The sequence below is a fragment of the Erinaceus europaeus genome, chromosome X (genome assembly GCF_950295315.1).
Source record: "Erinaceus europaeus chromosome X, mEriEur2.1, whole genome shotgun sequence".
NCBI lineage: Eukaryota > Metazoa > Chordata > Mammalia > Eulipotyphla > Erinaceidae > Erinaceus > Erinaceus europaeus.
Genome location: NC_080185.1, coordinates 71624999 through 71879573, shown reverse-complemented (window position 1 = coordinate 71879573; position 254575 = coordinate 71624999). Strand labels below are relative to the sequence as shown.

General features: G+C 38.8%; 1 protein-coding gene and 1 non-coding gene across 8 annotated transcripts; both read right to left on the bottom strand.

Annotated features, from left to right (window-relative positions):
• Window positions 1–18015: 18015 nt before the first annotated feature.
• On the bottom strand, window positions 18016–235369 carry ATRX (ATRX chromatin remodeler). Of its 7 annotated transcripts, none has more exons than XM_060183149.1 (36): window positions 235022–235369; window positions 195568–195680; window positions 182297–182352; window positions 181248–181300; window positions 176139–176263; window positions 173276–173389; window positions 168150–168259; window positions 161090–161157; window positions 157734–160804; window positions 146016–146091; window positions 132810–132943; window positions 128126–128302; window positions 121510–121603; window positions 117432–117534; window positions 114218–114430; window positions 112430–112571; window positions 111307–111416; window positions 104733–104879; window positions 104182–104359; window positions 96193–96330; window positions 93581–93756; window positions 92010–92127; window positions 81387–81517; window positions 80676–80764; window positions 80375–80547; window positions 72591–72744; window positions 63348–63454; window positions 57783–57891; window positions 49757–49934; window positions 48249–48443; window positions 28975–29124; window positions 28441–28491; window positions 27548–27673; window positions 22638–22733; window positions 22137–22265; window positions 18016–20828 (listed from the first exon to the last, which is right to left on the bottom strand). In XM_060183149.1, exons 2-36 carry the CDS (start codon window positions 195581–195583, stop codon window positions 20550–20552), a joined length of 7386 nt encoding a protein of 2461 aa, XP_060039132.1. In that variant the 5' UTR covers window positions 195584–195680; window positions 235022–235369; the 3' UTR covers window positions 18016–20549. The 7 variants fall into 7 exon arrangements, with proteins under 7 accessions (XP_060039132.1, XP_060039128.1, XP_060039129.1 ...); XM_060183145.1 differs by having other exon boundaries at window positions 235141–235369; XM_060183146.1 differs by having other exon boundaries at window positions 168150–168256; window positions 235141–235369.
• An 18003-nt stretch (window positions 235370–253372) lies between these two features.
• Window positions 253373–253506, bottom strand: LOC132536045 (small nucleolar RNA SNORA70). The gene has a single exon (XR_009547734.1). It is a non-coding gene; the product is annotated as a small nucleolar RNA SNORA70 (small nucleolar RNA).
• Window positions 253507–254575: the final 1069 nt, after the last annotated feature.

Sequence of the window (254575 nt, the reverse complement as noted above, 5' to 3'; positions counted from 1 at the left end):
AAAATTACAACAATCAAGATAAAAACATGAAACTACTATATCACTTCAGTAAAATATACCTGGTGAGGTTTCAATACGAAGGTAATCTGACACCATTTTTAAAAACGCTCTTATATGTGAAAAATTTTGCGTCATTTGTTTTTTTTTCTGTTTTATGTCACTTGTCCCCATTAAACAATGTATCAGTACGATTTAAAAAATATATAAATAAATTTAAAAAATAAAATGATGTCTATAATATTTAAATCTACTTGTTTTTGTAATATTTTGAAACCCCCTTTCCGATTTCTCCCTGTATATTCTGACTTACATTTGGAAATCACATTTAAAGTAGCCGGAGACATAACTCAGCAGATAGAGCACATTCCTTGCAAGCATGAGGTCTTGGATTCAATCCTGGAACTCAGCAGATAGGAGCACATTCCTTGCAAGCATGAGGTCTTGGATTCAATGTGACAGGGCAGTACTCTCTTTTCATGTCCCTCATTCTCTCATAAAATGAATTAATATTTTAAAATGAAATGCAAACCATCAGATTATACCCTGGGTTGAAACCCAACAACCTCTGTGTTGATAAGCCTTCCAGGAGATTCCATTTCTAAAGAAATGACTTTCAAACAATGTTCATTATTGCAGTGGAATGACTTTTAAAGAAAGGTTTTTTGGGGGGGCACTGTGGAGGGGTGGAACCGATGGCAGTGCAGCAGTTTAAGCGCACATGATGGACACTACTTAATGCTCAGTGGATCAGTCAATCAAGATGACTTAACAATTAATAACATCTATACACCCAATGAGAAGCCATCTAAATACATCAAATATCTACTGAAAGAGCTACAGCAATATATTAACAGAACATAGTCATATTAGGGGTCATCAACATCCCACTCACTCAACTTGACAGATCATCCAGGCAGAAAATCAATAAAGACATGAGGGAGCTAAATGAGGAGATAGATAAACTAGAACTATTGGACATTTTCAGAATCATTCATCCCAAGAAACTGGAATACACATTCTACTCAAGTCCACATGGGTCATTCTCAAGGATAGACCATATGTTAGGCCATAAATACAGGATCAGCAAATTCAAGAGCACTGAAATCATCCCAAGCATCTTTTCAGACCACAGTGGAATTAAAGTAACACTTAACAATCAAGAAAAGACTAGTAATAGTCCCAAAATGTGGAAACTCGACAGTACACTCCTCAACAACTATTGGATCAAAGAGGGAATAAAGGAAGGAATCAAACTGCTTCAAGAGTTCAATGAAAATGAAGATACAAGCTACCAAAATGTTTGGGACACAACTTAGGCAGTACTGAGAGGGAAGTTCATAGTCATAAAAGCACACATTAGGAAACAATAAAAAGCACAAATAAACAGCCTGATTGCACATCTTAAAGACCTAGAAGAACAAGAACAAAGGAACCCTAAAGCAACCAGAAGGACAGAAATCACTAAAGTTAGGGCAGAAACAAATAACATTGAAAATAGAAAACCATACAAAAGATCAACAAAAGTAAATGTAAATTCTTTGAAAGAGTGAACAAAATCGACAAAACTTTAGCCAGACTCACAAACAAAAAAGGAAGAAGACGTAAATAAATAGAAATCATAAATGAAAGAGGAGATATCACAACACACACCACAGAAATTCAACATATAGTCCCCACACCTATGTACATCTAATCTTTGACAAAGGGGCTCAGACTATTAAATGGGGAAAGCAGAGTCTCTTCAACAAATGGTGTTGGAAACAATGGGTTGAAACATGCAGAAGGGGAGTTGGGCGGTGGCGCAGCGGGTTAAGCGCACGTGGCGCAAATCGCCAGGACCTGCGTAAGGATCCCAGTTCGAGCCCCCGGCTCCCCACCTGCAGGGGAGTTGCTTCACAGGTAGTGAAGCAGGTCTGCAGGTGTCTGTCTTTCTCTCCCACTGTGTCTTCCCCTCCTCTCTCCATTTCTCTCTGTCCTATCCAACAACGACGACATTAATAACCACAACAATGTTAAACAACAAGGGCAACAAAAAGGTAAATAAATATTAAAAAAAAAAAAAAGAAACATGCAAAAGAATGAAACTGAACCACTGTATTTCACCAAATACAAAAGTAAATTCCAAGTGGATCAAGGACTTGGATGTTAGACCACAAACTATCAGATACTTAGAAGAAAATAATGGCAGAACTCTTTTCCGCATAAATTTCAAAGACATCTTCAATGAAACGAATCCAATTACAAAGAAGACTAAGGCAAATATAAACCTATGGGACTACATCAAATTAAAAAGCTTCTTCACAGCAAAAAGAAACCACTACCCAAACCAAGAGACCCCTCACAGAATGGGAGAAGAGCTTTACATGCCATACATAAGACAAGAGTTAATTACCAACATATATAAAGAGCTTGCTAAACTCAACAACAACACAACAAATAACCCCATACAAAAATGGGGGAAGGACTTGGACAGAATATTCACCACAGAAGTGGTCCAAAAGGCCAAGAAAGACATGAAAAAATGCTCCAAGTCTCTGATTGTCAGAGAAATGCAAATCAAGACAACAATGAGATATCACTTCACTCCTGTGAGAATGTCATACATCAGAAAAGGTAACAGCAGCAAATGCTGGAGAGGGTGTGGGGTCAAAGGAACCCTCCTACACTGCTGGTAGGAATGTAAATTGGTCCAAACTCTGTGGAGAACAGTCTGGAGAACTCTCTGAAGGCTAGACATGGACCTAACCTATGATCCTGCAATTCCTCTCCTGGGGATATATCCTAAGGAACCCAACATACCCATCCAAAAAGATCTGTGTACACATATGTTCTTGGCAGCACAATTTGTAATAGCCAAAACCTGGAAGCAACCCAGGTATCCAACAACAGATGAGTGGCTGGGCAAGTTGTGGTATATATACACAATGGAATACTACTCAGCTGTAAAAAATGGTGACTTCACCGTTTTCAGCCAATCTTGGATGGACCTTGAAAAAATCATGTTGAGTGAAATAAGTCAGAAACAGAAGGATGAATATGGGATCATCTCATTCTCAGGCAGAAGTTGAAAAACAAGATCAGAAACGAAAACACAAGTAGAACCTGAAATGTAATTGGCATATCGCACCAAAGTAAAAGACTCTGGGGTGGGTGGGTGGGGAGAATACAGGTCCATGAAGGATGATAAATGACATAGTGGGGGTTGTATTGCTAAATGGGAAACTGGAGAATGTTGTCCATGTACATACTATTGTATTTACTGTTGAATGTAAAACATTAATTCCCCAATAAAGAAAAAAAAGTTAATTAAAAAAAACCTATCTGTGAAAAAAAAAAAAGAAACAGAAGGATGAATATGGGATGATCTCACTCTCAGGCAGAAGTTGAAAAACAAGATCAGAAACAAAAACACAAGTAGAACCTGAAATGTAATTGGCATATCGCACCAAAGTAAAAGACTCTGGGGTGGGTGGGTGGGGATAATACAGGTCCATGAAGGATGATAAATGACATAGTGGGGGTTGTATTGCTAAATGGGAAACTGGGGAATGTTATGCATGTACCAACTATTGTATTTACTGTTGAACGTAAAACATTAATTCCCCAATAAAGAAATAAATTTTAAAAAAAAAGAAAACCAAGATCAAAAAAGAAAACAGAAGTAGAACCAGAAATGGAATTGGTGTATTGCACCAAAAATACAGGTCCAAGAAGGATTCAGAGGACCTAGTGGGGGTTGTATTGTTATATGGGAAACTGGAATGTTATGCATGTACAAACTATTGTACTTACTGTTGAAAGTAAAACATTAATTTCCCAATTAAAAAAATAATAAAACAATTATTTAAAAAAAGAAATTTAACATATAATGTGAGGCTTCTATGAACAACTATATGCCACCAAGCTAGAGAACCTGAAAGAAATGGACAATTTCCTAGATACCTACAAACTTCCAAAACTAAGTAAAGAGGAAGTAGATAACATGAACAGGCCCATCAAAGCTAATGAAATTGAAACAGTTATCAAAAACCTTCCCAAGAATAAAAGTCCTGGACCAGATGGTCTCGGGAGCCATAATGACACTGCACATCACACCCCTAAGATGGCGCCAGCCCCGTGGTGGCTAAACCAGTAAAGTGGTAAACAACTTTGTGGAAGTTGGACGATCCAACTGAACAGACTGCGTGCTGTACACGTGAACTGTTTTATGATTGGTAGAAGGCTGCATGATCTATGAATGCTGTATGCTTGCTTAATGCCCATTGGCTGACTATGTAACAGTGAAAGGTACTTAAGGTGGCCATAAGAAGGAAATAAAGGGAATTGAGGAAGGAGACTCTGGTGTCCGTGTCGTTATTGCAGGTCGTGGTGCCGAAACCCGGGAATCTCAAAACGGTCCCTGAGTAAACCGAAAGCTAGTCAAACAGACTAGGGAGCTGCGATAAGTGCAGGATTGTGATCACAGGTTAAGCTGCTTTGAAGCAGGGAGTCACCATGGAAGGCTTTCAGTCAAGCCAGCGCATGGAGGGAACTATTAAGAAATTACTGAAGAGTAATGGGACCCCCGTTAGACGGGGACCATTAGGACTTTCATATCCATGGTAAAAGAGGTCGCTCCATGGTTCCTGGAAGAGGGACTTCTTACCGTCCCGCAATGGGAGCACCTTGGAGAAGTTTTCAGAAAGATAGAGGACAAGGAGAGGCCCCTGAGGCCGGGAACTTTGGGATTGTGGACCCTGATCAAATCCTGTCTAGTAAAGAGGGGAGAATCAGCAGACGCCTGTGTGGATCCCGGAAATGCTGACCCGTGCTGTGACGCATAAATATGACTCCCCTGCGTGCCCTGCTGATCATGATGATGGTGATGATGACGGCCAGGGCACAAACGCAAACCCTGTGGAGTCTGGCCCGCGTGTGGCCATTCCCCCTGCCAGTGACCAATGAGTCCAAAATCCTGCCAGCCTTCCTGTCCACAAATGCCTCCACGGGACTTCCTACAGTGCCTTTCGACCCGGCCACAGGATACTTCAATACCATGGACTTTCTACTCCAAGGGACTGTCTGCTTTCAAGCCCCTGGGGTCTCAGCAGACTCTGTCGGACCCTGCGTGACGCTTTTGAATCAGACCCTGGGACATTTCTCCAATAGCTCCGGGCGCCCCTGGGCAGTCACAATGACTTCTGCCACTGTCCCGCGGGTCTGCCCTCGTCGGGTGTGCAACTCCACCTTGCAGGTTCCTGACCTTTAGCAACAGCTCTTTTGGAGGATATAACTACTCCTTTGGCAACCCCACGCAGGGTGCCCCAGTCAACCCTTGGTAAGTGTGGCTGTTCTGCACCTCGGGCGGGGGTTGCTCGGACATTTCCCCTTTCTCCTTTGTGCGGGGGGGCTACGTGGAAAAACTGCACCTATTCTTATACTCCCGGAGAGACGTTTGAAACTAATGTTTCTCCTTTTGAATGCAATGCTACATTGAACTACCCCCTACACCTGTATGTGTACAGCCCCCGTTCATGTTCATTGTTCATGCTTCGGTTAATACCACTCGGCTGCCTTGTAAGTCAGGGAGATGTAACCTGACACAATGTTGGAACAGTATGGGCACAGCTGTAGTGGCCAGGGTACCCACTTATCTCCCTGTACCCACTAAGATAGAGGAAGGAGAGTTAGAGATTTTGCTCCGCCCCAGGCGAGATTTTGGCATCACAGCGGCAATTGTTGCTGCCATTGCTGTATCTGCCACTGCTGCCGCAGCGGCAGTCATTTCCCTAGCTACCAACATACCCACTGCAGAAGCTCTAAATAATCTCACTGCATCCACGGCCGAGGCCTTACAAACCAATCTAGTTGTTGTTCAACACCTCAGAGCAGGTATCATGATTGTGAACCAAAGGGTAGACCTTCTCCAAGAGTCAGTTGAGCAAATAGAGGGTATGCTGGCTGCTCATTGTGTGTGGAGCATGCCTGGGATGTGTGTCACCAGTACGGCATGGGTCAATAACAGTCTGGCAGCTAATCACTCCAGGCGATTATTCCTGATGCTCAATGGCACCTGGTCCACTGAGTTTGACACGCTGGCCAAGACCATGAGACACTAAATTTTCTCCATTAATACCACCAAAGTGCAGATTGCCATGGCAAAAGAGTTTGCCGCTTATGTGCTCTCGGCAGTCTCCCACCTAAAAGAATGGGCTGGAGTAGGGGTCCTCGGGACAGCACTTGTGGGTGCCATCATCCTGGGCCTTTATTGTCTGTGTTGTCTCAGAGCACAGGCTCGAGTCGAACAACAAATTATGGTCCAGGCCATGTTGGCTATCCAAGGTGGAGAGACCCCTCATCTGGCTAAGCATGCTGGACCAGTAGCCAAAGACGGGTAAGTTCCCTGGGGTTCCTATACCAACCTAAGACAGGCGGCGTGCCAAGCTGCCCGGCTGCTGAAGACAGGTAAGGGTACGAACAGTCTGGGACAACATAAGACAGGCATGGTCCGCTGCTCATTTTATTATATATAAACGGGGGAGCTGTCGGGAGCCATAATGACACTTCACATCATGCCCCTAAGATGGTGCCGGCCACGTGGTGGCTAAACCAGTAAAGTGGTAAACAACTTTGTGGAAGTTGGACGATCCAACTGAACAGACTGCATGCTGTACACGTGAACTGTTTTATGATTGGTAGAAGGCTGCATGATCTATGAATGTAGTATGCTTGCTTAATGCCCATTGACTGACTATGTAACAGTGAAAGGTTCTTAAAGGTGGCCATAAGAAGGAAATAAAGGGGGGGGGGGGTCGGGCGGTCGCTCAGTGGGTTAGGTGCACATGGCGCAAAGCGCAGGGACTGGCGTAAGGATCCCGGTTCGAGCCCCCGGCTCCCCACCTGCAGGGGAGTCGCTTCACGGGCGGTGAAGCAGGTCTGCAGGTGTCTATCTTTCTTTCCCCCTCTGTCTGTCTTCCCCTCCTCTCTCCATTTCTCTCTGTCCTATCCAACAACAAAGCAACGTCAACAATGGCAATAATAACCGCAATGAGGCTGCAATAACTAGGGCAACAAAAAAAGGGGGGGGAAATGGCCTCCAGGAGCGGTGGATTCATGGTGCAGGCACTGAGCCCAGCAATAACCCTGGAGGAAAAAAAAAAGGAAATAAAGGGAATTGAGGAAGGAGACTCTGGTGTCCGTGTCATTGTTGCGGGTCGACAGCGACAAGATGGTTTTACAAATGAATTCTATAAAACCTTCAAAGAAGAACTAATACCTCTACTTTTAAAAGTCTTCCAGAAGATTGAAGACACTGAAGTACTCTCCTCCAGCTTGTATGGAGCCAACATCACTTTGATACCAAAAGCAGAAAGGGACACAACCAAAAAAGAAAACTACAGACAAATTTATCTCTGATGAACATAGATGCTAAAAATATTGAACAAAATTCTAGCCAACCAGATACAGCAGTATATTTAAAAGATTGCTCATCATGACCAAGTGGGGCTTATCCCAGGCATGCAAGGTTGGTTTAATATACATAAATCAATCAACGTGATCCACCACATCAACAAAAGCAAGACCAAAAACCACATGGTCATATCAGTAGATGCAGAGAAAGCCTTTGACAAAACACAACATCCCTTTATGATCAAAACACTACAAAATGGGAATAGATGGAATAGATGTATTTTCTGATCCATCTTCCTACTCTGTGTCTTTTAATAGGTGAATTCAGGCGATTGACATTTATTGATATCAAAGATTGAAGATATTTTAACACCATTCTTATTTTTTAATTTTTTTTATTTATTCCCTTTTTTTGCCCTTGTTGTTTTATTGTTGTAGTTATTATTGTTGCTGTCGTCGTTGTTGGATAGGACAGAGAGAAATGGAGAGAGGAGTGGAAGACAGAGAGGAGGAGAGAAAGACACCTGCAGACCTGCTTCACCGCCTGTGAAGCGACTCCCCTGCAGGTGGGTCACCATTCTTGTAGAGTTTTAGAGTGTTTTGATATATGTCCTATTTATGATGGTCTGGTTGTTTATAGGAGACCTTTCAGAACTTCTTTCAGGGCAGGCTTGGTGATAGTTGATTCCTTCAACTGTTACTTGTCTGAGAAGGTTTTGATGCCTCCATCTAGTCTGAATGACAGTCTAGCAGGATATAGTATTCTTGGTTGAAAGCCTTTCTCATTGAGCACTCGATAGATATCTTGCCATTCTCTTCTGGCCTGTAGTGTTTGTATGGAGAAGTCTGCTGCTAATCTTATGGTTTTTCCTTTGTAGGTGACTGTTTTTCTCTTGCAGCCTTCAGGATCCTTTCTTTATCCTTATTCCTTTCCATTCTAAATATGATATGTCTTGGTGTCTTTAGGTCTGGGTTAATTCTCTTTGGGACCCTCTGGGCTTCTTGAATCTTTATGTCTTTGGTGTTGTCTAGACTAGAGAAGTTTTCAGCTATTATGGCCTGGAAAATGCTTTCTTCCTCTCCTTCTCTTTCTTCCTCTGGTATGCCAATAATGTGTATATTGTTTCTTTTTGAAGTCATCCCATAGGACTCTGTGGTTGTTTTCAGCATCTCTTAATCTCTTTTTGAGATCTCTTACTTCTTTTTTAGTTGTCTCTAATTCATCCTCAATCTTGCTAATTCTATCTTCAGCCTCATTGATTCTATTCTCTATGCCCTCTACTTTTTTCTGGAGTTCATCTATTTTGTTGCCCTGTTCTGATACTGTTTTAGCTTGTTCAGCTAGTTGCGTTCTTAGCTCAGCGATTTCAGCTTTCAGCTCTCTAATAACTATGAGATAATTAGTATTTTCTTCCATAGTCTCATTTGTTGTTCCTGTATTTCTGATTACCATTTTTTCAAATTCTTTACTCACTCCTGTTATTATTTCCTTAGCTAATGTTTGGATGTTGAACTCGTTATTTTGTGCTTCACCCTCTGTAGGACTTTTAGCTGGATTCTTGTCCTGGTTCGATTCTCCAATATTTCTTCTTGTTGTTTTAACCATTATATATTATGTTATGAGTTCCCTTTATCAGTACTTTCAAATTACTGATCACTATTGCCTGGATTGACTTGTGTCTAAGTAAGTTAATTAAAGGGTTTACCGTGGTGGAAGTTATCAGCTGTTTCTATAGTATTTTAATCCCTGAGTTGGAGCTCAGTGGTTTAAAAGCCTCTTTTTTTTTCTTCCCTGTAGGCTATGGGAGCCTGAGGGCTTTTAAACTATCAATAGGTTTCAGCTTAATCCCTGACTCCTGAGCAGGAGCTAAAGCATGGTGTGGCAGAGATAATCCAGTGGTTATGCAAAGAGACTTTCACAGCCCCTCAGCTATGCCACCAAGGTATAGGTCTTCTCCTGAGTTTCCTGGTTAGATCTCTGTCCCCTGGTCTCCCACCTTGTCGCTGCTCCAGATTCTGAGGGCAGTAGCAATGGAGACTCAGAGTTGCACTTGGTGAGTCTCTGGGGAGTCCTCTCCTCCCTTCAGGTGTCCCCTTGTTGGTGGAGCAGACTGGAGGTGGTGTCTCAACTTATAAACTGCTGTACTGTTAGCAGTCATTTAATTTCTCCTTATGCTCCTCTCTCCTCTCTGTCACCAGCCACACGTGTTTGTACTCACCAGTGATTTAGTGAGTTCCTGTGGTCATTCTAGTCCTGTCTTGCTTCAGTCCCGGGTGGTCTCCTTTGGTATTCCTAATTGATCCAGGAGAGGAGAGGAGAGGAGAGAAAGCAATCTGCTGCTGCTCATAGCTCCGCCTCCAGAAGTCTCTAGTTTAGTGTTTTAATGTACTGTGGATAAGTGCCTCAAATTGATATTGCTCAGTCATAAGGTAATTCAATTTTAAGTACTGTTCATACTGTTTTCCAAAGATGTGTGCCAGTTTGTATTCCTACCAACAATGTAACAGAGTTCCTTTTCCTCCACATCTTCCTCAACAACTGTCATGTCCTGTTTTCTAGATGAAGGTCATTCTCAAAGGTGGAAGGTGGAATCTCCATATACAGGTATGATGCTGAGGAATTATTCTGATGCAGTCTCCGCCCCCAGGTTTTACCATACCCCGCGAAATCCTAGCAGTGCCCCTTTCAACCAATCCTGTCCCCACATGTCACCCCTGGTTGTTGCCCAATAAAAGCTCTCCCACTTCCCCCCCGTCTCTGGGCTCTCTCTCTCTCTGCGCCCCCCCCTCACTCTTGCCTGGTGGTGAGGTAGTGGGGACGGCCATTGTCGGCTGACTCCACGTGGCATGAGCCACCCCTCCCGATCCAATAATAAAGATTTGTGTACCCCACTTGCTCCGGACCTCCTCTCTCTCTTCTCCACGGTGCAGCGCGACACCTGGCCCCAACCGACACCTAGCGCACATCGTGTCCCCCACTCATGCCCGCTGGGTGGCCCAGCCTGAGGTCCCCAAAAGCCGCCCAGACACAGGTAAGTGACATCTTCCCACCTCTGTGGCCCCGCGTTTCCCCCCACCATGGGATTTTTTCCGTTTTATGAGGAGGTGTCCCAGACATTATATCTTTCTCTCCTGGGACAGGTTCTCGATCTCAGAGACACTTTAATTTTTGCTACACCATGGGTTCTCATGGCTATATTTGCTACTTACAAGATATGTACAAGGTGTTCTGCCATGAGGTTAAGCGACCTTGAGGCTGAGATATGAGAGTTAAAGCATATGTGCACAAAACTTAAATGTCCTAAGAGACCATCAGTTAGTCCCCACAGACACGTACACGTGTTCGGCTGCTCCTCCTTTGACCCCGCCCCCAGCTGACCCCATTGCCACGGTTTCGGCTTCCCCTGATACTGCCGCTTATCTAACTCCTCCTCCTGTTGCCCCAGTTTCGGCTTTCCCTGAGGCTTCTGCTTCTTCGACTCCTCCCCCTGCTGATACCTCATCATTAAGAGACCTTGTGGCTAAGATACAAGAGTTAAAGGATATCTTTTCAGCATTTAGGGACCTTAAACCATTTGCAGTCCACCCTGAGAGCTCTGTCCCCATAGATATGTGTTCAGTTTCCCCTGTGGCCACTACAGCAGCTCCCACCTCTGTGGCTCTCTCTCCTACATCATCAAACCAAGTCCACACTTTCCCAGTAAATGTGGCCCCCAGTAGACAAAACCCTCAGGTGTGGCATCCATACTCCTCTAAAGAGCTCAGAGAACTCAGACAAGCCGTGAAGGAGGACAGCTTTCATGCTCCATGGACCAAGTCCATTTTAAGGAGTTTTTACCAGCACCTTAACACCCCCAAGGACTGGAAAGACCTGGCTTGTGCTGCACTCCCAGACCACCTCTACCTGCAATGGAAGGCATGCTTTCGTGATGAATGCTCTAGATAATCGCAGGAAAATAGTAACAAACAGATAGAATGGAATTTTGATGCTTTGTTTGGAGCAGGAGTGTTTGAATCTGGAACTCAGCAGGCAGAAGCCAGGTTTCCAACCAGTTATTTTGAACAGGTACACATCTGCACACCACAGGCATGGGAAGGGTAACCCCAACCACAGTAGAGTCATCAATCCCCATTAACTCCCTTTGCCAAGGCACTGATGAATCCTTAGCGAACTTCATCTCAAGGGTGAGGGCAACCTTAGAGAAAATGATTTATAATCCTGAAGTCCACTCTTTACTCCTGTGTTCTATTATCTGGGATGGCATGATATCACAATTCCATCAGGCATGCCTTAGTCTTAAACACCTACACGCAGATAATTGGATTTTAGCGACACAGAAACTTACATCAGGCTCTTATGGGGCACCCGCTACTACACAGGTTTATGCAGTTACCCCACGTAATCAAAACAGGGCCTGCTTTCAGTGCGGTCGCCAAGGGCATTGGCATAACCAATGTCCAGAGAAGCTGCGACCACGCATCCAGTCAGGGCAAACCTGCCTCCAGTCAGGGCAACCCCGCCTCCAGTTAGAGCAACCCCGCCTCCAGTCAGGGCAACCTGCCTCCAGTCAGGACAACCCCGCCTTCAGTCAGGGAGCCAGAAGCCATGGACAATTTGTCCCAGATGTCGTAGAGGGTTTCATTGGAAGAGAGATTGTTGGTCCAAATTTCACAAAGATGGCACGCCCCTGAATGGTAAAAATTCGGGGCCTGAGATTTTGTGGACCACTCCTGTTTTAGAACGAGGTCACCCTACTATGACAGTAAGGATTGGCAATATTCCTTTTAAATTTTTGATTGACACGGGGGCAGAAAAGATGATTTTAAGGCAAGCAGAGGTTCCCCCAAATTGGGAACTCCTCCCCGGACCCAGTATACATGGAATAGGAGGGATGACCCCATCATTTTGCACACGAGATTCACTCATGTGGGAAGACCCGGAAAGTTCTACTGGACACTTCCGCCCTTTGGTAGCTGATATTAGCACCAACCTACTGGGCAAGGATCTTCTGGAATGTCTTGATGTTAGGATATCCACAGATGCCTCTGCAGAGCGTAACACCCGCTCCTGCGAGACAAGATCTAATCAGCACCCCCAATACTAACCGCCACTGTTCATAAGCAAACTCCCCACTTAGACTGGCTTTCTAATGAGCCTGTCTGGGTGGAACAGTGGCCTTTACCTAGGGATAAGCTAGAAATTTTAAAGGAGCTCGTCTGAGAGCAGTTATCCTTGGGACACATTTGTCATTCTTGAAGCCCATGGAATACTCCTGTCTTTGTGATTAAAAAGTGCTCGGGAAAATGGCGCCTCCTCCAAGATCTCCGTGTGGTAAATAAAACCATGCAGGTCTGGGGCTCCCCCCAAAGGGGTTTGCCTCTTGCTTCTGCAATTCCCATGGGAATTCCAATCATAGCTATTGATATACAGGATTGTTTTTTCTCTATTCCCTTGGATCCACAAGATTGTAAACGTTTTGCCTTCTCTGTTCCTTCTACTAATAACGCCAGCCCTGCTGATAGATTTGAATGGGTGGTGCTGCCCCAGGGTATGGCCAATAGTCCTACAATTTGTCAGAAGGCTGTTAAATCTGCCCTTTTCCCATATATTCATAAGGGCCTTAATGTTTTTCATTACACAGATGATATATTAATATGGGGAAAATCAGATACAGATCTCTGTGCCTTACGTGATTTTCTCATTCCTGCATTAAAGAAAAGTGGCCTTAATGTAGCTCCTGAGAAGATACAGCTAATTCCTCCAATATCTTTCTTAGGTTCAGAGATTTCTCTAATGCAAATTCATCCCATAAAACCTAATGTCACCTTCCCTTCTAACCTTACTCTTGCTTCTTTACAAAGTTTTCTAGGAAATTTAAATTGGCTTAGGCAGTATCTCTATCTGCCTACAAGCTGCCTCCAACCACTGTTTGACCTTTTAAAAGGAAACAAACAGCCCTCCTCAAAATGTAAGTTAACTCCCGAGCCCTCCTTGGCACTGGAAAGGGTTAACCAGGCCCTCCAGGACATGCACCTTGTTCAGTTCTCCCCCTCCTCTCCGGTAAACCTTCTAATCTTTAACTCCACCCCCACAGTAGTAGGGGCATTGTGGCAGAACCATGGGGTTCTTAAGTGGCTTCACACGCCAGTAGGCGGAGCTCCAAGACTCCTCACTGAGATAGATGTGTTAGCATTCATGGTTCGCCAAGGAAGAAATAGGTCTGTGCAGGTCTTAGGGAAAGAACCGGATTTAATTATTCTGCCCTTTTCTCTTACAGATACAGAGTGGCTCATACGTCATCATTCCCACTTTGCCATAAGCTTCGTGGGGTTTCCAGGACAAATAGATAACCATTTTCCTTCTAATAAATTGATAGCTTCTTTACCTCTTTTGCCTCTACTAGCACCTAAACCTTCCTCTCGAGATCCCATCCCTTCTGCTCCTACAGTCTTCACTGACGGTGGGAAAAAGAGAATGCTGCAGCTGACTGCCTTGCCTCCACAGGAACCTTCCTAGTGTCTGTCTCTGATCCTGCTGATTTCCATTCTCTAACCCATGTTAATCTTAAAGGCCTTCGAGCTCGATTTCCTGATGTTCCTTTACCACAGTTAAAACATATCCTTGCTACATGCTCTTCCTGTGCAAGTCTCATAAAAACACCTGCTATTCAGACTCTTGGGGTTAACCCTCGAGGCCTAAAAGCTAATGCTATTTGGCAAATCAATGTCACCCACATACCAAACTTTGACAAACAAATATATGTGTTTGTCTCAATTGATACCTTTTCTAAATTTATGTGGGCAACAGCTCAGACAGGAGAAAGCTCTAAAAAGCTTATAATCCATATGCTCTTCTGTTTTGCCGTTATGGGTTTGCCATTTTTTCTGAAAACAGACAATGTGCCTATGTTTACCAGCAAACAATTTAAAGAATTTTGTTCCCTCTGGAATATTACTCATACCACAGGCATTCCTAAAATCCACAGGGACAAGGCATTGTCGAGAGGGCCCATCAAATGCTTAAGGCTCAATTAAATAAAGATAAAGGAGGAACATATCCCCCAATATCCAGCTAGCAAAAGCCTTAACTACATAAAATCTCTTTAATATTTACAATAATTCGGACCTACCTCCTATTATTCTTCACTGGCAAACACCATCTACCCTCCCATCTATTAAGTTCAAATGGAAAGACCCACTCAATAAAATTTGGAAAGGGCCTGACCCCCTATTGACCATGGGAAGGGGTTTCACATGCGTTTTCCCTCAAAATTACTCTAAACCCGTCTGGGTTCCTGCCCGCCATGTCCGACAATACCCGCAGGATGGCGCTGTTATTCCTGAAGAACAAGAAATACTACAAGAGGACTAGATGCAGGATACATCCCAGGACCCATAATACAACATGGCAGAACCTACAAAATCTGGCTCACAGAGACCTCTCTCCTACCCTTTCCCTGAATGTGTGTTGAATGACCAAAAAAAATTTTTGCATGACCCATCTGCTCAGAGTACTTTAAAAGGTAATTGACTTTATATAAAAATGCTGGACGCAGCCAAAGTTTCTGGAGACGTCCAGAATCATTCCAAAATTTTTGTTTTTCTCCCTCTTTTGGTTTTTATATATAAGTTTGGGTATATATGTGTTTAGTTTTAAACTGTGTGACTAATGACAGATATAAATTTGTTTTTAAAATTATATGTTTTTATAACAAAAGTTTTTTTCCTCCTTTATAACAAAAGTTTTTTTCCTCCTGTGTGTTATAACTGTTTATGTTTCAAGTCTGGTAACATTAACGGTTAAAAGTGTAACCTTGAAGGTATATTACTACCAGGCAAGATAAAGTTAATTTGCTAAAGTAACTAAGTTAAAGTCTAAATATTTAACGTGACAATATATTCCCAAAACTAAAATGCAAATTCTCTATACAGGGCGCTTTTGGAGGGCCCCCAAAAGTGCCCTGTAAACTATCTTGTGGAAATTAATCCACAACAGATCTGGCATCAATCTGGCACTGTAAATGTTAAAACTATTGTCACTAACATACATTAACTCTCTAAGTAACCTGAACCTGTTTATACTCCAAAGTAAAAATGATTTAAAAATCAATATTTATTTTAACTATAATTGGTCTATAGATCCTGCTGTAGAGACTGCTACAGGAGGTTACATTAGATGACCTTTAAACAAAATCATTAAGATATTTAAACCAATTATAATCATCGAGGTGTCAACTATAGTAAACCTCTAACTTGTTATAAGTTTAATTTTTTTTTCACAAGTGATTACAGCTATCAAGCCTTCATATGAAGAATCATCTGTTCATATGGTAAGGTATTAAACTATAGAAGTTCTTCCATATACAACTTATGTGAATTAATAACATTCACATATTCTTCTACACTTAACCAATGTATCTCATCCCCCAATACTCAGCTGGCTAAGGCACCAAATCTCTTTTTCTATATACACATATATAAAAGTCAAATCAGATGCCCTACTAACCACTAGAAGCAGCTTGTGTTTCTTTCACAGGAATCCCAGGAAAAACCATCTGAACCCCTGCACACCCTGATGTCACCCACTAGATGGCACGACTACAGTGGCACACCCCCCGAAACCCTAGATGTCACTTAACGCGATCTGAAGAACCTGATACACAGACTCCAAGGACAGAACTTTCTTAATGCCTGCTTGCCATTCCTGCTTCTGATATGCCTGTCACGTGTTGGTGGTTCCAGCTAGCTATCTACAGAAAAGCAGAATTCCAGTGGCTGACCTTCCTCATGCAGCGTTTCATCCCCTGCCATTTCTTCCCCTAGCCATATACTTTGGACTGAGACTTCTATCAAACTTGCTGGCATACCCTATGGACACTTTAGACAATTTTAAAGCAGCTTAATTTTTCTACATGTGGCTTTCCCATGTCATCGGTTGAAGACTATTATCTTTATTTATTGGATAGACAGCCAGAAATAGAGCGAAGGGGTGGTAGAGAGGGAAAGAGACAAGACACCTGCAACACTACACCACTTGCAAAGCTGTCTCCCTTGAACCCAGGACCTTGAGCATTGCAACATGTGTGCTCAACCAGGTGTGCCACCACCTGGCCCTGGAAGACTTTCTTTTCCCCATTTAGTGTCTTTGGCTCCTTTGTCACTTACCAGGTGTGGGTTTATTTCTGGATTCTCTATTGTTTGTTTCAATATTACACTGTTCTTTTGTTATTTTATTGAAATGATGGTTGACATGAAGGTACAATTTCTCATTCTCTTCAACGGCCTCTCCAAGACATTTCTACCCCCAACTTGGGTTCTTATCATCCTCTGTCATGCAGGTAACCACAATGGTGTACAAAAGGGTACAATGGTGTCCAATGAAAGGGTAGCAATGTGTTTCCTATTGGAATTTTATCATCATACACACTTTGGAGTCAATCTCTTGAAAGAAATAGAGGGGAGAGTCACTCCATTTTCAGATAGGACTAATACATCTGTGGGCAATATTTGGTTCCTTGGCAGATATATAGCATTGAAACATCATATATTTTGGACTTTCAATTTTTACTCACTTCCATAGGACAGCATATTAAAAATGTTGCAAAGACAAAAAGGATTTTCTAAAGTGATTACCTTTGGGACTGACAGACTGCTGAAAAAAAAAGTAGTGAAAGAATTATCTCAAGGTAGAATTAAATGAAAGCCAAAAAATTCTTTAAAATTAAGCCCAGTTGAAGTAAGGTGATAACTTGACCTGACCATAATTCTTAGTGATATAAGCATGTAAAAGGATAACCTTTGAAAAGTTACCTATTTTATGGTTTACATTAAGCATTAGGGAGCAGGGAGACAACATAAAGGTTATTCATAAAGGTTATTCAAAAAGGACTTTCATGCCTGAGGCACCAAACGTCCCAGGTTCAATCCCCTGCACCACAATTAATCCAGAGTTGAGCTGTGCTCCGGTAAAGAAAAACAAAACAAAATAAGCAAGCATTTAAATAGTTTCACAACATACTACTCTCAAAGGAAGCAGTGGCTACTTGATAGGTTAAGTAATCATTTTTCAGGGCCTTATGCACAGAAATATGTATCTGATGATTCGAAGATACTAAAAGTGATAATGAGCTTAGGTAAGGGAAGACTATAACACATTCAGTATAATATTTTTTGGTTTTTCTATGGGAAATGTGTCATGACTTTTATGACAACCCAGTATTTTGGGTCAGGTAATATGGTTTCCAGCAACTTATTATAGCTCTCAGATAGTAAACAGATAGTGTAGCAAGTGTGGATAACCCTGCTTGATTTAAATGACAGATGCAGCTGTTAGGAAGCAAGAAATGGTGCTGTACTACACATAGACAACCAAAACTAATACAAACTTCCTAGTAGGCTAGAAGTAGGCCTCATAGTAGGTAAGTTCTTTTTAATGTTAGAGATCTCTTTTTACAGAATTTAGAATGTAACTGTTAAAAAACCCAAACGTTGCATCCTCCCAATATTTCATAAATAAATGTGCAGAAGAACTACCATTCAATAGGACATTAAAAGCTATATTCATTTACTATGAAACAATATGTGCACAGATTTTCAAAGGTGTGAAGATTCAATAAAGAGCACAACACATTTTGGTCACTTTATTAAATGACATTAAATAGTTTAAGTTTCAACTACTAAACAGCACTTTGAATGGTGAAAACACAGATAGTATTATTGTCATACTTGAATGCTTTTCTTTTAAAAACACAATTCCAGTCCTTATATATATTACAAAACAGCCTTAAAGGAAGAGTGACATCTTTTCTACAGTACTTAAGATACTCAATATGGAAATGAAAAGCAGTCTAACAGAAACAAAGGCAAGTCTTCACAGCTGTATGATTTCAGCAGCCAAAGCTGGATGATGGACTGAAACATTACTATACAACTGGGACAAAACATATACAATATCACAATACTAAGCAAAAACGCTTTACACCCAAAGAAATAAAACAGGTTACAAAATGTGGAGAATTTAGCAGGCAAAACTGTCTTACAAGCAACATTTTAAATCGTCATTTTAAGCCATTGCAACTATTTAAAACATCTAAAACAAATATAAAAATGAGTCTTTTAGTATCTTATTGATGTGACTTTGTCTTTAAATATTTGTTAAAGCTTGATGTTATACTCAAAGTACATATATGTAGCTAAAATGTCAAGTGATAAGAGTGTATGCAAAGTGGTCCAAGTTTTATTTCAAACTCTTTCATTTCCAATTAATTCTTCTATATATTATCCTTTAAACCATAGTTTCATCCATAGTGAAAATTGCCTACAATTTTCACATCTATGTCTTTGAGCAAGTAAATAATTAAACCATGTTGAAAGTTCCCAGGCCCAGTAAAGCATCGTGTAAAGTGTTCTGGACTTGTAGAAATATCAACAGATAACAGCCAGAGTATACTGCCTTCAAATATGTATCTCATAAATCTGTTTTCTTCCCCCTCATTTCTTCTAAAAGTAAACACACATGCTGCTCCCACAGTAAATAAATTTGATTGTATGACTGGAATGGTATCCAAATTTGCTAATAATAACTCACTGGTGGAAGGTGTTGGGGGTGGGGTTGAACCACCAAACCTTAGAAATTCTGTATCACAAAGCTAGTGTTCCTGAATGTTTTATTACTAGTTCTTTCAAGATAAAGATGGAAATCTATTGATCATCTAAATAACCCAAAACAGTTTATGCTAATGTTAAACTTCAGTTATACCTAGAGCAGATCCTCTACCCAGTTTTCTTTATTTCTGGAATTCCTTAGCTGTTTCTTTTAGCTATGATATCACCATCTCAAAAAATGTTTTTTCATGGTACGTTGACTCACAGTTTAGCAATCTTTTTTCTTTAAGAAAGTTAAGCAACAAAATTGTATATAAATAAACTTACGGGTTATTTTGCACTCATCAATTATGAAAAACAACAATGTAATGATTTTCTAGTAAGACTTCATAAAGGGGTATTAGATGAACTAATTTTATCAGAAAATTACTTTATGGATACAAACTAAAAAAATTAATTTTGAAACAGTTTCTTTTAGAAAACATAGGGAAATTGAGGGGGAAAGAACATGATGAGAGAAGAGAATAGAAGCCAGCGATCCTTCAGGAGGAATTATTTCACAATACTGACAGTATTGGGAACTGTCAATATTAAACACATTCCTCGTGTAAACTTAGTCAGCAATAGTTCTGCCACTTTGTGTGAACATTAACAGCCACAAGTTAGTCTTAACCTCCTAAAATGCTAGACCCTGCTTTTGTTATCCATATCCCACTGCCAGCAACAGGATGAAGCACTAGCATTGACACAAAGCAACTGAGATGTCCTTATATAATCTCAGGAGAGAGAAAATTCACGTGTGGAAGATAACTCACAACCTGAACATTTTACCAGTGATTATTTCAGCATGTGTAACTGAAAATAAAAAATGGCAGAGGGAGTATAGAAGAAAAAGGACTTCTCTTCTTATGTTGTACTTAAGGCTGCTTATATAATGTTAACATAACTGCAAGACTCCTCCTAATTTTAGAGCAGTAGTATTTAAGAATATTGCACAATTCTGTGTCAAATATAATCCTTACTTTTTTTTAAACTTTCACAGAGATGTATAGCAGAAGCCCAGTTTCATTATTCAGTCAAAAGAACATTAAGACCAATTCAATCACTTAATCAAGAAGTGGATTAAGTACAAAAGTATTTTATAATTTGAGGAATCAACTTTAAGAACTCAGCTGTGTGTTTTATATGTAAAGAACAAATATATAAATCTGTATTCTCTCCTAAATTCATAAATTTTATGGTTGCTAAAAGCAGGCATAAAAATTTAGAGCGGAAATCTTGAAATTGTTACTGTTATGGAAGAACTTGTTTTCACTGAAAACAATTTGAAATATCTTCTGTACTCAATGTGTGTAAGAAGATTCTAGGCAACATCACTGACAAATGTCAGAGAAGAAATGATATGCCCTATTTAAAAAAATTTAAACTAATATGGAAGATTGGCATTTAAGGGGACCAAACTATTTATACAGTTGAGTTCTGTTAAGTCATTGATTCCTATAAAAATAAAAGATCTTTCTACGATTTTAACAATCTTTTAAGCTTTTAGTGCAAAATCACATTGATTTCCCTTGGGAAGGACCAGGATTTTTGCTTCTCATTGGGGGTGGTGCACGTTGCAATGGTGGTGGCTGCATACCACCAGCTACTGACTGATACATTCCTCTCATATCAATCTGCTGGTAGTTAGTAGGATTCATGATTAAATTTGGAGGCTTTGGCATCATGAGGTGACTCAGTGTTGCTTGTTGATAAGTCATTTGTTGCTGTTGTTGCTGACTATATTGCTGCTGGAGTCTTCGGTTCATAAGTATTCTTTGAACACAGCTGATTAACTAAAGAGAAAAAAGGGAGCTGTTATAAGTACATGACCTATTTCAAAGATGCAAGTATCAAGTTTTGAGCTAAAATCAATTTGTTAAAGGGGTACCATAACAAAAGGAAAACACATTATTGTTATCACCATTACTAACCTAATGGCATTTATAGGACCATTACTGGAGAAATCAGTTAATAACACCATTTAGGGCTAAAAATCACTTAATGAGTTGAATATTGTACTGCAAGCAGCATTTAGATTAGTTGCCCCAGTAACCAGTCCAGAATTGTCATTAGTCTCAAGTATTAGTTACAGCACTTTTTGTCAAGACTCTTTTCTTTGCCATTCTTTAAAAATTTCATGTGGGGCTGGGTGGTGGCGCATCTGGTTGAGCGCACATGCTAAATATTTCATGTGATGACAAACATTTTAGTGACAATCACTAAAGGGGAAAAACATTGGCAGTATAATAATTCCTACCCAGAATATCTTGAATTTCCTAATTTTAAACCACATGATTCTGAAGTGCTTTCTAAGTAAAATCCATGCCATAGAAATTGATTCCCTGATGTCAAGATTTGAAATTTTCCAGTACAAGGCAAATAGCTGTGCTAGGAAAGATGACCAAGGAAGCTAGAATATGTTAGCCTTTTAAATAATCATACAATTTAGTAAGAACCTGTGTCCATTAACACTGACAGCTCCACTTTTAATGCTCAAATACATTTAAAAGTATATTTTGGGGGGAGTTTAAGAATGATAAATGTGTTAAAATGTATGGTAAAATTACTTTGGTGATATCCAGAAGATACACAGATTACATTATATAGATGAATTCCTCAAGGAGACCCATTAGGGAGAAGTTGTTCTTTTGTAACAAAAGGTAGTTATCTTGACATTACTAAGGTTTCTGACTTTTTTTTTTTTTTTGCTTTCAGGGTTATCACTGGGGCTTGGTGCCTGCACTATGAATCCACTACTCCTGGTGGCCATTTTTCCATTTTATTGAATAGGACAGAGAGAAACTGAGAGAGAAAGAGGAGATAGAGAGAAGTATAGACACCTGCAGCCCTGCTTCACCCTGCAGGTGGGGAGCCAAGGGCTTGAATCAGGATCCTTGTGTGGGTCCTTATACTTCGTACTGTGCACTTAATCCGGCGTACCACAGCCTAGCCCATTTTGGACATAATTTCTTCTAGGAATAAACAGTGATCAACCTTTTATCTATCCTTATCTAGGGTGACTAGTGACATAGCTGTCACTTAACACTGACGTCTATAAATTCAAGAAAATGAAACAGCCTAGAGATAATCAATATTCTTACCATCTGTTGTTTTGTCAATACATCATTGTAGATTGCTTCTCTTCTTTTAACATCAAGCTCCTGGCTGGCTTGTCTACTTAGTGCTAACGCCTGTACTTGGGCCTCTGAGAGATTCATGTTTTCCTTCCACTAAAAGGGGAAAAAAATAGATCAGAGAGAAAATAATTAAGGTACTTAGTGGTATTCACTATTTTTTTAAAAATTTTTATTGGTGGGATTGATGGTTTACATTTGACAGTAAATACAGGTATTGGTACATGTGTAAAATTTCTCAGTTTTCTGCTAAACACTAACTCCATGCCTAGGTCCTCCTCCATCATCCTACAACCAGGACCTGAAAATTCACCTCCCCCACAGTCCTTTAATTTTTATTTTATTTCTTGCTTTTCCTTTCCTCCATACAGTACTAAGTTGTCAACTGTTGTACAAAGACTGGCTATCTTTGGAATAAAAGTATTTAGAATTTTTTGTGCAACTCAATTAAATAGAAAAATAACTTACTACAGCTGAAATTATATCTTCAAGAGGCTGAATCCTTACTGCTGTCACACTGTTTGTTGCCTCCACAACTTTTTCTCTTCCTTGATTAATGAGGTCCTAGAAGAGTACAAAAAAAATCAGTTCGATAGGGCATATAAAAGAGAATAAATGCAAAGTATAGCAATTCTTCCCCTTACCATCTTACAGTACTTATTTTAAAACTCTTAAGTATAACGGCAGAGGAGGCCCTAGGTTGGGGTAGTGAGTGTCTCCCAGACACCTATCAAGGGAAGATGAGAGGTTGTTCTGTGTAATAAAGTCTGTACTGCAAGTCATTAACCCCCCCCCAATTAAAAAAAAAGTAATTGGTAAGAACAGCAAAATTCAGCATTCATAGAGGGTCTTATTAACCTTATCATTGGAAGTAAACCATTTGGAAATAAAATTTAGGGGTGGGGTATAGATAGCATAAAGGTTATGTAAAGACATGCTCATGCTTGAGCCTCCAAATTCCCAGGTTCAATCCCCTGCAACACCGTAAGACAGAGCTGAGCAGTGCTCTCGTAATAAAATAAAATAAAATATTTAAAGTCTTAAAAATTGCTTTATATATATATATTAAAAACAAAGAGCCAGAGGCAGGACTACAGAGTAGCAGCAGCTGTGTTTCTCTCTTCTCCTCGATCAACTAGGAATATCAAAGGAGATCACCTGGGACTGCAACAATACAGGACTAGAACGACTTTGGGAACCAACCAAATCACCAGAGCATCCAGAGACCACAACTCTGTCCAGACCTCCAGCTCTACCCATCTGAGAAGTGTCTCTAGAGTACAAGGAATATCAAAGATTACCTGATACTGCAACAAGACGAGACTCGGACTACTTTGGGAACGCACCAAGTCACCGGTGAGTGAAAACAAGCATGGCTCATGGACGGAGAAGAGCCTAAGGAGAGATTCCTGGGGCTAAAGCCCATATCTACTCCCAAACGGCTGGTAACAGTCTGGCAGTTTGCCTAGTTGAGGAGCCACCTCCAGTCTGTTTTACCAAGAAAAAGACTGCTAAATACCGGAAAGGACTCCCCTAAGACTCACCAAATGTAACTGTGAGTCTCTATTTGCAACTGCCCTTAGAAGCTGGAACAGAAGGGGTGAGGCCCTGTGCTGACATCAGGAGGCAGAGAACTGACCAGCAAACTCAGGAGAAGATCTACATACCAGTGGTCTAGCAGTGGGGCTGTATAGTGGAAGCCTTTCCACATTGCTCTCCTGATGAGAACATGGTGAATAATTGCCTCAGAACCTACAGACTATAAACAGGACTTGTTTAGAAACTCACAGGACCCAGCAATACTGCCCAGATTTGCAGAGAAGCTGGAATTAGCAAGACTGAGGATGAATTAGAGAAAATTAAGAAAGAAGTAAGAGATCTCAAGAAGAGATTAAGAGATATTGAAAAAAACAACAGAGACATATGGGATGATTTCAAAAGAAATAATATATGTATTATAGGCCTACCAGAGGAAGAAAGAGAGGGAGGGTAAGAAAGCATTCTACAAGACATAATAGATGAGAACTTCCCTAGTCTAGACAACATAAAAGACATAAAGGTTGAAAAATCCCAGAGGGTCCCAAACAGAATTAACCCAGACTTAAAAACACCAAGACACATCATATTTAGAATAAAAAGGAATAAGGATAAAGAAAGGATCCTGAAGGCTGCAAGAGAAAAACAAAGGCTCACTTACAGAGGAAAACCCACAAGATTAGCAGCAGCTTTCTCCACACAAACACTACAGGCCAGAAGAGAATGGCAAGATATCTATCAAGTGTTTAATAAGAAAGGCTTTCAACCAAGACTGCCGTATCCTGCTAGACTATCATGAAGACTAGATGGAGGCATAAAAACCTTCTCAGACAAGCAACAGCTGAAGGAGTGAACTATCAACAAGCCTGCCCTGAAAGAAGTTCTGAAAGGTCTTCTATAAACAATCAGATAACTCTGAAAATCTACAATAATGGCATTAAAATATCTTCAACCTAAATATCAATAAATGTCAATGGCCTGAATTCACCTATAAAAAGGCACAGAGTAGGGAGGTGGAACAGAAAACACAACCCAACCTTATGTTGTCTGCAGGAATCCCACCTAACTCAACAAGACAAACAGACTCAAAGTGAAAGGATGGAAAACTACCATACAAGCCAATGGACCACAAAAGGGGGGAGACAGGAACAGCTATAATCATATCTGACATGATATACCTTAAAATTTAAAAAGATAAGGATGGACATTACTTAATACTCAGAGGATCACTCAATCCAGAGGACTTAATGATTATCAACATCTATGCAACCAAGGAGAGGCCATCAAAATACAAGAAACATCTACTGAAAGAGCTACAGCAATATATCAACAGCAAGACAGTAATAGTAGAGGGCTTTAATACCCCACTCTCTCAACTTGACAGATCATCCAGGCAGAAAATCAATAAAGAAACGAAGGACTTAAATGAAGAGATAGATAAACTAGAGCTATTGGACATTTTGAGAATAAAAATGGTGATTTCACCATTTTCAGCCCATCTTAGATGGAGCTTGAAGAAATCATGTTAAGTGAAATAAGTCAGAAACAGAAGGATGAGTATGGGATGATCTCACTGACAGGCAGAAGTTGAAAAACAAGATCAGAAGAGAAAGCACTAAGCAGAACTTGGACTGGAGTTGGTATATTGCACCAAAGTAAAAGACTGTGCGTTGGGTGGGTGGAGCAGGGAGAGTTCAGGTCCTAAAACAGGATGGCAGAGAACCTAGTGGGGGTTGTATTGTTGTGTGGAAAACTGAGAAATGTTATGCATGTACAAACTATTGTATTTGTTGTCAACTGTAAAACATGATCCCCAAATAAAGAAATTTAAAAAAATGATGCTTCAAAAAAAAAAAAAAAAAGCAAGGGGTTGGGCAGTGGCACACTGGGTTAACTGCACATAGTATAAAGCACAGGGACCCACACAAAGATGCCAGTTCGAGCCCCCATTCCCCACCTGTAGGTAAGTCGCTTTACAATTGGTGAAACAGGTCTGCAGGTGTATCTCTTTTCTCTCCCACTGTGTTTTCCCCTCCCCTCTAAAGTTCTCTCTAATAAAAAAATGAAAAACAGCCTCCAGGGGCAGTGAATTTGTAGTGCTGGCACCGAACCCTGGAGGCCAATAAAAAAAAATGTATATAATAGCATACATTTTTCATAAGTAGTAAGAATAAAAAAAAAGATATGGGATGATCTCATTCATAGACAGAAGCTGAAAAACAAGATCAGAAGGGAAAACACTGAGCAGAAATTGGACTGGAATTAGTGTACTGTACCAAAGTAAAAGATTCTGGGGTGGGTGGAGGGTGCAGGTACTGGAACATGATGGCAAAGGAGGACCTAATGGGGGTTGAATTGTTTCGTGGAAAACTGGGAAATGTTACGCATGTACAAACTATTGTTTTGTACTGTCAAATGTAAACCACTAATCCCTCAAAAAAGAAATTTAAAAATATTTTTAAAAGGAACTAAAATTTAGGATCATATTGTACCAATAATTTAATAACTTAAATAACCCCATAAACACATTTTTATATACTTGAGTTTTATTCTTTTTAACCAGAGTACTGCTCAGCTTTGGTTTATGGTAGTACTGAGGATTTAACCTGGTATAACAGGCATGAAAATCTTTTTATATAACCATTATGCTATCTACTCAGCCTGATCAATTCTGGCTTATGGCAATACTGGGGACTGAACCTGGGCCTTTGAAGATTTGAGTCTTTTGCTTTAATGTCTTGAGTTATCTCCCCAATCTTTGGTTTCAGTTTTAAGTCACTTATTTCACAGTACTCCACATTACTATATAGTTGTAGCAGCACTGTATGCAAATGTAAATCAGTGAGTGTATTTGCACTATGTTTAAACACTAAACAAGTAATTAATATTTTACAACTTATGAAAGTGCTATTTCGATAGCCAGCCAGTTCCTCTCTTGTACTTTAAAAGAATTCAAATGGTAGTCAGATGGTAGTGCAGTGGGTTAAGTGCACATGGCGCAAAACGCAAGGACCTTTGTTAAGGATCCCAGTTCGAGCCCCAGGCTTCCCACCTGCAGGGGAGTCGCTTCACAAGCGGTGAAGCAGGTCAGCAAATGTCTATCTTTCTCTCCCCCCTTCTGTCTTCCCTTCTCTCTCCACTTCTCTCTGTCCTAACTACGACATCAATAACAGCAACAATAATAACTATAACAATAAAAAAACAAGGGCAACAAAAGGGGAAATATTTTAAACTGATCCCCACCTGCAGGGGGAAAGCTTGAAGAGTGCTGTAGGTGTCAATTTATCTTTCTCCCTATCACCCCTTTCCTCTCAATTTCTGACTGTCTCTATCCAGTAAATAAAGAAAATTTTTTTTAAAAAAAAATTCAAGGTCTGATTCACTTTTACTCTGAGAAAACCATGTTTTACTACATGTTACTGGTTCAAAAAGGTCAATAAATTTTTGTAAAATATTGGTTTATTCAGAAGTAATCTCAGGGTCAGGCAATAAGTGTAGCAGGTTAAGTGCACATGGCGCGAAGCACAAGGACCTGCATGAGGATCCCGGTTTGAGCTCAGGGCTCCCCACCTGCAGGGGGGGTAGCTTCACAAGCAGTGAAGCAGGTCTGCAGGTGTCTATCTTTCGCTCCCTCTCTCTGTCTTCCCCTCCTCTCTCCATTTCTCTCTGTTCTATCCAACAATGATGGCATTAATAACAACATAATAACCACAATAACAATAAAAAAAGAAGTAATCTCTTGGAAAATGAGATATTCTTGCGTAGGGAACTAGCAATAGGATGTAGTATCTAAATGAGATTCTTTAATTCAAGTTAAATTGCTATTGTACTTCACAACTTACCTCCAGCTGTTGATTACTCATTGCTGACAAGGCTCCCAAATTGAAAGGAATATAAGGAGTCTGAGAGTTGAAACTGACAGGGGGTAAATTGGTCCCAGTTGGTATGTTGAAACGCATTGTCAGTCCCTTAAAAAAAAATTACATATTTTTATATTGTGATTTAAAATTCAATACTGTATATCATCTACTGGTTTAGAAAATAAGCCATATTCTCAGATGAAGGAAATTATTAACACTCTTTCACTCACAAAACACCCTTTTTACCCAAAATGAAAAATCTTATTACACAGAAAGTTTTAACCCCTAACAGTGTGCATTCTTTTCTGACAATTCAGAATGGGGCAACAAAGAATTCTTGAGTCTCCTAACAACATATTAACATTAAAACTTAATACAATGAGTTAAGAGGTTTAAAAAGGATTCAGCTTCTAGGATAAAGATTCCCGTGCTCAGGCACATTTTGTTTAAGTGATGATTCAGTCTTAAAAACAGACAGGAAAATATTTTTAGTAAGACTGCAACCAGATTAATATTAGCATTCAACAGTAGGATTATTTTTGAGCTTTGATATTCAAAGTGTGCATTTCTTGGCATATATGCTAAGGTGATAATATTTCTAGCTGCAAAGTCTAAGCTCCTGTATGTCTGTTATAATATGGATGTTGATAGGAATTAAGTGATGCTAAATATATAGCTTCCCATTCATCTGCCAACTTATTATTAAATGCTAGGCAGAAATGGTATTTACTATTCTTTTAAAATTACAGTATTTTTAAAAAATTCATATCATTTTATTGTCACAATAGTAAATTTACTCAAGATAAGTGTCAGTACATCTCACCCTCCATATGGTCATCCTGTTTTACCACAGGGGCTTAAGTTCTTCAACCTACCCTTAGATTTTCTCCTTTCCCCCTTCTGAATCCCTGGATCTCTTGTGGTATCTTTTTTTGAAAAAGAAAAGTAATAATATTTTACTTCTTTAAAGATTATCTTTATTTATTTGACAGAGACAGAAATCAAGAGAGAAGGGGAGATAGGGAGGGAAAGGGGGAGGGGGAAAGAGGGAGGGACCTGCAGCACTGCTTCACCACTTGCAAAGCTTTCCCCCTGCAGGTGGGGACCAGGGGCTTGAACCTGGTTCCTTGTGTGCTATAACATGCACACTCAACCAGGTGCACCACCACCTAGGCCCTCGATATCCTTTAAGTTACAGTTATTTTTATCCCATCTACTCTACCACCAAAGGAAGTCAAAATTCACAAACATACTCTAATATTTAGGGATGAGTTTCTTTACCTAAATATTTAACATACAATATTATCTGCCCCAAATGTAACCTTTTTCTTCCTCACTGCTCTTTCATTAGTACCATTAAAAAATAAATAAAACAAACAAAAAAACCAAAACATTTTTTAATAAATTACCTTCTTCTCTGCTTCATACTCAGCCCAAGCTGCTTTTCTTTCTTCTTCAGTCAACTCTTCTTCCTCTTTGTGGTCCAAAAGAGAATCATGCTCATGATATCCTACAATGTGTTCCTTATGTATCTGAAGAAGTTCTGCAAGTATTGTGTCCTATTTAGAGGGGTTGCAATAATAGAGAATTATTTTTTCCCCTCTGGAACATTATCTCTACAGATCTTTTTTTGGTCTGCTGATAAACTACAAACTGGCTGTTATACATTATCTTTGACATAAATGGTAAACTACCTAGAAAACAGTCACCAAACTCTTATGTAAGACTATAACATTTAAATGGCAGTTTGGTAATTTTAATAAATAGCTGAAAATATTTTAAATTTATTTTTATTATTGGATAGAGTCAGAGAGGAATTGACAGGGGAGGGGGAGACAGAGAGGGAGAGAGATACCTGCAGTCCTGCTTCACCACTTGTGAAGCTTTCCCCCCAAAGGTGGGGACCAGGGTTTTGAACCTGGATCCTGTGCACTGTAATGTGATCACTTAACCAGATGTGCCATGGCTTGGCCCCATAGTTTGGTAATTTTCTAATGAGAATTTTTCTTGAATTTGTTTCTAATTTGTTCATATGCTTTTTGTTTTGTTCCCCTGAGTTAGTAACAACTGCTAGCACAAGTTCACTTGAATTGGCAATTTTATCAAAATGTTTGTGCTAAAAATTATGCTACTCATGTTTCCACATATTTGACAACTTTATTTCCTCAATTATTTTAGCAACTATTCACTATATTGACAAAAAATTCTAAATCAGTGTAAACAACTACGAACAGTTTAATAGTAGTATAGTAGATCTTATATTCCAATTGTGGGAAGGTAAAATTTAAAAAAGACAAAAATAACACTAAGGAACAGGGGTCAAATTTAAATTGATAAATGATGCTTGCCACATATGTTATGTAGTAACAAAAATGCAGTATTCACAATGTGTGCATTTTTAATAACTTATTTTATTATTTTATCTATTTTTAATGAGAAAGGGGGGAGTGCGTAAGCAATCATTGTTGGACTTATGGTGGTGCTAGAGATTGAACTTGGGACCTCAGAGCACTGGCTTGAAAGTCTTCTTATATAAGAATTATAACACCTTCCCAGCACCATAAATTGACTATTCAAAAAACTCACAGAGGGGGTCTGGCAGAAGCACAGCCGGTGCACATGGTGCGAAGCAGAAGGACCAGTATAAGAATCCCGGTTCAAGCCCCTGGCTCCCCACTTGCAGGGGGGGTCACCTCACAAGCGGTGAAGCAGGTCTGCAGGTGTTTATCCCCCTGTCTTTCCCATCCTCTCTCCATTTCTCTGTATTATCCAACAACAACAACAGCTATAACAATAATAATAACCACAACAACAATAAAACAAGGGAAACAAAGGGGAAAAAATAGCCTCCATGATCAGTGGATTTGTGGTGCAGGCACTAAGCCCCAGCAATAACCCTGGAGGGAAAGAAAGGAAGGAAGGAAGGAAGGAAGGAAGGAAGGAAGGAAGGAAGGAAGGAAGGAAGGAAGGAAGGGAGAGAGAGAGAAATCACATGTGAAAATCTGAATACATAAAAGGAAATTATATTTTAAACATTTTAAAAGGACCAGGGGTAGACAGCATGATGGTTATGCAAAGAGGCTCTCATGCCTGAGGCTCCAAAGTCCAGGTTCAATCCTCACACCATCATAAGCCAGAGCTGAGCAGTGCTCTGGTTAAAAAGAAAAAAAAATTAAAAAAGGATTTCTGTAGCTTCTTAAAAAAAATCTTTATTTATTAATTGGATAGAGACAGTCAGAAATCGAGAGGGAAGGGGGTGATAGAGAGGGAGAGAGACAGAGAGACACCTGCAGCCCTGCTTCACCACGCACAAAGCTTTCCCCTTGCAGGTGGGGATGGGGCTTGAACCTGGGCCCTTGAGCATTCTAACATCACCACCCAGCCCCAGGATTTCTATAGCTTTTAACAAGTTCCTTTAGAACATACGTTCTATAATGAATATGAATTTAGTGAAAGGACATACTTTCTGATCAAATGAAAATATTGGAGGAATATAACATATTATATTTAATTTGTATCCTGTAATGCTTTTATGTTTCCATGACTTTTAGCACAAAGTCCACATATGAAAAGAATTTTACATCTCTGATCTTGAGTATGATTAATCGAACACCTGATAGGAACTCAAATATGTATTAAATATACACTATGTAAACATTTTAAATCAAGGGCCAGGTGGTGGCACACCTGGTACAATGTGCAAGGACCAGAGTTCAAGTCCCTGGTACCCACCTGCAGGGGCAAAGCTTTGTGAGTGGTAAAGCAGTGTTGCAGGTGTCTCTCTATCTCCTTCTCTATCACCCCCTTCTCTCTCAATTTCCACCTGTCACTATCCAAAATATAATGATAATTTAAAATTTTTTTTACATCACGAGACCTTGATTTTTCCTTGTATAACAAGAAATACCAATTAAAACCACAATGAAATAACATCTCATATTGGTAAGAAGGACTCTATCTTTCTTTCTGCAGCCTGGGCCTTGTGCATATATGGTTTGACTGGTGCTTCCTGATTTTTCATTCTGATAGAGAAACACCACAGCACTGAACATTTCTCTCATATCACCATACCTCCTATGTGGTGCTGAGGCTTGAAGCTGGCCTTCATATTCCCTATCCAGTGAGTTACCTGCTTGGTCCCTTGGAAATACCATTTCTAACAACTTTTAAAATCTTCTCAGCAATATTAGATTTAAGATTTATCCTATAAAGTCAAACATGATTGCCTAACTAAGATCAGATAATGGCAGAGGTTCAGAGTTGGTTATGCAATAGCTTTCCTTGTAACCCAAAGTTGACTAAAATGTACATGTGACTGTTAGGTTATTATTAAAAGATGTTGGACCATTTTCTGAAGGCATGACTGCCATCTTAATTTAAAAAAAAACAAAAAACATTAACATTCCCTATTTGGACCCAACATCCCCCTTTTAAATAATTTTTTAAGTACAGGAAAAAAGGAAAATGAAGTCATAACTGGGGGCTGTGGAGTTGTGCAAGTACTGAGACCTAGAGACAACCCTGGTGGCAAAAACAAACAAACAAATTAGTTAAGAGCCAGGGAGATAGCATTATGAAAAAGACTTTCATGCCCAAGATTCTGAGGTCCCAAGGTCAGTTCCCAGCACCTTTATAGCCAAAACTGAACAATGCTATGGTTTTAAGAAAATGGTTTTCATTTTATATAAAAGGATGTCCCTGGAAAGAACTAAGACAGACAAATATATTTCAATATTACATATGGTACAATTCCATCTTTATGTAAGACATATGTATGAATATAAATATGTGGAGGAATACATAATAGATGTTACCAGTAGTTATAGTTTTATTATTTATTTATAAAAAGGAAACAGATAGGACAAAACCATAGGATAAGAGGGGTGCAACTCCACACAATTCCCACCACCAGAACTCCATATCCCATCCCCTCCCTTGATAGCTTTCCTATTCTTTAACCCTCTGGGAGTCTTTATAGTTTTTATTATCTATTGACATTATTTCCATTATAATAGTTTTATTTTTAATATTTATTTAAAATTATAAATACTTATATATTCATATGAGAGGGGAGAGAGAGAGACTCCAGAGCACTGTTCAGCTCTGGCATCTGTTGGCGCTGGAAATTCAACCTGGGACCACTAAGTCCCTAGGCATGAAACGCTTGGTGTACTACTGCTGGTGTTATCTTCCTGAGTCCTCATTAAAATTCAGAGAGACCACTTCACACCTATGAGAATGTCCTACTCTAGAAATTACAGAAACAGGTGGAGGTAAGTATGTGGGGAGGAAAAGGAACCCTTCTACACTGCTGGTGGGAATACAAATTGGTTCAGCTCCTGGGGACAACTGGAGATTCCTCAGAATAATAGAAATGCACCTAACCTATACTCTGACAATTCATCTCTTAGGGATTTATCCAAAGAGAATAAAAACACCTACCTGAAGAGATCTATATACACCTATGTTCACAGGAGCGCTATTTTATATTTTTTTAATTATTTAATAGAAACAGCCAGAAATCGAGAGGGAAGGGGGTGATAGAGAGGGAGAGAGACAGAGAGACAACTGCAGCACTGCTTCACTACTTGCAAAGCTTTCCCCCTGCAGGTGGGGACTGGGAGCTGGAACCCAGGTCCTCCTGCACTGTAACATGTGCACTCAACCAGGTGTGCCACCACCCAGCCCACTGGGAACACTATTTTTTTACAATATCTATTTTATTATTTTATTTTATTTGCCTCCAGGGTTATCACTGGGGCTCGATGCCTGCACTACGAATCCACTGCTCCTGGAGGCCATTTTTCCCATTTTGTTGCCCTTGTTGTTTATCATTATTGTCATTATTATTGTTGTTATTGCTGTTGTTGTTGTTGGATAGGACAGAGAGAAATTGAGAGAGATGGGGAAGACAGAGGGGGAGAGAAAGATAGACACCTGCAGACCTGCTTCACCGCTCGTGAAGCGACCCCCCTGAAGGTGGGGAGCCGTGATCCTTATGCCTGTCTTTGCGCTTTGTGTCATGTGCACTTATCCTGCTGCCCTACCACCCGGCCCCCAGGAACACTATTTTTAACAGCATCAACTTGGAACAACCCAGATACACAATGACAGATGAGTGGTTAATAAACTATGATATATATATATATAATATCTGTTAAAAAATGAAACAACTTCCTTTGTTCCTTTGCCTCTGTTATCTCATAATTTTGTAAATTAATATTGAGTCACTAATTTAAAAAAAGGAAGCAAAGGCAGGACCATGTGGTAAAATACACACACGCCTGGATGCCTGCACACACACCCACACATGCACATAGAACCAGCCCATATTAGTGACCTTGGGAGAATTACTGTAGTTTCCAATGAAGGGGATGGAGACAAAGAACTCAGGTGTTAGGAACTGTGTGGAGTTATTATACCCCTATTACCTTACAATTTTGTAAATCAACATTTAATCTGTAATAAAAATAAATTAACCACCCCCAGACAATAGCTTAGGTAACCTGTATATTGGATGTTAGGCGCAGGCAAAAACTAGTTGGGTCATGGGCCCCTTGGAGTAAAATAGACCTACCAGCTTTTGCCAAAATGGAGACCCCAAATCTCCATCCACAATAGGTTCATGATTAGTGAACAATGTGCTCTGCTTTCTATCTTAATTCTTTCATTTTTATTTTATTTTTGAGAGAGATGAAGAGAGACAGAAACACACACAGAGAGAAACACCAGAGCACTGCTCAGCTCTGGCTTATGGTGGTGCGGGGGATTGAACCTGGGACTTGGGAGCCTCAGGCATGAGAGTCTGTTTGCATAACCATTATGCTGTCTCCCCCGCCCGTCTATCTTAATTCTTTTTCAGCCACCAGGTTCCAGATGCTACCATGATACCAACCGGACTTCCCAGGGCAGACAACACCACCAGTGTGTCCTGGAGCCCTGCTTCCCTAGATCCCTGCCCCACTAGGGAAAGAGAAAGACAGGCTGGGAGTATGGATTGACCTGTCAATGCCCATGTTCAGTGGGAAAGCAATTGCAGAAGCCAGACCTTCCACTTTGTGTACCCCATAATGACCCTAGGTCCATACTCCCAGAAGGTTAAAGAATAGGAAAGCTATTGGGAGGGGATGGGATATGGAGTTCCTTCTGGTGGTGAGAATTGTGTGGAACTGTACCCTTCTTATCCTATGGTCTTGTCAGTATTTCCATTTTATAAATAAAAACTTTAAAAAGGAGACAAGGTAGACCCATAGGAAAAAAATGGAGAAAGGTACAGATAGATAGGTAGATAGATGCTAGATATAGATATTATTATAGAAATAATAGTCAACCTTTATCTGTGACCTTGGGAGAATCACTGCAGTTTCCAATGGAGGAAATGGGAACATAGAACTCTGGTAGTGATGATGGTGTGGAATTGTACCCGTTATCTTGTAATTTTGGCAACCACTAATAAAAATGAAATAAACGGGGAGGGGATGGGATATAGAGATCTGGTGGTGGTAACTGTGTGGAGTTGTACCCCTTCTATCCTACGGTTTTGTTAATGTCTCCTTTTTTAAATAAATAAATAAATTCAAAAAATTAAAATAAAGTAAACAAATAAAGTCTTTGTAAGTTAAAAAATAATTAATTAAAAAAAGAAAGTGTTAATGTGGGGTCAGATGGTGGTGCATGTGGTAGAGCGCACACATTACAATGTACAAACACCCAGGTTACAGCCCTTGTCTTCACTTGCAATGGGAAAGCTTCAGGAGTTGTTGCAGGTGTTTCAGTTATAGAACTGAGAACTACAATACTGTAGTGTACACACACACACACACACACACACACACACACACACACACACACACACACACACATACACACACCAGAAATGAGAAAAATGAAGGTTGGGAGAAATGAGTCCTACTAAATTACTAAATGAAATGATTTACACACTTGACAATGACTCTAAAGGTGGGAGGCAGGAGGGTGTAGAGAGGACACTGGGGATGCAGCACATGATGGTGGTGGAAAACTATAGTGGGAGTGGTATGTACAGACACCTGCCATGGGGGAATAAGAAGCTATACTGATGTGGCAATAGCTACCTTGTAAATCTCTTATTTACTCAATAAAGTGATTTGAAAAAAATTGTAGATATTGTAGGTTAAACACAACACTCATGGTAGCCCAATAACAAATTTCAAATAAATTGGACATGTCCAACAATGTGTGTGGAACCACTAACTGCCATAACACTTCTGAGAAAAAGGTAAATAAGTGAAGCTATCATGCTCTCCAATTTCATTTTATACTGCAAAGCAAGAGTAATTAAAGTGTTACTGGAATAAAAATGGACACTTGTATCAAAGGCACAGAATAAGATTTAGAAATGAGCCCATGCATATATAGTCTCCTACTATATGACAAAGGGGCCAAAATCATTCAAATTGGGTAAAGAAGGTCTCTTCAACAAAAAGTACTGAGAAAACTGTACTGCCCCACATGCAGAAAAGTGAACCTAGGGGGTTAGATAGCATAATGGTTATGCAAAGAGATTCTCATCCCCGAGGCTACAGAAAAGTGATCCTAGACCACCACTTAACAACATGCACCAATATCAGATCAAAATGGATCAATGACTTGGGATATTGGACCAGAAACCTGAAAATATATAGAAGAAAACATTCTCTATCTTTGTCTCACCTTAAAAAAAAGTTGAAGGATTAGTGTTGGGTTGGGTAAGTCAAATAGAGGGATGAATGTCGACAACCTCAGTCAAAGGAGATAGGGACAGAAAGTGAAAATACAAAGTAAAACTTGGACTGTAGTAGTATAGTACATCAAAGCAAAGGACTTTGGGGAGGGAGAAGAGGAGAGGGATCTGGAGGGGCTTGGGGGGTCCTCACTGGGAGTGAAAATGTTTTGCAGATACCCTGCATATGGAGATGGGAAATTGTACCCATGTGTCAACAATTGTGCTATGGACCATTAACTCCTCCAAAACAAAGCAAAAATGCCTTAGAATGAGTCTGTCAAATAATGTGGAGGATCTTTAAAATGAAAACTATATGACAGTGTTAAAAGAAATAAATAAATGGAGGAATGCTGCTTGTTCATATGTCGGAAGCATAAATATTAAGATGGTCATGATACCAAAAGCAATCAAAAGATCCAATGTAATCATTACTTATCATAAGCCCAATGAAATTCTTCAAGGAAATTGAACAACTTATCCAAAAATGTGTGTGAAACCACAAAATAACCACAAACAGCCAACACACTCCTAAGAAGGGGGGAAAAAAAAAGAAAATATCCTACTTCCCATGTTCAGTTTATACTGCAAAGCATAAGTAATTAAAACAGTGTAGTACTGCAATAAAAATGGACACTTAAGACCAATGGAACAGAATTGAGAGCCTTAAAGTAAAACTATTTTAAGTACAGGCACCCAATATGTATAACAAAGGGCCCAAAACCATTCAATGGGGTAAAGAAGGTCTCTTCAACAATTAGTGCTGGGAAAATTAGACAGTCATATGTAGAAAAGTGAAACTAGAGCACCACTAACACTATACAACAAAGTCAAAACAAAATGGATCAAAGATCTGGACATTACACCAGAAACTACAATTTACAGAAGGAAATGTCAAAAATTTCAGGATCTTCACAACTAAGATATATCTGGGGACTCAACTGATGGGCATATGAAATGAAAACAGTATTAAATGAGTGGGATTACATCAAAATGAAAAATTTCTACACATCAAAAACAAACTACATAAAAATAACCAGGCAACACAGTAATTGGGAGATTTTACATATCACATATTTGATAAGCAGCTGATATCAAATATCAATAAAAAGATCATATAATAGCAGCAACAACAAAACAATGAAAAGTGTGCCAAAGAACTGAATAGATAGTATTCTAAAGAAGAAATACAGAGTTATGGGGGTGTGGCCAAGAAGCAACAATGACAGATAACTCCCACCCAAGAAAAACAGACAAAACCATTTAAAAAAGGAAAACCCAGAATCTCATAGCACAACCTACAAAGTTTGAAGATCTGCAGCTGGGGCAAAACAACCAGAGCTCCCGGACACTATGCAGCAGGCAGGCAGTAGCATGTGAAAACCCAAGATAGCTGAACAAGGTGACCAAAGGCTAGAATAGGCTGAAAAAGTCAAACACAGTTTGGTCTCAAACCGCTAGAAGAAGCATCCGCACCAACCACCAGGGATCAGGAACTGGGAAAAAATAGTGAGGAGCAGACAGAACCATTTTGAAATACCCACCGTCCACCACAGGCTTATCCTAGCAGGAACTTAATAACAGGGTAAATTCCCTACCTCCCTGCCATTGCCACCCCAAAAACATCTATAAAAAATACAACCACAGTACTACATACTAGTTGAACAGAAACAACACTCAAACAATGGAAATAAATACAGTGCATCATAACTTGGAACATATGTCTAAGTTTGAATTCAAAAAGCTAATAATGAAAGCAATTCAACATGCCAAGAATAACATACAAACACAAATTAAGTACACCAGTATTCCTTTCTCCAAAGAGCTTACAATTTCACAAAGAGAACTCTGAAAGGAAATCTTGGAAATAAAGGAAAGCCTCAATAGCACAAGGGACTGTGGGGACAGGAGGGACTAGGGGGTCTGGGGACAGAGGGGATTTGTTGTAGTTCCTGGGGGGGTAGAGGGACAAGAATATGTAGAAGTCACCTGCTACACAAAACTGAGAAATCATACACACATATAAACAAAGGTCCTCTAATTCACTATCCCTCTAATGAAAAATTAAAATAGAAGAGATACATAACATATGAAGGAAAAGGAAAACCCCTGTTTTCATTAGAGAAATGAAAATTAAAACAACAGAGATTCCACCTCACACCTGTGAGAATGGCCTTCATCAATCAACAAAGCAGAAAATGATAGATGTTGGCAAGGATATGGAGAAAAAGCAATTCTGTATACTGTTGATAGCAGTAAAAAATTGTACGGAGGGTGCTTACATAAAAATAAAATTACTATATGATCCAGCAATATCACTCTTAGGAACTTATCCAAAGGACATACAAATACTAATTCAAAGGGACATATGTACCCCTATGTTTACTGCTGTATAATTATTGAAAATAGCCAAAGAGTGGAAGTAACATAAATGTCAATTGGCAGATGACTGGATATAGAAGTTATGGGATATATAACCCAAGGAATACTCTACAATCCAAAAGACACTTTTTTTTTGGTGAGAAAAATGCATGAAGTGATGATGCTTAGTAAAATAAAGAGATGAAAGACAACTACTGGATGGTTTCATTCATGTGGAATCTAGAGAACTGAAACATATGAATTTTAAAACAATAGAACAGTCTCAAAGACTTTGTGGAATTAGGGCAGTTATCGCTGGGGGGATGAGGGCGTGCATAAAACATTGGTGATAGTTGTAGTGTGAACCTATACTATATAATTTTATGATCTTATAAACCACTATTAATCACAAATTTAAAAAAATGGCTGGGGAAACACAAATATGTATCACACACACACACACACACACACACACACACACACACACACACACACACACACGACATTCCTTAAGTGATGATCACTTGCATCTGAATCAAAGTTATTGACAAAACAGAAAGTTTACACATGTACCAACAACTATATTTACTGCTGATTTTAAACCATAATCGACCTAATTAAAAAAAAAAAAAAAACGGGGTCAGGAGGTGGCACAGTGGGTTGAGCGCACGTGACGCAAAGCGCAAGGAACAGCGTAACAATTCTGGTTCGAGCCCCTGGCTCCCCACCTGCAGAAGAGTCGCATCACAGGCGGTGAAGCAGGTCTGCAGGTGTCTTACCTTTCTCTTCCCCTCTCTGTCTTCCCCATCTCTCTCCATTTCTCTCTGTCCTATCCAACAACGAACAACATCAGCTATGGTAATAATAATAACCACAACGAGGCTAGAACAACAAGGGCAACAAAAGGGGGAAAAAATGGCCTCCAGGAGCGGTGGATTCATGGTGTAGGCACCGAGCCCAGCAATAACCCTGGAGGGGAAAAAAAAAAAGAAAAAAGAAACAAGGAAACTGGACAAAGTGCACACCCATAATTCAAAAATAAGCAAAAACTATGCTTAGGGAGATAGGAGAAATTATTACCAATACTAATTTCAACAACAATATATAAAGAAATTAAAATAACTCAATGGTTAATCTAAACAAGATAGTTAATTAGTAGAGTGTAGTGGTTAATCAGGATCCAGAGACAGAAGAGGGAAAAAAGGAAGGACATTCAGAAGTAGCAATGGGTGTGGGTGTGCCTGAGAAAGGAAGATATTTATATATTTATATATAAATATAGAAGAGATTTATATATTTATATGTAAATATAGATAGATGGCTACAGAAATTATAGTCAATCTGTATCTGTGACCTTGGGAGAACTACTATAGTTTCCAATGGAGGGAATGGGGATACAGAACTCTGGTGGTAGGAACAGTATGTAATTATACCCCTATTGTAATTCTAAAAATCAATATTAAGTCACTAATAAATATTTAAAAAGAAGTAATACAAAATAATAATTAAAAATAGAGTGTAGTGGCTAAAAGTGTGGAGTCCGGAGCCCCATGTCACTGAGTTCGAATACAGAGGCCACTACTCTGCAAAAGTTTTTCATCTATAAGATAAAAACAATATATTAATGGCTTTGTACAGTAGTTATCACAATGTAATTATTTTATTTCATAGGACAGAAAAAATTGAGAGGGCAGGGGAAGTTACCGTTTATATCCACTGTAAGGTAAGTACTATGTTATCTTCCTGAAGAAAATAAGGCTGGGTAACTCTGGTATGCACAGGATAACAACTCAAAAGATTGAACATGGGAGAGAGAAAGAGTGTAAACCATTTGCTCTTTTTACTTGTTACTACCAATCCCAGCAAATACTGAATAGGAGTTCTATTTTTATTGTTTTACTAGAGGCACAGCTCTAGCTTATGGTACTGCCTCAGATATGGAATTATTTTACATAGTCATTATGTTATCTCTCCAGCCCAAGAAGGAGAATTTTATAACCTACAGGAAAATGGTAGAGTTAAAACAATCTACCATAATTTCTCAAAGTATATTCTCATGGTATATTCTAATTAAGGAGAGTAATAATTATTTTATGCTACTGAATATAAATATATTAACTTCAGGAGAACATATTTTAAGTTAATAAACACACTTAAATGTGTGATAAAATAAGCAGAGAGGAGACAATATCAAACCTTAGACATGCTTTAATTATCAGAATGGCTCCTTAGAGGCAAACGGTAACAAAAATTGAGCTTATATGCCACCAAAGGTGACTAGTACTAGTCCTACCACTAAATGGGTCACTTAAAATATTTCTCCACTGGAGGGAGTCAGGCAGTAGCGCAGCAGGTTAAGTGCAAGTGGCACAAAGCACAAAGCGTATGGATCCCAGTTCGAGCCGAGGGGGCTCCCCCGCCCCTCCCCAAGGGCCTCCCGCCCCCCCACAGGTGGTGAAGCAGGTCTGTTGTCTATCTTTCTCTCCCCCACCTCTGTCTTCCCCCCTCTCCATTTCTATCTGTTCTATCCAACAATGACATTAATAACAACAACAATAAAACAAGGGCAACAAAAGGGAAAATAAATGAGTAAATAAATAAATAAAAATTTAAAAAATTCTTCCCAGGAGTTGGGTGGTAGCGCAGCAAGTTAAGTGTATGTGGCACAAAGTGCAAGGGCCGGCATAATGATCCCGGTTGAGCCCCTGGCTCCCCACCCTGCAGGGGAGTCACTTCACAGGCCATGAAGCAGGTCTGTCAGTGTCTTTCTCTCCCCCTCTGTCTTCCCCTCTTCTCTCCATTTCTCTCTGTCCTATGTAACAACAGCATCAATAACAACAACAATAACTACAACAACAATAAAAAAACAAGGGCAACAAAAGGGAAAATAAACAAATATAAAAAAATAAAATAAATATTTCATTCCTACTTTTTCCATTTAATAGTTTGGGCCCCATTGTCAAAAATTATATGTATGTAGGTGTGGGGGCTGATTCTGGGCTCAATTCTGTTCCACTGGTCACTGTGTTGGTTTTTGTTCCAATAATAGACAGTCTGATTACAATGGCCCTATAATATAGTTTGAGATCTTGAAGTCTGATGCCTCCAGTTCTGTTCATTTTTCCCAAGATTGCTTGTGATCCTAGGCTTTTTTTCTATTCCAGATAAACATTTGTAGCTTTTGTTCGATTCTCTTAAAAAATAGAATATAGGGATATATCCTAAGGAGTCAAACACACACATCCAGAAAGATATATATATATATATATATATATCCATACCAGCAGCACAATTCGTAATAGTCAAAACTGGGAAGCAACCCAGGTGTCTAAGAACAAATGAGTGACTGAGAAAATTGTGGTATATATACACAGTGGAATATCACTACTCAGATATTAAGAAAAATGAATGCACCTTCTTCATCCCATGTTGGATAGAACTTGGAGGAATTATGTTGAGATAAGCCAGAAAGAGAAAGATGATCTTACTCATAAACAGAAGTTGAGAAATAAAAACAGAAAAGGAAACACAAAACAAAATTTGGACTGGGTTGGAGAATTATACCAAAATAAAAGACTGGGGGGAGGGGACTTTTAGCTCTAATAGAGGGGAGTGGTGAAAGGGGCATAGATCTTTGGTGAGAATGGTGTTAAACTATACTCCTATTAACTTATACTCTTAAAGAGTTGGGCAGTAGCGCAGCGGGTTAAGTGTAGGGTGGGGCAGTAGTGCAGCGGGTTAAGTGCAGGGTCGGGCGGTGATACAGTGGGTTAAGCGCACATGGTGTGAAGGGCAAAGAACGGCATAAGGATCCCAGTTCGAGCCCTGGCTCCCCACCGCTCCACAAGCAAGGCTGTTGTATGGTGAACATATGCTGTTAGAAAATAAGCCTGGTGGTAAAATGCAGGTTAAGGGTGAAGATTGTGGAGTGAATTGAACATGTCAAGCAAAGAAATGATGAAACTCTCAGTCAATGATAGCTTTTGGGCTGGGAGATCTGTGATGCACTACAAGACTATTCCGGGGGCACCAGAGGTCCAAGGTTTAATCCCTGCCATAAACCTCATTTGTGAACTTAGCCTGTTAGTGGTTTATACTTACCTAATTCCTGCATCTTTAGAGTTTTAGGTCCTGGGTCTGAGGTTTCTGCCCAACTGCCTCTTCCAGTCCCATCTATCATATCAGTCAGTGAAGGCCAATGAGTTGCACAGGAAGTAGAAGTGTTCCTGACCTGGTGAGGAATGTGAACCCTTACCCTAGTATAAGTGGATGGTTATGAACAGAAACCTCCATTATTACCTGAATTAGGCAATATGGTGCTAAGACAGTAAAAATAAAATGTGTGGAATGCTATCCTCTGCGTATTATTGAAATCTCTCTCTCTCTCTCTCTCTCTCTCTCTGTGTGTGTGTGTGTGTGTGGGGAGACAGAGCAGGAGGGTGCTGTATATCAAACCCAGGGTTCATGCAATCATAGAACACTGGACAACCTCCCATGCCCTTCAGTCGGCTCTACCTATTTATTTTCAACTTTTCACTTAGCTAATTACTTTATCATCCTTAGAGCCTGATACACACATTTTTATCTTTCCCTTTTTCCAAACTGCTTCATCCTACATTTATATATTCTTCCCTAATCCAATTAAATTCTAAGCATTCTTTATGGGATTATTGTTACTTTTCTCTTCTTTCTTTTTTTCTTTCTTTTTTCTTTTTTAATTGCCACCAGGATTATCACTAGGGCTCAGTGCAGGCACTATGAATACACCACTTCCAATGGCCATTTTTTATTCCCCCCCACACACACAAACAGGAGGAAATTGAGAGGCAGAGAGAAATTGAGAGGTATGGGGGAGATAAAGAAGGAGAAAGATAGACACCTGCAAATCTGCTTCACCATTTGTGAAGTGTTCTCCCTGCAGGAGGGGACGATCTCCAAACCTGGGTCCTTGCACATGGTAATGTGTGTGCTCAACTGGGTACACCACTGGGTATACCCAGCCCATCTTTTTTTTTTTTTTAATATGTAAGAAATAAATTCTTTATAAGTCACATCAGTACCTCATTTTTTTGGTTTTCAGAATGTCACTTTTGGGGGTCGGGCGGTGGCGCAGTGGGTTAAGCGCATGTGGCGCAAAGCGCAGGGACCGGTGTAAGGATCCCGGTTCGAGCCCCCGGCTCCCCACCTGCAGGGGAGTCGCTTCACAGGCGGTGAAGCAGGTCTGCAGGTGTCTATCTTTCTCTTCCCTTCTCTGTCTTCCCCTCCTCTCTCCATTTCTCTCTGTCCTATCCAACAACGAATTGAGTCAACAAGGGCAATAATAATAATAACCACAACGAAGCTACAACAAGGGCAACAAAAGGGGGGAAAAATGGCCTCCAGGAGCGGTGGATTCATGGTGCAGGCACCGAGCCCAGCAATAACCCTGGAGGAGGAAAAAAAAAAAAGAAAAAAGAAAAAAAAAGAATGTCACTTTTCTGTCCCCAAGTGAACTCTCTCTCCTTTCAAGTGCATCTCATGTTATACTATTGCAATTCCTTTTAATTCTGTTATTGTAATAATTAGGAAAGCATTGTAAAATAGTCAAAATTAAAAATTTTAATCTTTATTCATTCATTTATGAGAGAGAGAGAGAGAACCATAGCATCACTCTGGCATATATGATGCTAGGAATGGAGTTTGGGACCTTAAGATTGAGAGTTCAATGCTTTATCCACTGTGCTACCTCCTGGGTTGCTAAATTTAAAAACAAAGACAAGTTAGTACTCTCTCTTCAAACTAAATCTTATGTAGATGACCAATACATAAAAGAGATAAAAGGAAAGAGATTCTTATTAAAATGGGGTATGTTTTCAGAATGTTGCCTACTCACTTAATAATATGCTAACCCAAAAATACACCTGCATATATTTTGGAACAAAACTTGGTAAACTACTGAGTTTAAGTTCTACATCTAACATGTATTGGCCATATTCTCTTAAGTATTCACAAACTCCAAAACTTCAGTGTCACATTATTATGAATATGAGAAAGGCTTCTGTATATTTAAAAATTTTTGATAAGTTAAGGCATTTACAATTTCACAAGCTATAAGCAACACTGATCACATTACTATCTTAACAGATGTATCACACAATAGCACTGAAAGCATTCTGTATTTTGAATTGAGGGGTTTTTTTTTGGGGGGAGGTAAACAAAACATTTGAAATATCTCTCAGTTTTAGGAATCCTAGGTTCAATGTTTTAATTCATGTACTTGGAAATAACTTCCTTCTGTCATGACTGGGGTTTCACTGCTCTGGAACTATCTTTTCTCAGACAGAAAGAAACAGATACAGACAACGGAAGACAAGGAAATACACACCACTGCACCGAGTATTCAACAGTGCATGGGGATCAGGCTCAAACCTGTGTTGTACACTTGGTAAAGGAGCCACCTTCCCAGGTGAATTGTCTTGGCTTCCCAGAAATTAACTTTATAATCTCCATGAGAGGGGATGGGTAGAAGACTTTGTTTGAGGGCCAATTTTACAGCTTATCAGGAATGTAAATTTTGGTTATATAAAGTCTCTAAACCTTAATTTTATCTTGGAAATGAAAACACCACAGGTGGGTGCTGGATTGAAGAACATAATATGAACAATGGTTTAGTGCAATATATGGAGCTCAGTAAGCAGGCTATTTTGTTTGGATGTTACACCAGAAACTATCAAATAACTATAAGAAGATATTGGCAGAACTTTTTTCCTATAAATTTTCAAGGTATATTCATGCTTGAGAGTCTAGTGCCTTAGCCACTGCGCCACCTTCCAGACCACACAAGGCATTTTCAATGATACGAATCCAATTGCAAAGAATACTAAAACAAAAAATAAACTATTGTGACTACATCAAATTAAAAAGCCTCTGCACAGCAAAAGAAATCACTATTCAAATTCCCACAGAGTATAAGATCTTTACATCAGACAAAAGGCTAATAACCAAAATATATAAAGAGCTCACTAAACTCAGCAACAAGAAAACAAATGACCACATCCAAAAATGGGGAGAGGATATGAACAGAATATTCTCCATAAAAGATACCCAAAAGGCCAACAAACATCTGAAAAAAAAATACTCTGAGTCACTGATGGTCAGAGAAATGCAAATAAAGACAACGAGATACAACTTCACTCCTGTAAGAATGTCATACATCAGCAACAATAAATGCTGGAGCAGCTGTGGGGGAAAAGGAACCCTCCTGCACTGCTGGTGGGAATGTACATTGGTCCAACCCCCATGGACAGCAGTCTGGAGAACTCTCAGAAGGTTAGAAGTGGATCTACCCTATGACCCTGCGATTCCTCTCCTGGAGATATATCCTAAGGAGCCAAACATATCCATCCAAAAAGATCTGTGTATACCTATGTTCACAGCAACAGCCAAGACCTGGAAGCAACCCAGGTGTCCAACAACAGATGAGTGACTGAGTACGTTGTGATATATACTACTCAGCTATTAAAAATGGTTAATTCACCTTCTTCACCTCATCCTGGATGGAACTTGAAGGAATCATATTAAGTGAGATAAGTCAGAAGCAGAGGATTATCTCACTCATAGGCAGAAGATGAAAATTAAGACCAGAAAGGAAAACACTAAACAGAACTTGGACTAGAGTTAGTGTGTTGTGTTGCATCAAAGTAAAAGACTCTGTGGTGGGTGGGACAGGGTTTAGGTCCAAGAATATGATGGCAGAATAGGGCCTAGTGAGGATTTTGCAGACACTTATCACAGGGAGATAAAAACTTTTACCTAGGTGTCAAAACTGTATTATACTTCATTACCCTCCCATAAAATAAACAAATTAATTCACATAAACAAAAGGTGCTTCATTTTTTCCCACTAAATCTACCACAACTTATATTTTCTTGACACATTTGATTACTAAATTGTGTAGGCATAGAGCAATAGGCTTAGAATTTTCAAATCTCCCTTCACATTCTTCAGACACTCACTGCTGCAAATTAAAGTCTGAATTGTAGCTTTAGTTTTCTGATTTATGTTTTCTACTTACCTCTGCTTTAAATTTTTCAGTATTTATCTATGTGTGGGTCCATTCAACATAAAGACACTATTTTTTAGTTGAGAACATTTTCTATTAGTTCTCAAGTATTTTCTCTCTTCCATGAGCCCTGTTTTCTCTTTTGTATCCTCCACATACTGTTAACTTCTTGTATGCTTTCTTGTACTATGTCTTTTTTAAGATTTGTTTTTAAACTACTTTCTTTTTAGAAATGATGATTTACAAAACTGTTAATTGTCACAGGTGTACAGTTTCTTATGTCCACCTGATAGCATGCCACACCCATCACCTACTAGTCATTTTACTCCAGCATAGGCTACTGGGCCCTGAATCTACTTACAACTTCTTCCTGTCTCCCTAGTTAAAGAGTTCTTGAATCTGCTTTTAGTAGACCACAGATATTTATAGTTTTACTCTGTATTTTCCTTTACTTTGTTTCTTAATTCCCACCTATGAAGGCTAATAACTAAAACAACAACAAAACAACCATTAAAATGGGGGATAGATCTTAACAGATTCTTTATCTAAGAATATATTTAGATGACTAACAGGCATATGAAAAAAAAGTTCAGTGTCACTGGTTATCAAGTAAATTAAAATCAAGGGAACAAGATTATCACCTCACATTTATAAGAATGCCATACATCAAAAACAGAAACAAGTACTTAGCAGTATAATACTATACTATGAATATTTGGCTTTAAGAAACAAAAAAGAAATCTTTTGCTACAACTTGGATGGAACCTGAAAGAATCATATCAAGTGAAATAAACCCAGAAGGAAAAGGAGGAATACCAGATGACCTCACTTATAGGTGGGAGTTAAGAAACAAACTATAAAGTGCTTTAAATGTACATGAAAATGGTAACTTTAAATTCCCAAGTGGCACAAAATAATTAACCAAGGGATTTGACAAAGTTGTGGTCACAAAAACCCTTCCCTCAGATGTTCTAACAGTGCACCAGGAGATAGATGTACATATTAACCCTGGTTCTACCAACTAAAAACTAGAAAAAACACTCAAGGTCTCTCACCCTAAATTTTTCCATCTAGAAAATGAGTAGACTACATCTAAGAATTTTTCTCTAAGTGTGAAAATCTTACTGACTTTATGACTGTAAAAAACATTGAATAGGAAACATTTTTATTTGCTGAGTTTTAATAGCTACATGACAGCAAAGAATGCTAAGAGTAAGGAATATTCCATATAGAATTATTAGAAATTATGCACGTCTTCTGGTGGTTACTGAAAGAGAGCCATGCTATTTTCTTTAAAGTTTCTATTCCAAAATTCTTTTTTCTTACAGGGCTATATACTTTATTTGGTTATATCATCTTTTGTGGTATTACACGGAGAAGTAGCCAACTACCCTCTCATATAAATACATCTTTTTTCTCTTTGAAAAATTCTAAAATATAATCTTTATCAAATGACCAACTTCATGTAGCAGTCATCATCATAAATATTTCTTTGATCCATGTTGAGCTTTTGTTAGTCTAATAAATTTCAGAATATTTACCTTTGGCAGCATGGGTGTGTCCCTTTTCTTCTTCTTTTCAGAATTAGGATCATCTAATAAGTCTGGTTCAAAGGTATAAAGTTCAGTAAGCTCATTCATAGTGAAATGACGTTCCACTTGCTGCTGATCAACAACTCGAAAGGAAAGTGATTGCTTAGTTACTTGCCGATCATAAATCTTATCTTCCATAGTTCCCTTTGTAAAAAGAAGAATTGATACACAAAGTTTTATCAATATGAGACTTAATCAACAAGGAATATAGTTACTGGTTAGTTTGAAATGGTAAAGTTTCACAGTAATATACTTCCATAAAGCAAATTTTATTAGCAATTTCCCTTAATTCATAAGAATTCATCTGTCCAGTGTTGTTTATCTTTGGCACAAACTACAAGGGGACAGCTGTTGTATGTATTTATGTGTTAGATAGACTGCTATACTTGCTAGAAGTAGAAATCATCTGATACCAAGGTAATCAGAAATAAAGGAACATCTAAAATGAGATTTCAGGGGGACATTGAAGTTGGAATATAAGAGAGAAATTTATATTAAACAGAAATATTATGTGTTCTCAACACTCACTATAAGCTGTCCTTATATAAAGTTTCACTTTCTGTTATTTCTGGAAAGAAAATTAATAACTAAAATGTTGTTTCTGTTACATACATAGCATTCTAACCTAGAATGTAAGGGGGCTCTCAATTAAAATATTAGGAATATAGCATAGTTAAACCATCATATTATGTACTAAAGAAGATAAGATGAGCAAAGATCTACCATTAAAAACCTGGTATTAAAACCTGGTATCTGGCTGAGAAGTCCAGACTTAGAAGTAGGTTGAAAGATTAGCATTTATTTCCCAAGCAGATGTGTTAGTTGAAAGAGTAACTTAATTCTGTACACCCATATGACTTCAAGCTGCATATGTCTATTTGACCTAACTTATTTTTCTTAATTGGTTGCTTTATTTTTAATACCTGAATATTTAAAAGAGATGACTTCAGTATTTGTGCCTAAAATATTAAATATATTTTATAATGATTGTTTTTTGGTAATCAGTAAACTCTAGCTCTCCCCCATTAATTATATTTTTTAAATTAAGGGATATCTGGTGGCTACCAAAAACAGTAGCCCACGCGAGCTGGGTCAGTGGCAGAGCATATGTCCTACATGCATGAGGCTCTTAGTTTGATCCCCAGCACCGCATATGATAGAGCAGTGTTATCATTAATAAAAAAAAAGCAATGGTCATCTAATCTACAAACTAGATTTAGTCATTGGCTTATCTATGTATGTTAAATGTTTTACTTCCCTATCTCAATCACAGAAAGATGATATTATGCACATGAATGAGTTATAAAACAGAAAAATCATAACAGGTTAAGACTGATCTGTTTCTTTGTATATAGGAATGTTATTTTCAACTTTGCTTCTCTAATGCATTTATATTCTGCACTCCTAAAATATTATCAACTTCAATATTAAAAAGAAAATATAAATTGTGAACCTACCTGAGCTAAGAACCTGTATACATATACAGGTTTAGTTTGTCCAAAGCGATAAACTCTGAATATACTTTGTATGTCATAGGATGGATTCCAAGAAGCATCAAATATAATCACCCGATTAGCAGCTACCAGATTAATTCCAAGAGATCCTGCTTTGGTAGAAATGATAAACAATCGTCCTCTAAGAAAGAAAATATAAAATAGAAAGTTTTATCAATAAGTGCTTCATAGATATCTGTCAAGGAGAGCAGAAAAGTTTTCACTTCCTGAGGATATTAAAACAGGTTTAAGGAATCAGGTCCGTGTTATTATGCCTACAAAGTATCTTACTGCTGAAAATGAGGTAGCCTAAGATAGAAATAAAAGTAAACATGAAAGCAATATGTTTACAGTATATTCAATTTACAGATTTCTAAGTAAATGCAGAAAACATGCATGTAACTCAAACCCAAATTATGTTTGGTATTATTATTATGAACACTAAGTATATCAAAATGAAGGACAGTGTCAAAGAAGCTCAGTGAAGTATGGTGACTAATATGCAGTTAAAACGTAACATTATGGGGGTCGGGTGGTGGCGCAGTGGGTTAAGCGCATGTGGCGCAAAGCGCAGGGACTGGCGTAAGGATCCCGGTTCGAGCCCCTGGCTCCCCACCTGCAGGGGAGTCGCTTCACAGGCGGTGAAGCAGGTCTGCAGGTGTCTATCTTTCTCTCCCCTTCTCTGTCTTCCCCTCCTCTCTCCATTTCTCTCTGTCCTATCCAACAATGAATTGCATCAACAAGGGCAATAATAATAACCCCAACGAAGCTACAACAAAAGGGGGGGGGGGGGGAATGGCCTCCAGGAGCGGTGGATTCATGGTGCAGGCACCGAGCCCAGCAATAACCCTGGAGGAGGAAAAAAAAAAACGTAACATTATGACTACTGAGGACACAAGTTGGATAGAAACAAGTACCGAAGTGGCTAAAATAGAATCAATAAGACACAAGGAGATAACACAGTGGTAGAGGTGGAGCACAGGACTTTCATGCATGAGGTCCCAGGTTTAATCCATGATGCACCACATACATAGATTTGAATGGTGCTTTAGTTGGTCACTCTCATAAATACAAAAGTAAGTTAGTATTTTTAAAAAAGTGGGGGGGAGTAGGGAATAGGTGGTGGTGTACATGGTTGAGCGCACATTACCATTCACAAGGACCCAAGTACAAGCTACCACTCCCCACTTGTGGGGTGGTGGGGTGGTGGGAGGGGGACACTCCATGAGCTGTGGAGTAGTTCTACAAGGGTCCCTCTTTCTCCCACTCTTCTCAATTTCTCTCTGTCCTAATAAAATAGAAAGGGAAAGGGGGAAAAAGTAGTCACTGGGAGTGGTAGATTTGTAGTGCCAACATCAAGCCCCAGCAACAACTTTCGTGGCAAAAAACTCTCAGAAGGGTAGAAATGGACCTACCCTACAACATGGCGATTCTTCTCCTGAGGATGCACACTCATGCAAAGAGATCCACATATACCCATGTTCTTAGTATAACTTGGAATAGTCAAAACCTGAAAGCAACTTAGGTATCCACCAACAGTAGCTAATAAAGTTATGGTATATATACACAATATAATACTATTCAGCTATTAGAATGAAGTCAGTGGCTGGACAGTGGTGTACCCAGTTAAATGCACATATCATCAAGCATAAGGACCTGGGTTCGAGCCCCCACTCCCCACCTGCAGGGGGGGCACTTCACAAGTGCTGAAGCAGGTCTGCAGGTGTCTATCTTCTTCTTTCCCTCTCTAACTCCCTTCCCCTCTCAATTTCTCTCTGTCCTGTCAAATAAACAATAGAAAGAAAAGAAAAAAAAGGAGAAAATGGCAGCCGGGAGTACATCATGTAGGCACTGAGCACCAGCAATAACCATGGTAGGAAAAAAAAAATGAAGTCACTTCATCTTGAAGGGAGCTTGAAGCAATCATGTTAAGTGAGATAAGCCAGGAAGAGAAGGATGAATATGTGATGATCTCACTTATGGGCAGAAGTTGAGAAATAAGAACAGAAAGGGCAAACCTGAAACCAGTTTCAGGTCCTGGTGTGGTTTGGTTTATTGTACCAAAGCAAAGGACCCTGGGAAAGGAAGAGAGGAAGAAGATTGGGGGTGGGAGTTTCAGGTCCTGGTATACAATGATGGACCAAATTTGGGGGTGAGAGTACTTTTTAAAAAAATAATATTTATTTATTAATTCCCTTTTGTTTCCCTTGTTGTCGTTATCATTGTTGGATAGGACAGAGAGAGGAGGGAAAGACAGAGAGGGGGAGAGAAAGATAGACACCTGCAGACCTGCTTCACCACCTTTGAAATGATTCCCCTGCATGTGGGGTGCCGGGAGCTCGAACTGGGATCCTTACACAGTCCTTGAGCTTTGTGCCACGTGCACTTAATCTTAACCCGCTGCACTACTGCCAGACTCCCAAGAGCACTTTTTAGACACCTATCTTGGTGAGATGTGAAATGTGCCCATGTGCCAACAACTTTACTGTAAATCATTAACCTGTCAATAAAAAAAAAAAGTTCTTCCAACTCCATCAGCACCCAGAAAGAGAGGAGGAAAAGGAGAAGGACATTTGGATGTAGTAATAGTGTCATCACTGGCTTAGAAGGGAAGAGAGGACTGGACCTGGAAGAAATAAGACAATGCATACACGAATATGTTAAATGCAATATAATTTACAAGAATAAAGGTATTACCTATAAGGTGTAGATGTGGTTAACAATATTTTAGTTTATAAAAGCATACAGCTGGGGGCTGGGCGGTAGCGCAGCAGGTTAAGCGCACATGGCGCAAAGCGCAAGGACCAGAATAAGGATCCTGGTTCGAGCTCCCGGCTCCCCACCTGCAGGGGAGTTGCTTCACAGGCAGTGAAGCAGGTCTGCAGGTGTCTATCTTTCTCTCCCCCTCTCCTCTCCATTTCTCTCTGTCCTATCCAACAACGACGACATCAATAGCAACAACAATAATAACGACGACAATAAAACAAGGGCAACAAATGGGAAAAATAAATTTAAAAGATGTTTTTAAAAAACCATACAGCTTAGACTGGAGACATAGTATTATGGTTATGCAAAAAAAAAACCAACAACAACAACAACTTTCACGTCTGAGGCACCAAAAGTCCCAGGTTCACCGTTCAGCACCACCATAAGCCAGAGCTGAACAGTGCTCTGGTAAAACAAACATACATACATACTTTATTTTTCTGCAAAACAAAGGGTTATGTGACTGAACTGGTATTAAGAACTGTTTTACAACTATTTACCTTTAATATTATTCATTCTGGAATATTTAAGTAGATATTAAGAAAAACCAAGATAATCCTGAATTTTCTTAATTCTAAATATTTTTATTAAAATTTATACCTGGAACAATTTAAACATGAAACATTAGAGCGATGCTTATAAATTCTCCTGTATATTTTGACAGGTAAAAATGTTAGTATTGGGGGCTAGGCAGTGGCGCACCTGGTTAAGTGCTCACATTACAGTGTACAAGAACCCGGGTTCCAGTCCCTTGTCCCCACCTGCAGGGGGAAAGCTTTCCAAGTGGTGAAGCAGGGCTGTAGGTGTCTCTCTGTCTCTCTCTCCCTCTCTATCTCCCCAACCATCTCAATTTCTCTCTGACTCTATCCAATAATAAATAAGATAACTAAAATTTTTTTTAAAAAATGTCAGTATTTGTTAGCTATATACCTAACAGTAGAGATATTAGGCCATAAATTATGTATATAGCATAAAAACTGAGTGAATAGTTCCACAATGTAGTTATTCCAATTTATGTATCCAACTGCAGAGTACAATAGCTCCCATTGCTCCAGATCCTTGACACCTCATGCTATTGCCTTTAAAAATTATAAACTCGGGCGGAGGTAGATACCATAATGGTTATGCTAACAGACATTCATGCCAGAGGCTCCAATGTCCCAGGTTCAATCCCTCCCCCCCCCCACCTCCAACCCCACTATCAGAAGCCAGAGCTGAGCAGTGCTCTGGTAAAACAAATAAATACGTAAATATTAAAAAAATTATAACCTTTAAAATACAGTTTAAGGTTCACAAGAATTTACAACAGTAGCTGACAGTCCCTTGCCAGTAGCTGACAGTCCCTTGCCAGTGTTATAAATTTCTTGCCAGTGTTATGAATCAAGTAAAGGAAAATAAACAGCATAAAAACTGGAAAGAAATAAAAGCATCCTTATTTGCAGGTAGGCTATCAAGGATTCTTTTTAGAATTTATAAAAATAAATGAGTTCAGCAGGATCATAGGTAAACAACACAATACATGCTGAAGTTTGCCAGAGATCTAGTGAACATTGCCATATTGGAATAGTTTCCACAGTAATAAACAGTGAAATTGGATTTTGTAAAGAATGATCTCTTGACTGACAAAATCTGCCAGAATCTTTCTGAGAGGTTCAGAGTGTGTACATAAGTATCACCACCTAGACTGAGGCTCCAGCTTCATCTAAGACCTGGTCTCCCACAACCACTGCAACCTAGTAACTGTTTAACATTCACAACTCTGACACATGGGTTGAATTTCAGACTCCTATGCCCAGGTCCTCATGTTCATCAATATACAGTTATTTTTAGTACCCAGGATAACTAATAACTGTTTTCATGGCAGGGTCAATCAATCCATGGCATCACTATATATCCGAATTGAGTAGTACTTTGGTCTCTTACATGTGTGCTCTTTCTCATTAACTCTCATAGAAATTAAAACATCAAATATTTTTAAAAATAAGTTAGCTCTGAAAAAAATAATTCAGAAATTATTCTAAAAAATTGACAAACTAGAACAGTAATTAAAATACTTTGCTCTGTGAAAAGACAATATGGAAAAGATGGAAAAAGACCAAGTTATAGAATGACAAAAATATTGCAAATCATAAATCTGAAAAATGACTTATACTAAATTACATTTTCAAATGGCATACAATATAAAAGCAAATAATCCAATTATAAAATGGGTATACAGAAGGCAAAAAAATATACAAAAAAAGATGATTCAACCTAAACAGCCACTAAGGACATAAAAGACCACAGTGAGGTGCCAGTACAAACATATTAGAAGTGAACTAAAAAATGATTAACACCCAATCCTGATGATAACTTTTATCTCTCATACTTTATAGTTGGGAATGTGAAGTAATAAAGTGATAAAGTGATAAAGCCACTCTGGAAAACAGGCTGGCTACTTGACATGCAAATCTAAAAAACCAGAAATTACACTCTTGGATATCTATCCTAAAGTAATGAAAACTCAGAACCACAAAATATAAACACAATATTCTCAGCAGCTCTATTTGAAGTACCCAAATTAGAAATAACCAAAAATGTTTTGCAGTAGATGCACATACAGTTTGGATTATTCATACCATGGAAGACTACTGCTTAAGAAAAAGAAACAAGGGGGTCGGGTGGCAGCGCAGCAGGTTAACTGCACCTGGCAGAAAGCACAAGGACCAGCGTTAAGTATCCCGGTTTGAGCCCCCAGCTCCCCACCTGCAGGGGGGTCACTTCACAGGTGGTGGGGCGGGTCTGCGGGTGTCTATCTTTCTCTCTCCCTCTCTGTCTTACCCTCCTCTCTCCATTTCTCTCTGTCCTATCCAACAACGAACGACATCAACATCAATAACAACAATAATAACCACAACAGGGCTACAACAAGGGCAACAAAGGGGGGGAGGAATGGCCTCCAGGAGCAGTGGATTCATGGTGCAGCAATAACCCTGGAGGTAAAAAAAAAAATAGAAAAAAAAAGAAAACGAAACAAAACTTGAGTTGTTATGTGTATTAATGGTTTCGTTGAGCATTACACTGAATGAAAGATGCCAATATTAAAAGATCACATGCAGTACAATACCCTTTATATAGCTATTTCACTATGACAATATTATAAATATGGAGATAAAATTAGATTTTGTCAGGATTCAAGGACAGTGATAAAGATGGTTGTGACTATAAAAGGATTTAAGAAAGCAATCTCGAAGGTGATAAAATGTTTCAGTACTTTGATTTTGGTAAGCTTATAAGGATCTCTACATGTGTAATAACAGGATATATGCACAAATGGAAACTATCAATTTCTTTTCTATCTTTTCTTTAAGTTTAAAAAACTTTTATTTAGAAAGCCAGAAATAATCGTAGACTGATTCAGCAATTTAAAAATGAATTTTACTGGTCCAAGAGGTGGCGCAATGGATAAACCATTGGACTCTCAAACATGAGGTTCTGAGTTCAAACCCTAGAAGCACATGTACCAGAGTGATGTCTGGTTCTTTCTCTCTCTCCTCCTATCTTTCTCATTAATAAAGTTAAAAAAATAATTTTAATTAAAAAAATTAATTTTAATGTATTTTGCCAAGTGCTTTACCAAAATAAGAATAACACATATATTTTATTTTCTGAATATTACTAAAAAGTGAGAAAGCAAAAAACAGAAAAGTAGAGTCGGGGAGTCGGGAGTAGCGCATCAGGTTAAGCACATGTGGCGCAAAGCCCAAGGACTGGTGTAAGGATCCTGGCTCGAGCCCCCGGCTCCCCACCTGCAGGATAGTCGCTTCACAAATGGTGAAGCAGGTCTGCAGGTGTCTACCTTTCTCTCCCCCTCTGTCTTCCCCTCCTCTCTCCATTTTTTTCTGTCCTATCCAACAACAATGACAACAATAAAAACTACAACAATAAAACAACAAGAGCAACAGCGAATAAGTAAATGAATACTAAAAAAAAAAAAGATAGCACCCCTAACATTTATGGATTTACCAGACTAGTTAAGCTTTTCATGAACCCCCTCATAATATACACGTGTACCTATGGGATGAATTTGAATCAGAGACACATTTTGGAACCTTAAAAATATTTAGTGATGGGGTTAAGCGCACATGGCGTGAAGCACAAGGACCGGTATAAGGGCCAGGTTCTATCCCCGGTTCCCCACCTGAAGGAGAGTCACTTCACAGGAGGTGAAGCAGGTCTGCAGGTGTCTGTCTTTCTTTCCCCCTCTGTCTTGCCCTCCTCTCTCCATGTGTCTCTGTCCTATCCAATAACGATGATATCAACAACAGTAACTACAACAATAAAACATCAAGTGCAACAAAAGGAAAAATAAATAATAAATTTTTTTAAAATATTTAGTTATGGGGACTGGTTGGTGGTGGCTCACCTGGTTAAGTGCATGTGTTACCATAGGCAAAGACCCAGAATGACGTCTCCAGTCCCCACATGCAGGGGGAAAGCTTCAAAAGCACTAAGGCAGTTGTTTCTCTGTCTCTCAGTCCCTCTCTATCCCCCTTCCCTCTCAATTTCTCACTTTCTCATCAAAAAATAATTTTTTTTTTAAAAAATAAAACTTTTAACTTTCTCTCCCTCTCTGTCTCCCCCTCCTCTCTCCATTTCTCTCTGTCCTATACAACAACAAAGACATCAATAACAACAACAATAATAATTACAACAATAAAAATAACGGGCGGGAGTCAGGCGGTAGCGCAGCAGGTTAAGCACGGGTGGCGCAAAGCGCAAGGACCGGTGGAAGGATCCCGGTTCGAGCCCCCGGCTCCCCACCTGCAGGGAAGTCACTTTACAAGCGGTGAAGCAGGTCTGCAGGAGTCTATCTTTCTCTCACCCTCTGTCTTCCCCTCCTCTCTCCATTTCTCTCTGTCCTATCTAACAACAACAACATCAACAACAACAATAATAAAAACTACAACAATAAAACAAGGGCGAGAAAAGGGGATAATAAATAAATATTTAAAAAATAACGAGCAACAAAAAGGGAAAATGAATAAATAAATATTAAAAAAATGTCTTCTAAAAAAAGACTTTTAAAACAAAATTGTATGGTGCCATGAGTGAACTCTTTATAATCCTGACCACATCTTGCTTAGTTAAATATATAGATATGTGCACTAAAAAGAGTGAACATTACTGTATTCAGATTTTAAAATAATTTTAACTCTATGAATATACAGAAAAGGTATCCTACCTCACATTAGTTTCATCATTAAATTCTTCAGCCCATTTTTTCCTTGACTGTGCAGTAGTAGAACCATCTAAACGGTAATAGTCAATGTTTCGGAGCCACTTCCCTTCACCTGAAAATTTTCACAAAAAAAGAAAAAAGGTATTAGACATTTATTATCTTCTAGCAGTAAAAGAAGATCTCCTTTGCATACTATTTAAAATGTAGAGAGGCTTCCGTGGGTGTGACCATCGAGTAGCAGCTACCAAAAGATCAATCCCACAATTAACTAGAGAAAGCAACGGAAAAAATCACCTGGAAACTCACCACAAATTTACAACTGGAGCTTCTAAAAAAACTCAGAGCCACAGGTAGAAGAAGAAGGCACTGGGGGAAAGCAATGAGAAACTCTCAAGACAAATAGAAAGCTTGAGCTGGCAAGAATCTTGGTAGACATACAGCAGAGCACAAGGTCAGCCCCAAGAAGATGGAAATTTTTTCAGGAAAAAACCTGGTCGAAAACTAAAGCTATGTGGTCTGTCCAAGCTTGTGAAGGACAAAGGGCACACTGAAATGAGGCAAGACTATTTTATAGCCACAGGCACTAAAGCTGCCCAGGAACATAAGATAGAAACTTCTAACTCCACATAGGACAGTGCCATCTTTTGGTGGAACAACAGAAACCAGGTGCAGTGTACAAGCTCAAAAACAACCAAACCATGGCTGAAAATACAAATTAACAAACACAGAGGCCAGGTGGTGGTGCACCTGGTTAAGTGCTCACTCTACTGTACACTAAGACCCAGGTTCAAGCCCCTGGTCCATACCTGCCGGTGAAAAACTTCATGAGTGGTAAAGCAGGGCTGCAAGTGTCTCTCCTCTGCCTGCCTCTCTCTCTTCTCTCTCTCTCTCTCCCCCTCCTCTCTGAGTTTCTCTATTCAATAATAAATAAATATATATATATATATTTTAAAAATTAAAATGATCAAACACAGAGATCTCGAAAAATTGTCAAAACAAAATTTAGAAAATTAATTATGAAGGTAATTAAAGAATCAAAGCTTAACATAGAGACACAAATTCAAGATCTGAGATCATTTCATCAGTGTGTATATACACACACACACACACACACCCTACAGAATGTGAAGGACACTTTGGATAGAATCACAGCTTATGAAGCAGGCCTAGAAAGTAGTGTGAATCAAACAGGAGAGAATTATCGGGACTAGAAGATAAAATCATGACACTCTGAGTTCAAAGCTGCTGGTGAGGAAAGAACTGTGAAAAATGAAGAAATTCTCTGTGAAATAGCAGACTCCATAAAAATAAATAAATACATGAATGTGAGAGTTATTGAGATACCTGAGGACAAAAAGAGGGGCAGAGAACATATTCAAAGAAATCACAGCAGTAAAATTTCTACATCTGTTCAATGTTTAAAACACAAAATTCAAAGAAAATCAAGGAACATAAAAAATGGACTACACCAAGATACATCATATTAAAACTATCCAAAACCAAGGAAAAGAAAAAAAATATTGCAGACAACTAACAAAGGAAGAAGCTTACATACAGAGGTAGAAAAATCAAGCTTTCATCAGATTGCACAACCACAGAAGGAGGAAGTGGAATGACATACTCAAAGTATTAAAAGAATTGCCAACCATGATTTCTCTTCTGATAAATTATACTTCCAAGTATGAGAGAAACATAAAAAACAAAGCAAACAACAACAACAACAACAACAAAAACTTCTGTTGGTGTATATAACTAAAGTAAAAGACTTGTGGGGGGGGGGTAGGATTTAAGTCCTGGAACATGATGGCAGAGGAGGACCTAGAGGGTATTGAACTGTTATGTGGCAAACTGAAAAATGTTACACATGTACCAACTACTGTATTTTGATATTAACTGTAAACTATTAATACAAGGAAGGAAGGGAAGGAAGGAAGGAAGGAAGGAAAGAAGGGAGGGAGGCAGGCATGCATGCAAGCATGCAAGCATGCAAGCATGCAGGCAGGCATGTAGGCAGTCAGGCAATAACAAACTTCTGGGGGGCTAGCAGTGGCTCATCATATCATCATGTATAAGGATCCCGGTTTGAGCCACCACTCCCCACCTGCTGGAAGAGGGAACAACACTTCATGAGTGGTAAACAGGTCTATAGGGATTTTTCTCTCTCCCTATCTCCCCTCCTCCTCTCAATTTCCCTCTGTCCTATCCAATAAAATAGAATGGGGGGGTGGCCACCAAGAGTGGTGGATTCATAGTGCCAGCACCCAGACCCATATATAACCCTAGTGGGGTGGGGCAGGAAGGGAAAAGAAAAAAACAAACACAAAAAGAAACCTTTTCAAACAAACAGAAACTGAAGGAATTCACAATATTGACTGAAGAGGGGATCCAAAGATAGAACAGAAATATGAAAAAATACTCATCACTGGTTATCAGAGAAATGTGAATAAAGACAATGAAGAGATACCAATTTATCCTAATGAGAATGTCACACTTCAGAAAGGACAGTAAAAACAAATGTTGGAGAATTACCAGAGTAAAGGAACCTTTATACACTACTGGTGGAATGTAAATTGGCCCAAGCCCTCTCCAGAGCAGTCTGGAGACCTCTCAGAATGCCTGAAATGAACCTACACTAAGACCCAGCAATTCCTCTCCTGGGAATATAATCCTAAAGAAACAAACACACCCACCCAAAGAGATCTATGTATACTTATGTTCACAACAGATACTTTGTAATAGCCCAAACTTGGAAGCAAGCAGTTTGTTATTATCCAACAACAGATGAGTGACTAAGAAAGTTGTGATATATATACATAATAGACTACCACTCCACTATTAAGAATGAAGTCATCTTCACCTCATCTTGGATGGAGCTTGAAGGAATCATGTTCACCTCATCTTGGATGGAGCTTGAAGGAATCATGTTAAGTGAGGTAAGCCAATAAGAGAAGGCTGAATATGTGATGATTTCACTCACAGGAACAATTTAATAAACAAGAACAGAAAGGAGAAACACAAAATAAAACTTGAGATGGGTTTGATATACTGCACCACAGCAAAGGACTCTAAGGAAGAAGGATAGGGAGGGAGGGAGAAAGGGGACTTTGGGATCCTGGTGTATGATGGTGGAAAAAGGACCTAAGCTGGGGGTGACAGTGGTTTGCAGATACGCTTCATGATGAAATAAGAAATTTTACCCAGGTGTCAACAACTGTACTGTGAAGCATTAACCCCCCAATTACAAAAAAATACTTTTCTATAAAAGTACAAATATACAAAATGTCATCAATATACGTAAACAACAGCGCTATATTTATACTATCAAAAGACCCAAAAAGGAGCTTACTTTTTGAAAAATAAATCTACAGAAATATTAGACTTACAGCTTAGTAACTGTTAGAAGTCTAACTCTGGGGAGTCAGGCTGTAACGCAGCGGGTTAAGCGCAGGTGGCGCAAAGCACAAGGACCGGCATAAGGATCCTGGTTCGAACCCCGGCTCCCCACCTGCAGGGGAGTCGCTTCACAGGCGGTGAAGCAGGTCTGCAGGTGTCTATCTTTCTCTCCTCCTCTCTGTCTTCCCCTCCTCTCTCCATTTCTCTCTGTCCTATCCAACAACGACAACAACAATAATAACTACAACAATAAAACAACAAAAGGGAATAAATAAATAAAATAAATATTTTTTTTTAAAGTCTAATTCTGATTACACAAGTAACTATATGATTATCTGCAGAAAGTCTTCTTTAGAATAGAAACCTAAAAAATACAGTCTCCACAATGTCAACAATAAATCTTCGACCTTAATATTTAGATAATAAAGGCATGAATATTATAGATAATAAATACATAGGAATATTATAAAACTACATTATTCTCAAATAGAAACTGATATATCCTGAAATAAGAGATTTTCCAGAGGAATTTAATTCAAAGAAATTAAAAAATAGACTGTAATCAGCATACCTCTAAAAACTGTTTTAGTAAAATATGAAAATAACATGTAATTAATAGTTTAATTATAGTATTTACTGGGCAGAATACTATACAAATGAAAGTGATAAAGATTTTGAATGACATCAAAAATTATGATTATGTTAATGAAAAGAAAAATACTTATGGGGAGAGATAGTTATAGCGGGGCAGCATTATCAGCTGTAAGGCCTTGTTCCCCAAGAAATTTGTGAAAATTATTTTTTTAATGATGGTAATGATTGCATAGCAAAGTAAATATAATTGCTACCAAATCTTACATTCTAAATTATCAAAATGGAAAAAAAAATTCCCTTTTCTCTCTCAATTTGGCTTCCATTGGTTATACTAATTGATGGATAAGGGGAAATATGGTTGATACATACTAAGGGAAAGAGAGGAAGTGGGTAGAGTGGAACTTCATGTCCTGCTGTATGATGTATAGGGAGATGAGAAATTGTATCCATGTGTCAAAAACTGCACTGTAAGCCATTAACGCCTCCAATGAAAATGAAAAATAAAAAGATACTAAAGGTGAGTCTGAGAGTTATCTCAAGGTAGATTATGGCAACTCCATCATAAGCCATAAAAATACTCTCCATTAAATTTCAAAGGCACTTGATTATTTTTTTAAATATCTTGGCATTTGATTATTAATTAATATTTATTTGTTAAGTATCTGTATTCACCACTATTAGCTCCTTTAGAGAGACTCCAGTTCTGTGAAAAGATGCTCAATGTTAAAATTCCTAAGAGACATACAAATCAAAAATTACAATGAGATACTTTAGAAACACTAACATGGTTATAACTTTTTCAATGAAAAAGCAACGCCCTTGTGTACTACTCTAGGAAAGTAATACAACTAAAGTGTGAAACAGCATGGTGGTTCCTTACTGAGTCAAACAGAATTACTTATGACCCATAATTTCATTCCCAGATATATATATGCAAAAGAACTGAAAACTAATGTTTTACATGAATAAACACTTGTCAACAAATGACCATAATATAACTTATAATAGTTAAAAGGCAAAAACAACCAAAATATCTATGAGTAAATTAATAATCAAAATGTCAGTGTTATTGCTACAATGGAATATGAAAAAGACTGAAGTACTGATATAAGATCCATGGATGAACTTTGAAAACATGCTATACTAATGAAGTCAGTGATGAAAGAACATATATTATATGAAAGTCCAGAATAGAAACAAAATGCACAATTAGTGATTGCTTATGGGTGAAGACGTGATAGGAGGGTGACAGCTAAATGGAACTGGGTTTCTTTGGTAGTTACTAATATGACTAAAAACTGTGATAACAATTGCACAAAACTGTGAAAATACTAAAACCATTTAATAATAAACTTTAAGTGAATATATGAATTATAACCCAATAGAGATATTAAAAAGGTTAATTTATACGATAAATGCAATAACAAAGACCGTATTTATGTGGTTAAGGAAAAAATAAAGTGCAGAAAAATAATTATAATAAGGGTGTGGATCTAGGCAGTAATGTTTTTACAATCAAATGCATATAAAACATGTTTAAGTAAATGCACAATTTGTGGCACAGGAATATTTGTGACTCACCTTTATAAATAAGAGGTTTATCTTTATCTTCTGTCTTTTCTCTACTAGCCAAATCAAGAAAATCTTCAATTAAGTCCAGTGATATGAGAGACTGGCTGAAAACAAGGCTTAAAAAACAAAACGTACAATTAGTGTTAATAAATAATAAGATGGGTATAGTAAAGATACCACTTCTTCCCAAATTGATTTACAAATTCAACATGGTTTTAATCAAAGATCTGTTAAGAAAAGTTTCTAGAAACTAAAAGACTGATACTAATATTTATATGACAATGCTAAACACAAGAGTAACCAAAGGCAATTTTGAGGGAGTCAGGCAGTAGCGCAGCAGGTTAAGTGCACGTGGCACAAAGCACAAGGACTGGCATATGAATCTGGGTTGGGGCCCCCAGCTCCCCACCTGCAGGGGAGCCATTTCACAGGCGGTGAAGCAGGTCTGCAGGTGTCTATCTTTCTCTCCCCCTCTGTCTTCCCCTCCTCTCTCCATTTCTCTCTGTCCTATCCAATGACGACAACAACAATAATAACTACAACAATAAAAAAACAACAAGGGGAACAAAAGGGAATAAATAAATAAACATAAAAAACAAAGACAATTTTGAAATAGAATATGGAGAGACAACTTGATAAAAATTTAAAATATAAAAATAAAGGTAACCCTTCTTATCCAATGGCCTTGTTGATTATAAAAATTTTAAATAAATAAGTAAAGTTAAACTATTCCTTCACATCATATACGAAAAATTAATTAGTGGGTCAAAGGCCTAACTATAAGTGCTAAAACAGAAAACTCCCAGAAACTCTTCATGAAGTAGGATTTGGAACAGAATATTAGATATAACACCAAGATCACAAGCAAAAAAAAAAAAAAAAAAACAAACTTTGAAAGACTACATCAAAAAAGGTTAAAAAGAACCTATAAATTATATAAAATAGTTGCAAACTATATTATGTAAGAAATTATACCTAGAATATAAAATTGTGGCAAATTGACTCAAAATATTAAGAAAATACAACAAGACCAAGTAGAAGTTATCCCTGAAAAGCAGGCATGGTTCAACATTCACAAACCAATTTTATCTACAGTAACAAAAAAGAAAATAAAAATCTCAATTTATATTAAAAAGAAACATTTGACAAGATACAACATCCATTCTTCTTACAAAGACCTTTAGAAATTGGGGATAGAAGAAAAATTCCCCAACATAATAAAGGCCACATATGACAAACTCATAGATAACATCACCCTCAATGGGGAAGAACTGAAATTTTCCTCCTAAAATATGAAACTAGACAATTGGGCTCACTTTCACCACTACTAAGCAAAATAGTCCTCGAAGTTTTCATCAGTATAATCAGACAAAAAACAAGTATCAAAGGAATACAAACTAAAAAGGAAGAAATTCATCAATCACTATTTGCTGAAAACATGATAATATACCTAGAGAACCTACAAAAAATCCACCACAAAAATACTGGAAACCATCAATAACTTCAGTAAACTAGCAAGATACAAAATCAATACACACAAATCTGTGATATTTTTTTTTACTCCCCACTTTATTGTCGAGTTAATGGTTTATAGTACAACTGGTGACACACAGGTACAACCTCTTTTTGTTTTTTTAATTAATTAATTAATTTAAGAAAGGAGACATTAACAACCTCTTATCTCTCCGTGATAGATATCTGCAAGACACTCTCTTCCCCAACGTAGGTCATTTCCCCCTTGTACACCAGGACTCCAAAGCTCCCGCAATACCCTACCCTCCCTTCTCTTCCTGCCCAGGAGTTCTTGCTGTAATACACCACACCCAGTCCAAGTTTTATCTTATGCTTTCCCTAACTGTCCTGGTTTCTAAGTTCCACCTATGAGTGAGATAATGCAGGATTCGCATTTCTCCTCATAGCATATCTCACTTAACATGATACCTTCAAGCTCTCTGTGGCACTTCTATGCACAATAATGAACCAGGGGAAAGGGAACTCAAGGAAGCAATCCTGTTTACAATTGAAACCAAAAAGTCAAAATACCTTGATGTGAGCCTAACCAAGGAGATGGATCTTTACTTTCACCTAGAATAAAAATCATAAAATACTGGTTTAAAAAAGTGAGAATAGGGAGTCGGGCGGTAGCGCAGCAGGTTATGCACACGTGGCGCAAAGCGCCAGGGCCAGTGTAAGGATCCTGGTACAAACCCCCGGCTCCCCACGTGCAGGGCAGTCACTTCACAAGCAGTGAAGCAGGTCTGCAGGTGTATATCTTACTCTCCTCCACTCTACCTTCCACTCCTCTCTCCATTTCTCTGTCCTATCCAACAACGACAATAATAATAACTACAACAATAAAACAAAGGCAACAAAAGGGAATAAATAAATAAATATTTTTTAAAATAACAAAAAGTGAGAATAGGGAGTTGGGCGGTAGCGCAGAGGGTTAAGCACATGTGGTGCAAAGCACAAAGCATAAGGATCACGGTTGGAGCACCTAGCTCCCCATCTGCAGGGGAGTCGCTTCACAAGCGGTGAAGCAGGTCTGCAGGCGTCTTTCTCTCCCCCTGTCTTCCTCTCCTCTCTCCATTTCTCTCTGTCTTACCCAACAACGACGACATCAATAACAACAATAACCACAACAATTAAAAAAAAAAAAGGGCAAAAGAAGGAATGAATGAATGAATGAATAAATGAATAAATAAATAAGTATGTTTTTAAAAAGTGAGAATAGGGAGTCAGGCAAGGATGGGGTAAGGATCCCAGTTCCAGCCCCCAGCTCCCCACCTGCAAGGGGGGTTCACTTCACAAGCGGTGAAGCAGGTCTGCAGGTATCTATCTTTCTCTCCCCCTCTCTGTCTTCCCCTCCTTTCTCCATTTCTCTCTGTCCTATCCAACAACGATGACATCAATAACAACAACAATAATAACTACAACAATAAAACAACAAGGGCAAGAAAAGGGAATGAATAAATATTTTTTTAAAAAGTGGTTTAAAAAAACATTTAAAAAAAATGAGACTACGGGGCAGCGCACACTTTGTTAAGTGCACGTAGTGTGAAGCGCAAGGACCTGTGCAAGGATCTTGGTTCAAGCCCCTGGCTCCCCACTCACAGGGGGGTCACTTCACAAACAGTGAAGCAGGTCTTCAGGTATGTATCTTTCTCTCCCCTCTCTATCTTCACCTTCTCTCTCAATTTCTCTCTGTCCTATCCAATGAAAAAAAAATGGAAAAAAATGGCCACCAGGAGCAATAGATCTGTAATGCTGGCACCAAGCCCCAGCAATAACCCTGAAGGAAAATAAAAAATAAAAAATGGTCTTGGAGTCACTCTATTATTTAAACCATTTGTCTATAATGGATTTATAATAATTAAATTTATAATTACAATTCAGATGACCATTCTATCAAAAGCAATCAATCGACTAAATGCATTTCCTACCAAAATTACAGTGACATTCTTTAAGGAAACTGAGTAACTTATTCAAAAATTCAACTGGAACCACAAAACATGACAAACAGCCAAAGCACACGAGGGGGAAAAAACAGAGCCATCACACTACTTGATTTCAGTTTATAATACAAATTAACAGTAATTAAAACTGTGGCATTGCAACAAAAATTGGCACGTAGAAGAATGGAATGGAATGGAATAGAGTCCAAAAATAAACTCACACATATACAAACGCCTAATATATGACTAAGTGGTCAAAACCATACAACGAGAGAAAGAAGGCCTCTGCAACAGATGGTGTTGGGAAAACTGGACAGCCACATATAGAAAAATGAAACTAGACCACCATCTAACATCATGTACCAAAATTAGCTCAAAATACATCTGGAATTGAGACCTGAAATTATAAAATACACACAAGGAAAGAAAACTTCAGCATATACTTGAGAACTTTAACATTAAAGATGTATTTGAAGAATCAACCCCATGAGCATGAAAAATTAAAGTAAAAGTTTAAAAAAATGGGACAATGTCAAATTAAAAAAGCTTCTACATATCAAAAGCAAAGTACACACGAATAAAAAGGTAATCCAATAAATGAGAGAAGATATTTGCAAATCATACCAGACAAATAATTAATACCAAACATTGATAAAGAAATCATACAGCTCAATTAAAAAATGACCCAGTAAAAATGGTGATAATATGAATAGAAGGTTTTATAAAGAATAGATACACCTGACCCACAGAAATATGAATACTGCACTTGTCATTAGAGAAATGGAAATTAAAACTACACTGAGATTCTACTTCAAATCTGTAAGAATGAGCAACACCAACAAAACAGGAAATGTCAGGTGTTGGTGAGGTTGTAGAGAAAAGCGGACTTTGCTCCTTTATTGGTGCAAATGGGGTACACACACTTTAGAAAATATGAAGAGTCCTTAAATAAAATGGAAATACCTTATGATCCACCATAACACTGTTAGACGTATATCCAACATACATGCAAGCACTAATTTGGAGGGACATTTGCAACCCTATATCCCTTCAATACATTAATCACAATGGAAGTAACCTAACTGCCATTAAAAGGTAACAAGATAAAGACTCTCAGGGATATATACTCCATGGAATACTATTCTGCAATCAAAATGATGACAACATGTTCTTTGGGACAAAAATGATGGAACTGCAGGTGATTATGCTTAGCAAAAAAAAAAAAAAAAGTAAAAAGGATAAAGACAACAGCCAGATGGTTTCACTCATAAAAGTGAAAAAGGATGGTATCTACAGAATATAAACAAATAACTTGCAAAAACTTGCAAATAACTTGGAAGGAGCTTGAAGAAATCATGTTAAGTGAAATAAGTCAGAAACAGAAGGATGAATATGGGATGATCTCACTCTCAGGCAGAAGTTGAAAACCAAGATCAGAAGAGAAAACGCAAGTAGAACCTGAAATGGAGTTGGTGTATTGCACCAAAGTAAAAGACTCTGGGGTGGGTTGGGGTGGGGGAGAGTACAGGTCCTAAAAGGATGACAGAGGACCTAGTGGGGATTGTACTGTTATGTTGAAAACTGAGAAATGTTATGTATGTACAAACTATTGTATTTACTGTGAGAATGTAAAACATTAATCCCCCAATAAAGAAATTAAAAAGAAAAAAAAAAGGACAGAAAAGGAAAACAAAAAAAGAAAACTTGTATTGGGTCAGATGTACTGCAGCAAAAAAAAAACAAGACTCTGCAGCGGGAAAGAAAAAGAGGTGCGAAAGAAAGAAAGAGAGAAAGAAAGAGAAATGAATTAAGGAGGGAGGGAAAGAAAGAGAGAGAGAGAGAAACAGAAATGAATTAAGGAGGGAGGGAGAGAAAGAAAGAAAGAAAGAAAGAAAGAGAGAAAGAAAGAGAAATGAATTAAGGAGGGAGGGAAAGAAAGAGAGAGAGAGAGAAACAGAAATGAATTAAGGAGGGAGGGAGAGAAAGAAAGAAAGAAAGAAAGAAAGAAAGAAAGAAAGAAAGGAAGGAAGGAAATGAATTAAGGAGGGAGGGAAAGAAAGGAAAGAGAGAAAGAAAAAAGAAAGAAAGAAAAAGAAAGGAGGGAGGGAAAGGAAGGAAGGAAAGAAGGGAGGGAGGGAGGGGGAGGAAGGAAGGAAGGAAGGAAGGAAGGAAGGAAGGAAGGAAGGGGGCAGGAAGACAAGATGGATGGATGGATGGGAGAAGGAAAGAAAGACAAGATAACCAGTCTCTTGGTTCTGAGGGAATGTGGGGGTTGGCACAATATTACTTCGGTGAAGGGTATGGTGACTCACATGTACTATGTATGAGTATGAAAACATCAAAATCTTATAATTTTGTGTAACACACGTAAATCATTAACAGAAAAAATAAAAGTGAATAAAACATTTTATGTATTTACAAAACTCACTTTTCCAGTATATGTTGAGGTAAGTAGGAATCTATTAATGTGGTATAGGAAAATAATAAAGGATGTGCTGGGTAGTGGCACTCCTGGTTGAGCATACATGTTACTGTGTACAAGGATGTGAGTTCAAGTCCCTGGTCCCCTCTTGCAGGGAAAGCTTTGTGAGTGGTGAAGCAGGGCTGCAGGTGTCTATCTCTCTATCTCCCCCTTCCTTCTCAATTTCTGGCTGTCTCTATCCAATAAATAAATAAATAAATAAATATGATTTAAAATTAGAGATTAAAAAAAGGACAATAAGAAAGGACATCTCTTTTAAGTAAATTATAGGTAGTTTGACTGTTTAAAGAAAAAAGGTTATTTCACCTCACAACTACTCAAATCTGGTGAGACCTTTCCTAACACATAGGACTACCTACATCCAACTTAGATTGCACATCATTTAACCAAGTAACAGCAGATTAGGCTAAGGTTTAGGGTACACGTATCAATAAACAAGGAGTAATTATATAAATCAAAGTGAAAGTGCTCAATAATGGTTGAAAAGCCTAAAGAAGCCATCATGAATTCTGTAATTGATTGGACTTAGACCAAATTAGCTGGGTAGCCTAGTAGAAAGGCCCAGAGAAGACAGGTCCCCAAACCTAACTCTGGCTGGGGTCAAAAATGTTACTCAATGCCTAAACAACTGAGAGAAAAATCTAAGATCATCAGATAAAGAGAAGAAAGACTACAAAAGTTGGATATGGGCAAGAGACTTAGTAATGGCCCGTCTGGTCAGTATCACACCACCTCATCGTCTGGGGCCCTAGTTAGGGAATCCTTGTATTCCCATACAAATATGATGGACCTAGACCTCTAAGGGGTCCCTCTCTCCACTAACACTGGTTGCTTCCATAAAGAAGAGCATCTTGTGGGCCTTCCCAGGACCTTGGCTCTACCATAAAGCAATGATGGTAGGGATAGCCCCAGTCTCCCAAATGAGGCTGGGGGTATCCTGCCCTGCCACAGAAAAAAGACTGGTCCCAAAATGAGTGCAGCCTGCAATGCTCCTCAGATGCCCATGTTCAGCGGGGAAGCAATTACAGAAGCTAGACCTTCTACCTTCTGCAACCCTCAACGACCCTGGGTCCATGCTCCCAGAGGGCTAGAGAATGGGAAAGCTATCATGGGAGGGGGAGGGTTATGGGGATTGGGTGGTGGGAATTGTGTGGAGTAGTACCCCTCCTACCTTATGTTTTTGTTCATTAATCCTTTCTTAAATAAAAAATTAAAAAAAAAAAAAGAAAGAAAAAAGACTGGTCCCAAAATGAGTGCAGCCTGCAATGCTCCTCAGATGCCCATGTTCAGCGGGGAAGCAATTACAGAAGCCAGACCTTCTACCTTCTGCAACCCTCAACGACCCTGGGTCCATGCTCCCAGAGGGCTAGAGAATGGGAAAGCTATCATGGGAGGGGGTGGGTTATGGGGACTGGGTGGTGGGAATTGTGTGGAGTTGTACCCCTCCTACCTTATGTTTTTGTTCACTAATCCTTTCTTAAATAAAAAATTTAAAAAAAAAGAAAGAAAAAAGACTGGTCCCAAAATGAGTGCAGCCTGCAATGCTCCTCAGATGTGACCATGACCTATAAGCTCGACCAATAGGGGACTCAGGTTACACAGGCTCTGGTGATTATATATATGTATGTATGTGCCCTGGAGCAGGTAGATGGAGGCAGTTAATTTTAGACACAGAAATTTTTTTTTACAAGAATGGGAGCTACTTCTTGCCCTAATTCAATTCAGCTTTCTAGCCCTTTTCTCTACTCTAACACCATTCTCTTAGACAATATTATTAAAAAAAAAATAAACCTGGGGAGTCTGGCGGTAGCGCAGCGGGTTAAGCGCAGGTGGGGAGTCGATTCACAGGTGGTGAAGCAGGTCTGCAGGTGTCTATCTTTCTCCCCCCCATCCGTCTTCCCCTCCTCTCTCCATTTCTCTCTGTCCTAACAATGTCGATATCAATAACAACAACCATAATAACTACAACAACAATAAAAAGACAGCAAGGGCAACAAAAGGGAAAATAAGTAAATAAAATTTTTAAAAATTTTAAAAAAACTTTAAAAAAAACCTGGCCACACTTCTTTATTTAAATGTTTTATTATCTTTATTTATTTGCTAGAGACAGCCAGAAATCAAGACTGTGATTGAGAAGGAGACAAAGGGACACCTGCAACACTGCTTCACTCTCAAAGCTTTCCTCCTGTAGGTGGAGACGAGGGGACTTGAACCTGGGTCCTTGCACACTGTAACATGTGCATTCAACCAGGTGTGCAACCATCCGGCCCCCAGTATGTGTTTTCCTTTCTTTTTTTTTTTTTACACAAATTATAGAGGAGCAATATAGGTGTCTCTTTTCTCTGTCTCTTTCATCAGCACTAACAAGCTGGGGTATGGATCAACCTATCTACGCCCATGTACAGCACAGAAGAAATGACAGAAGCTACCCCTCCCCACCTTCTACACCCCACAAAGAATACTGGCCCATACTCCCAGAGGGTTAAAGAATAGGGGAGAGGGGACAGGGAAAAAAAAAAAAGAATAAGGAACCGTGCAATAGAGATGAGACATGGAGCTATGGTGGTAGGGATTATATGGAATTATACCCCTGTTATCTTACAATATTATTAGTCATTATTAAATCCCTAATAAATATTTTTAAATCTCAGTAGTGAAAGGGTAGAACTCACATTACATAAAAAATATGATTTGGAAAATACTGAAATACAGATATACAACTAGAATTTAGTCTCAAGGAACTAAATTCAAAGTACAATAGTCATTAGGTAAAACAGCACAGAAGAAATAATCAGAAAAGGGAAAAAAAGGAAGAAGGAAAAAGGGAAGAATCAGAATATGTATTTAGAAGTAGTACTGATAGAATGTGGGGAAGCTTTGTGAGCAGTGCTGCAGGTTTGTTTCTTCCTATCACCCCTCTCTCAATTTCTATCTTTCCTGTCAAATAAAAGAAAAATTAAAAAATACTAAAAGAATTACTATCTTATTTATAGTTGCTTATCATCTATATTGACCAGATAGGTCACATCTTTAAAAGGGAAAAACTAGCAGTTGGTCGGTAACATACATGGTTGAGCAAACATGCTAAAATGCTAAAGGACCTAGGTTCAAGCTCCCAGTTCCCAACTACAGAGGGGAAACGTAAAAGGTAGTGCTGTATCATTGTCTCTCCCTCTCTATCCCCTCATTCCCTTTCAATTTCTCAGTCCTATCCAAAAAAGAAAAAAGTAAAAACTAACAACTCTTTAAATTATTTACAAAATAAAAAAGTAATCAAAAGGCCTATTTACATAATAAGAACAAAACAGAACTTACACTTTGTCACCAATTTCCTCTGCCATTCGAAGAATTTCAAACAGAAGTACCATTTTTCCAGAATGCTCCAAAACCTCAGCATCAGCATCTGTGACAAAATCTTTATACCAGTCTGGGGCAGGGCTGCTTGGATTAGATGAGGAAGTAGCTTTACCTGAAAAAAATTAATGGAAATTTAAATAAGTAGGCAAAGAAAGGAAAGATGATGAGAAAAAAATCACAAAGGATGGGCTAGGAAAGAGGTCAAGAGAAGCAATATAGAAAGGGTGAGCATACAGAAGAAACAGATGGGAATTTGGGAAAGGATGGAAGGAGATGGGTAGGGAAAGCCCCAAATAAGAGAGTGAGCAAGCAAAAGATAGACCCCGCAAGAGAGTAAGTATGCGAGGGAGTCAGGCGTAGTGCAGCGGGTTAAGCATACGTGGTGCGAAGTGCAAGGACCTGCATAAGGATCCCAGTTAGAGCCCACAGGCTCCCCACCTGCAGGGGACTCGCTTCACAAGCAGTGAAACAGGTCTACAGGTCTCTATCTTTCTCTCCCCCTCTTTCTTACCCCCTCTCTCCATTTCTCTCTGTCCTATCCAACAACAACAGCAGCAATAACAACAATAAAAAAACAACAAGGGCAACAAAAGGGAAAATAAATATATAAAAAAAAACAGACAGAGAGAGCACAAGTAAGTATGAGAAACAAAACCTGAGGGAAGAAGGCTCAAAAGACCAGGGCTATTCCTAAGACCTGAAGAAGCCACCCCCTCAAAAAAAAAAAAAAAAAAAACACTAAGAAACAGAGACCCTTGAAATTAGTTGGTATAGGGAGTCGGCAGTAGGGCAGCAGGTTAAGCGCAGGTGGCACAAAGCACAAGGACCGGCTTAAGTATCCCAGTTCGAGCCCCCAGCTCCCCACATGCAGGGGAGTCGCTTCACAAGTGGTGAAGTAAGTCTGCAGGTGTCCATCTTTCTCTCCCCCTCTGTATTCCCCTTCTTTCTCCATTTCTCTCTGTTCTATACAACAACAACAACATCAATAACAACAATAATAAACACAACAAGAGCAACAAAAGGGAATAAATAAGTAAATATTTAAAAAATAAATTAGAAGGTATAAGAAAGGGGAGCCGGGTGGTGCCGCAGCACCTGGTTGAGCACACATATTACAATGACCAAGGTCTCAGGCTTGAGGCCGTCCCCCACCGTCCCCACCTGCAGGTGGATAGCTTTGAAGTGGTGAAGCACTGCTGCAGGTGTCTCTCTGTCACTCTCCTTCACTATTTCCCCCTTCCCTCTTGATTTCTGGCTGTCTTTATCTAACAAATAAATAGATAATTTTTTTTAAAAAATTTAAAGGCATAAGAATAAGTAACATAGGGGCCTGGTAGTAGTGCACTGGGTTAAGTGCACATGACGCGAAGTGCAAGGAACAGAGCAAGGATCCTGGTTCAAGGCCCCAGCTCCCCACCTGCAATGGGGTTGCTTCAAAAGCAGTGAAGCAGGTCTGTAGGTATCTTCTTTCTCTTCCCCCATTTTCCTCTCCTTTCTCTCTCCTATCCAACAACAATAACATTAACAACAATAACAACAAGGGCAACAAAATGGAAAAAATGGCCTCCTGGAGCAAGGGGTTCATAGTACAGGCATGGAGCTCCAGGCAAAAAATTAATTAATTAATTAATTAGCTAATTAATTAAAATTTAACAGAACAAAGTAACATCAGAATTCTATAGAAGATTTACACATTATAAATCAACAGAAGGGGAGTCGGGCTGTAGCACAGCGGGTTAAGCGCAGGTGGCGCAAAGCACAAGGACCGGCATAAGGATCCTGGTTCGAACCCTGGCTCCCCACCTGCAGGGGAGTCACTTCACAGGCGGTGAAGCAGGTCTGCAGGTGTCTATCTTTCTCTCCTCCTCTCTGTCTTCCCCTCCTCTCTCCATTTCTCTCTGTCCTAACCAACAATGACAACAACAATAACCACAACAATAAAAACAAGGGCAACAAAAGGGAATAAATAAATAAATAAAAAGAAAAATAAATAAATCAACAGAATAGGGAGTTGGGCTGTAGTGCAACAGGTTAAGCACAAATGGCACAAAGCACAAGGACCGGCATAAGGATCCCGGTTCGAGCCCTGGCTCCCCACCTGCAGGGGAGTTGCTTCACAAGCGGTGAAGCAGGTCTGCAGGTGTCTTTTTTCTCCCCCTATCTGTCTTCCCCCTCCTCTCTCTATCTCTCTCTGTCCTATCCAACAACAACAATAAAACAACAAGGGCAACAAAAGGAAATGAATAAATAAAATAAGTATTTAAAAAGAAAACCAACAGAATGAACATGTTTAGTCTGTTTTTCTTTCATTAAATAGTTTTTTTGCTAAACTGCACTCTTTTTTTTTTTTTTGCTTCCAGGGTTATCACTGGGGATCGGTACAATCCATTGCTCCTGGAGGCCATTTTTCCCATTTATGTTGCTGTTGTTGTTGGGTAAGTTAGAGAGAAATCGAGAGGAGGGGAATACAAAGAGGGAGAGAAAGACAGACACATGCAGACCTGCTTCACTACTTGTGAAGCGACCCCCCTTCAGGTGGGGAGCCAAGGGCTCGAACCTGGGTCATTATGCCTGTCCTTGCGCTTCATGCCATGTGTGCTTAACTCACTGCGCTACCATGCAGCACCTGCTTTTTTTTTTCCTTTCCTCTAGGGTTATTACTAGGGCTCGGTGCCTGCATTACAAATCTACTGATCCTGGAGGACATATCCCCCTATTTTGTTGCCCTTGTAGTTGTTGTTGTTGTTACTGTTATTATTGCTGCTGTTGTTGTTGGATAGGACACAAAGAAATGGAGAGAGGAGGGGAAGACAAAAATGGGGATAGAAAGATAGACACCTGCAGACCTGCTTCACAGCTTGTGAACTACACTCCTGCAGGTGAGGAGCCAGGGGCTCGAACCGGGACCGTTGCACAGGTACTTGCACTTTGTGCCACGTGTGCTTAACCTGCTGTGCCTCCAGCCCCTGCAAAATTGCTTTTTAATGTAAATCAATTAATGATTTTATTCTATAATAACTATTCAGAAAACTACATAAATCATAGTGAAAAGTTATGCTCTCATACTCAATTTTCATCAAACTCTAAACACTTGTCAAATCTGTTTCTAGTGTACTTGAAGCCTAATATTTGACCTTACCCAATTCCTTTCTCTTCCTCCTTCCTCATGAGGTACTGAAAACCAAAATTCTAGGTGAGCAAGTCTTTTGCCTTTTTCTAATTTTTGTAGTCCCTTCTTTGTCTGACAAGCTTAGACTTTCTTCCAATTGTTAAATCTTGGCATCCAAGCCAGTATAAGGCTTACAGTGTGGCCTTGAGTTAGGGAGGAAATAGACGTAGGATTTAGGTGGGATCTAAATTAACCTCCCAGAAGCAACCAATGGCACAGCTACATACAAGATACTGGGTACTATACAGCAAACTCTAACAAAAGGACTTTTCAAAGTTAACCCAACTACTAAATAATGTGATGATAACATTAACTATCCATTGTCTTTTTGAACCCTAAGACAGCAGGAACCTCACGTCTCCACTATAGAGCCTCTATTTAGCCCAGTCCTGGAACCTTAGGATAGGGCCCACTTTCCCGCATACCTCTCCCAGTCCATATCAAATAATATTGCATCTGCCGATCACAACCTAATCAACGCAACGATTGCCACCGCAACATGCTTCACTTCAGACTGTGTCCAGAGACTTCACGTGTGGAATGACAACCCTTCAGCTTCATTACTCGGGTGAGACCTTTCCTTTCATACTATTCCCTAATTCTATCCCAGGTGGTTCACTTTCTAACAAAGTCCCAAAACCTAGATATAGACCAGGTTCTGTGTGAGAGAGCGTATGTTTACACGTATCCATAAACCAGTGCAAAATATATATCTGAAAGCAGAAGTACACTAGAGTTTGCAGTGAGTACCCCCTAACACTTCCTCTCCACTATTCCAACATTTGGGTCCATGATTGCTCAACAATTTGTTTGGCTTCATATGTTAACTCTCTTTTCAGCCACCAGGTACCAGATGCCATCGGGGTGCCGGCCAGGCTTCCCTTGACTGAAGACCCCACCAATGCGTCCTGGAGCTCTGCTTCCCCAGAGACCCACCCTACTAGGGAAAGAGAGAGGCAGACTGGGAGTATGGACTGACCAGTCAACGTCCATGTTCAGCAGGGAAGCAATTACAGAAGCCAGACCTTCCACCTTCTGCAACCCACAACAACCCTGGGTCCATGCTCCCAGAGGGACAGAGAATGGGAAAGCTATCAGGGGAGGGGATGGGATATGGAGATTGGGTGGTGGGAATTGTGTGGAGTTAGTTGTACCCCTCCTACCCTATGGTTTTGTTAATTTATCCTTTCTTATATAAAAAATAAATTAAAATTAATTAATTAATTAACCTCCAACTTTTCTGTATTTACTTGTTTGATGATTTTAATCAGGTTGTCATAAAGACAATTGTCCTTTACTCTCTCTCTCTCTCTCTCTCTCTCTCTATATATATATATATATATATATATATATATATATATATATATATTAACAAGGGATAGCAATAATGTTGATGCCCTGTCCGAATAGAGTAGAAGAGGGAAGAATAAATCTTACTTACTTTTTTTGTATAGATATCTGAATAGCTAAAATGAATGAGGGAAGTGAAATAGGGAATAGAAGAGGAAGATGTGTAGGCCCAAGTAATAAATATTTGACTAGAGAATTCGTAGTACCTTCTTTAGGCCATTCTTTTAGATTTCCAAGATTATCTCTAAATCTAATAACAAAAGGCTATTAAGACTTTTACTTTGAAGTATACAATTGACCCTAACTTACAGAGATAAGTTAAATAACAACAATAATAATAATAACCAAAACAACAAGGACAACAAAAGGGGGGGGAGCAGTCTCCAGGAGCAGTGGATTCATAGCGCAGGTACCGAGCTCCAGCAATAACCCTGGAGGCAAAAAGGGGGAAAAAAATTGTCCATGTTAACAATTTGTTTGGCTTTGTATGCTAACTCTCTTGTCAACCACCAGGTTCCAGATGCTAGCATGATGCCGACCACACTTCCCTGGACAGACAACCCCACCAATGTGTCCTGGAGCTCCACTTCCCCAGAGCCCTTCCCCACTAGGGAAAGAGAAAGATGGGCTGGGAATATGGATCGATCTATCAACGCCCATGTTCAGCGGAGAAGCAATTACAGAAGCCAGACCTTCAACCTTCTGTATCCGACAATGACCTTGGGTCCATACTCCCAGAGGGTTAAAGAATAGGAAAACTATGAGGGGAGGGGCGGGGAGGGGATACAGAGTTCTGGCGGTGGGAATTATGTGTAGTTGTACCCCTCTTACCCTATGGTTTAGTCAATGTTTCCTTTTTATAAATAATTTTTAAAAAAAAAATCATATTCTTAGTCTAACATGCACTGTGATACTCACTATTCTTAATTATAAATGACAAAAAAATCATTAAATATATTTTAAGAAAATTATTAGATGGGGAGGCAGGCAATAGTGCCCCTGGTTAAGTGCTCCTGATCTGCAAGGAAGGGGGAAGCTTCACAAGTTCAGAAGCAGGGCTGCAGGTGTCTCTCTATTTCCCTAACACCTCCTCCCCTCTCAATTTCTATTTATTTACAATAATAAAGAAGGAAGGAACTATAAGAAAATAGAAAATTATTCCCAAGGAATATATAAAGTTTAACCTATTTATTTCCATTTATGAGTTGAGAGACTGAGGTGCACTTTAAGTGTAAAAGGGAGACTGAGAACACGGAAGGATATAACAGATGCTCACCATTACCTTAAACTAAACCATTATCTTAAACTAATACAGTAAACATTCTTTACTATTCTTAGAAAAACATTCTTTGGGGCCAGGCGGTAGTGCACCTGGTTAAGCGCACACACTGTAGTGTTCAAGGATCCGGGTTCCAGCCCCTGGTCCCCAATGCAAGGAGAAAGCTTCAGGAGTGGTGAAGCAGGGCTGCAGGTGTCTCTCTGGCTCTCTCCATTTCTATCTTCTCTTCCCCTCAATTTCTCTCTGTCTCTATCCAATAATAAATAAATAAACTTGAAAAAAAATTAGAAAAGCATTCTTTAACTCTGTTTGGAAGACAGACTCTTATAATAAATTGACTTTAGAGGTAAGATTAAAAAAAAAAGAAAATGAAAGAAAATTTTACTTTAGTTTTTTTTTTTTTTAATTTTAGATACAGACTGAGAGGCAGAGAAAATAGTGTTAAGAGATCAGAGCATCAAAGCTTTCTGCAATGTGGGTGCCGGGCTTGAACCTGGGTAACATACATACTTGGTTTATTATTTTTTTATTTATTATATTCTTAATTTCTTCAAGAAACCAGAACCTACTACACCAAAGTAAATGACTCTGGGGTGAGGGGGGAGGATTCAGGTCTTGGAATGAAGGCAGAGGAGTACCTAGAAGGGGTTGAATTATTATGTGGAAAACGGAGATATATTACACATGTACCAACTACTGTTTTTTACTGTTGACTCTAAAGTAATAACCCCCAATAATGAAAAAAGAAGCCAGAGCCTGTGGTTAGGATGCCATCTGTCTATTCTAGTGAGGTACTGAAAAGAGAAATGCTTATCAATAAGCTGACAAAATAGTTCAGCTGTAGATTGAAGACAAGACAAGCTGGTCTGAGCACGGGATCATTTATTTAGCTAGCATTTAATCTGTCTTCTCACAGATAGCGAGCAGCTTTGCTCTATGACTCCCAAATATTCAGAACTATTTATACTGCTATATTTATATATTTAATATTTCAAATATTCCGATATTTAGTCCCAGCTTCTGAATCCCTAGAAACCTACTGACATTACACTAGGAGAACATGTAGCTGTAAAGCTGGTCCTTCAAATATAAATAGGGTAAGTGAAGATTTGTTGCTGTAAATACCCTCCACAAACAAGCGAAAAGAATGAAGTAAGTAAAATGACACTAACTGTACATTATACAGAGGAAATATAAGTAGACAACAATCACAGATCATTAAGAATCACAAATGAAAATATAAAACAATAAAACTAATTTTACTGTATAAAATCAATCACATCACACATCATAAGTGATGCTTCCAGTTGTTTGTTAAATGACAACACAATAGTGATTTGAGAACAGTTTTTATCTAAGTTGAACCTACTTCTACCAATCAGTAAGGAAAAAATTAAATTAAATTAAAAATATTACAAAATTCTCAAGAATTAAGCTAGCTAAAACAATGTAAAAATAGTACAGTTTAGATATATACATGCAAAAAAGGTTTTTCATTTCCCTTGTTTCTTAAATACCAGAGATTATTATCATCTGCTTGCAGATAATTAAAATATTACTGTTTTTAATTTTTTATTACCTTTATTTATTTGATAGAAACAGGCAGAAATTGAGAGGAAGAGGGGGATAGAGAGGGAGAGTCAGAGAGATACCTGCAGTTCTGCTTCATCACTTGTGAAGCTTTCCCCCTGCAAGAGGCTAGAACCTGGGTCCTCACGCATTATAACATGTGTTCTCAACCAGGTGTGCCACCACCTGGCCCCGTAGATAATATTTATTAAATACTTATAGCTATTATGTGTTCTTAAGTATCTTAGAGGCCTGCCAATTTAGGAGAGATTATTTTGAGTCAATTAATGCAGATAATAACTAGTTAACACTGACATGATGTCATAATTTCTAAGTCAATGTTCCATTGATATAGGCAGTATTCATTAGACTTACTTTCTTCTAACTTTAGAGAAACTGAAGGATTGTTTCCAGTTTCATCCACATTTCCTTCACCACCTCCTCGAGATCTTGAATTCCAGACTTTAATCACTTCAACATCATTGTCACTACCACTGCCACTGGAGCTACTATCTTTTTTCCCTTTTTTCCCCTTTGTTTTCTTCTTTCTAAAAGAACAAATTCAATATGTTAGGAAAGCATGAGAAAGATTAAAAAGCTCACTATCAGAGGACAATCAACAAGTAGGGATTTAAAATGTGACAGCATAATAAAACACAAAAAGTATTAAATTTACTTTGTAAAATCATCAGAACTTAAACTCATGGAACTTTCATCAGAATCTGAAGCTATAAATTCATCCATGCTGTCTTCATCAAAATAGCCCTAAAGGGGGAAAAAAAAAGTTGTTTTTAACAGTTTATCAAGTTCAACATACATTGGAAATTGTAATAATGTTTACTTTCATTTCAGGACAAGCTAATTGTATGAGATATGATAAAGACAAAGAAGACATGACAGATATGATAATTAAATCCAAACAATGTGAAAATTTGGGTTGAATCATGGACAAGAAAAATGGTAGGAGCACAAAAACTAATAAAATCCAATTAAATTCTGCTGCTTAGAGTATTGACCCAATGCTAATTTCTTAGTTTTGATAATTTTACTATGGTTATGCAAGATTAGCATTTAATATTCCATGATCACAATGCAACTAAACATAACAAAACTATCTAGAAATAAAATAGGTTGAATAACCATACCACGAAATAAAATAAAACTCAAATACATAGTAAGTCTATAAGCATCAACCTCTTTTCTCAAGTTATTCTTTTTTTAGTATTATTGGGAAATTAATGTTTTATTACAGTCGACAATAAATACAATAGTTTGTACATGCATAACATTTCTCAGTTTTCCACACAACAATACAACCCCCACTAGGTCCTCTGTCATCCTTCAAAAGTTATTCTGCTTTTAATTACTTTTATGTTTCTTTGTATACCTTATTTTCTTTGCTAATATAGTCCAGCTGCAAACACCAAGGATGAGTCCAGATTCTACTTAACATCTGAAAATCTTGGAAAAGTTTTGCACCTGCTTTTCCTCTACCACCTTCACTGCTATTACCTACACCTGGTAAAAGGAAAAATATAATTAATGTTAATTCAACCAAGGTTTTTGCAAAATAGAGATTTTAGTTTTATCTGTGGCAGTGTAAGACTCTTTAGTTTTTAAAATTTTTATTTATTATTTAATGTGATAGCACAGATAAATAGAGGGCGGAGAGGGGTGGGGGGAGAGAGAGAGAGGGAGAGCAAGAGAGGCCTGCAGCATTGCTTCACTACTCCTGAAGCTTGCCCCTGAAGGTGGGAACGAGGGTTTAAACCCTGGTCCTGGCATAGCTCTGAAATGGGTGTGCCGCTGCTCAGCACCAGCAGTTTAAGACTATCTCTTGGCCAGACGGTGGCCACCTGGTTAAGTGCTGGGGGAAAGCTTGGCAAGTGGTGAAGCAGGGCTGCAGGTGTCTCTCTGTCTCTTTCCTTCTCTACTTACTCTTACCCTCTCAATTTTTCTCTGTCTCTGTAAAATAAATAAATTATAAAATTAATGTTTAAAAAAGACTCTCCAAGGACTGGCGTAAGGATCCCAGTTCGAGAACCCGGCTCCACAGCTGCAGGGAAGTCACTCCCCCTCTGTGTCTTCCCCTCCTTTCTCCATTTCTCTCTGTCCTATCCAACAATGACGACATCAATAACAAAAACAATAATAACTACAACAATAAAAAAACAAAGGCAACAAAAGGGAATTAATAAATATTAGAAAGTGAAATAAAGGGGGTCGGGTGGTAGCGCAGTGGGTTAAGTGTATGTGGCACAAAGCGCAGGGTCCCCGGCTCCCCACCTGCAGGGAAGTCACTTCACAGGCGGTGAAGCAGGTCTGCAAGTGTCTGTCTTTCTCTCCCCCTCTCTGTCTTCCCCTCCTCTCTCCATTTCTCTCTGTCTTCTCCAACAATGACGACAACAATAATAACTACAACAATAAAACAACAAGGGGAACAGGGAATAAGTAAATGAATACTTTACAAGCAGTGAAACAAGTCTGCAAGTGTATCTTTCTCTCCCCCTCTCTGTCTTCCCCTCCTCTCTCCATTTCTCTCTGTCCTATCCAACAACGAACAACATCAACAATGGCAATAATAACCACCACAACGAGGCTACAACAAGGGCAACAAAAAGGGGGGAAAATGGCCTCCAGGAGCGGTGGATTCATGATGCAGGCACCAAGCCCAGCAATAACCCTGGAGGGGAAACAAACAAACAAACAAATAAATAAATAATTTTTTAAATTTAAAAAAGAAAGTGAAATAAATAAATTCTTTAAAAAAAAGACTCTCATAGATATTCTCCTTAGGATAATGTTTTAAAACACATAAATGGCATTACAGGAAAAAATGATATAGATATTATCAAATTATTTTTAAATGTGTAAATGCAATTAAAGTATAGCAATATGTACATTGTATTAATGTATTAAATAATAAAATACGGCCACAACTACAGAAATTACCTAAGTTTTTTATTTTTTATACAAGTACATAATTTTGAGATAACAGTAACATTAAGAAAATATAGAAAACTGCATAGACCAATAATGTGCTAGCTGATCATTTGAGTGGGATTTTATGCCTTTAGGAAAATGTAGATCCTGAAAGGCTATTTCTGTAAGTCTACTCAGTCACTCATGCTCCATGGAACTTAAGTTACAAACTTTTCCCAGAAAGGTTAGAGGGATTCTAGAAGAGGGCCTGCTTGCTGTACTCCTCCCCCTAAGTTATAACAATCTCCCAAAAAGGAAACAAGACCTTGTGGTGAAGTACCAACCAAGTGAGAATGGCACTCGCCTGCAAAAGGAATGGTGACCATTTCAATGCTGAACTCCAAGTCTGTGAACATAGTGAGTTAAACCCTACAACAGAAGCTCTGCTATTCACTGGGTTAAATACTACCAGAATCCATTATTTTTGTCTACCAGCCTGCACTTCTTTGGTTTTTAAAGATTTAGTATTGCCAGAGAAAGTCAATCAGTGACCCCAATGAGAGGCTAAGGCTCATGTGGCCAGACAGAGAACTAGCAACTTGGGGACAGTCAACACAAGCCAGCCTCAGTTACAAGCCTATAAGAAGCGGCTTGAATCAGGTCTATGGAATAGTTATCTCACAAGACAATCAATATGGATAATTGGGCACAGAGAAGCACCTCAAGAGTGTAATCTAAAATTATCAATGATCTATGTATCATTTCAAGAACCAACATTTTAGGCTGATAATATTCTCTACCATTTTCCCCTTGTATATGTTTCTGCAGTGAAATTTCATAATTTAATTTCTAGTGCTTATTCTGAATTGTGTGATCTTGTTTTACATTAATATAAAGACTAAGCTATATTCTTCTTCATTAAAATAGGCACTAACATCAATAAATGTACCCATAGCATTATTTTACATAAATTCCAAAATTTATTTTAAATTTATTAATTTAATCTTGGTATAAAATATTTTAGATATTGAAGTGTAGTTCTGCAAATATAAATGGGCATAAGAGTCACTGAATTGTGATGGGGAGACAGCATTATGATTATATAAGAGACTTCAATGCCTAAGGCTTAGGCCCTAGGTTCAATTCCCAGTACCATTGCTTACTACCAAGCTGAGAAATCTCTGGTAGATGTCCTCCTCTCTGTATATCTCTCATTAAAATGAATAAATAGTTTTTAAAGACTCACTAAACTGGGGCTGGGATGAGAGCATAATGGTTATGCAAACAATGCTCATGCCTTAAGCTCAAAACTACCAGGTGCAATTCCACCACTCTAAAAGTCCCAGTGCCATCATACCAGAGATAACACTATTTAACCAACCCACATACATACAATCTCACCAATGACTACCACAGTTTTCAGAACTAAAGTTATTTTTCTTACATTTTTGTTTCATAGGTAAAACCATTCTGTAATTGTCAGAACTATTTCATTTAGCATGATCACAATAAGTTCCATTCACTTTATCTCAAATGCCAAAGGGTTTTTTTAAAATAACAAAATAGTATTCCGTTTAATACATATCCCAGGCCTACTTATAAGTCATTTGTTGATGAGCATTTAAGCTGACCCCTCATTCTAATTACTGTAAGTAATGTTGTTATGAAAAAGGAATACACATATCCTTTAAAAATAACCTTCACATGGTCCGGGAGGTAGTGCAGTGGATAAAGCATTGGACTCTCAAGCATGAGGTCCTGAGTTCAATCCCCAGCAGCACATGTGCCAGTGATGTCTGGTTCTTTTCTCTCTCTCCTCCTTTCTCATTAATAAATAGAATATTAAAAAATAACCTTCACAAAATATTTGCAGGACTTCTGAGGATGTGGCCTTCTAAAGGTACCGAAAGATCAATCCTATGTCCCAAGTAGGCAAAGCAACGAAAAATCACATAGAAGCTCACCAAACTCAACCAGGAATTGCAAAAAAAAAATATGCAGGGTCAGCCCCAAGAAGGTGGGAAATTTATTAGGAGGAAGCCTAGTTGAAAATTAAAGCTCAGGCCTGGCAATAGTGCACCCCACTGAGCACGCATCTTACCATACACAAGTACCCAGGTTCAAGCCCATGGTCTGCACCTGCACAGGGAAGCTTTACAAGTGGTTAAACAGTGCTGCAAGTATCTCTCTTTCTCCCTATCTCCCCTTCCTCTCTCAAGTTCTCTCTTTCCTATCAAATAAATTAAAACAATAGGAAGGAAGGAAGGAAGGAAGGAAGGAAGGAAGGAAGGAAGGAAGGAAAGGGAAGGGAAGGAAGGAAAGGAGGGAGGGAGGGAGGAAGACTGGCTAAAGCCGTGTGTTTTGCCCAGGCTGTGGCTAGAAGATAAAACCGCCCCACTTTGAGTTCAAAACACTTGGAGAGGAAAGATTTAAGGGAAATGAAGCAATACTATGTGAAATAGCAGACTCCATCAGAAAATCAAATGTGAGAGTTAGTGGAATCTCTGAAGATGAAAAACGTGAGAGATGAGCAGAGAACATAGTCAAAAACATCATAGCACAAAATTTTCCACACCTGGGCAATGTTCAAAACATAAGACAGCCAGAAAGATGAGTGAATGCTCAAGTTTCTGAATCCAAAACAACTCACACCAAGACACATCACAGGACAACTATTCAAAAGCAAATACATGGGGAAAATATACTAGGGTGTATGGAAAGGAAGAAGCTAATATACAGAGGTAGAATCATCAGGCTTTCATCAGATTTCTCATCACAAACCTTAGAGGCAGGGAGGGAGTAGAATGACATATTCAAAGTATTAAAAGATAAGAATTGCCAACCCAAAATACTCTATACTGCCAAATTATCCTTTAAGAATGAGTGGGAAGTAAAAAAAAAAAATCTTCTCAAACATACAGAAACTAAAGGAATTCAACACCACTAATCCTGCTTTACAAGAGTTATTAAAGGGAACCACAGATGAGAAGAATCAAAAGAATTCCAACTCTAAATGAGGTGATCAGTGGTAAAATAGAACCAAGAAAACAAACAAGAACAACATCAGGAGAAAACATAGACATACGAAAGAGGATAAAATGGTCAGACCAATACAATAAAATGTTGGTGAACTAAGGTCAACTTAAAAAAGACCTTTAAAGGCCAGGTTGTGGCACACCTGGTTGAGCGCACATGTTACAATGTGCAAGGACCCAGGTTTGAGCCCCTGATCCCCACCTGTAGGAGGAAAGCTTTCCAAGTGGTGAAGCAGGGCTGCAGGTGTCTCTCTGTCTCCCCCTACCCTCTTGATTTCTGACTGTCTCTATCCAATAAAGATAATAAAAAAAATTTTAAAGACAGTTAAAGATCATTTAAGTTAACGCAATGATTGCCACCTCAACATGCTTCAGCTCAGACTGTGTCCAGAGACTTCACGTGTGGAATGACAACCCTTCAGTTTCATTACTCTGGTGAGACCTTTCCTTTCATAGTATACTCTGGTTTCATCTCAGGTGGTTCACTTTCTAACAAAGTCCCAAAACCTAGATATACACCAGTTTCTGTGAGAGAGAGCATATGTTCACACGTATCCATAAACTACTGCAAAATATATACCTGAAAGCAGGATTACACTAGAGTTTGCAGTGAGTACCTCCCTAACACTTCCTCTCCACTATTCCAAGCTTTGGGTCCATGATTGCTCAACAATTTGTTTGGCTTCATATGTTAACTCTCTTTTCAGTCACCAGGTTCCAGATGCCATCAGGATGCTGGCCAGGCTTCCCTGGATTAAAGACCCCACCAATGTGTCCTGGAGCTCAGCTTCCCCAGAGACACACCCTACTAGGGAAAGAGAGAGGCAGACTGGGAGTATGGACCGATCAGTCAACGCCCATGTTCAGCGGGGAAGCAATTACAGGAGCTAGAACTTCTACCTTCTGCAACCCACAATGACCCTGGGTCCATGCTCCCAGAGGGATGGAGAATGGGAAAGCTATCAGGGGAGGGGGTGGGATATGGAGATTGGGTGGTGGAAATTGTGTGGAGTTGTACCCCTCCTACCCTATGGTTTTGTTAATTAATCCTTTCTTAAATAAAATAATAATAATAATAATATTTTTTAAACGATAATTTAAGTTAAAAACAACATGTAACTCAGTGTGATATTAATCAAGGAAACTGAACAATTTGTCCAAAAAATTTGTGAGAACCACAAGAAACATGAACTGCCAAAACACTTGTGAGAAAAGAGGAAATAAATGGGGATATCACACTCTGCAACTTCAGTTTACACTACAAAACAATACTAATTGAAGCCATATTGTACTAGAATAAAAACTTGGGTTTTTTGGAACAGAGTTAAGAGCCCAGATATGAACCTACACATATTACAAAGGGGCTAAAAGCATTCAGTGGGGAAAAGAAGGCCTCTTCAGCAAATGGTTCTTAGAAAACTGGACAGCCACATGTAGAAAAGTGAAACTAGGTCATCAATTAACACCATGCACCAAAATCATGCCAAAAATAAGTCTAAGACCTGCCTATTACAGCAAATATTCTAAATTATAAAAGTGACCATTATTGCCTTACCTTGGAGAGAGGTATAGTGTTGGGAGGAGGTATAGAGGGAGGTATAGTGTTGGAGGGGGGTCTATGGCCATACCACCCTGAACACACCCAATCTCATCTGAAATAGTGTTGGAGGGCCAAGTGGTGGAGCACCTGGTTATGCACATACATTACAGTGCACAAAGACCCAGGTTCAAGCCCCTGGTCCTCATGGGCAGGAGAAAACTTCACGAGTGGTGAAGCAGGCCTGCAGGTGTCTATCTCTCTCCCTATCTATCTATCTATCTATCTATCTACCTATCTATCTTCCCTGCCAATCTCAATTTCTGTCTCTATCCAAGGAATGAAGGGAGGGAGGGAGGGGGAGAAAGAAGTAGGGTTGTGTGGGATGAGTCAAAAAGAGAGGGATGAATAATGGTTGACCTCACATATAGAGGTAACTTAGGAGACAGGAATACAAACGGAAAACACAAAGTAAAATTTGGACTGAGGCTGGAATGCTGCATCAAAGCAAAGAATCCTGGGTGTGGAGGGGAAGAGAGGGGTGATGGGGTGGGGTTGGCAGTGGGGTTGTAAGTTGGAGAATCAAGGGAAAGAATGTTTTGCAGGTACCTATCAAGGGGAGATGGGAAATTATACCCATGTGTTAACAACTATACTGTAAACCATTAACAATGCCTCCCAATAAAATAGGGGAAAAATAAAATAACCTTCAAGAAAATGTCTAGGAGTGACAGTGCCAAAATCATAAGTCATTTCCATTTTTATTTTATGAAAGAATCACCAAGCCATTTTTCATAGTGGTTACATCAATTCACACCAACATTGTACCAGATTTCATGTTTTTCCACACCAATACCAGCACTCATTTTTAATATCTGTGATGTGGGCCAGTCTCATCAGTGTGAGAAAGTATCTCATTGTGGCTTTGATTTGAATTTTCTAAATGCTGAGTGATGCAGAGTATTTTTTCATGTCTGTAGGTGTTCTGAATATCTTCTTAGATTATTCAGACCCAATTGGGTTGCCTGGTTTTACGTTAGTGAGTTATATGAATCATTATACAATATCAATTCTTTGTCTGATGTATGTTATGAGCAATGTATTCTCTTTTAATGCATAAATGTTTCTTAAATTTGATGTGCTTCCATTAACTTACACTTACTTTTGCTTTCCTAGCCAATGGAATTGAAGACTTCAAATACATCTTTCATAGCAAAGCATTTGGGTGTATAATCCATTTTCTCCTATATATTTCATAGTTTGGGTCTAATATCTTAAGTATGCAAACCATTTTGAATTAATTCCTGTGCATGGTATAAAATAGTTACGTAGTTTCGTGTGTTTTTTTTTATCAGTGTGGTTGTCCTGTTTTTCCAACAGCATTTGTACAAAAAGTATTCTTTGGTTCATTTTATGGTCTTGGGTCCTTTGTCATAGATGAAATGTCCAAAGAAATGAAGAATTATGTTTGGGCTTTCCAGTCTACTGTAGTTGTCTATGTACTTATTTTAACCAATACTGTATGTAATAATACTTTGTAGCACAATTTGAAGCCAAAGAGCATGGTACCTTCACTTCCTTTTTTCTAAGAATTGCTATGGCTAGTCATCTTTTGTACTTCTACACAAATCTGAAGACTGATTGTTCTAAAATGTTACTGGGATTTTGTTAAGTATTGCATTCAAATTGCAAATTGCTTAAGATAGTCATATTTAACAATATTTTTTTAAATTATTAGTAGGACAGAAAGAAATTGAGAGAGGACAAGGAGATAGAGAGGGAGGGAAAAAACAGACACCTGCAGACCTGCTTCACCACTTATAAAGGGTTCCTCTTGCAAGTGGGGGGGCCCCCTCCAACCAGAGTCCTTGCACTTGATAATATGTGTGATTAACCAGGTCTGCTATTGACTGCCCTCCCCCATTTTTAACAATCTTTAATCTTAGAATACATGAAGAGCATAATTAAACAAATATATCAAAAAAATTTAACTACCAGTTTATTGTCTAAAGAAGACTGACATAAAAAATCCTGCTTTTTTCATCATCAGGTTACCACCACTCCAGGATGACTGTTTTTACAGAGATGGAGAGGGCCAGGCAGTGGAGCTTCTGGATATTACAATGTGCAAGGACAGGGGTAAAGCCCCTGGTCTTTTCACATGGAAAGGGAAAGCTTCTCATGCAGTCAAGCAGTGCTATAGATGACTCTGTCTGTCTCCCTCTCTCCTGATTTCTGTATCTATAAAATCAATCAATAACTAAAATTTTAAAAAGCAAAGATGGTGACAAAGAGTGAATGAGACTACAGCACCAAAGCTTCCTCCAATAGAACAGACACAGGGTTTGAACCTGGGTCGCACACATGGCAAAGCAGCTCACTGCAACTATTCCACTTTGCTGGCCCATCTAATTTACTTAAGGGGGGGACACAATCCTTTAAATATCATGAGATTACTAGCTAAGGTAAAATACAAAAGGAAAAAAAATTAATGGAGGAACTAAAGGTTTAGCCATACTATTTATTTATATTGAAGTTTATGTCCTTTGGAAGGAATGAGAGCCTTATCAAAAGAATATACTTTCTCTACCCCTCTGTCTTCCTCCCCTCTCTCCATTTTTCTCTTTCCTATCTAACAACAACATCAATAACAACAATAACTACAACAATAAAACAACAAAGGCAACAAAAGGGAATAAATATTTTTTTAAAAAGAATATAAGCATTACAAAGTACACATTACAAATCAACAGTAATCAAAATATCAGAATATTGGGGGAAAAATAGATACAGATCAACAGAATAAAATCAAGAGCCCTGAGATTAAATGTCACATATATGGTCAGTTAATCTGTGATAAAGAAGTCAAGGCGATGGGGCCAGGTGGTGGCGTACCTGGTTAAGTGCACACATTACAGTGTGTAAGGACCCAGGTTCAAGCCTCTGGTCCCCACCTTCAGGGGGAAAGCTTCAAGAGTGGTGAGGCAGGACTGTAGGTATCTCTCTGTCTATTCTCCTCTCTATCTCTCCGTGTCTTCCCCTCTCTATCTCTCCCTCCCCTCTCAATTTCTCTCTGTCTCTATCCAGTAATAAATAAATTAAAATATTTAAAAGATAAAAAAGAAAGAAATCAAGGGGATAAAATGTGTAAAAGAGAGTCTCTTCGACAAATGGTATGGGGAAAATTTGATAGTCATATGTAAATAACTAAAAAAAAAATTATCAAAGGTAGGACCAGGTGGGGGAGATAGCATAATGGTTTTATACAAAGAGATGTTCCTCCCTGAGGGTCTAAAGTCCCAGGTTCAACCTCCCCACACCACCATAAACCAGAGCTCCCATTTAAACCAGTGCACCCATTAAAAAAAAAGTAAGGCCATGGTAGTCAGTGGATTGGTCACCTGAAACAACCAGTATTAAAACAAACCTCATTAGAACACTTATAATATATGTTTTAAAAAGTAATTATCTCAAAATGAGAGGACATATATGTCTGTGAGAGCATGAGGGGAGTGGGAGGGAAAGACACTACAGAACCTAACACATGGTGTTTACCAACTGCCAGTGCCATCTTGGCAAGTAATAAGCAGGCTCAAGAAAAAAAGAGATTACAATAACCTAAGAGATTAAAATAACCTAAGAGAATGCCCCAGAACCAAGGTAATAAACTGCTCATAAGACTTCAGCTTTATAACAGAGAGCACAATAGTCAAATCATCCATATAGAAACACTATTAATTGACTCACTTCATCCTAGGAAAGAGTCACTTGAATACAATTAACTTCAAGTGAGCATAATGGGAAAGTGAATCTTTGCCACGGGTTCTGAACTTGGAGAAATGTGTGCATGTACCAAAAAAGCTGGAACTGAGATGAAGGTTGGAACCTGCCTGAAAGAATTGGTACATTCCAAAGATTAAGAAAACAACTGGCAGGTCATCTAAGCAGAGAGTTGATAAAGAAAAAGAGAATTAAATCAAGAGTTAGATAGCCTAGACCTACTGGACATTTCAGTCTTTCACCCCATGAATCTGGAATACACATTTTGTTTGAGTCCACATGGGAAACTCTCAAGGCTGAACCATATGTTGGACTACAAAGACAGTGTCAAATTCAAGCATGGAAATCATCCCAAGCATCTTTTCAGACTATAATAAAATTTAACTAACATATAACGAAAAAAAAAAAACGGGAAATTAGTAAAAATCCCAAAATATGGAAACTCAACAGTACACTACTGAATTTTACATTCATAATTTTTATAATATAAAGGCTCTATAGAAATTAAAGATTATCCGTTTATATTGAATGACTTTTTACCAGTTTGTTGCTTTATTTTGACAATATTAATGCTTTAGAAATTAGAGATTCTATGCTTTTAAAAATGAGCACCAAAATTTACATCAATGATTAAAAGAACAGATGATATGATAAAATTATTCATTATTCATTACATTATTCAGGAAAAATGTCTTTAGAGAAAAGACAAAAACAAAAAAGTGGGTATTTTTGTTACCTGTTAAGTGATCTAAATAGTATTGATAGAGTTTGCACTGAATTGAAGTCATTCTCACAGCAAGTACATATTCATGTTTTGGAGGTAAGAACTTGGTTAATGCTGTATAATCTTTCCTCTGTGATTAACAGGAAAAAAGAATGACTTAGTTAGTTAACCTAATAAAATAGAAAATAACCTCCATCTAATAAGAATCATCATTGCTTGTAATAAAATGATATACAGAAATTGATATCAAACATATGGAAAACACTTATTTTCCCCACCACTCCTAAGACAACCATTTAAATTTGTATAGAGAGACAGGGACAGGGACAAAATAGTTTCAGATGTTGCCCAGTACTGTGGCATTCCCATATGGTAGATGGGACTGAACCTGGGTCAAGCTGCATGGCAAGGCACACACCTTGCAATGGAGCTATCTTCTCCAGACCAGAAAGTTTTTTCTTAAACATATTTATCCACTTTAATTATACTATAATCTACATTATTGCAGTTAATATATTTCATATTACTACACAGCAGAAGGTACTGGCATAATGATATTACAGCACAAGGCAGATTTTAAATTGAAGTGAACATATTACTAAGTGAGCGACTTAGGTTTGCTTTATAAAAAGAAAAGGAAGTGAAAAATGATGGGGTGAGGATATAATAAATAGTATTATCAAAAAGAATCACTTTAAGCACACAATAAAAAAAAAGTGATAAATTAAAGGAGGATACAATCTGATTTGACAATATGCCTGAGGACAATACATAACTTCAGGTAGAACATTTGTCCAATAAAGAAATAATTTTATTATAGGAATAGGAAAGAAAGAACACTTAATATGCTAGATACAAATGACATTTTAAACCAGAATAATAATGTTCAAGTTAATAGCATGAAACAGAAACAGAATACCTTTTACTTCTGGTGGAGACTGTCAGGCCTTATATGATGGTGGTATATTCAAATAGAAAGATAGCCTATCTCTTCTGTTACTCTACCTTTGTGGTTACCATTAGTATCCAGAGTCTGAAGAAAAATCTCAATTTTGAAATCTATTAACTACTGGATCACTCTACATACTTATCTATAGGTTCACTGAAGATACATATGTAAGCATTAGTAGCCCATCAAGGATATTATATATACTTTAAAGTAATAAAATTATCTCTTCTAAATTACATTGAAATGGTCTTTCTCAAAACTTAATATTGTCTACCTTACTATGATTTTAAATAAATGAAGTTGAGCATGTTATACCAGAGCAAGATAGCTAACTTCTTTTTACATGCTCCCTATTTTAATGATGAAGACTCTAAACATTAACATAGTTAAATATAAAGCTATGTATTTGACAAATGAATTAAATATTCTAAACTTGTCAAGGAAATGTAAAATTTAAGTTAAATGATACGCAGTTTTAAGATGATGCATGAAAACTATTACAACAATATACAATTATATACTGAAAGAGGAAAGAAAGACCATCGAAACTAAATTCAAAAAATATGTTGTATCATATTTTCATAATAGTATCAACAAATTAACAATGTTTTATTACTATAAAATGTATTTGTACCTGAACACATCCAGCTAACATCTCATAGAGGATGTGAGCACGTTTTTTCATCACTCTGACATCCACCATGGTAGAATCTGCACACTGACCATTTTGGATTGGATTTATAAATCGATTCCTGAACTCCTTAATAGATCCAAGTAAGTTTTCCTTGATAAAGTTAACCATGCAATGATCTATGAGAGAAGAAATTAATGTATTAACAACAATAAAGGAATCAGAAAAATTCTCTGAAGAAAACATGTTATAAAAGCATTAAATGAAATTACAAAGAACATCAAAATTGAGTAGACTACAAATATTGGTTGTAGACCTGATCTTGAACTGGATTACCTAAATATAATTAAAATTGAAATGAAAAGCATTTTAAACATATATATTAAAAATAACACCTAAAATATTCTTTTTTATATTTAATTTATTTATTTTCCCTTTTGTTACCCTTGTTGCCTAAAAATATTCTAAAGTCACTAATACAATGAATTTATAATAACACATAAACATTAAACAAATGTTTAAGAAATATTTCAAAAAAAGAATTTAAATAAGTGTTCTTAATTCTAACCATGATTTACAATCAACAAGGGCATCTTGTAAAGAAAATGAATACTGAATCAACTTAAATGAGTTAATAAACAAGTATATTAAATTTATATTAACTGATTTAACCCCAGAACTCCTTAAATCATCATTTGCTATACATAACAAGTAGATGGTATTACCATAATTACCAGTTTTACAAAAAACAATAAAGCAGAAAACACTTGAATTATTAGAAACCCACTAGATATACAAAAAAATAAGCCATGATACTTTTTCACATAGGAAATTTCTATTTGTCACCACATACATGTGAAAATGTTGAGTGGTAAACTGCAGGCATAAGAACCTAAGTTTGCTCCCCTGCATCACAAACATCAGAATAATGCTATCATATACCTTCTCTAAAGAAATAAAAAAATATTTAAAAAAAAGAAGGGAGGGACAGGCAGTGGAACACACAGCTGAACACACATGGAACTATGTACAAGGATACCTGTTCAAACCTCCAGTCCTCACTTGCAGGAGGGAAGCTTTACAAGGGGTAGGTGAGGTAGGTGTCTCTCTTTTCTCCCCTTGCCTTCTCAATGTATCCCTGTCCTATCAAATGAGAGAGAGAGAGAGAGAGACAGAGACTGACTGACTACTGGCAGTGGCGATGGATTCATTGTGCAGGTAGGTACCAAGTCCCAATGATAATCCTGGTGGCAATAAAAAATTAAAAAAGAAAAAAAGATAATAAAGGTAGTACACAAGTAATTTCCCTGTGTTCACATCACTTCTTCTAAGTCTCCGAAAACTCTTTTGACATATAGAGAAAAACTAATTTGTGTGTGTGTGTGTGTGTGTGTGTGTGTGTGTAGTTACAATGTCTCCTGAGGAACTAAAATGCATTTGGGGGGGTGTGGAGACACCATTGGGGCCTCACCCCATCAAGGCAACATTTTCAGATAAAAAGAGAAACAGGGAAAGACATTATAGCACCAAAACTTCCTTCAATGTGGCACAGGTCAGGCTCAAACCTAGATTGTGCAAATGATAAAGCATGGACACTATCCAAGTGAGCTATCTTGCCAACCTAATACACTTCCCACCTGCAAGTGAGGACTGGAGGTTTGAACAGGCATCCTTGTACATAGTTCCATGTGTGTTCAACTGTGTGTACCACTGACAGTCCCTCCCTTCTTTTTTTAAAACATTTTACCTATATATTTTTTAATTTCTATTTATAAAAAAGAAACACTGACAAAAACCATAGGATAAGAGTGGTACAACTCCACACAATTCCCACCACCAGAACTCTGTATCCCATCCTCTCCCTTGATAGCTTTCCTATTTTTTATCCCTCTGGGAGTATTGTTGTATGTTTCATATTGGTTTGGTCTCCTTCCCCCCACCTCTGGGAGAAACTGGTTTGGCCCTTGCTAGTTTGGCGCCTCACTTTCTCCCCGCCCCCTATGCTATGGCAGGCAGCCACCAGAGAAGAAGGATGCAGGAGAGATCTGTGTGATTAGTTTAAGGGTCTCTCTCTGCTGCCAGAGCAGAAAGACAGAGAGCACATGTTTGCCCGCTTGTGAATAAAGCCTCTCTGCCCAGGCGTGTGTCTCTGGTCGTCTCTGTCTACCACCGCGAAGCTAGCCTGGCCTGCTGAAGCCCCGAACGTTAACGACAGAGAATGGAACCAGAGTCATTATGGGGGGCATACACTTATATTTTTAAATATATTTTATTAGTGATTTAACACTGTTTTATAGAAGTACCAGATTTCAGGAATATATTCATAAAACACTTGGTGAATTAAGTCATTAAGCAATCATTAATATTTCTGATTTTATTATAATTAAGATTCTATATATAAACAGTCAATATAACATATTTAACTATGGTTTATTATTCATATTTCTAGAGTATTTTACTTGAAATATGGTATTCTTCCAAAGTAAACTAAGATGGACCTATGTAGGTCCTGGTTAGAAACTACAGTAAGAAAAAAAAAAGCAAATAAAAAAGAAGCAACAATACATCAGAGGTTAATTCCAATACACTACAGCAAAACTCCAGATAAAACTCACACTCAATGAGATTGTTTTGAAGTGGTGTTCCTGTCAAAATAATCCTCCTCCTCGATCGTATAGAATTCATAGCTTTTGAAACAGCAGATGCTTCATTTTTTAGAATATGACCTTCATCACAAACTACAAAGTCAGGGCCTATATAAAAACAAACATAGAAAAACAACATATAATCAATATATAGAAATAAAACATTTTAGTTTATTTTAGAAAAGAATTAAGACTTAAAGAACTAGAAATGTATTTCATTTAAGTAAACAAATTTAAGCCTTTTACAATGTTGCTCTTATGGACAGACACATGCTATCACAAAAAGACAATCATATAATTTTTCTGCTAGCATTAATTATACACAAACAGTAAAGAACTGAAATACTACTTTTAGGAAAAAATGTAAACTATAAAATTATAAAAGTAGCCAAAAGTCCTTAAAGTGAGTGTAAAAATACGCAGAAATAAAGTCACATGGATGAGACAAGCCCCTCATTCCCAACAAATTCAGACGGTTAAAAAATAAATGTGGGGGGTCGGGCGGTGGCGCAGTGGGTTAAGCGCATGTGGCGCAAAGCGCAGGAACCGGCGTAAGAATCCCGGTTCGAGCCCCCAGCTCCCCACCTGCAGGGGAGTCGCTTCACAGGCGGTGAAGCAGGTCTGCAGGTGTCTATCTTTCTCTCCCCTTTCTCTCCCCTGTCTTCCCCTCCTCTCTCCCTTTCTCTCTGTCCTATCCAACAACGAATTGCGTCAACAAGGGCAATAATAATAACCACAATGAAGCTACAACAAGGGCAACAAAAGGGGGAAAAATGGCCTCCAGGAGCGGTGGATTCATGGTGCAGGCACCGAGCCCAGCAATAACCCTGGAGGAAGAAAAAAAAAATGTGGTGCAAAGAGCGGCCCAAGGATCCCGGTTCAAGTCCCCAGCTCCGCACCTGCAGGGGAGTCGCTTCACAAGCAGTGAAGCAGGTCTGCAAGTGTCTATCTTTCTCTCCCCCTCTGTCTTTCCCTCCTCTCTCCATTTCTCTCTGTCTACAACAACAACATCAATCATAACTACAACAATAAAACAACAAGGACAACAAAAGGGAATAAATAATAAATATTAAAAAAATAAATGTGATTTACAAATTTAAAAAACAGTATATGAGATATATATTACATAATCAGTGCATCAAATCAGTGATCATTATTAGAGTAAGAACAATATATACTTGAGAAGACACTTCAAAAGTTACAAATTAAGAAAAATATGGAAATCACAACAAGGTGAATATTCTTTCTCATTTAGCTTATTTCAAATACTGAAACTCATTGATGGAAAAATTTTAACTGACAAAGGGCAGATAAGCTTAGTTTCGTGGATAAAGGTGGGGGTGATGAATACAAGTTATAAAAATTTCATAGCTGAGAATGAATCAAAAAAAAAAAATACACACACGGAGCCAGAAATACATCCACAGGTGGCGCACTTGGTTAAGTGCACACATTACAGTGCTCATGGACCCAATTTCAAGCTCCTGATCCTCATCTGCAGGAGGAAAGCTTCACAAGTGATGAAGTAGGTCTGCAGGTGTCTCTCTGTTTCTCTCTCTATCTGCTCCTCCCTCTCAATTTCTCTCTCTCGATGCAATAAGCAATAAACAATATTTTAAAAAATACACATGGGGGGAGTCGGGCAGTAGTGCAGCGGGTTAAGCGCATATGGTGCAAAGTGCAGAGACTGGCGTAAGTATCCCAGTTCGAGGTCCCGGCTCCCCACCTGTAGGGGAGTCACTTCACAAGCAGTGAAGCAGGTCTGCGGGTGTTTATCTTTCTCTCCCCCTCTGTCTTCCCCTCCTCTCTCCATTTCTCTCTGTCCTATGCAACAACAATGACATCAATAATAACTGCAAAAATAAAACAAGGGCAACAGAAGGGAATAAATATTTTTTTAAAATATTAAAAAATTCACATGAGGAGTTGGGAAGTAGTGCATCGGGTTAAGTGCAGGTAGCACAAAGCGCAAGGACGGGCATAAGGATCCCAGTTCGAGCTGCTGGCTCCCCACCTGCAGGGGAGTAGCTTCACAGGCGGTGAAGCAGGTCTGCAGGTGTCTATCTTTCTCTCCCCCTCTCTGTCTTTCCCTCCTCTTTCCATTTCTCTCTGTCCTATCCAACAATGATGACATCAATAACAATAACAATATTAACAATAAAGCATAGGACAACAAAAGGGAATAAATATTTTAAAAATACACATAATTATTAAAATAATACACAACTGGTTTGCTGATTAACATACACATTGGTCCTTAAGTGTTGATTTCAACAATAGCAACTGACAAATCCTCCACCTATGAGGAACTATAGAATATTTATCTTCCGGAAATCGGACGGTAGCGAAGCCGGTTAAACGCATGTGGCGCAAAGGATCGGCTTAAGGATCCTGGTTCGAGGCCCTGGCTCCCCACCTGCACAGGAGTCGCTTCACAGGCAGTGAAGCAGGTTTACAGGTGTCTCTCTTTCTCTCCCCCTCTCTGTCTTCCCCTCCTCTCTCCATTTCTCTCTGTCCTATCCAATAACGACATCAAAAACAACACCAATAACTACAATAATAAAAAACAAGGGCAACAAAAGAGAATATTTTTAAAAAGAATATCTTCCACATGATTTTAAAAGTAACGATTTCATCATAATTGATCAAATAATGTAACTGCTATTCAGTATTCAAAAGAGATTAAACAAATAAACACTTTTAAATTAGTAACATAGTTTCTTAAACCAAAACCCCATATCTAGTTCTATATTGTGAATTCTACCGAGAATTCTAAAAAAGTCTTCCATAGAGGAAAAACTACATTGTACACAGATGATTTAATTTATTTAAACCAGCAATATTTGGTATTTATAGGGGCATGGTAAAACAGGCACACTTCCTGAGAGTTAAAATTAGTATTTATTAAACTGCAAAACTGGGGCATCCTTTGACTCATCTTTCTTGGAATTTATCCTAAGGATATATTTATAAGCATACCCAAAGATATAAAGAAGAATGTTCTTGGGCTGGGCAGTGGTACACCCACTTCAGCACACACATTACAATATATAAAGACCTGAGTTCAAGGCCCATTCCCCACCTGTGGGGGATACCCATGAACAATGAAGCAGTGCTATAGGTGTCTGTCTTTCCCTCTCCTCTCAGTTTCTCTCTGTTGTATCAAATAAAAAGAGAAAGAAAAAGGGGTGGAGGAAAAATAGTGACCAGCAGTGGATTCATTGGGCAGACACACAGCCCGAGCAATAATACTACTGGCCAATAAAAGCTATCTATATCAGCAGCATTGCTTGTTATAGTAGACTATAGTAAGAACCTAAAAGGTTGTCAAAACGGGTTAGTAAAACCAAATGATTTCACTCCTCCTATATGGAATTTAGAGAACTGATACACATGAAGTTGGAAGGAAGGAAGGGAGGAGGGGAGGGGAGGGGAGGGGAGGGGAGGGGAGGGGAGGGGGAAGGAAGGAAGGAAGGAAGGAAGGAAGGAAGGAAGGAAGGAAGGAAGGAAAAGAGAATGAGTAGCAGCAGCATACATATTGTCTCTAAGACTGTGAAAACTGATGGTTCTCTGTGGGAGATAAAGCTGTAGTGGTGGGTGTGATCTAAAACTATACCTTATAGAACTAAAGTTAAGATGTTGAAAGGTATGCAAAATATATTATTAAATAAAAATCTACATTATGGAGGCAGTGGTGCAGCTGGTTGAGTGCATATGTTATAATGCACAAAGACCGGGGTTCAAGGCCCCTGTCACCACTTGCAATGAGGAGGAAGCCTCATGAGTGGTGATACAATGTGATAGGCTTTGATCTTTCTCTTTCCCTTCTACCTCCCCTTTCCTGGGTCATAAATGATCTGAGGGCTGGATGTTCCCCACCCCTGGGATACAGAGTAAGATCAGATACAAAAGTAGTTAAATCAAGGCTACTTGATCAAATCCACACTGTAAACATTAGGGCTCAGGTGAGTTTATCCCTTTGGTAACACCTCACACTTCTTATTCACTCTACTGCTTATTCATAATTTCACTGACAAATAGGGATAGCAACTCTTCTGGACCGTGCCATATGAGCAGTTTCCTGGTGCTTTTTCTAAAACTATCTGCCCCCCCCCCCCAATTTCTTTCTGTCCTATCTAATTAAGAAAGAGGAAATGGGAGTTGGGCAGTAGCGCAGTGGGTTAAGCGCACATGGTTCGAAGCCAAGGACTGGTGGCATGGTGTAAGGATACTGTTTCATGTCCCTGGCTCCCCACCTGCAGGGGAGTCACTTTACAAGCAGTGAAGCAGGTCTGCAGGTGTCTATGTTTCTCTCTCCCTCTCTGTTTTTGCCTCCTCTCTCCATTTCTCTCTGTCCTATCCAACAACGATGACATCACCACCAACAATAATAATAATTACAACAATAAAACAAGGACAACAAAAAAGGAATAAACAAATAAACAAAAGGGGAAACTAAAAATAAAGTGGTTATCAGGAACAGATGATTAATTGTACAAGCAATGAGCCCCAGTGAATAACCCTGATGGCAAAAAGAAAAAAAAAAAGTCATAACTAAGAATGGTAAACTACCCTATATGCAGCCCATGCAGATCCAAGGATGTCTCAGATTACAGAAGCCTGCTCTACAGTTCAACCTTAGTTGAATAAAGAAGAAAAAAAAACTACTTGAATTAGAGTTCAAGCATGAGAGAACAGGCCATGCACACACACCTTAAAGTTCCTTCACAGAAGGCCACCTGAAGCTATGTTCTGTGACACTAGGTTGATCAATTGCCTTTCCTGGTTTTCAAATAGGATTGAGGGGATTTAGCTTCTCAAGCTTTCTCCAGATACAGATACAGATACAAACTACAGTAGATACCTATTGATGGAGATTAAAAGAGGCATCTAATGGCACATAAATCAAGAGAGAGAACAGTCTAGTTTTAAAGGGATATGAGACAACAACAACAAAAAACTATATCCACACTGGTTTTCCCCACAGAACAAGTGACTGAAGAAAACAACTGGCAGATTTTACCCCACCTCAAACTAACTAACTCTCCCCTTCCCCTCTCTTTCTCTCTCTCCCGCTCCCCCTCCTCCTCCTCCCCCCCTCTGTCTGTCTCATAATGTCACAAGAGCTGCTACTTAAAAAAAATAGGATCATAAAAGAATTTCTTTAGATGGAGATAGAGAGGTAGAAAGGCAAGAGAGAATATGAGGGGGCCAGGTGGCGGCGCACTTGGTTAAGCACACATTACCATGTGCAAGGACCTGGGTTCAAGCCCTTGCTCCCCATCTGCAGGGGGGGGGGTGTGATTCATGAGTAAAATAGCAGACCTGCAGGTATCTGTCTTTATTTCACCTTCCCTGTCTTCCCCTCCCACTCTCAATTCCTGTTTGTCCTATCAAAAACAAAATAAATTTAAAAAAAAATGGCCAACAGGAGCAATGGATTTGTACTGTGGCACTGAGCCCCAAATATTATCTTGGTGGGATGGGGAGAGGGGAGAGGGGAGAGGGGAGAGGGGGTAGGAGATAGGGGATAGGGGTAGGGAGTAGGGGATAGGGGATGGGGTAGGGGATAGGGGATAGGGGGTAGGGGGTAGGGGGTAGGGGGTAGGGGGTAGGGGGTAGGGGGTAGGGGGTAGGGGATAGGGCACAGGGCACAGGGGACAGGGGACAGGGGGTAGGGGATAGGGGATAGGGGATAGGGGATAGGGGACAGGGGACAGGGGATAGGGGATAGGGATAAGAGGAGGTGGAGTGGTTAAGTGTGAGGGGAAGAATGTGAGAGAGTACAGAGCATTGAAGCATCCTTCATTTTGTAGTGGCCAGGATTGAACATGAGTTATGCACATGACAAAGCACACTATTTCAAGTGAGCTTCTGATATTTTTCTGGCCCCATATTATGAATATTATGAACTTTTCTACGTAAGCTAATTGAACAACCTAGATGGAATGGACACATTTTCAGAATCAGATAACCTCCCAAGACAAACCCAGAAGAAGAAGAACAATCACACTGTGCAGAAATCAAAACAGCAGTCAAAAGTTTCCCCGAAAACAAAAGCCCAGGTCCAGATGGTTTTACTTATGAACTCTAGAAGAAATAATACCCATTCTACTCAAAATCAGCCAATAACAACAACAAAAAAAAAACCCCAAAAAACTGCAGGCAGGGGTGAGGGAGTGAAGCTCCCAGAAACATTCTATGAGAGCTGTATTTGTCTGATCCCCAGAGAAAGAAAGAACATTACAGGGAATAAAAAAAGCAAGAGAAATATAGGCTTATATCCCAAACTGGCATTAAAGCCAAAATCCTCTACAAAATATTGGTAAATCACATTCAATAAGACTTCCATACAACAATCCATCAAAGCTTTGTAAGATTAAGATTATTCTTAAATTATTAAGATTCTTATTATTAAGATTATTCTCAGGTGTGCGGGAAACCAATCATCATTAATCAATACCACATCAACCAAAAACAAGGAACAGATGACATTCAAAGCAGAATTAAACTCATCATGTTTGAAGCATTACAAAATAACGTCCCTCCTGTTTTTCTAGGTGCTGAATCAGTTTATACTCCCCCCAGTAGTGCTCAAGGGTTCATTTTGGTCTACACCCTCATGAGCACTTCTTGTCTTGAGTCTATTTAGAGGTAGAACATTCTGGCTAGTGTTAAGTGGTATCCACTGCTGTCTTAATTGGAGTTTCCTGATAAATTATAAGCATTTGTTCATGTGCCTAGTGCAATAACTCTGGTGAAATATCTGCTCAGTTCTTCTCCACATTTTTTGATGGAGTTGTCATATTCTTTTTTCTTTTGTTGTTGTTTTGATTTATTTAGTGAGTCCTTTGTATATTAGCCCTTTATAAGATCGATGTATATTTATATATTCTCCCACTTGATAGTATATATTTTTTTATCTTGACAATCGTTTCCTCCCATGTGTAGAAGTCTTTTAAGTCTAATGTTCAAAATGTTGAAAGAATCTGTGATTGAGACACGGGCATCTGACAGACTTTTTAATAGTACTTCCTTGAAATGTCAAACACATCTGGATTCAGGGAATGAATTCAGTTGTTGGGGCTTTTCTATTTGTTTACAGTGGTCACTCAGGACATCCCCATTCTGGGCTGACTATTTCAGAGAGGGAGGTAGATGGAGGAAGACATAATGGTACCAAAGATTCATCCAACGCAGTGTGAGCCAGGGTTGAACCTGGGTTACATGTATGACAGAGCCAAATGTACTATACAGGTGATTCATTTTCCACTCCATCTTTTTCTTCTTTATAAAGTAAGGAAAGAGAAACAGAGAGGGGAAACAGCAAAGAAGTGCTCAACCATCCATGGAGCTCCCCCAGTGCTTTGAATGGTATATCCATGTAGTGGTAGAGCTTGATCCAAGGAGCAAAGGGCAAAGTACTGATGTACGCACTACTAGGTAAACTATAATTCCTGTGCACAAAAGTGGAATCAGAAAAGCAGTCAACGTGTTCCAGGAGTAGACGCAGTGGATAAAGCATTGGACTCTCAAGCATGAGGTCTTGAGTTCAATCCCCAGCAGTATATGTGACAGTGATGTTCTGGTTCTTTCTAGCCTATATTTCTCACTAATAAATAAGTAAAAATCTTTAAAAAGAAGAAAAGCATTCAGCATAAAGGTTAATTTTTACCACAGAAATAAAAAATGCAAAATCCTAAAAAATAAAAGAAACTAAAACCAACTAGTTAGTAGTTGCAATGTTGATAATTATTAAATTAAAGAAAGAAAATATTTGGGGGGAAGCACTGGGCATTGGTGGTTGATGTGGTGACTAACATATTCCAAGACCAGGTGTGAAACTATACCCCTGAAAGTTTATAATTTTATAACCACTATTAAATCCTTAATAAAAAATTTATAAACAGTATTTTTTTAATTCAATGCTCTTCATCTCAGTGTCTGGTAAAATCTTACCTGGATCAACTAAAGCTTTATTAAATATTTCTTTAAGTTTCCTACTCTTTACATTTCTTCCTTGAGCAAGATTTCTGTACATCTCATATCCTATGATCATAACACCACCATCTTCTTGCCACCTCTGTAGCATATAGCTTCTTTCCTGGGGGCGTTTTACAGTTGCTAATTCAGAGACCTATTGTGAAAAGATTCAGAAACAAAACAAAACAAAAATCAATGAAACTATTTGGCATACTGAATCTTCCCACTGAAATGTGTTATGACTGGTCATTAAAAATGTTTTATTTTACTCTATAAATCTCAGTTTTTTTATACTTGTTAATATTTTATTTTCTTTATTTAGGATAGAGATGGAGAGAAATTGAGAGGGAAGGGAGAAGAAAAGAGAGACTAGCAACACTAGCTCACTGCTCATAAAGCATAGGTAGGGGACCAGGAACTTGAAGCCAGGTCCATGTACACTGTAGCATGTACATTCTACTGGAAGTTCCAAAACCTCTCGGACCCCAAATTTCAGTTTTTTAGTAACAAATTATTTTAAATGATACCTCAAGTTTCTCATCATCTTTTAATCCTTCTTGCCACTTCTCGAATTCATTCATCCAATTCAAAGCAGTATTAAGAGGACACACCACTAAAGCTGTACTGAAATCCAATTTGTCACACAAAAGGACTGTATGAAGAAAACTTACAACCTACAGGAAAACAAATTAATTTACCAACTTCATTTGAATACATGCTTAAACAGTAAATAAATTGAACTATTATTATTTAATGGTTTAAAGTCTTTTGTTTTGTTTTATACAATAAAGCAATTCACAATAAAGCATTCACAAAGCAAAAGTCACATTTTTCAAAATGAGTAGAGGGGGAAAAAATAACAAAAGTGGGAGTTCAACTCAAAAGCTCTACGAAGCTATGATCAAAAAGAATAGTGTGAATGGAGACTTGTGAAGATGTGGTCATGCATGGAATAGCGCAGCTGCCACACAGTCACTCCCCCAAATAACAAAAAAAGGCAATTTAAAATCATCTGAAACCTCACAGTCAAGCTGAGACTTCAAAAGAAATTCACATAACCTCAAGTGTAAAGACCAATGAGCTGAAAACAAGAGAGGAAGACATTCCCAGTATAGAAGAAGCCATTAATGCCAGCAGCTGGTACCATCTTGGTAGCTAGCTATGTAGCAAAGCACACTGTCAGCTGCAAGAAGGTCAGGAATCCCAGGGCACTTAACCCAAGAACTGAGAAAATCAAGATATTAAACTGCTCATAAATATTCTTCATCAGTATAGGGGGCCAGGCAGTGGAGTACCTGGTTAAGCACAAACATTACAGTGCTCAAGAACCCAGGTTCAAGGCCCTGGTGCCCATCTGCTGGGGGAAAACTTAACAAGTGGTGAAGCAGAGCTGGAGCTGTCTGTCTCTTCCCTTCTCTACACTTCATCCTCCCTTCTCAATTTCTCTGTGTCTATCAAATAAATAGATAAATAAATAAATATAAAATATTAATCAGTGCATCAGGAAAAAACCTGACTGAGAACTAGGAGAGAGTGAAATGACATGTTCTAAGTCTTAAAAGATAAGAACTGCCAGCCAGGAATAATCTACCCTGCCAAATTAACCTTCAAGTAGGAGAAGTAAGTTACGGTCTTCTCAAACATATAGAAACTGAATAAACTTGCCACATCCAACGTTATTTTGGAAGAATTACTGCCACTGCAAGGGTACTCAAGTAACTTTACTCCCCCCTGCTTAGAATCTGCAAGTAAGCTCCAAAGAGAGAAAAAAAAAATAGGGAAAAATGAAGCAAATACATGCAAAATAAAATACGTTATCAGGAAGATGAATGTGAGAATGATGGGAATTTCTGAGGGAGAAACAGGATGAAGAAAGAAGAAAACATGTCCAAAGAAATCATAGCAGAAAATTTGCACACTTGGGTAATCTTCAGAAGATAGATATACAATCTAAGTGAGCACCAAATACCTAATTACAAAATGACCAACACATGATGATATTAACCATCAAAATTCTTGCAAAGAAAAAATGTTACAGATGACTAGGGAAAGGAAGGAAGTGGAATACTAAGGTAGAGCTATCAAGCTCTGATCAGACTTCCCACCATGAAATCTGGAGAAAAGAAAATGGAATAACATATTTAAATAACAAAAAGATAGGAATTGCCAGTCATGAATACTCTACTTTGGTAAATTGTCCTTCCAATATGAGAAATAAAAATGTTCTCATGGGGGCTGGGTGGTGGCGCATCTGTTTGAGCACACATACCACAATTTGCAAGGACCCAGATTTGAGGCCCCAGTCCCCACCTGCGCTTTGAGGGGGAAAGCTTTACGCTTTGAGCCACCTGCGCTTAACCAGTGGCGCTACCGCCCGACTCCCAGGGAAAGCTTTGCAAGTGGTGAAGCAGGGCTGCAGGTGTCTCTCTGTCTCTCTCCCTACTCTCCTAGCCCCTTCCCTCTCGATTTCTGTCTGTCTCTATCCAATAAATAAATAAAGATATTTAAAAAATCTTCTCAAATATATAGAAGCTAAAACTCACACATATACAAGAAACTAATAATGCTAATAGGGCCTAAACTGTTCAGTGGAAGAAAGAAGGCCTCTTCAGCAAACGGTAGCAGTAAAACTGGGCAGTCACATATAGAAAAATGAAACCAGACCACCCCTTAAATACCATGCCCCAAAGTGAATCAAGGACCTGAATACCATACCTGGAACTATAAAATAAAATGATGAAAATAATGGTGAAACATTAAATCAGCTAAAAAGGAAATAAGTGTTGGTGAAGATGTGAAGGGGGGGGGGGTAGATAGCATAATGGTTATGCAAAGAGACTCTCATGCCTGAGGCTCGAAAGTCCCAGGATCAATGCCCCGCACCAACATAAGCCAAACTAAGCAGTGCTTTGGTAAAGAAAAAAAAATGTGGAGAAAACGGTACTCTGTTTACACTGTTGTTAGGAATGCATACTGCTGCAGCATCTATGGGAAACAGGAAGAAGAATCCTTAAACACATAAAAATGGAATTATGTTCTGAAGTAGCAATAAAACTCTTGGGTATTTCTCTAAAAGACATGAAAACATTAATTCAAAAAGGAATATATGCACCCCCATGTTCCTATACACATTATTCATTATTAATAGTCAAAATATGGAAGCAGCCTACATGTCCAACAACAGATAACTTGACAAAGTAGTTATGGGAGATATAATAAAGGGAGCACTATACTGGAATTAAAAAGCTGTTATTGTCACCTTCAGGACAAAATGATTGTAACTAAAGGTGATTATGCTTAGTGAAGTTGTAAAGAAGTGAAAGACAACTGCTGGATAGGTTCATTCATATGTGGACTATAGAGAATTGAAAAAAAAAATTTCAATGAAAAAAACAGGTACTAAATATGTCTTGAGAACGATGATGCTTACAGTTGGCGGAGGTAAAGCCATGGAACTTTGGTGGTGGGTGTGGTGTGCAACTATACGCTGTCATCTTACAATCTTGTAACCCACTACTAATCAGAAATTTAAAATTGTAGGAAAAAAAAGAAAAAGAAAGCAAAAACAGCTACAATGTCTATAGACGTGAAAAAATGCTTGTTGCACTTTTGAGAAAACAGCACTGCCCTCTTATAAGAGAACTGAGAGGACTGGGGAGATGATTTAGATATAGAGTGCATGCCCCGAAATTGTGGGTCACTGAAAGCAACTCACAGGACCACATAAAATCAAGGCAAAGGGGGCTGGGTGATGGATGGCTCACCTGGTACAGTACGCACATTACCAAGTTCAAGCCCCCTGTCCCCACCTGCTGGGGAAAACTTCATAAGCAATGAAACAGTATTGCAGGTGTCTCTCCTTTTCTCTGTCTCTATCTATCTATCTAGCTCTATCTCTCTATCTCACCTTTTATTAAAAATGAAGACCCAGAACACTAGTGCTGTGTAGGCATCACGCCCAAGCTATAAGTCTGGTGGCAAAAACAAAACAAAGAAAAAATTAGGGCAGTGGTTCTCCCCCCCCCCTCCTCTTCCCCTCCCCTACATACACACAATAAAATTTGTGTTGCAGTCTTTCTCCATTTTAAACTGTTCTGACTCAGTGAATTTATATTCCTATGATTTTAAGAAAAAAACTACAGGGGCGCACCTGGAAAAGCACACGTTACAGTGCACAAGGACCTGGGTTTCGAGCTCCCAGTCCCCACCTGCAGGGAGAAAGCATTGCCAGTGGTGAAGCAGGGCTGAAGGTGTCTCTCTGTCTCTCTTCCTCTCTTATCACCCCCTTTCCTCTTGAATTTCTGGCTGTCTCTATCCAATAAATAAATAAATATAATTTTTTTTAAAAACTAAATAAAATTCTCAATGGAGTATTATTCAAATACTAAAGATGATGGCTTGCCTTTTGCTACAACATGAAGGGAAACAAAGCATGGGATTATATCAAAAACAGAAACAAACCATGAGACTATATCAAACTGAAAAGCTTCTGCACATCCAAAGAAACTATTAAACAAACAAAGAGACCCTTCACAGAATGGAAGAAGATCTTCACATGTCATATATCAGACAAGAAACTAATCACCAAAATATATAAAGAGCTCAGCAAACTTAGCACCAAAAAAGCAAATGACCCCATCCAAAAATGGGCAGAGGATATGAACAAAACATTCACTACAGAGGAGATCCAAAAGGCTAACAAACATATGAAAAACTGCTCTAGGTCACTGATTGCCAGAGAAATGCAAATTAAGACAACACTAAGATACCACCTCACTCCTGTAAGAATGGCATACATCAAAAAGGACAGCAGCAACAAATGCTGGAGAGGTTGTGGGGACAGAGGAACCCTTTTGCATTGCTGGTGGGAATGTAAATTGGTACAGCCTCTGTGGAGAGCAGTCTGGAAAACTCTCAGAAGGCTAGACACGGACCTTCCATATGATCCAGTAATTCCTCTCCTGGGGTTACACCCCAAGGACTCCATAACACCCAACCAAAAAGAGGTGTGTACTCCTATGTTCATAGCAGCACAATTCATAATAGCTAAAACCTGGAAGCAACCCAGGTGCCCAACAACAGATGAGTGGCTGAGAAAGCTGTGGTATATATACACAATGGAATACTATGCAGCTATCAAGAACAATGAACCCACCTTCTCTGACCCATCTTGGACAGAGCTAGAAGGAATTATGTTAAGTGAGCTAAGTCAGAAAGATAAAGATGAGTATGGGATGATTCCACTCATCAACAGAAGTTGGGAAAGAAGATCTGAAAGGGAAACTAAAAGCAGGATCTGACTAAATTGAAAGTAGGGCACCAAAGTAAAAACCCTGTGGTGAGGGGTAGAAATGCAGATTCCTGGGCCGGTGCAGGCTGGGAGTGGATGGGTGGGTGGGATGGGACACAGTCTTTTGGTGGTGGGAATGGTGTTTATGTACACTCCTAGTAAAGTGTAGTCATATAAATCACTAGTTAATTAATATGAAAGGGGGAAAATTAATTGTATGTCTCAAAGTTTTTAAAACACAGACTGAGTCTTTTTAATATATAGGCTGTGTATTTGATATGCAGACTCTCTCAAAAGCCTAGACCAAGTAGATCAGAAGCAACCAATGGCACAGCTACATACAAGATACTGGGTACTATACAGCAAACCCTAACAAAAGGACTTTTCAAAGTTAACCCAATTACCAAATAATGTGATGATAACATTAACTATCCATTGTCTTTTTGAACCCTAAGACATCAGGAACCTCACATCTCCACTATAGAGCCTATATTTCCCCCAGTCCTGGAACCTTAGGATAGAGCCCACTTTCCCGCATGCCTCTCCCAATCCATATCAAATAATATTGCATCTGCCGATTGCAACCTAATCAACGCAACGATTGCCACCGCAACATGCTTCAGCTCAGACTGTGTCCAGAGACTTCTGGCGGGGAATGACAACCCTTCAGCTTCATTATTCAGGTGAGACCTTTCCTTTCATAGTATTCTCTAATTCCATCCCAGGTGGTTCACTTTCTAACAAAGTCCCAAAACCTAGATATAGACCAGGTTCTGTGAGAGAGAGAGTGTATGTTCACACGTATCCATAAACTAGTGCAAAATATATACCTGAAAGCAGAAGTACACTAGAGTTTGCAGTGAGTATCCCCCTAACACTTCCTCTCCACTCTTCCAAGCTTTGGGTCCATGACTGCTCAACAATTTGTTTGGCTTTGTATGTTAACTCTCTTCAGCCACCAGGTTCCAGATGCCATCAGGATGCCGGCCAGGTTTCCCTGGACTGAAGACCCCACCCATGTGTCCTGGAGCTCCACTTCCCCAGAGACCCACCCTACTAGGGATAGAGAGAGGCAGACTGGGAGTATGGACCGACCAGTCAACGTACATGTTCAGCAGGGAAGCAATTATAGAAACCAGACCTTCCACCTTCTGCAACCCACAACGACCCTGGGTCCATGCTCCCAGAGGGATAGAGAATGGGAAAGCTATCAGGGGAGGGGATGGGATATGGAGACTGGGTGGTGGGAACTGTGTGGTGTTGTACCCCTCCTACCCTATGGTTTTGTTAATTTATCCTTTCTTAAATAAAAAATAAATAAAAAAAAACTCAATGTATTCATTTCTTTCAAACCTCTGGTAGAAACACAGCCAATTTAGCAGTGAAAAATGTCTTATATTATCTCATACACTGCTATAAAGTTATAAGATGATCCAAGAATAGTAAATAAAATTATTTTTCCCTTAGGAATCTTTGCAGTTTTTATTAACCATTCCGGTAACCCCAGTTCTTAACTTCATTCAAATTTCTTCCCAAATATCATCCCCTTAAAAAATGCTCTACATATTAGTATTTATTATCTGAAAGTAAGTATTCTTATTTTTATTTGATTAAAATCTTTCCCCACCACTAAAATACAGGTTCTTCCTGAAGTAAAATTCTTATTATCTTTCATTACTATGTCACCAGACCCTATGTTATATGTGCCATCTATAATATAATATCCAATAAATACTCTTTAACTAATGATGAGGAAGAAGAAAAACAATGATAAAAAAGAACAGAAAACTTACATATAATATAGTCCTTACCTGTAAAGTTTTACCAAGGCCCATACAGTGGGCAAGAATGCATCCTGAACCTGGAGATTTCTTTGTCTTTTTAACAGACTCACAACAGCAGTCCCACATAAACTGAACACCTAAAAATAACAGCTTAATTAAGTTCAATTTATAAGTCCAAGTTAAAAATATTCCCTTAAAAGTACACCAACAACATATGCAAAACTGTTAAGAAACATATTTTTTAAAAAAACAAGACTTAAATGTAAAAGACCTCCCAAAAAAATTTAACTAGAAAGGAAAAATAGCGAGCATAAGCACACAACAGGTTAACTTTCCTTTATTTATCATATTTAAGCTATGACAGCAAACTTCCATGGTACAGAGACAGGAATAAACTAAAATTGAAACTTCGTTTGAAAAAGAATAGATTCCTCTCAAGCAGAAAACACAGTATTACGTTAATTGGGGGGAAGAGTATAATTTCTCCATTTGTTCAATGAAAACTAGCTGGTTTTTTTTTTTGGGGGGTGGGGCACAAAAGGGAGCTTGCTATCCAACAACAAAAAGTATTTTGCATACACATAACACAAGATGAAAAATTTTACCCATGTTTTAACAACTGAATTGCAAACTATTAACAACTCCCACCACCAATAGAGTAAATTTGGGGTGGGGGATATTGTATAAAGTCCTCTATAAAACATCGACACATATAATCAATACTGACTTTATGATTTGACACTAGCTAATTTAATATCATTCTAATACCAATGAAGGCATATTAATGTATCTGAAAATGAGGAGCTAGAATTTCCTAAAGAAGCCTTTTGGTTAATTGTCTCTCTCCTAACATCATAGCTATTTTTAGCTAATCACTGCAAAGTTGGTGAAATCCGCTAGCTATATATATATATACATCTGATCCATTTTAAAAGATACTTTGGTTGCAGTCATCTGTTTTGCACTCTCTTTTGCTTATGTGTTTGCTTTTGCTCTCTAATCTTGCTCATGTGCTCCCCATAAAGACTGAAATCATGTTCATTTTGCTCACCAGCATATCTCTAATACTTAACAAAAGGTAAGAAACAGGAGATACTAAATACTGGTAAATTTTAACTAAAAAAACTTTAGTCATCTAATTGGTTCTTACCATCTACTTGATGGGGCTTCAATTTGATAACCATATTACTATGAACCTGCACTAGAGGTTCTTTAGTTTCTTCATCTTCATCTAAAACCAACTTTGTTGTTATTGGACACTTGGTAGGTGAAGCGTCTTCAATTTCAATCACCTAAAAAGGTAATTACAGGTAGTTTAGTTCTTATAACTATTAAAAGGAGGATAACGATTAAATCTTGCCAATGGGAAATTTCCAAAATTAAGCAAAACTAACACATCAAATAGTTTTTTCAATAATGTTAGGACAGCTGATAGTATTATGTTTTCCAAAATGAAGTACCAACACAAGACTTATAATCACTGTGGGATTATCAGTCATTTTAATTTATAGGTACTTACCCTAGATATCTCAATTAAAACAGCAGGAATAGTTGTAAGAAATAAAGTGCTCCCCACACAACTATGATGGGCCTAGACCTCTAATGGATCCCTCTCTCCGTCACCACTGGTCACTTCCATCAGAAACATTATCATAAGCCCTTTTGTGGGCCTTCCGGACCTTGCCCTCACCATAAAGCAATGATAGTAGGGAATGCCCCAGTCTCTCCTGAAATGAGTATAGCCGGCAATGCTCCCAGCTGTGACCATGAGCTGCAAGCTCAGACGAATAGAGATTCAGAAATTACACGGGCTTTGATGCTAAATATAAACACATATATGAGCCCTGGGTCGGGTGGATGGAAGTAAACTGTTAATTTTATCCATATATTTTTTCAAGAATGGGAGCTACAGAAGGGAAAACACTTAAAGCACAACTTGGACTGGAGTTGGTATACTGCACCAAAGTAAAAGACTCTGGGGTAGGGGGTAAGGTTCAAATCCTGGAACATGAAGGCAGAGGAGGACCCAGAGGGGGCTGAATTATTATGTGGAAAATGGAGAAATGTTATGCATGTAGAAACTATTGTATTTTACTGCTGACTATAAATCATTAATCCCCCAATAAAGAAAATTTTTAAAAAGGTAATAAAGGGAACCTATAGCTTAAGTAGACTAAAAAGACATAGCATTCAAAAGCAATATAAAGGGCGGGGTTAGGTAGCATAATGGTTATGCAAACAGACTGTCATGTGTGAGGCTCCGAAATCACAGGTTCAATCCCTCACACCACCATAAGCCAGAGCTGATCAGTGCTCTGGTTAAAAAAAGAAAAAAAGCAATATAACATTTAGTGAGATTATTCTGACTTGCACCAAATATTATAAAAAATGACTACTGTGTTTGTGAAGGAATGAAGGAGTGCTAGAGGTTAACAAGACATTAGATGATATTCTGTATTATTAATTATTTTTCATTTTACATGGGTATTAATGTTTAAAAGATGCTGACATTTTATGGATTTAAACACTTTTTAAATTTTATTTTATTTTATTTTACTTTATTTTATGGATTTAAACTAACAATTTTACACATTTTCATGTCCCAGGTAAAACATACACACACTTTGGTGACCATTCACGAATTTCAACTTTCCTAACTGTGGTATTAATATAGGTTATATAGGTTATATATAGGTTATAAAATAGGTTACTGAGTATATTTAAGTTTCATAAAATACCTCTAGTAAAGAAAAGCAACTATAAGTAGAAACCTATGGTTGAGGGGAACATTTATAATATCAAAATGTATATATGAAAACCATTTACATAAAAAATCAGAGGATCTGGGAAGTGGCTCAGCAACAGAGTACATGTCTTCTGCATGAAGCCTTGGGTTCAATCCCTGGAATAACAAAATCATTAATAAAAATTCATTTACCTCTCTCAATTTTTCTCTCTCCCGTTCCCTCTCAGCTATACGTTTTCGCCTCTCTTCTTCTTCCTTAAGAGCATTTTGTGTTTCTGTTCTTAGCTTATCATCTTTAAGAATCTTCCGAATTTTCTTTCTGCCTTTTCCAGGAGACTTGGAATCATCATTTTCATCTTCTTCTTCCTCATCCTCCTCTTCTTCTTTATCTTCTTCTGAATTACTCTATGGAATTTAAGTTATCAAAGGTAAATACTACAGCACTGTCTTATCTATTTAATATTTCAATAATTAACAAACTAAGAAAAGGAATAGGAAGATGCACTGAAAATATTTGAATCATACTGTTCAATAAAAGAGTATTAAAAACAACAAATGAAGGGCAGGAAATAATTCATCAATACAGCAACCACCTTACCACGAAGAAAGCCATGTGCTTGAACCCCAGTACTTCATGGAAGAAGCATGGACTGCACTGAGGGAACTAGACAGAACGCAAAGCAGTGCTGAAGTGTCTCTCCCCACCTCCATCAATGGATGGGAGGGTGGGAGGGAGGATAGTTGGGCCCAGGGGCTATTGAGAGATACCACGCATATGTGAGGCCTTGTGTTTATTGGCCAGCACAATAAAAATATATAAAAAGAAACCACACAAGAGTCAAAAGACAGTAATAGAAACTTGTAAAAAAAAACTCTAGAAGTGTCCATTATTTTCATTATTTCTTATGCAGTCAAGAATCCACCTTCTTCCACCCATCTTGCATGGAGCTAAAAGGAATTATGTTAGGTGAGATAAGTCAGAAAGACAAAGACAAGAAAGGGATGATGCCACTCATGAACAGAAGTTGAGAGAGAAGAACAGAAAGAGAAATGCAAAGCAGAATTTGACTTGAGTTTGGAGCACTGAACCAAAGTAAAAAAAAAAACTCGGGGGGGGGGATATTTTCAGTTTCACTAGAGGGGGGATGGGGGAGGGACATAGACCTCTGGTGGCAAGAATGGTGTTAATATACACTCCTATAAATTTATAGTCTTATAATACACTATTTAATCAATATCAGAGGGGAAAATTTTTAAAAGAAAAGAAAAAAAAAACCACAGTGATATCCCTGATGGAAATATAAATTCTCATAGTTTTCAAAATGTAAAAAGGGAAAGAGAGAATTTTGGTAGAGTGCCAGTAGAACATTGATGATGGGTTAAGATAACTCCAATACATAAAATGAAGTGCAAAACTAGACAACATCAAACTTTATAATACTGTAAGTCAAGGCTAAGTCAGTACAAAAAATAACATTCCGTAAAATGAGTGACTCAAAAAGAAATAGTATGAAGAAAAAGGAACATGCACAACATGGAGGGGGGCGGGCAGTAGTCCACCTAGTCAAGCTCACACATAACAGTTCGCAAGGTCCCAGGTTCAAGTCCCTGGTCCCCAAGTGCAGGGGGAAAGCTACATGAGTAGGAAAGCAGGGATTCAGGTGTCTTTCTCTTTTGTTTTCTCTTTCTTTCTTTTTTTAAAAATTTATTTATTTATTCCCTTTTGTTGCCCTTGTTGCTTTATTGTTGTAATAATTATTGTTGTCTGTCTTCGTTGTTGGATAGGACAGAGAGAAATGGAGAGAGGAGGGGAAGACAGAGAGGGGGAGAGAAAGATAGACACCTGCAGACCTGCTTCACCACCTGTGAAGCGACTCCCCTGCAGGTGGGGAGCCATGGGCTTGAACCGGGATCCTTACGCCCGTCCTTGTGCTTTGTTTTGCACCACATGTGCTTAAGCCACTGAGCCACTGCCTGACCCCCTTTCTTTTTTTTTTTTTCAATTTTTTTATCTTTATTTATTCGATAGAAACAGCCAGAAATCGAGAGGGAAGTGGGAATTAGGGAGGGAGAGAAACAGAGAGACACCAGCAGCACTGGTTCACTACTTGCAAAGCTTTACCTCTGCAGGTGGGGACTGGGGACTCAAACCTGGGTCCTTGTTGCTTTCCCTTTCTATCTCCCTTTAAATTTGTCTCTATCTAATGAATAAATAAAAAGCATTTTTAATTTATTTTTTATTTAAGAAAGGGTAAATTAACAAAACCATAATGTAGGATTTTTAAAAACAAGCACAATGTGGATGAACCTTGAAAATATGCTAAGTTTCAGTAACAAAAGAATAAATATTTTGGCTCCAAAGGTATGAGGAGCCTCACCTAAACAAAATTACAGGCAGGGTGGAGGTAGAAAGCATAATGGTTATGGAAAGAGACTCATTCTGAGGCTCCAAAGTCTCAGGTTCAATACCTGTTCCACCAAAAACCAGAGCTGAGCAGCGCTCTGGTTAAAAAGAAAAAATACAGGCACAAAAATTAAAATAGAGGTTACAAGAGGCTGGGAATGGGATTTACTACTTAATGGGTTCAAAATTTCCAGCTGTAAGTATAATGAAAGCCACTGAACTGTACGATTAAAAAAGTTTAAAGGGAGGGTCAGATGTAGTACCTCAGCTAGTAGAGGTCATTTTTTTCTGTGTGAGAAACCCAGCATTCCAGACCTAGGGCCATAGGGTAGAACAAACCATAGACAACACCAAAAGAATTCTGTTAAGAATGGACCAGTTTTATTTTGTCTCTCCTCTGTGGCTATTCCTCTTTGCCCCATCCCCATCCAAAATAAACTTGAGTCACTGAGAATTAAGAATTTGGTGTCCGAGGCCTGGGTGGTGGTGTACCTGTTTGAGTACACATGCTACAACGTACAAGGACCCAGGTTCAAGTCGCTGATCCCCAACTGCAGGGGGAAGGCTTCGCAAGTGGTGAGGCAGGGCTGCAGGTGGCTCTGTCTCTCTCCCTCTCTATTACCCTCTTCCCTCTTAATTTCTGGCTATCTCTATACAATTAATAAAGATAATTTTTAAAATGTTTTAATTATGTCCTTTTTAAAAAAGTTTTATGTCAAGTTTTATTAATGCTTCACACCAATTTGACAGCTCTAAAAGTATAAAATAATGAATCAAATCAGCTTACATTTTTCATTATATTCATCAATGAAACAAAAACAGATGTCAATATTAGTATTTCCAGAAATGTACATTCACTAAAACAACTCTTTTACAAATGGAAAATGTAATGAAGTCAGAATTCAATTAATGAACAAAATACAAAAATGTTTTAACATACTTCTACTTACTATGATCTACTATACCAGTTATACTTCAAGCATATAGTAAAGCCATTATTACCTTGTTTTCACTAGATGAATCTTCTTGAACCTTAATACGTCGCCGTTTCTTTTTCTGCTTATAACTACGCAGATTTTCTTCCAACTCTGCTTTCTTTGCAGACCTAAAAACATTGAAAATGTATAGTAAAGGGGGCTAGGTAGTGGTGCACCCAGCTGAGCATACACATTACCAGGTATATGTTCCGCAGTCCCTATGAAAAACAGTCTGGAGATTCCTCAGAACATTAGACATGGACTCACCATATGATCTGGTAATTCCACTCCTAGGAATCTATCCAGAAAGCACATATCTGAAAAGACCTATGCATACAAATGTTAGCATAGCAGCACTGTTTGTAATAGTGCAAATTTTTAAAAAACCTAAATATCCAATGACAGATCAGTGATTAACAAAGTTGTGGTATGTTGAGTCGGGCAGTAGTGCAGCGGGTTAAGCGCAAGTGGTGCAAAGCGCAAGGACCGGAGTAAGGATCCAGGTTCAAGCCCCTGGCTTCCCACCTACTGGGGAGTCGCTTCATAAGAGGTGAAGCAGGTCTGCAGGTGTCTATCTTTCTCTCCCTTTCTCTGTCTTCCCCTCATTTCTCCATTTCTCTCTGTCCTATCCAACAACAATGACAATAAGAATAATTACAACAAGGGCAACAAAATGGAATGAATAAATAAATAAATATTACAAAAAAAAGTTGTGGTATGAACTAGCAAACCAGTTACCTAGTTATTGCTTTGCCATGTGCAAAACAAACACTCAAGCCCAGCCCTCACCACAGTAAAAAAGTGCTATAGTTTATTTCTCTCTCGGTCTCTCTGCTAGATATGATTTTTAAAAAAATCACCCCAGACTGATGAATGAATGGAAGGAAAGGGGAAGAAGGAAGAAAATGAGATAGGAAGGAAGAGAAGGAAAGAGAACTGTGGTAATGTATACACACAGAGTACTATTTAGCTGTAAAAAATTATGAAATCTTCTCTTTTGTCTCAACATGAATGAAATTTGAATGCATAATGTTAAGTGAAACAAGCCAGAAGGAGAAGGATAAATACCAGATAACCGACTTTAAAGGTGGGACTCAAACTATGAAGTGGAAAATACATTGAGAAGCTTTCAAGTCCTCTAAAGCATCAAGGAGACAGAGGTTTTAGAGGGTGTTAGAGATCGAGTACAAAATAGAAGAGAATGTTATATATTAGAAAAGAGAGTAACAACAAATGTTGGAGAGGATGTGGAGGGGGAAAAAAAAGGGACATGACTACACTGCTGGAGGGATTGTAAATTGGTCCAACCCTTGTGGAAGACAGTCTGGATATTTCTCAGAACACTAGAAATAGACCTTCCATATGATCCAATAATGTCACTCCTACAGATTTATCCAAAGGAAATGCCTATCATAAGAGATCTCTATATATCCACATTCAAAGCAGCACAATTTGTAATTGCCAAGATTTGGTAGCATCCTAGATGTATGACAGATGAATGGCTTAAAAAAAAAAATCTGTGGAATGGAATACTATGTAGGTATTAAAAATGATGAAGTCAGGCAGTGGTAGATAGCATAATGGTTATGCAAAGAGGCTCTTATGGCTGAGGCTCCAAAATTCCAAGTTCAAGCCCTTGTATCACCATAAGCCAGAGCTAATAAGAGCTCTAGAAAGCAAAATTAATAGGGGTGTCGGGCGGTGGTGTAGCGGGTTAAGCGCACAGCGCAAGGACCCGCATAAGGATCCTGGTTCAAGCCCCTGGCTCTCCACCTGCAGGGGGAGTGGTGAAGCAGTGTTGCAGGTGTCTCTCTATCTCTTCCTCTCTATCTTCCCCTTCCCTTTCCTCAGCTTGGGTCTGAAGGCAGACAAGCTAGAACACGCAGAGATTCATCCAGAGATCGCAACCTACAATTCCTAGAAGTGGAGCTGCGCGGGAAGCCACCTCTGGATGGTGACACCCCCCCCCCCAACAACTAAGACAGTACAGATCTAAATTCGTGTTTAAAATGACATGTCTTCGCAACAAAAGTTTCTCTCCTTGTGTATTAATGACCATGTTTATGTGTGTGTTTAAAGTTTGGTGAACAGTAACTTTAAGGTTAAAAATGTAACTTTAAGGCTAAATTCTTACCAAAGTTAAATGAAAAAGGTTTTCAACGTAATTCTCATAAAAATAAAATTAACTTACATTTAAAGTCTGAGGTAAAAATTAGTTTAAATATCAATATATTTTAACTAAGTTGGCCTAAAAAAAAAAAAGCCCTGGCTCCCTACCTGAAGGGGAGTAGCTTCACAAGCAGTGAAGCTGGTCTGCAGGTGTCTATCTTTCTCTCCCCCTCTCTGTCTTCCCCTCCTGTTTCCATTTCTCTCTGTCCTATCTAACAACGATGGCATCAATAACTACAACAATAATAACTACAACAATAAAAAAAACAAGAGCAACAAAAGGAAAAAATAAATATTAGGGTCAACTAAAAAAAAAAACTCTGGTGGCAGGAACAGTGTGCGATTGTACCCCCGCTATGTTGTAATTTTGCGAATTACTTTAAAAAAAAAAAAGAGTATTTCCTGAAAGAAAGAACCAAACAAAACAATGGAGCTCTTGTGCAGTGTCTCATTAAATACCCACAATAACCAGTATAGTAAGTGCAACTGCAATCCCCTATTTTATAGATGAGGACACTAAACCAGAAAATACTCATACAAAAATAAAGTATTAAAGTCAAGAGATAGATTGAAGTAGTTTGTCTATAAAGTCTCTATCATACAATTAGCTCAATACAAACCAAACCTTGCATCTGAGAATGCTTTTGGACAGCCAAAGAACATCTCATTTAGAACATAAAACTCATTACAGTATTTATTTATTTACTTACTTATTTTTACCATCAGAGTTATTGCAGCGACTTGATGCCTGCAAAATGGTACAACCTTTTCAGAAAAGGTGGAACCAATGGCTACTTTCCTCTCTTCCTCTTTCCTTCTTTACTGATACAGGGTGAGACAAAGAAGTCAAAGGAGAGGGAAAAAGGAGAGATACTGCTGTTCTACTTCTGAAACTTCCCCCACTGTAGGTGGGGGCCTAAGACTTGAACCTGGATCCTTAAGCATGATAAAACATTCATTTTACCAGTTGCAACCCACACACTACTTATACTTTCTAAATTCACAACTTCAGGGCCATCAAGACAGAGCACCTGGGAGGTTGCCTGCTTTGCCATGGGCATTACCCAAGTTAACTCTTGGCTTCTACCTTCCTGTGAAGTTCCAGTACTATAGTGTCTTTCCCTCTCTCCTTCTCTGTTTCTGTATCTATTTTATTTATTTATTTATTTATTCCCTTTTGTTGTCCTTGTTGTTTTATTATTGTAGTCATTATTGATGTCACTGTTGTTGGATAGGACACAGAGAAACAGAAAGAGATGGGGAAGACAGAGAGAAGGAGAGAAAGACAGAGACCTGCAGACCTGTTTCACCGGCCTGTGAAGCAACTCCCCTGCAGGTGGGGAGTCAGGGGCTTGAACCAGGATCCTTATGCTAGTCCTTGCACTTTGCACCACCTGCGCTTAACCCGCTACACTAACCACGCAACGTCCTCTGTATCTATTTCTATCTGAAAGTGTTAATTTGGAGTCATGGGGTTTTAGAAATGATAGATAGATAGATAGATAGATAGATAGATAGATAGATAGATAGATAGATAGACAGATAAGTAAATAAGTACATAAATAAATAAACAAATAAATGACATGTTAAAGTGAGAGAGAGTTAACCATATAAGGTGAATGCATTACCAGGCCTACCAGCCCAGGTCTGATTTCTGGTACATGAGAATGTCACGGCACTGGGGGAAGCTCTGAAACTGTGATAGTGCCCCACCTCTCTCTAAAGGAAAAACAAGTTGTTCGCAGAGTAGTGACGTCACATATATGCATGACTCTGGCTCAGAAGAAAAACAAACACTTCAATAATAATTTAAAATACAAATACTAAATATTTAGCTTCATTTAATTTGTAATGCCAACCATTATACAGATAAAGTGAAGCATAGTTATGTGATGAATTCCTAAAAGTTGTATAAAAAACAATATAATCTTTACCTTGTTCTGGGTCGCTGTTCATCTTCAGATTCACTAACTTCTTCACTAACTCCTGACTCCTGAAAATCAGAATCTTCAGAATCTTCACTGCTCACTAGAATTAAAAATATATATTAAATTATTAAATAATTCTCAATGAAACTGCAATTCACTTGTCAGTAACTTCACATTGAAACAGAGCACCATGGGAGGCCAGGCACAGTGGGTTAGGTGCACATAGAGCAAAGCACAAGGACTGGAGTAAGGATCCTGATTCAAGCCCTCAGCTCCTCACCTGCAGGGGGGTTGCTTCACAAGTGGTGAAGCAAGTCTTTAGGTGTCTTTCACTCCCCCTCTCTGTCTCCAACCCCCCCTGGGTTTCTCTCTGTTCTATCCAACAACGACAATAACAACAACAAAAGCAACAACAACAAAAAAGGGCAGATGGCCTCCAGGATTCATAGCACAGGCACCGAGCCCCAGAGTTAACACTGGAGGCAAAAAAAAGAAAAAAATAAAAACATAATAATAAAAAAGAGAGCACTATGAGTAGAATAGGAATAGTATGTACATTAATGGATATCACATAATATATATTATATCATCTAATTATTCCAATGGTATGTATAAATGTTATTTAAACTATTGTAATTCTAAAGTTGGTTCTATATTAAAACAAGTGATAATAAAAACAAAAGATTAACTCTCAGTAATTTATATTATTACTACCTATTAACAAATCAAATGTACTAAACAGAATTTTGGATATTCAAAACAAGTAAAGTAAGCTGAGAGAACAAACACACTCAGAGATTCACATTTACTATAACTAGTAACTATGAATAGAACAGCAGGGAAACTAACAACTCTGAAGAGGAAACAATTAATAAGCAGTTTTAGATTAAAATCAAAACTAGAATAATAATCCTTATAGAATGATTTATATGAAATGGGTGTGAAAGTCCTATTTTTATATTCATTTTTAATATTTATTTTATTTATTTATTCCCTTTTGTTGCCTTTGTTGTAGTTATTGTTGTTGTTATTGATGTCCTTGTTGCTGGCTAGGACAGAGAGAAATGGAGACAGGAGGGGAAGACAGAGAGGGGGAGCGAAAGGTAAGACACCTGCAGACCAGCTTCACCACTTGTGAAGCGACTGCCCTGCAGGTGGGGAGCCAGGGGCTCAAACCGGAATCCTTATGCCGGTCCTTGCACTTTGCACCACCTGCGTTTAACCTGCTGTGCTACTGCCCAACTCCCAAAAGTCCTATTTTTTATACTTTTCTTTCTAAGTCATGACAGAATGGCAAGATGATTAGCAAAACTGCATAGGTGTTGACAGTAAAACTCTAGGGAGAACCCCAATGCCAGTTATGGTATTAGGATCAATCACAGCATATTACAAAAAATAAGGGGAATAACCAAGTTTATTTTCGCTCCAAATTTGTAGCTTTTCTGTACAAAATTGCCACTATTACACAAGTATCCAAAATCCCAGGACAATGGCTATATTTCTGGCCAGAGGGACTCAAGCAGAGAAAATAAAAGAGCCTGGAATATCCCATAGTGTCAAAAAAGAAAAGTCATGTTCAAAAACAAAAGGAACATTTAAAGGATCTGACCCAAAATGAAGGAGCTCCCAATTGCCCAAGGCTGGAACAAACTGAATAACAACAACAACAAGTACAGATTTTTTTTTTTTTTGGGTGCATTGCACAAAAATAAAAGACTCTGGGGTGGGGGGGGTTTCGGGTCCTGGAACATGATGGCAGAGGACCTAGTGTGGGTTATATTGTTATGTGGGAAACTGGGAAATGTTATGCATGTATAAGCTATTGTATTCACTGTCGACTGTAAAACATTAATCTCCCAATAAAGTAATAGTAACAACAATAATAATAAAAGAACAGGAAAGGGGACAGGGGAACCAGGAAAAAAAAAAAGACTTTTCTAGACTATTGATCCTATGAGAGTTTCAACTTAAAAAATATATACTTTCCATTTTCTAGCAGCACAGAAAGTAAACCTATTCTCCAGGGGTCAGGTAGTTAAATGTCCTCAGAAGCAGGCCTTAATGAGCAAATATAAACCAAAAGAAACAAATAAAAAATCCTTTGAGGGATCTGTGAAATAGCACCAAGAGTAGCAAAGCAGACTTTCACAGTCAAGGTGCCAAGGTCCCAGCTTAAACCCTGGACACCAACATAAGTCAGAGATGAGCAATGCAATGGTTTTGAAAAGCTTTCTTTGAACATTGTGTTAAGCAAAATTCTCAAAAAAATTTCTTTTTTTTTTTTTCTTTTTACCAAGCACTGCTCAGCTCTGGCTCATGGTGGTACAGGGAACTAAACCTGGGACTTTGGGAGCTCAGGTATGAAAGTCTCTTTGCATAATCATTATGCTACCTACCCCCGGCCTGTAAATTTCATATTTAATTGCAAAAGGAATACATATTACTTAATATAATGCTGCTCACTCAAAATATCTCAGTAAAATGGACACAATCAAAAAGATGTTACATAGTTACCTACAGCCCCACAAGGGTACAATGTGAAATATTTCTACTTGAGAAACGCATACTTAAAAGGTTTCCCATATCTGGTCTCTATTTCATATAACAGAGCTGAATTTCTTCTTCTTTTCTCGGCATCCTCCTATAATAGAGCTATACCATATCAACTGCATCACCTCTATTGCCATGAGCTAAAAGTTTCACAAAGGTTTCAACAAAAATTTTCCCTGCCTGTATTGTAACTTAACAATACATATACCCACTCCCCATTTACGACTCGGTCTGACTTGGTCAGTGAAAATCTTCATCTCTGTGAAATCATCTCTGGATATAACTCCCAGCTTCAAAGAAGCTAAAGAAATCAGGCTAGCAAGACAGCTAACTTAGAAGAGAGCCTAACTTGTCATGCATTTAGCTCAGATTCAAGTCCCTAGACCCCCATGTGGGAGTACTACCAACCTGGGGAAAGCTTTGAAATGTGCTGCCCTTCCCATCCACATACCCCCCTCAAAAAGTGAACCCAGTCCAGTAAGGTACCAGTAGTGACAAAAAGAAATAAATAATTTTTTAAGGAAAAAAAAAAAAAACCTCCTTTTTACCACACTATAGAATAGCCCTATTATATAAGATGTCCCTTATAGCACTATAGTTTCTTTTAATATTAATGAAAGTAGTTCCTTACATGGCTATCAGATTCAATGAGATTTTTTTTTAAAACATGGATGAACAAGAAATGAAGAGAAAACATGAGAGGCCGGGTGGTGGCACTCGTGGTTGACCACACTTTACAATGTGCAAGGACCAAGGTTCAAGCCCCCAGTCCCCAACTGCAGGGGGCAAGCTTTGCAAGTGGTAAAACAGTGTTGCAGATGTCTCTCACTCCCTCTCTATCTTTCCTACCCTCTCAATTTCTTACTGTCTCTATCCAACAAATAAATAAATAAATTTCCTTTAAAAAAAAAAAGAGAAAAATAACACAGGTACCTAGCTGATATGACCTTGTAAGACCTATGAACTACCACAAGACAATCTGAGGGAGAAACTTTCATCACATAACTAACTCACTGCAACCAGCAAATCCCAAGGACTGAGCTAGCATACACACATATGAACTAACCAATCACAGATAATGAAGGGGTGGGTCTAATCCTTAATAGATTAGTATCTTCATACTATAAACATTTTCTTATTTAGAAACTCTTTGCTTTCCTGGTCCTTAAGAAGTGTCCTTTCCCACTTATTAATATTTTCAGGCCATCCAGGAGGTCAGGCTATGGAGTAACAGGGAACACCACAGATTCTCCCCCAAAACAACAAAGATTGACAACTATGAAACTTAACAACCCTCATTAGGGGACATAGTCGAGGAGTCCTGATATTCCAAAATAGACATGATGGGCCTAGACCTCAAATAAAACACTCTCTCCATGTTACCGATCATCTCTATCAGGAACAACACAATAGACACCTCTGTGGGTCCCCATAGGACCTTACCCTCAACGTGGACCAACAACAGTAGAGATTGTTCCATCCTCTGAAGGGAGGCTGAACAACATACTCTATCTTCCACCTGAGAAAGATGGCTTCTGAAATTGGGGAAGCTTGAAACGTTCCTACTCATGTGAGCTCAAATCTACAGGGATGCAGAAGTCACATAGGCTCCTAAGTTGAATATGGGCCCCAAATTAGATCAAATTGATGGGGTTCACAGTCAACAATAATTATACACCTTTCCCATATTTGGGAGCTACTCTCTTCATGATCCAGTTTTCTGGTCCTTTTTTCCAGCCATGACATCATCTCCCCAGACGATAACTTGAATCCACCTGCATATCAGACGTTAGGCTCAGGAAAAGAAAAAAAAAAAACTAGTATAGTCACGGGCCCTTTAGAATATAACTAAAATAGGCTTACTAACTTATCTACAAAACGGAGATCACCAAATCTTCATCTGAAATATTCTAGTCTTTAGATTCACGACTAGTCAACAATTTATTTGGCTCTATATCTTAACTCTTCTTTCAGCCACCAGGTTCCAGATGCTACCATGATGCCAACCTGACTATCCTGGGCAGATGAACCCACCAATGTGTCCTGGAGCTCCGCTTCCCCAGAGACCCACCCTACTGGGGAAAGAGAGGGGCAGGCTGGGAGTATGAATCAACCAGTGTCAACGCCTATGTTCAGTGGGGAAGCAATTACAGAAGCTAGACCTTCCACCTTCTGCACTCCATAATGTCCCTTGGTCCATACTCCCAGAGGGATAAAGACTAGGAAAGCTATCAGGGGACGGGATGGGATACGGAGTTCTGGTGGTGGGAACTGTGTGGAGGTTACCCCTCTTATCATACGGTTTTTGTCAGTGTTTCCTTTTTATAAAAAAAATTTTTTTAATAAAAAAAATACAGTTGAGATATCTGCAGAAGGACTGCAGCCTGAGCCACCCAATGTGCGGATGCTACTGTGATTCAATCCTGACCTTCCTTCATATAATGGGGTAGTAGATATAACAAATCTCTGGAAACTGAAAACTACTTTCACACTAAAGGTGGGAAATAATTATATGAATATAAATAAGGTGGGGGGACATACCATAATAGTTATGGAAAAAGACTCTCATACCTGAGTTTCTAATGTCCCAGATTCAATCCCCTAAACTACCATAAGCCAGAACAAAGTGCTGCTCTAGTTCAAAAAAAAATAAAACAAACAAACAAAAAAAAAAAAAAACACTGAGTATAAATGAGAAGAGAACGCCAGTTAGGAGCTATTCTGGCCAGCTACCTCCCTGAGAGTACAACAGCAGCTCCTATATAAGAACAATTTGTGGTGTATTATACCAAAGTAAAAGACTCTGGGGTGGGGTTGGGAAGGGTTCAAGTCCTGGAACATGATGGCAGAAGGACCTAGTGGGGGTTGAATTGTTATGTCGAAAACTGAGAAATGTTACACATGTACAAATACTGTATTTTACTGTTGACTTTAAACCATAAGCCCTCCCCATAAAGAAAAGGGAAAAAAAGGGCACTTCAAGACTTAACATAAAGAAATCAAGAAACATCCCAGATATTACTAGCATTACTAGCATTATCATTAGCCTTATTCTTCCAAAAAGCCTTATACAAATTTGATGGAATGTGCACAAAGGTGGTGACATTATTATGGAAATAAACCAACAATTACAAAAAACTGGTTGGGACCACAAAATGACCAAAACTGCCAAAGCAATGCTGAAACAAAAGAATAAAGATGGAGTAGCCAGGGGTGTGTGTAAAATGACTCTCATGCCTGGGGCACCAAAGTCTCAGGTTCATTCCTACACAGCACCATAAGCCAGAGCTCAGCAATGTGTCCTGAAGTCTCACCTCCTAAACTAGGGAAAGATAGAAACAGGCTAAGGGTATAACTCAACATTCACGCCCAGTGGAAAATCATTTACAGAAGCCAGAGCTTCCCCATTCTGCACCCCAAAAAGAATTTTGGTCCATAAACTCAGAAGGATAAAGAACAGGGAAACTTTCATTGGAGGGGATGGGACACAAAACTCTGGCAGTGGGAAATGTATGGAATTATACCTCTCTTATTATCTTGCTACTCATTATTAAATATTTAATAAAAAATTAAGATACACATGTATGGCTAGGTTGACAATGATGTCCTCATATAATTTTGTGTATTTAATGCCTATCATGATGATGGAAACAGTTAAGTACTCATGTAGAAGAATTCAAACTTTTAATAGAATGAAAATTTAACCTGACTGTATGAGTTTTACCTATAAGCTTGTATAGATCTACCAGGACTGTGTCATCTATCATTCTTTACAAAGATGTCATTTCTTCCTACAGCTAAAGACAATGTTATATTTCCTGAATAAGTTTTGAGTACAGTTGTATATAATCCTATTTAGTGATTTAGTCTAAATCCTAATAAGTACTGAAGGCTAAAAAAAATTATGGTTTATCATTGCTAAATTATTTCAGACTCAAGTAAGAGAATAGTTATTTTCACTACGTTGATACACAGTTAATATATGTGGTCAATTGTTTTAGCAGACAGACTTCACTACTATAAGCGTATGAAAACTAGTATGTTCATTAAATTCAAAATTAAAAAGTCTTACCTTTTCTTCTATTTCTGCCCTTAGCTTCTTTGTGCTCCTTAGACTTTGCCTTTTTTTCTTCTCCAGATTCTCCATCACTCACAGTCAATTTATGCCTCAATAGCCTATGCCTGAATCTTGGTTTCTTAGATTCTTCAGAATCTGAATCTGATTCAGAATTGACATGATTTTTTGATTCTAAGTGGAGAAAATGAACCAATAAATAAATAAATAAATAAATAAATCTCCTGTATTCATTTACCTTTAAAATGCTTTGTAAAACTACTTTATTAACAATTATAACTTATGGAAAAGAGTAGAGCAGTCCATTTTCATTGATATGAGTGTTGACACCAGATAAATTCATAAAAACTGATAAAATATTAATTAAAATCATTAACACACAATTGTAAAGATTTTACAAAGTATACTTTTAGAAAAAGCTGTTTAGTGATATAGGTGGTGACACAAAGATATAAGGTATTAGACTTTCTACTATCTATCTATCTATCTATCTATCTACAGTTTGGTAGGACAGACAGAAACTGAGGAAGAGGGGAGACAGAGAAGGGAAGATACACATAACAGCTGCACTCTTTCACCACTCGTGAAATTTCCGCACTTCAGGTGGGAACTTGAACCTGGGTTCTTAGATACACTAATGTGTATGTTTAATCAGGTGTGCCACCACAGCCCCTAGACATTGTGCTCTCAAGCACAGGGTCCTGAATTGAATAATCAACATAGTTTGTGCCAGAGGGATGCTCTGGTTCATTCTCATTCTCTCTCTCTCTCTCTCTCTCTCTCTCTCTCTAATAAATAAAACTTTTATATGATTGTTTTAAAAATAAAATCATCTAAAAATTTTAATTAATAAATAAATAAATAAATAAAAATAATCTGGGACTTGGGTGGTAGTGCATGTGGTGTTAAGTGCACATAGTACAAAGCGCAAGGACCGGCATAAGGATCCTGCTTCAAGCCCCTGGCTACCCAACCACATGGGAGTCACTTCACAGGTAGTGAAGCAGGTCTTCAGGTGTCTTTCTCTCCCCCTCTTCCCATACTCTCTCCATTTCTCTCTGTCCTATCTTACAACGACGACATCAATAACAACAACAAAACTATAAAAACAATTAAAAAACATTCCAACAAAGTCCCAAAACCTAGATAAAGACCAGGTCCCCTGAGATAGAGTATATGTTCACACGTATCCATAAACTAGGACAAAATATATACCTGAAAACAAAAGTACACAACAGTCTGCAGTGAGTACCCCCCCCCAACACTTCATCGGCACTATTCCAGCCTTTAGGTCCATAACTGTTCAACAATTTGTTTGGCTTGGTATGTTAGCTCTCTTTTCAGCCACCAGGTTCCAGATGCCAACAGGATGAAGACCAGACTTCGCTGGACAGATGACCCCACCAATGTGTCCTGGAGCTCCGCTTCCCCAGAGACCCACCCTACTGGGGAAAGAGAGAGGCAGACTGGGAGTATGGATCGACCAGTCAACGCCCATGTTCAGCGGGGAAGCAATTACAGAAGCCAGACCTTCCACCTTCTGCAACCCACAATGATGTTGGGTCCATACTCCCAGAGGGATAAAGAATAGGAAAGCTATCAGGGGAAGGGATGGGATATAGAAATCTGGTGGTGGGAATTGTGTGGAGTTGTACCCTCCTATCCTACGGTTTTGTTAATGTCTCCTTTTTAAATAAATAAATAAAAACAATAAAAAACAAGGCATACTAAGGGAAATAATAAATAATAATAAAATCATCTATTTAGCAGCAGGAGAGTTGGCTCAGATACAGAGCACAGGAACTGCATTAAGGAAACCTTGGTTTTGATCTTCTGGTCTACATTTGCCAGGGCGATATTCTGGTGCCTCTGCTTCAGCCCTTCCCCCTCGCAAAATGAATAAAGCTTTAAAATTAAACCAACAGGCCTAGTGAAGTAGCTTACTTGGACAGTGTGCTACAGCTGTGCCATGCGTGTGATCTAGGTTCAAACCTAGCATCCACTGCATTGAAGAAAGGTTCAGTGCTGTGGCTTCTTTCTATATATCTGTCTCTCTCTGTTTCATTATCAAAAAATAAAGAAACAAAATTAAATAAAATAATTCATTTATTTGCAGTGATAAATAAAGTATGCAAAACTATTACCAGATACTCAAAAGGAATAATGGTAATAAAATTTAAAACACCTTAATAAATTTCAAATTATCTGTGTTCAAAGGCTATCATTGGGAGTCAGCGGTAGCACAGCGGGTTAAGCACAAGGACCGGCGTCAGGATCCCGGTTTGAGCCCCCGGCTCCCCACCTGCAGGGGAGTTGCTTCACAGGCAGTGAAGCAGGTCTGCAGGTGTCTATCTTTCTCTCCCCTCTGTCTTCCCCTCCTCTCTCCATTTCTCTGTCCTATCAAACAACAACGACATCAATAACAACAACAATATTACAACAAAACAAGGGAATAAATAATTTTTTCCCTTAAAAACAGGGTATCATTATCAGAAGAAAAAACACAAGTAGAAGCTGATCTGCAGTTGGTGTATTGCACCAAAGTAAAAGACTCTGGGGTGGGGGAGAACAGGTCCTGCAAAAGGATGACAGAGGATCTAGTGGGGGTTGTATTATTATGTGGAAAACTGAGAAATGTTATGCATATACAAACTACTGTATTTACTGTCAACTTTAAGACATTAATCCCTCAATAGGGAGTTGGGCAGTAGCGTGGCAGATTAAGCGCAGGTGGTACTAAGCTCAAGGACCAACTAAGAATCCTGGTTCGAGCCCCCAGCTCCACACCTGCAGGGAAGTCACTTCACGGGCGGTGAAGCAGGTCTGCAGGTGTCTGTCTTGCTCTCCCCCTGTCTTCCCCTCCTCTCTCTAGTTGTCTGTCCTATCCAACAATGACAATCAATTACAACAACAATAATAATAAAGGGCAAAAAATACAAAAAAACAAAAAGGGGAAAATGAACAAATATAATCCCTCAATAAAGAAAATTTTTTTTAAAAGGGTATCATTAAGACTCGCTTGATGATGACCATTTTGTCCAATACCAGGATAACTCATTACCTGGGCTCCCAGTCAGGAAATCCCTATATTCCCTCATAGATACTATATGCCTAGATCACTAGTAGATCCTTCTCTTTACTATCACTGGTCACCCCATCAGGAATGTCATCATTAGCCCTTCTGTAGGCTTCTTTAAGACATTACCCTCAGTGCAAACTAGCAACGGTAAGGATTGCATTGCCATGGTCTCCAAAGGGAGACTGAGTCATCCTATTCTATCATTTTAGGAGGAATAGTCCTACAATGTTTGTAGCCTAGAATGTTCCCAGCTACAACCATAGACTATAAGCTCAGACTGACTATAAATTGTTCCCAAGACAGATCAAAGTGGTAAACTGTTAACTGTATTTATATATTTTTTCAAGTTTGGGAGCCACTCTCTGCTCTAATCCAGCTTTCAAGTTCTATTCTACACTCTGACACCATCCCCCCAGACAATATTTCTATTCCACCTTGATGTTAGCTATCAAGTTCAAGCAACAATTACTAATGTCCTGGGCTCCTAAGAATATACCTAAAATAGATATTCTAGCTTCACTTACCCTAGGGTTCCTATTATTATTGGCTCTATTATTACTGTTTTCTGTTTATTGAAGATTTTGTCCTGCTTTATCTTACTCCCTTTCAACCACAGATGCAACTACAATCCAATCCTGATCTCCCTAGGCAGATGACCTTGACAATGTGTCCCAGAACCTCACCTCTCCAAAGCCCTACCCTACTAGAGAAAGAAAGAGACAAACTCGGGGTATGGATTGACCAGCCAAGGTCTATGTCCGGCATAGAAGTAATTACAGAAGCCAGAACTCCTTCCTTCTGCACCTCAAAAATAATTTTAGTCAGGTGGACTAGGCAGTGGCACACCTGGTTAAGCACTCACATTACAGTGTTCAAGGAAGCAAGTTCAAGCCCCTGGTTCACCACACGCAGAGAGAAAGCTTCACGAGTGCTGAAGCAGGGCTTCAGGTATCTGTCTATCCATCTGTATCCCCCCTTCCCAATTTCTCTCTGTCTCTATCTAATAAACAAAAAAGTATTAAAAAAAAAAGGAAGAGGAGAATTATTATTTTAGTCCTTACCCCCAGAGGAGGAAATGTTAAGGGAAGATGAGCAGAAAGCTCTGAACCCAATTTCAACAGGACCGCATAACTCTTGTGACAAGAAACATTTGTCTTTGCACCATTAGTGAGAGACAAAAGATCCTGGAAAACACCTAAGGAAGTCAGGCATGGTTCCTCCTATCTGAAAAGGATGATGGGGGGAAATGGGATGATTTAACTCATAAGTGGAATATAGAGATTTGAAACATTTGAACTTGAAAAAAGAAATATACACATATACATATACATATACATATACATATATACATATATATGGTCAACTGACAACTATGATCTTGAAAGAATGATGTGGGTTATCATGATTGGGGGGCGGGGACGATATGGACAAAGAACTGTGGTGGTGGGCATGGTGTGGAAATATGTCCGTATTATATCTTGTAATCAACATTAAATCACTAGTGAAAATAATTAAATAAAAACATTTAAAAAATAACAAATAGTCTTCAAAGATTGAACTAGGCAAATAATAACATTTTATATTTCAGTTCAGGGAGCTCACCATCATCCCCATGGTTTTCTTCATTGTGTTTTCCAGTTCTCTTTTTTTGATCTTCTGGTTCATCATCTGAAGATCCATCTTCATCAGAGGAAAGATTGGCTTTAATTTCTTCTAAAAGCATCTTCTTGGCAATTCTTGGAAGTAAAATAACAATTAAAAACTACTTGATAATGAAGAATAACAAATTATAAACAAAGACTTCTCTGGTGAAAGAGAAACAAATGTTTCAAAGTAAATCACATATATACAAAACTACAAGAGCCATGGTTTCCCCTAAACTACCAACTGAAAATTATGAACACATTCTTAGCACTAATTTTTTTCCAGTTCTATATACAAAAAAAAAAATCTCAGAGATGTTTCCATTTTATTTTTTCCAAAGCACGACTCAACTATGGCTTATGGTGGTACAAGGGATTGAACCTGGGACCTTGGAGCCTCACATAAGTCTCATTGCATGACCATTAGCTAATTTCCCTTGTCCATTATTATTTTGATCAATTACAATTCCACACAAGGTAATGTGTCAATCCAATAATTGTACTGCCATCAAACAACAACTAGAATGTTAGACTCAAAATAATAAATCAATTTATTAAGACAAATAGCATACTAAGACTCAACATGAAAGAATTTATTCAACAGCAAAAGATTCTTATAAAATCAGCAAGAAAATAATCTGCATTATCGTGAAACAGTGTCTCGAACTTTTGCATATCTTTGGTGATTGAAAGCATATACAAAATATCAAGTATTGAAACAATAAGAAATACCTAATAATATTCAAGCTAGGGCAGACGCAAAGAACATAAATTCTACTAATATTACACAGGATAATAACACAAATTACCACCAATGAATGAAAACTATATAGTGCAGCAGCCTCACTTTAATAAAAATTTCTCAGTATGCTCCTCAAAATCCATGTTAATAAAAAAAAAATAAATAACTGCTAAAACCCTGGGGAAAACACCAAAACTATAAAAGTATATTCCTAATATTTTTTTTCTGCCCCCAGAACATCAAACCAGAGAGACTTCACTGTTCCTGGTAGAATCTTTTCTTTTTTTATTAATTTTTTATTTTTGAGAGAGATGCAGAGAGAGGCACAAACACAGAGAGAAACACCAGAGCACTGCTCAGCACTGGCTTATGGTGGTGTGGGGGATTGAACTTGGGATTTAGGAGCCTCAGGCATAAGAGTCTGTTTGCATAACCATTATGCTGTCTCCCCAGCCTCAGAATCTTTTCTTTATTCCTTTCAATCAGAGAGACAGACAGACAGACACACAGAGAGAGACTGAGACACACAGAATACAAGTGACTAAATAGCAATGCTATCATTTATCAAGCTTCTTCTGGTGTCATACATTGCATTCTCATATGGTGCTGGGATCTAGAACTCATGTCTTTACACACGGTAAGTATAGTGTGTGCTCTCCAAGGTGGTCTATCTCCTTGCCCCACTCCTAATAATTTTTCATTTTTGCATGAAAGGAAAACATCCTGAAAATGTAAAGTAAAAGCACTTGTGCAAGAGGAGACATTTTGATTTTCCATTTTATTTTATTTATTATTGGATAGAGTCAAAGAGAAATTTAAAGGGGAGGGGGATATAGAAAGGGAAAGAAGACAAAGAGACAACTGCAGCCCCACTTCACCTCTCATGAAGCTTTCCTGCTACAGGGGGAGACTGAGGGATTAAACCTGGATCCTTGCGCACTGTAATGTGTGCATTTAACCACGTACACCATGGCCTCATCATCCGATGAGGCCTTTTGATAAGTCTGGATAAGTTTTTAAAGTAAATCACCACAACAAAGGAGTAATTAATTTATAGAAATGTGCAAAAGGAAGGTAGCATGATTATCAATTTTACTTGTACTAATTTCTATGGAATAAGCATCCACTCTGCAATCAAAACTGAATCTTCAGGTGAAAAGGCTGTAGCTGTAGTTATGAAATTCAACAATATGGGATTTAAAACATCTCTTCATATTTCTTAATATGTTAACATTCCAATCACAAAAAAATATTTAATAGATGCTGATGCTTGCTAAAGACTTCTCAGATGTATCTAAAGGTAGATAGTTAGCTATTATTTACTTCAAATATATATAACAAATAGACCTAAATCACACTGAAACAAACGAGGTAATGACTTCCATAAATGCCTCTTTTTTTGAAATAATTATTTTCCCTTTTGTTACTCTTTTCTTTTTTAATTGTTGTTGTTATTATTGTTGTTATTGATGCCACTGTTAGATAGGACAGAGAGAAATGGAGAGAGCAGGGGAAGACAGAGAAGGGGAAAGAAAGACAGACACCTGCAGACCTGCTTCACTGCCTTTGAAGCGACTCCCCTGCAGGTGGGGAGCCAGGGGCTTGAACTGGGATCCTTATGCCTGTCGGTGCGCTTTGTGCCACATACACTTAACCCACTAAGCTACCTACCGCCTGATTCCCCATTAATGCCTTTTTGATGACTCCTCCACTAAAACAGGTTAAAAATACTTAAGACTTTAAAATACTTAAAGAACTACCAAAGAAAAATACAAATGAATTTGTATTTCAATAACGTGGGAATTAGAGCATTTCAATTAAATTCCAATTTGAGTTACACTATAAAGCACTGTACTTATACTTCTAGGTTAGTGATTTGCTGACCTGCACACAGCAAACTTAATTATTTTTTTATTTCTTGTTATTGCCACCAGGGTTATAACGGGGGACTGGTACCCACAAAACAAATCCACCACACCAGGTGGCCATTTTTTCATTTTTTTCTGTTTTCCTTCCTCTTCTGTTTAGTTGCAAGGATAGAAATAAATTGGGATGGGAGGGAGAAATAGCGAAAAGAGAAAGATACCAGTAGCACTGTTCACTGTTCTTCCTGCAGTGGAGACCAGAGGCTTGAATGTGGGTCCTACGAAAGACAACAACTATGCCACTGCCCTGATCCCCCCCTTTTTTTAATATGGACTTTATATTTTTTCAAGAAAAATAATATAAACCCAAATTTCACTTGATTTCATCATTTTGTAAAATAAAAAATATTTGTAAATAACCTTCAGAAATAAGAAAACAGGCTTTTTTTGGAAAAAAAAAAGTTATTTTCTAGTATTTATCCTTCTCTTTTGGGCTTATTTCACTTAAAATGATTCCTTCAAACGCCATCCAAGATGAGATGAGAGAGATAACAGGGCAAACTTAAGAAACAGGGAGAAAAAGGGAAATAGAGTAAAACTAGCACAGGGTTTGGTGTATTGAGGGCCTTTGGGGTCCTGATACATTATGGTAGAGAGGATCTAAGTCAGGTTGAGAGTGTTTTGTAGACACCTATAATGGGGAGATAGAAAATTGTACCTGGGAGTTGAGCAGTAGTGTAGCAGGTTAAGCACACATGGCGCTAAGTGCAAGGACCCGCGAAAGGATCCCAGTTCGAGCCCCTGGCTTCCCAATTGTAGGAGAGTCACTTCACAGGTGGTGATGCAGGTCTGTAGGTGTCTTTCTCTCCCCCTGTCTTCCCCTCCTCTCTCCATTTCTCTCTGTCCTATCCAACAATGATGACATCAGTAACAACAGCAATAATTACAACAATACAACAAGGGCAACAAAAGGGGATAAATATTTTTTTTAAAAAAACTGTGTGTGTGTGTATGTGTGTGTGTGTGTGTGTGTGTGTGTGTGTGTGTTTATATGTGAGTTGTACTGAGATCTGATACATACCAGATTAGAAATAGAAAAAAGTTCAGGGCTGGGAAGATAGCATAATGGTTATGCAAAGAGACTCTCATGACTGAGACTCCAAAGTCCCAGGTTCAATCCCCTGCACCACAATAAAACTCAGAGCTGAACAGTGCTCTGGTATTTCTGTGACATTTCTGGTATATTAGTGACAGGCACTCTCTATCTGAATCTCTCTCAAAAATAACAGAAATTTTTTAAAAAGTGCACTTCAGAGTTAAAATTTTTATTACCGTGGTATAATAGTCAACAAATTACAAGTGTTATTTTACTGTAAATGTTAAATTAGTAATTTGGTATCAGTTCATATCTGTAAATTTTAAAAGCCTAAATTTCCATATTAGTAATAAAGATTTGGCTACTTAGAAAAAAAATGTTTAAGGGAGTCTGGCGGTAGTGCAGTGGGTTAAGCGCACATGGTATGAAACGCAAGGACCAGCACAAGGACCCAGTTTGAGGCCCCAGCCCCCCACCTATAGGGGAGTGGCTTCACAAACAGTGAAGCAAGTCTGAAGGTGTCTATCTTTCGCTCCCCCTCTGTCTACCCCTGCTCACTCCATTTCTCTCTGTTCTATCCAACGACATCAATAACAACAATAACTACAACAAGGGCAACAAAAATGAATAAATAAATAAATAAAAACTTAGAAAACTTTTATTTTGTTCAAACTATAGATTTCTATAATAAAACTGTAGGTCAAACATGTAAAACTATCTAATATATACTCAGGTTCTGGGCTACCATGGAGAAATGAGTAAGATAGAATTTTATATAAACTAATATATCATCATAGTAGTCCTCCATAATCTCAGTGGGATATATTCCCAAACCTCCACTGAACTCATGAAACCACAGAAAATACTGAATAAAATATACATATATGTGTGCATACACGCGTACACACACACATATACTATGGTTTTTCTTACACGTATGAAGCTTAATTTATAAATTAGACACTGGAAAAGAATAACAGCAGGGATAATTAAATATAACATCTGTGACAATACTTAAAGTAAAATTTATATAAATGTGTTTCCTCTCTCTCTCAAGGTATTATCAGATATAGTATTTTTGAGTCAAGGCTAACCACAGGTAATTGAAGACACAAAAATGCAAAGCAATGGAAAAAGAAACCTCAAATAAGGGGAAGCTACTACAGGAAGAGATTCACAAAGAATTACACAATTTATCAAAAATAAATTTAGTAACATGATAAAATATACATCAATCACAGTGACTTCAGAAGCAGAAAATATGAACCTTTCCACCAAAAAAATTACCAAGTCATACTTATAAGTACCAAAAATAATAAAATACATGACCTCTGAAGTCACTTTAGTTAAAAAAAAATCAATAACTTGAAACAATTTTAATTGCAAGTTCTATCTATAATATTTTCAGTTAATGAAAGAGCATGTCTTTTATTGAGGATATAAAGAAAATTAGTATAATATTTTTCCAAAATACTAATAGGTAGAATACTAAAAGCTATATGAAATTAAGAATCTACAAACTATAACCTATCTATACAGAGGATCTAATGTTTGAATAAACTCAAAGTACAATAAGTATACTTCTTGGTTTTATGCTAAAATTGATGCCAGGTTTATAAGAAATTTTAATAAAAATTATGTTGACATAAATTTAGGCAATTTGATCATATAACAATTTTAATATTTTGTACTTTACAAGACAAATAAAATTTAGAAATAAAATGATTTAGAAATAAAAATAAAATAAAAATTATTTAAATTGGGGCTAGGCAGTGGCACACACATCACAGTGCATAAGGAACTGGGTTCAAGCTCCCCAGCCCCCACCTGCAGGAGGGAGCTCATTAGTGATGAAGCAATACTGCAAGTATCTGTTTCTCTCTGCCCCTTCACAATTTCTCTGACTCTATGCAAAATTAATAAAATATATTTTTTAATTTTTTTCTAGCATTTAATTATTTACTCTCTTTTGTTGCCCTTGTTGAATAAAATATATTTTTAAGTATTTAAATTTACTAACATTAGATTGCCTGAATTCTCTTGGGGGTAAAATTATTCTAGTATCAGCAAAGACCAGAAAACAGGAAAGTAATACTAGATATAAATATTGGGAGTCAGGCGGTGGATTAAGTGCACATGGCGCAAAGCGCAAGGACTGACTTAAGGATCCCGGTTTGAGCCCCCAGCTCCCCACCTGCAGGGGAGTCACTTCACAGGCGGTGAAGCAGGTCTGCAGGTGTCTGTCTTTCTCTCTTCCTCTCTGTCTTCCCCTCCTGTCTCCATTTCTCTCTGTCCTATCCAACAACGACATCAATAACAACAACGTTAAACAACAAGGGCAGCAAAATGGAAAATAAATAAATAAATATTTTTTAAAAGTTTAAATATTAAGCAAAGAGATCAACAGTAATGATACTTCATTCCTTGACATAAAAATGAGAACTGATGGAAAATACAACCAGTTCACGTATCTACAAAGATCCTATCTACTGGCTGGACACCTTTATTTTACTTAACTTAGAATATTTAATGTTTATATAAAACCAAAGTTGAAAAAGGCGTGAGTAGATAGCATAATGGTTATACAAAGAGACTTTCATGCCTGAGGCTCCAGGGTCTGCTATTCAATAACCAGCACCACCATATGCCAGAGCTGAACAGAGCTCTGGTTTAAAAAAAAAAAAAAGAAAAAAGAAAGAAAATTACCGTAAAATGGCCAGGTATTTAAAAACCCTCATTCTAACATAAAAACACATTTAAAGAAAATAAACACTTTAACACCAACAGACACCTATTTGATAAAGGGGCCTAAAACATTAAATGGAGCAAAGAGAGTCTCTTCAAAAAACGTAGTTGGAAAAATTTGGCTGAAACATGCAGACAAAAATGGACCACCACTTATGACCATATACAAAAGTCAACTCCAAATGGATTAAAGATAAGGAAATTAACCAAAAACTATCAAATACAACACTGGCAGAACACCTCATGATCCAGGCTTCAGAAGTGTATTCAAAGGCTCAAGTTCAGTAGCAAAGAAAAAAACATAAATAAACAAAATGGACTCCATCAAATTTGAAAGCTTTTGCATAGCAAAAGGAATCACCAAAACAGAAAGGGACCCTACAGAATGGAAGAAAATATTTAAATGACACACATCAGATAAAGGGTTAATAACCAAAAATACAAGGACAGAATCTTCACCAAACAAGAGATCTAGAGGACCAAAAGACATGAGAAAATGCTCAAAGTCACAGAAATAACAAATGTTGGAGAGAGTGGGGGGTGGGGGAAGAGGTACCCGTCTACACAGCTGATGGGAATATAAATTGAGTCAAACTTTGTAGTAAACAATCTGGCAGTTTCTCAAAACACTAGAAGTTAACCTACGTTATGGCCCAGCAATTCCTCTCCTGGGGAATTATCCAAAGGAAACAAAAACACCTTTCCAAAAAGACATATGTTCTATGTTTATAGTAACACAATTTGTAATAGCCCAAACTTGGAAGCAACCCAGATGTGCCACGATGAATGTGTGGCTAAGTAATTTCTCTCCTAGGAATTTATTCAAAAGAAACAAAAACATCTATCCAAAACTATGTTCATACTGTGATGCCTTGGCCATGGCCCACAGCAGGTTGCACCCCAGAGTCTGGATATTCCTTGAGACAGTAGTTGTAGTCTCAGGTACTGGGGAAATTTGATAGAATGAAGAAAGCAATAGTTCCCCAAAATTTCATATATTAATAAAAGGAAGAAGCAGTAGTAGTTTGGGACTTCTAGAGACATGGTCAGAAAGTAGCAGTACCTGCTTAATAGTTCTTCAAGACAACTAGAAATCCAACAAAGAACACACCAATCTCATCAAATTACAGCTGAGAATTCTGAAGAAACTATATAGCCAGCTATGGGTGTGTGCAAGTGAGTCACTGACCAGGATATGGGATTCCTAGTACAGAAAACAGCATGTATTGCCATGTGTGATGACACCAGTTCAAAACCCATTCCCCGTCTGAAGAGAGGAAGCAATGGTGAAGCAATGTTGTAGGTACCTCTCTCACTTTCTATCTCCCATTCCCCTCTCAATTTCTCTCTGTCCTAGCAAATAAATAATAAAATTTAAAAGGCAGAACTAATATACGAATATATTAACATTGTGCTGGGTGGTGGCTCACCTGGTTGAGCACACATATTATAGTGCACAAGGACACAGGTTTGAGCCCACCTTCCCTGTCTGCAGGGGGAAAGCTATAATTAGTGAAGCAGTGCTGCAGGTGTCTGTCTCTCTCCCTCTCTACCTACCCCTTCCATCATGATTTCTGGTTGTCTGTATTCAATAAATAAAGCTATAAATACCATTAACTGTAGACCCTATTGATCTTATCTGGGGCCCATGTCAATTCATATTCAGCACAGTAGTCTGTGTGACCTCTCCATCCCTGTAGGTCATAGCGAGGAACAGTCTAGGCTGCACTCATTTCAGGACCCATCGTCCTCGAGCGGCAGAGTATGTTGACCCAGGCTCCCTTTGGAGAGTGGGGCAGTCCCTACCATTGTTGTTCTACATTGAGGGCAAGGTCCTATAGAGGCCCACAAGACAGTTTATGCTGTTGTTCCTGATAGATATGACCAGTGATAGTAGAGGAATCTGTTAGAGGTCTAGGCCCATCATATCAATGTGGGAGTCCAAGGATTCCCTGACTAGGGCCCCAGAAGATGGGGTGGTCTGGTAGTGACCAAAGGGCCATCACTGAAGTGTGCCTATCTCTAGCCCTCATCCAGCTTTTGTAGTCCTTATTTTATCTTACACAGTTATACTTAGAGAAACTAAGGAAAGTAAAATAGAGAGGTAGGTGAGGAGGATATCTAGGTCTAAGTAGAAATGATCTGATTAAGCACCCTCTGCCTTGATGTAGCTTTCTAGTCCTATTTCCAACTCTGACACCCTCTCCCCATACAATACCTTTAGCCCACTTACATGTTACCCGTCAGACCCAGGCAAAAATCAGTAAAGTCATGGGCCCCTTGGAATATAACTAAAATAGACTTCCTAGCTTTTTCCAAAATAGAGACTCCAAATCTCATCGGCTATCTCATTCTTTAGGTTCCTGATTATTAAATAATTTGCTCTGCTATATATCTGAATGCTTTTCAGTCAATAAGTTACAGTTGCTACCATGATGCCAACCTGACTTCCCTAGGCAGATGACCTCACCAATGTGTCCTGGAATCCCACCTCTCCAGATCCCTGTCACACTAGGGAAGATAGGAAGAGGCTGAGAATATGGACTGAACTGCCAGTGCCCATGTCCAGCAGGGAAGCAATTACAGAAGCCAGACCATCCACCTTCTGCATCCCAAAATGATCCTGGGTCCAGACTCCCAGAGGGATAAATAATAGGGAACCTTCCAATGGAAGGGATGGGATACGGAACTCTGGTGTCAAAAGTTATCTATGAGGAGGACCAAGTGGGGGTTGAACTGTTATATGGAAAATTAAGAAATGGCACACATGTATGAACTATTGTATTTTGCTGTCAACTGAAAACCATTAACACCCCAATAAATACATCTGAAAAATGTATTTATGTCTATGGTCTAATCATCACATTTAAAGTAAATTCTCAGGGAGGGGGAGCCAGTATAATGGCTATGCAAAAAACTCTCATCCCTGGGGCATTGCAGTCCTATGGTAAAACCCCTCATGCCAACATAAGGCAGAACAGAGCACGGCTCTGGCAAAATTTAATTAATTATTTTTCAATAAACAAAAATCAAAATGTAACTAGTCAGATACTACATTTTTCTAAAAACATTTAATAATAAAAATAAGTTAAATTGTTGGCCAACTTATATTTTGTTGATATTAAATAAAAATAGAAATTAACATATAATTTAACTACTTTAAGAACAATATAAATTTACACTCAGATATGATACTAAACTGAATACTAAAATAACATAAACTTATCTATTCACACCTACTAAAATATTCAGACATAGCTAAATTTTTTCAGATGGCCTCAATTGCATTCATAAATGACAAAAAATACTGAAATCTGTTCATAGTTCCTCACACAAGTATCTGCAAGTGTATGTGATGAGAATTATTGGCTCTAAAATTAGCCTTTGTAACTGTGGTTCTAACAAATCTTTCATGAAAAGATGCATTACAATTATAGCCCAGTAATTGGCACAGCTTGTAGAATGCCCAATTTGTAAGCATGAGGTACAAAGGCTGATTCCCTCCCAGCATTTCATAGGCCAGAATGATGCTACATCCTTTCTTGTTTCCCATCACCCCTCCTCCACGCCATTTCTCTCTGTTGTATCAAGTAAGCCTAAAAAACAATGTGTAAAAAGTAAACATATTTTAAAAATAAATAAAAATAAAATGTATTATAACACTGCTAAAATGCAAACCACATGAAATTTATATACAATTTTTATATTACAAAATCATTTATAAATATACACACAAAAAATGTCAAGCAAAATACAACCAACTCAAAAATGTGAAATTGGTAAAAAAAAAATAATAATTCCAATATATAATAATGATCTGCAAGCAAGATTTTTTACTTAGTGAATATTCAAATATGCAAAAACACATATAAACTAAAATAATGATAAAAGGTATTTGTTCCCATCACTAGATAACTCATGAGTATATATTTATTTCTCATATTGGTTATAAAATACATTAATAATGATATATTGCATTAAACACATTGAGTATAAATAAAAAATAAGATAAAATTCATCTCAAAAAACATTTTTGAATTTTTAACAAAAATACAGGATAAAATAAAAAAAATAACTTCCCATAAAATATTTGTTAATTACAAAAATATATGATCACATAACATTAAATATAAATATGGTGGGGAAGAAAGCATAATGGTTATACAAAGAGACTTTCATGCCTAAGGCTCCAAAGTCCCAAGTTCAATCCCCCAAATCACCATAAACCAGAGCAGATGAGTATTCTGGTAAATAATAACAATAAAAATAACAGATAAACATACTACTTATATTATGATAAGTATGACAAATAAAAAAGTACTATTGTGGGCTGGGGAGGTAGCTTAATGGTTAAGTAAAGACTTCCATGCCTTAGGCCCCATGGTTCCAGGTTCAATCCTCAGCACCACCATAAACCAGAGCTGAGGATTGCTATCGGCACCTATCTTTCTACCTACTTACCTACCTACCTACCTACCTTTCTGTATCTCTTTCATGAAAATAAGAATAAATAAAATACTTTGATAAAATAAATAAAAGGGGAAAAAGTTTGAGAAGTACAGTAAAACTTGGTCAACCATATATTTTGGGTTGTCAGAAAAAAGTGAACACATTAAAAAAAAAAGTACCACATTAATGACAATATAGCTAAAATATAAAACGAAATTTAATCAAGGTTTACCGAGAATAGCATGTTTCACTATTAGCATTTCAGTAATATTTAAGGCCACATAGTTTAAAGGAAAATAAATAATAACATCAATGAAGAGGAAATACAGCTATTTGAACTTTTTTAAGAATTTTTTTAATTTCTCTAATTTATTTATTGGACAGGGACAGAGAAAAATTGACAGAGGAGGGGGAGATAGTGAGGGAGAGAGACAGAGACACCTGCACTTCCACCATTTGTGAAGCTTTCCCCCTGGAGGTGGGGACACCAGGGGCTTAAAACTGTGTCCCTGCACACTGTAAAGTGTGTGTTTAACCAGGTGCACCACCGCCTGGCCCCTTTTTGAACATTTCTTTTTTCTTTTTGAACATTTTTAAAAGCTTTCATAATCTCTCAATGATAACTTCACAAAATATCTTGAAGAAAATGTATACTGTTACTACTTCATTCTGTTGCATAAAATAATTTGATAAATCAAAAGATTATTAGCTAAACCCTTGTATCCCTGTTAATGCTCTATTAAAAGATACAAAGTATTTAGATCATTATTAATAAAATATTATCTTTTTAATTAAGAGAATGTACATATCTGAAACAAAAACAATCAGCAAGACATAAAACAGAGTCAGAATAAAAGCTAGTTATTTAATAACAAACTTTTGATGCAAAACAATCTTTATTTCTATTTAAATTATATTTTCATATTTTCTTAACGTGAAAGCCTACTATTAGAAACAGATGAATGGTTAATAAAAAGCTCTTTGTGGGAAAAAAACACTATTATCATAGATCTTTAGTGCTGAAATTAATCATATTAAAAATTCACCCAACACTTTCCTTTTTATAGAAAATAGTGTCAGGATGAATTTACTTGCCCAAAATCTTTAAAACAGTTGTTTAAAAGTTAGAATGAGGGAGTCCAGAGGTAGCACAGCAGGTTAAGCGCAAGTGGCACAAAGTGCAAGGACCGGTATAAGGATCCCGGTTCAAGCCCCCGGCTCCCCACCTGCAGGGGAGTCTCTTCACAGGCAATAAAGCAAGTCTGCAGGTGTCTATCTCTACCCCTCTCTATCCTCCCCTCCTCTCTCCACTTCTCTCTGTCCTATCCAACAACGATGACAAGAATAACAACAACAATAATAACTACAACAATAAAACAACAAGGGCAACAAAAGGGAATAAATACTTTAAATTTTTTTAAAAAGTCAGAATGAGATATTGCTAATAGTATTAAAAATTCTGTCTAACACAAATATTGCTTTCTTGTTGAATATGAGTATAGGATATACTATAATACAGTAAGAACTTAAAAGTTACATGAAAACATTGTTATTAATTCTGTAATACCTGTTTTTTTTTATTCTTCATTGCTAGGATGTGTATCTTTGTATTTTCTTTCTTAATCCAGCTACCTCAGTAAATACATACAGGAAATACTGCTAACATTTAAACCTACTGTATAAGTCTTATTGATGTTAAGACTATTATATTATGTAATTCTATTTTAATTGAACAATGATACATTTGTATGCCTGAATATTTTTTAATTGATGCTTATTTTAATTGATGCTTATTTTGAAAGTGATTACACAGCCTTAAATACCTGAGAAATCTCACTTTTTCACTTTGAATAGATTTTTATAAACAGGATTGTCAAGTTAGATGGCACTTAAAAACAAAGACAAATAATAGAGAAGGAAGATGTTTGTTGCCACCAATTTATTAAGATCCAATTTATGTTCATCAACAAAATCTGCCAAACTTTTAAAAATTATGAAGAAGTTATCATAGATTACAGAGAAACAGAAAACTAACAGTGTTAACACACCCTATGCAAGTGTGCTTATATTTATGTTTACTGTCCTTTAATATTTCTGAGTTTTAGCTCATTTTCTAGCCTTTCTTTCAAACTTGTAGAAGTCTTTGAGTCTTTACTAGGGTAGGTAAACTCCTGGTTTTTACAACCTACTTGTTCCATTACTGCTGTTTGTGCCCATACCTAATGTGTGTTATAATCTTTTTAAAAGTCCTTACAGATTGAATCATACCTATTCTCAGGATCATTGTCGTCATCATCATCATCATCCACTGTGACAGGCACTGATTTAGATAAGGCTTCATCTCCTTGGGGGGGGAAAAAGTGTACTTAAAATTAGTTTTTAAATTATCTATATATGTAAAATAAAACTGAAAGACAAAAACTTTAAAACAACTAGTTGGTTATGAACTGTACTCTGGGATTAGAAACATAAATAAAAATGCATGTAGAGAAGAAGAACAACAGTGAACTCAAGAAATGCCAGCTGTAAAGTGATAAGTAGTTGGGATACAGCTATTTCAAAGATCCTACTAGAACTTAAGAATTGCTCCCAGCAGCAATTCCTTATTTGCCATCATATTAACATACACTTTCTTGTGGAAGCTTGTAGCAATCAATTTTAAGTATAAATTAACAGATATCTGATTTACCCTGTATCTTTAAAGTATAACAATCTTGGTGGTAATATTTTGGTAGTGCCAAGTAATTTCAAAATATACTTGAATTTATATGAAATTCATGATTGGAATTATTCAGAAATATGTTAGAGTACATTGAGTCTTCAATTAGCATCATCAATAAGTTTTCAACTGTGACAAAGAAAATTATCATATAACAAATAAAGGTCCTCAAATCAAAAAGTTTCATTCAATGAAGGGATTAAAGTACTTCCTTTTAGGAGATGGGAAGTGTGCTACACCTGGCAGAGCTCACAGGTTACCATGCACAAGGACCTGGGTTCAAGGCCCTGGCCCCTACCTGCAATGGGAAACTTCACGAGTGGTGAATCAGTTCTACAAGTGAACCTCTTGCTCTCTCCTTCTCTGTCTCACCTTCCCTCTCAATTTCTCTCTCTCTGTTTTGTAAAAGCATTTTGTTTTAAGCTTATATCCCTTTAAAAGGCTACATTTAGGTATGCCAGATGGAGAAGGACAAATATTGAATAATCTCACTCATAGGTTTGTACTTAACAAAAACAAAGCTTAATATAGGGTGAAACCTCAATGGACTGTGTTCTGTCCCAGCAGATGTGGGGAATCAGAGGGAAGGAGAAGGATATCAGGGGTGATCATTCATTTAGGAAGACCTAGGAGGAAGATGACAATTTGGTAGAGGGTAAGATGTGTTGACAGCTATCATAGGGAGATATGGAACTTTTATCCCTATGATAACAATAATCCTATAAAGCAGTATTTCTTCAACAAAGTAAACTATATATATGTATATATATGTGTATATTATACATATATAATATATATATATTACTGGGCTAGAAATATAGCTCAATGATAAAATGTTTCACATGTATAAGACCATGAGTTTGATAACCAGCACCAAAAATAAAAATAAATTAAAAGCTATGCTTCTATTCTTTGAAAATCTTATGTAGATTAGGATCTGTCCATTTCACTGTATGCAAATTCAAAAACCTCAAAAACAAATTTAAATAATGAGCTCAAGTGGGAAAAAAATTAGCCTAGAATCTCTCCTGCTATCACCCTCTAGCAAAAAGATTTTTTTAAAGAAGGAGTCACAAAGAACAATGGAGCTGTCCCCACCTGCAGGGGGAAAGCTTCACAAGTGGTGAAGCAGTGCTGCAGGTGTCTCTCTGACTCTCTCCCTTTCCCTCTCTACCTCTCCCTTCCTCACAGTCTCTGGCTGTTTCTATCCAGAAAATAAATAAAGATAAGAACAATGGATTGTACAGGCATCAAATCCCAGCAATAACCCTGGTAGCAATTAAAAAGAAAAAAAAAAATGACCTAGAGTGATGAAGCCTCAGCAATGAAAAAACAAAACAAAACAAACAAAAAATAGATATATACTGAATTCAGGCTAATACTATAGCTGTATATAATGCAGTATAAGGGAAAAGTATGCTGCTGTTAAACATTTACTTTGAAATGCATCAGAGGGAGGCGGAAAAGCCAAGCTCAAAAAATTACTTAATGGTTCTCCTGTCGAGTTGTACCCCTCTTATACTATGGCTTTTAGTCAATGTTTCCTTTTTTATAAATACAAAAAAATTTAGTCAAAAATAATAAAATAAAAATACAAAAATGAAAACCAATTAATAGCTTCCATGAATCACTAATGAGAATAAACAAGGGGGTATGCATAAACAGATAGCACAAGAGAAAATTGTAGTAGTGGATAGCTTGGTTGTGGAGGCATTTAAACAAAGTTACAGGTATAATACAACTATACAGAACTTCACTTACACATACATACATAAACAAGTGTATGTAAAACAGGTGCAATTTGAGTAAATGTTTATCTAGTTTTGACAATCTACTGCTGTCATACAAGATGTTATTATTGGAGGAAACTGAAGAGTATTTAACACCGACTTAAGAGACCACCTGAAGGTGTACGAGGTAGAGCACGCACTTTACCATGTGCAAGGACTCAGGTTTAATCCCAGTTCCAACTTGCAGGTGAGAAGCTTCGGGAGTAGTGGAGCAGTACTGCACGTACAACTCTGTCTTCCTCTCTCTCTCTGCCTTACCCTCTATAAAAATGAAATAATGTAAGATTTTTTAAAAATAATTCCTTATACAGTTCTATTTTTGGAACTTCTTACAAACTAATTTTTTAATTTATTTATATTGCTTCCAGAGTTTTTGTTGGGGTTCAGTGCTGGCACGATGAAGCCACAGTTCCTGGCTGTGACATTCCCTCCACCCCCATTTTATTGAATAGGACAGAGAGAAATTGAGAGGAGAAGATAAAGAGGGAAAGAGAAAAAGAGACAGAGACAGAGACAGAGAGACCAGAGCACTGTTCATTCCTGACACACATGCTGAGGTAGGATCCCGGGGCCTTCAGCAAGACACCTGCAGATCTGCTTCACTGATTGTGAAGTGTCCCTGCTGCAGGTGGTTGAGTGGGGGCTGGATCACAATTCCTTGCACAGATCCTTGCACGTAGTACTATGTGCACTCAACTGGGTGTACCACCACTTTAACCCCAAATATGTAATTATTTCAGAAGAGCGAGAAGTTTTTTAAAAGTTAGGTTCATTAATGACTAGAAATAAAGATACAGTGGTCCAGGAGGTAGGGCAGTGGATAAAGCATCATACCCTCAAGCATGAGGTCCTGAGTTCAATACCCGGCAGCAAATATACCAGAGTGACATCTGGTTTTTCTCTCTCCTCTCTCTCTCTTCTCCTATCTTTCTCATTAATAAATAAAATCTTTTTAAAAAAAAGAAAGAAGGGGAAGTTAAGCGCACACTGTGCAAAGAGCAGGGACAGGCATAAGGATCCCGGTTTGAGCCCCAGGCTCCCCACCTGCAGGGGAGTGGCTTCACAAGCAGTGAAACAGGTCTGCCGGTGTCTTTCTCTCCCCCTCCTCTCTTGATTTCTCTTTGTCCTATCCAACAATAACAATGATAAACAAGGGCAACAAAAGGGTAAAAATAGACTCCAGGAGCAGTTATTTCATAGTGTAGGCACCAAGCCCCAGCAATAACCCTGGAGGCAAAAAAAAGAAAAAGAGGCCGGTTGGTGGCACACGTGTTACAATGCACAAGGACCCCAGGTCAAGTCCCCGGTCCCGACCTACAGGGGGAAAGCTTCACAATCGGTGAAGCAGTGCTGCAGGTCTCTCTGTCTCTCTTCTTCTCTATCCCCCCTTCCCTCTTGATTTCTGGCTGTCTCTATCCAATAAATAAAGATAATAAAAAATGTATAAAAAAAAAAAGAAAAAGAAAAGAAAAGAAAGGAAATAAGGAGGGTGGAGGGTAGATAGCACAATGGTTATGCAAACACTGTCATGCCTGAGGCTCCAAAGTCCCAGGTTCAAGCCACAGAACCACCATAAACCAGAGGTGAGCAGTGAAGAAAGAAAGAAAGAAAGAAAGAAAGAAAGAAAGAAAGAAAGAAAGAAAGGAGATATATAAATATAAGATGAAACAAATATAGAATACTGTCAATAATAGAAAAATGTCTAAGGGCAGAGGTAGATAGCATAATGGTTATGCAAAGAGATTCTCATGCCTGAGGCTCCAAAGTCCCAGGTTCAATCCCCTGCACCACCATGAGCCAGAGTTTAACAGTGCTCTGGTAGAAAAGAAAAGAAAAGAAAAGAAAAGAAAAGAAAAGAAAAGAAAAGAAAAGAAAAGAAAAGAAAAGAAAAGAAAAGAAAAGAGATGAAATGAAAAGAAAAGAGATGAAAAGAAAAGAAAAGAAAAGAGATGAAAAGAAAAGAAAAGAGATGAAAAGAAAAGAGATGAAAAGAAAAGAAAAGAGATGAAAAGAAAAGAAAAGAGATGAAATGAAAAGAAAAGAAAAGAGATGAAAAGAAAAGAAAAGATGAAAAGAAAAGAGATGAAAAGAAAAAGAAAAATGTCTGCATGCATATGTGTTTTCTTAAGTATTAGGGGAAAATGTTGACAGAAATAAATCGGTAAAGAAGCATACCTACAGGTTCATCTTATAAATACACTAAACACAGAAAGGCATATATAAATCTATTTTTTTTCCTCCAGGGTTATCACTGGGGCTCGATGCCTACACTATGAATCCACTGCTCTTGCAGCTATTTTTCCCCCAATTTTTTTGGATAGGACAAAGAAAAATTGAAAGGGATGGGGAAGATAGGGGAAGAGAAAGACAGACACCTGCAGACTTGCTTCATTGCTTCTGAAGTGACACCCTGCCCCCGCAGTTGGGGAGCCGGGGCTGGAACCCGGATTCTTGAGAGGGTCCTTGTGCTTAGTATTTATTATGTGAGCTTAACCTGGTATGCAACTGCCCAGCCTCCAAAAAATAAGTATCTTAACATCCCAACAAACTCAATTACTACAGTTAGCCATAAACATTGTGGGGACTAGCACAATATAAACTTGCCTACACAGTCAAAAAAATTAGAATTTTTGACACCCACCCAATGCCCCCCCTATTATGCATTAACAAAGAATAAACCCAGAAACTTGCACTTGCATAATAACATTAAGCAAAGATACTGGCCTAGTCTTTTTTATTTTTGAAAAAGGAGAAAAATGCACAGAGGTGAGATACCATAGCATCACTACACCAGCCATGGAGTCAACCCAGTGTTGTCCATGATGCACCTATCTTGTGCTACCTGAGGTATCCCTCAGTTCTCCCTCAAAACATTACCAACAATCTACTGTTGACCAGGAGTCTTACCAATAAGTCATAAAGTTGCTTATGCTAAGAAAAAGAATGTAAATTTTTAAAATCCTGTATAACAGGACCTGAGTCATTCAAACCTATGTTGTTCAAGGGTCAAGTGTACCTCACTCAACTGTAATAATCTGAAAATGAAATATAAATAGTAATACTACTATTGCTACATTTTACTACCCCTTTGAAAATTTAACCTATCTTCAAAAAGAGTTGAAGTGCTACTCACTGTTTTTAAACCTTTCTTCAAATATTTAGATTTAAATGGCTAGCTTCTTTTATCAAACAGACTCCTTTCTTTTATAACTTCCTACAAGGATTCTATTAAAAAGTTATTTTATGGGAGTCGGGCTGTAGTGCAGCGGGTTAAGCGCAGGTGGCACAAAGCACAAGGACCGGCATAAGGATCCCGGTTCGAACCCCGGCTCCCCACCTGCAGGGGAGTCGCTTCACAGGTGGTGAAGCAGGTCTGCAGGTGTCTATCTTTCTCTCCTCCTCTCTGTCTTCCCCTCCTCTCTCCATTTCTCTCTGTCCTATCCAATAATAACTACAACAATAAAACAACAAGGGCAACAGAAGGGAATAAATAAATAAAATAAATATTTTTTTAAAAAGTTATTTTATATGCCTCTTGCTCATTGACTTCAATCTCCAAGGGCAAAGGTTTTTATTTTAGTTGCTCATGCTATTCTCAAACCACAATTTCAAGAAAATAGTCTAGGAAAACATCTATAATATGGTAACTATCGCTCAATACATTGTAATTATCTAAACTCACAGGAGGAAAACTATTTTAAGATAAGTTCATAAAAATGTTACATGTATTAGGTTGGATATATTAAGAGGAATGAATAAACTTAGCATGATTATGTATACATGCAATCAAATTCTTTTTAAAGAAATTATTTTGCTATTCTGAGGGTTCACTGCTCCAGACCAAGTTATTTATTTCATGAAATTTTAAAAATATTTATTATTGTCCCTTTTTGTTGCCCTTGTTTTTATTGTTGCTGTAATTATTGTTGTTATTGATGTCTTCATTGTTAGATATGACAGAGAGAAATGCAAAGAGGAGGGGAACACCGCCTGTCAAGCGACTCCCCTACAGGTGGGGGTCCGGGGGCTCAAACGGGGATCCTTACACTGGACCTAGTGCTGTGCACTTAACCCACTGCGCTACCACCCGACTCCCCGTGACATTTTTTAAACAGAGTTCAGCTGTGGTTTATGGTAGTGAGCTGGAATGAATCTGAGATGTTGGTGCCTCAGGTATTAGAGTCTTTTTCAGAACCATTATTCTATCCTCCCGCCTGCCCCTCCCTACTTATTTATTTGAGATAATAAAAAAAAAGAAAGAAACATAGAAGCTGAGACAGAGAGGGAAAGGTACTATAGCACCAAATCTTTCTTCAGTGTGGTGGGAGCTCAGCTATAAACAGGGTGGGGGCACATGACAAAGCAAGAGCATGATCCAAGAGAGCTATCTTATTGGTCCTCAAGCAAATTCTTAAGGAATGCTAGTGAAAATTGGCTCATATCCAAATTTATCATTTAAAAAGTACTGTCACCACCCCATCAGCTGGGGCCCTAGTCAAGGAGTCCTGAGATTCCCAAACAGACATGATGGGCCTAGACCTCGAATAAATCATTCTCTACATTGTTACTGGTCATCTCTATCAAGAACAACACAATAGACCCCTTTGTGGGCCCCCATAGGACCTTGCCCTCAACTTGGATCAATAACAGTCGAGAATATTCCATCCTCTGAAGAGAGGCTGGACAACATACTCTATGCTACACCTGAGGAAAATGCGTCCTGATATTGGGGCAGCTTGGAATGTTCCTACTCATGACCACAGAATGTGAGGTTGGATCTACAGGGATTCAGAGGTCACATAGGCTCCTATGCTGAATATGGGCCCCAGATCACATCAAATTGATGGGGTTTACAGTCAACTATATTTTACACCTTTCCCATATTTAGGAACTACTCTCTTCCCTGCCTGATCCAGCTTTCTGGTCCTTTTTCCAGCCATGATATCTGGCGGTGGGAATTGTGTAGAGTTGTACCCCTCTTATCCTATGGTTTTGTCAGTGTTTCCTTTTTACAAATAATTTTAAAAAGTACTGTCTACATAGTGTCTATTTTCAATATCCTTTGTGTTATTTTCTTCTTTAGAATTTCTACTAACAAAGACTAATTTTACTTTTTTTTTTTCTAACCAGAACACTGCTCAGATCTGGTTTCTGGTAGTGCTGATGGTTGAACCTGAGGCCCTGACACCTCAGGCACAAACATCTTTCGGCATAATCATTATGCTGTCTCCCTACCCCCAGTATTTACATTTGTTATTGGCAAAGTTGTCTTCATTTGTTCATCTAAAGTAATCAGTACCAAAAAACAATCAGAAGAATAATGTGAAAGGCAAGGCTTGTACTACAAAGTAGTTGAGGGAATGACATCATTGTAATGTTAAAATCTCAGCACTTCTCTGAATATATGTGTGAGAAGGAAAAAAGTTCACATTCCTAAAGCTAGGAGATAGCTCACCTTCCCATATCCAAACCTGGGTGTGAGTGCCAACACTACCACACACCAGAGGAAGCTCCACAGATGGTGAGGCGGTGCTGTGATGTCTTTCCCTCTCTCTCTAAAGAAAAAAAAAAAAGAATAAATTGTCCCAGAATTGGTGGAATTGTGTGTGCACAAGGTAAGGTAAGGCCTCCCTCTCTCTCTCCCTCTCTCTAACATATGTATACTATTAGGGGGAAAAAAGGAAATTAGCCTCTTTTTTATTTTTAAATTCTTTTTTAAATATTATTTATTCCCTTTTGTTGCCCTTGTTTTATTGTTGTAATTATTATTGTTGTTGTTACTGATGTCATTGTTGTTGGATAGGACAGAGAGAAATGGAGAGAGATGGGGAAGACAGAGAGAGAGAGAGAGAGAGAGAGGGAGAAATACAGACACCTGCAGATCTGCTTCACCATTTGTGGGGGCTCGAACCAGGATCCTTATGCCGGTCCTTGCCCTTCGCTCCACGTGCGGTTAACCTGCTGCGCTAGCGCACGACTCCCGGAAATCAGCCTTTCTAATCGGTCAACTAGTCCATCAGAACACCACAAAATAAATCAAAATACAGCACAATGATCTGGTCTAATGTTGGGTTTAGGAACTGTAGGCAGATGTGCCTTCAGATTACTTATCATATGTTACCATCTCTTAGCAACTAATGTATATACATCACTTCATTACAAAACTAGGTATGCGTAGTTCTAAACAGAAGAGATAAATAACAGACCTTCTTATGTGCAAAATCTAAGGAGATTTTGGAAAATGAAAATTATTTAAAATCAAACATGCTGAATTCACCGTGAAAGTTATTTAATCATGAAAATCAGTGTTACATAGCTTAAGATCAATTCAGTAGCCTAGAATTTGCTCCTAACTAATAACAATTATTTCTATACTCTTTAGCTCTTACTTAGTAAGAGTTCTGCCATCTAAAATGTTTGATATCGAGGTTAAGTATAAAATTCTGTTTTGAACACAAACCCACAATTTCTGTTTTTCCAAAGATAATTCTTTTTGCATATTTTATTTATTCATTTATTGACTAGTGACACAGAGAAACTGAGAGAGGAGAGAGAGACAGAGAAGGGGAGAGGGTAAGAAGGGAAGAGGGGAAGAGGGAAGGGGAGACTAGGAAGAGGAGGCAGGGAGGCAGATGGAGAGACCCACAGCATTGCTTCACTACATATGAAGCTTCCCTCCCCCACCCCAAAGGTGGGGATCAGAGACTATAACCTGGGTCTTTGCACAATCTAATGTGTGCACTTTAATCAAGTGTGCCAACAGCTAGCCCCCACAATTTCTCTTTTCAATGAATATCTATGTATTTACTAGTCTGAGAAAGAGAAAAACAGCATTATGCCAGCATATGCAGTGTCAGGATTTAAACTCAAGACCTCACACATATAAGTACTGTGCTCTACTACTGAGCCCTTATCCAACCACAGGTCAACAATGCACTTAAAATTAGATCCAAAAAGCTTAAAGTTTTAAAATATAGTATATCAAATTTCATTTGGCAACAAAACCTGATCTAAAGTATTCATTCCTTTAAGTGTAACTTCATATGTTTAGCTGCAGTAATTTTTGACTATGGGATAATGCCCTCTTGGGGCTACAATACTATACTTAATATTCTATATTATCTTTCTGAAAACCATAAAGTTGAAAAAATATTCAAAGAAATTAGGCCACAAAAACTTGAGGCAAGGGACTGTACATACCCAGTTACACTAGTAGACTAGTAGACTTCCATCTAGGCATCTGGTATAGCAGAGCACTGCACCATGTATATCATATTTGTTGTTGAAATCAACTCAATAGGTAAGAACTCCATAAAATAAATTTAATGTTTTATTAAAAACCAAAATTCACACTAATCCCACAAAAATCCAACTGGAATAAGTGGGACATCTTAACATGAGAAATGAAAGTGTTTAACATTCTTGGTATGATGCTAGGAATGCAATTACCTATGAAATCTACTTTATAATATTTTTAAATAAATTTCACCATGGGCAGCGGTAGATAGTATAATGGTTATGCAAAGAGACTCTCATGCCTAAGGCTCCAAAATCCCAGGTTCAATCCCCTATACCACCATTAACCAGGGCTGCCCATGTCTAAAACTTTAGGGGAACTATGGGGAGAGTGAAGATTGAGAACTCTGGTGGTGGGAATGGTGTGGATTCAAACCCCTGTCGACACGTAATTCTTTAATATAAAAATCTTAAAAATAAAAATAAATTAATAAAAAGAAAATGTCTGAAAGCTAAAAAAGAAAACTCTTAAAAAATAAATAAATTTTGTCAGGAAATAAATGTTTCTCCATGGTTAATTGACATTACACTGACTGAAAAGAAACAATTTGGGAAAAAGAGACATCTCACACAGTAGAACCCCCAGCCACCACATGGAGCACAATACAAAGGAGAAGCTTCATGAGTGGTGAAGCACTGCTGTGTTGTCTCCCCCTTTCTCCTCCTCTCTGCCTTTCACCTTACACTTAAGAGGGAAAAGACCTCTGGAGCAGTAGAATCAGGCAAGTGTGAAGCCCTGTGGGGTGGGGAAAATGGATTTGATGGAGGACTATTGATACTTTGGTGGTGGATGAAGTGTGGCAATATATTTTGAAGACGTGAAATTGAACATCTAAAACATTCCTAATTTTTTAAATCAGGGTTACCTCAAAAATAATTTTTAAATATTAAAGAGACAATGCAGGGGTCAGGTGGTGGGACACCTGGTAGAACATACACACTCTAATGCTCTAAGAACACAGATTCAAGCCCCTTGTCCACACTTGCATGAGGAACGCTTCACAAGTAAAGCTGTGTTGCACATTTTTTCACTTTCTCTCTCCCTCTCTATCTCCACCTGCTATCTCTACCCAAAAAATTAATAGAAACAATGCAAATAACAAATGTATAGTTAATATACAACTGCTCCTTTAAAACTTCAGTAACAATAGAAATTATTGTTTTAACTCTTTGTTTTTGTAGTAATACCCAACTAACCCAAATTCTAATGGTCCCAGTGCTCTCTGATCAGGTTGGGTAATCTGTCTAATTTTTTTTTCCTTTATATGGTGGGGTTAAAGAACAAACACCTGGGGTTGAGACAGAAGAGGAGAAAAGGAAGGACATTCAGAAGCAGTAGTAGGTATAGGTGTGACTTAAAATGGAAGAGAAGGCAGGAGCATAGAAAAAATGGACAAGATAGATACAGAGACAGACAGACAGTCAGTTACAGAAATAATAGTCAACCCGTATCTGTGATCTTAGGAGAACCACTGCAATTTCCAATGGAGGGAATGGGGACACAGAGCTCTGGTGGTGGGAACAGTGTGGAACTGTATCGCCCTTATTTTATAATTTTGTAAATCACTAATAAAAAAAATAATAGTCAATTGTAGGCATGTAGAAAAAAATCTGGAGTCAAGAAAAAGCTCACTTTGTAGGACATGTGTCTTACCATAATTGAGGCTCCAAGATCAAGCCCCAGCAACATGGAGCACAAGAGCCCCAAGGAAACTCCACCAATGGTGAATAATGTTGTGGTGTTGCTCTCTGTCTATCTCTAAAATAAAAGAATGCAAAAAGTCAGCCTAGAAGAGGCACAAATCATGCATATATATGAGACTAAGCACCACAAAAAAATCAGGAAAAAGAAAAAGACAAAATATCCATTCATGTCATTAGACAATTGATGAATATTAACGAAGAGCTTTAAAGTTTTTCTTCAGGGAAAAATAATACTGACACTGAAATTTTGTTATTTACCCAACAGACTTCAAATACTTAATATAGAATATTAACAATGCTTGAAATACCTTCTAATGATGGCATAAAAATAAAGTTAGGTTTTCTATTACAATGCTAAGGGATTTTTAAATAATCCTTTCTTAAACAGTATCCTTGAGTTTGAATTGACTTCAGGGAAAATGAAACAATACAGAATTTCTAAAGATGGTGAAAGTATGTTATAGACTTATTACATACCTGAAGATTGGCAAAATCCAGTATGAGAAGACAGCACTAAGTTTTCATTCACAGGTTTAATTTTCTGTTCATCACTGCTCCCCTCACCTACAGAATTATGATCATCATCTCCAATATCAGAAGAAGATGAGGAAATAATGTCAGCTTGTTTCCTTTTAGTGCTTGTTCGTACAGAATTTTTCATTTTCTCCTTAACACTTCCTGTCTTTTTCTTAGCTAGAGTTCTTTGCTTTGGTTTTTTATTATCTTCAGAACTTTCTTCAGCATCAGAAGACGATGAGCCACTCTGTACTTCCTTGGTACTTCTCTTTGAATTTAAATTCCGTCTTTCCCTCAATTCTATTCTTTTCAGTCTTTTAGCAGAAGAATCACAACGCTCTTCCTTTATGGAATATTTCTCAGTATCAGTTGACGAACCATCTTGTCTCTTCCCTGGACTCTTTTCAGACAAATTACCGCTTTTTTTCTTCTCTCTACTGGAAGCTCCATTTTTACTCCTTTTATCTTCTGAAGAATCACCACTATCTATTTTCCCTGGTGACTTCTCCGTATTATCAGAAAAATCATCCTTCCTTTTAGAAGTTTTATCTTTTATTTTTTTACTTTTCTTTTCTCCATTAGTTGTGTCATTCTTGCTTTGTTTTATGCTTTGGGGAAAATGACAGGTTTCTTCTCTATCAGGTGACTTCTCTGTGCCGTCCGATGATGATTCATATTGCTGTTCCACTTTAATTACTTTTTTCTTGAAGTCCATAGTTTTCTTTCCTTTATGCTCAGCTCCTTTTTTGTTCTCCTTTTTATCATCATCAGAGGATTCATCACTCAACTCTTTCTTTGGAGATTCCTCCGCAACAGACCCACCACTCTGTACTTTCTTACATGTTTTGGTTTTTAGATGTTTCCTCTTTTCTTTAGTTTCATCAATCTTTGTGTCTTCTGGAGAATTGAAACTCTCTTCTTTCCCAGAAATTGGCTTATAAGCACTATCAGAGGAGACACCTGGCAACTGTTTTTTAGAAAGTCTATCTCTTAATTCCATGGTGATCTTGTCTTTATCAGCTGTGCCTTCTACTAAAGAGCAATTTCCCTTCTCTTGTTTTCTTTCAGCATCATCAGATGACCCTTCTTGTGCAGACTTCAAACTTTTCTGTCCTGGTTTATCTAATCCCGTTTTGTTGTGTTTTTCATCTTCAGAAGAATCATAAACTTCTTTATTTGGAACTCTTTTTCTGGTTGTTCTCACAGCCCCAATTTTACTCATACTCTTTATCTCTTTTTCTAATTCTGAGTCATAGTTGGAAGATTCAGACTGGTTCTGTCGTTTCTTTTTAGAAATTATAGACCTTTTAGCTGATTTTCCTGTTTTTATATCAAAATCTGAACCAGAAGTAGAACTCTTTCGCTTCCTTTTTCCTTTACCGTCTTTCTTGGTTTGAGTTTTTAAATCATACAAAGTGTTCTCATGATTTGTATGAGTGTCATTAATGTCAGTGTCTGAAGAAGAACTGTGACTCATCCTGGATACCTCTTTTAGGATTGCTAACATTTCATCAGAATCTGAATTCTGCTCCACAATCTCAGACTGCTTAGATTTAGGCAATTTATTAGGTTTAGGATTATCTGTACTACTATCAGAAGAATTCCGCTTATCTTTCTTTCGCACTGTAACTGATAGTTTTTGTTTCTCCTTAACGGTTTCATTACCTTCTTCGTCTGAATTAGATGTTGCAGGGTTAGTTTCTGTCTGTCTTCTCAAAGGGGTAGTCTTTACACGTGGGGATCTTCTAAGATCAGATTCTTCAGAAACCAATGGAACTTCACTTTCAATTAAGTGCTCACTATCATTGTTTTCCTGTGCAAGTTCACAATTTGCTGGCTTGGGTTTAAGATCAGAACTTTTATTACCAACTTTATCTTGTGGAACTTCTTGACAATCTGTACCTTTAATGGGGGAATTTGTAAGAGAAACAGGGGTAAGTTTAACATACAATTCTTTTGTTACTTTAGTTTTTGATTTAATGGAGCCTCTGTTGTCTTTTGAAGTGGTATTTAATTTTACAGAAGGATTCTCCATTTCTTGCTCAGTTCCACTGTAGCCATCTCCATGATAATCAGCTGAATTCTGAACTTCCATAGCAGTCTCAAGGTTTTCAAAAATATCTTCTGGAACTGAAGAGGGAACTGACACAATGTCCATGTCTAAGTCTTCAGAAGTATTAGCAGGTTCATACTGAGGTTCTTTTTTATCATATTTCTTATGTTCACCACTGGTGCTTTTATGTCCTCTTTGTTCCTCTGCTGTAACATTCTGATCCACACACTCACTATCTAAATGCTTTCTTGACAGTTTAGCCTCTGACTTTGAAATATCCCTTTTCTCCAAAGTACAGGATTTGTCTCCTTTACGTATTTTTGTTTCAGACTTACAGTCTATGATTTTATGTTCTTTGGTATTTTTCTCATTTACAACATCCAAAGCACTAATCTCAAAGTTTAAATCTTCTTCTAATGCAAAATGAGCTTTCTTAATATCAGCCAATACAGATTTGAAAGCCTTAAGCTGACGTAACTTAACAATAGAATTGATTTCTGAATCATCTGTTGCCTGTTTCAGAAATTTAACATAACTGGAGTTCATGCTAGATGTGGTCTCAATCAGCTTTTTTGCCTTTTTAATCATCTCTTTGGGCACGATTAGTGCTGAGTATGTATAGGTCACAGAACCAGAACATAAATCCTCTACTTTCTTTTCTTCTCCATTACAATTAGAACTACTTTTCTTGGGAGAAAATCTAGGTGTATGGTCATATACTTTATTACTCTTTTCAATTTCAACTTTTATCTTCTTCTTGTTCTGTTGCAACAATTGTTCTAAATTTTCAAATACGCTGTTACATGCAGTGACCAAGTCCAACAAAGGCTCCGGGTTACAAATGTAGCAATACCATTGGTTGTTTTCATCCATTATTGTAGACAGTTCCTTTCGACCAAGGTTGCGGAGAATGCATTTCTTGCAGAAAGCATTATGGCAAAAGTCACAACAAATCAAATTACCACCTTCTGCACACCATCTGAAATTATATAAAGGTTAAAATATTATTCACAAATAAAATTATTATTAAATATTTTCAATATTATAGCAATCTAAGTGTTCATGTCACCAATTTTAACAGCAAAGCAATTTAAGTCCGCTGATTATTCTTCATTATAACGTAAAAGACATAAAGCTGAGGTTTGTGGCAAAGAACAACCTTTAACTCAGGACATCACTGGTGGTATAATAAAATAACTGACCCAATAACAGACTAGATAAGAACCTGTCCTCCCCCTCACCAAAGTTCATCCTGATTACCTACCTACATTGTTCATCCATCCCATCTGAGTCACGGCTAATATCATCACTCATGTAATATTTAAAACAGTTCTATTAAAAGAAAAAGAACATTTTATTAATAGCATTCATAAGAGAAAAAGAACCTCTATTTTTTACATGAATATGCTTGTATTGACATGCATATGACCCAGGTTTAAGCCCCAATATGGTAGGTACTATTATACCAGATGAATTTTTGTTTTCTCACTCTACCTGTCTCTTATGTGATAATAAAGCTCTACATAAAACATATTAAATGTTGCTATTTAATAAAATTAATGCTTATCACATATAAGCAGCTACTGTATGTATAGCTAAGCAAAATTCTACAACATAATTGTTATATTTACTACATAACATAGATGGTATTACACAAATTATGAGAGAAAGGCTAAGGGATTCCTTAGCCTATACATAAATCTCCTAACTAGTACAATAAGAAGCACAGTCAGTACTCAGATTCAAGTCTAATGACTTTCAATTCATTTTCACTAGACATAGTAGGGACCGTTCAATGCTCACTGACGAAAGCTACTAAATGGAATTTCCAGGGGACATGGCCATGGAGTAGCAGCAACCTAAAGATCATGCCTACAGACAACTAGATAAAGTAACAAAACCCAGCACAGGCACATGTGGTAAGAGGCACAAGACAAAAGCAGCTTAAGTTGGGAATTAGCAGCCAGCAGCCAGCAACCAGCAGCTAGCAGCCACAACAGAACACAGGTTCTGCCTAAGAAGTCAGAGGAAATGTGTTGGGTAGGAAGAGTCAGGGAGAGAGGGATGAATACTGGCCGCCTTCACATGACCCTGCCTCGGTAGGCAGGGTCAGCAAGGAAGAACACAGGGTGAATATTGGACAAGGAGTAGTGTATCGCACCAAAACAAGGTACTATGGGCAAGGATCACAAGAGGGTATGGTCCTAGGTTGGGATAAGAGTATTTTGTAGACACCATCATGAAGAGCTGGGAAACCGTACCCATGTGTAGACAACTGTGCTACAAACCACTACCCCCCCCAATAAAAATGGACAAAAAATTAAAAGTCTACTAATTGCTGAAATGCTCTGGTCTTTTTTAATGATGTTGTTTTCTCTTTAGTGCTTTTTCATATTTCCTACATCTTATTTTATTTTTCTCATCCTTCCTATCATACATAACACCTTGAGTTTCTTTAGTTTGATGTTTATTTCTGAAATCACACTGTCCTTTAGCTGTCTTATTTTACAGAGTTCTATCACTGCTACTTCCTGTTTACCCTTTTCTTTTGACTAACAACCACCTCCAGATATCTGCCTGTTCCTTTAGCATGCATCTTTTTACTTGCCAAGTTTCTTCTTACATAAGTTAAAATTAATACAATACTGTGTATTATTTTTTCTTAAATTTATTTTCTTTTTCTTCTTCTTCTTTACCACTGCTCAGCTCTGGCTTATGGTGGTGCAGAGGATTGAGCCTGGGACTTTGGAGCCTCAGATATGAGAATCTTTTTACATAGCCATTATGCTATCTACCCCCACCCTTTAAGTTTATTTTCTTCACAAAGCTGAGACTTTCTATTTTTCCTAGACTACACTGTATTAACCTGAGTATTATGTATTCAATTTTTATATTATTTACATTTGTATGAGATGATTTTCCTAGGACAAACTATTGTAAGAATAGGTGGGAGTATGAGGAGGCAGCTTACTCAATACAGCATTTGCTTTGCCGTATATAAAGGCCAATGTTTAAGATATGGCACTACAAGATACTACCATGGACGGTACCAGGGGAACTCCATGGATGGTAGACCAATGCTGTCCTTTCCCTTTCTCCATATATTACTAACTTAAAAAAATTAAAATAAGCTGGAATTGACAAGTTGCACCAAAGTAAAAGACTCTGGGGTGGGGTGGGGGGACAATATAGGTCCAAAAAGGATGACAGAGGACCTAGTGGGGGTTGTACTGCTATATGGAAAACTGGGAAATGTTATGCATGTACAAACTATTGTATTTACTGTCAAATATAAAATATTAATTACCCAATAAAGAAATTAAAAAAAAAAACTCCTGAGGCCTGGTGGTGGCACTCCTAGTTGAGTACATACTATAATGCCAAGGGGAAGAGCTTTGCAGGGGGGGAAACTTTGTGAGTGGTGAAGCAGGTCTGCCGCTGTCTCTCTGTCTCTTTCCCTCTCTATCACCCCCTTCCCTCTCAATTTCTTGCTATCTTTACCCAATAAATAAATAAAGGAAATAAAAAAACTTAAAATAAAAAAATTGGGTACAAGAGACAGCTTGGCTGAATTCTGTATGAAAGAAGTCTTGAGTTCACACACACACACACACACACACACATCATCATCATCATCATCATCATAATCATCATCATCACCATCACCTTGCCCCTCTCCCTCTCTCTCTCTCTCTCTCACTTTCTTTCTTCTTCTTCTTCTTTAATAAAAGAAGCGGAAAGAGAAGGGGCAAAGCAAACGCTGTATTGAGTAATCTGTCTCCACATACTCCCACCAATCATTCTTACAACAGTTTGTCCCAGGAAAATGGTTGTTTTGGGGAGTGGAGAAAACCGAACTGTGGTGCTGGGTAGAGAGTGGAACTATACCCCTATAACCTTGTGATCTAGTAAACCATTAATAAATCAGTAATAAAAATTAAAGAATTAAATAAAAATAGTAATCATATCAAGTATCTTTGTATTGCCAGCAGGGTTATCAAGTGGCTTGGTGACTGTACAACAAACCCATCACTCTTATCAACCATTTTCTTTTCATTTTTTAAATATTTATTTTTCTCTTAACTAGAGACAGGAAACTTGAGAGGAAAGGGGGAGAGGGGTAAAGACAGAAACATTTGCAGACCTACTTTGCCACTTGTGAAGCTTTCTCCCTGCAGGTGGGGACCAGGAACTTGAACCGGGGTCCTTGAGCATTGTAATGTGAGTGCTTAACCAAGGAACCATCACCTGGCCTTGGCAACCATTTTCTTTCCTTGTTATTTATTTATTTATTTATTGGACAGGGCAGAAAGAAACTGAAAGGGGAGAGAAATATGGAGAGGGAGAGGGAGAGAGAAAAACCTGCAACACTGCTTCACCTGTGCAGGTGGGAATTGAGGGGGTTTGAATCTGGGTCCTTGTATATGGTGGCTGTATGTGTGTGTGCTCACCCAGGAGCACCACCACCCATTCCTTCAACTATCTTTTTCAATCATAGCGATATGAGGTTAGAAATAAACAACAGGGGGTCAGGTGGTAGCACAGTGGGTTAAGCGCACATGGCGCAAAGCCCAAGGACAGGTGTAAGGATCCCGGTTCAAGTCCCCGGCTCCCCACCTGCAGGTGAGTCGCTTCACAAGTGGTGAAGCAGGTCTGCAGGTGTCTTTCTCTCCCTCTCTCTCTCCCACTCCTCTCTCCATTTCTCTATGTCCTATCCAACTACAGTGACATCAATAACAAAAATAACAACTACAACAACGGGGAAAAAAGGGAAAATTGAAGAAAAAAAGAAACAAGAAAATATCACATTTTTGAAGACTAAACAACATGTATTTGAATAATCCATCAACAAAGAAAATAAAGGAGAGACTGAAATTACCCGGAAAAAAACAAACAGAAGGAAGCCGGGCGGCGATGCAGCAGGTTGAGCGCAAGTGGTGCAAAGCACAGGGACCGGCGTAAGGATCCTGCTTCGAGCCCCCGGCTCCCCATCTGCAGGGGAGTTGCTTCACAGGCAGTGAAGCAGGTCTGCAGGTGTCTATCTTTCTCTCCCCCTCTGTCTTCCCCACCTCTCTCAATTTCTCTCTATCGTATCCAACAAAAATGGCAACAATAATAGTAACAACAACTCCGATGAACAACAAGGGCAACAAAAGAGAAAAAAATGGCCTCCAGGAGTGGTAGATTTGTGGTGCAGGCACCAAGCTCCAACAATAACCCTGGAGGCAAAAAAATAAAAAATAAACAGAGGAGTTATCAGATCCAATGAGATATAACAGTATTCCATAGGGTATGTGCCTACCTTCATAGCAGCAGTATACATAACAGACAGAACATGGAATAACCTAAACACCCAACAATAGATGGCTAGATAAAGACACTATGATATTCAGGGGGTTGGGTGGTGGCATAGCGGGTTAAGTACACGTGGCACAAAGTGCACCGACTGGCATCAGGATCCCAGTTTGAGCCCCCAGCTCCCCACCTGCAGTGGAGTCACTTCACAGGTGGTGAATCAGGTCTGCAGGTGTCCATCTTTCTCTCCCCCTCTCTGTCTTCCCCTCCTCTCTCAGTTTCTCTATGCTCTATCCAACAACAGTAATAACAACGATGATAACAAGAGCAACAAAAGGGAAAAAAATTTTAAACAGTAAATATAATTTAAAAAAAGAAGCTATGAAGTAGGTCTGCAGATGTCTATCTTTCTCTCCCCCTCTGTCTTTCCCTCCTCTATCCATTTCTCTATGTCCTATATATTAATAACTACAACAATAAAAAACAAGGGCAACAAAAGGGAAAGTAAATAAATATTTTAAAAATCTTTTTGGTTGAATGGAATTATATTTTTGATAGTAAGTATAATAAGCTATATATATATATATATATATATATATATATATATATATATATCCTTGAATCCCATAGTACTGTAAGCCAAAGTTAAATCAATTAAAAAAAAAACCTAACTCAGGAGTAATCTTAGCAGTGATATGAATTTAAGATGCTAGAATCTTGGTATTCTAGTTTTTTTAAATTTATTTCTTCCATTTTAAATTAATTTTTACTAGTGACTTAACAAAGTTCTACGAGGTTGAAATATCAACCACACCATACCATACCCACCACCAATGTTCTGTCCATCCATCTTCCACCTCATCCCCGCAAACCATTATAGTTGTGACAGTCTTAGAAGCAATTTGGCTACTTTTTTTAAGTCTATTTATTCCCTTTTGTTGCCCTTGTTGTTTTTTATTGTTGTAGCTATTATTGTTGTCGTCGTTGTTGGATAGGACATAGAGAAATGGAGAGAAGAGGGGAAGACGGGGGGGGGGGGAAGAGAAAGATAGACACCTGCAGACCTGCTTCGCCGCCTGTGAAATGACTCCCCTGCAGGTGGGGAGCTGGGGGCTCGAATCGGGATCCTTACTCCCTGCGCTTTGTGCCACCTACACTTAACCCGCTGCGCTACCTCCCGACTCCAGGCTACTTTATTTTTAAAATAAATTCACGTTTCAATTATCTATGTTCCACATATGAACAAAACCATCTAAGTTATTTTTACCTCCTAATGTCACTAAGCATAATCATCTCCAGTCCTGTCCATTTTGTCCCAAAGGATACAGTATCATCTTTTAATCACAGGGTGGTATTGCATTGTGTATCCCATAATTTGCTATTAACTCTGAGCCAGAGAGATAGTTGACTGAGTAGAGCATGTGGCTTACCATGTGTGTAGTTCAGGTTTTAGCCCTGGTACCACATGGGAGAATGATGGCAGTAAGGGAAGTTTCAGTGCTGTGGTGGTTCTCCCTATGTCTCTCTGAATGAAAAAGTTCACCCTGGAGCAGTGATAGCATGTATGCAGAAAGCCTCAACTCCATAAAAAATTCATTAAATCAAAAAAATTCATTAACTCAACATTATTATTAATAAAAAGGTTTATTACTAGAAGGGAACACATTTCCAGCAAACTTGCAGGCTTAGGGCCCAGGAGTTTCCAGGTTCAACCGCCAGAACAACCATATACCAAAGTTGAAAACTCCTCTACTTGCTTGCTCTTGTTTTATCATTAAAATAAATAAGTCCAAAGAAGACATACAGAATGTTGTACCCCTAACACATAGAAAACATTTTTTTAAATATTTATTTATTCCCTTTTGTTGTCCTTGTTTTTATATTGTTGTAGTTATTATTGATGTCATCGTTGTTGGACAGGACAAAGAGAAATGGAGAGAGGAGGGGAAAAAAGAGAGGAGAGAAAGACAGACACCTGCAGACCTGCTTCACTGCTTGTGAAGTGACTCCTGCAGGTGGGTAGCCGGGGGCTCAAACCAGGATCCTTACGCCAGTCCTTGCTCTTTGTGGCACCTTAACCTGCTGTGCTACCACCCGACTCCCTAGAAAACATTTATAAGGGGCCAGGCAGTGGTGCACCTGGTTAAGTGCACATATTACAGTGTGCAAGGACCTGAGTTCAAGCCCCTGTTCTCTATCTGAAGCAGGGGGAAAGCTTCACAGGTGTTGAAGCAGGGCTGCTTGAGTCTGTCTCTTTTCTTCCCTCTATTTCCCCCTCACCTCTCCATTTCTCTCTCTATCAAGTAAATAAATAAATCATTTTTAGTTGCATTATCTCCGTATCACATTAAAATCCTACCGTATATGAAAATACAGATTTGGGAGAATAGGATATATATGAGGAAATATATGTTGTGACACACATCAAGTTTTCCAGTTGGTGTATTGAATCAAAGTAAAAGACTCTGGGATGTGTGTGGCGGGGGTATACAGGTTCTGGGAGAGAATGATAGAGGACCTGGTGGGGGTTGTATTGTTATGTGGAAAACAGAGAAATGTTATGCATGTACAAACTACTGTATTTACTGTTGAATGTAAAACATTAATCACTCAATAAAGGAAAAAAAATTTTAAAGGTTTCCAATGTACGAGTCTCGCACACCTTTGATTACCATTTGATTTCTGCCTAGATTATACTGAACCAATATAATCAATATAATCACCAGGTTAATTACTATTTATATTTCAGATATCTGCTTATATAATATGCATTATAAAGACACCTTTCCCAACTTTCATTAAACAGTCTTCTTCTGTGTGCTCCTAAGGTGAGCAGTATCTCCCTTATCCTGGCACCTATAGGGTTTTTTATATATCTGTCATCCCTGCTTTTTTATATCCATCATCCCTTTAAAGACAGAAACCATTTCCACATTCCTCATCATTGTGTATCAAAAGTCTAAATTAACCTAACCCTAAATTAGTAAGCATTTCTGGAATGTATTATCAATAGGTCACTCGTTACATACCTTACAAATAAGAACTTGCAGTGAAGGGTGTCTATAAATGGAATCTTTCTGAAAATGATTGACTTGTTGTCCACAAGCTGTACAGCTCACAATTCCATGAAGACCATCTTCTAGGAAGAAGCAGTGACCATTATTTAGGCATACACAATCATACATAAAAATAATTACTTAGGCAGGTCTGCGATTTTTTTATTGGTAATTACAAATTCTTACATTTCTTGGGGAAATTACATTATGTATGTCCAGTAAAAAGATAAATAATTTTATGAACTCAAATTTTATTGGCAACCATGACAAATAACAACATTATAAATCCTGGGGGCTGGGCAGTAGTGCAGTGGGATAAGCATACATGGCGCAAAGTGTTGAGGACCGGTTTAAGGATCCCGGTTCGAGCCACCAGCTCTCCACCTGCAGGGGGGTCGCTTCGAAAGTGGTGATGCAGGTCTGCAGGTGTCTATCTTTGTCTCCTCCTCTCTGTCTTCCCCTCCTCGCTCAATCTCTCTGTCCTATCCAACAACAACAACAACAGCTATAACAATAACAACCACAGCAAGGGCAACAAAATAGGAAAAATAGCCTCCAGGAGCAGTGGATTCATAGTGCTGGCACCAAGCCCCAGTGATAACCCTGAAGGCAAAAAAAAAAAAAAAAAAAGAAAAGAAAAGAAAGAAAGAAAGAAATCCTATTGGTTTCCACTTAAAAATGAAAACCTTACTTCAAAGGACAACTTTATATAAAAGAACAAACTCCATAAAAGATGCTTTGGAACAGGGGTGAAGAGCTCTTTTTCATTTTGCTATTTCTATACAAAAACATTCAGTATTGCTCCTTTTACTTTTTCTATTTTAACCAGAGCACTGCTCAGCTCCGGCTTGTAGTGGTGCTGAGGACTGGATATGCAGAGATATGCAGGGTTTGTTTGTTTGTTTGTTTGTTTGTTTGTTTGTTTGTTTGTTTTTTGCATAACTACTAAGCTTTCCCCCATGCCAGTATGGCTTCTTCAAGAATGGGAAGGCAAGTGACATAATAAACAGATTATTTTTGTAATCCTTTACATTTCTGGTACGTGATGAGCTTTTTATTCTCAAACTGGAATTGTCAACACAGATGATTCAATTCACTATGTGAAAACCTGGTGATTTTATGTTATCAATTTTCTTCCTAAGAATTTCTTCAATCCACAATCCTCGTTAACTTTCCTTCTTTCTATACCTATACCACTACCACATCATACCAACACTGCCTGCTAGTTCCTAATAAAGACAAGTAAGACTTGCAGGTATAGCTTTCTTTGCAGAACAAAACTTTGAAATGCCTGGAGAGAAATGAGAGCATCATTCCACAATATCTGCAGGTTAACAGACTGAAGATAATCTATGCAACAAAGAATAAGAGAAAAACCTCTCCTGCTTCATTCTTGCCCCCTAGTTCTACTTAGGGCAGTGCTTTATAATCTAGGTTGACACTAGAATCAGCTGGAGAATTTTATTGAAAGAAAAAAACAGTCATTCCTATACCTAACCCACTAAATGGGAATCTATAAGACTTTTTTTTTCAAGTTTTACAGATGATTCTGATGTGAAACCAACACCTTGATTCGAATAAGACAGAAGATTGTAACTCAAAAGAAGCCAGTATCCTCTGTCTCTGCGAATGCAGACCAAAATTTTATCACAAATATTTGAGGAAGCTTAAAAAAAAAAAGCTTAATCAAGGTTTAACAATAACATTATACTTTTTCAGTAACTAAAGAAAATCTGAAAGCTAATTCTATAAGCTATAAACTTTTTATTTTAAATCATATTGTTCTACACTGGTGTCCAAGTATTCACATATTCTATATTTGTACTAACAAACAGTGTGCCTTTTCATTTCAAATAATGATTGTATTCAGAAAAACTAACAAAAGGTAGTTTGAACTTTCATCCAATGTTAGTATTTAAATGTTCAACAAATGTTAATATTCATTAAAAATTTTATGTTTGAACAAATATACCAAATTAACAAAACTAGGAATTAAACAAAACTAAGTAATCCTTTGAAGAATTTCTCCCATATGCAGACAAGAATTATACGGATGATATTCACTACAGTACCAATTAAGAAATTAGAAAGCAAAAAACTTCACATATGGGAAATAAAATGTGTGTTTCAGTGATACAACAGAATCTATAAGACAATGAAAAGTAAAAAGTAGACCTATATCTACTAACATCGACACATTTCAATTTTTTTCTGAATGGGAAATGTTGCAACTGGATATACAGGATACTAATTATTTTTAATAAAAATGAAGCCCTAATGAATATTTTCCCTATAAAAATAGACAGGTACATATGAATGGACCTGGGAGACGGTTCAGTGGCTAAAGTGCATGCCTTATCAAGCATAGGCCTTGATATAGACAGCACCAAGGGAGTGTTCTGCATGATGAAGTGTTGCTTGGCAACTCTGACTTATTCTCCCCCCCCCCCGTGTGTGTGTGTGTGTGTGTGTGTGTGTGTGTGTGTGTGTGTGTGTGTGTGATGTTGGGCGAGGAAAACAGTCAGGGTATCACATATATAAATAGCCATGTGTTCATTACCTAAAACCAAATATATAATAGTAGGGAAGCAGAGCATAAAAACCATGCACACGGGGCCAGGAGGTGGCACACCTGGTTGAGCACACATGTTACAGTGCGTAAGGACCTGGGTTCAAGCCCCCGGTCCCCACCTGCAGGGGGAAACTTCATAAAAGGTAAGCAGGGCTGCAGGTGTCTCTCTCCCTCTCTATCTCCCCCTTCCCTCTCAATTTCTGGCTGTCTCTAACCAATAAATAAAGATCAAAAAATAATAACAAGAAAAAGAAAAAAACAACCATGCAAATACCTACAGGCATATAAACCTCACTATTATCAGTACTTAGGAATAAGAGGAAGAAAAAATGGAAGATAATAACTAAAGCATTATTTTATTTGAGATATAAAACAAATTATTGTAAAATGCTGAAGTATGGCTATGTATTTTATATGTGCATGCATTTAAAATTTTTAGTTTTAGTAATGAAGTATCTTGATTAAAATGCAGTATATAAACAGAAATACGTATTTTCATTTAAGCCTAACACATTTTAATGGCTTATGAAAGAGAAAATATTGTAAAATTTTTTACTAAGAACTAAACTAGGAAAAAGAAATAAAAATGGGCTACGGTATTTTTAAAAGCATCTTCTGAAATTATTCTGATATAATTTTGTGCCTTGACTGTATTTAAAATAAATTAAGATTATTTATACATAAAGTTTATTTTCTTAACATTTCCTAAATTAGACTTAAATTTCAGAACTGAATTTCCTACCAAGTTTAAGGATTGTTTGTTTGTTTAAGCAGAATACCACACAACTCTTACTATTATCAGGGACTGAATCTCTCACCTCTCCTGAGAAGTCCTGTACACTACTGTTTAGCTATCTCCATTGGCCTGGGAAGCTTAAAAATGGCAACTGTATATCACAGATCACAAATGTATTATGTGTACACATACTTACACAGAGCAAAACTTCCTATGTGGTTTTTGACAACATTAAAAGATATAGCAAATCAAGTTTAATATTTAGGGGCTACTAATGACTAGGTTTTGTCAGATTATACAAGCATTTTTATACAGAACACTCAAAAAAAAATGCTCCAGAAACCTATTGGCTCAGATCAAATACCAACAGCATTGCAGAGTATCATTAGGAACATCCTGCCTAACAATTGTGGTTCTTTTACTGTTCTCAGTGCTTATCTCCATTTCAGACACTAACAGTTCCTGAGTTTCTCCCGGAAGGACACTATTTAGATGCTAATTTTGAAACAATGCATAATTCTTTAGTCTCTATTACAGTAGATCAAAGCAAGAAACTCTAGCTACTGATCCTTAGCTCAACCCTCACTTGCTCATTCAGTTAAGTTTTAAGAATACTACTTTGGGTGAATTCTGTTGCTACAATGGCAGTTTGCCTATTCTGAACTATATTCTCGGTTTTCTTTTTGCTTGAAAGATGCTGAACACTCCCTAGTAGATACAACATTTTCCTCATTTCCTCCAATTTAATTAATTGTTTAATCAGAAAAAAATTGTATACATATCCTATACATATCATAGTTGTATTAAGATAATACTATAGGGATTGAAATAAAATTTCACTAATATAAGAACCATGCTATAACTTCACAACACAAATAAAGTACACAGACATGTTTCCATTCTATTTCTATTTAGGAAATTAGGATTATGGGCTATGTTTCTAAATTAATCCTAATAATGCTGAGTTTCTATAGATGATTAGCCAATATGTTTTTGTGTATAAGTGAGGGTAGGCAGAAAAAAGGGAAATGTGGTTCAGATAGAGGGAGGGTTAACAGCTCTAGGCCACATCCTCTTCCTATTCATCCATGCTTATCCTTAGATCAAAAGGTCGCCAACTGTGAAGTACATAAGAACTAACTGGGGGTGGCAGGGTGTCTTGATATCTACAGAAATTCTACTTTGTTAAGAGTAGAGTCATGGGACTTGCATTATTATTTTAACAGTTTACTTTACTTACATATTATTTGTGGCAATACAGAGAGAAATTGAGAAGAGACAGAAAAAGAGACACCTGCAGAAGATCAGGGACTTAAACACAAGTCCAAGGCAACAGTCACAGAACTACCAGGCCCCCAGACTTGCATTATTAATTAAGCACATCAGATAACACTTAATCAAATGTCCATCACTCCGTGAAACAATATCTATATAAGTAAAAAGTTACCTGAAGGTCATAGCCAAGAATTTGTCCATATCTGAAATTCTTTCAGAGTGAGAGGAAATACATAGTTTTCTGACATATAGCAATCACAGAACTTACATGTGCAAAAAGGAAGTACTAATCTTGATATAACATAGTAAATAGCCACTGAAGGCAAAGGTATTATGGTAAATGGTGCTTAGCCTTTTCTCCTTCAAAGCTCACAGAGAAACAGGAATTACTTTAAAACAGTGCTTTTAATAAACAGTGGGCAAAAATATGGAGGTCTGTTTAATAAGCACATCAGATTTTTTTCAATGTCATAAACAGCAATGTAAACTCATGTTTTCATTTTCACTTGTATTTACCTCCGCGTTTTTTGAGACTTTCAGTTTTCATTTTACTTCTGCTTCTAAATTCAGGCCCTTTAAAATCATCTTTGTCTTCATTCAGCACTGGCTCTGGTTGTACAATCACTGTACCTAGAATGATTTCATTTAAAAAACCATTACACATATTAAATGTGCAAATGAAGTACAAGACTTCAGTTCAGATAAAGCCAACATTGCTGGTACAAAATTTTGTTTTGTTCAAGCTTTTGAGACTTGTATAAGAACTTTAAAATTAAATTAAATTAAAGGGGAATAATAAAAGGGCCAAGTGCCAATAATCAAATTGCTTTTGGGAATATATAGTTAATTTAAAAGGAGGTAGGTATTATGAACTAGTTATAACAGAAATGTGTGAATAAAGTAGAAAGCCTCAACCCAGTTCTGAATTTTCATAGTGCCTCTCATAAGAGTTATTGTAAATATGAACATCCATGCTAAGTTCCACAATTTATAAATAAAGACAACCAGAGGGGAAAGATTTTAAAGAGATCCTATTCTTCTCATAAGCCAAATCACAAACTCTTAGATTCTTAAGGGTTGTTGTACTGCTTTAAGGAATTGGAACTGGGTGAAGTAAGAAGTTCATTCCATTACTATAGTTATTCTGCAGCATTTCCCAAGTAATATGTCAAAGCTTTAAAACTCTGAAAAAGATTTTAGGAGTTTTTAATGTAAGTCTGTCTTAAGATACTTAAGTTGTAATGATCTAACAATAAACTGTAGAATGAGATAAATTGCTGGTCCCTATTAAAGTATTTACAAAGAATTTATTTTTATAGCTATATATAACATGTGACTTGAAGAGAAAAATATTATTTGTACCATAATCAGTGAAGAGCAAATAAAACAGGGACATAAGAAGGGCCTGAGTATACTAAAATATCCAGGCTACTTAGTATCTGATCATCACTGGCAAATATTGATAAAATAACACCTGGCCGCTGTCAGAGCGTTTCTCTGAAACCCTGAAGGCCTGTGATACTCTATAAATTTATCTGGGTAAGTTACAGCACTTACATAAAGGAATTCTAGTCTCTGGAAAAAAGGGAAGAGGGCAGAGGATTGAGTTTTTACAAACTAGTGCATTTAAATAACCCCCCTCCCCAAAAATGTATTATTTTAATGACCAACTCAGATGTATAATGTCAGAGAAATCCCAACATCTGAGAAGAGCAAGATTTATAATTAACAAAAACAATGCTTTTGAAGACTTTTCTCTAGATGCAAGCAAAGCAGTTGAGTGAAATGAGAATTAACTTAGGATTCAAGAGGACCTAGGTTAAAAATCTTCTCAATTTAAAGTTGAAAAAACTCATTGAGTTCTGAATTTGTCCTTTCAAATCTACAAGTAGAAAGAATAATTACATAACAGCATTGGTTTTAAGATAAATTAATTTTTGTAAGACTCAATACCTACCTATACACATTCAAAGTAGTATCCTAACAATGATTATAACGACACATATTTTAACTTTGTAAAGGGGTCTATTTTTGGTTTGGTGGGAGAGAGTTACAGATTAGCCCAGGTCAGATTACTAATATCCAATACAACAGTGAAAGGAAGGTCTGAATTCCTGGTTTAACTAAATCAGTAGTTATCAAAAGAGCACCTAGTGACAACCACAGATAATATAATGATACAAATTGAGTTACTCGTGGTACTTACACTTCCATTTTAGTTGTTTCTAGAATCAATCACCAAATGGATTACAAAAAATTATTATGATAGGTAATTTGCAGAGCCAGGGTAAAGACAGGCCCATCAATTTTCTTTACATATCCCTTCTTTCTCTCATTCATTCCATTTCTTACCTACTATAACACCTAGTTGGTTCTAGTGATGCAACATCTTCTCCTACCAATCATTTTAAAACATTATAATAAAAAATGTGACACAAAAAGTAGACAGAAAAGGTTTAGTAAGACAGTTGTGAAGAACTTATGGGAATATTATTATTATTATTATTATTACTATTACTATTACTATTACTATTACTATTACTATTACTATTACTATTACTTTTTTTTTTTAACCAGAGCACTGTTCAGCTATGGCTTATGGTGGTATTGGGGATTGAACCTGGGACTTTGGAGCTTCAGGCATGATGAGAGTCTGTTCGCATAACCATTATGCTATCTACCCTCCAACCTGAGAATAAATTTTTAAAATCTACTAAGAATCAAATAAATTTAAATAAAGACAACATCTTCACTTTTCACTCTGAAATACAGTGAAATTGCTAAGATCCTTATAATTCTCTCAGCATGTAATCATACTGTTCTAAGATTTAGGCTTTAAAGAACTCGAAGTTTTTAATCCGGTTTACCCCGTCATCTAATAAACAAGAGTCTGCAATAAGGTTACAACTGTAATAGTTAAAATTTTCAAAACAGGCTAATTGCAAGAAATCCAAGTAAATTTATCTTCAGTAGGTAACTATAGCTTTGAGTCACAGAGAATTTAAGAAAGCAGTAAAAATAAATAAGACCAACTTTTTTTAATTTTCAGATTATTCACTGTTTTTTATAGAGAATGCACTATTGAAATTTACTGAACCAAAAGTTAACAGCAAATTTCTAAACCACCTACTATATCTAACTACAAGGGAAAATCTCTTTTCTAAAATAAATTTTGTTCTTTCCAAGGCTGATCAAGTAAATATTCGAATTTTTTTTAAACCTCAAAAGCACATCATCATTATCACACTAATAAATTCCAGACTATCAATACTAAAAGTGTCAGGTTCAGTCCTTTTTACACAGCTAACTGTAACCAAATATATATGACATTTTATAATATTTCAGCATCTACTTACAAGAAAAAAATAATGTTCATTACCTTTTGGCAAGCTTTGTATAGCAATATCACTTTCTGAATTTTCATTAGAAGCATCTTCATTTACATTTTCATCCGAGGGTTTTTCATCATCAGATTCTACATACTTGGTTACAACTGAGGGTTTCCTATAAAAGAAGTCCATGAAATTATGGACATTTCTGACAAGTGGGATACCACCCAAAGGACATATATAACATGTTCTGAAAGAGCAGTAGATGTTCACCAGTAATGAACATCAAAATAACCAGTGAGGTATAAATCTCTATGGTTTATTAGTAAAGACAATGAATCAATAAATCTGAGAGAGAAGCTGGGCATGTGCACTCTGAAAAAGCTAACAGAGGGATTGTAAAAGTAATTCATCTGGGAGTCAGGCGGTAGCGCAAGTTAAGCGAGGGTGGCGCAAAGCACAAGGACCAGCGTAGGACGGTTCAAGCCCCCAGCTCCCCACCTGCAGAGGAGTCGCTTCACAGGTGGTGAAGCAGGTCTGCAAGTGTCTATCCTTCTCTCTCCTCTCTGTCTTCCTCTCCTCTCTCCATTTCTCTCTGTCCTATCCAACAATGACGACATCAATAACAATAATAACTACAGTAATAAAACAAGGGCAACAAAAAGGCAATCAATCAATCAATCAATCAATAGTGCTTCATCTAAACTTTAGAGCTGGGCAGTGGCCCACCCAGTAGAGCACATTATTAGCCATGTACAAAGACCCAGGGTCGGGCCCCTGATCTCTGTATGGGAAAAGTTTCACTAGCACTGATGCAGCACTGCAGCTGTCTCTCTTTTTCCCTCCCTCTTTATCTTTCCTTCCCTTTTAGTTTTTCTCTGTCTCTATCAAAAGCAAAAAAGGAGGAAAATAGCTGTCAGGAAGTTGGTTCACCAGGCACCAAGAATCCATCAATAAATAACCCTGGTAGCAACAGATAAATAAACAAACAACTAAATAAATAACTTCTCAACTTTAGAGTACAAGTTAATAAGCAAGGTGTGAATGTACAAAACTGGAACCAGCAGCAGCACACCCAGCTGAGTGTATAAATTTAGCATGCAGAAGACTTGGATTAAATGAGCCCTTGCTCCCCAACAACAGGGAAGGGGGAGGGACCTTCACGAGCAGTGAAGCAAGTCTGTGGCTCTCTTTCTCTCTCCCCTTCCTCTCAATTTCTCTGTCTTACCAAATTAAAGGAAACATGTAAAGGGAAAACATGGCCACCAGGAGAGGTGGATTCATCATGCAGGTATTGAGTCCCAGTGATAACCTTAGTAGCAATAAAACATAAATGAAAATTAAAAGTCCAATAAAATATACTGGAAACTTCTAACAAAAACTATACGTCACATTATATACTACATTGTATTGTATGTTTAGAAGTACTTTTAGTTCTTGTGTACAAGTCAATGACAAATTAGCAGAAAGAAGGTGGGAGATAGCATAATGGTTATGCAAACAGATTCAAGGCTGAAGCTCTGAGGTCCCAGGTTCAATTCCCCATACCACCATAAACCAGAGCTAGTTTTAAAAAAATTAACAGAAAGATTTTTATATATTAAAAAGGTATTTTATAATTCATTATTATAGTGGATATTACACTCTTAGATAACAGACACTGTCACGTAACCCCCCACAAAAAAAACAGACTACTTCATAAGACATTCAGCATTTCATCTTTTTTTTTAAGACATTTTAATTTATTCATGAGGAAGATAGGGGGGAGAGAGAGAAAGAACCAGACATCGCTCTGGTACGTGTGCTGCTGGGGATTGAACTCAGCACCTCATGGTTAAGAATCCAATGCTGATTCGACTTCCGGAGGCGGAGCTACGAGCAGCAGATCCCTTTCTCTCCTCTCCTCTCCTCTCCCGGATCAACTAGGAATACCAAAGGAGACCACCCGGACCGAAACAAGACAGGACTAGAATGACCACAGAAACCCAGTAAATCACCTGTGAGTACAAACACGCGTGGCTGGTGACAGAGAGGAGAGAGGGGCCTAAGGAGAGATTAAGTGACTGCTAACAGTTCGACAGTTTGTCAGTAGAGACACCACCTTCAGTCTGCTCCACCAACAAGGGGACAGCTGAAGGGAGGAAAGGACTCCCCAGAGACTCACCAAGTGCAACTCTGAATCTCCATTGCTACTACCCTCAGAATCTGGAGCAGCAACAGGGAGGGACACCAGGGTACAGAGATCTAACCGGGAAACTCAGAAGACCTATACCTCGGTGGCATAGCTGAGGGACTGTGAAAGTCTCTTTGCATAACCACTGGATTATCTCTGCCACACCCTGCTTTATCTCTTGGTCAGGAGTCAGTGATTAAGCTAAGAAGCCTATTGATAGTTTAAAAGCCCTCAGGCTCCCATAGCCTACAGGGGAAAAAAAAAAGGCTTTTACACCACTGAACTCCAACTCAGGGATTGAAAAAACTGTTAACTTATTTAAAATGGTTAAAACAACAAGAAAAAATATTGGAGACTCGAACCAGGACAAGAGTCCAGCTAAAAGTCCTCCAGAGGGTGAAGCACAAAACAACGAGTTCAACATCCAAACATTAGCTAAGGAAATAATAACAGGAGTGAGTAAAGAATTTGAAAAAATTGTAATCAGAAATGCAGGAACAACAAATGAGAATATGGAAGAAAATTCTAATTATCTCATGGTTATTAGAGAGCTGAAAGCTGAAATCGCTGAGCTAAGAAGGCAACTAGCTGAACAAGCTAAAACAGTATCAGAGCAGGGCAACAAAATAGATGAACTCCAGAAAGCAGTAGAGGGCAGAGAGAATAGAATCAATGAGGCTGAAGACAGAATTAGCAAGATTGAGGATGAATTAGAGACAACTAAAAAAGAAGTAAGAGATCTCAAAAAGAGATTAAGAGATGCTGAAAACAACAACAGAGTCCTATGGGATGACTTCAAAAGAAACAATATACGCATTATTGGCTTACCAGAGGAAGAAAGAGAAGGGGAGGAAGAAAGCGTTCTCCAGGCCATAATAGCTGAAAATTTCTCTAGTCTAGACAACACCAAAGACATAAAGATTCAAGAAGCCCAGAGGGTCCCAAACAGAATTAACCCAGACCTAAAGACACCAAGACATGTCATACTTAGATTGGAAAGGAATAAGGATAAAGAAAGGATCCTCAAGGCTGCAAGAGAAAAACAAAGAGTCACCTACAAAGGAAAACCCATAAGATTAGCAGCAGACTTCTCCATACAAACACTACAGGCCAGAAGAGAATGGCAAGATATCTATCGAGTGCTCAATGAGAAAGGCTTTCAGCCAAGAATACTATATCCTGCTAGATTGTCATTCAGACTAGATGGAAGCATCAAAACCTTCTCAGACAAGCAACAGTTGAAGGAAGCAACCATCACCAAGCCTGCCCTGAAAGAAGTTCTGAAAGGTCTCCTATAAACAGTCAGACCACCACAAATAGGACATATATCAAAACACTCTAAAACTCTACAAGAATGGCTTTAAAATATCTTCAATCTTTGATATCAATAAATGTGAATGGCCTGAATTCACCTATTAAAAGACACAGAGTAGGAAGATGGATCAGAAAACACAACCCAACAATATGTTGTCTACAGGAAACTCACCTAACTCAACAAGACAAACACAGACTTAAAGTGAAAGGATGGAAAACTATCATTCAAGCCAATGGCCCACAAAAAAGGGCAGGAACAGCTATTCTCATATCTGACATGATAGACTTTAAAATAGGTAAGATTAAAAAAGATAGGAATGGACACTACTTAATGCTCAGAGGATCAGTCAATCAAGAGGACTTAACAATTATTAATATCTATGCACCCAATGAGAAGCCATCTAAATACATCAAACTTCTACTGAAAGAGCTACAGCAATATATTAAATGGACCTACCCTATGACCCTGCAATTCCCCTCCTGGGGATATATCCTAAGGAACCCAACACATCCATCCAAAAAGATCTGTATACACATATGTTCTTGGCAGCACAATTTGTAATAGCCAAAACTTGGAAGCAACCCAGGTGTCCAACAACAGATGAGTGGCTGAGCAAGTTGTGGTATATATACACAATGGAATACTACTCAGCTGTAAAAAATGGTGACTTCACCGTTTTCAGCCCATCTTGGATGGACCTTGAAAAAATCATGTTGAGTGAAATAAGTCAGAAAGTGAAGGATGAATATGGGATGATCTCACTCTCAGGCCGAAGTTGACAAACAAGATTAGAAAAGAAAACACAAGTCGAACCTGAAATGGAATTGGAGTATTACACCAAAGTAAAAGACTCTGGGGTGGGTGGGTAGGTGGGTGGGGAGAATACAGGTCCATGAAAAATGATGTATGAAATAGTGGGGGTTGTATTGTTAAATGGGAATCTGGGGAATGTTATGCATGTACAAACCATTGTATTTACTGTTGAATGTAAAGCATTAATTCCCCAATAAAGAAATAAATTATTTAAAAAAAAAAAAAAAAGAATCCAATGCTAGCAGTCTGGCGGTAGGCACAGCGGGTTAAGCGCACGTGGCGTAAAGTGCAAGGACCTGCATAAGGATCCCGGTTCGAGCCCCTGGCTCCCCACCTGCAGGGGAGTCACTTCACAGGCAGTGAAGCATGTCTGCAGGTGTCTTTCTCTCCCCTTCTCTGTCTTCCCCTCCTCTCTCCATTTCTCTCTGTCCTAGCCAAACATGACGACATCAATAGCAACAACAATAATAACTACAACAATAAAACAAGGGCAACAAAAGAAAATAAATAAATAAATAAATATTTTTAAAAAGAATCCAATGCTTTATCCACTGTGCCACCTCCCAGACCACCATTTCATCCTTTTCTAAAAGCACTTATGTAATATTAAAAAAAAAAGATTTCCATACTGCATGGGCCACTAATACATAATAAATCCTCTCGATTCATTCATTAGAATTCAAAATCAGAATGAAAAATTGTTAACCTCAAGTAATGGGCGCATAAGGGTGCATTATACTATACTGTACATTTTAATATGTATTTTGTATAGTTTTCATATAACAAGTATAAAGTTTAGAAATATATCATTAGAAAGAAAAGACTTGAAAAAATAACAGCCTTTCAACATCAACTAACCTCTTTGATCGAGAAGCTCCTGACAATTTTGACTTTTCTGAAGAGCTAGCTCCCTAAATATGAGGGAAAAAAATACAAAGGTAAGCAAAACTCTCAAAGCAACAGTTTTCAATGAACTATTTCCATACACCAAGATCTTAGATACAATGATATGAGATTTTATTTATATAACTAAAATATCTTTTAAAGGAACTTAATAAATGAATTCCCACTTACTGCTACATTTCCTGAATTTAACATTTACCTACTAAGGCAAAAAAAAATCTCAGAATGGGCATATATATAAAAAGCTGGGATTTTGTTTATTGGCTTGCTTTTGTTTTGTTCTGTCTTGTTTCATTTGGTGTTTTGTAGTGACAGTATATTTAGAACTTTTTCTTTAAGAAATTGCTATTTGATAACGTTTTTTCTCAGGCATAGTGTAACATTTCCCCAAAACACCTACCACCAAACTGCCTTCTCCCTCAACCACAGAACATTGGGCCCTCAGCCCCCATTTCCAAGTCACTTTCACATCTCTCTTTTGAATTTTTATATCTACATATTCAACAGTATATACAGATATTCGCCCTTTATTTTCTTGTGCTATTTTTTTCTTACTTTTTCACTTAAAAGAATTCCCGCAGGGAGTCGGGCTGTAGCTCAGCGGGTTAGGTGCAGGTGGCGCAAAGCACAAGGACGGGCATAAGGATCCCGGTTCGAACTCCGGCTCCCCACCTGCAGGGGAGTCGCTTCACAGGCGGTGAAGCAGGTCTGCAGGTGTCTATCTTTCTCTCCTCCTCTCTGTCTTCCCCTCCTCTCTCCATTTCTCTCTGTCCTATCCAACAACGACAACAACAATAATAACTACAACAATAAAACAACAAGGGCAACAAAAGGGAATAAATAAATAAAAATAAATATATAAAAAAATTTTTTAAAGAATTCCCGCAAGTCAACAAAGCAGAATTAAATATGTATGCATTATATTAAATAGAATCATCTGATAATAGAAATCTATTTAGATAAAAGTTTAATAAAAAGCTGTAAATGCTTCAAATCAGTCTTACCTCCTCTTTGTTGTTTTCCATTATATCAGAACTAGTTCCAGAACCACTGCTTTTTTCTGAAAAGAGAAGAAATAGAAACATTATTAACCTCATGAATGCTTTCCCAAACATAACACCAATACCAACTAGTCCAATCTGATGAAGTATGACAACACCAGCAATATTTTTCTTTTTTCTTTTCTTTTTTTTTGCCACTGGGGCTCAGTGCCTGCACTATGAATCCACTGCTCCTGGCAGACATTCCCCCCCTCCCGTTTTTTAATAGACAGGACAGAAAGAAATTGAGAGAGATGGGGAACATAGGGAGAAACATAGACACCTGCTTCACCACTTGTGAGTGATCAACCCCTCACCCCCACAGGTGGGGAGGTAGGGGCTAGAATAAGAATCCTTGCACTTTGTACTTGTGCTTTGTACTATGTGCGCTTAACCTGGTGCACTACTGCCCAACACCCATACTTTACTCTCAGAATATTCCTAGACTGCAAATAAATGACTCTGTGGTTGAGCACCTATTATTTGCAAGTCCTTAATTCTATGCCCAGCACTATATATGCCAGAGTGATACTCTGGTTGTCTCCCTATATTTCTTTCTCTGAATGAACATTTAACTTTAATAAAGTAATCCTAGAAAAGTTCTGACTTGAATCAGAAAAGTCAGTACTCTCAGGATACACTAATACCTTTTCTTTAAAAGCATTAAATTTCTAAAAAGAGTATTTTGCTATCAAAACTTGCCCAACTATAACCCTTAATGACACTTTCTCTTAAAGAGAAAAAGTCAGCTCCTTTTTACAGACACACACACACACACACAAATGAAATGATAAACTGTTGGTCTAGAAAATAGCTCATCTGGTAGAATATGCACATTGCCAAGCCTAAGGCCATGAGTTTGAGGCCCAGTAAGAAATGGAAATATCCTGTATTTATTGTCAACTGTAAAACATTAATCCCCCAATAAAGAAACTGACAAATGTTACACATAAAAAAATAAAAAAGAGGTAGTCGGGCGGTAGTGCAGCGGGTTAAGCACAGGTGGCACAAAGCACAAGGACCGGCAGATGGAGCCCAGTTGAGGCCCCAGCTCCTCAAATGCAGGGGAATCACTTCACAAGTGGTGAAGCAGGTCTGCAGGTGTCTATCTTTCTCTCCCCCTCTGTCTTCCCCTCCTCTCTCCATTTCTCTCTATCCTAGCCAAACATGACGACATCAATAGTAACAACAATAATAACTACAATAATAAAACAACAAGGGCAACAAAAGAAAATAAATCAAAGGAAGGAAGGAAGGAAGGAAGGAAGGAAGGAAGGAAGGAAGGAAGGAAGGGAGGAAGGAAGGGAGAGAGAGAGAGAGAAACACCATGGGCAGAATGCTAATATGTTTTCCTTCTATGTCCCTCTCTTTCTAAGTAAAAATAATTAAGAGTGGACTGAGGAAGCCTGCTCAGTGGTATATAATCTATGCTATGCACAAAGCTGACTTCACCTCCTGAGAATGCATAAACTTTTTAAAATCATATACTACGAGTAAATTAGCCTTCACCACAAAACTAGGGGGTTTTGTGGTTCAGTTGACAAAGTATCACCAGACTTACATACCTAAGGCTCCCAGTTAAATTCCCAACACAGTATGTATTCTCTAGCTTCTCCCTGTCTCAGACGAAATGTTCTCTTATATAAAATCAGTAAAATAAATCTTTAAAAATAACAAACAAGGGGCCAGGTTAAGCGCGCACCCAGTTAAGTGCACAAATTACAGTGCACCAGGACCCTGGTTCAGCCCCTGGTCCCCACCTGCAAAGAGAATTATTTCACAAGCGGTGTAGCCAATTTGCAGGTTTCTGTATTCTCTCCCTTTCTATCTCCCCCAACCCTCCCAATTTCTTTCTCCATCCAATAATATTTTTTAAATTTTTAATTAAAAAATAAAAATAGTGGTCCAGGAGGTGGCGCAGTGGCTAAGGCACTAGACTCTCAAGCATGAGGTCCTGAGTTCAATCCCTGGCAGCACATGTACCAGAGTGATGTCTGGTTCTTTCTCTCTCTCCCCTATCTTTCTCATAAATAAATAAATAAATATCTTTTTTAAAAAAATAAAAATAAAAATAAAATAATAAACAAAAATATCCTAGGACAGATTTCTCTCCCCAAAAAAATGTCTCCCCCATATAAAATAGAAAAAGCGGGGGCAGTGGTAGATAGCATAATAGCTATGCAAATAGACCTTCATGCCTGAGGCTCCATCAAGTCCCTGGTTCAATCCCCCGCACTACCATAAGCCAGAGCTGAACAGTGCTCTGATTAGAGAGAGAGAGACAGACAGACAGACAGAGACAGAGAGACACAGAGACAGAGAGATACAGGGGGTGGCGCAGTGGATAAAGCACTGGACTCTCAAGCATGAGGTCCTAAATTCAACCCCCAGTGGCACATGTACCAGAGAGATGTCTGCTTTTCTTTCTTTTTCTTTCTTTCCTTCTTTCTCTCTCTCTATATATATCTCTCTCTCCTCCTTTCTCATTAATAAATAAATAAAATCTCTTTTAAAAAAGAAAAGAAAAAGATCTGAGAGAAATGTAAGTGAAAGCAAAAGAAAGTAGATAGAGGGAAATAATGAAGATTGGAACAGAAATCAATGAGAGAAGAAAGAAAAAACAATGAAATTAAAAGTCAGTTATAGGGAATCGGGCAGTAGCGCAGTGGGTTAAGGCACACATGGCGCAAAGCACAAGGACCCACAGAAGGATCCTGGTTCGAGCCTCCCGCTCCCCACCTGCACGGGAGTCGCTTCACAGGCGGTGAAGCAGGTCTGCAGGTGTCTATCTTTCTCTCCCTCTGTCTTCCCCTCCTCTCTCCATTTCTCTCTGTCCTGTCCAACAATGATGACATCAATAACAACAACAATAATAACTACAATAAAAAGACAATAAGGGCAACAAAAGAGAAAATAAATAAATTTTAAAAAAAATTTAAGTCAGTTATAGTGGTCCGGGAGGTGGTGCAGTGATAAAGCTCTGGACTCTCAAGCATGAGGTCCCAAGTTCAATCTCCGGCAGCACATGTGCCAGAGTGATGTCTAATTCTTTCTCTCTCTTCCTATCTTTCTCATAAATAAATAATTTTTTAAATTTCTTTATTGGGGAATTAATGTTTTACATTCAACAGTAAATACAATAGTTTGTACATGCATAACATTCCCAGTTTCCCATATAACAATACAACCCCCACTAGGTCCTCTGTCATCCTTCTTGGAACTGTATTCTCCCCACCCACCAACCACAGTCTTTTACTTTGGTGCAATACAATAAATATATATATATTTTGTTGTTTTTTTAAAGCCAGTTATAGGGGGCTGGGTGGTGATGCACCCAGATGAGTGTACACATTACCATTCACAATGACCTGGGTTCAAGGCCCCGCTCCCACCTAAAGTGATGCTTAACAAGCAGTGAAGCAGGCCTGAAGATGTCTATCTTTTTATTTCCCTATCTCCCAACTCCTCTCTCCAATTTTCCATTCTGCCAAATAAAAACAAAAGGTAGTTGGGCGATGAAAGACCTGGTTAAGCACACATAGTACAAAATACAAGGATACAAGCAAGGATGTGGGTTCAAGTCCCCGTCTCCCCAAATGAATGGAGGACACTTTACAAGTAGCAAAGCAGACCTGCAGGTATCTCTCTCCCTCTCTATCTCCCCATCCTCTCTCAATTTCTCTCTGTCCTATCCAATAAAATGGGGGGGGGGAGTGTCCTTCAGGAGCAATGGATTTGTAATGCTGGCATCAAGCCCCAGCAATAACTCTGAATGCCAAAAAAAAAAAAAATGCCAGTAGTCATGGACTCATTATGCAGGCACTAAGCCCCGGTGATAACTGTGGTGGCAATAAAAAAAAAAAAAGAGAGAAAGTCAGTTATTCAAAAGATGGAAAAAACTAGCACACCTTTTACTAAATTGATCAAGATGTAAGTCAAATGTACTAAAAACAAATTTTAATCAGGGGTGTTACTAACTACAACAAAAAATAAAATCTAAGGAAAAGGAAAAATATTCAGATATGCTAATATAAATTGTAAGTGGAAAACATTAATAAATTGACCATTTATAGTGAATCTTCAACTACATAATCACTAGATCTAAGTTAAGTTTCTTTCCTCCTCTGTGTCTTCCCTCCTCTCTCCATTTCTCTCTGTCCTATTCTACAACAACAACATCAATAATAACTACAACAATAAAACCACAACGGCAACACAAGTGAATAAATAAATTTTAAAAAAAAAGAAAAGAAAAAGAAAAAAAGGATGGGAGAGAGGGAGAGAAAAAAAAATCAGACATCACTCTGGTACATGTGCTGCTAGGGATCAAACTCAGGACCTCACACTGCAAAGTCCAACGCTTTACTCACTGTGCCATCTCCTAGACCATACATTATGACTTTTTCAATAGTGCAATACAAGTATATATCATATGCTATAGTAAGAACATATCATATTATATATTATGCCAATATATTATATATACATTATACTCAAGAAGCATGAATAATAGATGCTGTGGTAAATAAAATTTCTATTAACGGTCCTTAAGACTTCACAAATGTGAAGAATCCATAAATGTGAATAAATAAGACTCCCATGATTATGATATAAAATGGCAGTGAACCTTTAAAATGGTAGGTTGGGGCCAGCAATATAGCTTACCTCAGGACTGGGTGGTGGCAAAACTGGTTGAGCACACTCATCACAGTACCCAAAGACCTAAGTTAAAGTCCTTAGCAGTGAGAAGCTTCACAAGCAGTGAAGCAATGATGTAGGTGTCTTTTACTGCCCCTCTCCATCTCTCCTTTCCTCTCAATTTCTCTCTGCCCAATCATATTAAAATAATAAATAAATATTTGTAAAAGATAGCTCACCTGGGAGGGCATCTGCTTTAGAATACACAAAGCCCATGCAGACCTGGTACAACACAGAGGTGTACTATAGCACTGAGGGCAGCTTTGGTGCTGTGGTCTTAGCCTTTGTCAGTCAGTCAGTCAGTCAGTCAGTCAGTCTGTCTGTCTGTCTGTCTGTCTCTGTCTCTGTCTCTCTGGTGCTGTGATCTTAGCCACTGTCAGTCTCTGTCTCTCTTTCTCCCTCTCCTTCTCCCTCTCCCTCTCCCTCCCTCTCCCCTCCCCCTCCCCCTTCTCCCTCTATGAATGAAAAAGTTGGACAGGTAGTCTAGTTGGTAGAGTGCACATCTTCCATATGTGAGGCCCTGGATTTGATCTCTATCAGTAAGCACGAACAGAACTCCACAGATGGTGAAGCAATGTTTTGATGGCTCTCACTCTTTCTAGTTTCCTCTTCCCTAAAGAGCATAGAATAAAAAATTGACTACAGAGGCAGCTTAATGATGTGACACATGTATAAGGCCCTGAACCCACTTTCTGGTACTGCGTAAGAATGAGGGGGTGTAAGGTTTAGGACCAGAAAGGTGGTTGAGAGTAGAGCACATGCATTCCCTAGAACCCTCTGAGGGCACCAACACTACACACTTGCATGAAGTCTTGGGCTCTATCCCTAGCATCACTTTTTTTTTTTTCCTCCAGGTTTATTGCTGGGCTCTGCACCATGAATCCACCGCTCCTGGAGGCCATTTTCCCCCCTTTTGTTGCCCTTGTTGTTGTAGCCTCGTTGTGGTTATTATTATTACCATTGTTGATGTTGTTCGTTGTTGGATAGGACAGAGAGAAATGGAGAGAGGAGAGGAAGACAGAGAGGGGGAGAGAAAGATAGACACCTGCAGACCTGCCTCACCACCTGTGAAGCGACTCCCCTGAAGGTGGGGAGCCAGGGGCTCGAGCCAGGATCCTTACGCCGGTCCTTGCACTTTGCGCCACGTGCACTCAACCCACTGCACCACTGCCCGACGGCCCCCCAGCATCACTTTTAAAAGGTGTGGGTTACAGAAAAAGGTAATGGGGGGTGGCAGTCAGTGGAGCACCTGGTTTAGCGCCCACGTTATAGTTCACAAGGACCCAGGTTCAAGCCCCCTGCACCGTACCTGCAGAGGGATAACTTCAGGAGTGGTGAAGCAGGGCTATAGGTGTCTCTGTCTCTATCTCCCACTCCTCTCTCTGTCTCTATCAAGTAATAAATAAATTAAAATATTTTTTAAAAATAGAAAATGGTAATAGGAAAAAGGACCTTTTTATTTATTTTTTCTTCACTGGGGTTTCACTGCTCTAGGAAGACTTTTTTTTTCCTTAGAAAAGAAAGACAGAGATTGAGAGAAAGATACCACAGCACTGAAGGTTTCTTCAGTGCAGTAGGGGCCAGGCTCTGATCTGAGTGGTAGGCATGACAACACAGGCACACTACCTAAGTGGATTATCTTGCTAGCCCAGAAGAACCTAATTTAAACACAGGCATCCTTGAAAGTTAAAAAATATTCTTTGTGGTCCGGGAGGTGGCACAGTGTATAGGGCATTGGAATCTCAACCATGAGGTCCTGAGCTCAATCCCCCGCAGCACATGTACCAGAATGATGTCTGGTTCTTTCCCTCCTGTCTTTCTCATAAATAAATAAATTCTTTAAAAAAAAATACATTCTTCACCTCAAGGCTGAAGGTGGCAGAAATAGCAAACAAAATGGTAAATCATAAAAAAGATTCAATGTACTAATGGTGGTTTTAAAGATGGAGAAGGAAATGTGAAAAGAAATCTGAACAGCTATAAACAGCTGAGAGGAAAAGAAGATCCTAGCCAATAGCCAACAAGAAAAAGGGACTTCACCACAACTATAAAGAACTAAATTTATGCAAAAACCTCAATTAGTATGGACATGGACTTTCTTTAAAGCATACAGAAGGGAGTCAGGCGGTAGCGCAGCAGGTTAAGTGCAGGTGACGCAAAGCACAAGGACTGGAATAAGAATCCTGGTTTGAGCCCCCGGCTCCTCACCTGCAGGGGAGTCGCTTCACAGGCAGTGAAGCAGGTCTGCAGGTGTCTATCTTTCTCTCTCACTCTGTCTTCCTCTCCTCTCTCCATTTCTCTCTGGCCTATCTAACAACAACGACATCAATAACAACAACAATAACTACAACAATGAAAAAACAACAAGGGCAACAAAAGGGGAAATAAATATAATAATAATAATAATAAAAAGCATATAGAAAGGAGCATTCTTACTAACAGTTTCATACCAACCTTGTGTGAGCAGAATCCAACAGTCTGTTGGAATCCTAGCCTACAACACTGTAAGATCAAAATTTGGATCACTGGGCACAATAGTTATGCAGTAAGACTTTCAATGCCAGAGGCTCTGACAGACCAGGTTTAATGCCCAGTGCTGTCATAAGCCAGAAGTAACGGTGTTGCCAGTTTAAAAGAAAAAAATAGTTTTAAATTGCCAGTTCTGTGATGATAAGAGTACTTAAATAGCTTCAAAGTAATTTCTAGCAAATTACTTATTTGTTACAAAAAATACATTTCATAAACTTATTTTGTTGTTCTTATGTAGCAAAACAAATATAACCAAGTTATCTATAGTAAGTTATCATGGCCAATGAAGGGAAAGATTTGTGATACTGACAAAAAAGTAACACCATTTAGGTAGTATTCCTGCCAAAAATAAGTAATTTGAAACTAACTGTAACAAATCAGACAAATTATCAGTAATATTTAAAGACAATTACCAGAACTGTACTTTTCAAAGGTCATTATTACAATAAAATTGTTTCAGATTTTAAAAGGGTAAAGGATTTTAAAAGAGTAAAGAAACATAAATGTGTGCAATGTCTTATTTTCCATTGGTGCCTAGACTTGGTGGGGGATGAGACTGACCTACAAAATAAGTGTTGGGGTAACTGACAAATTTTGATGCTGCCATTTCAAATTCTTTTCCTTCTGACTTAAGAAAACCCTTTAGCACTCCCTCTAGCATAGGTCTGCTGACATCAAGTTCTCGCTTTTTATTTGTCTTTATTCCACCTTCACTTTTGTTTCCTGGGTTTTTTTTTAAACAAATTTTATTGACTCACCATTGGTTAACAATACTGTTAAATTATAGGAGTACAACTTCACACAACTACAGGTGCATTAAGAACTGTCATAGTATTCACACACTAGAACAAAGTTCCAATAACATCACAGTATCAAAATGACTCCTGTCCACTCCTCTCACCCTCTTCCCCATTTCCTCAGTTTACCACCATATTTTCAATCTCAAAAGTTATTTTTGGGGGGTCGGGCAGTAGCGCAGCAGGTTAAGCGAACATGGCGCAAAGTGCAAGGACCGGCAGGGGGATCCCGGTTCAAGCCCCCAGCTCCCCACCTGCAGGAGGGTCACTTCACAGGCGGTGAAGCAAGTCTGCAGGTGTCTATCTTTCTCTCCCCCTTCTCAGTCTCCCCTCCTCTCTCAATTTCTCTCTGTCCTGTCCAACAACAACAACAGCAATGATAACAACAATAATGATGACAACAATGGCAACAAAGTGGGAAAAAATGGCCTCCAGGAGCAGTGGATTCGTAGTGCAGGCACCGAGCCCCAGCAATAACCCTGGAGGTTTAAAAAAAAGTTATTTTTGTTCTTTTTGCCAGTTTGCTTGCTTGGGTGATTTGCATTCCATATGCGAATAAAACTATCAGGTCTTTTGCTTTCTGACATTATACTAATATAGCACCTCAAGTTCCATTCATATTGGTGCAAAAATCATGATTTCATCTTTTTAAATAATTGAGTAGTAATTCCTGAAAATATATATACCATAACTTCTGTATCGGGTTACCAACTGATATGCATTTAGGTTGATTCCACATTCTGACAATTACGAATAATGCTTCTATAAACACAGGGATGCAATTATCATTTTGAGTACTTGTTTTTAGGCATTTTCTTTACTTTTTTTTTTGTAGATTTTAAAGCAATCTTCATAGTGTTTTTGTTTTTGTTGTAGCTGGGGCTTCACCACTACACACTGACTTTTACAGAAAGGGAGAAATGAGAGAGAGAGATAGGAACAGAGAGACAAAGAAAGATAGCACAGCACGGATGAGGGAATCAAGTTCAAATCCAGGTTACTTGCATGACAAAAAAAAAAAAAAGCTGGCACACTATCCAGGTGAGGAATTTTTTCACCCTTACTTGAGATGTTTTGCATAGAGGTATATTCTTACAGTCTGCAATGATTCCTGTTTCTCCACATAATCACCAACAATTATTGTTTCCAGTTCTTTTGTTGTTTCCAGTTCTTTTAATATAAACCATTCACACAAGTGAGAACCGTTACCTCACTGCAACTTTCATATCACTTCCATAATAAGGATGCTGAGTTTTTCCTGTGCCTGTGAATATTCTGTATGTATCATCTATTCAGCTCTATTTATTTATTTATTTATTTTTATTTAGGTGTCAGAGACCAAAAGCAGGGCCTCATACACACAAAGCATGAAATCTACCAAGGAGCTACATCCCTGACCAAAATTTTGCTCAATTTTTATCTACTGCGGCACACCCGGACTTTTTGCTCAATTTTTAAGTTGAGTTCTTTGGTTTTCTGTAGTTGAGGTGAATTCTTTATATGTTTTAGTCATCATTCTGCTGGATACATAATGTAGGTATAAAAATCTCCCAATTCAGAGGCTGCCTTTTTGTTTTTATGCTACTTTCTCACTGTTTAACTTTTTTTTTTTAGATAAGAGAGATAGAAAGGCAGAGAAAGTGAAAGACATACCAACATTAAAGCTTCCTTCAGGGTGTAGGTAGCATAATGTTTATGCAAAGATACTCTCATGCCTGAGGCTCCAAAGTTCAATCCCCTGCACCACCATAAGCCAGAGCTGAGCATTGCTCTGGTTTTAAAAAAAAAAAAAAGGCTTCCTTCTTCAATGTGGTGGAGACAGGCTCCAACCTGAATTGTGCACAAGGTAAAGCAAAGCTTTATCCAAAGTGACAGAGCTATTTTGCAAGTCCTGTGTAAAACTTTTTAGTTTCATGAAGTACTATCAAGTTATTTTTACTTTTTTTTATAATGTCATTGGAATATTCATTCATATTTTTGAAGACAAAATCCAGTGATTCTATATGTCTTATGTTTTCATGTAATATATCCAAGTATTTCATGTGTTTTTGAGTTAACCTTTATGTGTGGTATTAAATAATGATCTATTTTAATTTTTTCCACATGGAACTACAGTTTTCACAGCATCATTTGAAGACACCTCTCTTTCTCCATTGTATGATTTTAGTTCCTTTGTCATAAATTAAATATCCATGTATGTGTCCATTTATTTCTTGGCTCTCTATTCAGCTGTCATTATAACAGTAAGATGCTATTTTGTACAATGTTGTGCATCCTGTCTTTATACCAGTATCACTAATTTGTATAGTATCACCTTACCAGGGAAGTGTTGATTTGCACATATGTTGTCACACATACATTTCCTTGTCTTCATGGGAAGTTGTTAGCACACTACTCCTATACCTATCTATCAACTTGCAAGCTTCTTCCATCATGGGAAACTAGGTCCCCGTCCCCTTCAATTTCCTCTTTCTTCTCCCCTTTGGAATCCTTAAATCTGCTACAATAGACCATAGATAAAGAGTTTCACTCTGTATTTTCCCCTACTTTGTTTCTTAAGTCCTACCTATGTTTACTACTACTTTTTATATATAATTTGAAGTCAGGAAACATGAAGCATTTCATGTTTCTTTTCTCACAGGATTTTACTTTTCACAGGATATTACTTTTCGTGGCATTTTGAGTTCCATGCAAATTTAAGAATCAGGTGTTCTATTTTCCTGAAAAATGCCACTGTAGTTTATCCAGGGATTCCCTTAATTAAAATTACTTTAGGTAATACAGAAATTTTAACATTAAATTATCTACCCCATGAACACCCATCTTCACTTCTGGTAGATATTTTCTTTTTAAAAATATTTTATTTATTGGGGCCAGGCGGTGGCATTACAGTGTGCAAGGACCCAGGTTCAAGCCTCTGGTCCCCACCTGCCGGGGGAAAGCTTCACGAGTGGTGAGGCAAGACTACGGGTGTCTCTCTGTCTATTCCCCTCTCTATCTCTCACTCCCCTCTCAATTTCTATCTCTATCCAATAATAAATAAATAAAAATATTTAAATATATATTTTTTATTTATTGGGTAGAGACAAATTGAGAGAGGGGGAGATAGATTGAAAGGGGGAGATAGAGTGGGAGAAGGACACCTGCAGTACTGCTTCACCACTTGTGAAGGGACTTGAACCTGTGTCCTTGTACACTGTAGCATGTGTGCTCAACCAGGTGCACCACCACCTGGCCCCATGACCGAATTTTCAATAAAATTTTATATATTGGTGGGATCAAGCTTCTAGTCTTTCTCTCTTCCTCTCTATCTGCCCCTTTTCTCTAGATTTCTATCTATCAATAAATAAAATATATTGTTAAAAATAATAAGTTGGCAATTATTTTCATTTCACACTTTAAAGAAATCTCTTTTTTGTCTATCTCCGACCATTTCTATGGCCAAAAGAGCTCTAATACTACTGCTCCTTTAAAGGCAACAACTTTCCTCTGCCTGCTTATAAGCTTTCTTTCCCCTTGATTTTTTTCTTCAGGGGCTTAATTACAAAATACCTAGTTTCAGTTTCCTATATATTTAATCTGTTTGGGGTTTCATAGTTTCTTGAATCTATAATTTGATATCTTTTTACCACTTTTAAAGAATGCTTAGCCATTCTCTTCAATTCAGCTTCTGAACTACCCTCACTCTCTTTTCTGGGACTCTAATTTAATTTAGGACTGGTGGTCCAGAAGGTGGCGCAGTGGATAAAGCACTGGACTCTCAAGCATGAGGTCCTGAGTTCGACCCCGGCAAGCCCATGTGCCAGAATGATCTCTGGTTCTTTCTTTGTCTCTCTCCTCCTATCTTTCTCATTAAAAATGAAATCTTCAAAATATATATGACTGAACTTTTTTTTTAGAATTTTTTAAATTATTTCTATTTATTTCCTTTTGTTGCCCTTGTTGTTTTATTGTTGCATTTATTGATGTCATCGTTGTTGTATAGGACAGGAAAATAGAAAGAGGAGGGGAAGACAAAGGGGGAGAGAAAGATAGACACCTGCAGACTTGCTTCACCACTTGTGAAGTGACTCCCCTGCAGGTGGGGAGCCGGAGGCTTGAACCAGGATCCTTACACTGGTCCTTGTGCTTTGCACCATGTGTGCTTAACCCATTCCACTACCGCCCCCATGACTGAACTTCTCACCACAATCTACATCTCTTACACAATCTGTGTTTGTGTTCAACTTATACTTGGAAGCTTCACAAAATGTGATATGGCAATCATCAAATGATAATTCTTTTAAAAGAAAGGTATTGATTTTCATTTAAAAACCGTATATATCACAGCTACCCAGATATTTCTATACTGCTCTTATCTCTTCTTTTTTTTTAAAAGATTTTTTTAAATATTTATTTATTCCCTTTGGTTGCCCTTGTTGTTTTATTGTTGTAGTTATTATTGTTGTTATTGATGTCATCGTTGTTGGATAAGACAGAGAGAAATGGAGAGGAGGAGAAAACAGAGAGGGGAAGAGAAAGACAGACACCTGCAGACTTACTTCACCGCTTGTGAAGCGACGCCCTTGCAGGTGGGGAGCCAGGGCTCGAACTGGGATCCTTATGCTGGTCCTTGCACTTTGCACCACCTGCACTTAACCCACTGTGCTACCACCTGACTCCCTTTTTTAAAGATTTTATAATATTTATTTATTCCTTTTTTTTAACCTTGTTGTTATTAGTGTTGTGGTTATTATTGTTGTTGACGATGTCATTATTGTTGGATAGGACAGAGAGAAATGGAGAGGAGGGGAAGACAAAGGGGGAGAGACAGACAGACACCTGCAGACCTGCTTCACCTCTTGTGAAGCGACTCCACTGCAGGTGGGGAGCCGGGGCTAGAACCGGGATCCTTATGCCAGTCCACCTGCGCTTAACTTGCTGCGCTACTGCCCAACTCCCTGCTCTTACCTCTTCTAATGCCTGTGTTGTACAGTCAGCATTCATTATCCCCTCTAGAAGATATTCCCAGTATGAACAAGACTATTAAGCATATGCTTTTCTAAGCACCTATGGCCTATAAAATCTTACTTACCTAAATTAAAATCCCTAATATGATTATCAGCTACATACCACTTATATAGAAAGGATTACTAAAACTTTTATGGCCAATATCCCACCAAAAATTGTATAACAGACTATAGGAGATAATGCACATTAATTTCTAGTTACCTGTGCTTTGGTTCATCACAAGTCTTGGAGGGGAACTTGTTTCTTCAGATTCTTCTGAGGACTGTGCCAGGAAGTCATGAAGTTTCTGTACCAATGTATTCAACTTGCTTTCACTATGAAAACAAAAAGTTTTAGAATTCCCTTAATTATTCTCTAATGTACATAATTAAGTATAAAATCCAGAAGTATGTAAATATATATAATTCAACTGTTCTGGAAAATGCAAATTCAAAATAAAGGAAAATTTTTATTTCACTGAGGATATAAAAATATTACTTATGGGGTCAGGCGGTGGCACACCTGGTTAAGCACACACATTACAGTGCACAAGGACCCAGGTTCAAGCCTGGTCCCCACCTGCAGAGGGGAAGTTTCACAAGTGGTGAAGCAGGGCTGCAGGTGTCTGTCTCTCACTCTCTTATCTCCTCCCCTTTCAATTTCTCTGTTTCTATCTAATAATAAATACATTTTTAATAAAATATTAGTTATACAACTGACTTGTTAATTTTGATCTGATCTAAGATAAAAATATAAGACAAGAAAAACACCAGTATAAATGTTTATATAATTTAAAATAATACATTAGCAATTTATCAAACATATTTACTGAAACTTTAATTCTCTGAAAGGTTTTCATTATCTTTTCTGTTTATAAGTCTGCCTTCTGCTTGGCACACAATAATTATATAACTGATTGAAACAAAGATAAATAAAACATAGAACATAATTTAGAAAAGTTCACAGATGCCAGGCAGGGGTAGATAACATAATAGTTACACAAAGAGACTCTCATGCCTGAGCCTCCAAAGTCCCAGGTTCAATCCCTCGCACTGCCATAAGCCAGAGCTAAGCAGTGCTCCAGTAAAATGAATCAATCAATAAATAAATAAATAGTTACTTTTTTTTTAAGTTCACAGATTTCTGGGGAAATAGTTGTGCAAGTAATTATTATAACATAGCCTGCTAACTTATATAATGGCTAGAGTTATAGTCCAATAGAGATATAAAAAAAGTGAAGGCTATAATACAGTATATAAGCATAGTTCCCACTTTTCATATAATATTGCCTAATCAAGAAGAAAAACAGGTAAAATTTGAATCAAAATCCACAACATTTATATATTAAAAAAAAAGAATATGACACAGTTCATCTGAGATAGTGCCTGCTTTATGACATACACAGTCCAGGTTCAAAGCTGGCATACCACATTAAAGTACTATGGCATCAGGAAAAGTTTTATTTCTCTTTTTTTAATATTTTATTTAGTTTATTTTAATGAGAAATAGTAGATACAGAGGGAAAGATACATAGAGAGAGAGAGAGACCAGAACACTGCTCAGTTCTGGCTTATGCTGGGGCCAGGGGTTGAACCTGGTACCTTAGAGCCTCAGGCTTGAAAGTCTTTTGCATAACCATTACACTGTCTCCCCAGCCCCAAAAGTTTTGCTTCTCTATCAGAAACCTGTTGGCCTGGAGCAGTGAAATCATACATGTTCAAGACCCCATGATATAAATAATGACAACTTCAAAATAATAATTTTTAAGCTACTAAAAAAGAAAATAAAAAGTATCTCAGAAAACTATCTTACACAATATATCTAAAAAGATATCTATATCTTATATTTATTTTTATTTTATTTTTACCAGAATACTTCTTAGCTCTGGCTTACGATGATGTGGGGGATTGAACCTGGGACTTTGGAGTCTTGGGCATGAGAGTCTCTTTGCATAACCATTAGCTATCTGCCCCACTTCTTTAAATGTATTTATTAATGAGTGAGAGAGAGAGACAGAGAAATGTGGGGGGGGGGGGTCCAGCAAGAAGCTTTTGGAAATCATCAGGCAATACAGTAAGGTATCAGGCTATAAAATTAACATTCAAAATTCAGTGGCATTCCTCTATGCAAACACTAAGTTAGAAGAAATTGAAATCCAGAAATCAATTCCTTTTACTATAGCAACAAAAACAATAAAATATCTAGGAGTAAACCTAACCAAAGAAGTGAAAGACTTGTATACTGAAAATTATGAGTCACTACTCAAAGAAATTGAAAAAGACACAAAGAAGTGGAAAGATATTCCATGTTGATGGGTTGGAAGAATTAACATCATCAAAATGAATATATTACCCAGAGCCATCTACAAATTTAATGCTATCCCCATCAAGATCCCAAGCACATATTTTAGGAGAATAGAAAAAATGCTACAAATGTTTATCTGGAACCAGAAAAGACCTAGAATTGCCAAAACAATCTTGAGAAAAAAGAACAGAACTGGAGGCATCACACTCGAGATCTCAAACTGTATTATAGGGCCATTGTCATCAAAACTGCTTGGTACTGGAACATGAACAGACACACTGACCAGTGGAATAGAATTGAGAGCCCAGAAATGAGGCCCCACACATATGGACATCTAATCTTTGACAAAGGGACCCAGACTATTATATGGGGGAAGCAGAGTCTCTTCAACAAATGGTGTTGGAAACAATGGGTTGAAACATGCAGAAGAATGAAGCTGAATCACTGTATTTCACCAAATACAAAAGTAAATTCCAAGTGGATCAACGACTTGGATGTTAGACCAGAAACTATCAGATACTTAGAGGAAAATATTGGAAGAACTTTTTTCCGCATAAATTTTAAAGACATTTTCAATGAAACGAATCCAATTACAAAGAAGACTAAGGCAAGCATAAACCTATGGGACTACATCAAATTAAAAAGCTTCTTCACAGCAAAAGAAACCACTACCCAAACCAAGAGAGCCCTCACAGAATGGGAGAAGATCTTTACATGCCATACATCAGATAAGAGTTTAATAACCAACATATATAAAGAGCTTGCCAGACTCAACAATAAGACAACTAATAATCCCATCCAAAAATGGGGGGAGGACTTGGACAGAATATTCACCACAGAAGAGATCCAAAAGGCCGAGAAACACATGAAAAAATGCTCCAAGTCTCTGATTGTCAGAGAAATGCAAATAAAGACAACAATGAGAGATCACTTCACTCCTGTGAGAATGTCATACATCAGAAAAGGTAACAGCAGCAAATGCTGGAGAGGATGTGGGGTCAAAGGAACCCTCCTGCACTGCTGGTGGGAATGTCAATTGGTCCAACCTCTGTGGAGAACAGTCTGGAGAACTCTCAAAAGGCTAGAAATGGACCTACCCTATGACCCTGCAATTCCTCTCCTGGGGATTTATCCTAAGGAACCCAACACATCCATCCAAAAAGATCTGTGTACACATATGTTCTTGGCAGCACAATTTGTAATAGCCAAAACCTGGAAGCAACCCAGGTGTCCAACAACAGATGAGTGGCTGAGCAAGTTGTGGTATATATACACAATGGAATACTACTCAGGTGTAAAGAAATGGTGACTTCACCATTTTCAGCATGATCTTGGATGGACCTTGAAAAAATCATGTTGAGTGAAATAAGTCAGAAACAGAAGGATGAATATGGGATGATCTCACTCTCAGGCAGAAGTTGAAAAACAAGATCAGAAAAGAAAACACAAGTAGAACCTGAAAGGGAATTGGCATATTGCACCAAAGTAAAAGACTCTGGGGTGGGTGGGTGGGGAGAATACAGGTCCATGAAGGATGATAAATGACATAGTGGGGGTTGTATTGTTAAATGGGAAACTGGGGAATGTTATGCATGTACAAACTATTGTATTTACTGTTGAATGTAAAACATTAATTCCCCAATAAAGAAATAAATTTAAAAAAAAGAAAAGAAAAGAAACAGGGTGGGGAACACACACGCACACAAGCATATAGGAGACACAAACATCAAAATATCCCTCTGGCATATTCAATGCCAGGGTCTGAAGTTGTGATCTCTCTCATTTTTTTTAAATCTTTATTTATTTGACAGAGACAGACTGAAATTGAGAGGGAAGGGGGAGACAGAGAGACACCTACAGCACTGCTTCACCACTTGCAAAGCTTTCCTCATGAAGGTGGGAACTGGGGGCTCAAACCCAGGTCCTTATGCATTGTAACATGGGCACTTAACCAGATGTGCCACCACCCGACCCACGAAATTGTGATCTCAGTTGAAACTCTAAAGCTTTATCCACTGTGCCACCTCCCATGTTACAAAAATTTAATTTGTTTTATGGTTTTATATAAAGATACAACCAGACTAAATCTCTGTATACTTATACTCTTATCTATTTGTTATATTTGTTAAAGACAGGGGTCATTCTATTTTTGTCCCTATACTGGACTATTCTGTGTAATCTATTTGCTGTTTCATAGCAAATATAGTATGCTACTTTGTTGGAAAAGTTTGAAGAATGTTTATCTTTCATGTTAGTACTTTCCCCTAATCTATAATTCCTCTCTTAAGTTTACCATATAACCATCATAGTCTCTCATTCAGTTTGGGCTTCAGTAAACTATAGAGCTTTCCTTTATTTTATTAGTGACTTAATATTGATTTGAAAAATTATAAAATAACAGGAGTATAATACTACACAGTTCTCACCACCAAAGTTCTGTATCCCCATTCCCTGGAACTACTGAACTACTGAGATACAGTAGTTCTTCCAACGTTGCAGATATGGGTTGACTATATATATACACAAATTTTTTTCCTATAGTCCTGCCCTCTCTTCCCTTCCAAATCACACCCACACTTGTTACTACTACTTTTTTTGTCAAAGGTAGATTTTATTTTCAAAATAAGTAGTAAGTATGGTACATATAATAATTATGCTTTAATACAATTACTACTACTTCTAAATGTTCTTTCTATTTTCCTCGTCTCTCTCCGGGGCCTGATGGAGTTGGAGTTCAAAGCCCTCTGGTCATCTACCCCTATCATGTCTCCCCCTCTACGAGTATGGGCCAAAATTCTTTTTTGGGGTGCAAAAGGTGGGAGGTCTAGTTTCTGTCATTGCTTCCTTGCTGTACATGGGTGTTAGCAGGTCGATCCTAACACACAGCCTTTTTCTTTCTTTCCCTAGTGGGGTAGGGCTTTGGAGAGGTGGGGTTCCAGGACACAATGGTGAGGTTATCTGCTGAGGGAAGGCAGGATGGAATGATAGCAGCTGCAACTAGGTGGCTGCAAGGTATAAAGATATAAAGCAGGAAAAATGAATTAATTAACAGGAACCAAAAAAGTAGGAATAGAGCAGACAAGAATAAGGATCTTAGGGTGGAAAGAAGCTAGAAGTCCATTTTAGGTATGTTTCTAGGGGCCCATGATTTTTTATGGATTTTGCTTGAGTTTGATAGTTAACATGGAGGTAAACAACTATAAAGCTTTCTACCTTAAATCACTATCAGTATCCTTCTACAAAATATGTATCATTGGGGCCAGAGAAGTAGCTCAGTAGTAAAATACATGGCTCACAAACACAAGGCCCTGGGTTTAACCACAAGCATTCAGACAAAAAAAATTATACATATATATGGGAGTCAGGCAATAGAGCAGCGAGTTAAGCGCACATGGCTCAAAGTGCAAGGACCGGCCTAAGGATCCCAGTTCAAGCCCCAGGCTCCCTACCTGCAGGGAAGGGGGTTCGCTTCACAGATAGTGAAGCAGGTATGCAGAGGTCTCTGTCTTCCCCTCCACTCTCCATTTCTCTCTATGCTATCTAACAATGACGACATCAATAACAACAATAACTACAACAGCAATAAAAAAAAACAAGGGCAACAAAAGGGAAAATAAATAAAAAAGTATACACATATATATGCACACACATATATATCCTCTACAAAAATATATTGTAATAAAGAATTCTTAAGTCAATTTTTTTTGCCTCCAGGGTTATTGCTGGGGCTATTAGGTGCCTATACCACAAATCCACTGCTCCTGGAGGTTATTATTTTTCCCCTTTTGTTGCCCTTGTTGTTTTATCGTTGTTATGGTTATTATTATTGTTACTGATGTCATTGTTGGCTAGGACAGAGAGAAATGAAAAGAGGAGGGGAAGACAGAAAGGGAAAGATAGACACCTGAGACCTGCTTCATTGCTTGTGAAGTGACCCCCCTGCAGGTGGGGAGCCAGGGGCACGAACTGGGGTCTTTGTGCTTCGTACCATGTGGCTTAATTAAGTCAATTTCAAAATGAACAAAAGCATACATTTTAAAGAAAATATACATGAGAAGCTCATGAAGGATATGCTCAAAACTATTAGTCATTATAAAAACTTAATGCAAAGCCACAAGACACTATTTTACACACACTAGGTAGAACATATATGATGACAATTTCAAAAAGTTAGTTATCAATGATAATAAGAAACTACAGTCCAGAGACCCACCCTAATAGGGAAAGAGAGAGGCAGACTGGGAGTATGGACCGACCAGTCAACGCCCATGTTCAGCGGGGAAGCAATTACAGAAGCCAGACCTTCTACCTTCTGCAACCCACAATGACCCTGGGTCCATGCTCCCAGAGGGATAGAGAATGGGAAAGCTATCAGGGGAGGGGGTGGGATATGGAGATTGGGGTGATGGGAATTGTGTGGAGTTGTACCCCTCCTACCCTATGGTTTTGTTAATTTATCCTTTCTTAAATAAAATTTAAAAAAGAAAGAAACTACAGTCCATATTCATTACAGGTGGGAATAAAAAAGTGGCACAATTACTATGAAAACAGTAACAATTCAGGAGTCGGGAGGTAGCTCAGTGGGTTAAGTGCATGTGGCACAAAGTGCAAGGACCAGCAAAAGGATCCTGGTTTGAGCCCCCGGCTCCCCACCTGCAGGGGAGTTGCTTCACAGGTGGTGAAGCAGGTCAGCAGGTGTCTGTCTTTCTCTCTCCATCTTCCCCTCCTCTCTCCATTTCTCTCTACCCTACCCAACAACGACGACAGCAATAACAACAATAATAACTACAACAATAAAATAACAAGGGCAACAAAAGGGAATAAATAAATATTGTAAAAAATTGTTTTTAAAGTAGAAGACTACTTCTGGAAAAAAAAGAAAAACAGTAACAACTCAAAAGGTTAAACACAGAATTACCAAATTACTCGGTAATTCTCCTAATTATATACCCAAGAGAATGGAAACATATGCCCATACACCAAAAATAATTTTTAAAAAAAGTCAAAAGTAGTCATGACTAAGAATGCACACACTGCTATGTGTAAGGACCCAAGTTCAAGCCCAGGTCCCCACTTGGGTGTGTGGGGGAGAGGGAGCTTCATGAGCAATGGAGCAATGCTGTAGGTGTCTCTCTACACTCCCATCTTCTTAATTTCTCCTTGCTAGGGAGAGAGAAAAAGGAGATGGAGAGGAAAAGAGAGAAGGAAAAGGAGAAAGAGGGAGGGAAGAAGAAGGAGAAAAAGGGGAAGGTGGAGGGAAGAATGGGAGTGGTGGATCTGTGATGCAGGCAACCCAGCAGTAACCCCAGCGGTAATAAAAACAGTTCTTAAAAATTTTAAATGTTCGGGAGTCAGGAAGTAGCGCATGTGGCGCGAAGCACAAGGACCGGTGTAAAGATCCTGGTTCGAACCCTCAGCTCCCCACCTGCAGGGGAGTAGCTTCACAGGCGGTGAAGCAGGTCTGCAGGTGTCTATCTTACTCTCCCCCTCTCTGTCTTCCCCTCCTCTCTCCATTTCTCTCTGTCCTATCCAACAATGACGACATCAATAACAACAATAATAATTACAATAATAAAACAAGGGCAACAAAAGGGAATGAATGAATGAACAAAATTTTTAAAAAATTGAAAAAAAAATTGTAAATGTTCATGGCAACAATATTCATAATTGATAAAGAGGAAAAGTATGCAGATATCCATCAAGTGGTGGAAAAAGTGGAATACTTAACCACAATAGAATGAAGTGCAATGCTGATACATGCTAAAACAGGAATAATCCTTAAAAAAAAAAAACCAAAATGTCACATAATTAGATGATTCCACTCATGAATATGAAATATCCAGAATCAGCAAATTCATAGACAGCAAGAACAGATCAGTGCTTGCTAGCCGGGGGAATCTGGAGGTACCTGCTATATCATCTGGGATTGAGGAAAATATCCTAGAATTATAAAGTGGTGATAGTTGCAAAATATTGTGATTTACTAAAATAAAACACTTAACTGTACATTAAAATAGTTTATATGTAAATTTTATCTCAATAAAAACACAAAAAATTAGGTAACCGTAAGCAGAAAAATGAAACCGGATCATTATCTCTCACCACACACAAGTCTAAAAGTGGATTAATGATTTCAATGTTACACAGGAAATAATAAAATACATAAGGAAATATCAACAGAACACTACATGATATCAGTTTAGTGTCCTTCCTTTGTCCGTGGGCAAAGGAAACAAAAGTAAAAAAAAAAAACAGAATTACAAGAAAATGAAGTCTTTGCACAGCATTGGGAATCCTCACAAAAATAAACAAGAGAGAGACAGGCTGGGAGTATGGATCGACCTGTCAACTCCCATGTTCAGCAGGGAAGCAATTACAGAAGCTAGACCTTCTACCTTCTGCATCCCACAATGACCTTGTTTCCATATTCCCAGAGGGATAAAGAATAGGAAAGCTATCAGAGGAGGGGATGGGATACGGAGTTCTGGTGGTGGGAATTGTGTGGAGCTGTACGCCTCTTATCCTATGGTTTTTGTGAGTGTTTCCTTTTTATAAATAAACATTAAAAAAAGAAAGAACATAAAAGGATAAAAATAGACAACCTATTAAATGGGAGAAGATATTTTCACATCAAAGGGTTAATAAAATACAAAGAAGTTACAAAACTCATCATCAACAACAATAACAAAAAGTGGGAAAAGGATCTAAACACTTTACCAAAGATATACAAATGGGCAGAAAGGGAGTCGGGTGGTAGCGCAGCAGGTTAAGCGCACGTGGCACAAAGCTCAAGGACCAGCATAAGGATCCTGGTTCTGTTCGAGGCCCCAGATCCCCAACTGCAAAGAGGTCGCTTCACAAGCAGTAAAGCAAGTCTGCAGGTATCTATCTTTCTCTCTCCCTCTCTATCTTCCCCTCCTCTCTCCATTTCTCTCTGTCCTATCCAACAACAATGACATCAATAACAACAATAATAACTACAATAATAAAACAAGGGCAACAAAAGGGAATAAATATATATATTTTTAATGGCCAGAAGGCATATGAGAATTCAACAGATAAGGGTGGGGGTAGATAGCATAATGGTTATGCAAAGAACCTGAGGCTCCATAGTCCCAGGTTCCATCCTCTACACCGCCATAAAGCAGAATTAAGCAGTGTTCCGGTAAATAAAAAATTAAGTAAACAGAACTGAACACATGAAAAAATGTTCATTACTACTTATCAGAAAGATGCAAATCAAGAAAACAATAAACAGTCTAGCAATATAGAAGATAGTTCACTTGGTGGTCCCGGAGATGGCGCAGTAGATAAAGAATTGGAGTCTCACCCATGAGGTTCCGAGTTCAATCCCCAGCAGCACATATACCAACCAGAGTGATGTCTGGTTCTTACTCTCTTGACTCCTATCTCTCTAATGAATAAATAAATAAATTTTTTTTTTAAAGTTCAGGAGTCAGGAGGTAGCGCAGCAGGATAAGCGCATATGGCGCAAAGCGCAAGGACCAGCGTAAAGATCCCTGTTCGAGTCCCCGGCTCCCCTACAGGGGAGTCACTTCACAGGCGGTGAAGCAGGTCTGCAGGTGTCTGTCTTTCTCTCCCCCTCTCTGTCTTCCCCTCCTCTCTCCATTTCTCTTTATCCTATCCAACAACGACAACAACAATAGCAACTACAACAATAAAAAAGGGCAACAAAAGGGAATAAATAAATATTTTTTAAAAAGTGCAGTTGATAGTGTGCTTGCTTTGTCATGAGCACAATCTATTCTCACTTGTATATATCTCTATTTCTCTCTCTCTCTCCTTATGTCTCTATCTTTATATTTTAATTTTTAAAAAAAGATATCAGCAGGGGCCGGGCAGTAGCACAGCACGTTAAGTGCACATGATGTAAAGCACAGGAACAGCATAAGGATCCCGGTTCCAGCCCCCAGCTCCCCACCTGCAGGGGGGTCACTTCACAGGCGGTGAAGCAGGTCTGCAGGTGTCTATCTTTCTCTCCACTTCCCTGTCTTACCCTCCTCTCTCCATTTCTCTCTGTCCTATCCAACAACAACTACAGCAATAATAACAACAATGATATAACAAGGGCAACAAAAAGGAAAAAAAATGGCCTGCAGGAGCAGTGGATTCACAGTCCAAGCACCAAGCCCAAGCAATAACCCTGGAGGGGAAAAAAAGAAAGGAGAGAGAGAGAGGAAGGAAGGAAGGAAGGAAGGAAGGAAGGAAGGAAGGAAGGAAGGAATGAAGGAAGGAAGGAAGGAAGGAAGGAAGGAAGGAGGAAGGAAGGAAGGAAGGAAGGAAGGAAGAAAAGAAGGGAGGAATCAGCCTGAAGCAGTGAAAAGGGAAGGAGTGAGAAAAGAGGAAGGGGGGCATAAGGGAAAAGAGGGGGAGGAAGTAAGAGGAGGGAGGGGGGAGGAATGAGAGGAAGGGAAAAGGAGGGAGAAAGCAGGAGAAGAGAAGGCAAGCACAGGGTAAAACTTTGGACAACTTGTGATATATTACAGATGATTCCAAAACTCTTAAGGATGGGGATAGGAGTCAGGTACACCCAGCTGCGCAGTTGAGTGCATTCATTACTGTGCTCAATGACTCTAGTTCATGCCCCTGGCGAACACTAGAAGAAGTTCAAGCCCCCACTTCCCACCTGCAGGGGGGAATCAATGCGTGGTGAAGCAATGCTGCAAGCTCTCCCCTTCGCTATCTCTCCCTCCTCTTTCAATTTCTCTGTCCTATAAAAAAATGAGGGGAGAGCAGTTGAAACGGGTTTAAGAGGCTGTTAATGGTTGGGGACCTGGTGCATGGTGGTTGTGACAGTGGTAGAGAGATGGGGAGATAAGAAACTATACTTGTGAGCCTTAATCTATGAAACTGGTACTTACATATAAACTCCAGTAAAAGAAACAGCATGCTAACTATAAAACAGAGAAATCTGGTCTACACAAAACCCACCAGATCTGGAGATGGTCAAGTCTGATGAATTCATCCTGATGACAGATAACAGACTTACAGTGGTACAACTTAATATAATAATATAGCACAATATTTTTAATTGTACTAATAAGGCAACAACTGTTTTAAAAATCATTATATCCCCCAATAAAGTTACTTGGAAAAAATTAAGGTCTACTAAAGAAAGCAGCAATTCTTCTCTTAAAGATCTATCTAAAGAACATGGGTCATGCTTACTGAAATTGCCAGAGGAAAAAAAAAAGCAAATATCGGATTATATCACTCATATGTGGATATTAAAGAAATGAAACAAATGAAAAGACAAGGTAAAAAATTAAAACCTTTGTGGGCAAGGGTAGATAGCGTATTGGTTATGCAGAGACACTCATGCCTAAGACTCTTAAGTCCCAGGTTCAATCCCCTGCACCACCAAAAGCCAGAGCTGATCCTGCTCTGGTATTTCTCTCTGGGTCGTTCTCTCTTTGCATCTCTCAAAAATAAAATAAAGGTGAGGAAGATGGCATAATGGTTATGCAAACCGACTCTCATGCCTGAGGCTACAAAATCCCAGATTCAATCCCACACCACCATAAACCAGAACTGAGCAGTGCTAGTGTGTTTCTCTCTTTCAAAAATAAAATAAATAAAATATTTAAAAAATAATAATAAAACAAATAAAATCTGTAAAAAAAAAAACAACAAAAATTCAAACCTTTGGTCTATTTAAGCAGATCATAAGGTACTAAAATGGAATTTGGAATAAAGTAAAAAGAGATTTGGGGGGTCCAGTGTCCTACAGAAGAGGAAGATGATGGTGGTGGTAGGTGCACAAATTAGGGGAGAGAGAGAAAAGTAACATTAAGACTACAACAGTAGTGAAAAGCATTTCCTAATAAAAATGAAAACAAACAGATTTTTTTAAAAGAAACTACTAGGGGCCGGGTGGTGGCCCACCCACCTATTTAAGCACCTGATCCCCACATGCAGAGGGGACATTTCATGAGTGATGAAACAGGTCTACAGGTGTCTCTCTTTCTCCTTTCCTCTCTATCTTCGCCCTCCCTCTCAATTTCTCTCTGTTATATCCAATTAAAAAAAAGAAAAGAAAGAACAACTGACAATTTTTTAAAAAGAGCTATCAATTTAACTACATTTAAAAACTTGTGTATGGGAGTCCGGCTGTAGCGCAGCGGATTAAGCGCAGGTGGTGCAAAGCACAAGCACCGGCATAAGAATCCCGGTTTGAGCCCCGACTCCCCACCTGCAGAGGAGTCGCTTCACAGGCGGTGAAGCAGGTCTGCAGGTGTCTATCTTTCTCTCCCCCTCTCTGTCTTCCCCTCCTCTCTCCATTTCTCTGTCATATCCAACAACAACAACAGCAATGGTAACTACAACAATAAAACAACAAGGGCAACAAAAGGGAAAATAAAATATAAAAAAAATAAATAAATAAACTTAAAAAGATTTTTTTAAAAAGAATTACTAGGGGGCAGAGGTAGATAGCATAATGATTATGCAAAGAGACTCTCTCCCTGAGTCTCCAAAGTCCCAGGTTCAATCCTTTGCACCACCATAAACTAGAGCTGAGCAGTGCTCTGGTTAAAAAAAAAAAAGGAGAAAGAAGGGGGATCAGGAAGAAGGAGAAGAAGGGGGGAGGAGGAGGAGGAGGAGGAGGAAGGAGAAGAAGGGGGAGGAGGAGGAGGAGAAAAAGAAACAATTACTAGATAACAAAAAAAAGTGGAAGGGTGTACCCAACCTCCTAATCATCAAGAGGATGTACAAGGAAACTATGTAAATCAACATGCCAGCTGGTGCAAGGCTTTCAGCACAATTTGCTTCACAGAAGCTGACTCTGAAATGTGGGAGTTCAGCCCCCCACAAAGGTCTGGAGAAGGGGAGGGAAAATGAAAACACTCTGGAGCAAAAAGAACTTTGGAACCATTCAGAGAATAGAATGCTCAACACATTTATTGGGATATAGTTATACATCAAATTTTGGCAAACATCCCCATGAGTTTGCATCCTTCACCCAATTATGTGATTATCTGTCTTATGGATTTGAAACATTCTCTCACTCTCTAAGCTAGTCTGGGAGAGAACGTCAGAGACAGTGATTTCCTTCACTGCACAAACATCAGAGAGCTGCTTTTCAGCAGCTATCACATGGAAGTTTTGCCTCTGAAGCTAATTGACAGCATATGGCAGGAGGTTTTCCTCTGATAGCTGTACAGCATGTTACACTGAGGCTTGTGTCAGAAAATATTTTCCCCCATCTCTCTCCTGACCTGGTTCCCTGCACCTAGGAACCATCTGCATTCATACACTAAATCCAAAGATGAGCAACATCACTGTTCCATTCCCTTGTACTTAATTAGGGAATAATCAACACAATCAAAGAAGCGGGGGAAAGTGAGATATAATAGGCATACTACAGAGATCTGTGTAAGATTTTGGTTGCTCTGTTTTGGGAGAAAGGGTTGTTTCATAAAATTCCTTACATAATTTTTTTAATTTATTAGATAGAACAGAGAAATTGAGGAGGAGAGCTAAAGAGGAAAAGAGTGGGAGATGGGGAGAGGGAGAGAGAAGAGAGATGGGGAGGGAGGGAAGAGGGACGGGGGGAGGGAGGCAGGGCTGCAGGTGTCTCTGTGTCTCTTTCCCTCTCCATCTCCCCCTTTCTCTTGATTTCTGGCTGTCTCTATCCAATAAATAAATAAAGATAATAAAAAATTTTAAAAAGGAGTTGAAATGTGAGATGTTGCCATCCATGATGGAGGTTGAGAAAGCAGTGAAATCGGAAATCAGAACCAAAGTTCTGTAATTTTTTGTAAATTTCCTTTATACAGTTTAGTCATAGATTGCCAAGTGGGCTTTTAGGGCTGAAATGTTTGGATGTTTTGGTGGGCATACCACTTGGGTAAAGTTTGCTTGCTTCTTTTTTTTTTAGTGTTTATTTATTTATTCCCTTTTGTTGCCCTTGTTGATTTTTATTGTGGTAGTTATTACTGTCTCGATTCTTCTCTATCCTATTCAACAACAACAGCAATAATAACAACAAAGGCAACAAAAATGGGGGAAACAGCCTCCAAAAGTAGTGGATTCATAGTGCAGAGACCGAACCCAAGTGACAATCTTGGAGACTATTGTTATTGTTATTGTTGTTATTGTTATTATTATCATATTTTAGAGGCCAGGTGGTGGTGCATCTGGTTAAGTGCACAAATTACAATGCTGAAGGATGGGAGAGTGTAGATAGCATGGTTATGCAAAAGGGCGCCAGACGGTGGCGCAGCGCGTTAAGCGTACAAGGTTCAAAGCGCAAGGACCCAAGTAAGAATCCCAGTTCGAGCCCGCCCCCCCCCCCCCCGCAGGGGAGTCGCTTCATAGGCTGTGAAGCAGGTCTGCAAGTGTCTTAGTCTCCCCGTCTTCCTCTATCCATTTCTCTCTGAACTATACAACAACGAACGACATCAACGGTAACAATAATAAGCATAACAAGGCTACTACAAAAGGGCAACAAAAGGGGGGGAAATGGCCTCCAGGAGCAGTGGATTCATGGTGCAGGCACTGAGCTCCAGCAATAACGCTGGAGGAAAAAAATAAAATAAAATAAAATAATATATATATAAATGGTTATGCAAAAGACTCTCATGCCTGAGGTTGCAAAATTCCAGGTTCAAGTCCCGGCACCACCATCAGCCAGAGCTGAACAGTGCTCTGGTTAAAAAAAAAAAATGCAGTAGCACAGCAAATTTAGCGTAGGTGGCGCAAAGCGCAAGGACCAGCATAAGGATCCCAGCAGTTCGAGCCCCCGGCTCCCCACCTGCAGGGGAGTCGTTTTACAGGTGGCGAAGCAGGTCTTCAGGTGTCTTTCTCTCCCCCTCTCTGTCTTCCCCTCCTCTCTCCATTTCTCTCTGTCCTATCCAACAACGACAACATCAATAACAATAATAACTACAACAATAAAACAAGTGCAACAAAAGGGAATAAATATTAAAAAATAATAACTACAACAATAAAAAACAACAAGGGCAACAAAAGGGAATAAATACATAAATAAATATAAAAAATGTGCAAGGACCTGGGTTCTAGCCGTCAGTCCTCACCTGTAAGGGGAAAGCTTCAGGAGTAATGAAGCAGGGCTGCAGGTGTGTTTCTCTCTCTCTCCCTCTCTATCTCCCTCTCCCCTCTCAATTTCTCTGTCTTTATCCAGTAATAAATAAATTAAATAATAATAATAAATTTTGGATTTCTGGAGCAGAGCTATGATGACCTAGTCACAGAAAGTTGGCTCTCCCCCAGGAAACAAATATTACAAGATAACTCAAGGAATTTCATCAGAGAACATCTGGGATTTCTGGTAAAAAGAACATCACTATCTGAAGGTTAGTGATTGTGTGTTGTAGCTGAAACTGGAGGTGAGGGACAGAAGGAGTCAAACAGAAATGATGCACTGCCTTGCAGGCAGTAGAGAGTAACTTCAAATCTGCATGGTAGATTTAAAGGGTTCACGAGGAACCACACCAGAACCTAGTGGCTTTTTTAAAAAGGAGTTAAGAGGAGTTGGTCAGTGGCGCAGCAGGTTAAGCACATGTGGCGCAAAGCGCAAGGACCGGCGTAAGGATCCTGGTTCGTGTCCCCGGCTCCCCACCTGCTGGGGAGTCACTTCACAAGTGGTAAAGCAGTAAGAAAGTAGAAGTATACTAGAGTTTGCATCACCAGGTTCCAGGTGTCATCAGGATGCCGGCCAGACTTCCCTGGATTGAAGACACCACCAATGTGTCCTGGAGCTCAGCTTCCCCAGAGACCCATCCTACTAGGGAAAGAGAGAGGCAGACTGGGAGTATGGACCGACCAGTCAACGCCCATGTTCAGTGAGGAAGCAATTACAGAAGCCAGACCTTCTACCTTCTGCAACCCTCAATGACCCTGGGTCCATGCTCCCAGAGAGATAGAGAATGGGAAAGCTATCAGGGGAGGGGGTGGGTTATGGAGATTGGGTGGCGGGAATTGTGTGGAGTTGTACCCCTCCTACCCTATGGTTTTGTTAATTAATCCTTTCTTTAATAAAAAAAAAAACAAAAAAAAAAATTTTAAAAAAAAACAAGTGGTAAAGCAGGTCTACAGGTGTCTATCTTTCTCTCCCCGTCTTCCCCTCCTCTCCATTTCTCTCTGTCCTATCCAACAATGACGACATCAATAACAACAACAATAATAACTACAACAAGGGCAACAAAAAGGGAAAATAAATATATTTTTTAAAAAGGAGTTAAGAGCTGTAAAAACAGGCTCTTCAGCAAACCCAAGGGGATAATAGTTCAGAGAAACCAGGGAATTGAACACTGTATCCCTGTGGCATCAGGGAGGCTTATCAAACTCTAAAGTGTCCCAGCTGCCAGAGACCCTGGCTATAGGGGTCAGACAGCCCTGCAGGCAAAAAAAAAAAAAAAAAGTAAAGTAAAGTAAAGTAAAGTAAAGTAAAGTAAAGTAAAGTAAGAAAGAAAGAAAGAAAGAAAGAAAGAAAGAAAGAAAGAAAGAAAGAAAGAGTGACTTAGACCTCACAGCAGAGTTCCTACATTCAGAAGTCAGTTTGGGAAGAGGAGGTGGTCTAGGATCACTCCCCACCTTACTCCCAGACTAGTGTTCTGTTTAAAAGACATCAAACACCACAGTACTAAGTCGCTTCTTCAATACCAGATGGTTCTACTCAGATGTGTAATATAAGAAACTGATACAACATGAGTTTGATTAAAAAAGAAAAATAATCAAACTGTTGCTAAGACTGTGTAAACTGTGATGGTTATCCTTGGGAGAAAGGGGGAGAGCCAAGGTGGAGGAACGAGAGGGCACAGAACTGTCCTGGTAGGTACATTGTGGAATTATACCTCTCTAATCTTAGGAGCTTGTAAATTATTGGGGCTGTCAGAAAAATCCTAATGTATTTTTCTATGTTTTTCTTTCTTTTTTAATTTTTTTTTGAATTTTTATTTATTTTCCCTTTTGTTGCCCTTATTGTTTTAGTTATTATTGTTGCTGTTATTGATGTCATCGTTGTTGGATAGGACAGAGAGATATGGAGAGAGGAGGAGAAGACAGAGAGGGGGAGAGAAAGACAGACACCTGCAAATCTGCTTCGTCGTTTGTGAAGTGACCCCCCCTACAGGTGGGGAGCTAGAGGGTCAACCTGGGATCCTTAGGCTAATCTTTGCACTTGTGCCACATGCGCTTAACCCATTGCGCTACCACCTGACTCCCTTCTATGATTTCCTATGCAAAAATGCCTCATGACTTTTCCAACAACCTGATATTACTAAATCATTAGTAAATATTTTAAATCATAAAAAATAATTTAAAATTAAGACTGAAATTGCCAAAAGGATATATAATCCTTTTTTAATATTTTATTTTTATTAGTGATTTTATATTGATTTACAAGATTGAAATGGGTATAACTGTAATAGGGATGTAAATCCCAAAGGGTATAATTTCTACTTCTCTAGACACAATACAGATATATAATGAATAAATTATTCAATATCTTTACATTAGAAAATGGAACCAGAAAAAAGGCTAGATACCAACACACAACACAAAGTTCCTTGTAGCCAAAAATTTAAATATAATTAAATATATAATTTAATTTAAGTAAATTTTAAAATAAGAATGAATTATATATCATGGTACATATTGTACTATCAATACAGCATCAAAAAGGAAAGGGGGGCACAAAATAGTTAAAAATGGGTGATGTGCTGCTTTGTCATGGCAGCCCAGGTTCAAGCTTGACCCCCATCACAATGAAAGAGGCACACATCACAATTGCAAGAAGAGGGGGGTTAAAAGCCATAGTACAGTGCTGTAGGTATCTTTCTTTCTTTTAACATTTTGTTTTGGATAGACAGAAATGGAGGGGGTCAGGCGGTGGCACACCCGGTTAAACACACATATATATCACCACCATGCACAATGATCTGGGTTTGAGCCCCTGTTCAACCCCTGCAGGGAGGACATTTCACGAGTGGTGAAGATGGTCTGCAGGTGTCTATCTTTCTCTCATCCCTTCCCTCTCAATTTCTCTGTCCTGTCATGTAAAAATAAAATAGAAATGAAAAAAAATTGAAGAAAATGGCCATCAGGAACTATGTATTGGTAGTGCCGGTGTTGAGCCCCAGCGATAGCCCTGGTGGCAATTAAGGAGAGAGAAGGGGAGAGAGAGAAAAAAATAGCTGGGGGCTGGGCGGTAGCAGGGCTGGTTAAGCGCATGTGGTGCAAAGCTCAAGGACAGGCATAAGATCCAGGTACAAGCCCCGCTCCCCACCTGCGGGGCTCCCCACCTGCGGTGAAGCAGGTCTGCAGGTGTCTTTCTCTCCCCTTCTCTCTAACAATAGCAATAACACACAATGATAATAACGCTAAACAACCAGGGCAACCAAAAAGGGGGGGATAGCCTCCAGGAGCAGTGGATTCATAGTGCAGGTGCAGAGCCCCAGCAATAACCCCTGGAGAGGAGAAAAAGTAGAACTGGGAAACTCCAGGCTCTCACTCACTCTTCAAGGGCTTACACATGTCTGTGTGTATCTTCCTCTCTCTTTTCTATCTCTGCTCAACTTCAGTAAACACCCATTTCTCTGAAACTTAGAGTCTCCTGAGCTTTTTTCATGTGGACATTCATCTAAGATACTATCAGCAGAGCTTAAAGAGTATCTCTACACCCTTTGCCCTACTCCCTCCTACTTCACTGAAACATTTTGGAACTCCAAAAGGAACTGGTTTCAGGTAAGTCAAACATTTACCATCCTCTTTCCATTGTCTAGAATTTCCTCAGGCAATTCATCTCATATTTACTGCCACCCTTTACAGTTTTCTTCCCCTTCTTCACTGGGGCTCCATTGCTCTAAGTAAACTTTTTTCAATAGAAAGAGAAAAACAGCACCAAAGCTTCCTCCAGTGCAGAGGAGACTGGGCTGGAACCTAGGTCGTGTCCATGGCAAAGCAGGCATAATATCTAGATGCATTATCCTGTGTGCCCCACCCCTGCACATACACACACTTTTTTCTTTCGCTTTCTTTTTTACTTATTTATCCCCTTTTGTTGCCCTTGCTTTATTGTTGCAGTTATTGCTGTCCTCATTGTTGGACAGGACAGAGAGAAATGGAGAGAGGAGGGGAAGATAGAGGGGAGGAGAAAAAGACACCTGCTTCACCACTTGTGAAGCAACTCCCCTGCAGGTGGGGAGCCGGGGGCTCAAACTGGGATCCTTGTGTTTTGCCCACATGTGCTTAACCCGCTGTGCTACCGCCAGACACCCACTTTTTTTTCTTAACCGGCACTCTCCATCTCTGGTTTATGGTGGTGCCAGGGATCAAACCTTGGACCTCTGGTGCCTCAGGAATAGTCTTGTATTACACTGTATCCCCCAGCCCAAAAGCTATAGTCTATCACTGACTGAGTTTCATTTCTTTTTCTTTTTTCTTTATTTTTTTAATCAGAGCACTAATTAGCTCTATGGGGGGATTGAACCTGGGACCTCAGAGCCTCAGGCATGACATTGTTTGCATAACCATAATGCTATCTACCCCACCCTACCATTTATTTTCTTGAAATGTTCAATCTACTCCACAATCTTCACCCTACTTTACACCCTTAACCTGCATTTTATTTTACCACCAGGCTAACTTTCTGTCCTGTCCAACAACAGCAGCAATGGCAACAATAACAAGGGCAACAAAATGGAGAAAACAGCCCTCAGGAGCAGTGGATTTATAGTACAGGCACTGAATGAGCCCCAGCGAGATAACCCTGGAGGCAGAAAGAAAAAACAACTTTTTTTTTTACCAGAGCACTGTTCAGCTCTGGCTTATGGTGGTGCAGGGTTCTGAACCTGGGACTTTGGAGCCTCAGGCATGAGTCTCTTTGCATAACCATTATGCTATCTAACCCTGCCCGAGAAACTTTTTTTTTAATATTTGTTTATTCCCTTCTGTTGCCATTGTTGTTTTACTGTTGTAGTTATATTGTTGTTGTTGTCAGATAGGACAGAGAGAAATGGAGAGAGATGGGGAAGACAGAGAGGAGGAAAGACACCTGCAGACCTGTTTCACTGCTTATGGACTCCCCTGCGCAGGTGGGGAGCCGGGGGTTTGAACCAGGATCCTTAGGCCAGTCCCTGTGCTTTGCGCCACCTGTGCTTAACCCGCTGTGCTACCGCCCGACTCCCAAAACTTTTTTTTTTAATGACTCAAAAGTAAATACAAAGATTTATTAGCTTGGATGTTTGTCTCAATCTGCTTAAAACAGTAAAAAGTTGAAACAATCTAAATTTCTATACAGCAATTTAAAAAGGATAAAAAATGATTATAGTCTAACTCCTATATCTTTAGAGTTCTAGGTCCTGGGTCTGAGGTTTCTGCCCAACTGCCTCCTCCAGTCACATCTATCAGTCAGTGAAGCCCAATGACTTACACTGGAAGCAGAACTGATCCTGACCTGGGGAGGAATGTGAACCCTTACCCTAGCACAGTGGGTGTTATGAACAGAAACCTCCATTACTGCCTTAATCAGGCAATATGGCGCTAAGACAGTAAAAATAAAGTGCGTGAAAACTGAAATGTTTATAAAGAAGGGGGAGGGAGAAAGGATGCTGTATATCAAACAAAGGGTTTTTCATGCAATCACAGAACACTGGACAACCTCCCATGTCCTTCAGTCGGCTCTACTTTACCTATTCATTTTCAACTCTTCACTTAGCCAATTACTTTATCATCCTTAAAGCCTGATACACGCATTTTTACCTTTCCCTATGTCCAAATTGTTTTATACTACATTCACACTTCACTTTCCTAATCCAATTAAATTTTAAGCATTCTTAATGGGTCATTCTGGTTTTTTCCACTAAAATGAACCTGAATACTCCATCAGATTGTGCTGCTATTGTTTTGCTTTTTGTTTGTTTTTTAATTGGAACCAGGGTTATCACTGTTCCCCTCTGCAAGTAGGGAATGGGGCCTCAAACCTGGGGGTCCTTGCACATGGTAATGTGTGCACTCAACTTGGTATTCCACCCTCAACCCCACCTTGATTTTTTTTTTTTTTTACCAGAGCACTGTTCAGCTCTGGCTTATGGTGGTGCAGGGGATTGAACCTGGGACTCTGGAGCCTCAGGCATGAGAGTCTGTTTGCATAGCCATTATGCTACCCTCTGCCCGATTTTTTTTTTTATCATTTCTAAGATTTGCAAAATGAAGAGAAACCTCAGGTTGAGCTCCCAAGTGAATGGAAAACCCGCACAGGAAAGTTGAGCGCCCACATGACTGGAAAACCAGCACAGTGAATCACTCCCTCTGCTTATTATTGTAGTAACAGTAAAACAATAACTTTATGTACTCAACCTCTTTCTGTTTATGATACACAGATGTCCTAACCTTGAATCTTATCTATAAGATGCAGCTGTTGTAACTTCATAGACACAGAGTACTAACCTTGATTTTTTGTTAGAAAGAACAGGCCTAGCTCAAAAACATGTTATTTTGACACATGTGATGTCAACATATACTCCAATATAATTATAAAAGCATGACTGAATCTTGTAATAAGTGGATCATTGTCTGAATTCCAAGGATTTCTGGTGGAAATCAAGGAAAGCTAGAGCATTCCCACTACAATCATATATGAAAGACATTCAGTACAAATGATATCAGCACCTCATTCTTTTGATTTTTAAGAGTATCGTGTTTTTCTTAGCAAGCGAACTATCACTCCCTTCAAGTTCATCTCATGTATATCCTACTGCAATTTCTTTTAGATCCCTTATAGTTATCAGTTATTGTAATAATTAAGAAAGCACTGTAGTGTAGCACCATGCTTTAAATTTTTCGTATTTATTGATAAATGTGAGAGCGAACTAGAGCATCATTCTAGCACATGTGACACTGGAGATGAAACTCAGGCCCTCAGGCTTAAGAGTCGAATGCTTTACCCATTGTGCCACCTCTCCTCTGTTGCTAAACTTAAATACAAAGAACACATTAAAACTCTCTTTAAATCTTATGTTGAAAACCAGTACATTAAAAAGACAGGAGAGGGATTCTGTCTAACATGGGATATGGGTTCAGAGTGTTACCAGCACATGGCCCCATTTCCACCATATTTAGATAGATAGATATAGATATACACATGCATAAATATAAACATGTATGTATCACTACTAATTTTATACAAGTCTAGCAGATGGAGACTTGTCTCAAGTGGCCTCCCCCAGGGCTCTGTTCTGGCTCCTACGCTATTTAATATTTACATCAATGACCTTCCAGAAACTTCTTCAAGAAAGTTCATCTACGCCGATGACATCTGCTGTGCAACTCAGGTATCCAAGTTTGACATCCTCGAGGAAACACTCACGAAAGACATGTCTCTGATATCTGATTACTGTAAAAAATGGCGACTAATCCCTAGCACTGCAAAAACAGTATCATCTGTTTTCCATCTACACCATGCCTCGGCCTCACGTGAGCTTAATGTGCAGCTTGGCGATACGAGAATCCATCCGGCATGAAGCCCAGCCAGTCTATCTTGGCGTTACTCTCGATCGCACTCTGTCATTTCACGAACATCTCATAAAAACTGCAGCAAAGGTGTGCGCGAGGAATAACATCATTGCAAGACTGGCCAGCTCCTCATGGGGTGCGAGCGCTTCCACACTACGATCATCATCTCTGGCATTATGCTATTCCACTGCAGAATACTGTGCCCCAGTATGGTTCCGTAGCCCCCATGTCCACTTGGTCGATTCCAAATTATATTCCTCCATGAGGATAATTTCTGGAACCATCCGTTCCACCCCGGTTCCATGGCTGCCAGTTCTTAGCAACACCGCCCCGCCAGATACTCGTCGGGATGCGGCATCATCTAAGTTCATTTCCCACATCTGCGCTCGACCGGACCTGCCAATATACGCAGATATCTTCGCCCACCCTGTTCAACACTTGGCGTCTCGTCATCCAATCTGGTCTCCTACGCCTACACTGAACTTCTCTGTTCCAGACTCTTGGAAACAGAGTTGGCAGTCAGCTGAGGTAAAGAACAAACACCTCATCACAGACCCCTGCAAGCGTCAACCCAGCTTTGACCTAGCACGTTATGATTGGGCCCTCCTCAATCGCTATCGAACAGGCCATGGCCGCTGCGCCGCTATGTTCCATTGCTGGGGAGCCAGAGACGACCCAAACTGCCCCTGCGGCTACAGACAGACTGTGACCCACATAGTCAACGACTGCCACCTCTCCAGATTCAAAGGAGGTCTCGAAACTTTACATCAGGCTCAACCTGACGATGTTGACTAGCTACGGAAGAAGGGCAAACGCTAGAAGAAGAAGAATTTTATAATATAAAATGAAGTAAAATTGTTTCCATAAAAGGTTTTTTTAAATTTTTTATTATCTTTATTTATTGGATAGAGGCAGTCAGAAATTGAGAGGGAAGGGGGAGATAGAGAGCGTGAGAGACAGAGAGACACTTGCAGCACTGCTTCACCACTTGTGAAGCTTTCCCCCTGCAGGTGGGGCCTGGGGACTTAAGCCTGGGTCCTTGCTCATTGCAACTTGTGTGCTCAACCAGGTGCGCCACCACCCAGCCCCTGTATAAAAGGTATTTTATCAAATTCAGCAACAACACACATTACAATATAGGAAGAAAACATGGATAGAATCTTCACCAAAGAGATTCAGAATGTCAACAGACATGAAAAAAAAATCTCAAAGAAATCACTGGTTATCAAAGAAATACAAATAAAGACAACAATGAAATACTACTTTACACCTGTGATGTCATACATTAGAAAGTGCAAAAAGGGCAGTCGGGCGGTAGCACAGAGGGTTAAGCACACCTGTCTCAAAGCTCAAGGACCGACAGAAGGATCCCGGTTCGAGGCCGGCTGCCCACTTGCGGGGGAGTCACTTCACAAGCGGTGAAGCAGGTCTGCAGGTGTCTATCTTTCTCTCCCCCCCTCTGTCTTCCCCTCCTCTCTCCATTTCTCTCTGTCCTATACAACAACGATGACATCAATAATAACTACAATAAAACAACATGGGCAACTAAATAAATAAATAAAATATTTTTTAAAAAAAGGAATAAAGAAAGTACAGAAAGGGGTCTGGGTGGTGGCGCATCTGGTTGAGTGCACATGTTACAATGTACAAAGACCCAGGTTCGAGCCCCCAGTCCCCACCTGAAGGGGGAAAGCTGTGCAAGTGGTGAAGCAGTGTTGCAGGTATCTCTGTCTGTCTCCCTCTCTATCTCCCCCTTCCCTCTCAACTTCTGGCTGTCTCTATCCAATAAATAAATAAAGATAATAGGGAAGTCGGCCGTAGCACAGCGGGTTAAGCCAGGTGGCGTAAAGCACAAGGACCAGCATAAGGATCCAGGTTCGAGCCCCCAACTCCCCACCTGCAGGGGAGTCGCTTCACAAACAGTGAAGCAGGTCTGTAGGTGTCTGTCTTTCTCTCCCCCCTGTCTTCCCCTCCTCTCTCCATTTCTCTCTGTCCTAACTACAACAATAAAACAACAAGGGCAACAAAAGCAAATAAATATTTTTAAAAATATAGAAAGGGGAAAAATCAAACTTTAAAAATAAATAATAAGTGTTGGTCAATTAGTTAAAAAGAAAATGGGGAATTGTTGGTATGCTTCTAGTTCTGCTTCTGGGATCCCTTCTGTCACATTGCTTAATGTTGTGGTCTATTTACATGATCATTCTGTTACATTGGTTTGGTCTCACTCCCCCTGCATCCGGGAGATTTTGGTTTAGTCCTTGCTAGTTAGCTCTTCTTCCTTCTCCCTGCCCCCTATCCTACGTACTTCCTTGGTTCCTGACTCTTCCGCTGGAGGAGAGAGAGGCAGGACAGAGCCCCAGCAATAACCCTGGTGGAAAAAAAAGAAAAGAAGGAAAATAGAAAAAATATTTTAAAGAAGAAACAATACTGGTTTCTTGCTGGGAAATTGTGCCAATGCAGTCACATCTGCCATGTTGTCCCCTCAGGCTACTGCTAGTTCCCGGGACAGTTGGGACATTCTCGGAGTGCCTGTTCAGCCATGTTGTGCCCTCAGGCCATTGTCTATATCCCCACAATATTTGGAGTGCTTTTGGTTACTCCTCCCCCCTCCCACTCTCACGAGAGTTATTATCCTATCCTGGAGTGCTATGGTTACTCCTCCCCCTTCCCATTCTCGCGAAAGCTGCTCCTATAAAAGCCCTTCTTCTTCCGCACCTCCACCTCTCTCTCTTGCCAGTGCTTCACTCCGGTGTTCAGACACAGGAAAGGTTACTGCATGAGGCAGCCATTTTCGCTACCTCCACATGGCCCAACCTGCCTCTCTAGCACCCAACTCTGAGGTGCAAGCGCAAATAAAGATTTGTGTTTCCTCTTCGCTCCGGACCCCCTCTCTCTCTTCTCCGCGGCCCGTGCACAACAACAGTTTCTTTTAAAAATAAAAAGGGGTCCTCATGTTGTAGCGTAGTGGACTAAGCGCATGTGGTACGAAGCGCAAGGAGCGGAGTAAGGATCGTGGTTCGAGCCCCCTGCTCCCCACCTACAAGGGAGTCACTTCACAGGCGGTGAAGCAGGTCTGCAGGTGTCTATCTTTCTCTCCCCCTGTCTTCCCTCCTCTCTCCATTTCTCTGTCCTATCCAACAATGATGACATCAATAACAGTAATAACTACAACAATAAAACAAGAGCAACAAATGGGGGGAAAAGCAAATTTAAAAATTTAAAAATTAAAAATACGGTGTTGTTTGAGGGTGCAGAAAAAATTCAAGGGGAAGAAGACTGGAAAAAGAATCCAAAAAAGAAGGAATGGTACTACAAAGTCACCAGCACCATACTGACAACTTATGGCTGGGAAATGGTAGAGACAGCAAGCACTATGTGCTAACTTGGGGGCGGGGAGCACTGAGAAAAGAGAGTGCAGCTTAAGGATCCCAGTTAGAGCCCCCAGCTCCCCACCTGCAAGTGGGGTGTGCTTCAGAAGTGGTGAAGTAGGTCTACAGGTGTCTATCTTTCTCTCCTCCTCGTTGTCTTCCCCTTCTCTCTCATTTTTCTATGTCCTATCCAACAATAACAGCAATGAAAACAATAACAGCAATGGCAACAATAACAACAACACGGGTAACAACAATGGCAATGAAATGGGAAAAAATGGCCTCCAGCAGTGGATTCCTGAGCTCCAGCAATAACCCTGGAGGCAAAAAAAGAAAGAAAAGAAAAAGAAAAAATAGAGTGCTAAACTCTGCACCTTTGTGGCAGTAAAGAAAACCAGTGAGAGTCCCAAACATAAAGCCTTTTAGCCCTAGGGAAATGTTACACCAGGGAAGGTGTGCAGGTGGGAAATTAACTGTCCTATACAGCAGAGTCAGTGCCTGCAGGGGAAGCTTAGAACAAGTGGAGAGGAGGTTGATTCCAACCTCCTCTGAACCCAGGCTCAGTTAAAGTGAAATATCAGCACCTTACTTTTCAATACCCCTCTCACCTCTCCAGCAAAACTTATCAACAGAGAGCCATAGCGCCATGGCACCATAGCTATAGCACCACCTGCTGGTTAACACAGAAACCAGATAAAGGCAGAAAAACAGGAAAATGCCTACAGAAAAATGAAACCATTCTACATATCATTTGGTTCTACAAAACAAGAGGAGCCATCAAAAATTTAGAAAATACAGTAAGAGGAAATTTGAAAAAAAAAATGGAAAAATCTAAACTCAAGTAGTCCGGGAGTTGGCGTAGTGGATAAAGCATTGACTCTCAAGCATGAGGTCCTGAGTTCAATCCCCAGCAGCACATGTACCAGAGTGATGTCGGGTTCTTTCTCTCTCTTCTAACTTTCCTATGAATAAATAAATTCCAAATAGGGCGGGGGTAGATAGCATAATGGTTATGCAAAGAGAAAACTCATGCCAGGGTCCAAGTGGTGTTGCTCCTGGTTGAGTGTACACATTACAGTGTGCAAGGACCTGGGTTCAAGCCCCTGGTCCCCACCTGCAGGGGGAAAACTTTACAAGTAGTGATGCAGTGTTGCAGGTGTTTTTCTGTCTTTTTCCCTACATCCCCTGCCCTTTCAATTTCTCTGTCTCTATCCAATAATAAATAATTTTTTTTTAAAAAAAGATAATATTGAGGGTGGGGATATAGCATAATGGTTATGCAAAGAGACTTTCATGCCTGAGGCTCCAAAGTCCCAGGTTCAATCCCCCGCACATCCATAAACCAGAGCTGAGCAGTGCTCTGGTAAAAAAAAAAATGAAGCAACTAAAAAATAGAAGGCCCCATTATAATAAAGGCAAACACTGAGTAATAGGGTGTCAAGAGGGAGAAGAGAGAGCGAGAAGGGAGAACAGAAACCATATTAAACAAAATTGTAGCAGGAATGTTTATAAATCTAGGAAATGACCAAGATATAAACATTCAAGAAGCAAAGGGCAGGGGAGATTGCATAATGGTTATGCAAGAGACTCTCTTGCCTGAGGCTCCAAAGTCCCAGGTTCAATGTCCCGCACCACCATAAGCCAGAGCTGAGCAGTGCTCTGGTTAAAAAAAAGCAGCAGCAGAAAGAACACTCAAATTCCTAAACCAAAATGAGCCTATGCCAAACCATAATATAAAATGGTCTAAAATCAAGGACTAAGAGTAAGTATGGAAAGCTGTTAGGGAAAGAAGAAGTAACTTGTAAAAGTAGCACGATCAGATTCTCATCAGAGTGTGCAGGAGCAAGCAACCTTAGATGATAAAAGACAGCAAGATAACAAAGTCAAAAATTCCAAGGCACAGACTTTACCCTCCAAGACTCATTCCCATTTCATGGAGCAATCAAATCAGTAACAGAAGTTAAAGGAGATTGTCATTACCAAACTTGTCTTGCAAGAATTAAGGAAAGGAGTATCACTGGAAAACGAAGCTAGGAATACTTAACTCTGAACAAGGTGTACACAGTACAACAGACCCAGAAACACAAACAATAGAAATATGAGACAACTATAAAAGATGAATGAGGAAGAAGAAATGGATACAAGCAATTTAAGTAAATGGTGGTTAGATGAAATCAGTTCTTAAAAACGTTTAGATATAGAAAGCTGAATATAAACATATGGTAACCACAAAACAACATACGGAGTAGACACACATAAACAATATGGGTAACTGTTCACAAAGACTGGGAGATAAAAGCATACTCGATAAGAAACAGCCAGAAAACAAAGTAGAGAATGTCAATGAATAAACCACATATTATCAGTAGTCACTGTCTCTAAGATATTCTTTAAAGATTTTATTTATTTATTAATGAGAAAGATAGGAGAGAGAAAGAACCAGATATCACTCTGGTACATGTGCTTCTGGGGATTGAACTCAGGACCTCATGCTTGAGAGCCCAAAGCTTTATCACTGCGCCACCTCCCAAACCACTGTGTCTTAAGATTTTATGACAACTATGCTGGTTCTCATTGGGGGGAGAAGACAGGTGGGCACAAAACTTTAGTAGTGGGTACAGTGTAGAACAATTCCCTTGTAATTTTACAGTTCTGTAAATCATTATCAGAATACTAATAAAATCTTTAAAAATTAATATGAACACATTAAATAGTCTTTAGTTTTCTACTTCCAATATTCATGCTTAAGCCACTGTATTTTTATTTATTTATTTTCCCTTTTGTTGCCCTTGTTGTTTTTCATTGTTGTAGTTATTATTGTTGTTACTGATGTCATCATTGTTAGGACCGAGAGAAATGGAGAGGGGAGGGGAAGAAAGAGAGGGGGAGAAAAAGACACCTGCAGACCTGCTTCACCACTCGTGAAGTGACTCCCCTGCAGGTGGGAAGCTGGGGGCTCGAACCAGTATCCTTACGTTGGTCCTTGCACTTAGCACCATGTGCGCTTAATCCACTGCTCTACCGCGCTTAAGCCACTGCTCTACCGCCCGACTCCCAAGTCACTGTATTTTTAATACACTGTCCTTATTTTGATACATCAACTAAATATAAGGTTGTATAACAAAAAGAAACCATATCATTTGAAATTAATTCCTGGCTAAGCAGAACTTGGACTGAAGTTGGTGTATTGCACCAAAGTAAAAGACTCTGGCGGGGGGAGGAGTTCAGGTCCTGGAACATGATGGCAGAGGACCTAGTGCGGGTTGTATTGTTATGTGGAAAACTGGGAAATGTTATGCATGTACAAACTATTGTATTTACTGTCAACTGTAAACCATTAATCCCCCAGTAAAGAAATAAAAAATTTTTTAAAAAGAGAAAAGGGAAAAAGGAAGGAAGGATGGATCCCAGTTCGAGCCCCCAGCTCCCCACCTGCAAGGGAGTCGCTTCATAGGCAGTGAAGCAGGTCTGCAGGTGTCTATCTTTCTCTCCCCCTCTCTGTCTTCCCCTCCTCTCTCAATTTCTCTCTGTCCTATCCAACAGCAATAATAACAATAACAAGGGCAACAAAATGGGAAAAATGGCCCCCAGGAGCAGTAGATTAGCAGTGTAGGCACCTAGCCCCAGAGATAACCCTGGAGGGAAAATAGAAAAATAGCAGTAAAGCTCTGAAATCCAATTCCATCAGGACCTAAAGCACTGGTCACCAGGAATCTTGTTTTTATACTATCACTGAAAGGGAAGTGAATCTGGAAAACACCAGAGGAAATCAGGCACTGTTTCTCTTATCTGAGAGAAAAGAGAAAAAAGGAAGGACAGTCAGGAATAGTAGTAGGTGTAGGTATAACTTAGGAAGAGAAGGCAGGACCAGAGGAAAAAATTGGCAAATACAAATAGATATAGGGGCCAGGCAGTAGCACACCTGGTTAAGCACACACATGACAGTGTGCAAGGACCCAGGTTCAAGCCCCTGGTCCCCACCTGCAGAAGGAAAGCTTCATGAGTGGTGAAGCAGAGCTGCAGGTGTCTCTCTTCCTTTTTAATCACCCCTTCCCTCTGGCTGTCTCTACCAACTAAATACAGAAAATAAATTTTAAAACTTTTAAAAATAGATATAGATAGTTATAAAATCAGCTAATATCTGTGACCTTGGGAGAACTACAGCAGCTTCCAATGGAGGGAATGGGGGACACTGCTAACTCTGGTGGTGGGAATGGTATGGAATTATACCCCTACTATCTTATAATTTTGTAAATCAATATTAAATCACTACTAAAAATTAATTAAAAAGTAAAAGGAATGAGCAAAAAACAAACAAAAAAATTTAACAGTGGAAGCCCAGGCAATGGCACACTGTGTAAAGCATCAGACTTGTAAGCATGAGCCCCCAAGTTTGACACTGAGCATCACATATGCCTAGTCTCTCTCTCTCTCCTCTCCCTCTCATTAATAAATTTAAAAAATAATAATAACATTAATGGGGAGTCGGGTGGTAGCGCAGAGCGTTAAGTACACGTGGCACAAAACACAAGGACCGACTTAACGATCCCGGTTCGAGCCCCTGGCTCCCACCTGCAGGGGAGTCGCTTCACGAATGGTGAAGCAGGTCTGCAGATGTCTGTCTCTCTCCCCCTGTCTTCCCCTCCACTCTCCATTTCTCTCTGTCCAACAATGATGACACCAATAACAACAATAACTACAACAATAAAACAAGGGCAACAAGGGAGTCGGGCGGTAGCACAGCAGGTTAAGCACAGGTGGCGCAAAGCCCAAGGACCGGCATTAAGGATCCTGGTTCAAGCCCTCGGCTCCCCTGCTAAGGATCCCGGTTCAAGCCCCCACTTCCCCACCTGCAGGGGAGTCACTTCACAAGCAGTGAAGCAGGTCCGCAGGTATCTATCTTTCTCTCCCTCTCTCTGTCTTCCCCTCCATTTCTCTCAGTCCTATCCAACTACAACGAGACATCAATAACTATAACAATAAAACAAGGGCAACAAAAGGGAATAAATAAGTAACATTAATAGCCCCAAATCTTTACCATCTTTTAATACCCACTTAATATGTAATCGGGCTGGGACAATAGCTAAATGGTTATGCAAAAAGATTTTCATGCATGAGGCAGCAAAGGTCCAGAGTTCCGTCCCCAGAACCACCATAAGCCAGAATAACCCAGAACTAAGTTGTGCTCTGGTAAAAATAATAATAATAACAACATGTGCATGATCCACGTTTGAGCTCAGCCCCCTCCTCTCTGAGAGAAGCCTTGGTGCTATGGCATCTATCTATCTTTATTTCCCCCTATGGTGAAATCCTACCTTCTCCAGAACTACAGACTCTTTTAATATCTAATAAACATATTGTAGTTTTATAAAGATATGAAGGTTAAACATCTTGGACATGAGCTATTAAGTCATGCTTATCTTATCCTATCTTTTAGATATTAAGATAAAGGTACAGGATGGAATACTATTCTGCAATCAAGAAAGAAGATACTGTGTCTTTTAGGACAAAATGGATGGAACTGGAGGTGATTATGCTTATCAAAATAAGAAATGAAAGACAACTACTGGATGGTTTCACTCATGTAGAATTTAGAGGACTGATACACATGAACTTCAGAAAAGGAAAAAGAAAAAAAAAAACAGAAGCAAACAAACTGCATCTAAGACTTTGTGAGTACTATGGTGGTTATCTTTGGGAAGTAAGAGTGTAAAGACACAGAACTTTGGTGGTAGGTGTGGTGTGGAACTATCTTACAATCTTGTAACCCACTACTAAGCACAAATGAAAAATGTGGGAAAGAAAAGATAAAGGTACAAGGAGATTCTATCTAAGATTGTGTTTACCTACATTCAATATTCCTATAGGAAGGTTACTTTCCAATAACTCAAACCATTCAAACATCTCTTCCAATGTCTAACAGAACACTCAAGGACTGGGGAAAAGGATTTCATATAAACCTAAGAACTCCACACATCCTGTCACCCAATATAGATCTATTCAGACGCCAAACATGCACATAAATACACAAATTTTCTTTTTTATTTTAAATTTGTTTAATTATCTTTGTCTATTGGATAGAGACAACCAGAAATCAAGATAGAACGGGGAGAAAGAGAAGAAGAGAGAGAGAGAGACACCTGCAGACCTGCGTCATCACTCATGAAACTTTCCCCCAGCAGGTGGGGACCAGGGACTGGAACCTGGGTCCTTGCATATTTTAGCATGTGCACTCAACCAGGAATGCCACCACCTGGCCCCCACACATGTTCTTATGAAAAATATTCACACACCTATCATCTATATAGAAATTCCTTTAAATACTAAATTTACCTCTAAAAATATGAGGTGAGTTGCAGAAGGTAGGAGGTCTGGCTTCTGTAATTGCTTCCCCGCTGAACATGGGCATTGACTGGTCGGTCCATACTCCCAGTCTGCCTCTCTCTTTCCCTAGTAGGGTGGGATGACCCTGGGTCCATGCTCCCAGAGGGATAGAGAATGGGAAAGCTATCAGGGGAGGGGGTGGGAAATGGAGATTGGGTGGTGGGAATTGTGTGGAATTGTACCCCTCCTACCCTATGGTTCTGTTAATTAATCCTTTCTTAAATAAAAAAATAAAAATAAATAAATATGAGATGAGAACTCACAGCCAACTACACTAAGGGTTGCCAATAATGAATAGCAGCTGGATATAGTCTTTATTTTCACCAAGTCAATAAAGTAACCGAACATCAAATATTAAAATGTTTCCACAGTCTGAAAAGGTTGCTCAGGAAGTAAAGTATTTCATGTGTGAAGCCCCCAGTTTGTGAAAGAGGCAAGAGAGAGACTGAGATCCTGTGTTTCTCTCTCTCTCTCTCTCGCACGCCTAGAGGGTTATTGCTGGGGCTCAGTACCTGCATTTCAAATCCACTGCTCCTGGAAGCCATTTTTTTCCCATTTTGTTGCCCTTGTTGGTGTATGTATTGTTACTGTTGTCGTTGTTGCTGCTGGATAGGACAGAGAGAAATGGATAAAGGAAGGGAGGACAGAGAGGGGGAGAGAAAGATAGACACCTGCAGATCTGCTTCACCCCTTGTGAAGAGACCCCCCTCCCCCACCCGGCAGTTGGGGAGCCAGGGGCTCCAACAAGGATCTTTACTCAGGTCCTCGCACTTTGTGCCATGTGCGCTTATCCCACTGCGCTACTGCCCAGCCTGAGATTCCCTCTCTGTATCACTTACTCTCATTAGAAAGAAAAAAAATTCAAAATTCTTTATAAAATTTATAGCTTTTTGGTGTATTGCACCAAAGTAAGACTCTGGGGTAGGTGGGGGAGAGTACAGGTCCTGGAAAAGGATGACAGAGGAGCGACCTAGTGGGGATTGTATTGTTATGTGGAAGACTGAGAAATGTTATATATGTACAAACTATTCACTGTCAGATGTAAAACATTAATCCCCCAATAAAGGGGGAAAAAAACTACAGCTTTGTCTCCTCTGTACACTTGGCATGTTTTCCACACAGTGAGAATGGAATATTTTACAGTTAACATTTTTCAAAAATGTGATCGATAGACAACTAATTGCTAACTATCAGCGTAAGAGATCCTTTCTAAGGTACTTTTTACTCAGCATCCCCACACAATCAGAAATCTTCATATAACCTATAGGCTACTCTCTATCTCTGATGGTTCTATATCCATAGTTTGCTAAAAGTGAATGTGGAAGTCTAAACAGAAAAAAGAAATCAGCACAGGGTTATTTAAGGGTCAACTGTAAAGTTCATCTAATATCAGAGGTTAGATAATCTTTCATAATGCCTACAATTTGAAGAAACCAGTCCATTTTTTTAAAAAAGCAAATAACAGGGAGTCATGCGGTAGCACAGCGGTTAAGCTAATGTGGCACAAAGCGCAAGGACCGGCAATAAGGATGCTGGTTTGATCCCCCGGCTCCCCACCAGCAAGGGATTCACTTCACAGGTGTTGAAAAAGGTCTGCAGGTGTCTATCTTGCCCTCCCCCTTTCTGTCTTCCCCTCCTCTCTCCATTTCTCTCTGTCCTAACAATGACGACATCAATAACAACAACAATAAAAAACAAGGGCAACAAAAGGGAAAATAAATACTTTAAAAAGTTTTAAAAAGCAAATAACAAGCAAAAAAAAACCTTTAGAAATAATAAAAAAAAACTTTTTAAAGACTATGCCGAAGCCAGATATATCTGAGTGTATGGTTTAGTCAGATTATTGGGCTTATTTCTCTCCCTCTTGCCTTTAACTATTTCACCACAGAAACGTAGGGAAGTGCTCTTTTATAAGCACAAATAAAAATAGCACTAACCTATACTATTAAAAAAAAATCTGGGAGTCAGGCTGTAGCACAGTGGGTTAAGCGCAGGTGGCACAAAGCACAAGGACCGGCATAAGGATCCCAGTTCGAACCCCGGCTCCCCACCTGCAGGGGAGTCGCTTCACAGGCGGTGAAGCAGGTCTGCAGGTGTCTATCTTTCTCTCCTCCTGTCTTCCCCTCCTCTCTCCATTTCTCTCTGTCCTATCCAACAACGACAACAACAATAATAACTACAACAATAAAACAACAAGGGCAACAAAAGGGAATAAATAAATAAAATAAATATTTTTTTTTAAAAATCTACCCTCCTCACCTACTTCCTATTCCAGTTCTCTCACTCTCTCCAAAGATAACCTCATCAAAGAAAGGATTGCAAAAGCTGAATAAGGGCAAGAGACTGGCATACTTTAACGATGACTCTTTAGTCACTATCTGGCCACCCCATCAGCTGGGGCCCTATCTGGGGAGTCCTGAGATTCCCAAAGAGACATGATGTGCCTAAACCTCGAATAAATCCCTCTCTCCATTGTTACCCGGTCATCTCTATCAGGAACAACACAATAGACCCCTTTGTGGGCCCCCATAGGACCTTGCCCTCAGCTTGAATCAACAATGGTAGAGAATGTTCCATCCTCTGAAGGGAGGCTGGACAATATACTCTATGCTACACCTGAGGAAGACAGGTCCTGATATTGGGGCAGCTTGGAACGTTCCTACTTAAGACCACAGAATGTGAGCTCAGATCTACAGGGATGCAGAGGTCACATAAGCTCCTAAACTGAATATGGGCCCCAGATTACATCAAATCAATGGGGTTTACAGTCAACAATATTTATACACCTTTCCCATATTTGGGAGCTACTCTCTTCCCTGATCCAGTTTTCTGGTCCTCCTGTCAACCATGACATCACCTCCCCAGACAATAATTAGGATCCACCTGCATATCAGATTTCAGGCTCAAGCAAAAAAAAAAAAAAAACTGGTATAGCCACAGGCCCTTTGGAATATAACTAAAATATGCCTACTAGCTAGCTACAAAATGGAGGACCCCCAACTCTTCATCTGCACTATTCCAGCCTTTAGGTCCATGGTTGGTCAACAATTTGTTTGGCTTTGTATGTTAACTCTCTTGTCAATCATCAGGTGCCAGATGCTAGCATGATGCTGACAAGACTTGCCGGACAAACAACCCCACCAATGTGTCCTGAAACTCTGCTTCCCCAGAGCCCTTCCCCACTAGGCAAAGAGGTAGACAGGCTGTGAGTATGGATCGACCTGTCAATTCCCATGTTCAGCAGGAAAGCAATTACAGAAGCCAAACCTTCCACCTTCTGCATCCCACAATGACCTTGGGTCCATACTCCCAGAAGGATAAAGAACAGGAGAGCTCTCAGGGGAGGGGATGGGAATACAGAGTTCTGGTGGTGGGAACTGTGTGAAGTTGTACCCCTCCTATCCTATGGTTTAGTCAATGTTTCCTTTTTATAAATAAAAATATTAAAATAAATAAATAAATAAATAAATAAAAATATCTGGGGCCGGGTAGTAGCACACCTGGTTGAGTGCACGTTACAAAGCACAAGGACCCAGGTTCGAGCCCCCAGTCCTCACCAGCAGGGGGAAAGCTTCACAAGTGATGAGGCAGTGCTGCTGCATATGTCTGTTTCTCTTCCTCTCTATCTCCATCTTCCCTCTCAATTTCTGACTGTCTCTGTTCAAGAGATAATAATTTTTAAAAATGTAAAGAGGCTCTGTTTTACTTATTACATGTGAGAGACCTTCACATGAGTCAGAAAGGAGAGAAAAAGAGATGTCAGAGAACAACTTGGCTACATATGGTGCTGGAATCAAACTGGGAACCTCAGGCATGAACGTCAGATGCTCTACCAATCTACCTATTTCCCTGGTCACTCTTTATTCATGATTTTAAGTGCTCAAGAAGATCTGGTAAAGAAAAAAATCTGGTACTCCTGTGAAAAATATATCAATACTAATGCAAGATTTTATATATATATATATATATAATTTACACCTTGCATTAGAAGAGAATCAGCTTTGTGAGTTTCAGCTCTCTCAAGCATTACCCATCAGGTTATCCTTTAACAGCTTGAGTTAAATGACATTGGAGCTCTTTCACAGTAAATAGCCAGAATGCAACATACTTTTTAATTCTATGAAATGAATGTTATATTATTTTTTTTTAAGTTACAAACTAAAGAACTAAAACAAAAACGTGGTCCGGGAGGTGTCGCAGCGGTAAAGCTTTGGACTCTCAAGCATGTGATCACAAGTTCGATCCCCAGCAGCACATGTGCCAGAGTGATGTCTGGTTCTTTCTCTCTCCTCCTATCTTTCTCATAAATAAATAAAATCTTTAAAAATAATAATAATAAAGAACTAAAACAAATGTAGCTAACATTGGGAGTCAGGCTGTAGCACAGGGGGTTAAGCACAGGTGGCGCAAAGCACAAGGACTGGTGTAAGGATCCCGGTTCAAGCCCTGGCTCCCCACCTGCAGGGGAGTCGCTTTACAAGCGGTGAAGCAGGTCTGAAGGTGTCTTTCTCTCCCTCTCTCTGTCTTCCCCCTCCTCTCTCCATTTCTCTCTGTCCTATCCAACAACAACAACAACAATAATAACTACAACAATAAAACAACAAGGGCAACAAAAGGGAATAAATAAATTAAATATTTTTTTTTTAAAAAAGTAGCTAACATGAAATTCTTACATTCGGATACTTAGGCTAAATCAAGATGATTACAATCATTAGATTTGGCAACTCAAGGTGGCAATAATGTCTCGTGTGGCCTGTGGTATGTATGGCCTGGGATATGTCTCAACTAATAGAATATAACACTTGTACGCATGAGGTCCCCAGTGCCACATGTACCAGAGTGGTGGTGCTCTGACTTCTCCTTCTCCCTTCCTCCCTCTCTATGCCTGACTTTATCACACACACAATCAATAAAATAAATCTTTTGGAACAAAAAAAAAGAGGGCAGGTGGTGAGACACCTGATAGATAGCACATGTAATAATGCTCAGAGACATGGTTTTAAGCCCCTAGTACCCACCTGCAGGGTGGTAAATCAGTGTTACAGGCCTGTCTCTCTGTGTGTGTCTCTCTATCTCCCCATTAACTCTCAATTTTTCTGTCTCTATCCTAACTAAATGAATAAAACATCTAAAGAGTGCATATGTGGAGTCAAAACTGAGTTTAATTCCAGCTCCAACAATAGTTGTAAGCTGTGTAACTGTGAGCTGCAAAGAGAGACATCTACTCTCTTTGCAGCTCAATTTCCTCATCTGTAAAATGGGGAACACATCAACTACCTTGCCCATAGGGTTGTTCTAAGAATCCATGCAGATTGGGGATTATGAAGTAAAAATCAACAGTAAGCACTCAACCTGAGTTATGATAATCACTCTTACCACCAAGACCTAAAAAAGTCAAGACAGATTAAGAAAAATTGGCTCCTATAAAAAGAATAATTCTATTGAAACGTTATGTAAATATGTATATGCAATAATAATAATGATGCAAATTAAACATAACGCTTTAAAGTCCTAAGACTTAGAAAGATCATGAGCACCAGTCAACAAGTTATAGTGAGCAGGTCTTATGTGACCCAATACCCTTATATAATGGATTCTTTGTACTTTAACCAATTAACACCTTCAGAAACCAAGTTCATAATTTTTACAGAAGTAGGGATCCAGTATTTAACAAATTAAGTGCCCCTCAACACACCAAGGAAAGGATCTACCCAGCACTAGTTAAAACAAACTATGCATAACCATGCATAGGCTCTTTCCCAACCTATACATGTGATCTGAAGTGCTCAGAAAACGTATGTCACCCTAATAGTTACCCAAAGGCATATTTTTCTAGGTACAAATGCAATTCTGATCCATGTTCCTTGTAATTAATTCTCCTTATTTTGCAACTGGATGCCAAGAAAGCACTTAAGAATAGAAAAAAAAAGTATTTAATTCACAGGGATAAAAAGCCAAGTGTCAAACTGCCTTTAAAGTAAGTCAGCAATCTGTGCACGTGTGGTATGCATTTCATTTTATTTTTGGGAAAAAAATATTACCTTTAATTATTGGGTACAGACAGCCAGAAATCGGGAGGGAAAAGCGTGATAGGGAGGGGGGATAGAGAGAGAGAGACACCTGCAGCCCTGCTTCACCACTAGGAGGTGGGGATCAGGAACTCGAACCCTGGCCTTTGCACATTGTAACATGTGCACTCAACCAGGTGCACCACCACCCGCCCCGTACGCATTTCATTGTAAAAGCCAATAATCTGGGTGGAGGAGACAGAATAATGGCTATGCAAAGAGACTCTCATGTCTGAAGCTCCAAGATCCCAGGTTCAATCCCCGAACCACCATAAACTAGAGCTGAGCAGTGCTCTGGTAAAGCAATCTGAACCATTTAGTAAATGTGCTTAACTGGGTAAGAAGTGACCTGACAATTTCCCTTGCAACAAACCTTCCATCAACCCCTATTAACCTAGTCCTCATCCTTCATGAATGAAAACCAAAACAGGGCATCACTTCTTTCGGTGAAAATTCGCACCGAAAGTGGAGAAAATCTGACATCTGTTTAATCACTCATTAAAGTTGAACTTCGCAAAAAGCGGTATTAGTGGGGTCCTCTGTAAGGAAACCTCCTTGCCTAGCCAATAAATACCCTTCAAGATCTTGAGTAGAGAAGGAATATAAATACCTAGCAAGACCCACCCGCTTCCCTTAACAGGGCTTTTTTCCCTGGGGCTGCCAGAAAGAAAAATCTCACAAATCTGGGATACTTCCCGTTTACACAGATCTGAATGCCATCCCAAGACCTAAAGTCCGCCCGGGCGCCCCTCCCCCTCTTCCCACCCCGCCCCCCCGACCTCTGTTCTTCACGCAGCTTTCAGTAGGCCCAAAGACTAGGGGGAAAAATGACCAGGACACTAATGACGGCCTCCGACGTCGGAGTCTCAATTCCACAGGCACCAAAGAATGGACAGAAGAGGCCAACCAAGATTCACAGGCTAGGGGCCATAGGCAAAAGCGCCGGACACTCCAGGTCGCGCCCCCCCACCCCCACCCCCATCCCCACCCCCACCCTCACCCCACCCCCACCCGGGCTGAAGCCTTCCGTAGAAATCGCGAAACCCTTCTCACCTAAAAACAGATGTCTTTTTCCCTAAGCAACACACAGGTCGGGCCTACCAAGCCAAAAGCTTTCCAAACACCTAACTGCGAAGGAAAGTAGGCCCAGAATGCCGGAACCTGTGTTTTACCTCATGGGCTCAGCAGTCATGTTTTCGCTTCAATGCCTCGTCGACTTCAGCGACCCTAGGGCGCCGCTGTGCGCTCCCCGGCGCCGGGTTATGATAGAAGTGCACTGGACTCCTAGTCGGCACTACAGCTGGTTCTGGGTCCACCCCACAGCTTAAAGGCCACTACCACTGCCACCGCCGCAGGAACCGCGGAAACAAAGCGACGCCGCCGCCGCCGCCATTTTGTTGGGCCGAGGCTCAGGCAGGAGAATTGGCGCGTCCTCCCTCTTCCTTTTTCCGTCATTCATTGGCTGGCTCCTCTGCACCGCATACTCTTATTGGCTACGGAAATTCACCTTCTATGGGGGCCTGTTGCTAAGGCGGTCGACGTCATTTTATCCCCTCCACCTTTTGGAAAGCGTTTCAAATCAGCTAGTGATTTGACTTTTTCCTGAAAACACTTTTACGATCCATTCTCTTCTCTTCGACATACGGATGAGGCAGGAACAGCAATTTGCATTTATTAAGAGTTTGTTATGTGCCCAGCACACTACTGATCCTTTATCCATGATAGGTCATGTAATCCTTGAAGTCAGACGCTCCTTACCTACGTTTTCCAAATGAGGAAACTGAAACACAAAGTCCCACAGTAGTGGAGTTGAGATCCAAACCACGCGAAGCCACTCATCTGTATGTTCATCCTATATTAGTTTTCCCTATATTCCAGTTTATCATCAAGTTGTTTTTCTAAAATGTTACAGTATTCTGCACATCTGTATACATGTATGTATTCTGGAAAATACATGTGTATGTATAAAAAGCCAAGTTGACATCTGCATACAGTTTTTTCAGTATTGAATAAACCCTTAACTGTCCACTGAAAAGACACAAACATGTCAACTATTTCCTCAGTCTGAAGTGATATTCAACTCACAGACCAACTGGATATATTTCCTTCTTATTATAGAGGAAGTTTGGCTGTATGGTCTCTAAAAGTCTTTCCAGTGTTCACACTCTATAATGTGTCCAAATCTGCATGTCACAAATCTTTAAGCTAGAATAATTTGTAGTTTTGTTTACAGATGTATTCTGCCATGCGTATTTCAGTTTGTTAAAATAGCTTTTCTTGGAATTTGCAAGCACCCTGCTTGTGGTTGGGTGACAGGGTTGCTGCTTCCTACTGGAGAAGCAAAATATGATATTCTGACAGACATGGACAACTTTAGAAATATTTATTTGTTTATTTTATGAAAGAAAAGCCAGAGACCACTCTGCCATATGCAGAGCTGGTGATGAACCTGAAGCCTCAGGCAAGAAATGTGCTCTTTCTAAAATGACCCACACCCCCAACACTTTTAATCAAGGAACTTGTACACATTTCAAGTTATCTTTTAAATGTTCAGGGATAGGAGGAGGAGAGGAAGAAGGAGAGAGATGGAGAAAAGGAGAAGGAAGTATATATTCAGTGGAACACTACTCTGAAAATTAAAAAAGATAGCCTTGCATCCTTCCAGACAAAATGTATGTAAATGAAGTTTATTGTCTTTAGTGAAATAAGTAAGGAGGTAAAAGACAACTACCAAATGGCTTCACTCATGTCGAATATAGATATTTAGAACATATAAACTTTTTAAAAAAGGACTAGCGATGGAGTCGGGCTGTAGTGCAGCGGGTTAAGCGCAGGCGGCGCAAAGCACAAGGACCGGCATTAAGGATCCCGGTTCGAACCCGGCTCCCCACCTGCAGGGGAGTCGCTTCACAGGTGGTGAAGCAGGTCTGCAGGTGTCTATCTTTCTCTCCTCCTCTCTCCATTTCTCTCTGTCCTATCCAACAACGACAACAACAATAATAACTACAACAATAAAACAACAAGGGCAACAAAAGGGAATAAATAAAATAAAATAAAATAAAAAAAGACTAGCGAAATTGTCTCTTGGACTTTGTGAGAACCACTGTGTTTGGAGGAGTGACAAAGAACTTGTGCCTGTGGGTGCAGTATGAAAAATGCTTCTACAATGTTATAATTTTATAAACCAGTATTAAATCACTAATAAAATAATATTAACAATAGGGAAACTTGCTACATTGTAATGGCATAGGAAATAGAGATCTATTAAAACAAATACCTAATATCTTCCCTCATATTGCAAAATGGACTAATTGCGGAGTAGTATCCCACTGAAAAGATATATGTCATCATTTCTTTTTTCCCCAATTTTTACAAATTTGTTATTATTAGGGTTGGAAAATGGGTTGGGAAATGTTTGTTTTAATCTTCCTGGGATAGTTTTATACTTTCCCCTTGGAGATGTTCTTACTGCCAAAGGTCAATTTAGATTTACTATTGGGTGGCTTCTCAGTGAATTTTCTTTTATATATAACATATTTTTAAATTTAAAAAAAAAATTATTTATTTGTTATTGGATAGACATAAAGATACTGAGAGTGAAGGAGGAGACAGAGGGAGAGAGAGACACCAGCAGCTCTACTTCACGCCCTCCTCCCTGCAGGTGAGGAGACCAGGGGCTTGAGCCTGAGTTCTCTTACACTGCAGTGTGTGCTCTTAACCAGGTGCGCCACTGCCTGGCCCCCAAATTCCTTTTTTTTCTTTTTCATGGTGGCAATCTTGTTTCCTATCTTCTCCTTGTTCTCAAAGCTTCTCTCCAAATACACTTATGGGAACCTCAGAGAAGCAATCAGTTTGTGAGGCAATACTGCATTTGTCTTCCAAATATCCATAGATAGGGCCTTTCTTCTTAGCAGCTGCTTGGCCTGTGAAAGTGGAGTGGAAAATAAGTCCATGTTTTGGGTTGTTACCCCTTGTCTTCAGGCTTCTGGAAATTTGGTCATGTTGCTGGGCCCTGGAAATCACACAGACACCAGGACTGGTGAGCATCTTTTTATTTTATTGCCACTAAGGTTATCTCTGGGGCTTGTCATGCCTGTATGATGAATCTTCTGCTCCTAGTGGCTATTAATTTCCTTTTTTTCCCCTTTCATTTATTTTTGATAGGACAGAAAGAAATTAACAGGGAAGGGAGAGATATAGAGAGGCAGACAGGGCTGGAAAGATAGATGAAGCAAAGAAGACGACATCGTGTGTGTGTGTGTGTGTGTGTGTGTGTGTTTGCCACTCATCTATCGATGGCAATCTGGGTTGTTTCCAAGTTAGGGCTTCATCTTGGATGGAATTTGAAGAGATTATGCTAAGTGAGATAAGCCAGAAAGAGAAGGGCAAATACTGGATGATCTCTCTAATAGGTGGAGTTTAAGAAATAAAGACAGAAAGAGAAAACACAAAGTAAAACAATTCCCTGTACCACCATAAACCATAGCTGAGTTGTGCTCTGGTGTCTCACTGTATCTTTCTTTCTCTCATAAAAATAGAGCGGGGGGAGCCGGGCAGTGGTGCAGTGGGTTAAGTGCAAAGCACAAGCGCCAGTGTAGAGATCCCGGTTCAAGCCCCTGGCTCCCCACCTGCAGGGGAGTCGCTTCACCAGCGGTGAAGCAGGTCTACAGGTGTCTATCTTTCTCTCCCCCTCTCTGTCTTCCCCTCCTATCTCCATTTCTATCTGTCCTATCCAACAACAATGACAGCAATAGCAACAACAATAACTACAACAACAATGATAAACAACAAGGGCAACAAAAGGGGAAAAAATTAAATAGGGCAGGGGTAGATAGCATAATGGTTATGCAAAAAGACTCTCATGCTTGAGGCTCCAGAGTCCCAGGTTCAATCCCCCCCACACCACCATAAGCCAGAGCTGAGCAGTGTTCTGGTAAAAACAAAGTTATATATATAACTTTTTTTTTTAAATATTTATTGTATTTATTCCCTTTTGTTGCCCTTGTTGTTTTATTGTTGTAGTTATTATTGTTATTGTCGTTGTTGGATAGGACAGAGAGAAATGGAGAGAGGAGGGGAAGACAGAGAGGGGGAGAGAAAGATAGACACCTGCAGACCTGCAGGTAGGGAGCCAAGGTTCGAACCGGGATCCTTATGCCGGTCTTTGTGCTTTGCGCCACCTGCGCTTAACCCACTGCGCTACAGCCCGACTCCCCTATATAACATTTTTAAAATAGAGAGAGAAGGAGAAACAAAGTGATACCTGCAACACACTTTCCCCTGCAGGTGGGGACCAGGGTGTTGAACCTGGATCCTAGTACAAAGTAATGTGTGCACTCATCCACCTGTGCCACCTCCTGGCCCCCATATTCCATAATTTCTTTTCATTTTTATATATTTATTTATTCTCTTTTGTTGCCCTTGTTGTTTTATTGTTGTAGTTATTATTGTTTCTGTTACTGATGTCATCATTGTTGGATAGGACAGAGAGAAATAGAGAGAGGAGGAAAGACAGAGAGGAGGAGAAAGGAGAGAAAGATAGACACCTGCAGACCTGCTTCACCACTTGTAAAGGGACTCACCTGCAGCTGGGGAGCTGGGGGCTCGAACTATTCCATAATTTCTTTTTTTAAGTTTAGATTTTTTTAACTTTTATTTACTATATATATTAATATTTATTTCCTCCCTTCTGTTGTCCTTGTTGTTTTATTGTTGTAGTCATTATTGTTGTTGTTATTGATGTCATTGTTGCTGGATAGGACAGAGAGAAATGGAGAGAGGAGGGGAAGACAGAGAGGGGGAGAGTAAGACAGACACCCACAGACGTGCTTCACCACCTGTGAATCGACTCCCCGGCAGGTGGGGAGCCGGGGTCTGGAACTGGGATCCTTATGCCAGTCTTTGTGCTTTGCATCACCTGAACTTAACCAGCTGCGCTACCGCCGATTCCCCATTCCATAATTTCTTTACCCAGTCATTTGTCCATGAACTTTTATGTTGATTCCATATATTGGCTATTTTGTGTCTCACTGTATACTGCCATACATGGATTTCTGAATTTTCAGTTTGAACATTATATAAACTATTTAAAACTGATTATCCAGATTCATAAGCATAGATAGAAATACACGTAAACACAGTGAGCTTACAAAAATAGAAATTGACACAGGGTCCCACTTTAGGACACCTTGATTATGGTAAGTCCTTATTTCAGTTTGTACATGAAAACGATGGAAATGCATCAAGAATATTGATTCAAAAACATGAGAATCAACAAAGACCTCAAATATTATAGCAAAAACTCTATTCAATAGCTTTAGGGATCCTATCATTCTCATAAATAAATAAAATATTTTTTTTAAAAAGAAATAACTGTGGACAAATAACAGTTTCTATTTTTTACTTGTTTATTTATTAATGAGAGGGAGAGGAGGAAAGAGAGAGAAAGAACCATACATTATTCTGGTACATGTGCTGCCGGAGTCCAACACTTTATCCGTTGCCCCATCTCCAGGACCACAACAACATTTTTTTTCCCTCCAGGGTTATTGCTAGGCTCAGTGCCTGCACTAGGAACCCACTGATCCTGGAAGCTATTTTTTCCCTTTTGTTGCCCTTGTTTATTGTTGCTGTTGCTATTGTTGCTCTTGTTGTTGTTGGATAGGACAGAGAGAGATCAAGAAGACAGGAAGACAGAGAGGGGGAGAGAAAGACAAACACCTGCAGACCTGCTTCACTGCTTGGGAAGAGACCCTTCTGCAGGTGGGGAGCCAGGGGCTCAAACTGAGATCCTTGTGTAGATCCTTGCGCTTTGCGCCATATGTGCTTAACCTGCTGTGCTACCACCCAGCCCAACAACAACATTTTCTATAAACTCTAAATGCAGTAGAAACTTCACTAAATTCATATATCCAACATTATTCACTCAGTAGATGCATTTCATATAACTTAAATTAATTCTCACCTTCAATAACTACACTTAAATGCTACAGATTAAATCTTGTCACTCTAATGTCAGAAGAATACTAACTCAGAATTTGAAAATAAGCACATTGTATTCACTTAACTGATCAAATATTAACTCCTTAAACAACTAATCTTATTTTGTTCACGAATGGTTCTTATTTAAATGATGAAAACAATTAACTGAGCAGGATATGTAATTACTATTAACACCACTGTTAAGAGAAAATTTGTCTAACAATACAAAATTGTCTAACAATTCAATACAAGTTGAACAAATAGCATTGACCAAAACCTGTTAAATAGCAAAAGGAAAAGCAGTCAATATGTTTTTGGGTTGGCTCATGATTTTGGCATGAAGAGACAACATGGATTTTTTTTTTAATTTTTTTTTTATTTAAGAAAGGATTAATTAACAAAACCATAGAGTAGGAGGGGTACAACTCCACACAATTCCCACCGCCCAATCTCCATATCCCACCCCCTCCCCCGATAGCTTTCCCATTCTCTATCCCTCTGGGAGCATGGACCCAGGGTCATTGTGGGTTGCAGAAGGTAGAAGGACTGGCTTCTGTAATTGCTTCCCCGCTGAACATGGGCGTTGACTGGTCGGTCCATACTCCCAGTCTGCCTCTCTCTTTCCCTAGTAGGGTGGGTCTCTGGGGAAGCTGAGCTCCAGGACATATTGGTGGGGTCTTCAATCCAGGGAAACCTGGCCGGCATCCTGATGACACCTGGAACCTGGTGACTGAAAAGAGAGTTAACATACAAAGCCAAACAAATTGTTGAGCAATCATGGACCCAAAGCTTGGAAAAGTGGAGAGGAAGTATTAGGGAGGTACTCACTGCAAACTCTAGTGTACTTCTGCTTTCTTACTTTGGTGCCATACTCCAAACTCAGTCAATTTCTGCTTTGCGTTTCTACTTCTTTTTTTTTGTTACATGCATAACATTCCCCAGATTCCCATTTAACAATACAAGACCCATTATTTCATTCATCATTTTTCATGGACCTGTATTCTCCCCACCCACCCACCCACCCCAGAGTCTTTTACTTGGGTGCAATACGCCAGTTCCATTTCAGGTTCGACTTGTGTTTTCTTTTCTAATCTTGTTTTTCAACTTCGGCCTGAGAGTGAGATCATCCCGTATTCATCCTTCTGTTTCTGACTTATTTCACTCAACATGATTTTTTCAAGGTCCATCCAAGATCGGCTGAAAACGGTGAAGTCATCATTTTTTACAGCTGAGTAGTATTCCATTGTGTATATATACCACAACTTGCTCAGCCACTCATCTGTTGTTGGACACCTGAGTTGCTTCCAGGTTTTGGCTATTACAAATTGTGCTGCCAAGAACATATGTGTACACAGATCTTTTTGGATGGATGTGTTGGGTTCCTTAGGATATGTCCCCAGGAGAGGAATTGCAGGGTCATAGGGTAGGTCCATTTCTAGCCTTCTGAGAGTTCTCCAGACTGTTCTCCACAGAGGTTGGACCAATTGACATTCCCACCAGCAGTGCAGGAGGGTTCCTTTGACCCCACACCCTCTCCAGCATTTGCTGCTGTTACCTTTTCTGATGTGTGACATTCTCACAGGAGTGAAGTGATATCTCATTGTTGTCTTGATTTGCATTTCTCTGACAATCAGAGACTTGGAGCATTTTTTCATGTGTTTCTCAGCCTTTTGGATCTCTTCTGTGGTGAATATTCTGTCCAAGTCCTCCCCCCATTTTTGGATGGGGTTATTTGTTGTCTTGTTGTTGAGTCTGGCAAGCTCTTTATATATGTTGGTTATTAAACTTTTATCTGATGCATAGCATGTAAAGATCTTCTCCCATTCTGTGAGGGGTCTCTTGATTTGGGTAGTGGTTTCTTTTGCTGTGAAGAAGCTTTTTAATTTGATGTAGTCCCATAGGATTATACTTGCCTTAGTCTTCCTTGTAATTGGATTCGTTTCATTGAAAATGTCTTTAAAATGTATGCGGAAAAAAGTTCTTCCAATATTTTCCTCTAAGTATCTGATAGTTTCTGGTCTAACATCCAAGTCGTTGATCCACTTGGAATTTACTTTTGTATTTGGTGAAATACAGTGATTCAGTTTCATTCTTCTGCATGTTTCAACCCATTGTTTCCAACACCATTTGTTGAAGAGACTCTGCTTCCCCCATATAATAGTCTGGGCCCCTTTGTCAAAGATTAGATGTCCATATGTGTGGGGCCTCATTTCTGGGCTCTCAATTCTATTCCACTGGTCAGTGTGTCTGTTCATGTTCCAGTACCAAGCAGTTTTGATGACAATGGCCCTATAATACAGTTTGAAATCTGGGAGTGTGATGCCTCCGGTTCTGTTCTTTTTTCTCAAGATTGTTTTGGCAATTCTAGGTCTTTTCTGGTTCCAAATAAACATTTGTAGCATTTTTTCTATTCTCCTAAAATATGTGCTTGGGATCTTGATGGGGATAGCATTAAATTTGTAGATGGCTCTGGGTAATATATTCATTTTGATGATGTTAATTCTTCCAACCCATCAACATGGAATATCTTTCCACTTCTTTGTGTCTTTTTCAATTTCTTTGAGTAGTGACTCATAATTTTCAGTATACAAGTCTTTCACTTCTTTGGTTAGGTTTATTCCTAGATATTTTATTGTTTTTGTTGCTATAGAAAAAGGAACTGATTTCTGGATTTCAATTTCTTCTAACTTAGTATTTGCATAGAGGAATGCCACTGACTTTTGAATGTTAATTTTATAGCCTGACACATTACTGTATTGCCTGATGATTTCCAAAAGCTTCTTGCTGGATCCCTTAGGTTTTTCCATGTATACTATCATGTCATCTGCAAATAAGGAGAGTTTGACTTCTTCTCTTCCAATCTGTATGCCTTTAATTCCTTGCTCCTGCCTGATTGCTATGGCAAGAACTTCCAACACTATGTTGAATAGTAATGGTGATAGTGGGCAGCCCTGTCTAGTACCTGATCTGAGGGGAAATGCTTCCCGTTTTTCACCATTGAGTATGATGTTGGCTGTAGGTTTGCTATATATAGACTCCACTATCTTCAGGAATTTTCCATCTATTCCTATTTTTTGTAGTGTTTTGATCATAAAGGGATGTTGTATTTTGTCAAAGGCTTTCTCCGCATCTATTGATATGACCATGTGGTTTTTGGTCTTGCTTTTGTTGATGTGGTGGATCACATTGATTGATTTACGTATATTAAACCAACCTTGCATGCCTGGGATAAACCCCACTTGGTCATGATGAACAATCTTTTTGATATACTGCTGTATCTGGTTGGCTAGAATTTTGTTCAATATTTTCGCGTCTATGTTCATCAGAGATATTGGTCTGTAGTTTTCTTTTTTGGTTGTGTCCCTGTCTGCTTTTGGTATCAGGGTGATGTTGACTTCATAGAAGCTGGCAGGGAGTATTCCAGTGTCTTCAATCTTCTGGAAGACTTTTAAAAGTAGAGGTATTAGTTCTTCTTTGAAAGTTTTGTAGAATTCATTTGTAAAACCATCTGGTCCAGGACTTTTATTTTTGGGAAGATTTTTGATAACTGTTTCAATTTCATTAGCTGTGATGGGCCTGTTCATGTTATCCACTTCCTCTTTACTTAGTTGTGGAAGTTGGTAGGTATCTAAGAAATCATTCATTTCTTCCAGGTTCTCTAGCTTGGTGGCATATAGTTGTTCATAGAAGCCTCGCATGATATGTTGAATTTCTGCAGTGTCTGTTGTGATTTCTCCTCTTTCATTTACTATCCAATTTATTTGGGTCTCCTCCCTTTTTTGTTTTGTGAGTCTGGCTAAAGGTTTGTCGATTTTGTTTACTCTTTCGAAGAACCAACATTTACTTTGGTTGATCTTTTGTATGGTTTTCTTATTCTCAATGTTATTTATTTCTGCCCTAACTTTAGTGATTTCTGTCCTTCTGGTTGCTTTAGGATTCCTTTATTGTTCTTCTTCTAGGTCTTTAAGATGTGCAATCAGGCTGTTTATTTGTGCCTTTTCTTGTTTCCTAATGTGTCCTTGTATAGCTATGAACTTCCCACTTAGGACTGCTTTAGCTGTGTCCCAAATATTTTGATAGCTTGTGTCTTCATTTTCATTGAACTCTCGAAACATTTTGATTTCTTCCTTGATTTCCTCTTTGACCCAGAAGTTGTTAAGGAGTGTACTGTTGAGCTTCCACATTTTGGCACTGTTACTAATCTTTTGTTGATTGTTAAGTGTTAGTTTAATTCCACTGTGGTCTGAGAAGATGCTTGGGATGATTTCAGTGCTCTTGAATAGGCTGATGCTGTCTTTGTGGCCTAACATATGGTCTATCCTTGAGAATGATCCATGTGGATTTGAGTAAAATGTGTATTCCAGTTTCTTGGGATGAATGACTCTGAAAATGTCCAATAGTTCTAGTTTATCTATCTCTTCATTTAGCTCCCTTATGTCTTTACTGATTTTCTGCCTGGATGATCTGTCAAGTTGAGATAGTGGGGTGTTGAAGTCCCCTACTATGATTGTGTTACTGTTAATATATTGCTGTAGCTCTTTCAGTAGAAGTTTGATGTATTTAGATGGCTTCTCATTGGGTGCATAGATATTAATAATTGTTAAGTCCTCTTGATTGACTGATCCTCTGAGCATTAAGTAGTGTCCATTCCTATCTTTTTTAATCTTATGTATTTTAAAGTCTATCATGTCAGATATGAGAATAGCTGTTCCTGCCCTTTTTTGTGGGCCATTGGCATGTATGATAGTTTTCCATCCTTTCACTTTAAGTCTGTGTTTGTCTTGTTGTGTTAGGTGAGTTTCCTGTAGACAACATATTGTTGGGTTGTGTTTTCTGATCCATCTTCCTACTCTGTGTCTTTTAATAGGTGAATTCAGGCCATTGACATTTATTGATATCAAAGATTGAAGATATTTTAACGCCATTCTTGTAGAGTTTTAGAGTGTTTTGATATATGTCCTATTTGTGGTGGTCTGGTTGTTTATAGGAGACCTTTCAGAACTTCTTTCAGGGCAGGCTTGGTGATGGTTGCTTCCTTCAACTGTTGCTTGTCTGAGAAGGTTTTGATGCTTCCATCTAGTCTGAATGACAATCTAGCAGGATATAGTATTCTTGGCTGAAAGCCTTTCTCATTGAGCACTCGATAGATATCTTGCCATTCTCTTCTGGCCTGTAGCGTTTGTATGGAGAAGTCTGCTGCTAATCTTAGGGGTTGTCCTTTGTAGGTGACTCTTTGTTTTTCTCTTGCAGCCTGAGGATCCTTTCTTTATCCTTATTCCTTTCCAATCTAAGTATGACATGTCTTGGTGTCTTTAGGTCTGGGTTAATTCTTTTTGGGGCCCTCTGGGCTTCTTGAATCTTTATGTCTTTGGTGTTGTCTAGACTAGAGAAATTTTCAGCTATTATGGCCTGGAGAACGCTTTCTTCCTCCCCTTCTCTTTCTTCCTCTGGTAAGCCAATAATGCGTATATTGTTTCTTTTGAAGTCATCCCATAGGACTCTGTTGTTGTTTTCAGCATCTCTTAATCTCTTTTTGAGATCTCTTACTTCTTTTTTAGTTGTCTCTAATTCATCCTCAATCTTGCTAATTCTGTCTTCAGCCTCATTGATTCTATTCTCTCTGCCCTCTACTGCTTTCTGGAGTTCATCTATTTTGTTGCCCTGCTCTGATACTGTTTTAGCTTGTTCAGCTAATTGCCTTCTTAGCTCAGCGATTTCAGCTTTCAGCTCTCTAATAACCATGAGATTATTAGAATTTTCTTCCATATTCTCATTTGTTGTTCCTGCAGTTCTGATTACAATTTTTTCAAATTCTTTACTCACTCCTGTTATTATTTCCTTAGCTAATGTTTGGATGTTGAACTCGTTGTTTTGTGCTTCACCCTCTGGAGGACTTTTAGCTGGACTCTTGTCCTGGTTCGAGTCTCCAATATTTTTTCTTGTTGTTTTAACCATTTTATATAAGTTAACAGTTTTTTCAATCCCTGAGTTGGAGTTCAGTGGTGTAAAAGCCTTTTTTTTTCCCCTGTAGGCTACGGGAGCCTGAGGGCTTTTAAACTATCAATAGGCTTCTTAGCTTAATCACTGACTCCTGACCAAGAGATAAAGCAGGGTGTGGCAGAGATAATCCAGTGGTTATGCAAAGAGACTTTCACAGCCCCTCAGCTATGCCACCGAGGTATAGGTCTTCTCCTGAGTTTCCCGGTTAGATCTCTGTACCCTGGTGTCCCTCCCTGTTGCTGCTCCAGATTCTGAGGGTAGTAGCAATGGAGACTCAGAGTTGCACTTGGTGAGTCTCTGGGGAGTCCTTTCCTCCCTTCAGCTGTCCCCTTGTTGGTGGAGCAGACTGGAGGTGGTGTCTCTACTGACAAACTGTTGAACTGTTAGCAGTCACTTAATCTCTCCTTAGGCCTCTCTCTCCTCTCTGTCACCAGCCACTCGTGTTTGTACTCACGGGTGATTTACTGGGTTTCTGTGGTCATTCTAGTCCTGTCTTGTTTCTGTCCGGGTGGTCTCCTTTGGTATTCCTAGTTGATCCGGGAGAGGAAAGGAGAGGAGAGAAAGCGATCTGCTGCTCGTAGCTCCACCTCCCGACAACATGGATTTTTTTCTTTTATCATTTTATTAGTTATTGGTTTACAGTACAGTTGTTGACACATGGGTACAATTTCTCATCTCTCTATGACAGGTGACTGCATAACACTCTTGGACCCAAATTAGGCCCTTTCTCACCATTATACACCAGGAATTCAAGGTCCCTCCCACTAAACCCCTCCCTGCTCTTCCTCTCCAGAGTCCTTTGTTTCACTTTGTGTTTTCCCTTTCTGTCTTTATTTCTTAAACTCCACCTATTAGGGGAATCACCCAGTATTTGCCCTTCTCTTTCTGGCTTATCTCACTTAACATAATCCCTTCAAATTCCATTCAAGATAAAGCAAAGAAGATGACTTCATCATTTTTGAATATGTGTCTGTGTGTGTGTGTGTGTGTGTGTGTGTGTGTGTGTGTGTGTGTTTACCACTCATCTATCAATGGCAATCTGTGTTGTTTCCAAGTTGGGGCTATAATAGAATGTGCTGTTATGAACATAAGAGCCAGGCGGTGGCACACCCAGTTAAGTGCACAGTACTATGTGCAAAAAACATACATAGACCTCTATGTATATATAGACCTCTATGGATCAGTGCTTTGTTTCCTTCAGATAAATCCCCAGGAGGGCTGAAAAGATAGCACAACAGTTTAATGCAAAAGACTCTCATGACTGAGGGTTCAAAGTCTCAGTATATATATATATATATATATATATATATATATATATATATATATCCATTTTTTTTACTATAGTCCTGCCTTCTCTTCCTTTCTAGGTCACACTTACACCTATTACTACTTCCCAATGTCCATCCATTTTCCTCTTCTCTCTCCAGGTCATGATAGGTTGGAGTTCAGAGCCCTCACCAAACTATTTTCCACAGGGATTGAACCAATTTACATTCCCACCAATACAGTAGAAAGGTCTTTTTCCTCACATCCTTGCCAACACTTGAACAACATGCATCCCCTCCCCCCCTTTTTTTTTTAACAGAGAGGATTAATGGTTTGCAGTGAACAGTAAATATAGTTGTTGGTACATGTTTAACATTTCTGTTTTCTGCAAAATACTTTAACCTCCAGCCTAGGTCCTCCTCCACCACAGTGCACCAGGACCTGAAAGCTGCCACTTCCAGAGTCCTTTACTTTGGTATAATATACCAAATATACAAAATTTAGTCCAGGTTTTCCTTTGTGTGTTTCACCAAATGTACGTTTTTTAAGCAAGCTCCTTTCCCCTCCCCATTATTTATTTATTGGATAAGACAGCCAAAAATCAAGAGGAAAGAGGTGATAGAGAGGGAGAGAGAGGTGGCTGGGCAGTGGTGCAGTGGGTTAAGCACACAAGGCTCAATGCATAAGGACCCGTGTAAGGATTCCAGTTTGAGCCAGGGGCTCCCCACCTACAGGGGATCGCTTCACAATCTGTGAAGCAGGTCTGCAGATGTCTGTCTTTCTCTCCCCCTCTCTATCTTCCCCTCCTCTCTGGATTTCTCTCTATCCTATCTAGTTCTCTGGTTAAAAACAGTTCTCAGGGGGTGGCGGGGGGAGTGCTAGGTGGTAGCACTGCAGGTTAAGCGCATATGGCACAAAGCACAAGGACCGCGTAAGGATCCCGGTTTGAGCCCCCAGTTCCCCACCTACAGGGGAGTCGCTTCACAGGCGGTGAAGCAGGTCTACAGATGTCTGTCTTTCTCTCCCCCTCTCTGTCTTCCCCGCCTCTCTCCATTTCTCTCTGTCCTATCCAACAACGAATGACATCAACAACAATAATAACTACAACAATAATAAAACAACAATAATAACCACAACAAGGCTACAACAACAAGGGCAAGAAAAGGGGGGGAAATGGCCTCCAGGAGCAGTGGATTCATGGTGCAGGCAATGAGCCCCAGCAAATAACCCTGGAAGCAAAAAAAGAAAAAAAAAAAAAAAAAGCAGTTCTCTGGTTAAAAGAAAATAAAAGTAGCTGAATTATTGAGATCATATATTACCTACGAAATTAGTAATCATGAAGGCTCAAGGGGAATTCAGCTTACTTATCAGGTTGATCTAACACCAGCTATATAAGGGAGACAAATAACATGCTGTTATTTAATTTAACCATAAGAACCTTTCTATTTTTAAGTTGGTTCATTTTCCAATAGACATAATTACTGGGAAGTAGGACAAACATTTAATCTAACCAACCTTCCAAATAATTTACAAAAAAAATTAGCTTCAGTTGCTGAAAAGGTGATTTGGACAAAAAAGGAAAGACATAGTTTAAAAAAAAAGTATGAGTAGGACCAAATGCTAAACTTTCTTACTGTATAGGCTCACCTTTCATCTATAGAATATATTCATAACCTTACTCACTGTACTTCAAAAAAGAAAAAAATAGTCACCAGGAAAAATAATATCATAAGAAATCATTTTTTTTACAGTGGCAAAAAATGTGCAGCCTGGGCCAAATTTAATATAGGAAAACTCTTTCACAGTTCATAGAGGTTATTTCTTTTTAAATTTTTTAATTTATAAAAAGGAAACATTGACTAAACCATAGGATAAGAGGGGTACAACTTCACACAATTCCCACCACCAGAACTCTGTATGCCATCCCCTCCACTGATAGCTTTCCTATTCTTTAACCCTCTAGGAGTATGGACCCAAGGTCATTGTGGGATGCAGAAGGTTGAAGGTCTGGCTTCTGTAATTGCTTCCCCACTGAACATGGGCGTTGACAGGTCAATCCATACTCCCAGCCTGTCTCTCTCTTTCCCTAGTGGGGTGGAGCTCTGGGACACATTGGTAGAGTTGTCTGTCCAGGGAAGACTGGTCACATCATGCTAGCATCTGGCACCTGCTGGTTGACAAGAGAGTTAACATACAAAGCCAAACAAATTGTTGAACAATCATGGACCTAAAGCTGGAGTAGTGCAGATGAAGAGTTGCTTTACCTATCAGTCACTGTATTTTTGCTAGGTGGGTTTATACAATAGAACCTTCGTAAGAATATCATTATGTAGAAGCATCCAATAGCACAGCTATATACAAGATACTGGGTACTGTACAGCAAACCATAACAAAAGGACTTTTCAAAGTTAACCCAATTACCAAATAATGTGATGATAACATTAACTATCGATTGTCTTTTTGAACCCTAAGACAGCAGGAACCTCACATCTCCACTATAGAGCCCCTACTTCCCCCAGTCCTGGAACCCTTGGATAGGGCCCACTTTCCCGTATGCCTCTCCCAATCCATATCAAATAATATTGCATCCGCCGATCACAACCTAATCAACGCAACGATTGCCACCTCAACATGCTTCACCTCAGACTGTGTCCAGAGACTTCACGTGTGGAATGACAACCCTTCAGCTTCATTATTCGGGTGAGACCTTTCCTTTTATAGTACACTCTAATTTCATCTCAGGTGGTTCACTTTCTAACAAAGTCCCAAAACCTAGATATACACCAGTTTCTGTGAGAGAGAGCTTATGTTCACACATATCCATAAACTACTGCAAAATGTATACCTGAAAGCAGAAGTACACTAGAGTTTGCAGTGAGTACCTCCCTAACACTTCCTCTCCACCATTCCAAGCTTTGGGTCCATGATTGTTGAACAATTTGTTTGGCTTCGTATGTTAACTCTCTTTTCAGTCACCAGGTTCCAGATGCCATCAGGATGCTGGCCAGGCTTCCCTGGATTGAAGACCCCACCAATATGTCCTGGAGCTCAGCTTCCCCAGAGACCCACCCTACTAGGGAAAGAGAGAGGCAGACTGGGAGTATGGACCGACCAGTCAACGCCCATGTTCAGCGAGGAAGCAATTACAGAAGCCAGACCTTCTACCTTCTGCAACCCTCAATGACCCTGGGTCCATGCTCCCAGAGGGATAGAGAATGGGAAAGCTATCAGGGGAGGGGGTGAGTTATGGAGATTGGGTGGTGGGAATTGTGTGGAGTTGTACCCCTCCTACCCTATGGTTTTGTTAATTAATCCTTTCTTAAATAAAAAAAAATTAAAAAAAATAATAACATTATGTGTTAGTTTTCTTCAATTCATTATATTAGAGACATAATGGTTTATAGCACCATTTATTGACACATGGATACAATTTATTTTCTAGACACCTGTGAGAGGTGTTTATCCATCACTTTAGTGTGTATTAATCTGCATGTTTTCTCATTGAACTGATGCTTTTCCATGTTGAAGAACAACTGTGACAACAGTAAGGAAAATATTACTAGAGCAAATTATACCCACTTGGGGGTTCTTCCAAGTTACACAGTGATGAGAGGACACACCTCACTGGTCAGATTATGAAAGAAATCATAGTTTATTTTTTAACACTTCCATTATGCTTACCACCCACAATCTTTAGGATTAGTAAAATGAACTAATGAAATTCTTCTAACCATTTAGCAAAATTGGCAAGTAATTACTAAATCCTCTAGTCAAAGATCCTTCCCCCAATACTGTTAAATTTGAGCTCCATGGGAGTCGGGAAGTAACGCAGAGGGTTAAGAGCATGTGAAGGGAAGCACAAGGACCGGTGTAAGGATCCTGGTTCAAGTCCCCAGCTCCCCCGCTACAGGGGAGTCATTTCACAGGCAGTGAAGCAGGTCTTCTGGTGTCTATCTTTCTCTCCCCCTCTCTGTCTTCTCCTCCCCTCTCCATTTCTCTCTGTCCTGTCCAACAGCAACGGCATCAATAGCAACAATATAACTACTACAACAACAACAAACAATGGCAACAAAAGGGAATATAAATAAAACATAAAAAAATTTTAATGTGGTCCGGGAGGTGGCGCAGTGGCTAAAGCACTGGACTCCCAAGCATGAGGTCCTGAGTTCGATCCCTGGCAGCACATGTACCAGATTGATGGCTGGTTCTTTCTCTCCTCCTATCTTTCTCATGAATAAATAAATTATATATATATATATATATATATATATATATATATATATTAGAAATTGGGTATCAGGTGGTAGTGCAGTGAGTTGAGCGCTTGTAGCGCACAGCACAAGGACCTGTGTAAGGGTCCCGGTTAGAGCCCCCGGCTCCTCACCTGCAGGGGAGTTGCTTCACATGTGGTGAAGCAGGTCAACAGGTGTCTGTCTTTCTCTCACCCTCTCTGTCTTCCCCTCCTCTCTCTGTCCTATCCAACAACAACATCAACAACAATAATAATAACCACAATAAGGCTAAAACAACAAGGGCAACAAAAGGGGAAAAATAGCCTCCAGTAGCAGTGGATTCATGGTGCAGGCACCAAGCCCCAGCAATAACTTTGGAGGCAAAAAAAAAAAAAAACTGAGCCACACACAAGTAGGGAAACATCATTTATCATCATTTGCAATAATAACTGGAAGATCTATAAAATTAGACAAAGGGTTATATAAAGCTGTGTTGCATAAGAAGACTTTTTTTTTTTAAGCAGGGTCTTGATTTATTTTCATTGATTAAGAGACACCTCTGAGGAAGGGCCCGCCACTTGTCCAGGAGACTGCAGTTGGGGATGTATTTGACTCCGCAGCCATCTGGGATAAGGCGCTTTTCAGCCACTATGTTTTCAAACTCATCTGTGTTAAACATAGTGAAGCCCTACTTCTTGGAGATGTGGATCTTCTAGCATCCAGGGAACTTGAATTTGGCCCTGTGCAGGGTCTTGATCACATGCTCTTTGTTCTGCAGCAGGGTGCAGATGGACATGATGACCTGGCCAGTATGGACTCTGGCCAAGGTGCCCTGGGGCTTCCCAAAAGCACCTCACATCCCTGTCTGGAGCCTAAGGGTAGGTACAGCAGGAGGTCAGGCATAAAATGAGCACAGAACAGGAAGGGCTGTCTCCAGGGTCCCTTAGGGCAGCCGGTACAAGCAACAGGCTGCATACACTACCCAAGAGGCTGCTGTTTGCAGCCATTGCACACTGGGCGCCATGGGGAGAGCAGCATGGTAGGCTTAATTGGCTGCAGAGACATTTTTCATTATTATAAGTAACTCACAAGGGTCCTGAGAATCTGAAGCTTATAAATATAATTTCCCTGTTAAAAAAAAAATCAACATGGGAGTCGGGAGGTAGCGCAATGGGTTAAGCGCATGTGTCCGAAGAGCAAAGACCTGCTGGAGAATCCCGGTTCAAGCCCCCCCCCCTCCGCTCCCCACCTGCAGGGGAGTCGAGTCACTGGCGGTGAAGCAGGTCTGCAGGTGTCTATCTTTCTTTCCTCCTCTCTGTCTTCCCTTCCTCTCTCCATGTCTCTCTGTCCTATCCAACAACGACTACAATAAAGCAACAAGGGCAACAAAAGGGAATAAATAAATAAATATCAACAAATGCTTGTCCTACTGCCCAGTGACTATGCCTTTTGGAATATGTACCAACTACCAGCTGGTTTCACGCATATGTGAAATCTGACACATATTAACTTAAAAAAAGGGGGGGAGTCAGGTGGTAGTGCAGTGGGTTAAGCACAGGTGGTGCAAAGTGCAAAGAAGCCCGGTTTGAGGCCCTGGCTCCCCACTAGCAGGGGAGTCGCTTCACAAGCAGTGAAGCAGGTCTGCAGGTGTCTGTCTTTCTCTCCCCCTCTCTGTCTTCCCCTCCTCTCTCCATTTCTCTCTCTGTCCTGTCTAACAATGACGACAACAATAATAACTACAACAATAAAAATCAACAAGGGCAACAAAAGGGAATAAATAAATAAATATTTAAAAAGAAAGAAAGAAGAAGAAGCAAGCAAGCAAACTTTACCCAAGTGGTATGCCCACCAAAACCTCCAAACTTTTCAGCCCTAAAAGCCCACTTGGCAACCTATGACTAAACTGTATAAAGGAAATTTACACAAAGTTACATAACTTTGGTTCTGATTTCTGATTTTACTGCTTTCTCAACCCCCATCATGGCAACATCTCACACTTCAACTCCTTTAAAAGAATTTTTATTATCTTTATTTATTTATTGGATAGAGACAGCCAGAAATCGAGAGGAAGGGGGAGACAGAGAGGGAAAGAGACAGAGAGACACCTGCAGCCCTGCTTCACCACTCA

Excerpts from the sequence above, each read along its gene's own strand:
- ATRX (XM_060183145.1), bottom strand. The coding sequence starts at position 235,160 with ATGACTGCTGAGCCCATGAG. Across the intron at positions 195,681-235,140 it reads ATGACTGCTGAGCCCATGAG|TGAAAGCAAGTTGAATACAT; the intron begins GTAAAACACAGG and ends TTGTTTTCATAG. Across the intron at positions 181,301-182,296 it reads TGGAAAACAACAAAGAGGAG|GGAGCTAGCTCTTCAGAAAA; the intron begins GTAAGACTGATT and ends CCTCATATTTAG.